A 288,358-nucleotide genomic window follows, 5' to 3' on the forward strand; every position below is an offset into this window, starting at 1 on the left:
TGTATGTATGTATGTATATGTATATATATATAAACATACATATACAAACATATATATCATATATATATAAATATATAAGAGTGTGTGTGTGTGCGCACGCGCATGCGTGCACATGTGTGTGTCTTTGGTCTATAAGCACATTGGTTGTGTGTGCACATACACAATACTGTTGAAGAGTAGGTTGCATAGAGTCTGTTGCCAGGAACCTCTCCTACTTCTGGCACTGCTGTTAATAATCACAGAAAAGTGTTCTGCAAGAGTTGTATGATTCTTAGCAATACAACATCAAACTTTGTTCTAAAAACTGGAAGAAGTGTATACATATGTTAAAAAAGATGTTTATTTTGGGTGTTACTTTGTCTCCTTTGGGAACACAGTTCATAAACCTTGGCTAGAACAGGAGAGCAAAATTATTTTATGACCACCCTTAACTTTGTTTCTAGAGGTGATAAAATACTGCTGAGCCTTCAAAGCTTGCTGTGAATTATGTTAAGTAACTTTTGCTCAAGCTTTCATGCATTTAAAATGAACTTCTTCTAGTAATGTATAACCTTCTGCCTTCTATCCTCTCTTCAGTCTACCAAGAAAGTGGCAATAATTGTAAGAACAATACCTAGACTGAGCTGTATCCAAGGAAGCAATGACCTTTCATCCGCTGTTTTTTTTCCATTATATTACTGCTCTCATCCTTCTGAACTTGCAAGAACAGTTTCAGGAGTGAGTTCTGGATTCACAATGGTACAACTGACCAAACATCTTTCAACACAGAATCTATGCAAAAAGCTGAAATCTGTAGAGGTCAAAAATTTCAAGGCAAAAATAATACGAGTAAGAGTTTATCCTAACTGTTGACACAAATTATTGTGCATTTGGGTATTTGCACAACTAATTGAGTCTACTTCCAATGCAATTAACCATCAATTTTGAATGCTAAAATAATATCCCACAATTACCACAGGTTTTCTTTCTTTCAATTGCTAATTGACCACATTAGCTACTATTTAAAATACCAATCCAGTGTTTGAAAACTTTATGTTGGAGAAACGGCCACTGTGATCTGATAGGCAAATTCAAAACCAGCACTTTAAACACAAAGATAGCAAAAATATCTGAAGCAAGCTAGAATCTGGAAAGCTATGTTCTATCTTACTGTAAGTAACAAATCAAGCAACTATTACTTAAAACAGACTCAGCAAAAGCAACAGGGATGGACAGAAGAAGAGATCTGAGCATGATGCTCCCCACCACTGAGAATCCAAAGAGCTAAAGTTTGAGTAAGGATATTCCCTTTTGTCCAGAAGTTCTCAGAAAGTATACAAAAAAATAATATTTCAAAGACAGTAAAAACGAAAATACTGCTCCCATTGTGTCAATTATATACACAGAAAGCATGCGCCTACGTATACAGAATGGTGTGTTGTCTTCATTCACAAACAGGGAATATGGCAGTGCACTATCAGAATGCTTTGATACTCCTAACTTTTTCTGATGCTGTGATATATGAAGAAACCGCATTCACAACTTATAATTTACTTCCAGTAGCAAACAGTTCATTCTGTTCATCTCTCAGGATTGAACTCAAGGATTAATGCTCCTCTGAGCAAGTGCCACCGGTAAGATACCCATTTGTCCCATTGGCACCGCCAGTCCCATTAGTGGTGATAGTGCTGTGTGGAGTCTTTGAACGAGGTCCTGTTTCTTCCTCGTCTGAGCTTGACTCAATGTCACTTCGGTCATCCTTTGCTACCTGTAGAATTTGAGAAACAAAAACAAGCAGTAGGCTATTTAAGGGAACACCTTTTTGTTTCAGCCAGAATCAGAGAATTCAAGCTTTTTTCAAATGGAGCTTTGAAAGCAGTCTCAGCTCTGGCATACTTCTCTGCCCTTGCCTGTCTAGACTCATTTCAAACACAGATGCCTATACACGCAAACTCTGTGCGCAAAGACAAGGTGAGAACTTCGCACTGGTGCATCAAAGGTTAGTACATTCAAGTGAAGGCACAGGGTTAAGGCAAAGGGTTGTGCACAGACTAAAGGAAATAACAATCCAAGTTCTCCAGTTCAGTCTAGTACCCCTCCCTCTACCCTCGTACTGTAAGTTTATTTCCTGTATCTTTAATACATATGGAAACTAATATTTGGTGCAGGGATTCCTGTGCTTCCTTTGGGGTGCTTCTCTATGATCTGATAATGTCAGGATAAACATAAAATACTCGCACTAACTTCCTCCCCCCTTTCATTCTCTGGAGGCTGTGTTCCCCACGGAACAGGGCGAGGGGGTAGGGGTAGATGTGAGTACTGGCCTACACGTAACTTGTCGTACCAGATAACTCCAGTCTCTGATCTCAGACAGTGAGGGTGGTGCCTGGGAACACTGACCATCGTCCAGTCCTGTTCCTGTTTCCAGCTAAACCTCATTCCTGCCAGTTTATACCCATTTACTGGGTAAATGTATTCTTTAGATTAAGGACTCCTCCCTCTTTCTTTGTAGCTCTTTGAAATTCATAGGTGAAGATGGCTAAGTTTGAGAGCTGGGCACTACATCCCTTCAGAACTCCTGAAGTGACTTCTCTCTACTCTGTGCAGTCAAGTGCACCCCAAACAAATACAAATGTGGGGAAGCCAAAGACAGGTAGAGCAAGGAGAGCAAGACAAGGGCAAAACAAAAGAAAATCTTGTAAAGAGAAAGCTCTCCCTGCCTTTTCTGTCAGATTTTTTTCCCAAGGAGGTAACAGCGGCATTGCCAACATGTAGGATCATAGGATAATTCAGGTTGGCAGAGTCTGTAGGAGGTATATAACCCAACCTCCTGCTCAAAGCGGGGTCAGCTATGAGATCAGGGAAGGTTATTCAAGGATTGATCCAGTCTGTTCTTGAAAACCTCCAAGACTGGTAAAAGCACCAAAAGGAAGAGGTCTGAAGTCCAAGTTATATGCGGCTTGAAAGATAATTCTTTCCATGACTTTTCTATCCTTGTTTATGTAATTGAGCTTTCTGTTTTTTCAGAATCTATCCATGCTGTGCAGCTTACCACATGTGGCAATTACAATTGACTTTATCATAGTGAATGGGGGTAAATAATGGGGGTAAAACATCTGGCAAGCCTTTTCCCTGAAGAAATCAAAACACTTAAAGAATAGGAAACGTCACTGCATGTATTTTTTGCTTATAGCAATCCTTCTCTACTCTAGAAAGCCCTCATGACAATTCTGCCCTCCAGCTCTTGCCTCATAAATGCCCTTTGCCTTTGAGGCTCCCAGTGCTGCTACCATCCTTGCAGTCAAGTCCAACTGACACTACTCTCTTTGGAATGGAGAAAAAAAGAATCACACAGCTCCCAAATACATGCTAATAGGCACAGTTTTTAATGATAATGTCTAGCAAGCCTGCAGTTCTGACACTCATGAAATTGGACTTCAGCTGAGGTCAGAAATTTGATTCTATACTTAACACTGCTCCAACTAACGTATTTCAGGCTTCTTTATATAAAGGGACTTTTATATTAAAGCTGTTGGGGAAATAGTGATACACTTAGAATTACTTTTTCATCAGACAAAAGTCAGTGGGCCCAGCATGGGGTACTGAGTGCCTACGATACATGTAAGGGCAGACTAAATGATCTAGCAGTTCTGCATCATCTTAAACTTTCCTAGTATATTAGATTACAGGGCCAAGTTTTCTGCTAGGGTCATATCCTGAAGCCAAACAATCAAAAGAAGATTCTACACTGCATACCTTTTTGTTAAGGATGCGATTAGCTCTTATTTTTGAAATGCAGCAACATACCATGTACAAAAATGGTTGTAATATAACAGTACCCAGATACTACAGATAAGAGTGGGTTTGAATAGTATTAGATAATGCATCAACAAGAAGTAAAAACAAGCTTTAAAGATAGCGTTCCTTAAACATAAACATCGGCTATAAACATAAACATCGGCTATAAATAACTATTGAAACTGCAAAAGAAAAAAAATTAGTATTGCACAGAATAAATCTTTTGCATAGTGAATTTAAAGGAACTTACATGCAAAGGGTTCCACTTCCCAGCCTTCCAGCATAGCACAAGGAGAAGGACAAACAAGCAGAGTAAGAGAGGGTACGTAACGCTCTTTGAAGTCACTGGTTTAATTCAAACAGGACAGCTGAGGCTAATAATTGCCAAAGCAGAGGAGAAAAGAAGTGTGGCTTCCAGGCAAAACACAGTTCACAGCTGCATTGCCTTTCATACACAGTGAGTGGCAGATTCCGTGCTCAGTCCAGCAAGAGGCTAAGCCCTCAAATCCATTCTTAGAAAGCAGCTACTTGCAGGAATAATCCCATTCACTTCTGGGTGGTCATATATCTAAAATATCTACTTATGTGCTCTACCATTTTGGGGAAAAATGGCTTCTTGTACTTTACATGACTAGGTCTATAAATGCAATTTTGATCATCTAAATCTGAGTGCAGTATCTGCACAGAAAATGTACTGGGGTTAGCACTTCTGTGAATTACATCTCCTTTTTGACTATAACAATGGCAGCAAGATACTGAATTTTATCCCAGCTGGTCTTGCTATGGGATTCCTAGAAAGAGAGTACATAGCCCTTTGCAGAGCCTCATTAATACTAAAGACCAAAGGAGGTTGTGATTCATAGCTTTGCCACTAACAAAGACAGTAAAGTTTTAATAAGTATTATTATTACTATCTCTATTAGCTGGGAAATGAACACTTTTCTAACAACCAATATAAAGAAAAATAACAGAACTGGCAGGTCACAGAAACCAATTTGCTTCCTCTTCCCCCCCCCAGTTGTGGTTGGGTTCAGTGCACCACATTATAAAAAGGAAGTGCGGAAGCATATATAAATACAATCACTAAAAAGAACATGTTAGTTTATTTGGTATTTATCAGAAGGAGGGGAAAAAGTTTCCATTAAAGGAGAGAAGAGATAACAAGTGTCCTCAACAATGTGCTATGAATTAGAAAGAACAAATAACCAGAAAGTCAACGACCCTCTCTTAATTCTGAAAAAGTTAAAATGTTAAACATGAAACAGAACTGTGCTGTCTTACCTTGCCCTTTGAAATAGCTTTATAGGCTGCCTTTATGATTAGATAAGACCAAAAACAGTGCAGAACTTGAAGAACTGCAAGCAGCATGTTTAAGACCCACCAGGCAGGAAAATTGCCCAGAGCTTCATATAGTTCAAACAATGTTGTGTTTAATATCCTAGGGGAGAAAGGGACAGAAAAAGAATGTTTTCTTTAAGTCAACAACAATCTAAAGGAAGCTTTTGTAAATCAAGATGACAAACATTTGATTAGATGAGATCCACACGTATATTTGATTCTTAGAGCAACAATGACTGGGACTGATTCGCAGTGGAAGAGGAGTGACAAATGATTCTGTGTCTCCAGAGATAAACAACATCCTTAACAAACATCACATACAGAAAACAAAGATTCTCAGTACACATTTCTCCTTTTTTAAAGTTGGCAGGTGTCAGTTGTCTCAAATAACTCCTTTCCTGATTAATAATAAAGGTTACTTTATTCCATTCTTGGCTTTTTTATCTCAACTGCCTCCACTGATGTGTTCTGTGGAACTTAAACAGTCTGAGACCAATCAATTAATGTGGGATTTCAGCAGTATATGAAACAACGGCATGCACCTGATAGGATTCAACCTCTCAGAGGGTTTGCTAAGAATGAACGGGAGCTCCAGCTGAGCGTTACAACATAAACTCTTATTTAGTGGAAATAACAGCACTGATAGGAATCCCAAATCAAAATAAATCAACCAGACTTAACCCTGGTTCTTGAACAACCCAGATGACTATGCTAACCACTAAGCTACTGTGCAGCAGAAGAGGGTTGCCTCTTGTGGCCACTTTGTGTACAAGATCCAATTTGCATACTAGTTAAGTACAAACAAGACAGAAGTTTAGCTGTTACATAAAAGAAAGGTAGACATCAGGGAAACGCTGGTGGCAGGGGACTGGGTGTCGAGGGAATTAAGGCAGTTCTGGATATCTGAACCAAGTTTTCGTAAATCAAAGTTTCAGATGCAGGCACTGAAAGTGACTTTAAAATATAGCTTATGAAGCTTTGTCAATACAGCATTAATTATTCTGCCCAAATATTCCAATACAGAAGATGATTTCTATTTAGACCTTAGCAAACAGCCTGATAGCAGAGAGTAGACAACAGACAGTAGAAAGCAACTGCACTTTCAGAAAAAAAACGATGACTTATGAATGCCTGTTACTTTGGGGGAAAAAAGGAGTAAATATGAGGATTTGTGAACTTCCATTCATTTTCCCTGCTGGTGTAAAAATCCCTTTAAAAGTCCATTGGCTTTGTGTTTGTTTTTTTAAATCAATTATCACCACATAACCACTAGATGGCACATTTAATCAAGCAAATGACTGCTCAGCTCTCCACAGCACCAGCCTGCTTTGGGGGAGAGAGACCTAACTAAGGTCCTGCGAGGGCTTCTGGGCACAGCTCTCGGTGCACTGAGCCCCCAAGCAAGGTTTGAAAAGTTAGAGATGCTGGGTGCAACTTTTTACTAAGCAGCCACACTTACCACAGTCCTTTCCAGTAACAGAAAGGGTAGCTCAGGTAATATTATTAAGACTCATGCATACACAGGAAACCCAAAATACAACCTTCAATGGTAATGATTTATGTGTACAAACAGCAATGGTCAAAAATTAGTCAATGATTTCTAATAAGCTAGCAGACTGGCCTTAATACTGTGGGGCATTTCATAATAAATATATATTTTTTATTTTTGCTTTCTTATGCTAAACTGCATGATTGCTTCATAATTCTTTCAACTTTTAGGGAGAAGGAGATGCTTTATAACCTTATTATACATCTGTGTTCTTACATTGTCTTCTGTTTATGTCGTGAACATCAGAAAATGAACCAATTTTTCTGTTAAAGCAAAAAAACCCTCACGTTATCGCTTCTACCAGCTAAAACTCTCTAATCTCAGCTTTATGCAATTTGTTCTGCCAATAGTGGCTCTACATGACACAGTAACACCCCAGTTTACAATTCAAGGGGACACTCTCAGGCACATCAAAACAGCTTTAGTCAGTCCTGTTTATTCCATTGAAAGTTATTTCAATTCTAACTACTATATCAAACTCAAACTTTAAATCAGCAATTCCTGTATGTAAAGCTACTACTGTTACATCCAATTGCCTTTTATATGTCTAAAATCTTAGGCACTCCAGAACTGTAAATGCACTTATAGGTTTCTATTTACATTTTGATTCACTGGATTGAATTCATCCCTGGGGACTTCTGTTGGAGTCGAGTTAAAAAAGCAGCATTAGAGATGCAGATGGTCTGTTCTTGCAAAAATCCAAAATATTAGGAAGACAGCAAGGTCAGAACGAATGCTTCCGATTCCAAAAGCAATCTCGCAGTTCCAGTGAGTCATCTACTGTGTATTAGATACGGGAAATAAGCATTCATCAAAAAAGCACAACTCCTCCTAGTCTGCTGTGTCTAACAGACTAAGGACAGAACTGGAACTCTGTGTTAAATATGTCAAGAAAGGCCGCATATAGCTTGAGCTAACTGCTCAGCAGTGCTAAGGAGGGTCAGTGATACGATGTGCAGGCTAGGTGCGGAGAAGGAGCTAATGCTTATAGTGTCCGAGCACATCAGGCTGAGCAAAGGCTGAATGAAAATACAGAGGACTGCAGAAAAATCAGAGGAAAGTGCATAACTGGTTTATGCTAAGAGAAAGTTTATCTCATATTAAAAGTCTTATGCCAGTGGGACAGAATACAGGGAGTGCTGATGCCACTTGTGGAGACTGTGGGGTGGGAGGGAGAGGAAGAAAGGAGGCAGCTTGGACAACTTTCCTCCAAATTCCACTTTTGAAAGGATTCAACTGAAGCACTTCAACCAACTACACATACAACAGAGACTGGAAAAAGCAGCATGAGAATGGAATACACATAGGAGAAAGTGCCTATGGGATGAAAATGCAAATAAATCTTTGGTTCAAACTCTCAAAAGTTATTCAGGTACTTAAATCTGCAAACATGCTTGCTGGAATTTTTCAAAGCTCTCCAGTGATTAATTCTCAGCTTTTCAAAATTAATGGTGGAACTGTTGATTCTTGGCTATCTGACTTCAAACAGCTGGATTTGATCTGACAGAAATAAATTATTTTAACCTATAAGTGCTCTACCTCTCTGAAAACTTTGGCCAGCATTTCTCAGATCTCCACAATTTGGAAGAAAATATTAGCTTCTGCTTTTGAAAATAAGTTCTCTCTGGACCTTAGCAATTTGTCAGGATCCCTAAAAAATTTTAATAGCTGAGCAAAACAACAATGTTATGGAACGTATTTTTCCCCTGTTCTCCTGTTAAATACATAACAAGTGGAATGTATTTTGTGCACCTGGAAGCATGAAGCTCTCAGTTTAGCATCTTGAGCTAAGCAGTGTGGCTGATGGAGGCAGAAGAAAACAAATCCAACACTTTAAATCCAATCTACTCCTACAGAAATCTGTGGTAAACTTTCAGAAGTGCTGGCATAATATATGAGCCACTGAGAAAGGTAATTCTGTACTTACTGTACTATTGCTGTAATTGAAGACTCAGAATAAAATTAACATGTTTTAAACAGCTCCTAAACAATCGCCTGCATTGTATCAACAATAACACAGGTTTTCTCTACCATCTAGCTCCTTATCTAGTCAGAGAAGCAGTACTCAGAAGGCTATCAGCAACAGGCTCATACACTGACTCCGAAAAGATTACACTCCCTCCCATCAACTTAATGGGCACAACTCCAGTGTCTTAGATAACAGAAACTAGTTCTTGGCAGGCTTGTCTTGCACATGGGATGGAGCAAAAAAAATGGAGATAAAGGAAGAGAGATAAAGAAAGAGATGGATGGTGGGAAGAGTAAAAAGCATACTTAAATTTATTTGGGAACTGACAAAAATGTGCTGCATTTGTTTCTGAAAGGATCCTGAGAGGAATGAGAGGAGGCAAGAAAGAAGGCCATGTGGAAAGAGCAGGCAGTCTTCCAGACAGGCAGGAAATTCATGATAAACTCTGCAGAATTAAGCATAGCAGGGCGACTGCCATGCTGGGCACTATTATCACATCCAAAGGAAGCAGAAACTGTGCAGCTGAAATGAATGCTACTGCAAGTTGCCTTAACTTCTGTAGTGTTGCCCAGTAACCAACATACTGTGTTCACAACATGCTGAATGAAAGGCATGTTGTTACTGCAGTGGAACAGCCAGGAGTCTCAGAGTATAACAGAGGACAGCAAAACATGATACCAGCTTGTCTATATAATTTCAGAATAAATGTCTTTATCTCCTCTAACTAGTATACAGTTCATGACAGTATGCTGTATTATACCGTAACCAGCTGGACTGGGACATTTTCAATATTGCATTCATTACATAGCAAATAGATAATTACATCTAAGTGGGCATTACTGAAATTTGGACCTTATTTAGTACAAGTAATCCAACAGTTCTGTATACTATTTTCATCAATGCTTAAAAGTTTCTGCTTCCTTGAATTTTTCCTTAAAAAAAAAAAAAATTGAGCTTACTTCCATCTCAAAACATGATAGTTTATCCTTCATTATACATGGGAACTAGTAAGACTAGTAAGAACAAAGAGTGAAGAGTCCTAGATTCTGTATTTAACTGTTCTATTAACTTATTATGTGATCTAAGAAATTTTCAAATTTCTTTATACAGTTTACCTATTATTAAAAATGGACACAAGATATTGGTATGTCTTGTCTGTCTCACAAAGATGTTGGGAGACTTAATTTAATAGCTTGTTCATAGAATGCTATGGACTATTTGTATAAAAGAGCCCATAAAACTGAGAGGAAAAAAAAAGTCGCTAAGAGTCATGGATAAATGAAGAGGGAGCAGACTGTGAAAGCACATATATGTGTTCCTGTTGCTCATAGGATGATAAATCAGCTGCAGCTCATCAGTAGTCAAAATTTATCTCCAGGATTTAGGTCTTGACTCAAATCTAACGGGACTTCATACCCCAGGCTGTCCTTAGTTACTTGCAATGATAATGCTAAGCTAACTTTACACAGGTCACCTAACAGACAGATATATCTGCCTGTGAGACCTAAAAGGAGTTGCCAAACTCCTTTTTATCTGAGGGTATGAAACAATGGGCAAAAGTAGTCTTCAAGTTCAAGAAACTTTGGTCTATAGCGCTGACATGTCCTGGAGCCCTCAATCTGCAGCACAACTAAATATTTAATTACAGCAAACCCAGTACATAAAGGGTTGCACTGCCAATTCCTCTCTCTTCTGAGCGGCAGCTCAGCCAGCTGCTGTTACAACTGCTTTTGTATCACTGTTCTGCTCTGAACAGATACTTCTTGGTTCTTGCTTAGTGGAAAACCATGCTGGTTTCCCTTTTCAGACCTTGCTGTCTCCTAGATTTTCAGTGCCTCAAAGTGGGATTTATGCTACTAATCAGTGCATGGCAAATGAGAGGGGAGCAGCAGAGATCCACTGTGAACTGAGAGGAGTCAGACAAACCAGTGACCTACACCACATCAGTGAAACAGGGAAAGAAGGATAGAGCAAGAGAAAGAGATGGTCTTTCAACAACATCTCAGAGGAATTCCTCGGTTGTTTTGTGTTGGTCCTGCTCATGACCCTCTTTCTTTAGACAGCAAGTTGATAAAACTTCTCTGCAAAGTGAAGTGATAAAAAGGATATAAACTCTTGAGTCAGTTTGACACATTCAAAATGCAGAGTGATGTTAAGTCAACATACTTCAGATTTATCAGCGAGGTGAGAAACATGTGGAGTTCTGCTCATCCATACCAGCCCTCAATCAGAGGATTTATAAGCTAGCTGAGGCCTGGAGCTCCTGGCATGGTGCTAACACAAGCTCAGCTGCTGTAGATATGGGTGCTGCTGTAATGGACAACAATACCTCTTTGTAGAAATCATAGCCCTGCCGCTGAGACTGCATTATTTTAAGCCCTGTGCAGATCAATAGGATTTCCAATTACTTAACTAAAATGATACAACAGGCAGGAAATTATTCATGTTTGGTGTACTGTAAAAGGAACTATTCTGATCAAGCTGTCACTGTTCTGGGTTCAGTTGTTCTTTCCTGTTTACTCAATTTCTTCTCATCAACAGCTCCTGCCTATTAATGGATCTTGTAGTCACTGGTATGAACATTAATATTTCCAGTCTTGACAGAAAAAACAAGAACACAAGGTCAGCAACACCTTCACAATCCAAGCTCAAATCTCAGGACAGTCTTTCAATAGACATTAGGACACGGAAAGATTTCAAATTCCCCAGCAGAATGTAATTACACTCAGCAAAATGTTCTATCAGTAATGTGTTCTGGCAAAATGCTTATGTAAAGGCCTTTGATCACAACACGTAGGCAGAGAGAAGCTACATTATGATAAGAATGATGCTTCCAAAGCTCCAAGCACACACAAAACTTCTATATGAGCAACACAGAATACATATCAAGATCCTTCTGCCTGGGGTTCCTATTATTCTCTAAATAGAAAAGACAGTCGATGTAAGCTATAGGGGGTCAGTTTCCAACCTTTGCAAAATAGGGCATCAGAGGACAAAAGAGCCTTCCCCATGCCTCTTTCTGTCAACTAAAAATAAGTGCACTACCTGTGTTCAGGGAATATCTCTTTCTTACGCTTCTGGAAAGGCACACTGCCTTGTATTTAGCTATAGGGCATGGCAGACATTTCAGGAGAAGATTCCCCAAACTTTCTCTAATGCGGGACCTAAACAGAACTAGTTCAGAAGTCTGCAAAATGTCACAGAACAGCTGCAGCCAGCTCTCTGCCAGGCCATCAATGTCTTTCAGGTGGCTTACATGTGATCAGTAGTAGAGGTGCCACACTTTTGGATAAATTGGTCTAGTCCTGAGAACCTGCCCCTAGAATAACAGAAACATTTTTAAAATCCATAAAAATGATGCAGCCTAAGGAAGTGGGGTGGCACAGTGTCTGCCAAAGACTCATCTTTCAAACAAACAACTCAAGGATTACACTCCAGTTGGAGAAGAAATGCTGAAGGATATGGATGGGGAGGAAAAACAAAGAAACAAAGAACACAACACCCCCCCCCCCAACTAAATCAACTGTACCTGTGTCCCCACAAGTGTTGTAAGAAATTCCTCCAAACCAAAGCCTGGGAAATCAGCCTTAAACAGTTCACAGTTTAATCCAGTTTTCCAAATAATCATCTCCAATTTCATGTCTTTCACGGATCAAACTCTGCCATGGTGCAATGTTGACAAAATGAATAGAATGTGCTCCCTTACTTGGGGACTGAGTTTCTCTCAAAGTGTTTTGCTCTAATAACCTCTTCCTAACTGATTGCTAATGGGACCCTAGCTGCATCCTGGCTATTGATCACTGTATTCAAAAGCCATTTACTATATCAAGCTGGTAAGTTAACTATCATATTACAACCTTTCTCTATAGCTATGATTTTTATATGTCACATACATCAGTGACTGGAAACCCCCAACATAAACACGTTAGGACAATTACAATGTGTGCTTCAGCATGTGTGTCCACACCAGAAACTGTTTTCCCCACCAGTGCTACAACATTCCCCCCCAACTAGGGTAGCAGGAGTGCGCGATACACCCTCCTGTAGCGGCAACCTTCTAGCAACTCTGCTCTTTCAAAGATGCACTGTGATCCCCTCTGTAAGGGCAGTCAAAGTGAAACGGTAGTTCACCTTTTGTTGTTCACTGTTATATTGACTCTGCAGCATTATAAGCTGTACCTCATTAGCAGCAGGCCCCTGTGCTGCAGATACAGCCTTTAAAAGAAAAGGGGATGAGAACATGCACAATGCTTGCACATAAACTATCCACAGCCATCTAGAGCGTCAGCCCTTGTATGGGCTCTTTGTGGTATTCCTGCATCAAAACTGCTCTCCTCTTTGCAGAACGGATAATACTTTAAAAAATCTATTTTGGGTCAAACTTTCCTCACCTACCTCTCCTTTAGATAAAAAACAGTCAAACTGTAAATTCCCATGGTCAGTCTCTTTTTTCCTCCTCTCCCCCCCCTGCAACTTCAGAGAAGATTCAGAGAACTTCACTGACTAAAAGCAGCTTATAGAGGGAGCAGACCACCATGGTGGAAGCAGCCCTCAATACAGCCACCTCAGTTCATCGATACTCTTGTTTACTCTCCAGTCACCATGGCTTGCTGAGCTGATCCAAAAACAGCTAACATGTCTGGTCACAGGAATAACACCAATGCTGTTTCCCTTCCCTTGAGATGTTTACACACATCAGAATAATTTTGAGAAAAAAAAGTGCCATAGTAATTTTGTGCGTCCTGTTTTCAACTAGACCTTAGGTTTTAGAGAGGATATTTTTCATAATAAATGAAGGAAAGTGAGAACACTGACTGAACAGCCTGTTCTTGGCAACAGAATGCAATATTACAGCCACAAAGAATACTCTGTAGAAACTAAAAAGGAAGATAAGAATTGACTTTGAAAGTCTGGTGAGATCCTTTCTCATATAATTCTTCCTGTTGGGATCACATGAAAATCTTAAAAACTGAAATACTGAGCAAATGCCATGTCTTGTTATTTACATAGCAAACTTGCAAAGGTGAACAACACATGTAACCTTTCCATTTCTTCTAGTTTCTCTGTAAAGAGTTGGATGAGTATTAACCCAGCACTCCAAAGACATAAGCTTTGATTCATAGAGTACTCAAAGCCCTGATCTCACATGAGCTGTAAACAACTTGAGGAAATAAAATAGCCAGGCACGATGAAGGACAAGATCAGATAATGTTTTGTCAAAGGAAGGTGGGATGACAACATTATATATGCTCTGCTGAAGGGCTAAGACAAGGGCTTTGAGTAGATTTATGGAGACTTAGTTAATTAAACCTTCTTTTTAATCCATAATTTAAAAGTCTGTGATTTCTTCAAATATACTATAGTTAAAAAATTGTTTGCCAAAAAGTTTTCATTAAATCCTCTTGGTAAACTGATTGGTTATAAGCTGCCTGCTGAAACTACAAATAGCCTGAAATATAAGCACATTAGATAATTTTTGTTGTTAGTTCTACAGCGTCCATTCATTGACAGCATGAATAACAACAGTAATCAAGTACCTAGAATCAAAATCAGAATTCATTCCTTCAATATCTGCTACCCACAAACAGCCTAGTTTGTGCTTTGTTTCAGCCAATATTCTGAACAAAATGAGCCCAAACCAGTGTCAAAAAAAGATTTACTTTCTTAATAAAAAGTGGATTTATTTTATTGCAGAATAATTGGAAATGTTTGTCCACCTCTACACATAATACTAGCCAGGCTAGAAGGATTTTCACTGACTTCAGGATCCCGTGAGAGTGACTAAAACCATCACAAAACACTGTGTTAATTCAGACTTCAGACCAAGTCTGGGCAATTATGATTTATCTGGCTGCCTAATTTCTTACAGTGCATAGTAACTGACCAGGAATCTTGCTTAGCTAGTGCCCATTAATGCTTTGATGTAATATGATGTTTCTTAAGGGTAGGTTTGAGCTTTCAGTTTTACCAATATGTTCAGGGAAATGAAGCAAGGCGATTCTGCCATGGTTCACATGTTGTCTTCCCACAATACACATGCTGGAACTGCCAAACAGAAGAAAATGTCCCAGGAAAGCAAACAAGTATCAAAGATGACAATTCAACCTTCCCACACATTAACTGCTATGCAAGAACAGGCAACATCAGCTAGAAAAGGGACAAGGCTAGGGAAAAGGTTCAGCAAATCTCTGCAGCAGCTGCTACTAATGGGGGCTCCGTGCTGCCCTATTCACAACTAAAGCTGCAATTTCACTCAGAGAGAAGCCGATTCCAGGATAAAAGAAAGGAGACAGAACAGTGCAAGCTGGCCACGCTGGATCACTATTTGGAGACCCAGAGTATGCATTAATAGCATGGATATATTCCGAACTACTGCTCAACAGTGATGAAACTCAGAAAGGGCTATTCAGCCAGTCATACAGAGATGACAGAGAGACTGGTAATAACTAACTAAGGTTCATTACAGCACACCATGGTGACCAGAAGTTAATTTTAACTCAGCAAGGATCATGCCATGTCTGTCTGATTCATGCAGATACTCACTGCCATGAACAGGCAATTAAAATCAGCCATGAACCAGACTGTGTGTACTCCCATGAGCTTTAAAAATGAAAGAATAAAAAGCAACCAAGTTGTTCTTCTGAGGACTGGCAGACCCGTGTTTATATACGATTTGGTGGCATAAGGAAAAGAAATCCCATTTAGCAACTGTACATTGCAGCCAATGAGGAGACAGGCATTTGACAAAATGATACAGCTTTAAGTCTTAACAGTGAGATTTATCTTTGCCATCTTTTTTGACAGAACCTTTCCAAACAGGCTCACAAGTGGACGATCCAATTAGACACGTCTACAAAACATTAAGCAAGAACATACCAACAAAGGTGGTTTACCATCTGTGCTTATAGCATCCAACATGATACAGTAGTGGGGCCACTGACAGTGTCTCAAGGACAGAAAAGAATATGGACTACCTGAATCATGTCAAATTTGCCTAGATGAGTATTTGGGGAAGAGCAGATGTTCAATATGATTGTGTTCTTTCTAAACAGCTTAAATCAGGCTATCATTTACATTTATATAGTTAAGCCGTCATTTTACATTTGCCAGTGTATATGTGTAACGCTTACTGAGATTTCATAGTTCTCGTGAGGACAAACCCCATTTCTTGCTCCTCCACCTTTTGATAGCAGTACTCATCAATAACGGCTCCCTGAAACTGTATTCCATTTCTCATACAATTAACCAAAACTAGTGAAATACAACCTCATACTAGCACTACTCAAAGAAACCTGACAGAACCTGAATATTACCCAACAAGTTCCAGATTTAGAGCTCTTTACAGCATTAGGAGATTTACTCAAATGGCTCTGTCAAAAAAAGAGTGTATTCTGGAAGAATAAGAAAAGTAGGCAGGCTTGGGTTTCCTATATAGCCCAGATTTCAGGAGTTTCATGGTTCTCGGAGCATGAGCTCCGTAATTAGCAATAAGCCTGGAAAATCTGGGCTGCTACAATGGATCACCTTCTTCACCCACTTCTCCTGAAATAAAAGCGCCCGTTTGTTCTCTGCACACATCAAAACAAGATTAATAAGAAAAACAAACCAATAATAGCAAAAAGCAAAGCATTCATTTAACAACAAAAGAAAGAAGACTATGTCTGTGCAACTACAGCAAAAACAAATGTTTGGTGTTTAGGGAAAAGGCATTGTAAGGCTTGCTGAAATAAAGAAAGGCTTGAGGTAACTGCTTTGTCCAGCCTAATCAGACCAGCCAAGGGCTCACATCATTTATATCAATTCTTCGTTTTGGGATTGCTTTTATTGTCCCTACCATCCTGTATCACCTGAGAAGGCATCATGTTCACCCTGACTCATGGAGAGTTGTGTTTTATATTGTAATTTGCTAGAACAGCGATTATGCACAAGTGGGAGAATTTCACAAACGAAACGTCTTGTCAGTGAAAATAGCAGCTTTACTCCTACATTCACTTAGCAGCAGGAGGCAGAAAGTGTCCTGGGGTTTTTGAATTATTGCTGAAATGAACTCCAGATGCCTGTAGAAAGACTGCTAAATATATACCTAATTGCCTGTTTCTTTTATCTTAGCCCCACTGCTAAACAGCCTTCAAACAACAACATTTGATACATTCTGAATTCTTTATTAGCACCTCTATGCAAAATTAAATGGAATCTGTGCAAAGCCAGAGCTCAAGAGGCATGCCAGTATTTTATAGGCAATGTGACTGAAGCCCATTCTTGGATACTTGCCTTCCTGCATGGAGGAAGTTTTCTTATAAATTACAGCCTTCCTTTTACATTACAAGCACACCAATTTTATACCTCCCAATTTTTCTGCTAAAAAAATTTGCATATTTATGTAATATTAATCAGACACCAAATTTTGCTGTTTCGAATATTCAGCAACAAGGAAAGGGAGAGCAAAACTATGCTTCCCAGCCTTCTGCCACTCCAGTGACTCATCCTTGCTGACATGCAAGTTAATGGGGGCGAAGATTTGGAACTGTTGCCTTGTAGAGAAAAAAGATTTGGGAGAGACAAGCCCATACGACCTGTACTTCATTTCTACAAACCCTGACTCCCACTTGCAATGTTCACTCTACTGCTGAGAAATATGAAGCTGCCTCTGGACTCTTTGATTACACATGTAAGTAAAGGGCTAACCTTTAGGAATACAGGCATCTTTAGTCTGGAAATAAGATGGTATCAAAAATCACAGATCATATATACTGTACTTTTATTCCATTCCCTATAATCAGAGTATCCTTGCAACTATCACACCCCCTTCCCCCTAACCAAGAGCTTTCCTTTTCCTCAGAGCCATGCTCTGAAGTCACCTCTCCAATTACTCCTTTCTACTACAAGATATTTTGGGTCTAACCTTTGACTCGTATTTTGGGAAAATGTTGGTAGAGTCTAATTTTCTCTCTCTTACTCATGCAGTTGGCCTATTACACTGTATGTGCTTCAAGGCAATGACCTTACTTATCTCGTAATGTAGTTGTTTTCTTGCTATGACAATGGTTATTAAACAGGCAGTAAAGTTGATCATGTTCCTCTACTACAAAAACAAGTTCCTTGTCTTCTCCATCCTAGCAGCTAACCTTGCCCGCAGTTGTAACCTGCTGTCCTCATTGACCCAATATTCAGTACCAAGAAAGCTTAACATCAACAACAGACGCTATTATGCAGCCCTTCTTTCCTTTCCCTCTTCTCCAGACCTACTTGCTTCAATTTTCATGCTGTTTTCAGTGCACTCTGCTGCTGTGATTCCAGAGAGCAGGATTCAGATGAGGTTTCAATCAGAAGTGGTATGGAACTGCTGCTGTTACCAAATGTGTAAGGGAAACATATGGGCACACCCCAGAATCACAGGACAAAACAGCAAGGCTGTAAATCAGTGCTCGGGTTTTGACACTTCCTAGATAATGTATCACTGTGCTGGTAATCTCTTACTTTGGGAATTTTGCAGGTCAGACAACATGAGCTGTATAATAGGACACACACAGCCTTCAGCTGTATTATGCCTAGCTCCCACTAGCCATGTCAATCTTTAATTGAAAATTTGCCTAGTCCTAGCAAGAGCTTCCTGCAGTGTGACACTTGGCTACAGCACTTCACAGAAATCACTTGAGATGGTGTGAGCCTCCAGTTCTGATTATAAACATAGTGTTATTTTAAACATTTCAAGTTAAATTGTGTACTCTCCAAAACTTGACTACCATAGTAAGGATGTAAAGGATGGGAAAAACTTGACCTTGCTGATTTTCAGATTTCTCAAGAGGAAAAGCACACTGGGAAGCTGCTTCCAATTAAACTGTGAGAAAACCAATGCACTCCTTCAAAATTGTGCACTTTGGATGAGATTAACCCGCTCTTTGTTAACTATTCAGCAAGGCAAGCACATAGCAATTATCTGGTAAAGTTTTGTTTGAATAACAAAAATTTAAAGTCAGCAGTTCCCTCCTTGCTACTTCAAATAACATAGAATGGGGTTTAAATGCTATGCTAAAGTCATAGCTAAACACATATGGCAGCACTGTAATAAAAACTCAGAGCACTCAAAAAGGAGTGTAAATTTGTTATTTCTTTAAAACCATCCAAGGAGAAAGGAAAATGCAGTGGAATTTCCATTTCAAGCTGTCATCATCTGACTGAACCTTCTCTGAAGCTGAGTCATGTACTGCAGTCTCCAGTGGCAGAACTGCCTTAGTGGAATTTCGTCCTCACTCCATTTCCCAATATAAAATGGAGTGCTACAGTCAGATGAAATCCTATGAAGAGTGCCACCATTCTTCCTATCTGAGATCATGCAAGTGGAAAAAATTAGCTTACTTCATTTGTAGAAATTCAGTGAATGGCTAAGTTAGCATCAAGGAAGAGCTAAGGAAAGGGAAGTAAAGATGTTTAAGAAACATATTATTGCTCCTTGGAAAACGTATCAATGGTTTTTAAACATAGTTGTGTGTCTATCCATTTTCTTCTTTTATTGTGGGGCTTCACCAACTCACAGAGCAGTAAGGACCAAGTATTATCACATTATCTTTGGAGTCATTAAACACTAAATGTGACTACTGCATTCTACTGCTAATCAGAGTTGATGACAGAGCTCCCTAAGGCACCTAGGTCTTACCCTATTTGCATTAACAACACCCCAAAGAGATACCATTATAGAGGATTTGGAAAGGAAACTTGTGGCAGAGGTTGATACTTGTATCTGTAAATCCCTTGCATGCTTAAATAAGGATTTCGCTAATCTCTGTACATAAACCTCTGCAAAGGGTAACATTTTTGGCATTCCTGGTGCTTCCCAAAGACAAAACTGTCACTCTATCTCCTGCTGTAATGACAGACCCCTCTTGCTTTCCCAGAAATACAGAGATTTGGGTTATTTCTGTTCATACTAGAGAATGAAGGATCCTGAACACAAAAGAGTGAGGTCAAGGCCTTCTTCCAGCCCACCTCATAAACACAGGCACATGACCCTAGGGCATTTCCTCTCTTGGCAAAGGTAGCTCATATTGTAGCTACAGAAGAACCTGAATGGGTTTCTGCACTGGTGTACATCATGGTATTTGCTGACCAGTCAGCAGGTTTGTCAGTGTTGAAGATCATTGCTGGAAAATCAAACATACCTGTTTATGTTTGCATGCATACATGTGGGTGTACCTAGGAAGAGAGAGAGAGTGTGCAAATGCAAGCAGCTGCCTTTATCTGGAAAGAGGTGAGATTAGAGTAACATCTGTAAATTTATCTTACAGATGTATTACACAGCCTCCCCAGGACCCTCAACTCACAGGAAGGGTAGAAAAGGAGAAGCCTGGAGTATTGCAATCTGCATGGCGATAACATCCTTCTACTGATTTCAGCAGGCCAGAATTTTCCTTAGCTCACTGTGTTTGTTCTTTGAGCTGAACAAGCTGATAAAGTACGCACTGAAAGCTACTGAGAAAATCCTAGCATCAAGCTTTGCTTCTGATCAGTGTCTTTGCTAACTAATATTTTTTATCCTACTTCCCCGCCACCTTTATGCCAATGCAAGCATCTGCCTGCTAACCTAAGGCCATGTTGTCTCCAACTCACTTCTACTTTAAAATCAGCTCAAGCCCTTTATATTTCCTGTCAACTGCATGGTAAATACAATGGCACTCCAGCAAATAGGTTCTTTCAGCACCTAGTTATGTCTGAAACTCTCCTTGGCACTTTGGGAAAGACAATAATGTCAGTGGATCATATTCTATCAGAATATAGTTATTTCCAAGCTTGTTTGATGCTTAACATTTGAGGAAAAGGATATGCTTACTCACCATAAAGGATATATGCCAAGCCTACTGACAATGAAGACAATGGCAAATGTAAGGAACAAAAGGTCACTCAGTTTTTGACACTTGCAGTAGTTTGCCATTTTGGCAGCCTGCAAAAGAAAGAAAAGGCTGTTTACTTCTGTGAGGACAACTGAGTTCTCTTGTACTGTGTGTAAGAATGAGAAGCAATAATCAAACTTTGATCAAATCACTAACATTTTCATTGTGCCACCTTGCAGTGACCTTGTAACTTCTCTTCACCAAGGAGTCGGAAAACTACTCCTCAGAAGAAAACAGACTGCATAAAACCAGTACATCTCTAATTTCTTTCTTCTCCATTCAACTTCCTTTTTGAAACTCTACAGTTTCAGATTCACAAAACACTTCTAAACCTTTTATTTCACCCCATTGTATTTATGCTATCCTTGTCCTCAACCTCTTTACCTAACCCTGCCTCTCACCTTTCCGTTTTGCTACTCTTGAGTCTGACCTAATAAAACAATTCCATCTTTCCCACTGGCTCCACTTGCATTTTCAGCAGCTATCCCTCTTCCACCTGTCCCATGGTCTCCGACCTCCTAGTGTCTGCTATATATAAGATTTGCCTCAAGTCCTCTATTGTGTACCATTTCCTCTGGTCTCCTGCAGCATCTTTTCTTCCTTTCTGACCTATACAGACCAGTTTCCGCCTCTAGGATTATACCACTCCCCTTCAAATCTTCTTCCAAGGCTCTCAATTCTATTTCCTCCTTCCCCTCTCAGCCACCTTTCTCCCCCAACTTCTCACCCTAAGCATTTTTTTACATGCTTCTCTCATTTCTCTTTAAGCAGTCTTCCAATTCTTCCTCTATGGAAGAGAGGGGTCAACTAATTCCTCTTTCCTCAAACTGCTCTTTAAAACACTGAGCTTCCCTAAGTTTCCCTGCTGCCTTCTCCTGAAGAAAACAGCATGTACAAGCAAGCAAGCTTGTTTTAAGACATCTATGCATGTTCACGTGTGTAAGCAAAGCTGCTTATTTTAAAACCTCTGCTTCAAGATGGGGACAATCTTTATGCTTTGTGCCAAATTTATATAGGGAATCACTGCACAATAAAAAACATGCATGAGGAGCCTGATTCAGTGCCCACGCTAGCCACTGGGAGCCCTTTCGAGGCCACCCTTTGTAGGGCCCTATATCCAACTCCAACACGTTAAAAAATGCTTACATTCACAGACTTTCCAGAGTGCTAAGAGTAAGCAAAATTATCACAATTGTTCGTATAGAATATTATTTTGAATCCAGAATTCACATCAGAGAATCCTCTAAAATGCTGAGACACTCTTGCATTGTTCCTGATTTTTTGGCTGGAACACACTGAACCTGAAAGTGCTCAATGCTCATAGTTACCGTTCAGATTCCAAGATCAACCTGCCCTATTGGGTGTTACTTAACTTCCACAATGTTTCCATTCAAAATCTGAATCCAAAGGATATCCCTGCTAGCTGAAAGCATGTCAGGAATATAAGGAAAGCTACCAGCAGTGCAAACTAAACCAACCTTCAGAGTCAGTGCTATATTTTAGTGGATACAAACAAAACTCCTAGTGGTTCAGACTCAGAGTCAGGTTTAAGGGAAAGCGTACATTTTGGATGACAATATGTAAGGCAGAAGAGTTGTATTTATAACATCTTGATATTTAGATGACTGCAAGTCCAACTAGGAATTCTGGATGTATTTCCATGGCAGTCTAAAAAAGCTGATTTCGCAGTGTGTGGAGTTGATATTGCTATAGCAACTTGTGGCAATATCACACCATTTCTCAGAAACGGTACAGCTGTTGGATCATCAGTTCTTGGGTAACAAATTTACAAACAGTATTGCAAAAAGGGGAACTGCATAAAATGGGAAAGGGTTTGTGGTTAGATGGAATTTGGCCACCTAAGACAATACATCACAAATTTCAAAGCATAAAAAACACGACTACAGCTGAATAATACAGCTCTTATGGCTACTCTTGCTAGCTTATTTAATGCTGTTTATTTTACAGCACAGCCACTTGGCTTGGTCTGAAGTGTCCATTTCCTACTCTTTTTGAAAAGCGTCTTAGATCTCGAGATGGGCATGATAACAAGGATTCAGGTTCAACTGTCGGCAACAGTGAGGCTCACTTATATCAGACACATACCAAACTGGGAACTGTTTCATACCATACACTGGCATCAGAAAAGTCTTAATGCCCCTAAATAGGTGGGATTTTAAGTACTTTAGCAGGTTAGGTCACAGCATCTCCAACCCACAAGCTGTACTGCAGCGCAGAGATACCAAAGACCCCTTAAACAACTTAGCTGGGGTTCTGAAAGTTGCTTCTCAGTGGCAACCTAGATTTCAGCTTAAGCTAATGCAGTGGCTTCTTAGCATGACAAATGACTCCACGCTTGGTCTATCCTGCTGTGGCTAGGCTGCTTTGAGCATCCAAGATAACTTTCACTCAGATCTAAGGAAACAGCTAGGGATTCCTGAAAATACTTCCATAACTCTTCTGCATCTGCCTAAAGATTTATGAAAAAAACGACCTCACCTCCAGTATTTCCACCAATGTATACTGCTTTCTGCAATGAAAATAGCAAAATTATTACACCTGCAATCATTTTTCCACTGGGCATGTATCATTACAAAATGGTAGGTGGAAATAACCTAGCGGCCTTTGGAAATAGCTTTTCATTTTTACTAATATATAATAGGTAAAAAACAGCACGTACACAACTGACCCATCATGGCAAGAAATTATACCAGCTTTTTTTGCAGTTAGATATTTTTCCTTCTCTGCAGTGACTTTCCCTCAGCAATGTCAGCAGTGCTTAGGGGTCCATCTTATCCTATATGGTACTGGGGCTGTAACCCACTGCCCTAGTGAAAGAAGACTTGTTGGCTCCGTCATAATGGCTCTCCTGGCAAATGCTTTTCAGTGGTTGTGATTCTCTTTCTAACATTTTAGAGTGGCTTTAGTATTTCCAATTAGAAGAGACTGAATTAATTGATTAGAAACACCACTGAGATATGTGTCTCATAGGGAACACTTATTAAATACTGTTGAATTAAAGTAAAATAAACATATTTGCTGAACGTTTACCAAATCATGCTACAATACGAGCAATTTCTCTTTATTTGTCTTAGGCAGTGAATGAACAGAGGAACTGAGAAAAAATATTTATCTCCCTGTCCTCAAGTTAAGGCTTTAGCTAGTCTATTATAGCTGCTCTCCAGTGATTTTCTAGTGCCACAGGCACTGGTCTGATCTGAAACCATCAAATGTCCATCTGATGGCAAGAAAAAGAGGAACAGAGAAAGTTCAGGCGAATTCACAGCCAGCAGAATGGATCTACACCTGTTGTCAAAACAGAAACATGAGCTTGTAAAGATGTAATTGTTTCTAATGAGACAAATCCAGGTTCCTCATTGCCTTCCAAGTCAGTCATGTGCCTTCTAGATTTAAAGATTAAAAAACAGATTTGCAGCCCTATCAAATCAGAACGGCAGGATTTTGATTTTGAGTAAGGTGACTCACACAGTGAGACTATCTTCTTGCATCACAGGATCCTACTTTGCTTTCATCAAAGCAACTACTTTGGTAAAAAGAAGTAATTTTGGATGAATAAGTATTAACTTTGGTCTGATCCAGCTGGAGAGTTCACAGATAGCCCAATTCCAGCATCACTCAGAGCAGTCAAAAAAATGAAGCATCATCTCTTCTTCTCCAAAGTCAACTGCTTAATACTGCCATCTAGATAGGAAGGCACGGGAACCTGGAAAATCCTCTAGACCACAGGTCAGCTCACTGCCTGTGCACCTGATAACAATTAAGTTGTCCAGCACCCTGTGCCCAACAAAGTACAGCAGAATCAAAACATGACATCTTGATTCTTTGAGAGACAGAGGCTCCAGGTTCTCATTGAATTCATGACTTCCAAATGGTCAAGAACCAGGAGCTTCTACCTCAAACAGCCACTGCTTTCCAGATATTGCAACATATAGCTTTTGGCCTTACTGTGTTATATTTAAAATCTGGGTGCATTCCTCCCTGGCATGCAATGTGTTACAAGTCTCTGCTCCGTACAAGCAACTTATCAAGGGATCAACCAGCCTAAGTCACAAACATACACCAATGTGCATGTTCTGATACAAGTATAATACATTTCAGCAAGGAAATACACTATATTGATCACCATTACCATCCTGAATTGGCATCTTTGCTTAGGAACTACTTGTTCTGCATAGCAAATAGATTCTACCCATTGGCACGATAGCTCACAGAATAGTGAATACCATATACAGGCTCTGATGACACACATACAATCTCACCTCTAGGACAATATCAGCCGCATCATGGAGACACAAGGTCAAGGTTCCCACTCGTGTCAAATTGGTTATATATGAGAAAGTTATCAGGATGACTGTTACAACGTGATGTGTAAACATGATGCCAAAATCCTAGAGCAGCAAGAAGCAGAAAGAAAAACAAACAAACAAAGAAATAAACAGAGAGATTCAATACCCTTATAGAAAAATGGATAAATGTATTTTAAACTCAGGTTATATTACATAAAGATCCTGCTACATAAGTGCATACTAAATGCCCAGCTATCAATTTCATTTAGACAGAATAAAATTATCATTGCACTCTAAGAAAATGCAAAAAGATTATTCAAAGCTAGGCAGCATTTACACTTCTCCGTTCCTAGACATTTCACCTAATGAAGTAAACATTTATGATGGAAGTTACTTTGAAAATACATATATACATACAAATCAAATTATGCCATATTTCTTACATACCAAGCAATGTATAATATACAAAATAATGTATCATTTACAAGAGTTTAGATAGTTAAAAATGAATAGGAAAAACATTCCTACCACACTAAAATTTATTGACAGTCACCTGTCAAGCACAAGTGTCAGGTTTCTACATGACATGTAGAGATGAGACTTTTCTCTGCAAGGCTTCAAAACATTAAAAAAGACATCTTGCTGGAATTTGCTGAACTATCAGGATAGCTTTGAGAAAATAATATCAAAACCCTGAGGAAAAGTCACAGGCATCATTTGACTGGAGAGTTCCTTCATGCATCAGGTGCTGAGATAGTATGGCAGCTCTCAGCACGGCAAGTGGCTCTCAAGTAGGGCTGTCTGAAGGAACAGAGATCCAGGAAGTCACAAGGAACAGCTCCTCCAGGCAGCCAGCTCACCAAGCATTTAGGGAGATAGCATTTGGCCTTCTTGCAGCTGTTGTGGGCCACTCCTGCTGAGCTGTGAAAGAGTCTCAGGTAAATGGCCCACACCAGAGAAACTGGGCTGAAGCACTGCAGTCTTCAGAGAGGCAGAATCTGGTTTGCCAAGGGAGGAAGAGTATGGGGGGGGCAGTAGAGGGCCTTCCTTGCCAAGTGTTGGTGAGCCCCCACTAACCCAGGGACAACTCTGTCTGTAGCAGCAGCTACAGCTACCAACTGCTCTCTCTAATGCCAGGAAGAGTAACTGCCCAGTGCCATCCCACCTCTCCCTGGGAAGGGGAATCACAGCCTGCACATACCTGGCCCCTCTACTTTCAAGGAAATGCAGGGCCACTCCCTTTCAGTACCAGCATTTGCCTTCACTGCAATGCATACTTGGAATCACTGGAAAAATCTGCAACTTGAGCACTAACTGAATAAGGAGAGGACCTCCTCCCAGCCTACCACTTTACATTTAATGCTATGAAGTGCTACAAGGTCCCATTTCCTACAAATATTCATCACTGGGCATTGCTACTATCTCCTACACAAGGCTGAACAATAAGACTAAAAGGAGAATCCTAATCTGATACACACCCAGCATTTCTTAGCCAGATTATTTGGTCCCCAGCAGTCTGGAGCATAATCAAATACATCCAGCAGTCACCTCAAGTCACTGCTTTAAATTCATTTTCTTAAAGCAGACTGAACAAAGGCGAATTAAAGACTGCTTCCCTTTCCAAGGCTCTTAAGGGACAGCAGGGAAATGGCATCTCAGTCATTTCAACCACTACAAACCCACACTTTGGGGGCTACTTGACCCTACTATAATCAAAACAGAATAGCACCTACCTTCTTTTACCCAGGATTAGAGGACACTAGCATTGCCATACATCATATTGTAGCCTAGCTCTTTACCTGCTTCAGCTGCAATGCTATGGCACTTTCTTCACTTTCCTATTAAAGGCAATTACATTAGCACATAAGCAGCTCAAATGGGGGAGGAAGCCAAGCAGAAAAACCTCTCTGTTTTCATAGCTGCTACATTCATGTTCTACAAATACTAGATTTCTAGTCTCTTTGGGGAACTCTTCAAGGCATTCCTGACAACGTGAATTATTCCTAAGCAGTCCTAATGCTCTTGGGCAGCCCTAATGCTCTTGGGCAGCAATTTTCTGCATTTCTCTATGAGTCTGCTTACAGAAACACTGTCCACGGAACTCCTCCTCTGATATGTTTAAGAGAGAGAGTTATCTGATTGTGACAGCTCTGAAAAGAGATGTTGGACTGACCTACTGATAATTGTTGGAAAAAAGTAGCAGTGATTTAAATAAGATAACTTTTGTTATTTTGGCCTTTCTTTCCTGTTTGTGACATTTCCTTATGCCAATAATTAATACTATGCTACATGTTAGATTTTAATTATGCATAAGGGTAACAAATACACAGGAACTAATAGTGCAAGTCCTATAATGTCAAGTGGTACTTGTGTTCCTAGCATACTTGAGCACTTTCATCCATAGACGGTTCAAGAATAGTTGTATAGGAATGGGCTTTTTCTTTTTTTAAATCTATTTCAAACTGTGTGTATGTTTGTGCAAGACATATGTATTTACAGTATATTTAAAGACTCCACTTGAAACTTCTCAGTTTACTGCAACCAAACTTGAGAAAATGGCAGATATAAAGATACCATGAGCCTGGAAGATTCATGAAAATAGATGACTAAGTATAGGTGAAAGACCTTGCTCCTGGCACCATTAATGAAAAGAATGCAGTGCAGAGAATGGAGAAGCCCAATGGCTCTCAATTTTGAGAGACAAATCCACTGGAAAACAGCCTATTACCCAGCTGTGTTTAAAATATGTATTTCAGAAATTATTTACACTCTGGAACACTTTGGAAGTGAACTCCACTGGATAAAACTGTTGTAGCTAGACCCCCAGACCATTAAGTATTACTGAGCACTCTTTTTTCTAATGACAATGAAATCAACTTAGCTATTTGGGATTTCACTACATTAGATGGTCACATTTTTCTTTTCTTTTCTTCTTTTTTTTTTTTTATACAAGGACCAGAAAGTTCTCATAGAGGTGATTTTCATTTATATTTGATATGTCTAAAGCAAGGAACAGCAATAGTGTGAGGAGTTACAACATGCCCATCAAATATGCTAAGAAGCCTCAGGGTTTTACTCACTGAACAAGTGAGATTGACCAAAATGCCGAAGAGGCTGAGGAGCCCGAGTGCTACTAAAGGACAAGGCAGCTTCATTCTTAGGCCATTCAGCATCTTTGTTTATGCATCAACAAATGAATGGAACGTGACCAGCTCAAGGTTTTAACTGTTACAACTTCAGCAGAGGTCCACAAAACGCACACAATCTGAATTTCTTTTCTTGAAGCAAAAGAATTCAGCTCTATGATTCTCCTCCCCCCCCCCCCCCCGAGTTTGAAGAAAGAGTTTCGGTATCTAGTTTCACTGAAATACAGCATAAATTTTCCAGAAACAAAGTGGAATATTCAAGATAATTGGCACCCACAGATTGTTTTATTTTGAGGGATGGGAAGAAGAGTTGTCTTGTTTTTTAAAAAAGAAATCATAAAACACAGAAGCTTTAGGAATTGCCAAATGCTTGGAACAAAAAGTGTGAATACACAAAAAGGTCACCTAGATCTTCTACATACCTACATTGACTGAAGTAGAAATTTTATACAATCTCTTAAATACACCGGTCAAATAGATTTCCATCAAACAATACCTCAGGTACCCAAAAAGCATTTAAATAAGCTTCACTGATTTTCAAACTAATCAGGGCTTGTGAGAGACACAAAGTTCCACAATCTAAATTTCTTTCTCTGTGTTTAACAGAAAAGCAGTATGGGAAGCTGGACAAACATGAAAAAAACTTCAAATCATGCTAGGATGCACAAGTCTTTGGAAATGAAAACACTTTAAGTGTAAAACATCATTACAGCAACACGGTAGAAGTTTATGAAGCAAGCAACATGCCATTATAAAACTGTAAAAGTTAATCTACCTAGTTCAGTGCTTTAACTTAGCGCCAATAGTAGGTGTTATGGTAGGTATGGACAAAAATCTAAATATTTTGCTCACATCTCTTCAGCCAGGCAGAAAAAATTTGATGGAATTTATAACATCTACATAAAGATAAACAGGCATTTGAAAATCAGCAATCCAATTGGAATTCATTTTCAACTCATGAATTTACTATTAAGAAAGAATAAAACAGAGAGGAAAACAGCATGTACATTTCTCTCGAGCTACAGGAAGTGAAAGACCAGTGCTGGAATTATGCCAATGCTGAGTGCTGGCACTTTCAAATAAGACCTACAGCACCTATCCTTGAGAGAAATCTGACTCCATAAAAGCGATTGGCTAAATTCCAGCAGCGAATAAGACTGCCAGGACACTTTTGATCATTCTAGACTACAACACAGGTACTGCGGAATTTAAAAGTATTTAAAATGATAACCAAGACTTAGATAAAAGTATTTCTCTCACTGTAAGAAGAAAATAGCAACAGGTTTCTCAGGCTGAGAACTGTTAATCTGCTCTGTGTAAACTGTCATGAAATATTATGATAATGTCCAGTAATAGCTGGCATTCTTCCAGTTAAACAGAGTCTTGTTTTAGATGGGCACCGTTTCACATATTGTGTGCTGGGTACCTTAAGAAATTTCCACATTTTTTAAACTAAACCTGCCTTTTAAAGGAGAACTACAACGATGCTGCAACAGCTGGTGTCTCTGCCAAGCTCATATCTCCTACAAGCTGAGAGTCTATATACAGTCTAAATACATATTTTTTTAATTGAAGTTGCTTTTGCTTCTTATTTGCTGGCCTACTGAAGGAGTCAGTGATGCATAGACTATCTTAGGAACATGGCCTTTATGGCCAACCTGTTGTGACATCTCAGGCCTCACAAAATCCTTCAAGTGCATGGTTCTTGGGCCAACACTACACTTCTCGCTGCCTCATTTTACAGGTCAAAAACTTGTAACCAGTCCCTTTTAGCCTTTCCTTTTCTGTATATATACCCATTTGTTTTGTGCTCCTGATTGTCTGACACGAGTTCAACTGAGAGCTAAGGCTCATCCGGTATTTTCCTGGCAACAGCTGTGTTTGCACTGGTCTGGCACATTGCCTGCCTGATGTCACCCTACGTCCTCAGCTGTCTTGGCGGAGAGGGCATTCAGCATCGTACTGTGAGCCAACTGACAGCTGGCATTGCCCTGAGGACAGCAGCATGTGGTTCTCCTGTGTCAACTACTGTAAGCTCCCAGTGAAAACATCTTTCATGTCATGGGTTTAAGCTCCCAGTGAAAACATCTTTCATGTCATGGGTTTCTTTGACATTCCCATTCACCCCTGGCCACAGAACAGTTTTACTGTGTGACACCAGCACACAGCCACATTTCTCCAATCCGATCTTCCTAGCTATCAGTTTTGCTTAAACTACAAAAAGATCTCTCTGCAGTTTTACTGGAATCAAACTGGTCAGTGATCTAATAGCTCATTTACAAATATGGCATCTCTGCTGTCTCCTTCAGGGTGCTCACCATGAAAGGTTTTTGACTTAATATCATTGCACTGCAGATTTTGTGCTCCTGCTCTCTGTCAGGAGACTGCACATCCTCAGACACAGCGGATGTATGGGACACAGCTTTAAGGCGTTGATTTGGTGCTCTGGGTTGCAAATCTGAGATAAGAGTGTTATTTAATTATTAATAGTCTATTCCCCCACCTCCATCCCCCATTTTATTTCCAGAGTAGGTTGCTGAGAAACCTTCCTGGTAGTAAGTCATTTATACATAACTGAGAGATAGACTTGCAAAAAATTGTTTACTTGCACCTATACTATGGACACGATCAGGCTTTATTTCTGTGCTCAGCTCAACATGGGAACAAACCCTCCAAGTCATGAGAGAAACAGCTATAGCATTCGTCCATGAGACTTACCAAATGAGAAAGGTGTTAGTGAATATCCCAATGGCCTTTTTTAGAACTGTACTTCAGCACAGTCAGATGCTGTTCAGGACCTCCCCAATTACTTTTATGTAAGCAAAGAAACTAGTTATGAATCAATTAAATATTCTTTTAAAATGTGTATTACTGCAAAATTGCGATAATGTTGCAATTGCAATGCTGTTATATTTTCCTCTCCTTCAGGAGGTACACAAAGAAGAGAAAAGATATCCAACTGTGCAGCCTAGAAGACTGAATGAATGCAGGGGGACTGATTAGACATGACACATTTCTGCAGCAATAACCTGAACAAATCTGCAACACTGCTGCAGAGGTCTGGTTTTGTTTTATATATTGGCAAATGGCTATTAAGTACTGCCTGCATTTGCTGCTTATGTATATTACTCATGTTACTCTTGATATAAATTCATCTCCACTATCACACAGCTCCACTGAACCCTGATCTCCGCATCTCTGTTTTTTGAGACAGTGAAGTTGTACCCATTTCAAGCTCATGATTGACAGGTTGTTTAGCATCTACAAATAATGCAAACAAGGGATTTACAGGTATACACCCTAAATTGGCTATTCTGTTTATGATATATCATCCAATATGGTTTTGAAACTTGTGGATACTTTCTTGAGATTTCTACTCCTGGAAAAATTTTGCTAATTCAAATATAGGGGTGTTTTTGTATATAAGTAGCTACAATAAAAGATTTCCAGAAGCACACTGTGGTTCCAAATAGCAGATCAATTTATTTAGGACATACTGGATTCTTTATTTCTTTCTTCAGAGTTATGCTCCTGCTAAAATTCTAGTAAACTGGGATTTTTTTTCCATTAGTACATAGTCTACAGCCATTTAATTAAATGACAGTAGAAAAAGGCACATTGAAAATACTATAAAATCCTTCCAAATGTCTTAAATAGATAATTTCACAACATTAAAAAAACCCTGCAAGAATAGCTCAATGGATTGTTACTACAGAATGACTTGTGTTGCCTGTTTTGCTACGGATTAGCACTCTACAAACCTACTCTTTCTTGGAGGAGAACCTAGATGAAAGAATATGGAATTGGTTGCCACTGATACTGGCAAAATGGTCTTCATCTGGCCAGAGTTTTAGTTTCTTGATTAACAGCCCATCTACTCTGTGTGATGGACACAACTACTTTTCCAGTACAATTATCTTTCAGTTATCAGAAAGACAGACATATTAGAAATAGTTTTAATTTACAGTTGCTATGGTTTCCTACGGTCATGTTTTAAGTACTTTTAATTACAAAGAAAACACAAATAAAGGCCATTATACTTGAGACACATGCCATGACTTTTAATTAAACACAAAGCAATGCTCATCTACTTGAAATTTTATAACTGTAAAGGTAAGATCAAACGTAGCATCATTTTAATATTAAATATATCCTTGTTTTTACCATTGCTTTGTAGAAGAACACATTTAAAGCCCTCATAACTCTTACCAAAATGATACTGTGAATTTTTGAGACAGTCTTGCTCTGTCATTGACGTTTTCATCATTTAACTCTTAATAGAAACAGAATATATACTGGCTACCTAGAGTGTTCCATTGCATTCAAGTCACTGTATGAGATCAGCAGTTTATCCGCTGATTCATTTCTCTCTGAATATTGGATTACTTCAGGCTCTTGATTACTCTTTTTCCAATGTGCAGAAAAAATCATAGTACTGACGAACAGAGTAACACAAGCACTTCAACACCAGTTTCTCAGTGATGAACATCTGCAAGAGGTTGTGATTAAAGAACTGTACTTCTAGTTCAATGCACAGATAATCCTCAAGTCAAAAACATGTGCTTAAAGCCTTCAAAGTTTTTAGTCTCATTGTTCTTACCTTTCTTTTGATGTCAATGAATTGAGAAAACATTAAGGACCAGTAGAATGACAATTCAATTATGTAGTAATAATGAACGTCAGGCATCAGTGGCTGAAAGATGGAGATGAGAAAAGGTTAAAGAGAACTAATTGACACTACATACATCTGAGGTCTGCAGGCAAGATTTTTAATCACAGACAGATTACTGACTTCTTTATTTGCATCCTATGTAAAAAAAAAAAAAAAAAAAAAAAAAAAAAAAAAAAAAAGATGGTCACCTCACTCAAACTTCAATGGCCCTGGGAAAGAAGAGCTCCCCAAACTAACATTTTCTTGTGTTTAAATTTTGACAATATTGCAATACCAGAAACCTATGATGTTTTCCATTAGGGACCTTGAATAAACAGGATTCTGCCTAAATTTGAACTCAAATCCTATCTCATATGCAGAGCAGGAGATCCTAAGAGTGTTTTGAAAGATTAGTTAAAACATCTTGCTATACTTCAGTAATGTTGGTTTAAAGCACAACAAAAGAAACAAAGTTACAGCAGACTAGGAAAAAGTGATGCTGGTGTATAACCTGATCTGATCACGATCAAAATACTCTGATTTTAAAGCAGGGCCCTTTCTAATATAAAAGCCTATTTTTAAAGACTAACCATTTTCTAGGAACATGTTAACATTTGGGGAAGAAGAAAGTCATTAAATTTATCCAGGCATCTTGTTTGATACACATTTATACACGTTTTAAACACGAAAGAAACAAAAACAACAAGACACAGGAAGTTATTCATAACAAAACACAACCTGGGGTAACCGCAAAGAAGAGAAGTGGTGGCATGTATAGGTGGTCTAGCCCCCAGCCCAAGACAGACAGTTCTAGGAGCTACTCTAACCTCCAGACGACTGTGCTTCGCTGCCCGACACGTCTTCCATCTCAGTGACAGAGATGGGCACTGGCCTGGGGGTATCTCCTGAGGGATGAGATGAACCATCTCCAGGGCAGTTTGCACTGGTCCAGTGAAGCACCCAAGTAGGACAAGAGCTATTTCAGCTGGCAAGAGCCACTTCAGTTGCCTCTTTTATTCCCATTGGCTTTTGCAGACCAATTCTTTGAAGTTAGAAAACAGTCTTTAGGTGCACACTAAATGCTTTAAGTGGGTTGTTTAAATGTAAACATATATTTAAGCTTTATAAAAAATGTGTACACTCAAAATCAATCTCTTAAAACCATTTTTGTGGTCAATACAATCCTTTTCTGATTTAGTGAGACTGCCATTAAGTTTTTTAATATGTGCAGTAAAAAAAAAAAAAAAAAGGAGGGTGGGGGAGAAGGGGAGAGGCGAGAAGAGAATATGAATCCAGACTATTACATTCATTATCCCAAGGGAACTCACAGGGGAAAATTTCTAGTAAAATAATGAAGATTGTCAGTTGCTTTATTAACTATACCATTAGTATTTCTAAGCCCATATATAATGATAATGGGCAGGGAGAGAGGATTCTAAAGATATTATGGTTTTCCCCCATTAAAAGCTGAATGGTGGGCATTTAACTTGGACAAAATATTAAGTTTCAGTTCTCCAAAGACTTAACTGTAATAGGACTATTCTGTATTTATGGATAAGTTGTCATCCAAATGATCCATTTGACACTATCTACAGCGAGTCCCTCTGGATTTCTGTAATGCTGTGTTCAGTAACTTACAAAGGAATCAAAGGAGAGACTAGAAATTTTATCTAGCTAAGAAAAACAACCAAACAAAAGATCAAGCACTTAATCTTGATCAGCACCCAGTAGACTTTTTTTTTTTTTAATCTCTGAGACAATGATTTTGATAATGATTTTTATTTGATAATTTGCTTTCTGCTGGACCATCTCCACTTGTAGCACTTTTTTCATATATTGTAAGTTTAATTGCCACCCTCTGAAGTTGTAACAAACTTTCTGAATGATCTCCTTGTCCTGCTCTTAAGTCTGGCAAATGTATGTTCTTTAAACAGTAAGACTCACACTCTTTCCTCAGAAATAAATATCTTCTTGCATGTAATATCATAAAAATAGTAGAAAACAGAACTGAAAGGCACCACAAGAAGTTATCCAGTCCTACCCGCCCCAAGGCAGCAGCAACTGCAGCTGTATCATTTGTGACAAATGATTGCTCATAAAAACTTGGAGGGACGAAGAGTCAACACTCTCCTCAGGCAATCTATTCTGCTGCTACCCCAAATTTATTCAGTTTGCTCTAAAGTCCTTTGATGTAATTTAAGTCATTATTTTTTGTCCATCCAGTTGTGGAAAGAGAAAGGTTTATTCCTTTCTTCACAGAAATTTCATACACAGTTGAAAACTATTACAACTCAGTTTTCTCTTCCTGAGGCTAAATGATCAAATTCCTTCAATCCTTCGCAACAGACCAAGATTTCTGGTCATTCTTGCTGCCCCTCCACTGACCTATCTCCAACAAGTCCACAACCTTCATGTAATGTGGTCCCCCAAACTAAACACAGTTCTCCTGTTTAAGGCTTTTCATTGACACGTAAATGGGAATTCACGTGTCTTACAGACAATACTCTTCTTTACACTTCCCCCCCCTTCTACCTCACCGCACCCTTTTTAAAACAATAGGCAAACTGCCCTAAACTCCTTAAATTGTAAACTCTTCCCTGGAGTTTTGGGGAATTGATTATCATTTCTATTTGGAAAGCAGCTAGTACAATGTCTAGTACAATGTCTTGACGATCCCTATTTTGAGTTCTGGATACTGAATACAAACAAAAAGCACTTTAAAGAAGCTCAAGTTTAGAATTCAGATCATTAAAAAAGGTACCAAAAGTCATCCTCAGAAGTTATGCAGAATTTTGAAGACAATCTATCTAGGTCACATTTGAAAAATTTGTTACCTAAAGGAAACATTATACTTCACAACTTCAACCTCTTGCTGCCTCTCCTTTATAAAAAGGTACAAGGGGAACAGGTGGAGCTTAGCTTTCACAGAATCACAGAATCACAGAATCGCTGAGGTTGGAAGGGACCTCTGGAGATCATCTAGTCCAACCCCCCTCCTCAAGCAGCGTCACCTAGAGCACATTGCACAGGATTGCATCCAGGCGCATTTTGAATATCTCCAGAGAAGGAGACTCCACAACCTCTCTGGGCAACCTGTTCCAGTGCTCTGTCACCCTCACAGTGAAAAAGTTTTTCCTCATGTTCAGATGGAAGTGTCTGTGTTTCAGTTTGCGCCCGTTGCCTCACGTCCTGTTGCTCGGCACCACTGAAAAGAGTCTGGTCCCATCCTCTCGACACCCTCCCTTCAGATACTTGTACACGTTGATAAGATCTCCTCTCAGCCTTCTCTTCTCCAGGCTAAACAGGCCAAGCTCTCTCAGTCTTTCCTCATAAGAGAGATGCTCCAGTCCCCTAATCATCTTTGTAGCCCTTCGCTGGACTTGCTCCAGTAGTGCCACATCCCTCTTGTACTGGGGAGCCCAGAACTGGACGCAGTACTCCAGATGTGGCCTCACCAGGGCTGAGTAGAGGGGGAGAATCACCTCCCTCGACCTGCTGGCAACACTCTTCCTGATGCACCCCAGCATACCATTGGCCTTCTTGGCCACAAGGGCACATTGCTGCCTCATGCTTAACTTGGTGTCCACCAGCACTCCCAGGTCCTTCTCAGCAGAGCTGCTTTCCAGCAGGTCAACCCCCAACCTGTACTGGTGACTGGGGTTATTCCTCCCCAGGTGCAGGACCCTGCACTTGCCTTTGTTGAACTTCATGAGGTTCCCCTCCGCCCACCTCTCCAGCCTGTCCAGGTCTCTCTGAATGGCAGCACAGCCCTCTGGCGTATCAGCCACTCCTCCCAGTTTTGTATCGTCAGCAAACTTGCTGAGGGTGCACTCTCTCCCTTCATCCAGGTCATTGATGAAGAAGTTGAACAAGACTGGACCCAGTACTGACCCCTGGGGGACACCGCTAGCTACAGGCCTCCAACTAGACTCTGTGCCACTGATCACAACTCTCTGAGCTCTGCCATTCAGCCAGTTCTCAAGCCACCTCACTGTCCACTCATCTAAACCACACTTCCTGAGCTTGTCTATGAGGATGTTATGGGAGACAGTGTCAAAAGCCTTGCTGGAGTCAAGGGAGACAACATCCACTGCTCTCCCCTCATCTACCCAGCCAGTCATTCCATCATAGAAGGCTATCAGATTGGTTAGGCATGATTTCCCCTTGGTGAAGCCATGTTGACTACTCCTGATCACCTTCTTTTCCTCCACATGCGTGGAGATGGCTTCCAGGATGAGCTGCTCCATCACCTTTCCAGGGATGCAGGTGAGGCTGACTGGCCTGTAGTTCCCTGGGTCCTCCTTCTTGCCCTTTTTGAAGACTGGGGTGACATTGGCTTTCTTCCAGTCCTCGGGCACCTCTCCTCTTCTCCATGACCTTTCAAAGATGATGGAGAGTGGCTTAGCAATAATGTCCACCAGCTCCCTCAGCACTCGTGGGTGCATCCCATCAGGGCCCATGGATTTGTGGGTGTCAAGTTTGCTTAAATGATCTCTAACCCACTCCTCCTCCACCAAGGGAAAGTCTTCCTTCCTCCAGACTTTCTCTCTTGCCTCCAGGATCTGGGGTTCCTGAGGGCTGGCCTGAGCAGTAAAGACTGAAGCAAAGGCGGCATTCAGTAACTCTGCCTTCTCTGCATCCTTCGTCACCAGGGCACCCACCCCATTCAGCAAAGGGCCCACATTTTCCCTAGTCTTCCTCTTGCTACTGATGTATTTGAAGAAGCCCTTCTTGCTGTCCTTGACATCTCTCGCCAGATTTAATTCCAAACGGGCCTTAGCCTTCCTCGTTGCATCCCTGCATACTCTCACAACATTCCTATATTCCTCCCAAGTGGCCTGTCCCCCTTTCCACTTTCTGTAGACTTCCTTCTTCTGGTTGAGTTTTGCCAGGAGCTCCTTGCTCATCCATGCAGGTCTCCTGCCTCCTTTGCTTGACTTCCTACTCATAGGGATGCACTGCTCTTGAGCCTGGAGGAGGTGATGTTTGAATATTAACCAGCTCTCTTGAACACCCCTTCCTTCTAGGGCCCTCACCCATGGGATTCCTCCAAGTAGGTCCCTGAAGAGGCCAAAGTTTGCTCTCCTGAAGTCCAGGGTTGCGATCCTACTTGGTGCCCTGCTGCCTCCTCGCAGGATCCTGAACTCCACCATCTCATGGTCACTGCAGCCAAGGCAGCCCCCAACCTTCACATCTTCCACCAGTCCTTCTTTGTTTGTTAGTACGAGGTCCAGCAGCACACCTCTCCTCCTTGGCTCCTCCACCACCTGTGTCAAGAAGTTGTCACCAATGCTCTGCAGGAACCTCCAGGACTGTTTGTGCCTAGCTGTGTTGTCTTTCCAGCAGATATCGGGGTGGTTGAAGTCCCTGAAAGTTCCTGAAGTTCCTGAAAGGGTTTCCAAAGCCCATTCCTATGCCATAAACATAATGATACTTTTTCTTTAATGGGCTTATTATTATTATTAATAGTAAAAAAAGGTAGCATTTAATTAATTTACTGATCCTCACAAAAGCCACATTGAAAGTTCTATCAAACCAAGAGGCAAAATGAGTCAGTAGTGCAGCCACCTCAGAGATCAAAAGTTATTGTTTCTCAAAAATATACTAAATCTTTTATAGCAGGTTGGTAGCTCTGTTTAGACACATTCCATAACTTAACAACTATGTCCAATTGTATGACCTGAGGGAAAGTGCAGAAGATGTTTCTCAAAGCTCTTGGGTATGCAAACTTTGGGAACCCCTGTTCAACCAGATAATGACGGACAAAATTTCTCCGCTTCTCCCTCCTCCTCTGCCAGAGAACAGTTCCCAGAGTTGTGGAGCTACAGTTATTCTTGGTATTATTGCAATCCTGGTATGCTCTTGGAGCTACTGTGCTGCTGTGAAAGACTGCCAGAATTTGGGCTCAGATTAACTACCCATAGAATGAGTTAAAACCTCAGCAGTGCTCACCAATAGTCTTAGCAAAGAGTAAGTATAATGCTATTGTTCTCCTGAAGATCTTTTTAAGGAAAGCAAATTTCAGACTCGAGCAAACTGTTTCTGTAGGAGAGGGAGAGGGAATGAGTGCAGCAGGACACAACCTGAAAGGGCATTTTTCTTTAACAGTGGCATTCCCCTCCTTACTAAAGCAGATAAATGAGTAAAATGAATGAGTTGACTTTGAAGTTAAGTCATATAATTTGATCTATAACAGGGACAAATAATTTGACCTAGAACAGAGACTAAGACTGATGTTTTTGAATCAGTGAAAATACAGACACCACTAAAAACAAAGGCTTGACACCATTCTTAATTCTCTTGTTAATTTTAACCTCCTTAGCATTTTTGTTTTCAGCTTCTTTGAGGCCAGGACTGGATAGTCCTTGTTCAAGCACCTTAACAGAGAAAACCACCTTCTCTCTTCAGTCTCCTCTACAATCACACGAACTGCCAGGGATTTTCACCTTATATGCAGCATAACAATCTTAAATCTGAAATTCTTAATGTCTCCTGGTTTATGAGAACTATACCACCTTTTCCCAATCTGCTGAATCTCTGGCTTTGCTAAAACTTTCAACATGCTCCTAGAACTTTGTAAAAAATGACTGTTCTACCACTGTTGCCTATGTCTGCTCTCATAGTTAGATTTCACAGTTTGCCATTTTCAGACCCTGAGCTTCATGTCAAAATAGGTGGGATAGCTGTTGTTCACACTTCCTGTCTTGAACTTGAGCAAGAAGGGGAGCACCTAACAATATTATTAAATGCTTCTGAGCAACCCATTAAAGATGTCTGATATTTACACAAAGCTCCCCCATAATAAAAACAGCTCTACAGAGGTGGCACGTTTGTTTTTAGACAGCACTATAACTTTTACCTGATTTGGATACCCATTCCAGCACTGTCTGGTATTCCAGAGCCAGGGTGTCTGAGAGAGAGAGAGAAAAAAAAAAAAAGTTCTGTACAAACTATTCTGGGCAATGTAGGTGTACATGGTTAATACAAGTGAAAGGCAAAACCATAGGAACAGCTTAGTATTTGCACTTTCTTCTAAAGGCCAGGAGAGCTGAATACAAGAAGTATATTCATCAAAGTTTCACAGTATGTATTAGATCAACCTGCCCATTGACAGAGGTTTTCATTTAGTGCAGCATGATCTTACATGAATATATTTCACAGGAGTGTAGGCTGAACACCAACCCACTTGTGCCCAGGTGGTTAGATCTCACATTGCCTTCTCAACAGCACTGAAAATCTTGGCCCTAGACTGCTCAAATATTTAGCAAGAACTTCCCTTGCATATACTCTAACATATAAGGACCCTTCCATACAGTACTTAATCCCAGTCATATCCTCTCCAGAGGACAAATCATGTCTTTTGCTTTCCTGGCTGGAGACATGACTGTTCAGAGATGATAGACTTTGCTATCACACGGAATACTCTGGTATCTCAGGGCAACATGAAAGGTGCCACAGACAAACTTACTGTAGCATCATGCAAGACACTCATATACTCTTTCACTGCAAAAAGTTGGGCAAACTAGAAGATGTGAGAGTAAGATCCTTGGCGATATGCAGCTCTGTTGCACTTCCTGGCTTTTTGTTGCATGCACACAATTTATGTGCTTTTCTGTGCAACTGAATGGACCCTAGATAGAAAATACCATATGGGCAAGCCCTTCTACCCCACATCTTCCACCATTAAATATTTCTGCAATGGGCAATAAGAACATGGCCAAATCAACAGCAACCAGAATAGCCGTACTTCCTTTTTTGTGCATGAGCAGGAAGGACTCCTTTTAGATACTCTTGTCTTGCAAAGCACAGCTGCATCTCGGGTTCTGGCAGCATTTGCATTTTGAGATGCGCATAAGCACATCTCTACAGCCAAAGGATCTCACTAGAAACATGAAAGAAAACTGTGGATTCAAGGTCTCTGTGAAACTCCTTGACAAACCCTCAGCTGCTCTACATCCAAGTATAAAGGGTGCAGAACACTGTTAGCAGGTGTCCTGGATTAAGACATACATACCCTTATAGCATTAAGTGTTTCCACTAAGATTATATTTTTTTCAAATGAATCCTTTATGCAGGAGAGAGTGTTATCTTGATTTCACCATCAGGTGGAGCAGTCCAGCTTAGGCAAAGCATAGTAACAAACTCATGCAAAATATTATGTGTGAGTGTCAAACCAAACAAAATGAACATTAAGTGGAATGTTGCTCTGGGGTTTGAAGCCCCAAGTTGAGAATCAAGCTAGTACAGTTGTTATAAATAGGAAGGATCTGCACCATGAAGAGAGACAGTATAAACACTAGTCAGGATTACATCTCATTCCCAACTTAAAGAAAGAGCTCTAAATACGATTTGTCTCATAGAATGTCCCTACAGTCTTTGTTGGTTAGCAGTGATGTAATATGAGCACTAAGGGCTCTTTCTGTTTTTTTTTTTGAATGCGTCCTTCACATGGAAAGTAAAATAAAATAAAAGAAACACATACACATCTCCAATACTCCTGAAGTGGACAGGAATAATACTTATAATAAGCACAGCTGTATACCAACATCTACAAATAAGAGGTTTCCTGGAGCTTCTAATATGCCACTCAGAAGATAGCTGAAAGAATGATAAAAGTTCATTCAAACTTCTCCTTCTCTCTATTAAGAAAAATTATTTAATGCAAGCAATTCATTGGTTCAAACATCTCCACAGTAGTTACTGTGCTAAGTGAATGCAATGAAAAAGGTCTTTGGAAACAGACACAGCTCCTCTACAAGTGTTACTGATATACAGAACTTAAAATATTTCTGTCTGGCAGATGCCTAAATTAGAGCCATCCAAATATTGTAGGATAATTCATAGTTTTAGCCAGGTTTGAAAAGCTGTAACTGTCTTTCATATCAGATTCAACTAGAGATAAGAGATGCTTCCTACCCAATTATTTTCCTACCTAAATTACAGGTGCTAGCAAAAAATGCTCATTTTTCTCTTTCAAATATTATGACATCTTATGGTTTCTTCAGAGAAATGCCTGCTATAGGAGCTGCAGATGCAGAGGTCTATGTGCAATTAAAATGCTGAACACTAAATAAAACAGGCTCCATTGGAGAAGCCCTTACAGATTTACCACAAAGCCTGAAAGGATACCACAAACTGATAGACAACATAATATATGCATTAAGTCTCAGAGACCAACACAGTGCAGAACATCTGCCTCTTCTGAGCCACACAATGCTCAGAAGGCCGTGCTGCCATCTCAAACAATGCTTCTCCGATGCTGCTTGGAAGCCTATTGGATCCTACAGGGGCAACAGGTGGGCAACGGTGGCTAAAAAAGCAGGGGATCTGCACTATCTTCTTACCCTGTGTCGTCCCCAGTTCTCCTTCTCTCCCCTTGCACTAGCTACTTGGAGCTGGCTCCAACTGCTGTAGTATAAGGGGATGTAGGTTACAGTTGCCCTGGAGGACTTCAGCGAAGAGGCAGAGAAAGAGCACTTGGTTTAAGCACAGCCTTCCTCTCTGATCTCCACAATAAATTTAGCCCTAGACTGACCCTAACTTTTCCATGAAGACCAAGGTTGTAGTTGAAGCAATGAGCATCTTGTTTAGTCCTCTGTGAACCTCACAACTGTGGAGTACTCTCCACAGGCTTCAGCAGGAAGGAGAGGATCCTACAAATACCCACACAGACTGTAATGTAACACCTAGACACACTGGTAAGGGGTGAATTAGTCAGAAAGCACTTAATACTGACATTCTCGGGGCTCAGCTGAGCCCTGCATAAGCTCACAGGATATGCTCAGCTCTCCCTGAATACTCCCATGATGGACAGTGAAACAAGGGTCAGTGATTTGGCTTTAAAACAGACTCTTTCTGGATAAACATAAGAGGTGTGCTACTGTTTCCACTGCCCACTGAATATCCAAATATCAAGAACAAGAAGTAAACTGGAAAGATGATGTTTAGGGAAGAGGGGAACATGAGGGGAGGGGAGCATAAGGAGCGGGGAGAAGAGAGGAAATGCAAAGAACCAGAAAACAAAATGGCATTCTTAAACTGGAAATGGAATACTAAAAACTTCAGTATCAATTTTGTCAGGCACAAAGCACCAGCCCTACAATGTTGAAATCTTCCCTTATATGACATGACAGAGTTCAGATGGAAACTTAAGCTTTACCGCACTTTGGTGCGGTGCCTAATCAGTGCAGCATCTATGACAGTGAAGGATGATAAACAGCTGTTGAATCTGCTGTCATTTACAGTATTAAAGAATAAATCTCTATTCTTTTACTTTCCTTACAGAAATATCTGTCAAAAGCTCCATCAAACCTCTTTTGAACTCTATGATTAAAGGGAATAATTTTAAAGAACTTCAGAAAAAACTTCTCTTGAGATAAGGGAACGACTGAGGATTTTTAAAAAAACTGAACAAATGATCTGAGATGCCTGCACACTAGCCAGAAGCCTCAGTTTGTTTTGTATCCGTTGTCCTATGCAGTTATCTTTAGAAAAAGTTTCTAATTGGGCCCTGACTTTCAGAAGCCCCAAAGCAATGAAAATTTGCATGTTTTGCTCAAAGTGCTGTTAACATCTAGTATGTGAAACAAAGGTTAGTTCTGATAGTAAATGGGAAAAAAGGCAGTATAATAAAAAAACTTCTATTTGTGATCTGCTCCCTGGGCAGTAAGTTGTCTGAAAGGTACTTTTGTGAGTATTTTATTAGAGAGGCAAAAAATGCATCTGGTGAAGTATCATTTTAAAATAACAAGTTAGATTTTGGTTCATCATATAGTAATAATCAAGAATACTCCTTTCTTATCCATATGTACCCAGCAGAACCAACTGAGCACAGGAAACACAGACCCTGTAGACTAGATTCTCAAAGACACAGACAAGAAACGTACATGCCATGAGCAAGTACCTTCCCATACTGTAAGCCAGCCAACCATCAGGTATGCGTATATCAGGCATTTTATGGGTATACGTGAGTTCCATGAACGTGTTATACAAGAGGTGGTGTCTTCAAATTAAAAAACAATATATATATATATCTCCAGGCAACTTACAGTGTAGGTCACACAATTTTGCAAAGTGACTGCTTTAGTGCAGCTAAAGTTACTTCCACAGTTCACCTCGTTGCAAGTTGCTGTATCTGTACTTGTACCCAGCACAACTAGAAACACAACTACACAGGTTGTATACACCAACATTGGTGCTGCTGTGCCCCGTAATATATGTTCAAACTTGGAAGTATGACATAAATAAGAAACGCGCAAAAAATGCAGACAGTGTTGCTGGCATTTGGCTTTCTTTTTGTTATCCTTAAACTTGAAACAAATAATAGCATGTCAAAGAAACAGCTCCAGATGTACATCATTAAGCCTCATGACAGCAAAACCCAGATCTCTACAGAGTAGCTTCTGCCCTAGCAGTTTGGAGCACTAGATAGAGCTAGAACGCACCTGATCTGTTCCTGACCACATGCACATGTTGTAACACCCAAAAGGGTTCTAAGATCCCAGATAAATATTAATAATAATAAAAAACTTCACTGAGTTTTCCAGCAGATAAATAAATACAATCTGCCTGCTGTTTTTATCAGAATACAGGATGCAAAAATTCAGGAACTTTATAACACAGAATCCTCACTTCTCATGAAAGCCTGTTTACACCACAAAACACATTTTGAAACAAAAATGTGACATTTTCAGTCCAGAAGAGATTTAAACCTTCTGAACTTAGAAAACAGTTGATCCTTTAAAACAAAAAATCCACCATAATATAGAAATTCTGAGCATTCACTGAAAATATTCTCACTGCTCTAAAATCTCAAAATGATGAGATTTTATTTATCTTGGATACTAAATTTGGATAGAGTTCATACACAATTTGTCTTCAATAGATATAAGTAATATTAAATGCAAGAGAAATTAGTAGCATTAATTAAAGTCAAGATAATAAATACTTCTGGCAACATTCTACTCACCTCACTCTTGTTTAAAATAGGCAGATACATGCTTAGATGACTTGCTGTGTTTGTATCACTACTTTCATTTCATTATGTTAGAACAGGTTGTTGTTCCTCATGGGAACAAGTTGTACAACTGAGGCCAGAAGGCTTCCCCTTGAATGGGGTTTACTCAGCCCCCAAAATGCTGTGCGGTTTGTACTTATCCCTAGACCTAACACGCACCATCTGATACATAAGCGTAATTTCCTCTTTTCTTCCACAGCAGCTGCATTCTCTCATCCTAGACAGAATACTATCTCCCGTTCATGTGGATGTACACTTCACAGTATTGTAAAATTTAGTTTATCTATGTAAGAGTGCAATTGTAACATGAGAGGCAGGGGCGAAGACTACAGCTTTTCTGTTGACTGCAAAATATAAACGTATGTAACACTTTCCACCTCTTTTTTATTATACAGGAATTGAAAATTACAGGTTTTTAGTGAACAGCACCCTTCATAACATCAGTGGAAGGACAATTACTTACAATTAACAAGCTTTTTTTTTTTGCATTTCTTCTTCTACATGCTTAAATTAAATAGTATCTCAATGTTCATTTTTTTCCCTCCAATTAAGGCTAGGAATTGCAGCAATTTTTTCTTATTCAATATATTAATGAACATTTCTCTTGCACATCACTGGTTTGAATAAGTACTCGCTTAGAGGGGAATTACTTCAATTGCTGTCTTTTTTTTTTCTTTTTTCCCCCCCCTTTCTACAACACCTGCATCCTCTTGGCATGGTATGCTGAATGGCTGCTGACATTAGAAAGAAAGTCAGATTACCATGGCAGCGCACAAAGCATCCTTCTGTAGTTTCCCACCCCTGGAGCTCTGTGTTCTAGTGTAAAAATGATTCCACCCTTTTATGGTAAAATGAAGAGACTTTTCAGACAGTACATCTCTTAGATGCAAATTCCACAGTGACCTTGGGTTTCCTTCCCCATCTTCTTTCTTGGCTTAATAGGGATCTATATTAGTGTAGACTACGGCAACCTTTCTCTCTTCAGGGAATCATGTACCGAAGAAATATTTGCTTCTGCGTACAATGTACAAATGAACTGAAAGTCTTTTCTCTTAGCTATAGAAAATCTCCTATATATTAATTGCTGTAAAACAAGTCAAAGCTGAACCAGATACAGGCTGTTCAGAAGGAAAAAACAATAAAAGAATATAAGAATGTCTTCCTTGCTAATGCAATTTATAATCTCCACATTGATGTATTATTTTAAAATAAGCAAAATAAGTTGAGTTGTAATCCATGTCCTTTAGTCATTATGACTATCTTTATTAGCTCTCTTAACATATTCCAAGCACTGCTTCAACTAAATAAAAAGTGCCAAGAAATGCTGAGAAAATACTGCACTGTTACTTCATCGTTATTGCAGCAAAATGAAATTAAAACCATGCTTAGTTACACCCACTGAGCTAACACTTGAAACCAGGGGCACAGCTTATATGCTCTCCTAGCCACATTAAAATGGGACTGTGTTTTTATCCATGTAGGGCTAGAAGCCTGCCTTATTAAGAATCAATTATCTTAGTTATACAGTTTATATAGCTTTTGCTACTTCTGCTGATAAGTTTACAAGACAAGGTGGGAACAATTTTTCCCCACCCTATAAAACTCTAAGCTTTCAGAATATGTTTCTCTTCTATTGTAAAACAAAACCAAGAACCTTTAAATTGGCAAGCAGGAAACCCATGTTTACATCTTCCTCCTGTATGTCAAACATCTCAGACGAGTGAGTGTCCAGTAAAGTCCGGGGAAACCATGAGAGACCCATCTCAGAAAAGTTCCTCTGGTTGGAAAGAAAAAAACCCCCAAACCCCTCTTCCTCATTTTCCATTATTTTTTAGTAGGTTTATGAAGGGAACAACCAGAACATTGTGTCAGCTTTTCAAATTTTCTATAGTCTTCCACTAAGTTTGTCTAACCTCCATGGACTAACATTGGAGCAGTGGATTTAAGATGTCTCAGAAACTCTCTCTGATCACCTAGAAATGTTTTTCTCTTGTCATCTTCCCCCCAAATCACCCTAGATAAGACAGAATCTGAATCATGTTAAAATCATCTCATGCTGTTTTGCTACTACTTAAGTATTTCTCATACCAAATCTCACCCATTTAAATATTACATCAGGCATTTTCAAGTCTCCAATGATCTTCTGTGACAGGCATTTATGTCACAACCTTAGTAGTAAATAATGCCAACCATACAGGCTGGTATTATTTATGGCAGGATGAACTGTGGAGCCCTCAGAAAACAGTATAGGAATAAACGTATCCTCCACAAACATCGGTATTTAACCACCTACACATCACAACTAAATATGTTTTCCACTATCCACAAAACCATTAGGTACTGACAAAACACCATGCTGGGAACAAAGAGAATTCAGCAAAACAAATCCACAGCTAATATTCTGCATCAGCTTCTACATGCTCTTCTTTCCAGTGACTTGTGATTTGGTTTGGGATGCAATTGCTTCTCACACCATGAACAGCATTTTCATAAACCCTTCAGAGACCCAAGCAAACATTCATATTTCTTGGCACAGCTCACAGCCTAAGTGAAGACAATATGACACATTGCCTATGAATCTCCTGAGCTTCTCTTCTCATATGTTAATGACTAAGCAAGCCATCATAAGGCTTCATAGGACTGCTACTTCTCTAGAGTTTAGTGCTTTGTGTCTGCAGAAACAAGGTGTTGGGGGGAAAAAAAGCTTTTGGAAGGTAGAGCGCTCAGCTTTTCCTCTCAGCAATCTGCACTTCTCACTCCCAAATATAATTAAAAATGATACTTCCACTAATGGGAAGAAGGTGAATTGTTCACATTCACTGAAAGATGCACTTGACATTTCAAATGCAAACATGTGTGTGTGTGCAAAAATATTTTTAGAAAAAATATGAATTCAAATTTGGATTTATTTACATAAAGTGATTTCTATCTGGAAGGGCAGAGCAAGCTCACTCCATCACATACATACAACTTTTCTGCCTAAAAATATGATATACACAGATCTCTTGCAGTGTTTATGTCTTGTACTGATAAATGCATAATTTCACCTTCCAAATGATACGCAAAATCAGTCTCCAGGAATCTAAAACAAAGATGGCAAAAGGAACATAATTCTAGAGCATCTGGAATGGTCCTAATATCTAGCTAAGGGTGGAGAGGAAGGGAGGGGCACCATCAGGAGACTGCACCATTTCTCCGAGCTGACACTCAGAAGTGCTCAAGCGAACGCTAGCATGCTTTGAGGATTGAAGAATTCGCCAGTCTGAGAAGCTGGTAAATGTAGCATCTCCTCAACAGGCTTTTAGCAGCCAGCCAGCTGCATTTCCAAATTCTCTTCTCCTCTTACTACATCCAGTCATCAAACAACTTGCTCTCATTTGAGTACCTTCTTGTTCTGATACTTCTGCTACTTGCTTCACATTAAACAAAACTATTTAAAACTTTTGTTTTCATGTGCAATAGGAATAAATTCTTTAATGATTTTTTTGTCATGAACAAGTTGGGCAGTCTGTGGTGTTATGGCAGTTTATAGGTTTATATATGACAGCTGAAGATCTGTAAGTGTTGCACAAGCCTGGCTAACGTTCCTGTTTGTTGGTGGGTAACAGATTTCCTAGTGACAGTACTCAATGTATTTTGAAGTCATTCTATCAGCATATTAAGAAGATTGTATAAAAAGATAATGGACGCATTCAGCAGAGCACTCCAGATGCTTGATAACGCTTTGGTGAAGCAAAGCGACTGTAAACCCATTAGCTTTATAGCTGCCTTGTATTTTTCGATTACAAAGCCAGACCACACCATTTAACCCAGATATTTACATCTTGGAGGTTATTTGTGAAATTATTTTATTAAGAAAGACAACATGCAGCTATAAACTGTAGGTTTGCAACTACTTCCTAAAAAGATAGTGTTGAGATTTATGCTTAGAGAACCATACCTTGCTATGAAAGTTTGAGTTGTATAAAATTATCATTTATTTAAGAGACCAGGAAAAATTCCAAGAGAGAGTTAAAAACAAACAAACAAACAAACAAACAAAAACAAGAACAAAAAGCAACACACACCAGTTCACCCCTGGTAGCAGTGCAATGCTCTGAGACTGCTGCAGAACTGAGCCACTCAAGAACACTCTCTGTTTGCTTACGCATGTAACTTTAACAAAGCCCCAGGTTTTCCAGCATTCTGTAGTCTGATATTACAGCTATTCAGAGGCATACATGAAAGTAGTTAATAATTAAACTCATCATTATATATTTACTTTATGTAATTACAGCTACTACCTGTAGCTGTTTTGCCAGAAGAGTACATCTGACTACTTCTGACAAGCTGATGATTTCCTTCCCACTTGTAGAAGGAAAGTGTCCGCTGCTTCTTAGCGCATACTACTGAAATTGCCCGTTGGAAATCCCAGATGATCTTTCCTTTGCAGGATGCACTGTGTCACCATGGCTTGCTTTACTGACATATAACGTGCCCCACTACTGCATATGGCCCACAGAGGGAGACAGAGTCAATTTAAAAAACAACAAAACAACAACAACTTCGTCCTGAGTGACGTGGAGGTACAATGTCAGGCACAAAATCAGATGTTTAATATAGTGATATTTATGATCCTACATTGCCTACTGGAAAAAACTTGTATACAAAAAAACAAAGCAAAAAAATCCTCTACTTTCCACTCCTGCAAATGCTGCATTTTTCTGTAGCTTAGTATATGCATACTGCATCAAGGTCTCAAAATCATTCCTGAAAGTCTGAAAATTGAGATTTTGCAACTGCAGATTTTTTTTATATGAAATATAATTCACAGGGATAAGATTCAGCCCCAGACAGACAAAAGTGTACATGTTTGAGTCATATGCTGCCCTTATGGGTGGGTGGTGAGGAAACCTTTTGCTAGTGAACTCCTCTCACTACTGCCACTAAAATCCCGAGAAAACGACTGGCTTACTTACCAAATTTGCTTCTAAATACAGAAACACAATAAAACTCCACAAGATGACTGAAGGAGCAGAGCTCCTTCCAGAGAGATCGCAGGAACAGGCAGGGTGAGAGCACCCTATCTCCAGCCACACCAATGGGACCATCACTGCATAAGGACCACCGCCAGTGCATTTCAGGCACTGGGCACAGCAAAAATGTGGCAGTACCCAAGCAACAAAAAGGTAAGGACAGACTAAAGTAGCCTCTTCACCTCCTTGCCTCCCCTGTAACTGTCGCGTTTTTCTGAGGCTAATGCATGTATGTCATATCAGGGCAACTCACCCTTGGGGGTGAAGTTGCCTTCACTAAGCTATGTCTTGGTGTATTTAATAATGCCACAGCTTCTAAGCACTGCCTAGAGAAAGACCAGTGAGAAAATCTGTCTCATACCATATTTTCTCTAACAGAATAGGGGAGAGTGGGGGACAACTTTAATTTTAATATAACAATACAGAGAGCGAGGAATCGCTTTCTGCTCAGTTCTGAGCCAATGGTTGGGATAACATTTACTTCACTACAGTAAAGGAAAATGGCCACATTTTTGAGATTTGGGAAATTATTCTGGCTAAACCTACATAAACTTTCTCATCTCTTTCCTCTTGGTTTTCCACCTCCCACTCGGGTAGTGCCCAGATACAAACCTTTTCTTGCTGCCATTTGTCATCCCACCACTGGATCTGCTCAGACATCATTTGTTTTTTCTTTAATTCATTTACTAACACAAATAGCTATAAGAAAAGTGGCTGAAGCAGAGGAACAATGCTGATGTTCTATAAGGGCAAACTAATATACAGTTTTGGTATAAAACAATAAACTTAAGTTTTGGGCACAGCAAACAGAGTAATGGGAAAGGGTAGGGGTTTGCTTCCTTACTTTCTTGAGTCTATAAATCGTGGGGAAAAATCTAAAACCCCTCATGAAACTTCTTATTTAAGTTGTATATAAGAAAACAGCAATTAAAAATCAGAAACAAAAATGAGTAATATTTGAACTTAAAGCAATGTTTCCCCATGTTAACTTTTGTCATTATTCAACAGCCAATAGCTGCGACTATCAGCAGGCAGGAAAAATGAGAAGCCTGTAAGAAATATGTAACCTGAAGGGAATATAATTTGAATAAAAAATGGTCACTGAATTACTGATAACGTATCTGCTTAACTGGCAAGCTTCTTTTCCTTACTGCTTTTAGAGTTAAGTGAAGCAGAGTTACGACTCGTGGCTTTTATAGTGTAAAAATACACATTGTTCTAAAGGTTACACTAAATTAAATGAAGATACAGCTATCTTCCTCCTAGCCACTGCCTCACTAGTGAATGAGTTCAATTCATTAATGCAATTTGAAGAATCGATCAGACAATTATTAACCTGCTCTAATATATCAAACATACCAAGTGCTAAAGTTTAACTGTGGAAAATATGACTGCTTCATTCATCTGAACAGCAAAATATGAAAGATCTTTGACTCCTGGCAATAGAGGAGCACTGCTGAAAATACTTTGAATTTAGGTTTGAATGAGCTACCTTAGTTTCCAGATGAATTAAAACTACTTTTATCATAAAACTGTCCAGTGAAACACTTTGGAAGTATTCCCTCTAGCTCTGCCATTTTTATACATATGACACTGAACAATTCACATCATTCAGAAAGTTGAGCCGCCAGGAGCATAACTACTGTGGTGACATCAAAGCCGACAACCTGTCCACAGAAGGACATAAGGTCTGACAGCCCCTGTTTCACTGGCCAGAGCAACAGTACTATGTCAAATATTAAAGACCCTGTGTATGGCTCAGCACAAGCTTAACTCTCCAAAGACCAGATTAATTAGAGAGCATTTACTTACTACACTGTTGTCAGTGGTTATTAAATATTCCCAGCTGAATTCCAAGCAGATAAAGTGAAATCCATTCTAGATATATTTTAAATTAGTGTGTTGCTTTTTTTCCCTGTGCTTATCCTCATTGTCTGCATCTGAAAGTCCTGTTGCCAGTGTTCTATTACTGAATTAGGGATATTATGGATATTCATTTGCTTGTTTCTTTCAACAACCCTCTATTTTCTTTCAGCCACAAATAAATTCTGCCACCTCACTTAGCTTTGTCCTCTTTTGCCTGATCCAGTTGATTATCTTAACTTCAAGCAGCTTACACAATAAATTATTTCCAATGCAGACTGACCTTCTCTTAAGAATTCTCATATTCCAAAATGCATTTTTCTTCCTTGTTGATGTACACTGAAGTGCTAGAGTCATCTGAAATTCAGTCTCTCCACTGACTTTGATCTTTCTCACAGCACGATTCATGATTTAAATCTCAGATGTCCAAAGCACTCTGTTTATCTCTACTAAATGCCCTCAACCATATTTATTTTCTTTCTGAAGAATTATCTGCAATAAATTCCTTTTCCATAGATGGAATTTAACTTTGGTCTTACTGGAAACCCTTTCCACTCACAATACTTATTTTGAGGTGTAATATGCCGTTTCCCTTTTTCACAACTGCATCCTTCGGGATCCCTCTGGCACAATTGCTCTTTCTTGCTTGCACAGTGAATCAGACATTGTTTGATTTAGCACCTAATGCTCAGTCTTACTTTCAGGGAAAGCAATGAGAGATTGGATTTTAACATCCAAAATTATTTTAGCTTAACAACTTTCACCACTTACAGACACTGAGCAATTTGTTTTCCAATTAAAGAAAGAATCAAGAAAAGCACACAGAGTCCAAAACAATTTTACAGCAAGTATAACCAGCCAAAGGCAGGCTTCATTTCCTTCCAGACTGGCATACATATCACATTAGCCCTCTCGTAATAGCACAGTAAACCACCAAATACCAAACATTGTTTTAAAAGGGCTCCAGAGTGGCCTCTGACATTCTTCATTTAAATGCGAGTATTTCTGCCATTTCAGGCTGATTAACTTGGTGAATAACAAAAGTAATTATGCAGTTTCAATAACAGATATAACAACAACCTTTCAGCTATAACACGGGAAGGAAGCCTCACAACAGATACGGACTCACAGTTGTTTGCCTGGCAGCTCTCAAAATCTAGATATGTGTCTAAACTAAATGTCTGCTCCAAATAATCCAAGAGTGAATGAGAAAGAGAGAAGGCAACTGCAAGGGCTTTGAAGAAATCCTCATGCTTCTAATCCTTGTCACACCATTATTTTCTACCATCAGTTCTGATATAAACAAAGGTGGCAGAAATTTCACAAACTCATGTTTTGGTTCCTCAGTTCTAAAACCAGAACAGATTAAGCCCAGTCTGCTTAATGTCATTCTAAGAATCAGACTGTCATATGTATTCCAAACAGCAGTGTGACTATTTAAGATACTGTATTTCTTGTATTGTTCCATTCTGCAAAATAACCAGAAGCATTAACTTCATGAAAAAGTAGATACAACAGGTGCAGCAACAGGAATGGAAGTGACAGTGAAAAATGAAATGCTGACCATTCTGATCCAGCTCGGTTTTTTTCTGCTCCAAACCATATACATAACATGCAACATGTTCTATGAATAACTTTGCAATAGCTGAGAAACTTTTACAACAGAATCAACTCTATTCCACTGCTAGAAAGACCAAAAGTGTTGAGAGCATTGGACATACTCAGTTAGGCCTGTAGGATTGGTACCTAATCCCTGAATGCTAGACCAAATTCGTCTGCAGCATTGCTTTATATAAACCAAAGGAATTTTGGCCAGAAACATATTCTGTTACCATTGAATTTTTTAGGTGTTCTAAAGCTAAGCACAAACTAAACTAAAATTTCTGTTTACTATTCATCTTACAATAGGTTTTGATACTTGTCCTCTTGTCCTGGAGAGGAAGCAGACACAATTACTGCTGTCCAATACCAATATAAACTTCTTTTTCAGATTGGCAGCTGCTGGTGTTTTGCAGCAGATTTTTTCTAATGCAATTCAGATTCTCCAAAAATGATTTATATCTGTGATGAATCTTTATAGTAACATCAACCTAAAAAGTTAAAAAAGTGCCACAGGCACCAATTGCTGGTTTGGGGACTTCTGCTAACACAGGTGGCCTTGGAGTTGAATAGCTTCCAGTGGGAAGAGTTGTTGTCAGTACTGTAAGCAGGAATGATGTTCTTTTACAATTCCCATCGCAATAGCTATGAAAAATAAATTTATTCTTTATTCCTAATGATGGTAGTAGCCAAAAGCCCCCATGAAGGGTGTTCTCTTTGCAGTGCCAGACTTGTACGAAGAATTTGAAATTATTCATCTTTGCATTCAAACTTTTTTGTTATTTCCTCCAGAACAAAATCATTATTTTTCCTACTAAAACCCCATTTAAACTGCAGCATGACCTTTATTTTGAAATATTTTGAAAAGATAATTTCATGAGCTAAACAAAAATCCAAAAGTCCAAATAAACACACTTGACACCTTATTTGTTGGTTGCAGAAATCAAGCGCTGCTCACGGGTCAGTATAGGAAGCAGTCAATTCAGCTGGCAGGAAGGAGAAGACGACCCTGTACAAGAATCCTGCCAGAGTGATCTCACAGTTCAAGGGTTCCTATTCAACAAGAAGTTTCTGAGCTATCATACTTGTAATCATACGGCTTTGGGGAAGCATGCTGATACCATGGTATCAGCATTACATACCAGTTAGTACATACCTATACATACTATAAGAATATATACTTACAATTATTTTCCTGTAGCCTAATTTACAACAATATATGAGCCACAGGACAGAATGTTTACAGCACACTGCCACTGTGGGTTTCATTTCCAACAGGATCATTTCCAAAATTATTTTACATTTATTTTTTCATCCCTCAATCCAACACCAACTGAAGGAGTGACATAAACTTGCTTAAAAGCATAGTCAGCAATCTTCTCCTTTTCTAGAAGCTTTATTTTAGTGCAAACCTCACAGTATCACAACTTAGTGAACACACTAACCAGATATGGTACAGCTTCCCAAATAAGCAAAGCAGTTAAAATATTAACTTTGAAACTGGTCATCAATCTAAACAGAATCCTTTTCAGCAATATGTAGATAGAATCAGTGACATTAGGAAAAGAAAACCATTCACAGTCATGCTGCACTTGAGTATCTGAACAGCTCTTTGAAGATGCAATCACCACCTTTGTTGCAACACAACTGCTCTGTCATGAAGCTGACAAGATGACTTCAAAACCATTCTTAAAAATAGGATTCAATAAAACATTGCAACCAGCATGAGGCTTTTGAAAAAGCTACAGTGTGCATCTCCTATAGTGTGATTATAGTGAAGAGCTGCTGGACACCTGAGAAAGACCAGCTGGCTTCAAAGAATCTGCACCTTGGATTGCTTCCTCACCACATTAAGAGCCAATCAATCACAATACCAGCTGACACTTGTTTTACTGAACCTCTAGGCTACAGGGTATGATCTCAGTAAAGAAGAGTCTGAAGTACCCCTGTTCTCACTAGCACTTTGGAAACTGCAATGTACAAAGATAAGTCTCCTCAGATTTGTTCTCTTCATTTTTTAGAGAACTGGAAGGAACAAATAACCTCCAGAAAGATTAGGGACCTTGATGTGCTTCTGCTGAAACACTACTGACATTGAGAGCTAAAGCAAGGTCATTCCTATCTGTCTCTCTTAGGGAAAATGTGTTGATACTGGGTAATATGTTCATGGCAAAATGATGGAGGAAAGAGAGGAATGAAACAGGCAGCCTCTCTGTAGTTCACAAGAATATGTTATAACTCACAGATATATAGGATTCCCAAATCCACTCCCCAAAATAATAAGGTCAGGTTAAGAAGGGGGGAGAAGCAGTGCAATGATCTGACAAAAAGTAATAAAAGGAGAAAACACTGAAAAAAGAAATAGCTGGGGATTATAGAAGAAAAGGAAAGATGAGAGTCCTTATAAAATTAAGTCTCTTCCCCAAATGGTCCTGCCACTCCCAGGACAAACACGCTCAGGGCTGTACAAAACAGAACAAAGAACTGACCATGGAGAAGAAACAGGACACAAAGCCAAACCATCCTTTCCAAGAGGACCACAACGATAAAGCTGTGCCTCTTCCTAACAACTCATCTTCAGAGAGACAAGAAAAAAAAATTTCGAGATTTCCATGGCCAGTCTTGAGATGAAGACACTAGAAAACAAATTCTGTATAGCAGGTGGAAACCACTGGTGATCTCATTCACATGAGCCTTTCCAAGATCAGTCATCCTTTTCAAGTTTCATCCACAAACTGGATTAGGAAAAGAGAGAAACAAACAAGTAACCAGCCAAATCTGTACTATGCACTGCTCTATAGAGATATAACCCAGTTCTCATGGGAACGGTTAAGAAAAAAATAGCACCATAGTGTCAGAAAAGACTCACATGCACCTGTGAAATTAGAACCTTCCTTGTTTATTAGACAAAGTAATCTGTGACAGAATTAAGTTGCTTTATGAGTCAGTGTTGGGAAGCGTTTGTAATTTATACTGAGCATCCCTCAAGCCTGCTGAGGCCATATATGGCTGAGAAAGAAACAGGTGAACAGAGAACAGTGAAATAAGTCATTTATAGTAAAGAAAACATACTTGCTCTTTAAAATAGGAACAGTCACTCATTTCAACCTTTATTTTCCAACAGTAGAGATGACTCTGAGATAATCTGAGATAATACTGCCAGAATATGGTTTTTATTTGTTTGTCTTTTAAAGAGAGTTTGCATTTAAAGAAAAGAAGATTTAATGGTAGAAGTGCACACAGCAGTACAGTAGTGATTTTACATTAATACTAACTCCTTCTTTACAGGAAGCACACGAGTTATAACGTTATTTTGGCCAAAAGACTTCAAAGCATAAGCAAGCAGTCCTGAGACACAGATGAGTAGGACACAGAGAAAACTCCGGCTGGCGACAATGCCACATGGAAATGTTGTCTTTAAAGGTCAAAGAGAACAGATGGCCACAGAGTGCTTCTTTGGGAAAGAATGTGAGGTTTTGAAATTAGTGCAAAAGCAAATCTGAACGATGATACTCTTCACAGCAACAGACTACAGAAGAACACTCAGAAAGTTAAGGCAGTTATCAGCAAAAGACAGACTGCAGAAAATTTTGTTGGTCCTTCCTCTACACCCCGCCAGCGAGCGCCAGTCTTCCCTCTTGCAGAGCTCGCTTTCTATCCACACTTCCTCTACCCACACACGTTCTACCCTTTCGATCCTCTGAACAAGCAACACCAAACACACCTCAGGAAGTGCAAAGCATTCAGTATCTGCTGTCACTCTGGCAACAACAATCTGCCACCACTCTGGGTCCCAGCCAGGAATATTTCTCCTCCTCTTCCACCTTCTTGAGCTTAATTCATCTACTCGAGTCTACTCACAATTGTGTCCTGCCCAGAAATTCTTCCTGTCAGATAAAAAAGTGCCTGATTTTTAAACTGGTGGCACACTACTGCCCCGTTTCATGTACTCACTTTTCCTTGGCATGATAGGGCTGGGACACATTCCCAGATATTCAGAAAGAAGTAATATTCCTTACTCAACCATGCCTAGGAAAATAATCAAATAGAGACAAAAATCTAACCCATGGCTTTCTGTATTGCTCATATTCATGTGCTGCTTGGCTCATCACTACATTTCAGTTTGTATCAACCAAAATTCTTATCAGCATTCAAACTGATAAACAATTTGTATAAAAAAAGCGAAATATCTATTAAGACAGACTGTCTTCAATGTTACCACAGTAATTTAAATTAGCCATGTTAATTAGCATCTATTAGGAAAAAATACAATTCCTCTACTATCTCTTGCAGCAAAAAATGTATATTATTTATGTACATCCATCCTGCATTAATTACATACCTGCATTTTTGTTTTTGGCTTTTCTAATTTATATATCACTTATTCTACACATTCAGAGTTTGCAGCTAGGGAACAAAAATACAACTTTGCAGGCACACATAATGCATTTTCAATATATTGCCCTCTATGATCTAGGTGTAGATAGAACCATACACATGTGCATTTTATATCTACCTAAACATAATATAAGAGCTTTTGTTTTAGTGTAAGAGAGGCTGTTGCATTTCAATATAGTGTTATATTACTCTTGACCAGCACTTGCAGCTGAGAAGTGTTTCTTGTCTGGTGAATGAAATAACCATTCTGAAGAAATTCAGATTTCAAATCAGAGATTATAGCAAAATTAACTGAGAGAAAAAAAGTGACTTAGTTTTCCACAGACTGAGCACCACTAAGCCAAAGGCTCTACAAGCAACTAGCCCTCTGGAAAAATCGGGCTACAATTTACTAATTGGTTCTGGCTCTACAGAGTTTTAAAGCCCCAGCTCATAAAACAGGCTTATCCTGTTTTATCAGTCTAATTTCCAAAGTTTCAATTCAAACTTTCCATTGCATCCTGCAATTTTATTGCTAATCTTCCCCAAATGCATATGGTATGTTTACTTTCAATATGAACTAAAGCTTGGAACTTCACCGCTTCACAAGACTAGATCACGCTTCTCCAGGTTTGGTGCGGCTGTCCTTGTCAAACATCCAGAAGCATTTAAGAGATGTGTCCCATCTGCGATGCTGCTGAGCCCACTGCCTCTCTGAGGTCCTTCAAAACCTCTTATCATGACTAACCAGAGCAAACAGAGTGGCAGCAGTTGCATTTTGTTAGGTCCTGCATCTGATTAAAGTAAGCTATCTCCAACTTATCAGCTTAGTGACTAGAAAATAAAGACACGTTTCCTTCATGGAGGAAGCGCCTGTTAGTGTTTTCAAAATTGTTTTATTTAACAACTTAAAAAACCCCCCAAAATAACAACATATTTGATGACACCTAACATCTGATAATACTCAGAACAGACCTCATGTTGTTCTGAAGAAAACTGAAGATGATAAAATAAATGCAGGACACAGCATGCAGTGAAGCTATTAAAGAGTTTCATACCCAAATAGCTGAAAAATTAACAGAAAGATGAATAGACGAAAACTGCAAAAAACAAAATGTCAAATGGGATACCACTCCAGCTAAACATCACTTCATTCCTGTGTCCCAGCTTTGACTTTTTTCCTGCAGGGATATGAAGTCAGAATCTTCATCACAGAAAAGCCTCATTTCCCCAAATACAACAGTTTTATGAGCATGTTTACTCTTCAGCTGTGGGTATCACCAACCTATTTACTTCTTCAGAGATTAACATTCTCCATAGTCAAGAGATGCAGAACCATATTACAAAAACAGTGTCAAATACCAGTCATCGCAATGCGAAGTGACAAATTTGATACATTTCAAATGCAGATGGTCTGATTTTAGGCTTTAAAATTCTTGAATATAAGCAATCCAAAATGGCATTAACAAATGTTATACTAATCTCCCAAGACTGTCACATCTGCATGTACTGCTGATGTTACTCTATTCCAAAAAAGGCAAAGAATGCAGCCAATTCAGCTAAGTAGCAAAATGGAGCATCCTCACTTGCAAAAAAGCATTAGGAAGCCAGGCTCTCTTTACATGTGCACAGAAACTTCAGGGCACTAACAGACCATTTCACGCTGTCACACAGTAACTGGCTAACTCAGTGGTTAACTCACACACAAGTGTTTCATTCTCTTCTTTTGGAACATCCTACAGTTTCAAAAAAGAGGAACTATTATCACAGAGGAAACAGCATTCTGCCTGGATTTTTCATGCTACACAGGGAAGAAGACATGTTATATTTCTCCAGCTATCTTTCAGACATTTATGTGACTTCAGTAGGTTTGGGAGGTCAAATTTACACTCCAGTATGGCTTTCCTGTTGTTTTGAAACATATTTGCACCACTAGCACTTTCTATTAAACAATTAACAGATTCAGCCAAATGGTTCTGTTGTACAGGGATTGTTCCTTAGGAATCGAGATAAAAATCTGCCATTCAATCAGCTGCACAAAAAATGGAAGCTTGTTACACCTGGTGTTTTTTAACACAGCCACAGCATCCTCCTATCATCAGCTTTCTTCAAGACTGAATTTGAGAAAAAGCAAGTCAAAAGTGATTCATTCATCCAGGCAGATGGTCCTTTTTCCGGTAGGATACCCACATGCAGCTTCAGATTCCCAAGTCTCAAAGCAGACTTCCCAAGACTCCCACAGAGGTGAATTCATGATCTTTTGCAAGTTTGTAACTCTCAGGGGCAACGGATGGAAGGAAAATGAATGCAAAAAGTCACCAAATGTCATCTCCCTCTAGAGAAGCTTTATTTTCCGATATTTTTAAAGCTTTTTCATTCTACAGAATTATACAGCTACTGCCTAACACCAAGGACCAAGCTATATAAAACAAGCAAATCCTGAATTCTTCATTCTGTTTCTTTATCACTGAAGCTAATGGTAATATTACCACTGGAATTTAATGGGAGCACAATCAGACCTTTAACTAATAACGAACCAATCTGCCATTGATTTCATTGTGAATATTGCTGAAGCAAAAAAACTTTATCTTGTTCCTATGTTAGCGATAAGTAAAACAGTTAGTTTCATGTCACTGGAACTTAATGTTTTCTTGGCATCATTACTGGCGTGATGTTCTGCAAGGGAACGTTTAGTAGACATGCAAACTGAACAAACTGCAGCAACAAGCTGAAAAATCTCAGCTGCAGACAAAAAAGGGAAAAATTTGCATATACAAGATCAGAGTGGATATAAAATCAGTTATCTTCTCTTTTTCGCTTCAAATTTTAGTGGTTTATAAAGGTATGAAGAATGCTGCAGTACATTTATTACCCTAGCGCTCTTCTGGGCATGCAGAATACTGCGCTGACTCCTGCGAAGACCTAGGGATGTATCATTATTTCGTAATCATACTTCACACTGATGATGACATTTGAAGCCAAACACCCTGTATAAGAGCCAATGTAATCACATCACAGATGAACCTGGTCATAGCTCTGCTAAGTCAGTACCTAGCATTATCTTGTCATGAATCATCTACAAAGATGAAAATTTTTTCAGTACAACTATTGCTCTGGTACAGCCCACAGAAGAACACTGGTGTTGTAGTAGGTAATTTGTTATCATTGTCTTCACTCTTAGCTAACGAGGGAGTAAAAATAGACCTCGTAAGAAAAAAACCACATATTCTAAGCATTTATGTTCTCTACCGTCCATAATATTAAATACCATGTTGGGACCTTATTTCACCACTTAATTTAAAAAGGACAAACATGGAAATGGGTTAAAAAAAAAAAGTTATGAAAAATGTGTCAAATAGCCAAATTTTAAAAAATCAGTCAAAGTAAACATTTACTCTGTGGCAAGAATCTCACGATCTTTTAAAAAGAAATACATAGCAATTTTAATTGGGCTTCACTTCAGATGAACCACTGAAGCAATGAGGTGAAAGGACTGGCTTCAGTCTATATTGTCAAAATGTAGCTAGGTTTGATAAACATCTCTTTCTGAAGCTTGAAAACTGAGATGGGATGATCACATCCAGAATTTGTCATTTTGCCAAGGACAGCGGAAGTGAAGCATTTCTATGGTGAACAGAAATATTCGGGAAGGGGAATATTTTGGATTTAAAGGTTTTTGTGTTTGACCACTCAATCTTTAGCCCCAAATCATATAAATCTGCCATGGAAAATGGCGTGTAATGGAGCAGGCAACGAGTAATGAAAGAAAGCTTCACTTTCTCTTTGAAAGTTGGTGTCTCAGTCCATTGCCTCATCTAGAATAATTTTCATCACCAAATCCGCCCTTGAAAATGATAATATTTGAGGGAGGAAATGAACTGGCTAGAATTCTGAACTACATTTATACTGATCTCCTCTTCTTATAAAGTATCACAGAAATGACAGAGGTAACTTCAAATCATAATTACAGTGATGTAGTTCACCTATTCAGTACATTAGCCACAACACTGAAGAAGAGGATGGACAGTTCTACATCCCTGAGCTCAGTGGGAGACCTGTGTTTAGTGTGGGAGCAGAGCACGTTCCTAGGGACAAGGCCTGTTCTGAAACACACAACGTTACGGGGCACTGGGAGGGGAAGATAAATCACATTAGTTTCTCAACCCCTGCTATATACTCATTACCTGGAAAGTTAACCCTTCATTTTCATGACACAAAGTTCTGATTTTGAAGACTTCAACAAAGAAAGTATCTTTGGGAAGCAGAAACTCTCATGGCACTATATCACTTGGATGTCACAATTCTATCACTTGGTATTATAAGATGCTAGAATTGAAAGTGTAAGAGAACGTAAGCAGAAGCAAATTTTTTTTCATAGAATGCTGAAAAAAAAAGACTTTTGTCATTTAAAAAAATGACAAAAATTTCATCTTTGAGATGCTTTGACATTAAAATGTCATTAAGTACTTCTCTAGTGACAGACAGGAACAGCAAAATCCCTAATAAACTTAAAACCTTGCAGCTCCACAATATTCATTTACTTGTTATTTTGATGTGAAGGACACTAAAGAGAAGGGCTGAAGGCCTGCAGGAGCTGGGAAAGGGAGGAATGTCTAATATGATAACTAAACAGTAATAAACAATAAACATTAAAATTTTCAGTGAAGTCTGCTAGTCTCTTATGCATATCTATTAAGAGACATTTTGTAGGTGTGATTCAATACTTGGCTGAGTATCTGGAAGGCTGTAAGCCCTTCCTCTGTGTGTGGTTCATTTGTGAGTGATAAAGCAACTACCCTGCCTGCTTCACTCCCTTGCAGAAGACAGAAGCACTTAATTCTCTCACTTCATTGTAACCCTTGCAAGGGTTTCATTTATATTGCAAATATTTATAAGAGATACCAACCATTAATCTGCATCCTGCAGTTAAAGTCACCTGCTGACTGAAGAAAGGCAGTTACCAACAGTAGAAGCTGCATTTTTACTGCTTCTGCCATGAGAAAAAGGGAAATAATCAAAGAAGTTGGGTTATGGGATATGCCATCAACAGTACACCTTGTAAGAAACAGAAGTTGATTCATACAATGTCACTTAATGTGTGACCTCTTATCATAATAAAGGCAAAGCTGGCAACATACTACCCTAAGTCAGCACTTACTTGAGCTAGGAGGCACCGAGAACAAAATCAATGCAAACTCCATAAAGCTTTCCTGCTCCTGCTCTGTGGTAGAGCAGGCAGGAGGTGGAGGAGAGCACTGTGGACCTGCAGTCGTATGACCCAGAGGCTGTGGACAGCTGATGTCCATATAAAAAGAGGGAGGGAGAGGGGGCTGGAAGCACTACAGAGTTTTGTGCATTTTATGTTGCTAAAAACCATGACACAGCACCAGGGCTGGATACTGATACTACATACTACTGCTAATCCTCTGGCTTCCCAATCCAAAGGATTTCCCTGCAATTTATGGTGAACTTTACTGAGCAAGAATGGCCCATTCTAGGTGTCTTGTAGAGACCATCAAGACAAAGATCTATTTGTAGAAGTCAACATATAAACTAATAGGTTCTGAAGCAGCAGTGCAAAATTTGAAGACAGAGCTTTCTTTGTGTCAGATATTTTTTCCTGTGAAGTGAGATTTTTGCAAATACTGTTCAACAGAAGTCAGGTTTTGACTTTTGTTATGACTTCACACTATGCATCAGAAATGTAGCTTTCATTGGAAAAGGACAAAACCCAAGAGAACATTTCTATAAACAGACACAGCTTTCAGGGAGAAGAAAGTCTTTAAATCTCCAGCGATGCACTCAACAATTATAGTAAGGCAAAAGAATTGATGCATCATATCACACGCAACCACTACTCCAAAGAGTTACAAGTTGCTTTACTGGGTGCAGAAATATTGAACTAATATTAATGTATTTCTTTTTATCTAGATTAGCCATTAACTGCAGTAAAGGAACACAGACAAGCTTGCCATGGCATATTTAAGAGATACACAATTGCTCTGAATGACAGCTTTATTGACTTTCACGTGCTTCTGTAGGGAAGTGAGAACCAAAGTAGAAACCCTAGGCCTATTCCTTCTTGTGAGATGCTGTAGCAATACAGATGCAGTTTTAATACAGTTAGTTAATACATTCTAAAAATAAATTTATGTCAGCATGTGTGCAATGCTGACATTCTCATTTATACTTTGAGAACTAAAACAAAGAGAATTGATAAGTCTGCTAACTAATTACTGCTTATTAAATTTGGGTACCTCTTCCCAAAAAGGCAGATAACCTTGTCAGCTCTGCAAAGTAACCAGAGACCTAATGACATTTTTTGTAAGAATGGTGGTTTACCACAGAATCCTGGAGAGAGCTTTCTCCTTGGATGGTCTGGTGGAACACAAGGCACCGCAGACATCCTCCCTTTTGATGCCACTGGGCTGATGCAGTTTATACTGTTATATGCAGCAAATAGGGAAGGTGATGGTAGAAGACAAAGTACCACCCATTCATGCCCCAGGGGCACTATGTGAAATGTGTTTTCAGAGGAATCCAAAAGGTGACATTCATCTCTAGGCAAAGGGCCAGCACAAAGCAAAGGTCCGCAGAACTAGCTCAGACTGGTGCTTAAATAAATGAAAGGCTCCATGGCACATAGAGGTGAATTTCACCCCCAGACTATGGAAGGAATATTTGAAAGAGCCAGTTATGAAGAAAAAGGAATGAGTATTTGCAAGAACAGTATTTGCACCAAAGCAAAGGAGCAATAGGCTGCAAGACGACTAGGTCAGGTCAGTAGGGAATGACAACAGTATAGAGGTCAAAATATTTTGTGGCCTGGAAAAGGAAGAGCCAATGGAAAGACTACAAAAGAGGCAAAGCCTAGTGTTCTAGGGAGAGCCTTTGTGCAGATGACTTGGTTCTCATTTCAAAAACTCCAAGAGCCCTGGAGACCCAAATCCAATGTCCCCCTAAGTCACCAAATGTCTTTCCACTGACTTTGACAGTTTTTATCCATCCAGCTGAGACCAATGGCTTTAATCATTGGTAACTTACCAAACAGCAAATGGAAAAGTTTCAGAAAGAGAAAAAACAGCAATGTAGCAATGCAATCATGCTGCTAAATTTGGCATCAAGAGAGAATGCACTTGCCTGGAAAATCCTGTCTAACAGGTTTCAGGAAATGGTGTTACTTCACATGGCAGAAAGGCATGTATTGCACAGTGCAGACTGCTGCAGATTTTGATGGTGCAAATACAACTTCCAAAGAATCCACAAGTCAATGATCACCATTTTCTAGTGGTAACCACTCTCACCCCACAGCAAGGAGCACATACAGGTTACTGCCAATAGACGTAGAGGTTTGGTAGAAAAATTGGATTACAGCATCTCTGCAATTTGGTAACACAATCTCCAAGCCTCAGGGGGAATCAAGCAATGAATGAGTCCAAGGGAGAATGGCACATAGTGGCTGAACATCATCTTTCAGCATGATTCTGTACTTTGAAAAAATATATTCTTCACGTGCAAAAAAAATCATAATACAGAGGGGCTTAAAAAGAGACTGTGGTATTTTCTCACAGGATTACTGCCAGCAGGACATCAAAAACCAGTATGGCAAATTGGCTTGGTCAGAAAACATAACTAAAGCAAAAAACATAGAAGAGATGTATTACTGAACATGAAAAAGGGAGTATTTCATGAAAGTAGAAGTCATAGGTATAACCAATAAGGAGCATTTCCCTCTGAAGTTGGCAATAAAACCTCTGAAATCAGGGACTAACTAGCCAGAAATGGACATACAAACCAACCTTGAATGACTCTGTTCATTTAAAAAGCACCAAAATGCAGTTTCCCTTTCAAAAATATATTCTTATATACATTTGGATGTTTGAAAGACACACTCATTGTATCAAAATGTCACAGCAAACAATCCAAAGTGATGTATTAATTAAACATTAGCTTGGGTTTTAAGAAAAGTCAAAATGAACATTTCAAATGTAGTGCTACGCTGATGGCATATTCCATTATTCAAGGAGGAAGAGTCAGTAATATTTACTCTTTCTCACACCCTCCCAGTCAGCAAGGACGTGCTGCTCTCTGATGGAATGAGCCTCTTGGATCACCGCTGTGTCCAGGTTTGCTCTCCCTCCTTCTCAGTCTTCCAGACTAGGTCTCTACAGGATGATCTTAAGGAGACCTTGTTATTTGAAATGATGCAGATCTCTACTATACCATTAGCACAGCAAGGCAATGCTGACTGAGTATGAAGTGAACTTTGTCTCCAGAAAAAACAGTTTTTCTGAAGGGATGATCTTTCTTTCAAATTTGTAAGAGTTTGTTACGCTCAACTGACTCTATTCTCTAGCTTCCTAAGGAAGAGTTTAGTGTTTCTTTGTAATTCTTCCATTATGAAGAACAGGACAAATGAAAAAATGGATTAGCCACTTTGGTACTACAGCGTAGCTGGAAGTGTTATAGGTGAAGCTCTAGATTTTGGGGTCTGAATTTTATTCCTTGCAAACCCAGATCTGCCTCCTAAGTGGACCCAGAAAAGTCTGGTTCTGATTAACAGCAAAAAGCCTGTATTTTCTTGTAGTTATATTATCATATTAGGGAGACAGTGTAAATATAAATACAACCACAATTGTGATTTTGTTAATTTACATCTCTACTCATGTGGAAGACCTGGGTATACAAAGCAGAATATTGGAATAATGACTACAGTGTAAAAATGATAGGAAATTCCTTCACAATGTATAAAAATGAGTAATTAAAAACATATACAGTTGCATAATAAAAAATTTCTCCTTGTAAAAATTAAACTTGTTGAAAGTTTAATTAAAATCAAAATTACAGTACTAATTCTTGTTAAGCCTGAACTACCGATAACATTATTTAAACAAACCAGACAACCAGGCTATGGGAGCCAGCCCTCTTCAAACTGCAGTGATATGCTGAATTGGAAGATATCCTGCACTTTGCATGTCAACTCAGCCTTTAGAAATGGCTCAAAATGGCTTGTAATGAAACATGCATCTACTGTATTCTTTTCAGTTTTTAGAAATGCCGGTATTCACAGTTTTTCAAGAATCCAATTCAATTCACTAAAACACCCTTCACAGGATAAATCACTTTGTTTTGTACAAAAAGTGTTTTTAAGACATCAAATGTTTTGTATAAAAAAAGTTTTCTCATCTATTTCAACACTTTTACAATATATTTAATTAAAACACAAATCTTTAAAAAAAATTCTTAAAATAAAATAAAATACCATGAAATTGAAAAGCAAAACAAAACTAAGGCTGATTTACCTAAATCAGTTTTTCCCATTTGCTGGCTGAATCATGATGAAGAACTAGAGATTTAAATCACTTTGATTTATAAGAAATCATGCTGTTTCCCAGAATTCTGGGATTAGTGAAAAACTTTGCCTCACATACTATAATTTATTTGACTTATAAGCTAGAAGTATTATATGCAAAACAGATAGGAAAAAAAAAACCCAAACTTTTCTTTCCTATTCCTCTGTACCCCAGCCACTCTTACTATCAAAATCAGTTAGAATAACTTAATTTCAAGCAGTGTATTCTTCTGCACTGAGCCACAGCATTCTAGTAAGTCAACAGCAACCAACCATGGAGCGTGGAGTGTTTAGCACAGCGGCAGCATTCACCTAATTGTCCATCATTAAAATTATTTTCAGATTTCACGCCACAGACACCAGCAAGAGCAAGGGCAGAAAACAGAGAATAACAGAACATGAGCATACAGAGTGTTAACGGATGAATTACACAGAGCACGTAAGTGTTGCAGGAGACAGGGAGAGGTTGTGCACTCTGCGCAGCTTGGCTTGGCCGACTCTCACACTCTGCCCGGGGCTGACCTCTGTCAAGCAGCTGAGGACAGCCCTGGGAACCTCTCTCCTCCACCTGCCGCGCAAGCACATCAGCTGTCCTCCTGGCCCCAGATTCACTCAGGTGACCTGAGACAGTCTCTAGGATTGCTACACTGACTGTAAAAAATGATGAGCTTTTTTTTTTTTAAATAGCTACTTTTAGTTCTGAAACACTCAGAAACATTTAGAATATATTTCCTCATATCAAGCATTTGTCCAAAATGAAGAAGATAAAACTAGATGAACACACTGAGATCTTCACACATCCCCCTAATTCCACATCTCAGAATTACACTAAATATTGCCTGACAATAGCCCATTGCAAAAGTGACTTGCACCATAAATCCATGTTATGGCTCATTACTTACCATGCCAGGGTTAACAGACCTAGGCCAGGGCATTTAGAGACATCCATATCCTTCTCTGTTTTAAAGTGCTAGAAACACAACATGGATAGGAAACTCCATGGAAACTTCTTTCCACAGTACACCAGACAAAGAATTAGCAAAAAAACAGCTTTAACACTAACAGATTCTGTAGGTTATTAAAAAACAACTTCTGCCAGAGGCATTTAAGTAAGGGCAATACATAAATTGAGATGAATATTTTTGTAAGCTTAGCTACCAGCCTAATGCCTATAACTAGAAGTAATAAAGCAAACTAGCCATGTTGCTGTATCAATGATTTTTTTTCCCCATTAAATATCAATGAGCACTTATATTCCCTTCCAATGCCAGTGGCAACTCATTTTATGAATACAAATTAAATTTTAATTTTTATTCTTAGCGAATATTGGTTTTATGTCTGTGCTCTATATTATATGAAAGCATAATACAATAATAGAAGTGCCTACCTTTTTCAGGAACCGTACTCCATATGTAAATATATAAAGGTAAAATGTAAATCGCCACCTGCAAAAAGTACAATAGATTAACTCTAAGATACCAGGTTTACATATTTTGCAGTTCAACACGTGATTTCTTGTAACACTGCCAACCCAACACACCCTGGTCACATTAACAGAAGTTGAAGCAAATTTTGGTCTGGTTTTCTAAGGCTTTTGTTATAATGCATTGTGCTCAGCTGCCTGCTTTTCCCCACCTGCCATTATCCCTATGAAAATATGGCTAATTTCAATATAACATGACATGAGAGGAAGAAAAAAATTTAAGGATAATTAAGCTCTTAAAAATTTCATGAAAACTATCAAGACAGTAGAGGGCAGAGGACAATTAGCACCTCTATTGCAGGGAAGTTCACTTGTTACTTGTTCACCAGTCTCAGGGAAGAGGTCAAGACAGTCACCACCAGTTCCAATAAGGAAAACTTCAACCTCTTTCTTAAGCAGAGAATTCAAATATGATGCAGATTCACAAGAAACAAGGTTTCATTAGTTCTACTGCTCACATAACACTCTGTTTCTTCTGAAGACTGTATTCCCACTGAGGAAAGCACTTATTTACATGCTTACATCTTATTGAAATAAATGATAATTCAGTACTTGTTTAATTTTAAACACCTGTCCTGTGCTTCCCAGCTTCCCGGTTACTCTGTCTTTGCGTTTGAGAGGTTCTTAGGATTTCACTTGCTTACTTGGGGCTTCATTTGCATGGCCTACTACTCGAGCAAGGAGTGTTAAAATTAAGCTATTTGTTTGCAAAGAACTTTGATTTCCTGTTTAAAATTTGATGCTTAGAATTACAATCACTTTTGATACTTTAAAGTTACTGAGCAACTGGAGGAAAAGAAAGACCTACTGCAGTACTACTGTATGGCCTGACCTCCTCACAGGACAATGATAACAAGAAAGTTTATTAAGCTTTTAGCAGGTAATGTTGGAGTGCTGCATATCAAAAATGGTCTTTTGTAAGGAAAAGCATCACCCACAGGGAGCTAGAGATCTGTATGGCAGATTCCAGCGCTTCACTTTTGAGCACTGACACTGCCCTTCGTTGTCTCATAGTGTAAGTAGTTAAAATAATCCCTCACAGAGTTTTCTTGTTTTAAAAATCTCCTCAATATCACCTTTATTCCATATTTTCCAAGCAAAATTCGTAACAGAGTTGAGGACATTTGCAACTTGCTGTTGAGTGACGCAGTATTCCATAGAGGAGTTCAAAGGCATTCATAAGTATTTGAAATATGTTAAAAGTTAGAGTTTAGATGGTGTAATCCAGCAATTTCCCAGTCTGCACAGTTCTCTGAAAGACTTTGTTTGCAGTATTTGCTTCAGCTATCACCTCAGAAAATTAAAAAGTCCTTTCCTGAAACATGCAAATTCAAACCCACAGATTTTCCAGTCTAACATTCCAGCCATGCCCTAAGGTACTGCCACTGTCACAGATCTATGGTAAAACTATGGATTGCCCCACAAGAGAATTCTTGGAGATTCACAAAAATGTTGGAGCCAAAAGCTGCCAGCCATTATGCAGGCCTGCCAGAGGCTATCCAATTGCTCCAGCTACTCAAGTGCTACAAAGATGATATATACATATAAGAATATAACAAAACATACTATTTCTCTTTCCTCTTTTTCCCCAGCCCTCCCAAGCAAGTCTACTTGGGCTGAGCATTAAAAAGGCAAAGCAAGTCTCAGAACTGGGTGGTAGCCATAGCTGATCAAAGTGTTAACTTCTTAAAAAAATTGGTAATATTGGTAGAAAAAAACCCAGCTCATTCCTGATGAATGACATCCACAAAAAGCTATTCGACTAACTTCTGGCTGTATCAAACTGTGATAAAGAAAAATTCAGAATGAAGGAAAGTCACAACTGGCCCCCAGAATCTTTGTCATCATTAATCAGCTAGCTCTGGCAACAGCAGTGCTACAAAGGACTTCCCATTGCTCTGCATCAGGCAGCTGCCTTCTTTGTGGGCTCCAAAGGGAAATCCTGCCTGGTTCAATAGCCAGGTTGGAATCTTAATCCCATGCAAAGAAGTCCAAGCTGTTTCCCATGTTATTTTGCCACTACTTATAGTTGGTTTATTGTTGTAATTAACAGTGAAACTTCAACAGGCCAAGGTCAAATGGATGAATTCAAGAAGATCCGGGAGAAAGTTAATTGTATATTATACAGTAAGTGCATACATCTTGTCTAACTAAATAAGTAGCTATGTACAACACTCATATATTGCACACTAACTACTACTTATACACCTAAAAGCAATGAACTTAACATCTGGAGATACTTCATTTGTAGCTTTTTAAATCTAAGGGGGGAAAAAAAAGACAATAATGTAACTAAATGCTTGTTACATACAAATCAATGTACACTGAGAGCTATAAAATCTACATTAAATTAAATCAACAGTTAAGAGCATTTATAGAATAGAATGAGTGACATTTATGAGGCATTATAGTCTGATGAAATAGATGTACAACAAATGGACAAAATTAAGGGACATTTATTCCCATCAGCAGCTTCAGCTTTAAAGTCAGGAAGACAAGAGTCTATCTGTAGCTGTCAGCTATGTGCTATCAGTAATTTAATTGCAGATTTACCTATAACCTGTTGCACAAGGTCACATACAGATCACACTGCCTCTGAAGCACACCAGGAATCGAATTAGCACTCAATTCTCTGCCTGGTTACCTACCTTGCTGCAGGGAGTCAATAATCTAAAACCATGTTGATGCTTTATTGGCTTATGAGCAGCAGCTAACTTCCCTTCAACTTCCACTTTTACTCTATAGCTAGTAGTAAGAACACTTGCCCAGACTTTGGAAGAATTTAGGCTTAATTTTCCCCTCTGTCACATCTCTCACACACTCCTGAAGGGTTTATCAGCCACAAAGTTATGTGTAGAACCATCTCTTCTGATGAAGCTGTCCTATGCAGCAGAAAATACTATATGATTGGGGAGGAAGGTGAGAGAAGAAAGGGACTGGAACTAGGTTGTGAAGCTATGTAATTCACTCATGATCATCCAGACAGGGATAGAAGATAAAAAACAAATACATTTTGTGCACAGTGGATCCAGCAAGATTCCTCCAAAAACAAACTCCCCATTGAGCTGTCTTGCAACAAAAACTCCATCTAATCCATCATTCACACTCTACAGTATAGATCTCTTTATTCCTCTATTTTGGGTCTCATTGCAGCCCACTGATAGAGAGATGCCAGTGGAAGGAAATAGTTATGAGTAGGAACTGTGTCCACTCACACTACAGCCATGAGTCCAAATCACCTTAGTATTTTGGGAACCTAGGCAAAATGTTTTCTCTCTCTGCATAGGACACCACAGAACAGAAGACCTCTTTAGTAAGTGTGAGGCTGTCAAGTCTCCTTCCCAAATGAATTCACACAGTGGTAGTTAATCAAGAGAGGTCTTTGGTTAGAAAAAGCCCTGAGCCTGCCAGCAGTCTGAACAGTCACATACCCTGAGGAAGGATAAATGCCTGGTCAGTGGCATAAGCCCTCTATAATTTTCCTTCTGAGACTGTGTTCAAGGTCCTTCTGAAGCATCAGGAGCTCATGCTAGAATTCCTCAAGTCATTGCAGACAGCTGTTTTTAGGGTCACAATTTGCTCCCTGCAATACCACAAGTAAGAAACTGTTCTAAAGTAGCAGTAGCAGAGCCCAATAGACTAAGAAAAGCAAGGCAAGATTTGTCTCAAGATATCTTCTGTCTGTTGCCCCCTCCCCCGCCAGCTATATTCACTGTCCTACTAAAACAACACAGTGGTGGCCACTGGGTGCAGCACCCCATTCTGGGTGACTTCTGCATCAATTCACATTTAATTGAAAGAAGGAGACAGCTGAAGCTGCTCTGTTTTGTGACAATTAGCTCTGGCCATCAGACATGAAACACTATCAGTCTGTTGTACAGAGACATAAAATTTGAATGACCCAAATACACTCAATAAAACGCACTGCTTGAAAGAAATCTTAGGTTAATTTAAATCTGGATGAAACTGCTCAAGGAGCAAGCGTTCTGGAAGACTCCATCTGCTCTCAATAAGGTTCATGAGCTTCACGTCAGCCCCGCACTAAGACACCTATGAGACTTCCCATTTGAACTGGCTTGCGTCTGGTCTGCTTGAGCCCAGGAGGAGGGAGCTCTAGTCTGTTTACAGGTGACCCCTCAGGCACATCCTTCAGGTTACACAGGTGCTCATCAGACTAGCCGTTGTGTTTCAAATATAGAAGTGACACACTGCAGAGAAGGGTTGAACTAAAAGGTGACTCTGATAACAGCAAATCTTTTCTTTTGAAGTGTTACCTTGAATGCTCAGTGTAAAATGAACGCTCTAAAGCACCGCACAAGTGCGGCAACAGATCCCACTGCTCTTGCTCAACATGTGCCTGCTTGATCCAGAGTACAGACAGAATTTCTTAACCTCTCAACCCTTTCAGCTTTAAGCCACTAATGAAATTTTGAAGATGCTCCAGCATGATGCAGAACATTAAGACAGAAGAGTTGGAGAGCCTCTGCCAATTTATCTCATTTACCCAGTCATGCCCAATTCAGCAAAAACTATTTAAGTGCCTAACTTTAAGTGCTTAAAAGTCAGCACACTGACTTCAGGCATATCCCTAACCATGCTGACTTTATCACACTGCTGAACTGTGGCCTTAAAATTTCACTCCAAATTTCTGTTCCAAAAATGTGAAATTAAACTTCAGCTAATAAAAATCAATCATTTGAGCAATGAACTGAAGCAACTCCACACACACACACACACACACTTTGCACAGCTCGACACATTTGTCAGCTCTTTGTTTTAGAAAGACGCCCTCCTCCCCATGCACCTGCTGCCCAGCAGAAAGAGCTCAGCACGAGCACTCTCTGAGAAAAAGAGCCTTAGGTTGACAACTGTGAATTAAAATACACCAAATAGCTTATAAGTACATGGTGGAGCATGACTAAATAATATATAAGGCTGGAGAGGAACAAGACCTCTCTCTCCCTGCAGTTTTCCCTTTCTTTCTTTTCTTCTGTATTAAAGTCATTCAGCCAGGCTCTGAACGCAGCAGCTGGAGGTGCTTGTACCCTGTCGCAGCTTGCCCTGTGCGCGTGCTCACACTGAATGGCAACACCGAGCTGCTGGGCTGTGGCGAGGCAGCTGTTAGGCTGAGGTGATACTGTGGATGGGCGCCTGCATCCTGCCGCTGTGTTCACCTCTCCCCCAGCAGCCGGTGGCAGCCACACAGCCCTGCTACCCCATGTGCTCCTGCCAGGAGAGCCTTTAACCATATTACATTATGAAGCGAGGTGTGACTGGTCATAAAAATATGTTTTGGTTAATAGCAATAGTTAGGGGTAAATCCAGTAAGTAAGGAGTAACACTGGTATTAGACTTACTTGTTCAGCTGCTGGGCACAAATGCCCACGTTGAGCAGCAGGTGCCACCGAGGCTGCCCTGCACACACGCCCCAGGGAGCACATTCATCTCCTGCTTCGTGTCGATGCTATGGCTCAAACACGGCCTGTACACTGCAGCGGCTAGCTCCACCACCCCAAAGCCGGCCCCTGCATTTCTGCCTTTGCCAGTGCCCCCCAGAACGTGTGCAAATATGCCTGCGGAGCCTCCTCTCCTTTGCAGCAGTAACTCAGCCAGAATACATCTGCTTTCCAACGCACACGCTGCTTACAGCTCATATGCTACCAGTGCTTGTGGCACAGCAATGATTTGCAAGGGTGCAAACTCATCCAGTGAGTTTTGACAAGCAAACAAGAAACATAAGAAACAAGCAATAAGAAATTAAAAACATAACAGCTATTTTGCTTCCAGCGTTTCAGCTGTTATCTACAGAAATGCTTTCTCAACTGATTTGCTACAATCACTACCACAAACAATAACATAAGAATGCTACAGTTCAAAATGGTTAACACGAAGCAGTTCTAGAAAAACTCATATTTAGCAATCAGCTAAAATCACTAATTTGCTGCATTTTTGCAGAGCCTGACAGATGCAACACAAAACAAAGAGATTCCTGCACTATGGTTAAGCAGAAGTCATTTGAGGAAGGAAACAGCTATAGACAGCTCACCGTTCTCTAAGATGTGCAAAATAGTAGGTACAATAAACCGAAAAATCTTCATTGCTTTACTCTTAATTTTATGGCTTAAGATTTGGCTGTCTTCTGATTTTCCTCTTGGCTGCAGTTTGAAACAGTTATTTAATATTTAATATTACAGTGCCACTTGAGACCAGTACTGTCCTAAATCTGTATGCTCAAAATGCAGCTCTGAAAGTCTTAAGAGCAAAATTTAGTAGTGCAGAAAAAAATGGAAGAGAAATACAGTACTAAATTTTGAAGCGATGAAATTTTATAAATAATAAAGCATGTTTATATAATTAGACCAGGAAAGATGCACAATGTAATAGGTGTATTGGTAATTTCTTCTAGGTTATGTAGCCTCTGTTTAATAGTTATGCAATTGTTCTCTTCTGACCACTTCAACGGCAACATGAAATAAACCTCTGATAAGGCCTCAGAGATCTATGAGCACCACCAAATCTTGCCCTACAAAGAGGCAGGGTGAGATATCATCTGAAAACACATGGGAAAGCACACAGAGAACCCAGACATCACTGCCAGGCACCCTTCCCTGTGCTTTGACTGACAGAACTAGCTTCATCCTTAAGCATGGGCTATGGACAGAAGCTGTACAAGCCTTTGAAAGAAAACAGGTCTTTCGAACCTGGACCTCTGCTCTCCTTTCTTGTAATCTCACAACCCCCAACAGCCACACTCTGTACCACTCTTTTCCAGTTCTAAAGGAACAAAAAATTAAAATCTTCCAAACTGCATCTGCTTTTCACCTAGTAATGCTGTCCTAGTTATGATGGCCACTATATATAAGCAAGGCAACATTGTGAGAGGTACTTACCTTCTTAAGACCAACTTGCTTTAGTTGTTTCTATTTTTTTTATGCTGAATGTTACTTTCCTGTAGCGTAATGTCATTTGCCTCGGACTAGTTTTTAGCCTGCTAAAGCATATGTTGATCTCTTATTTCTACTGATCTCTTTAGGAGTAGATTAGGTAGAAGAACTGTTTCTTGGTTTCTCTGAAGAAACTGCCCAACAACATAGCATCCTTAGAATTGTACAGCCCACACTGAGTTTGCACATAGCAGTCACGTCTTTGATATTATGAGGTTATAAATCAGTCCCCTGGGGAGGATTTCCCATTTCTTCATATTCTGTAACCTCCATTTCAGATGATGAAACTTGCTGTTTTCTAAGCAGTAGTAACAATGTTGTCATAGCTGAGAGAGGAGGATAAGCAAAGTTTATAAACTGTTCATTCAAACCTTGCTTTGTCCTTGATTTTATTTTCTCTTCTGCCTTTTGAAGAAGTGAGTTTACTTACAATCTTCTATGTTCTCCCCTTTCCCTACTTCCCAGCCACGATTTGTTGCATCACAACTTTAGAAAAAAACACCACCAGATACAAAGACTTGCAACAGATTTTTTTTCTTAAAAAAATAAAGTAAAATAATTTAGTATCTACCTTATCCTTCACTATTCCAAGCACACTGTAGAAACATGGCCAGGAAATTTTAACACCTTTCATGCAAAAATGCTCTCATCACAGCAGCAAGAGAACTTAAGAAGCCAGAACTCCAGCAAATTTGACAGGAAACATCATCCAACCAAACTCATTAGTTTAAAAGTACTTAAATAACTAAGCATAAGGAATAGCATTAAATATTTCAAAGCATAATTTCTGCAGCATCTTGTACTGAACATTTCCTGCCTGATAGTCCTAACTTCAGCCATTTTTAGGACATCATCCTAGAATACTTAACCTGCAAGTAACTGTGCTTACATGATGTGATGCAGAAAGCAATGCAGTGAAATGCCTGTAAGGAAAAAATATTTAACACTGTGGAAGCTAATTCTCCTCCGTAATTCTGTGTTTCCATGAACAGATACACAGAGTCCATGTATCTATAAAATGAAAGGTATTCAGATATAGTATAAAACTGTGTGACAACGTAAATGAGAGAGAGAAAAGAGGAAGAAAGATTTGCATGCCAATCATTCATTGCATGCTGCATATAAAACAAAAACTTACTGCCACTATACTTCAGAGAGCAAGGTATCTTGATACAGGTCAATTGTGACTAGCAACCTGTAAAGAAGAAGTCATACTCAAGTTTCTTTCTTGTGGCAGAGACTAGAACAGGGGAAGATAGCAAATGGTTTGGACTACTGAGTCTGCGTGGTTGTTACCTCCTGTGGAGAACAACCTGCCGTAAAAGGCATCCCCGGAGAGCTCCAGTAGGACCAAAACTGTGTGGATTTACAGTTGGCAAGCTCCATTTGCTAGTTCTAAGCATGCAGAACAGCTAACAACTCTGAAGGCAGCAAGAACAGAATACGGGCATCCTTGTAAATTAGGGTTTTGTTCACCTCTGTCAGTCTCTTTCTTTCTTAAATGAAAATAAGAGTAGAACTTTGTGGATATCTGCATTTACTGAAGAACCAAATATTTGTGTCTCACATGAGAATGGAGAATTTATTCTGAATCTGACAATAATTCTTCAGGAATAAATACTTGCTTGTGATGTGTTTCATAAAATTATTAGAGCCTCAGTGAATACATAAAAGCAATGAAAAGAGCAGAACATGTTGTGAAGGGGATGAAGAGAAATAAATGTTTTTGCTGTCTTCCCTTTCTTCTGTTCAGCTGTTGTACTTTTAAATCCAACACCACAGATGAAATAAAGAACTGACAAACACCATTAGGGTTTGCAATCTTCACTATTAACAAATAACAAATATTTTACACTGTATTTGCTATTACTTCTCCTTTGGCAAGAACTGTTTTATTATTAGAAAGTTACAGCTAAGAGAAATAACCTCCCCCAAATTTTAGCAGCAATAAAATATTTTTTAAATCCAGCATAATGGTAATTCAGAAACAAGAGATATCAGTATCTGAAATCTACCACACAGGAAAGATCAATATCAAAGACAAACACACTAACGAACGGTGAGGGAAAAAAAAAGCTTCAAGCAGAACAAGAGAGTTGAACCGGGAGAAGTCCCTGTACTGAAATCTCAGACGATCCTCCCCCAAACCATGAAGAGTCAGTTTTCAAGCCCTGTGAATCCCATCTACTAAGCATTAGAAGCTGTCTTGAAGTCTGTAGCATCCCAGACAGAGCCCTTGCATTCTTGGCTGTACATCCCCTACAGCTCTTTTGAAAAATCTCATGTCTGTCTATATGTTCTTTCACTTCCAAGCCAATTGTCTGCAATGTTTGGCAATTTCATTTAAAGCTGAGGCTGACAGAAGACAGTCAACCTCTTCCACAATCAAGAGCCAGACGCCTCAAGGTGCATTGACTGTAAGAAACAAACAGTTAGTGCAATCTTTGCAGCCTTCCCTTCGTTGTCTTTAATTGCTATATTGCGGCTGTAATTTTGAACTAGAGTTCACATTAACTAGAATTTAGGGAAGAATTATTTAATTTCCATAACATAATGATGAGCAAACACAAACCACAAGAGAAAGGAAGTTTAGTTAATTTATAACAACGTTCTTTAAGGCGCAATGATAATGTTAAGTGATGGTGTCTTTGCAGGACCAGCAGACGAGTTAATTTAAATTTATTGTGTTAAAAACTGTGTCACAAAAGGCAGAATGAACAGGGAATTCAAAGTTTTAAGTAATCCAATTTGAGGGAAGAGGGGAATTTCATAAGATGTGAAATGAAAAGTGCTTACAGCATAATCTAAAAATATGGTGAACATCATCTGAGGACACAGCATAGACATCTCTGCCTGTTTGCTCCAGCAGAGCAGCTAGGGAAGAGGGCCGGTGATTCCTGACATTTAACCCATGTTTTAATTTCCCCCTAATCCCATGTTTGGGCACAGAGACTTCCTGATGCCAGCTGGGGTGGAGGGAGGGTGGAAGAAAACCCAAAGACCATAGACCAGATTCACACAGGAGCATAGCCAATAAGGTAAGAAAGGGGAAGCTCCTAACATTGCCCAATTCTGGGGTCTGTTTCATACTGGCCCAGAAATAATTAGAATCTTTTTAGCAACATACTAGTGAGTTATACGGAGTTGTGAGTTATACGGAGTTGTGAGTTATACATCCACCCTCCCCTTCACCGGACAGTTCTTCTTTCTAATGCAGTGGGATAGCTGGGTAACAACAGTAGAGCCAGACCCAATATTTTACTAATCAAAATTGAGAAATAATTACAGGAAGAGTTTCTATAAAGGACATATGCATAGGAGCAGCTGTTCAATGAAAAAGCATTATTTCTCTCAGCCACCATTAACCTAGGTATTTGATGTCTGTGTAGAGCTGAGAGCAGGAAGAGATGCACTGAGAGCATCCCATGGCATCCCATGCCCTGCTTCCAAGTCCTCCCACCTTGCCAAGTCAGAATGGGCCTAGCTTCTGCAGCAATTCCTTTCCTTCTTCCCTCTACTGCACCAAAGTCTGAGCTTTCATGTTTGATGTAAGTCTTATCAATGCCTTCCCCATTTTTCCCTCCTGTTGCTCATATGCATACATATCTCCCTGCCCAGCCACAAGCAACACTATTCCAGCATGTTTATGTGACCATGCTATGACCCACATCAGAAAATTTGACTGAAAAGCACCCTATATTATTATGCAGAGTAACTTTTAATCCCAACAAGTATCCCGTGCTGCCTTGCTAAACAGCTGTATAGCCAGCTGTCTGGCACAGTGCAGTGCAAATGTGAAGGTCAAGGACAGAAGACGTCAGGGAAGCAGCCGTTACCGCTTCATATAGCGGCAACGCTAGCCCATGCTGCTAACCTACAGACTGAGCCAGCCTGTGCAAGTAAGCAACAGGCCAGTGAGAGAGCATCAGCACAAAAGTACATAACAAAAATGTAGAAGAACATATAATTAAGCTACTTAAGCCAGCCTTGCCACCAAAGAAATGTGAATAGTCCACAGCCTGAGAATACAGATGCTCAAATAGGCAAAACTGGAGGCATAAACCCACAGCAACTCACGTTGTAGCAGCCGGGTGTAACAGCACAGACTGTGCATTTGGAAGTGTGAGCGCTGAGCAAGCTGCAAATTGGAAAGGAAATACGTGCAAGATGTTTAGTCCTGATTCATCAGAGAGCAAGTGTTAGGGCAGAGTTAAAATTGCTTTCAGAGGCTCCACTGTGTACTTATGACTTTAAAATCAGGACAGCTTGTTATGACAACCATTAACTTATTCATGTGTCCAGCGTCTCAGGCTACAAATTCCTATATTTTATATAACTCAAGGCAACAAGTCTTAACCTCTTTCTCTTTAAGCAGGGAAACCATCAGTGAACTCAGCTCTGAATGACTTCATGTGAAAAAGAATATTTACACTAGATGAAAAAGCTTTATTGATACTCTTCTGCACTGGCTTAATATGCAGCTTAGAGAGAAACATAAATTCAAGTCAGTCTACTCTGATATCAGACAAAAGAATCAGAAATTTACAGAGCTATTTAGTGCTATTCTCAAGGAAAAACACCTCACCCTGATGTAAAATGGAGCAGGACTTCTTAGTTCAATATACCCATTCATGACTCCCTGTCTTTTTGCATACTGTTAGTTTTCCTGGCATACCAGTCTCAGCAGAGTTGCCTTATTCTCTTTTACCTTATACTGAGGCCTTGCGTTCTGGCACATCTCTCTCTGTTCCTCCTCTGGGAGGCTATTAGATGTAATACTCTGTTAAAAGAATAATAGGTCCTTGAGTGTATCAATCCCAGAGATGTAAATTATACAGTGCTATAATTGATAAAATAGCAGAACCTTACATGCTTACTATAGATATCAATTTCAAGATTATCTTTGCTACATGTTCTGCACTTCAGTTGCCTCTTGCTAGATGACTTCAATTAGAGTAACCTTTCTGGCCTCCATGACTCACCTCAACATCCCTACTACCTGGTTATAATAAATTCTTCTTGCTCTCCTGTGAAGGTCATGTTTTTCCTGCTCTAGAACAATTTCATAGATATGACCTCCCTTCACATCTCACTGAAAACCTGTGTCTTCCTTCTCCAAGTTGCCTCACAAATCTGACTCTGCCAACACCTCAGCTTATTCCCTTCTTCATCCTTTATTTCATAAATGCTATTTGCTTTCATGGGTCTTTTGTTCCCTCTCTCCATACTCCCATTTTAGCACGTACGATACCATACAGCTAGAGAAAGATTAGTCTTCACAACTGGTTTCCAAACTATGGATATACTCTGTTTGACAGCACAATACTGAATACTCTGTTTGTCCAAGTAAATACAACTCTCTCTTTAAATACAAATTACTGCTGAATTATTGTTCCAGGAGGACAATAACTTCCATGAAAGAAATATGAAACTCCTGTTTAATTACTTAGGGTGTGAAAAACTATTTTGAATATTCTGTTTTGAATATGCACCTTTTCATTTTCACTGAATATCTCCTGATTCTCACACTATGAGATAGGCAATTGCTGTTCTCCTCCCTTTATTTTTTTTATGCAAGTTAATATTTCTGCATGATTTTATCTTGTACTAAGGTGACCCTCTCCCTTCTTTTTCTTCCATTGTCTATCTCCTGCACCATCCTTTTAGTATCTATAGTCACTATACTTTTCATGTTATATTTAATGAATTCTTTTATTTAAAAATGGCAATGGAAGTGTTTAGTCTGCTCACACCAATCTAGACAGTACACTGGGGAGTTCATTGGTCACAGACAACCTAGCTCTACTGACTTCACCAGGAACAGTTCTATTCCTTTCAATGACAGCTTTGCCTGACTAACATAAGTGCTAACCTTTGTCACCATCCCCCTGCCTAACACTAATACTATCATTAAATCCGTATCATCTGACATGTGAATCTTCCCTCAAACATTTTGTAGAGTTTAAGGTTGCAAGAGACCAACTAGTGTGGTCTTAATCATATCCACAGTGCTCAGGGCCAGAAGCCTGGCTAGCTCGTGCCCAGGCTCTCTTTTACATCTGTAGGAAACATAGCTTCAAAAGACAGGATCTTCTGTTAACTCACCCCCCCCCTTTTCCCCCTCCAAGAAAGATTAATGTTTCTCAAATACTGAGAGGGCTGTATTGCAACTTGCCAGAATGGTGTTTTTATAGCCTGACACCAAGCATCTGTTGCATGCCTTACGTCAAAATGTGGCGGCACTAGCCCTGCTCAGGTAACAAGACTGTCCCAGCTTGAAGAGCCACATTTGGCAAGTTTTGTATCCATATCACCTGCCTGGAGCAGACCCTGGAGTGAATTATCCTTTGAATGAATTATTCTTTCAATAGTGTCTGCATTCCCTTTTGACAGGAGGTAGTAGCATCACTGCAGAAGGGAGCCCAGCAGCAAATCAGTATTCACGAAGCATAGACCATTGGGAACAAGACCCCTTGCGGCAAAACAGAGCAAGACAGTGAAGATGCACCCTGATTTTCTAGCTTTTTGCCATTGTGAAGGCAAAGATGCTTTTTTTTTAATTAAATGAAAGCTGCAAATTTCAATTTGCTATTTTTGGAAAGACACAACATTATGAGAATTATAACAGAAGAACCTCATAAGATTGGATAACAACAAGAATCCACTTTTGTCATCAGTTGTTCTTTCACTAGCATTTCTACCTTAGATCACACATTAGGTTTATGTGATCAAAAAACAAAGCAAGCAAGATTACCCCTCTTGATTTACAGGCCCTTTATGGCTATTTAAGAGTCACTAATTTATGTTATCTATATGGTAAACTATCTATAACAAATCTATATGGTATTAGGATTCACTGGAGACATGAAGTTTCCTTATCTTTCAATGGAAAGGTATGTATCGGTTACATGACATCCAGAAGAGAAATAAATAAATAAATAAATAACCCTTCCAAAACATCATTAAAGTAGTCTTTACTTCTGATAAAGGCTTATGCAACAGCTTGGTTTGCTACACAGCACATTACTGCCACTAAAACTGCTCTTCTCTTTAAAGAGCCAGAATGCCCCATCAGCTTTGGATCTACTGAACAGACCAGAGCAGCAGGGGAGAGATTCTGCCTCATATGCACTAGACAGTAGGGAGGAACAGCCTATCCTGCTCCATGGAAAACAACAGAGGAAACTGAAGAAAATTTTATAGTTCTACCACCGTTGAACAGCAGCTGTCATACAGTCTTGCCATGTCATGGCTAATTAACTATTAACTAGAACTTGTCTCCTTTGTGAAGACTGGTTTAAAAGACAAAAAGTCTAATCTCTGGGCTAAATTCAAATGTCAGCTTTCAGGTGGAGTTGTCCTAACTCCTGTCCATAACCCCTTACAAATTTCATTTCTCACAGTCCTGAGTTTGAGTCTTTGTTTTGTGGGGAGGCAATGTAGCGGGGGGCATCCTTTAAGGGAAGAAGAAACACATTTTAAGATTGGTAACTGGATAAGTGGTTTCAGTGGCCCCATCATTACAGTGAATGGCCACCTCAAGAGTTGTCAGATGCATATTCACTATCAGATCTACTCCATGTGCACATTAAATATACGCACATCAGTTGCATCAGCAGCAACTCATCTGTACTTGTGAGGTGAATCCTGCCCCCGGAGATTTAAAAAAACTTGGAAAATTAAGTTGTCTTGCCAGTGAGCAGCAAGATGGAGGGGGGGGGGGGAAAATCAACCAGATCCCAAATCAGCTTGAAATCAGAATACTAATTCTTTAGTCCACACTACCACAGAAGGCATTCCTGGCCTCCAGTATGTCTACACATCCTGCCAATTTACAAATTCAACATATCCCTGAAGCAGGCAACAACCTGAGAAGCTTCCTAGGAAGAAACCACAGGATCAAAGGAAGGACTCCAAGTCATCTTAAATGTCTGCAAATACAAAAAGCTGGACAGCCTATAGTGTTAGGTCACCTACAAGGAAGGTAAGTGTGCTCTGAAGATTTCTCTAGAGCAGCAGTGACACCCAAGTATGCCAGCTAAAGCAACCTAGAGCCAACTTCACCGTGCTCTAACAATACAATAATAGGGACAAGCAGCTAATCTGGTCTCCAGCAGCCCCTTAGAGATACTCCACAGAGTGTGGATGCAGGCTCACCTGCTAGAATGGATCCACCTGAGGAGGATTAGAAAGGGAAGGCACAACAGAGCCTGGATGCATAAGCACATGATCTGTTGCCTGTAGTTATTATAAAACTAAAACTGTTGCACTTGTGATAACAGCCCAGTTCCTTCCCATTTCAGACATATACTTTATATTCGCACTCAGAAGGCAGAATGACAGACACTTGCCCCAGAGCTAGTAGCACTGCTTTATAGACTCGTCCCCTTGTTCTCTTTTCTGATTATGAAATACCGCATAGTTCTCTACTGCTTGTCACACTAAGGCAGCTGAAAATCTGTATTGACAAATCAGAATTAAACGGATCCATAATAACATTTACCACATATTTTGGCTTGCATCTCAAAGATAATTGTATTCAGCAGTATTTTAGTGGCAGACTTAAGAGGGCCTGAGACTATTCAAAATTCAGAGCTAGAAGCTTTTCGACACCCATTTATTTTCAAGTGCTTTACTGCAACATAGAAAGCAATGCAACTGATTAATTCTTTTACGCACTTCGTTAAGATTTGTATCACCACAGTTCAGAATTTTCAAGAACCAAGCAGCTGTCTCACTTTTTTCCCTTGCACAGTTATTTTTCCACTACTGATTTGTAGGAGAGTATTATTCCGCTAGTCAAGAAAAACAATAAGGCCAAGAATTTGCAAACTATGCATAAAAATTTCACATGAATGTGTATGATAAGTGAAAAAAATATTTTGTGTGTGTATGCATATACACACACATACAGATAGATAAATATACATACACAAACATACAATCTCCCCAAAAGAAACGTGCACAAACACATTTTCACTTCCTTAGGAAAAGAGTATGTTCTGGCTAGGAAGCGAAAGAGTGACTCTGTTCTTTCTCCTACATCAAAAATAAAAGACACCCCACTTACAGACACTTTAGTATCCAAACTTCCTCTAGAGAAGATTAAAAAAAAAATCTTTAGCTCTTCGGTCTGCAGATTTCCATGTTTTCACATACAGCCTGTTGCATAAATTAAAAAAAAAAAATCTTTTGGCCCTATGTATCTGCCAGCTCCTCCTTGGAAACCATGTAAGTATCTCTAATAAGCAACTTACTTTCATCAACACAGCCAGAGGACAGGAAAGCTATGAGCCTGATGGCATTCCAAAGTCGCAGGCTGATAACTCAGGGCATCATAGGTTTTTTTTCCTTTGCTCCAGACAACAAAGTGGGGTACAACATGCTCATTCTTTTTACATTGTTTAGTCTTAAAAAAAAAAAAAAAAAAAAAAAGAGAGAGAGAGACACCTATGCACTGATGGTGTGACCAGCAGCAAAACACACTGACACAGGGAAGAACCTGGAAGTGTTTGGGAAATTACTACTTTGGCTTTCAGATACTGGGTACATTAACAAAAATATTCTTTGGTCCTAAATTCTACTTGGCAGTCAGAAAAGTCACTATTCATGGCCTTTTGAGCATTACACTCTCCCAGTCATCCCAGGCTTACCCTGAAATCCTTTCCCCATTCTCACTTTCAGTTTCTTCCCTAGCTTATTTCATGTCCAGAATTCCCATTCCACTATATTCAGATGCAATATGCCTCCTTGAAACATTTTTGGTAACTGTTCACTGGTTTTAATTAATGGCTAGACGCTAATTTTTTTAATACATTTCTGTGCTAGAACTGTGCCCCAGTACAGTCCTTAGAACATTTGGTCCAATTTATGTCACCTGTCTATAAACAGATTGATAGACCTCTGTGGAAATAACTTTTAGCCTTGTGTAGTACTGCAGATGCTCTCCATGAATAACACAGAAACAATGGCAGCTTCAGAAAACATTAAAGGTAATATCCTTTCTGTGTCTTCTCACATGCTGCATACTTATGGAGCAGAGCACAAGGTCTTTATCCTACTCTTACTAAGGAGAAAGAATGTCCTTCCTTGATGTCAGGCTGGGCCATGGGGGCAGAGAGGAAAAAACAAAAACAACAGAAATACATGGCAGTAAAAAAGTCATTCATACATACAGTTAACCTCTTTCTCTTCTCCTTTATGGATCCACATGGATCTGCCATGTGAGGAAAGTACAATAACTGCCGAAATTCCCACAGTGAAAGAAAAAGGCAGCAGACAAGTTATGCACAAACTCTCCCTTTTAGCTAACAACGTAAGCTATGTGCTTAAGCACACCTGAGCATCAGATTCTGAGACTGCACTAGGTTGATGCCTTTCTTAGTGAGTACAAAAAAATCCTGCTGCTAAATTCAACTTTGAGGCCAGAACAATCAAATCATTAAGAAACAATACATCTACTTGCTAGTAAAAATTCCTGAACACCCAATTTATTGTCTTTCTCAATCACACTGGATTATGAGTCACTACCTGGTGATATCATCTATTTCATGTTTTGTATAGACACTTACCAGCATAACATCTGAAACGTTAAGCAGGTACATCATACTATTGAAGTCTCACTGTTAATGGTCTCCCTATTAAGGGCTAGCAACTCCGATAATCAGATGAAAAAGCTCTCTGGGGTGATTCCTGGTTAAGGTCCCTGAAAAGTCATTTGTTTTTACCAAAAGATTGTTTTACAGGCAGTGTCTATAGACAAGAGATTTTTATTGCTGAATTTTTATTCATATAACCACCATCTGCTAATTCCCAGGACATCTGACGAAGGTTGGCAGGAAAGGAATTATTCCATTTTGCAAAAAACGTGTAGGTTTTGAAGTTTCTTTGCACTCTGTTTAGGACCAGAATTGAAATCACTTGAAAAGAAAAAAGAGAAAAAGAGGGGGAAGGGTAAGGAAACCGGAGAGAAATCTGTGATGAGAGGACTCTAGTGATTAAGTCGCTATTTTAGTCTGTTTGGGCCTGGATCCTGGGTGTCATTCATCCCAATCAAGTGCACTAATCACTGAGGTTCACTCCCAGCTTTTATCCTATTGAAGCTCCTCTACCTTACATAATAACCGAACTATCCATTTGGCAAGAAAGATAAGGCAGTTTGAACTGGTTTACATCCCTTCCTGCACAGCTGTCTTCTCCTTGGCATCACGGAAAAGCCATTCTGGACCTCAGGAACACTTGTTGGCAGTAAAATGAATTGTTTCCATGTTTTTAAAAAAAAAAAAAAAAAAAAAAAAAGAGCTGAAACTCTTTTTAAGCAGTTCCACATTTGCTATGGGTTCTGTCACTTTTTCTTTGCTCTAAACATACTGAAGTGAAGCACTGCACTTAGTGCCCCGAAGTAGGTGTATATGCACTTAACTGGACAACCATTTAACACCCACACTGAGGATATCCCTGACTTCTCAGTGTTATTTCAACTAACTGCCAACAACTGTATCCAGAATGCATGCTGGGGATGTCTGGTGGCACACACTGCACTGCCGGGAGGGCCATCAGAGCAATGCACACATGGTAGCACAGTAACATGTTCCCACAGCAGCCAGTACATACGGAGCTCGGAGGCAACTCCCACTGAACTTTGAGAACCACAAGTAAAGAGAATCCGAATAGCCACTTCTTAACTGGGCCACCTTGCTTCTTTTTGGAGCTCCAAGCGTTATCATTACCATTAAGTACACATACTGCAGTAATGCCCAATGACTCTCTCTAAATGAAGCTAGCACTTAATTCTGTCAGCATAAATTAACCATTTGTTACAGCTTGACCTCACTTTTCAATCTGCATTCATAGCTCTTATCCACACAAGTTTTCCGTAAAGTATGTCTCCAATGAGCAAATTCAGCACACACAACTTCCCTGAGGGAACTATGGGCAGAGATAAGCTTTTCCCCCAACTGGTCTCTGCATGCAGCTTTCTACGTTGAACTTGGCGAGAGAGCCTCATCAGCTTGGCCCTCGGGCTCTCAGGAAAAAGTCAGGAGTCCACCTCTAAGTCAGCCCGAACGCGGTGGCACTGATGCAAGAAAGTGAAATCTTTGACCTGACTTGCAGAAGCAGCCAAATAGACCCCTGAAATATGCCAGATCTAAACACTTAGAAAATTTTTTTTCAGATTCCATAGCTTTTCTTACAAGTTAAACAGACAAGCACATACATTAACAGCTACAGCCCTTGTAGGAAATTCATTAAGGTTGTCATTCCTTACTGATACCAAAAATAGTGAGTAACTCTAAGATCTCCAGCTGCTAGCAACAGGAAGACTGGGTTTATCCATAATCTTACCCTGCCTGGCTTTATTAAATATTAAATAGGGTGGATTTTAGCTGTAAATACCAAGGAAAGGAATTAAGAGTTCTGAAATTAAGTTTCTCTGCTTATTAAAGGACAATTACATTTAGACAATTTATCTGTTTTTGATATGAAAAAAGCACTCTAATTCTCTGAGCCAGAGACACAATATGCTTAACAATAACACCCCTCATTTTGCCCCTATTCAGTTCTTAGCTGAATATAAATAACAATTGCTACTGGAATAATGTTTTATCTGTGGCTTGGCTTTATAAAAAATGCCTAAATGCATTATTTATTCAAGATCAAATTACGGACCTTTCTGTATGGCTCCACAGGAACATAATGTTTAAGGAAGTACTTAGGAAACCTATACAAAGAATGAGTATAAAATAAACTCAGAAAATCAGTATGAATGATGCAACGGTATATTGTAGGAGAAAAATATATATCTGCTAGTCCACAGCGTCTTTGGGATTTCTTCATTTGCAATTTCTTAATGAAAACATTAAATAATTGTTAGGAATCAATAAAAAAGATAAAACAAGATTAAAAATAACTAATATTTAGTTCCTATTTCAAATAATACTTCCTCACTGTCTGCTGCCATTTCTACCTAACACCTCTTTCCCAGCTAACAAAAAGTGTAATTAAGTTTTAAGCCAGCAATAACATGACTACTTGACCAACTGGGTGCAATAAAGCCAATGCTTGTTTATGGCCTCAGCAATATTTGCCAAGTCTCTTGATTTGGAGCATGTAAATCTTGCCTCTAAATGCATGACCTTCCATATCAAAGGAACAACATTACAGCTGTGCTAGAGGGCAGAGTCTTGGAATTAATGGGTCTTTCAGAGAAAATAGAGTTCTTCTTTGTGTTTTGTTATAAATTCAATGTCTATCAGTTCCCATTTAAAAAATCATAGTAGGTGAAAAATAACTTCCTAAAGAAAGTGTAAGTGCTTTTAGCTTCTCAGAATTAAGTGCAACCAAGGAAAAGTGCTAGTAAGTGGGACAAGCCTAAGAGGAAAACAGGAAAGGGATTTAATGACCAACCCAGTTGGCTTTTATCTTTATTCTTCCATTTCAGATTTCTCCCAAATTGCATAGTTGAAGATTATGATGGACAGACAGTTTCCCACTGTTATATCAGGTTATTTTTCTCAAAGAATCAGGCTGGTATCCTGACAATATAGAATCATAACCACCTGACTTCAGAAAAGTTTTTCCATCATTGAAAGGACATGAAAATACAATTTGAATTCTTCAGGAAAAAGAGGATTGTTTACTCAGTCAAGAAGTTGTTTTCTACCAATTTCTACTTTTTTTTTTTTTTTTAACCAATCCACAAAAACACCAGTTAGGGACAAAGGGAAAAACTGATGAAGACACAGGGTCAAAAACACTCAGAAAAAGAATGCAAATTCTTACATGCTCTCACAGAACTTCGTAAGAGTACTGGGCTTTTCCTGGTTGCGTCTTTGTCGAAACCAGCGCTGAATACTGCGTACATCCCAGTCCAGCTGCTTGGAGAGACCCTCCAGCCTCTTCTCATCTGGATGCTACAGAACAAAAGAATGACAATTATTTCTTTCTCCATTAAAATAACTCCACTTTAAATTTAGAACCACTGTAACCATCTGCTATGATTTAGACGTTACCTGTCAGACACATGGATACATAGAAACAAAACGGTTTTCACAGAAATCTCTGCTGGCAAACCCATATCAAAACATGCGTACAGTGACTACTATTAACACGTAAGGACTACATATGCTGCAATACTGTACTACTGGCTATTACTAATAAGAGACTTACAGGGGATAACAGGGAACAAAACCTTGCATGAAACTTGGAAAGTAGTGATAAGTAGGGATTAAATGCCATATGTTTCTCAAGCAACAGGGCTTACAAAATCCCCCTTATGTGCTTTGTCTGTTCCATCCTCCTGCATAGGTATTTTTGTCCTATTGACAGTTCCAGTAGTGAAGATTATTTGACTGACATGGAAAGAAGAGGATATATCCCATGTTTCTGCATGTTAATGTTACAGAATGAGGTTATTAAAGTGACAACTTCAAAAGGAAAATCACCTTGGCAACAGGGAGACAGAAGTTTTTTCTATAAAATTAGCTACACACAGTTATTCTCAAGAGCAGCGAATGTGGAACTCTCATTCCCTTAGAGCAGCAGTGCTCTGCAAATTAGTGCAGAGGTATGACAAAAGAAAATTAAACTATCCTCGATTTGAGTACTATACAGAGAAGAACGGTACAGGCCACATTTCCAATCGCACAGCAGTTCTGCATATACAATACTGCTTGAGGACTATTTAGATATTTCTCCAGCTCACATTTTTTTTTAAAGAAACAGGAAAAGTCTTTGGACGATCTGGTTTCTGGAGGATTAACTTTATTTCTGTAAATCAGTTAGATATAGTGAATGAGACACAAGAGCTGCCACAATAAAGACATTGTTATAAGTTTTCTTTCTACACCCCCCTAAGAGTCTATGGATTAATAAATTTGCAGTAAAATCTTCGTCAGGCTGCAGTTTGACATATCAGTCTCCAGGGAAAAAGACAGGAAGGGAAGTGAAAAGGATGAGATAGGAAAAGGGGGAAGTATTTCCCCTCCCTTCTCATGAAAATATTTTTAGTTAACCAAAGTAGTCACTTGTTTTTCAATGGAAGATTAAGAAAAGTCACGCTCTGTGACTTTAGATAAATAACTGATGTAGCTATTGGGAGCTTAACTAGACAGAATTGTTACACGTGACTCTCAAAACATGGCTTCTAGCTAAACTGGCCAGTTTCTTTTTGAGAGCGGCTACCAGACAGTCCAGCAACCTCTTGCAAGAAAGTATCTGCTTTCATTTGGAGCTCTTCCCACTTTTCTCCTTGGTCTGGTTGGGGGAAGATGTGTGTAACTCATGACATGACTCAGAGGAGTTAGATGACTTCATACACACTCTATATAGGACTAGCAGATTCTGCAAGGAAAAAAAAAAAAATCTCATTCTTTCTCCAGCTGAGTTTGGGAGAGATCAGGATCACCAGGAACAGGGCAGAAGGCAAGCACAAAGGTTGTCCGGGGTAGGACACATAAGCAAGAGAATACTGTTTATGGCATATTTCACTGTCCCTGACATTGAAACCAATTTTGCCCTCTGTGATTCTAATACACCTCTGAAACTTTAGGCTAGTGCTTTTATTGTGGTGTGTTCAGCTGCAGCCTGAAGTTGAGGTGGGAAAGAGAAGTTATTGCAATATTTAGGCCTCAGTAGGCCTTTGTGCTACAAAGGTGCTGCCTGCTGAGGTCTTTAAGAGTAGCAAAAGGACACCAGATCACTGTTCTGTGCTATGGGTAAGTACCAGTTGCCTCAAAAGCACTGTTGTGATGACATTGTAAAGGTTTAGTTTACGATCTCAAACAGTGAGACTTGTAGAGGGAGAGACACAAGCAGCAGGGAAAAACTGTCATTTTCTACAGAAAAATCTGCAAGCTCTAAGACACTATTCAGTCAAAACCCCCACTCTTCTAGCTTTTTCCCCCTATTTCAAATGGCATTCATCACAACAGAAGCAGCTAGGATGTCAGCAAACCACCAATGCCCTGCATTCAAGTAGTTCCTCTTGAAGTGGCTTTAAAGCTTCACAGAAAACACAGTGAGGCCAATCTGATTGGCTCACAACTCCCTCTTTGTTCAAAACACAATGATTTTGTGGAAATTTCTAAAAGAGAGGAATAATAAAAAAAAAAAAGTAAGTGGCCATATGGCACCTATGAAGTGTTTCTATAACAGCTTTTTTTGATTAAAAGCTTACAGGAGACATCATGAAGGGATGCGCAACTGCTCAGGCTAGCATGCCAACTACAATCTTGACATTTGCATATTCTGATTTTAGGTGTAAAAATGCAGCACAACGTTTGGCAAATAGCTTTATTTTGTTCAGACCTATTTTATAGCACCATGTCCCACTTTAGAAGGTAAATGTCTTAGGTAAATACCTTTGTAATGGCTGTGAAAACTTTTTCCAGAATAGCATTGGGCTGAGCTTTCTGTGGTCCGTTGGCTTGGACTTTAAGGCCTAAGGCACATGGTTTAGCAATGAACCTATAAGAAAAAGAAAGGTGAAAAAAGAAAACAAGTGAAATCCTTCAGTTATTTACTTCATTACTGTTATCAATCAGCAACATGCAGTAAATGTGCAAACACTATAACCCTGCCAACAAAAACAATAATTAGCCTAACAGTTCAAAAGCAAGCTCATACAGGCAATTATATCATAGAATAAGTAACATTACTTTGAAGATTGAAAGGTTCTCCACAGAGCACATGAAACAGAGGATCTTCTTTTATGTTGTGAAAAAAGAAAAGCATAAAACAAAAGCATGAGAGGAATGCCTCCTAGAAAAGCACCACAAGTAGGGCATCTTGCATAGGTGAGAAGCACAAAATATTCTCTTCCAAATAGAGCCTCTTTCATAAATCTGTTTCCAGAGTTGCTATTGCCCAAAGACTACATTTGCACAGCGGAAATTCAAATAAAGTCTTTAACACTAGCAACCACTGAAGCTGCCTAGTCAATACAATTTTGTAATCATCATATAGCTCAAATGGTGTTGAGCCATACCTCAAAGACTTTGCCTGTGAAATAAAACTTTCCTGCTAAAGCATGAATCTGTCACAGATCCAAACACCAATCACTAATTTCACCCAATTTATAAATCAGAGGTCTGATGTATTTTAGAGATGAATTGTACAGCTTCCACTCAAAGGCAACCATTCCATCAATTAAAAATTAAACTATTTGTAATTTTGAGCCTAACTCTCTGATCTCTATAAAAGCTACAAAATCTATGAAGGAATCCCGTTCATACGTGATCTGCAGAGGAATGACTCACGTCATGTCCATAGCCCAGAAGGTGCTAGCCTCCTTGCCACAGCAAGCCACGTGCGCTTGTTCACAGGCCTGTGACCTGCGCACTTCAGAAAGGAACTTTGTTTTGAACTCAACAACACACTTGAAAACAAAGGGGAAGACACTGTGAGAGGAACATACTAGTATTTATCCTTATCCCTGCTCGCAAGATGCAACTACTGCAAAGAGTCTCATTGTGAAAAACACACAGTAAAATTTGATTTGGATTAATTCAGGACACTGCCTAATAGATTATGTTTCATTACTTATATGTAAATTCTTTAGGCTCAGGTATATCTTTTTGTTTTCCATCTCTGCAGTGTCGAAAATAATCAGACTCTAATCCATAGTTACAGCTGAGAGGGAACGAGAGTAAAATAAGTTTGTACTAACTTCTAACAGGTGATGGTGGTAGCAGTAGTAACCGAAGTGAGAACTGGATCTCATCATCCTCTGAAAACCATTCAGGTTCCCAAGCTTCTAGCACCTTTGACCTAAATAATTCTTGATATGACTTTAAAGACTTTATAATTTTCTAAGATTGCATTCACCACAGCAACAGAAACAACAAACTAAGTAGTTAAGTAGCTCTATGTTCATCCATGTGAATATGACCACAAGCTCTTAAAAGATTAGGGAATTCTTATCCACGCTCAAGCACCACTTTAAGCACTTTCTTTGAGCTACAGCTGCTGTCTCTGTTAAATGTAACACAGCATAGCCGATTAAAAAGAAGCAAGTCTTACACACTATTACAGTGGTCACAGCAACATCGTTTGCTAAGGAAAGATGGCTGATACCAGACTGTGACACAACCTTTAGCAGGTTTACAACTTTACAGAACAAGCATCCTGTTAAAATAAATAAATAAATAAGCCAGAAGAAAATCTGTATTTAGAATATGCTGTTTACACTTACACAGTGCTTTCATGAGCAATTTTTTCCAAGAAAACATTCTTGATGCATTGCTGAAACATTCCTATCCAAGAGCTAATCCTAAATCTTGAAATCATTTTGGTGACTATTTGCAGGGAGGAAAAAAAAAAAAGTCACACATCTGAAGATACCTGTAGTATGATCGGTGAACTTGTTATTTGATCTTTGTATCTTTTAAGAGAAAATACTTATTATACTCCATAAAAGCTTGGTCACAATCTGCCTCAGCTGCAGATTCTCACCACATTGCTACCACCATAGCAGCAACCACATCAGTGACACTGTATCAGCTTTACATTTCCCACTTTAAGGACATGATGCTTTCACTGCTGAGTCTAGTTTTCTGCTTATAAAGGAGAAGCGTGTAAGCTTTATACATATATGTAATATGTGAATACACAATTTGTATATTAACTACACCTAAAACTTGGTACATTACTTAAAGTATAAGGGATATATAAAATCTGCTTATACTAAAATTAGAGGAAGTTTTTCATTTAATACAAGGAAACAAAGTAAGAAGTGATAAATGTATTCTCTAGCTCAACATATACGTAATCAAACCAGTGTTGGCCACTGCTGTTATCTGATAACGAACAAGATGCTGATGAAGAAGCTAACGTGACTACTGTAAAAAGAGTCTCACAGAGCCAGATGGAGTTCACAGAAGCAATGAAAATGCATGTAGAGTTTTATTTCAGAAATGCACTTTTTAATTCTGGTCTAAGGACCTGTAAGATACTTCTAGCCAAGAAACAAAAGGACTGAGAATTTTGGAATCTATGTTCATGTCTTGTATTGAAAAATTGAAAACAAACTAACAAAACCTCCAGTCTTTACCATTAAATACGTTCATCTAATTTCCTGAAGAGAAGGCAACAAAGTCAGAAAAAAGAAAAGCTTAAGACAGACAGTAAAGAGAATGTCAATCAGTGTTCAAGCTAATTTTACAAAGCCCTTTAAGCAAACACTTATAAATAGAGACAAGATAGAGGAGAGCTGTAGGTGGAATAAAATAAATAAAAAATGAAAGACAACTCCATCACCTTCATGCCTTCACACAGAAATGCAAGCTCAGCCTTTGCTATCAACAGTGACATCAAGAAACATTCACTAAATAAATACAAGAGAAGATAAAAATTATTCAGACTGATTTTTCTAGTCACTTGCAAAGTCAGTACCCTTTGAAGTAAAACTTGATTGTGTGCATGTGTGTGCACATGCGCACATATGCATGCCTGAAAGCCATCTTTCAGCTTCTTTTCTCCTTCTGCTGAGTGAAGGAATGAGACAGCTATGAAATAACAGCACTCCAATAGCAAGGGAGTTCTGTAAACATGCTATTTTAAAAGAAAATACACACCAAATGCAAAAAACATACATTCAATTTGTAAAAGTCAAAAGCCAGGTGGAAAAAGTCGCACCTTGTAGAATTTTACTAGCTGTAAGTCCAACCAGCTTCATGCTGAGCTCATCTTCAGTTAAGTCTAAGCAAACAAGCTGGGAAGTATAATCTTAAAATGACATGTTATCTTGCTAATGAACAGTCTGGCTAAATACAGGAGAAAGGACAGATACAGTGTTTGTCTAGATTTTAAAAAGAGAGAAGAATTCCAGTATAGATGTTATACACATTATCTAAACTGAAATACATTTTCTACTTCAATTTTGTATTTTCTAAATAGCAATATAAATTTTTATGCTGTTGCTGCTTATGTTCTGCTTTTGAAAAAAGCTTTAAAAATGCCACAAAAAAAAATCAACATAATTCTCATCAACAGTTTTCTATAATAATTTTTAATAGATTCATAAATGAAGCAAAACAGAATTCATGTTTAATACCATACAAACAATGAGTATTTTGCCAAACACTGTTTCTTAAAAGCACTACTCATTTTCTTCCAATTTACTAACACTATGTGATACTCAATTCCACAAATTCCAAAAAACATTCATGTTTGATACCCGTACAAACTCTGAGTGTTTGGCCAAACACTGTATTTCTCAAAGGCACTATTCATTTTTTCCATTTTTACAAACTGTGCTATTCAATTCCCTAAACTGTCTTACTGAAACCTATGGGACTATTTATTGCATAAGGTATTGCAATTAAGAGGAAAGAAGTGTTGTGTAAGAGTAAGAGCAGCAGAACTGAATACATTACTAGCTTTGCTCTTTAATACATCTAAATCTAAACAAATCCCACACCAGTATTGCTGTTAAGCTGATTTCAGTTAAGTTGAAATGCAAGCTGTTGTCGATTACATAGAAATTAAAGAACAGGCATTTTTTGTTAAATGAAGCCCCATCTATTCTGGATCTCGAAAGATCTAGAGATGAGAGAACAAAAGAAACAAGGCAATTAAACTTAGAATTTCAGAATCTTTTTAAAGGCAACTTCCTCATTCACAGTTTAAAGCCACATTTAATAAAAAAATAAAAACAAAAACTCACAGACAACCAGTTCAGATAACACAGGTTATTGTAGAGTATCCAAGGGGGAAGCACTCAGCTTTTGCATGCCAATAAATACTGTCCTGTCTGTTTAAAAATGACAAGTATTTACACATATTGTATAACACCTGAAGGCAGCTCCTGTTTTGCATTTTGAATTCCGCATATATTTCTCAACTATTTACAATAGCGAGCGAGAGCAAAAGTGAGGCCTCATACACCCTGCTCCATGCTTGGAGATCAGTTCTTCTCTACAACAGGCTCAAGAAATCTTCAGCAAAATGACACCCCTCGGCAGACCATAAACAAGGAGCAATGCTTCACCAAAAGTATGTAAATTTGATTAAGAACAGCTACCATTTTTGGTTTCCCACTTGCCCTTTAGCAAATGCCAACTAGATGAACACAGCTGCTATTATGAGAGAGAGAAACAAGTGGAAATAAGAAACGTAAAGAAAGAAAGAAACAACTGCTTTTGCCCTGCTGAAGGAAGTTAAATACTAATTTTACAGAATTTACTCTCTGTATCGATTACAATGGATACAATGCTGTATAAAAAGAGAAGAATTCCCTCCTTCAATCCTAATTAAAATGAAGACAATAAGCTCAGATCCATCAGAAGCCATTCCCATTGCCCTACACTAGGTATACTAATTCCTCATACCCATAAAATTACAGTTTAAAAATATGCTGGCTCCACATTCTGGACACTCCACGCCCCACAAAAGTTTCTCTTTAGAAACAGCAATGGGCAAGATACTTAATGAACAAAAAACATCATGGACACATCAATTGAAAAATGTAAACACAGCTAAAAAAGCCCTTAATGAAAGAGTAAGGGAAATGTCTCCACGATTCATATAGTTTTTCTATTCTCCTCTATTTCCTTTATTGGGTGTCTGAACCTTAGTAATTGATTACTCTAACCCTTTTAGCTTACTGCTATTACATTATTTGAATCCCAGAACTGACTAGAAATGTTAGTGTTGACCATCCTTATCCTTTGAGGCTGATGGTCATTAGCACTAGCAAAGTCTGCATTTAATAAATAATTTTTAAAAGCATCAAGTGAAGGAGATGGAGAAAAGTAAAAGGATTTTTTTTGTGATTCTCTGCATTTTACTAGAAATCAAATGAACACATACTGAAGGGGTTGATAAACCGTCCAATGTAATGAAACCAGCCAGACTTCCAAAAAGTCAGATACATGTAACATACAGAAGAAAGAAGAAAGCAGCAGAAGAAAGTTTTGCTGTGAAACAGTTCTGAAACTGAAGTCATACAATGCACTATAAAATCACTTCATACCACACAAAAAGAGTGGATTCCCACACTGAAATAACTGCTCTTTAACCAGTCAGTAAATGTGATTCTCGACTGGATCGTTTCTTGGATGTGCGCATTGCAGAGGTGTCTTTTGGCTGAGGATAGTCACATGCTCCTAGATACTCACAACTGGCCTGCTAAGGTAGGAGGCCAAACAAATAGCTTTGCTCAAACATGTATTCACAAACAGGTGAACTCTCTCTAGAGAGGCACACAAAGGTAAAAGAAGATCTGTGAAAACAGTATAAAAAAATTAAAAATTACAAAAAAGGTAAGGTGTGATCTTTGCCCTGGATCCTTTCAGAGACTAACATACATCTCTCCTTTGGTCACCTGGGGCAAATACAAACACTCCACTGAAAAGTAGGTCAAGATCCTTGCCACAAATTGAATTTAAAGTGTCTCTTCAATATAAATTATAAGTACGTAACAGTTAAAAAAAAAAGGCAGAAGTGTTCCCAAGTCAAAACTGAATACAGCGATACATCTTTGCCTTCTAAAATGATGAGAAATTCCTTCATTAAACCAGTCAAGACACTGGAAATGTGCCTGCAGAGCCCTCCTACATCACCTTAATACGATGTTTCCATACTCACAGGTCATCTGCCACTTCTGAGGTGACCACAAGTCAGTCTTTGGCAAATCAGCGTTAGCAGTTTCTCAGCAGCTTAGAAGATGTGCCACTTCAGCATAGCCCACAGCAGGTAAATAGGGATAACAGGTTTTTTTTAAATAGCCTAAAAAGTCAGCAAGAATTAAGGCTTTCTATCCAGGGCCACAAAATATATTAACCTAACTGAGCTAATGAATATTTAATTCATGTAATTGAAAATACATTTTTAAATGTACAGGGAGAAATAAAGAAAATACTCAATAGCTTGTCCTAAACGTTCAGTTTAAGAAATAACAGTCTTAAAGTAATTGGCAATGTTAGTTGGCAGGTGATATATGTTAACCAGTTCAAAGGTTTGGATTACTTCCCATTGCCTTTTAAGTGATAAAACTGTACTACTTTATAACACTTATTTGTCAAATGTTTCTGCTCTATTAGAATCTCATTCATTCCACTAAAATTCTCTCTCACAAGACAGTAAGAATCAAGACATTGAAAACCACAAAACTTTTTTCATTTTTAATGAAACTGTAAGCTTAAAAACAAACAAACAGACCGCGCACATACCACACAGGTTGTTAAGAAAGGGACCCAGAAAAGGGTCAGAAACTGAAAATAAACTTTTTTTTCCCTCAGGATAGGCAGAACAAACAAAAATTCTGCTGCATATTTTCATATAACTTTTCTACTGTGAAGGATGACAACTTAGTATCTGTTCCTTGATTTTACTCTACTGTCCTAATATAATCTGCAATAAAAGCTGTTGAACTCATGCCCAACAAGTTTTACAAAAGGATAAGGACACAATTATACATTAAAGAGAATCTAAATCAAGATTATATTTTTTGCTGTAGATTAAAAATGTTGTTTTAAACCTCTGTGCTCAAACCTAAAAAAAAAAAAAAACAAACCACACAACACCATCGCAAGGGAGGGAACTGAAAGAAGTCTTATTAGACTCCAAACCCAGGAATCACTGCCAATAAAATATGCTTAGAACTTTTTTTGATTTACATACTTCTCCTATCAGCTGAAAATGTTGTCTTTCCATTGACATGTAATGTTTTGAATGCTGCAGCATGTCAAGAAACTTTCTGAAAGCTGTTCAATTTTTAATTTAAACCTTTCAAAATAACTATGCTGAGACAAGTGACCTGTTTGACGACCTTGAGATATTTCCCAGGAGTTGTAGGCAAAGATTGAATTCTTTTCAGTTTCTGATCTACCAGTGTCATTTCTTAGTTTTGAATGAACCCTCTTCATGCTCTTGAGTCTTATTAAAGCAATGACATTTTCTTCTTTTTCTGTCTAGGTGTAACAAATTTTAAGGGCTAAAAGTCTCTGAAAAATCTTCTCCCCACAAACTACAAAACACTTTTTCTCTGAGGTGTTTCTAGCACCGAAAGCATGCTTTTTCCCCCTCACTTACAACTTTACTTTGCAACTAACTTCAGTGTGGAAGCACACTCGCAAATTTTCATCAGTGCAAGTGAGAAAAAGCTAAGCTAGTGCACTCAACATTTGTTAAATCTGTTTGTTGACTGTAACTTAAACCATTTCATTTTGTCTTTAATTTTCATTATTGGTAGGTCATATTATGGGCCAAAGAGCAGGATTAACGGCCTCTTATTACAGACCAAACCTTAAACAGTCTGTCAGCTGACAAGCAATCTATATTCCTGGCAAGGTACCTCAGTCTAGCACAAAGCATCTGCACAAAATCACTCTGAGACTGCTCCTACATGATTTGTGCTAATAGAGTCAAGCTTTCATGAAGCCATTAGGCAGAACACGGTTACAAAGTCCCCATGAACACTGAGAATATGCATTTTTGCTTTAGCCTTTCACACCCAAAAGAACAGTAGAGTGAGTTCTCCACAAGTGCACGAGGAGAGTTTGGATCTCCCCATCCTGTGCTGAGGGTGCATCTACACAGAGAAATTTAGGGAAATTCAGGCGAATCAGAAGTTTGCAGAGCATTTCTGAGTGTAATGAACTCTAATTTGAGCTTAGTGGTAAATTCTGATTACATACACCCAGCCATCACTGTGAACCTAGTAAAAAATTTCATTTGGATGAAGGTGCTGCATAGCACATAAAAGATTGGCTGGTGTTGCTAACACCAGCCAATTGTGAGTACCATAACGAAAAGTGAGCAAGATATTTATGCAAAGTCAGTATTTCTGTCAAATCTCATTATTTCCTATTAGTATATTCCTAAATATCAGGAAAAGAAATTACAAACAGCTAAAATTCCTTTCTGTGCTAGAGAGGTGCCCAATTCTGCTTTGAAGAGTCAGACTCTCCTTTTGAAAGACTGACGCAGAACAGATTTTCCCACCTCATCTACTTGATGCTCTCTAAACATAGATTATTCGAGATATTTATGATTGAGACTATCTAACCTGTTAGGACATTGCTTGCTGTTTTTAAACAGAAATTTACTCTAAGTGTGAACAAAATAGGCTTGTTTCTGAGTGGACATTCAATAGATTACTACCACAACAGAGATAAAAACAGTTGCTGAATTTGTTTTATGTTATTTTTGTGTAGCTGACCTGTTTTTTTATTACTTATAAAAAGCGGAAAATCTTAACAGTCCTAGGACAAATTCAGCAGGTAGGTAGGCTAGTGACTTCTGTATACATACCCCAGCACCGATTTTGGCTTTATCACAGAATCACAGAATCACAGAATCGCTGAGGTTGGAAGGGACCTCTGGAGATCATCTAGTCCAACCCCCCTCCTCAAGCAGCGTCACCTAGAGCACATTGCACAGGATTGCATCCAGGCGCATTTTGAATATCTCCAGAGAAGGAGACTCCACCACCTCTCGGGGCAACCTGTTCCAGTGCTCTGTCACCCTCACAGTGAAAAAGTTTTTCCTCATGTTAAGATGGAAGTGTCTGTGTTTCAGTTTGTGCCCATTGCCTCGCGTCCTGTCGCTCGGCACCACTGAAAAGAGTCTGGTCCCATCCTCTCGACACCCTCCCTTCAGATACTTGTACACATTGATAAGATCTCCTCTCAGCCTTCTCTTCTCCAAGCTAAACAGGCCAAGCTCTCTCAGCCTTTCCTCATAAGAGAGATGCTCCAGTCCCCTAATCATCTTTGTGGCCCTTCGCTGGACTTGCTCCAGTAGTGCCACATCCCTCTTGTACTGGGGAGCCCAGAACTGGACGCAGTACTCCAGATGTGGCCTCACCAGGGCTGAGTAGAGGGGGAGAATCACCTCCCTCGACCTGCTGGCAACACTCTTCCTGATGCACCCCAGCATACCATTGGCCTTCTTGGCCACAAGGGCACATTGCTGCCTCATGCTTAACTTGGTGTCCACCAGCACTCCCAGGTCCTTCTCAGCAGAGCTGCTTTCCAGCAGGTCAACCCCCAACCTGTACTGGTGCATGGAGTTATTCCTCCCTAGGTGCAGGACCCTGCACTTGCCTTTGTTGAACTTCATGAGGTTCCTCTCTGCCCACCTCTCCAGCCTGTCCAGGTCTCTCTGAATGGCAGCACAGCCCTCTGGTGTATCAGCCACTCCTCCCAGTTTTGTATCATCAGCAAACTTGCTGAGGGTGCACTCTGTGCCTTCATCCAGGTCACTGATGAAGAAGTTGAACAAGACTGGACCCAGTACTGACCCCTGGGGGACACCGCTAGCTACAGGCCTCCAACTAGACTCTGTGCCACTGATCACAACTCTCTGAGCTCTGCCATTCAGCCAGTTCTCAAGCCACCTCACTGTCCACTCATCTAGCCCACACTTCCTGAGCTTGTCTATGAGGATGTTATGGGAGACAGTGTCAAAAGCCTTGCTGGAGTCAAGGGAGACAACATCCACTGCTCTCCCCTCATCTACCCAGCCAGTCATTCCATCATAGAAGGCTATCAGATTGGTTAGGCATGATTTCCCCTTGGTGAAGCCATGCTGACTACTCCTGATCACCTTCTTTTCCTCCACATGCATGGAGATGGCTTCCAGGATGAGCTGCTCCATCACCTTTCCAGGGATGCAGGTGAGGCTGACAGGCCTGTAGTTCCCTGGGTCCTCCTTCTTGCCCTTTTTGAAGACTGGGGTGACAATGGCTTTCTTCCAGTCCTCAGGCACCTCTCCTGTTCTCCATGACCTTTTGAAGATGATGGAGAGTGGCTTAGCAATAATGTCCACCAGCTCCCTCAGCACTCGTGGGTGCATCCCATCAGGGCCCATGGATTTGTGGGTGTCAAGTTTGCTTAAATGATCTCTAACCCACTCCTCCTCCACCAAGGGAAAGTCTTCCTTCCTCCAGACTTTCTCTCTTGCCTCCAGGATCTGGGGTTCCTGAGGGCTGGCCTGAGCAGTAAAGACTGAAGCAAAGGCGGCATTCAGTAACTCTGCCTTCTCTGCATCCTTCGTCACCAGGGCACCCACCCCATTCAGCAAAGGGCCCACATTTTCCCTAGTCTTCCTCTTGCTACTGATGTATTTGAAGAAGCCCTTCTTGCTGTCCTTGACATCTCTCGCCAGATTTAATTCCAAACGGGCCTTAGCCTTCCTCGTTGCATCCCTGCATACTCTCACAACATTCCTATATTCCTCCCAAGTGGCCTGTCCCCCTTTCCACTTTCTGTAGACTTCCTTCTTCTGGTTGAGTTTTGCCAGGAGCTCCTTGCTCATCCATGCAGGTCTCCTCCCTCCTTTGCTTGACTTCCTACTCATAGGGATGCACTGCTCTTGAGCCTGGAGGAAGTGATGTTTGAATATTAACCAGCTCTCTTGAACGCCCCTTCCTTCTAGGGCCCTAACCCATGGGATTCCTCCAAGTAGGTCCCTGAAGAGGCCAAAGTTTGCTCTCCTGAAGTCCAGGGTTGCGATCCTACTTGGTGCCCTGCTGCCTCCTCGCAGGATCCTGAACTCCACCATCTCATGGTCACTGCAGCCAAGGCAGCCCCCAACCTTCACATCTTCCACCAGTCCTTCTTTGTTTGTTAGTACGAGGTCCAGCAGCACACCTCTCCTCCTTGGCTCCTCCACCACCTGTGTCAAGAAGTTGTCACCAATGCTCTGCAGGAACCTCCAGGACTGTTTGTGCCTAGCTGTGTTGTCTTTCCAGCAGATATCGGGGTGGTTGGAGTACCCCATGAGAACCAGGGCCTGGGATCGTGAGGCTACTTCCAGCTGTCTGTAGAAGGCCTCATCGACTTCCTCATCCTGATCAGGTGGCCTGTAGTAAACACCCACAACAGTGTCACCTCTGTTAGCCTGCCCTTTGATCCTTACCCATAAGCTCTCGACTCGCTCTTCATCCACCCCTAGGCACAGCTCAATACATTCCAGTTGCTCTCTCACATAAAGAGCAACTCCACCACCTCGCTTTCCTGGCCTGTCTTTCCTAAAAAGCACATAGCCATCCATGACAGCACTCCAGTCATGCGAGCTGTCCCACCATGTCTCTGTAATGGCAATGAGATCATGGCCCTGCGACCGCACACATATCTCTAGTTCTTCCTGTTTGTTCCCCAAGCTGCGTGCATTGGTGTACAGGCATTTCAGAGAGGTGATCGAGCATGCAGGTTTCCCAGGAGGGGTAAAAGAGGATCCTCCATAGCCACATCCCATGCGCACTTCCCTGGCTGCATTCACCTGATGGAGGCGTCCTGACTTGAGCAGTCTTTTGCCAGCTACCCTGACACTATAACTCTCCCCTTCCCCCATCTTTCCTAGTTTAAAGCCCTCCTTACCAGGTTGGCCAACCTGTTGGCAAAGACCTGTGTGCCCCGCCTCGTGAGGTGGATCCCATCTCTCGCCATCAGTTGTCGATCTTCAAACAGGGTCCCATGGTCGTAGAAACCAAAACCCTGTTGCCAATACCAGCGGCGCAGCCAGTCGTTAACCTGGAAAGTCCGTCTCCTCCTCCTCTCATCCATCCCCCTCACTGGCAGGATTGAGGAGAAGATGACCTGGGCTCCCAGACCCTTGACCACCATCCCCAGAGCTCTGAAATCCTGCTTGATGGTCTCCAGTTTGCCCTTGGTGTCATTGGCGCCCACATGGAAGAGCAGCAGTGGGTAATAGTCCGAAGCATGGACAAGCCTTGGCAGTCTTTGCATGACATCTCTCACACGAGCCCCTGGCAGGCCACAAACCTCTCTAGACATGAGGTCAGGTCGGCAGATATATGCCTCCGTCCCCTGTAGCAGGGAGTCCCCCACAACAATCACCCGCCGCTTTTTCCGGGTGTTCCGGCAGGGCACAGGGTCTGTTGTCCCAGGTACTTCCCTTGCAGCCATGCCTATCTCCTCCTCATCCTGGAGGGCACTAAACCTGTTCTTCAGCTTCAGGTCTTCAGGAGGAGTAGGAGCCTTTCTCCTCCCACGAGCAGTGACCAGTTTCCAGCCTTCTTCTACGATGTTATGATGTACCGTTTCACACGGCACAGAGCCCTCTGGCAACTCCACTGCTGCAGGGGGTTGGGACTCCTGGAGCTGCACAGTCTCCGAGAATACCCTGTCTATCTCTTGCTCTGCTTCCCGGATGCTGCGCAGCCTACTGACCTCCTCCCGTAACTCCCTTACCTGACGACACAGCTCGTCAACAGCAGCACACCTCCTGCAGGAGAGCTGGCTGCCAGCCCAGGCCTCCCGGAGAGGCCCCAAGCACTCCCTGCAGCCTGAGACCTGGAGAGCTGCATCTACTGTCAGAGGGTCGGTCTGGGTCCAAGCCTCTGACACAGCAACTCCAACAGCCGCTGGGGAACGCGCTCTGCGGCGTGTCACGACCATACTTGAGGAAGTGTACGCCACAGGGAACAGAAACAAAGGTCCCTTCGCGCGTCCTTTCGCACGCCCTTCTGCGCGAACTGCTGTGCAAACTGCTGCGTCTGTTCGCTGCCTCTGCGCAAACTGCTGCGTCTGTTCGCTGCCTCTGTTCGCTGCGCTCTGGGAGCTGTGCTCTAGGCCTGGCTCTTATATAGGCCTCTCCCTAGCACTGACTCACAGGGTGCTTGACCGCCCAATCAAGGGCCACTGGGATCAAAGGCCCCAACCCCCTCTGGTCAGGGGCTATTTCCCAACATCTTCAACTATGGAAGAAACACCGGGTTAGAATGTCTGAACCACCGGCACGAGCTCTAACTCTGTTAACGTGATTAACGATCATGTTAGATTAACATCTATACAGAGAAGTCAGGTTCACTGAAATTTGTTGGCTGCTTTGAGAAATGGGTCACAACTCTTGTAATGAAACCTTCCAAGCGTAAGGACCTGCCTGCACAGACCAGAACCCCAGCACACAAGCCAGCATGCCTACAAGAGCCTTCGCTGCTCACCATTATGATAATCACCTTCAGAGGTCAGTGTACAGCAGCACTCAGTCAACCCTTTCAAAGAGGAGCTACTCCCAAATCTCCCAAAATGACCTCAGAAAGCCATATATGAATATGCCTTTCATCTGAGAGGAACAATGCTATTCCTTTTGTTCATAAGTGTTGGAGATACATTATCCATATATTCCACACCAGCATCATTATCCCATCTCTTCCATCAAATTATACAGACTAAGCACAATACTGTGGAACCCACATACATGGTATTAAAAAATAAAAGCTAAGCAGCTTGCAGGAAAATTCAGCTTACTGAGTGAGTGAGATTTCATCCTTCTTTGTCTCAAATTATTAGAAAGTATTTACACTCACCTGTGGGGAAAAGAGTAGGTGGAAAAACCCTTATTTATTTTATTTCAAGGTGTTAAAATCTTTTCATTAATGTTTTGACCTGAGAAACTTTCCCAATTACCAAACACAGTTTTGACCTTGGCATTTCTATGAAGTATTGTAATTTGCCTGAAAAAAGGCTTTAAACAAAATGAAGAATTCCATCACAAATGTCCTGCTACCTTTTAAAGACAGAGTTGGGAAGCTATTTGAGATCCTTCATAACAAATGGCATTGTTAATCCTTCATTACAAAAAACAAAGTACATATCCAACTGGCAGTAGAAAATGTATCTATTATTATACTTGGATTGCAGGGAGCACTGCTGGTAGCAGCATGGAGTGACAATGAGGGCTGGTGGAACCAATGCTATGGAATGAAAAACTGCTCATCTAAAATAGTGAAGTGTCAGACTGTGCTTCCTTAAGTGCAGGCATTCACTAATGGACAGAATCCTGGAAGCCAGTGACGGCAGAAACCAATGTATTGCTACACTCCTGCTCTAATGGACTTGCTCCATCAGCCAGATATCCCTCTGTAATTCTTGTCCCTAGTACTAGAGTAGTAAAGCAGCCCCTGTAACGCTACAGTACAACTCCCATGCATTTTTTTTGCCTTTGAAAGAAAAAAAGACCAAGTCAAGTTTTCAACTATAGCTTTGGTTTGTTTTTTCCATTAATACATAGTTCTAGACACAGCTGCCATCAAGAGGGAGGATGGTCATGTTCTAAAGTACTGTCTCTCATTAGAGGAAAGCTAATAAAACAGATTAGGGTCTTTCACACAAACTATGAGTGCAAAAATTCCATTCCAGGCTGGCAGCTGTCCCATAAATCCTTCTAGAAGAATCACAGAAAACCAGAGAAAGGTTTTTGTTAAATATGCCAGCACCATCTCAATGCAAAAACATGTCGATCACAATTGATCTTGCCAGAATTTGCACTCTCAGGAGAGGGATGCAGCTGTGGTAACTCATCGTGCCACAGGAGAGAGCCAGCAGGACTGACTCCTTCTGGCTCTTTTCAGCCCTCCCACCACTAGGAACCCAAAAAGATCATTTCTGCCTCTCCGCATCATTCAGGTTACATTTCTCTGCCACTGAGCTTGTTACTTTTACACTTGAAAGGAGACCATTGCCCTGTAAAATTCCTTATATTCATCCCAAAAGGTATGCAGATGCAGATAAACTCCTGCTAACATTAAGGGAAATTTTGCATGAATGTCAAAGGCAGGAGTATTCTCCTCAGCTCAAAGATGGATACAAAAGGTAGGCTAAAGAGTAGCCCTACCTCACTAATGCTTTATGCAGTAGGACTATTGACACATACACAAATTAGTTGTGTAAAACTGCTCCATCCCTGCTTGCAAGTGTAATGCTTCATCTTCTAAAAGGCTTTGGGAATTTTTCAGTGGGGAAGCAAAGTGCCCTATAAATTCAGCACATTGTCCTAGCAAAACAGCATTCAGCATTAAGCGTTTTTCATATTTGGATGCTATATAAGTGAAGAATGGCTTTATATAGATCCCTCTTACAAAAGAAAATCTGGTTGTAGAAATCTGCTTGGGGGCAATAAGGGGCCCAAGGGTTTCAGTCCAAGAGTATTTTCACAGGAAAAATTAAACTTTATTCAACAATCTTTGTGAAAGGTAGCTGTAATAAATAAAAATAATAATAATAATAATAATAAAGGATTTAATAGGTGTGTTTCAGCTTGCAGGCTTACTGGCTAGTGCAGCGCTAACATGCATCCCATTTTAAGTAAAAAAAGACAAGGTAACCTCATCGTTCAGTAGCAGCAGCAGTATTATAAAATGGTTAGTCTGATACTGTTACTCTTTTGAGGATCTCCTCATAATTCTGGGGTGGTTTAAGTAACACCATGACTGACATGACTGACCCATACTGTTCTATTATTGTAAAACTCTTTTTTTGCAGCTGGATTTCTCACATTTAAGTTCTCCTTTTTTTTTTTTCTTGAGTGAACATTCACCTCAAAAAAAAAAAAAAAAAAAAATCACATTTCCACACCATGTAAATTCAAAAATACCACTCTCATCCTGAAATTTTGCTCCAATCACAAAAACCACTACCAGTAAGGTACATTTGGTTTGAGCTACCTTTGCATGCCTGCTGCCTGTGAGACTCCATTGCAACCTACAGGCCAGACCCCCCACTGATCAGCGCCCCCGACTCCATCCAACATTCCCACACACATCCAAACCCATTTGCCTCACTGAGACAGCAAAACCTATTTAATCCCTTCTCTCATGAGTGGAGAGGTTAGGGAAAAGTCTATCACAAGATGTAGATTAATTCATAACTGAACAGACTGGGTGTTAAACCACTGATACCGGAATACTCCAGCGCAGCCCCTATCAGCATAACGCAGGTCATTTGCCAGCTAATAAGTTACTATAGAAATGCGACACAAACCTAGGCCAACAGGTTACAAACAGAAGTCACTTTGGCCCACGTTTTCCAAAGCTTTTAAAAAATGTATATGCATACATAAAGCTATAAGTATTTCAGTTTCTCTTAAAACTTTTTGAGACCAAAGAACTAAATTGTGAAAGAATTGCATGCTCCATATTTATAACAGAACTCTCTCCAGAATAGCAACAAGAACTGTATAAATGTAGAGAAAGGTCACAAATAAATATTTCTGCAGCCAGCTGTCTAATACTTTCTTTCTTTGTAATGTCTAAAAATAAAGAGTTTAGTCACTCTGTAACTTTCCAAGCACAGATTAGACAGAGGAGGAAGGGAAGGGAAGATGCATTCCAGTCCCACACAGCTCTTAAAACAGAGCATCCTGTCAGCAGACCTTAGCTGGCGTTACTACGGCTGTAAAAGGTATGGATGCTACAATGTCAAAGGTATCACTCTTACCCCTTTTACATAGGGTAAACTGAGGACACACAAGTCAGGGTCAGTGGTAAAATCCAGGTCTCCAAAATTCTAGCCCACTGCTTAAAGCAGAGATGAAAGTACTCTCCAAACTTCTAACAAGCTATGGGTCAGGGACTTTCCAGACCAAAAAAGACATCTTTGCATACAGCAGTCCCCAGAGAACTCCCCTCACACCAAGCTTCACTAGTTACCCCTCTGAGCCTGTGCAAACTTTCAACATGCTGCGGCAGAGTTCCCCAGCTTAAATTCACATAGTGTGAAGAACCATCTCCTTTGTTTCGAACCTGTGACCCCCTAGTTTGATTTCTGTTTTTTACTTCTTGTATTGTATAAAATGTATAAAAATGAACAATCAATCCCAATGCATCCTTTCCATGTCATTTACGCCTCTATAGCTATCTCCTATTCCCCTCTGCCACCTCTTGAAATTCAGAACTGATATATACGATAATAATGGATCTCTTCTAGCAAGTCTAGGACAGACCAAAGGAGAAGAGCCAGCTAGAAAGCATCTATATGGGAAAAGAGACACAGCCAAAATGTGATTAAACGATGGACAGAGGAAAGGGCAGGAAGAAAGCACTGAGAGAAAGGGAAAGTCACTGATTCAATTTTTAAATCACAGTAGGTCAACCTGACACAACAACTCTGTTTTAAGCCACAAGAGCCCTGCCATATTGCTTTATCTTTTACATTGGTCACACTTTCAACATGTGAGCCAGAAAAGAATCTCTATGAGCAATACCTTCGTCTACACTAAAGCTGTAGCCAAAGCATACCAAGGCTGGCCTCTACCAGCCTCTTGGCATGTAAACACACTCTTAATGCAGCTCTCATTCATTCTCCAAAGCAGCTCCCAACATGCAAAAAGAAGCTGTAGTTTCTATCATTTGGAAATGACCCAAAAGCTACTAAGTGGCTCAAAGCAACTGTCCAAAGTAAAAGCCTCAGTAATCATTCTGATAAATAACTTAACTCTGCCCACTAGAAAGGCAATGCTACTCCTCCACAGAACTCTGTAATAGTTCCTAGCCTGGTCATTAAGTGATAGCTCATCATATCAAGCTCTCTTATATTCTAATTTATTTTTCTTACTCCAGCCTATTTCCTATTTATTTGCAGGAGAGAAAATAACAAAGGATGTAGTTAAAAACCTCTAGTGAACACTCATTTCAACAACAATCAGTCCCTCTGATATTATTCCGAAAGACTGCAGCAAGTCACAGAAAACAACTTGACTGTTCAGCAATTCTCTTTAACGTTCTCCAGAAGGGTGTCTGAATTGTTCAGCTGGAACAGGAACTCATTAAGTAACATCAGGTTGGCATGATTTTTCTGAAAGCAGAGCAGATAGAAGATGCTTTATATTCAGTGAAAGGATTAAAAAATGCTGAAGTCCTCTGTGCCTTATGCATGACAGCTTGTTCATGATGGAAGAACCAGTTAAATTCCCATGCAAGGAAGTGGGAGTGTAAAATTCTTTACAGGCCACATGATATAAGTTAGATAACTAACTTTCAGCACACAGAGCCAAATACAGCCTGCCAGCACAGTCTGTCTGGCTCAAAGACCCCTCTGTTTTGCCTTCTTTCCATGGGTTCTGCAACCAGCCCCTGAGCAAGGTCATGTGCTGCATGACCAGCAATGCCCAAAACTCTTGCCACCTGGTAGAATTGTGCATTTGCATTTCAGCAAATGACCCAAGCTTGCCTGCATGATTTATAGGCATGCTCTATTCCTGAACATTTTCATCATGAAGTCTGGAAGAAGCACAAACTTAAGGTCTCCAGAGAAGAGCACTCACCATGAAGTCTTTAAATAACTGTATGCTTCCTCTCTGTTCTCTTGGGAGTTTGACTGGCTCCTCTATCATAAGTGGTCTATCACATCAAAGGAAAAGATTTAAGTACCTCCCTCACTCTTACTGACAAACCAGTACCTCTGGTACAAATCCTATTTCTTCCTAAATCAAGAGCTATGATGTGTTTCAGGAACTTTCTCGCTCCGAGAAGAAAGCTCACACTACATCCTCCTTCTGGTGAAGACTGTTCCCTTTGAAATGGGAATAGGTCATGGATGCCTCACAGCAGGGTGGTTACATTTCTGTAAGTACCAGAAACAGGGATGGTGGTTTGACTTAGAGGTTACACTTTCATTCCAAAAGCTAGGTCACAAAATCATCAGACCTTTTGAAACATCTTCAAGATGAACCAATTTTTATCTTGGTGTGTAAGTGTTAGGCACACAAAATTATCACAAAGCTGTTCATATATATATATATATATATATACACACACACACACGTGTGTGTGTATGTTTATGCATGGATCCCAAAAAATGAAACCATAAAACAAAAAAATTCAACAGGAAAGAGTGTAAAAATGGCCAGTCTCGCTTTGATAGTAAACATCTTGGGGACTCTGAAAAAGGCTCAAAGTTAAACCAGAAGCAGTTAAAACAAAGCCTACACAGTCACTTCCACCCAATCAGAAAAAAGTAGTTCAGTTCCTGCATGTACACAATCAAACTTCAGCATATTGCCTGGCTACTCAACAACAAGAATTACAGTCTTACTTCTTTTCAGGCACTTTATACAAAACTAGAACAAATCCCTACTCCTAACTGCTATAAAAACTGGCTCTTCAGCTTATTTCTGATTAACTTCCAAAAGATAAAGATGTTCAGGTATTCAGAAAACATATGTCTGAAGAAGCATACAGCCAAACTATACAATAAATTATTCTGACTTTTGTTTCCTTTCACTGAGAGGATTTAAGAAGGTAAGGACAATCCCAAATTCACAATCGGAGTTTTAAGATTAATTCAGCTAAACCAGGAGAGGGCAGACTTACACTGGGCCTTCACGACTTGCTTAAAAACACTCTAACCACCACGGGCTGCCAACCAGCAGCAGTGGTGCTTTCTCACCTGCCCCAGCCTGCATTCACATCCTTCCCACTGTGCTGCCTGTAATACAGCCACAGAAGTAGTGGATTAGGGCTTTCAAGACACTGAAAATTATCCCAGCCCTCCTCCCAGAAAAAGCAAATAGTTTTCTGTTGGCCCAGTGACCTGATCCAATTACACCCAGTGGCCACAGAACTGCTAAGCTGATGCATACGCAGCCTCAGGAGCACAGGCCTGAGGGTGGGAGCTCTCCAGAAGCAGTGTGGTCTGAGCTCAGAGTTAAACCATCACAGGACTGTGCCCCTACTCTGCCTTGGAAGTCTGATTTAAATATGAAATAAAGTCATTCTCACCTTCATAAGGAAAAAGGGAGAAAAAAAAGCATTCCAGGGTACCTGTAATTCAAAAGAATTTCTTCTAATTAATTATTCTGGAAGAGGTGCTTCAACAAAAGATTTGTAAAAATACATATATGAATGTTCACACCTGAAATATTTCTGGAATAGCTGTTCTCAAAAACCAGCTCAGACCAACCCCTTTTGCAATCCATTTGCAATGTAGTTTCCAACTGTGTCATAAATCATAAAATACCATCCAGACTGATTAAAATATTCAAAAAACAACAACAACAAAAAAAGAGAATTCAATTCTTATCAACCCCTCAGCTTTCCTGTATTTTTTCACCTTCATCTCTCCTTTCTATTTCAAATTATTGCTGAAGAAAATGTTTGAGGCATTCCTACCTGACTGCCACCTTAGCAGGGCACTCTGGAGAAGCAGCAGAAAGGCAATCTAGAACTGCAGCTGCTGCTCTAGAGCCACAAGTCCAGAGCACACAGAACTCTGGATTCACTTACTGAGCTTCTGCAAGTTCCATTATGTATGGGGAAAGGGGCCACTAAAAAGTCTATCAAAAGAAAGGATATGTAGCAATGTTTGAAATCCTGAACCTTAGTTTTCAGTCCTCCATTTTGAGACTTACTCCACAAAGCAAAACCCACCATCACAGGCAAACAATCAATAATTCTTCCACACAAAATGCTCATAACACAGCTGACAGGCATCTCATTGTACTCCTAATGTGTGATAAACAATTAGTGATGAAACAAAGCAGTGCAAGCACAAATCCTATTAACAAATAATAGGATTTGCTTGTGGATCACCCAAATGCCACTTTGGAAATTATTTCCTTAACTGCTGCAGTCAGAAACACTGGATAGGAAGCCTTGTGACACATTCACGAGCTATACACAAGGCTACTGGCCAAATGCTGCAGCTAACTACCTGAAAGCAATGGTGGATTTGACAGGAAGCAGAATTGTTGCATATGTCAAACAAAAGAAGAGAAATGTAACCCAGGTATCTGGGGTATTTATGGGTCCAAAGTGTAAATGGCTCACAAGTAAGCCTATTTTGTTTAGCAGAACACACCAGAAAAAGAAACAGTAACAATCCTCTTGGTGCTTTGGTTTTTTTTGTTTGTTTGTTTTTTGGGGGGGCACTCAGTACAAGGTTTTTCTCAGCAACTTACACTGTCACTCTTCAAATGATCTCACAAGGGACACCTGACACTGAATACATGATTCCTTGCTAGTACTACTATATAACCACCCACCTCTATCAGCAGAGAAATAAAAAAGGTTTGGGCAAGTGGGTATTTTTGGGAGCCTGGCACTTTGTAACACTGTCCATCAATGGTTGCTATTAGATGCCACAAATAGCGATGCTGAGATAATAATGCAAGAGCTGACTATTGTTTTTTTTAGAGTCTGAAAACAAAGAGGAGACAATTTCTCACCACTGACAAACAGCTACGGGCACTTATCTGCCTTGGCAAGTCACAAAATACTGGTCAGATAATATTTAAAGCCTCCTTGTGTATCACTAGAAATTTTTTTTTTCCTTTTTCTTTAACACTAGCACAGTGCATGCTGCTTGGATAAAACCAGCTTCTTTCACATGACACCACCCCATTACAGAGGAACTGGACCCTGGTCTTACTTGGTTTAGTATCTTCTATTTCTGTGGAAACTAATAATCATAGGAACCCACATGATTTATAATCATGTCACTAAAGAAGGTTTTTAGGCAGAAATTCAAAAAAAAAAATCAACTGTAGACAATGAAGACTGGTCACCAAGTCATTCTTCTTATTTAGGTCAATGGAAAAAATATTCTGCCTTTAAAATGAGCCATGACCAGACAATCTGAAGGTACAGCTTCAGCAAAGGAGTAACTCGGATACTCCTGAATGCATAGGTTATCTTAACCCAAACGTCAAAACTCAGCCAGCAAAACTGTGAAACAAACAGGCTTCCTCATTGGGGATTACCTCTTTCCTGAGTGTTTAAAGCTTATACCATTGCTCTAGGTATTGCAGTAAACTGAGCATTCTGGATGTGCATGAGGAATTGTAAGAGGGTTTGGAGGATAAGGCATTAAAGTTATTTAAATTGCATCTTTGTAAGTTGGTCTGCCAACTCAAATGGAAGTGACACCCAATCTCTAACCCAGCTGGAATAACCTTGTGTAATATTATTGAACTTGAAGTGTCTGGTGTTGTATGCGTGGCTACAGGAGGAAGAAAGGAGATGAAACAGGATGAGGAAATACCTAGGTAAGAATCACTGCAGAACAGATTTAAGACTTACCCATAAAGCCTGTTAGTCCAGGCTAAAAAGAGCATTTATAGCACACCACACACACTTGGCCAGTGCACTGTTAAGACACTTGCACTTCCCTATTATACTCAAAAATATTCAGCATGCACATCAGTTAAATATCTGTACAGTGCTTTAACCATGCAAAGATTTGTAATCACTGACAGCACTTGATAATTACCAAATTTATACAGAACTACAGATCAAACTCTGCTTTCTACTCATAGTGAAATTACACATGACATCTATATCCAGGATACGCATAGAAGTATCACAGCCCTAGACTATAGCTCAGCATAATGTCTTAGAGCTGGAATGGAAACGTGAGATCAGCAGACATAATGCTTCATAAAGATATTCAGAGCAGTTTCTGTGATTAAGCACCTCCTTTCAGCTCCCTGACTGCTGACAGTCACTTTCTTGATGTGTATCTCAGTCATCATCCTTTTGAGAAATGTTACTGACACAGTCTGGCTCTCTAAGAGCATGAATACCGTCTCCATGCCTGCAGCCAGGAACACAAGAATAGCAAAAGTCTCAGGAATATTCAAAACTACAGTTTAATCACAAGTTTTATTTTAGAAGAGCAAATGGTGACAAAGTTACTCCATTGCAAGATCAGCTTTTACCTACAGGAATAGCTTCTTAGCTTCAGGGAGAAGCACTTGCAAAAACAAGGTGGGGGTGGAAGGAGGGCAGGGGAAAGCTGTTACACCAGCATAAGCTGTATGGCAGCAAGCAGAAGCTATCCTTTTTAAGGCTCAAGGCAGGCAAATATTGTTGATCGACATATGTAGGCCAGCTGAAGAGATGACCAACATCTGAGGAATTCCCACGAAACTTACAGAACCTTCATTGGTCAGGGCAGAACATTTGCTTTGCTCATCCCCTATGGCTGCAGCCCCCTCCTTGCAACTGTGAGCTTTTTAAACTCTTGATGCTTCAAGAGCCTCTAGCTGGCAAGAATCAACACAGGAGCCAGAGCCATAAAAGAGCAGAGCTCATGAACAAATGGTGAGAAACTGCAAAACTGGCGTGGAACTGTGTTCCAGCTCCATCGCCTACGTCACTCGGAAGGAGAGGATCAGGACAGGCCGAATGAAAAGTCAGGATGTAACCAGTGAGTACAGGTTTATGTAATTTCCTGGATGTAGTTCCAGGTCTTTGGGTTGGATATGGTTTTCCTGTAGCAGATGAAAGTGCTTCAAGAACAAAAGTAGTTATTAAGATATACAGAGCAGGTAAAACCCTAGTCAGTGAGCGACAGAGCCCTGCCACTTCAGTTAGCAAAGAGCTTCTTGAAGGAATCCTCTCTGTGATCAAGTGTTAGAAGGCAAACATAAATATGTACTCAGTCAGTGAATATCCCCTTCAGATGTATGGTGCAATGCAGAGCATGTGGAGGGTCAAAGCACCGGTCATTGGCCTGTCATGGAACTCCCACACTGTAAACAAGAGGCAGTTTGCTGCTACATTGCTAGTACTAAATCCCTGGTCCTCCACTGTTAAGTAAGAGAAGAAACAAAATAAACAATCAGCTATGCAGAGGCCTCTAGCACTTGATATAATTAGAAATAAGAGGGCAAAAAGATGAGTTTAGAGAGGTTATCACAAACATAAAAAATTCTTCACAGCCTTGTTTAATTCTGCGTACAAGGCAGAGTCACAATGACTCTTGAACAAGGTAAAGAGCATATGTGCTTCACACGCCTTGTAATACTGAAGATGGGGTGAAAAAGCAAGTGTTTCATATGTCACACAGCTAGCAAATACACAGAAAGGAGAACTATTGGGGGGAGGAACAGCAGAAAAACTCTCAATAATCTAGCAGAAATGGAAGCCCACTCCACTTCCTCATCATACATGGCACATTTCCATTATCCTATACAATGATGACAGAATTTTACATTTTAACTCACCAAACTTGAACATTAAAAAAAAATGCAGTTATTCATGCAGGGAACACAAAAAAAATCATGCTCTTCCAAAGAGGCAAATTTATAACTGAATCTCTCTGCAGAGCCATGCAGATTGAAAAAACTAGGTCAAATCTTTTGCTAGTCAATCTCACTGTTATTCCTCCTGATCCCTCCTCCCCTTCAGTTTTCAAAAGTTATTGAAGAAATCAATTAATAAGAATGCAACAGATTTGTCATACAGGTCTCCAATTATTTATTTCTGGTACATACCAGATAACCTATCTATGCAACTGCAGATGGAAGGGGAAAAATTTAAATTGATAGCCTTTCCGATTGACAAAATGTAATCCTAGGTTGTACGCATTCAGTGCTGCCAGAGTCCATTAGCAGACAAGTGACAATGTATGAAAAAGGGTGGGGGATGCCAGGGGATGGAGAAAGGGAGGCTAGAAAAAGAGGCAAAAATAGAAGAATTACTGTGCTTTCATTTTGCTGTGCTTGCAGCAAAAACACTATAGCATCTGCTGGCTTTTTTTTTTCCCTAAGCTTAGCATCCTTTAATGAAATTTTGCTAGTGTATCTCCTACAACTTGGTAAGTGAACAGTTTTAGAAACCTCATAAACATCTACATTTTGAAACCAGATTTCCAAAGAGAAATTGCAATATTACCTTTTATATCTACTATTCACTCTGTACACATTTTAAATAACTATCTTTTAGAAAAAGGACTCACATACTGCAATTCATATATTTTACTGTCACAGAGGCCTTAAGTGTTTCTAAACTTTCCACAAACTGCAGCGACCAAATCAGTCCGTTTTCAGCTTATTTATTTGTACTCATTTCTCTCCTTCTGTTGCACAGACAGAAGGCACTCAGTTTCATCATAAAAAAACAAAACAGGATATACAGCTCTGTATCAGCTGAATACCAAAACAAATCACTCTTGCACACCATTTCCACCACACACAATATGCTGCCTAACAAGTTATTGCAAGAAAGTAAAGAAATCAATTTCATGATTTATTGCAGTGATAGCCAACCCAAACTGGTTCAACAAGTCACATACCAAAATCTTCATATGGTTAAGTACCACGGGATATTACACTGATAGATGAAGGGAAGGGAAACGCTGTAAGTGCTCCACAGATTAGTTAGGATAACAGCATTCTGATTCTTAATGGCAAGTGCATCCTCTAACAACATGGTGACAGTGGCCTCAGACATTACTTGCTTGCTTCCTTCAACTGCACAGATTTGGATACCCAGCTGCCCTCATGACAGCACTGCACAACCTGTAGTGACACAACAGCCCTGTCATGAGGGAGACCCTAACTGTTTGGAAGCTACTGATTGGGTTCTTCATCCTTTCCTTACTGTGATGTACTAACCATAACAAATGCTTGGGCAAAAATATGGTATAAAATGGTATCAGAACACCTCAAAGACAGCAAATGGCTCAGCTTACAAGGCAGCTAAGGGAATTCAATGGTGAAAAAGGGGTGCTGGGAAGAGGGTGTTGCTGATAGGCAGGATTGTGTCATTCCTTTGCTTTCATGGAAAACAAAAGGCATTGTGGAATGTGACACTTGCAGATCTGGTTGGCAAAATACATGATCAGTCCTCAACCATTTTAGCCTGAGTTAATAGAAATCGTAATTTCTCCCTCTGCACAGACACTCAGTGAAGTTACTACTGTGCTAGTAAAGCCTTCTTCCTTACCAGCACTCCTAGGACTACCACATACCACCTGGAAGAGCCGTTTGGAGCAGAGTACATTACCGAGCAGCAGACTACAACAGAATGCATTCTGAATTCAAGAATGCACCCAGGGAGCCTTTCTCTTTGATGTTTCTTTACCTTTACTTTCTTGCCTTTGGCTAAACTCCTCTGAAACCAAGACCATGCTACACATAACTCATCTAAATCAGTCCCATCTGGCCTTTGTTTCCAAGGTGGATCTTATCTATAGCAATCACTGTTCAACTTTTACAGTCTTGAATAATTTTTCACCCTAACTCAGCAAGCCATAAACAATAACCACTTCAGTACCCTAGATAAATGGATGTGGAAATCCTGAGACAAGTTACTTAAGTGGTTCGGGGGCGGAGGGGAGCTTGTTGTTGTTTTTGTTGTTTTGTGGCAAGTCTGCATTAAGAGGTAGAAGGTTTATCCTATATTAGTGTGGGCGTCTTGGACCTGAACCCAGGTTCCTTGGAGTCTGAATCAAATGAGATGCAAAACCCAATCTAGCAAACTCCGCTTAACATTTGCTGGATCAGAAGTTAAACTAAGAAATGGCAGTGCTGGGATTATAGATAGGGAGTATATGAGGAGCAGGACCAAGCAAAGGAAGAAATACAAGCATTTGTGAGAAAATTGCCATGCTAAAAAGATTCTGGAATCACTGCACTGTCAGCCAGCAGCATCCAAAATACTTTGACTCATGCCAAGTGAAGCAAACACTCAGTTTTGAGGCCTGTAACTTAATCCCCCATCCTTCTTATGGAACAGTGCTCATGCATGGCCTACACAAATCTTTTGTTTCTATAAAAGTTCTAAGCTTCATTTTATATTAATACTTTTAACTCAGGTCAAATATAATGTCTGTATTTCACAGAATCACAGAATCGCTGAGGTTGGAAGGGACCTCTGGAGATCATCTAGTCCAACCCCCCTCCTCAAGCAGCGTCACCTAGAGCACATTGCACAGGATTGCATCCAGGCGGGTTTTGAATATCTCCAGAGAAGGAGACTCCACAACCTCTCGGGGCAACCTGTTCCAGTGCTCTGTCACCCTCACAGTGAAAAAGTTTTTCCTCATGTTAAGATGGAAGTGTCTGTGTTTCAGTTTTTGCCCGTTGCCTTGCGTCCTGTCGCTGGACACCACTGAAAAGAGTCTGGTCCCATCCTCTCGATACCCTCCCTTCAGATACTTGTACACATTGATAAGATCTCCTCTCAGCCTTCTCTTCTCCAGGCTGAACAGGCCCAGCTCTCTCAGTCTTTCCTCATAAGAGAGATGCTCCAGTCCCCTAATCATCTTTGTAGCCCTTCGCTGGACTTGCTCCAGTAGTGCCACGTCCAGAAGTGGAAGCAGGTCAACCCCCAACCTGTACTGGTGCATGGGGTTATTCCTCCCTAGGTGCAGGACCCTGCACTTGCCTTTGTTGAACTTCATGAGGTTCCTCTCTGCCCACCTCTCCAGCCTGTCCAGGTCTCTCTGAATGGCAGCACAGCCCTCTGGCGTATCAGCCACTCCTCCCAGTTTTGTATCGTCAGCAAACTTGCTGAGGGTGCACTCTGTGCCTTCATCCAGGTCATTGATGAAGAAGTTGAACAAGACTGGACCCAGTACTGACCCCTGGGGGACACCGCTAGCTACAGGCCTCCAACTAGACTCTGTGCCACTGATCACAACTCTCTGAGCTTTGCCATTCAGCCAGTTCTCAAGCCACCTCACTGTCCACTCATCTAAACCACGCTTCCTGAGCTTGTCTATGAGGATGTTATGGGAGACAGTGTCAAAAGCCTTGCTGGAGTCAAGGGAGACAACATCCACTGCTCTCCCCTCATCTACCCAGCCAGTCATTCCATCATAGAAGGCTATCAGATTGGTTAGGCATGATTTCCCCTTGGTGAAGCCATGCTGACTACTCCTGATCACCTTCTTTTCCTCCACATGCGTGGAGATGGCCTCCAGGATGAGCTGCTCCATCACCTTTCCAGGGATGCAGGTTTATCTAAATGATATTTATTTATCTTCCATTTTTTAATACTACCTTCTGAGATTCAAAAGACTTTCTTTTTCATCCTGTTCCTGTCCTGGTAAATCATACAGTAATTTGATCAGCTTTATTTACAGAAGGATTATTTCTTGTTCCACAGTTCAATTGGAAATTGGCATCATTCCTTAAAGAACGCTAACAGAACAGCATTGTCAACTAGGTTTGTCCTGTGCCACTGGATGAAACAAACTTCATTTTTAAACTACCAGCTGTAATTTACTGTACTTAAAAGCCAAGCTGGAAATTGTTTTTTCCTTCACTTATTTAAAAAGCTATCCAAACCAATGTTTTATACAGCACCACAGCAACTCCTGAGAGCAGTCAAACTGTATTCCAAGTAAGAAAACACAAATTTTCAAATGTTTAAATTCTTTCTGTTGGATCACTAAAGCATCTTATGACTGAAATTCTAATTATAAACATAAAAGATCTCCCTTATGAGTTAGCTGTTTCTCAATAAGGAAGTGAAATTTTGTGGGTTTACTTTTTTTTTTTTTAAACCTTAGCTGTTGCAAAAAATATATCATCAGTCTTTCAGAGAACAGCTCTTCTCTTTTGCTGGGTTTTTGCCACAGTGAATATCTGTTAAGTCTATAATTTAATTGCTAAAAACATCTTGTGCTTCTATAAGATCCAGGCAAGCATAGCTATTGTGGGCTATCGGAGAACATTACCATTTTTCTCTCTCACACAGGCACATGTCCACACACACATTCCTCCTTACAGTATAGCATAAAACAAGAACAATTATTTGACCTCACTTTTAATGGAATAAAATGTTTCCTTTTGGTGTTAACCAAGCCATCAGAAAGAACACTGCAAGTTTTCCTTGATGATTTAAGCGGTAGTTTTTGTAGCCATGATAGCCTAAGGATATGAACGAAACTTCACCTAGCTGATTTAAAACCCTCTTTATCTTGGAATCTAAAGAATTCTATTATGACTCCTCTTAGTGGTTTGTCAACAGCAGAGTTTGGTAGACAGTTGCAATAGGCTCCTTCTAGTTGAAAGAAAGGGCTAGGTCCATTTTAGAGAACTCTTTACATGTAAAAGTATTTCTTTAATTCCCCTCCCCCTCCAGAGGGACATTGGACTTAAATTTCACCTACTTGCTCTATCTTCCAGATTCTTTCCATCCTTCCTGGCTATACTGATGTCATCTAACCTCATGCTCAGCTGTGATCCTTCTGTTCCTGGGACTCCCAGTTCAGCAATCAGAAACTGGCTAGTTTTAATACTGTTTGTAACTTCTATAGATGGAATTCACCTACCCTAACGAACAGATTTAATAAGTCTTTTGCATTTTATTTGGGTGTTCCTGCTCTCACAGATCTTCCGGGGCTCTGGCGGACTATAAGGATTCAACCTTTCACCAAAACCTGCCAGAAGTACAGAAGTAACAGGACTTGCATATTCCAACCAAATCTGGAAGGTCATTATTTGGCTAATTTATAAGGACTAGCAAGGGTTCTGTCTGTCACAAAAACAGATTTCTGACTGTCATCAACAGAGATAAACAGGCACCAGCCTGTAATCACTTTGGGCCACATTAGCCAGCTGGCATCTCTTTTCTTTCTTATTGTAATCTGTGTTCATTAAAGATGCTGCAAGAAGGCAGGGATTGTGCCTGGGCATGACTACACCCTTCCACATGAGAAGGGATCTCAGTGATGCAAACACTATAGCTTCCAATTGCCTACTTAAAAAAAGTAATTTTAAGAAGAGTAATTATTTGTTCTTAAGAATTTTCAGAGCTGTCCTATGCACAACTTGGGGTGGGCAAATCACACATGCATGAAATCTTTTCCTTTCCTAGATTTCCTAGAATTATCTTTGAATTCAGAACTATATTTCAAGAGAGCAGTAGTTCTAAGTTGCAAACATACATTGTTTCTAGTGAGAATAAACAAATCCTACACCTGGTTATGCTACATTCCTCACAGATGTATGCACATGCATGGGTCACTTCTTTTTCCTCACTCTGAATCTCCACTCTCTCTTCAGTTTCATTCCCCTCTCCCACACACCAAAAAGTAACTGTGTGCTTCTTCCAGTTGTGTTTTTCTGACCCATTCCACCTGTCAGTTCCCAAATTCTTGCTCTACTCTGCAGGTAAAAATTGTTAAGTAATGAATTCCCTAAACTTCAAGTTCAAGTAAGCAACTGAAGCGTCAAGGTACTAAAGAGCAACAGATCATCACATCACAAATCTTGTGGTTTCTGCACTGTATCTCCACAAAAGTTACTTGCATTACTCATACATATGAGGGGGCTGACTTGTCATGATCTGTCATTTGGGATGGAAATATTTATTGATGGCACAGAAATACTCAATTTTTGTTTTTATTACTCATTACTTTAACAGTTAACTAAGAAGCTTCGGAATACTAACATTCCTTGGTCTTTTCTGCAACATGACTGAAAGAACTTGCATTTTACCACCATTTCATTTATATCATAATTAATCCAGCTGCAGAATCAAGATCTAAACCTAAAACCATGAGCTGAGAGCTAAAGTATACTGTACTAGGTTTCTCACATCATAAACAAAGCCTAAAGAGTTAACTAAGTCCTTCATTAAAATTGCAATAATTTCAGACAATAACTTGGTAAATATTAACTATTTCTACCCTGTCCTAAATAGCATTTAAGCATTCAAAATCAGTATTAAAATACAGATTTTAATAGTTTCCAAAATTTATTTATTTATTGTTGAATAAGGAGGTCATATCCCTTTGGCATATAGCACCTATATAGGACTACTGCAAATGAAAGCCCTCCTCTACTCTCGGATTTTCATGTGAAGCATTCTACTGCACTTCAGTGGGAAAGCATCAACATTTCTTCTGCTAGTTTTCCAGCTCTACACAACATTATTACACAGAGCCAATTACACAGCTCTCGTATTATTACTTAGACCTTCAACAGTGGTTTACATATTTAGTGCCCTTTACAGACTTGCATCCCAACACACTCTTTCAGAGCAGGCAAATATGTTCAATACAATTTTATAGGTAGGGAAGGAGGAAAAACAACAAAAAAAAAACATGTAGGACTTTTCCTCTGGGCATACTGTAAATGGAAGGCAATGCAAGGGGATACAGTTCAGAATATCCTAACTTTAAGGCTTCCACTTTCCTACTATGAAGAACATTTCTTGTGCTGCTTTTAGGTAATATACTGGAAAATTTCCAGGCAAGACAACATTTAAGATGTTAAGAAGTAGAAAGATCAAACTCTCCAAAGACATACAGCCTGAGCATATAGCTGCAAGTGCCATTTTTCAAAATCTGGGTTCTCTGAAACAGATTTTTTATAAGGATTCTCACAAGTTCGGCATGTTTTGTAGTTAATTTCATCTTGTTCTAGGTCTTTCCTTGTCAAAGCAGGAGTGAGGTTGAATTAGTGAAGTTTAATTAGAAGTGGATGTTTTGTATAGTTAATGGCCACTATCAATCATCTAGTCTGGGACCCTGTACTTACAGTCTTATTTAAGAGACAGGGGAAAAAACATCCCAGAAAACTCAAGTGTGAAGATGAACTTTTTCATCTTGCCTCTGCCTCTCCATCCTCATATAGGCCAGCTACATTTTAAAGTTATATCAGAGCAGAAATAACTGCACCTGTAAGACTGTAAACTGTCCAAGAGTAGTTTTAGGAATTCAGCAGAATGATTCACCTTGCAGTAAATACTGAAACCTTTTTGCTACTCATAATAGTTCTCTTCCAACAACATGAAAACATTTTACAAGTCAGAAGCAATTACTGTTCCTATGCCCACTTTATAAAAAAACTCCAGGCTCCAAGATTACATAACATGATAATAGTTCACTTAAACAGAAGAGAACACACACATACCACTTTTCAGTCCTCTGCTTTACTGTAACACCCACAATTAGATCTTTTTAGGCCAGGAGCCCCACTCTTTCTATGTCAACAGCAAAAACATCCCAGTGTATTTTAAATCACTGTTCCAATCGCTGGAGTTCTGGAGGTTTCCTATAGAATGTATAGCTCATTCTAGCGATTAATCTTTCTGATGGATACATGTTCTTCTGGTGATTAAGCCAGGGGGCCCATTTGCCAAACATTCACTTGAAGAGAGCTTGGATAAAAGGGAACCATAAGAAGATACAGGTTAGATCTAGGCAGTGCATTCCATTTTATTATTTCTTATGGAATTGCACTCATTCAGAGGGCTCTTTATGTCATTTAATATAAATAATATGCGTGGAGCTTTACTAGAAAAGGCAAAAAGAGGACCCTGTTGTGAAAAACAGTGGGAGATTTGTTGGGCTGGTCTTAGAAATCATCATTATAACCTACTTAATATACATACAATACATACACACACCCATCTATACTTTTGAAATCACAAAATTGCCCCTTGTGAAACAAACAACAATATCATTAAGGATGACACTTTTTGTTTACATATACCTGACACAGCTTTTAACAGACACGTGTAATTAAGTCCGACAGTGTCTATATTTTGCATAAAATCACCTGGATTAGCCTTAAACTAGTTACCATGTGGACTGACAGCAATGTAGTTGCAGTAGAGTTAAGAACAAGCTGCAAAAACTACTGCTGGATAGCCCAAACATGTTAGGGGAACACAGGATTTCTTTAAGGCTACCCTTGCTACATTTACTGGGCCTACAATTACTATACAGATGGATCAGACATTCCTTTCAGCTGTGAGCTAGCTTTTCACAAAAGCAGAACTGGGGCAGAACATAAGGAAAGTTGTTCACAAGGCACTCATAGGAAGTCACTGAGCTGCAGACCTGAAGCCTGTAGTTATTAGCAATACTCAGTTCAAAAGGGATTAAGAGAAGGAAAAGCAAGGCTATCATTATGATCCCTTTGTAATCAATCATCTAACACCATGCAGCAGCAGAGGCCTGTGTCTTACTCTATCAAAAAAAGGGGTTATAAAGAGTAACTCTTTTTAGTTAACACAGAACATTAACTAAACATTCTGCGTGCGATATTTCCAGACAGAATAATAGTCCATAGGTGCACACATACTACTGATCCTTAAAAAACATAGGGGAGGGAGAATGTTGCACTTGGTCAAGGAAGGAAAAAAAGGAATTAAAAAAAAAAAAATCTAGGAATTTCCTTGATTTCTATCTAGGTGTACAGATTGACTGGCTTTTGCTTCCTGATTACTAAAGCTATAATTGGATGGCTACACACAACCACACAAGATAATGACATACAATTTCCAGTCTTCAGCACAGGTTTTATGCTGATGCAACACCTGAAATCTGTAGAAGCTAATTCCTAAATTATATTGATGGAAGATCAGATTCAGGACTGTTGTAAGTAAATAAATCATAATCAAGAGTAATACACATCCCCCACTTGTATAAATCAGTCTGACCAGCCTCAAAGGCACTATGATTTATACTACCAGCAGACCTGCCCAACATGTAAACAGGCTATGTGACAAAGCTCTCTTCATGCATATAATTTGGTTTCACAAAATTAATGCACTCTTTACATTAAAAGTCATACAGAAAAGGTAATGCTAATATTCTGAGAGTCAGCTGATCTGATTTATAGACTCTAGGATGTCTCAAAAGTTTACAGCTCTTTACTGTAGGAAGCCACCGGGAGAAGACCCTGTCCATTGTAATGTCATTTCTTAGTGTGTGTGACTCTGAGGGTTTACTGGCTCATATGTAGTGGGCAGACCTAAACCTCTGGAAGACATTGTCAGGAGTCCCAATGAAGGCACTAAGAAACTGAAAGAGACTGATAGATACAAGTGGTAACAACCCAGATTCCAAAGAGCATTTTTTTTAAAATATGAAGATGGCCTAATCTAGCCTTTTTATTTGGAATATCTACAAGGAACTAACATCTACCAAAAGAAAAGTTAAGAAGCTGAAAACTATTGTCTTTGCTCTTCATTCCATTCAACCTCCCCTGAGACAGAGAAGAAAATAACCACACAAAAAAAAAAAAAAAAAAAAAGGCAAGCATGGCACTCTCAAGTTGCAAAGTCCTAGTACTGGCTGGACTGCACTACAACTGTAACAGTTCCAGAGAGCAAAACCACTGCAAAGCTAGAAGAGATTTTGGGGTTTTTTGTTTGGTTGGGGTTTTTTTGTTTGTTTTGCTTTTTTTTTTTAAATGACAGGACTGGATGCTTCCTAATAACACCCTTCTGTTTTATTCAAGGTCTAAAGACAGGCACAGATATTCAAGGGTAGGAGGAGTCCTTCAGAGACAGTACAGAAAGCACTGGACATTGAGAACTGAAACCGAGGTTACCTTCTCCTTTCTCTGTGAATCACTTAACGGACCACTTAGCTGGTGACATCCTTGCTTTGACAGATTCCTTCTCTTCTCTGTATATTGTTTCTCACCTTGCTGTGCTCTAGTATGAGAGCCGGGAGAAGAAGGTGCATTATTTAGCAGATAATTATTTTTCTTTTTCAGTCAATGCACTTTTTTTTTTCCTAAAAAACCTTCTTTCAATTAAAATTTCTGGTACTGATAAAAGGTTTTGTCACAAAATCTTCAAAGCTTTTATTAGGAAAAATCATAACTTCTTTCACATTTTCCTTCTTCAAAGTTGACTGACTTATTCTTGTTCCCACCAAACTTAGGAAGACCCTTAAAAAAAAACAAAAAACAAACAAACAAAAAAACCCCTTCCTCAACACAAATCCTTCTTCCTACCCACCACAGCACTCAGCAGGCAATCCTCTATGGCTGCTTTTACAATTAAATGCCATTAAAAGCTAAACCAGGAATCTGTAATGCTCTCAAAACTGCTCTTCAATAAAGGTACAGTGGGAGAGCAGCTCATCTGAATGATAGGGCTGCTACATACTTTAGCAGCATTGAAGAGGGGCAAAAGACTTTCCTCCAGATGTTCAGTTACTGCTCCTTCCATATGTAAGAGCTGGAGAGTGATAGACAAACCTCAGAGGAAAACTTCAGACCTGCCCTTCTGCTTGCCTCTGGAAGCTCAGCAGCACTTCATGCATGGATAAGCAGATTTTTCCTCAAAGGAAAATCAAAAAAGAGGAGGAGGAAAGAAAAGAAAGAATAAGACGGGAACAGATGCAGGACAGAAAACAGTTGTAAGGGGCAGGAAGAAGAGAAAATGATTAGAAAGATGAAAAACAGAAATACTGGAATAACCCTCAATTTTAAGATAAATAAGAGAGAAACAAGGGAAATTTATTTTGAGGTTGGACACACGGACTTAAGATGAGAAGTGAGTGACAGAGTTCAAATGTCAGGTGTCATATACTTTGCCTAAAAATCACAGATTCTTATTGAACTTTTAATGCACAGCTTCCACAGGAGATGTGAAACAATAGGAATCCTGAATTCTAGCTGTATATTCATACAGATCTGGTGTTTCAAAGGTGCAATGGCTGTCACTTTTCAAAGTATAACTGAAAGCATGATAACACTAAATCACTACATCATTCCAAAAAAGGAAGAGGTTTTACACTTATTAAGTTCATTGTAGTTAACAAAGATACTAACACACAACTTCTCAATTTTCCATGCCTTAAGCCACCTCATTCGAGCAAGAGATTTGTTACTTGAATTTAAAGCTCTAAAACCCTCTAGTGTTATGCCCAACTTATTCCAATCAGGAGATAAGGCAAAACACAAGTAATGCTACAGTGATGGATATGAAGTGCTACTTTCTCTTTAAACCTGGAAGTCAGCTCTCAGTGAAAGAGTAAGCAAGATGAAGTAATCTTCTTCTATTTCTACTAGTGCACTTTTCATCTTGACAGCTGAAGACAAATGCCAGGCTAGAGGTCTGAGCTCTCACCATGATTCTAGCAAACCATCAGCCTATTTTCAGGAAAATCGACCTGTTAAGAGATATTTCTTTATTTTCTGTGCACCAAGCATACAGATACAAAGCCTACCACTCTAAAATTAAGACTTGGTCAAGACGTTAATGCTTCTGGAGGCTGGCAATGCTATAGAGATTTCATTTTTATCTCCACATCATTGTCTTGTAACCAGACCCATTTATCAACATACAGATGACTTTACTAAAGCTGGCTGAAAAATCAAGATATGTTCTGAGGAAATTTTGACATTTGTAAATTTTCATTTCATTCCAAAATGGAAGAAAAACAAGTATTTGCTATATTTCCTATAAATGCGCTAGAAAATAACAATTCTAGGCTAGCAGCAAAAAAAAAAAAAAAATCTTCTAATTAGAATATAGGGTGCGTTTCTTTTGACAAATATCAAACTGTTTCACTACCACCCAAGCAAACGACATTTTTTAATACTTCATTTCCTCGATCAGTCAATATTTCATAGCTGCTCTTAATGATTTTTAAAATAAAATATTACAGTGTGACATGATGCTACTGTGGTACATTATTATTTTTATTGCACATGTGATGTGTATATTTACATATATGTGTATATACATACATATAGGTACGTGTATATATACACATATATACATGCATATATGCACACATACATATATGTGTATATTATACACACATGTACATGTACATATGTACACATGTGTATACATACATCTACGTATGTGTCTATATGTACATGTGTATATATAAATACATACAATTAGTGAATGTGGAACTAATAAAGACTAGTTTCTCTGGATTTTTGTCTAAGACTGATTTAATCTTATTATCTTGGACATAAAGGGAGTAAAAGCTTCTTCAGCAAGACGTGATCACCCTCCGCTTTACACTTTACTCTCTCTTCTAGGCATCCCTTTCTGAATTTTTTTCTAAGAATATAATTATCCTCAAGACATTGTAATGTGGAGGAGAATCAACTCACAGAAAACAAATCTAGAACTATGCTAGGAATTGCTTGCTATGATCAGATTTAATGGTGTAAGAGTCTCAAAGCATTGATCCTAGAAGTGAGCAGTGTGTGTTTATACCACAGCAACTCAGATTTCATTTTGGGTACCCAAAAGTTAATTTCTGTCTTAGGAAGAAATCATCCAAGTGTATTTCCTCATTTACATCCCCTTGCTCACATGTCAGGGTACAATAAAAGCACTCAAAAGACTTGTTCTATGGCATATGGAAAATCTGAATGTCCATTCAGTCCAATGCACATGCTCTGCCCTAATTCTCTCCTGAATGCTAACAAACCGAACTTCAACCTAATTCTCACCCATTCAGGCTTCTACTAAAACTTACCTACTTCATACTATAGCTATAGAATCCCAGGAGCCTCTTTGAGCCTTGCATTTTGAAAGCATTCCATTTAGCAAGTTTTATTATTTCACAGAAACACTGAGGTTGGAAGGGACCTCTGCAAATTATCAAGTCTTACCCTCTGCTCACACCATGGTCAACTACAGCAGGTTGCTCAAAACCATGTCCAGTTGGTTTGTGAATATCTCCAAGGATAGAGACTCCAGAACCTCTCTGGGCAACCTGTTCCAGTGTTTGACCACCACTACAGTAAATAAGCTTTTTCTTAGGTTTAAACAGAATTTCCTGAGTCTCATTTGCCCATTGCTTCTTGTCCTTTCACTGGGCACCACTAAGACGACTCTGGTTCCAACTTGTTTACTCCTCCCCATCAGGTATTTATGCACACTGGTAAGATCTCTCCTGAGCCTCCTCTTCTCAGGGCTAAAGGATCCCAGCTCTCTCAGCTTCTGCTCCTACGTCAGATGATCCAAGCCCTTGACCATCTTCGTGGTCCTTTGCTGGACTTGCTCTAGTATACCCATGTCTGTCTTGAACTGGGGAGCCCAGCACTGGACATAGCACTCCAGATGTGGCCTCACCAGTGCTGAATGTAGGGGAATAATCACCTCGACCTGCTGCCAACACTCTTCCTACTGCAGTCCAGAATTCTGTCAGCTCTTTTTGCTGCAAAGGTGCATTGCTGGCTCTTATTCAACTTGTCCACCAGGACTCCCAGGACTCCATTTGCAGTTCAATTCATCATAATCATGTCAACGCAATCACTGCAAAGTTAATTTAGTAAAATGAGTGTTGTAATCCTAGGGGGAGCTTGGCTTTGGAACTGTTAATAATTTCATGTTATTCTCTTATCAGTTCTCTCCATTTTCTGATACTAGGTGTGTGGGAAAAGTTGACAGATAAGTATCAACTACTTAATTATTGCTTCAATAGATAGAAAACACCCTCCCAATTGTGGTGTAACCACTTGCCATTCTTTTTCTCAGAGACTCCTTTCCAGCATACTGCCCATAAGAGCAATAAATACATCCAATTGGACCAGATCATCTTGTTCAGCAGCATGCTTTGGACGAATGCTAGTAGTAAACAAGAGGAAGTCCAAGAAAATATAATGGACAATTATGGAAAAGCTTATCAACAGGCACATTGCCATTTTTGACCTTTATATTCAATTGTGAATCTTTTCATTAACCATATCATTACTTAGAACTTTTTGTTTTCAGCTGAAGCAACTGGTCTCACCAGTTGCAACAAGGATTCTGGTCTTGATGACTCACTGGTCCAGCCTGCTACAGCAATGCCCATGAAAGCCACAGCCCTGACAGTGAACTCCTGAGAGGATGGAACCCTCCAGTTCCCCAGTTGAGTAGATTTCCTCCTGGTAGATAAGTTAGTCAGTGGAGCGCACTGCTAGATGAGTTCACTCTGTTAAAGCTACCCTAAAAATTTCTCAGCTCACTTTCATTTCACACAAATTTAATTTTCTCTGCTTTGTTATAGTATAATCACTGCAGTTTTAGGCTTATGTTCTATGTTTATGCTGCCCACCTGAAAAGCTTCAGCAGTTGCCATATACAGGCAAAATTCAGTACTTCTTAAGGAGCATATCTTGTTCAGACCGTTCTTTTTACAACAGTAAACAGACAGCTTGTCTCCAGCTATGCAGACCATTACGTTTCTCTCAGCAGCAGGCACACTCCACTACCACTGCAGGTACAAAGAAAAGCAAGCACAATGGATATTACAATATGTCACTCCAATCTTATTTTTCAGTCACTCACTTCTGTGACCAAAAACTACTTTTGAGAAAGCGCAGCTTCTTTACTTTGCACTGTGCAACATGCACCTATTTCCAAATAAGGAAATCCCTTTCATTAGCCACCCCATGAAAGTGTCTCTCTCCGTTTCAGACAGTTATGCTTGTTTGTACTATGTCTCTGCGGGCAGTAGTGGTGCAGAAGCAGCTCTCCAAGTATAAAGTTCCGTGCGACCATGACTATAGGTTGTTGAACACCATAGCAAAGTTGAGGCTGCCCTCTGCTTCCACTTTGTTCTCTTTAAGCAATAGAGTCCCAGGGATGTGGCAAATAACAGTCCCAGTGAAAATACAGATACCTTTACAACACTTCACAACACTAAATGCAGTCATCAACAGAAGGAAAAAGGGTGTGAAAAGATCCTAAGTAAGAATTTCAGCCGAGTTTCTATCAAGCCTCCTTCTTCTCTTTCAGCCTGCAGAAATAAAAAACGTTAAGTTTATCTCACAGGATGGCAAACGGAAAATGAGTAGATGTGATCAAACCACATTTAATAAATCAAAAAGCCACTTCTTCCTTTGGGTCATACCATTGCTATTAAAAATAGAGCAACTACTTTGTCACAAAGGATAGACAAATACTAATGCATGCAGCAATACTAAAACAGCCTCAGGAATCTAAGATTTTTATGCCAATGAACACCCGCTGGAGTGTAACCTGTTTTTTGCACCAGTGTAACATGTCAGCTAAATTTTTTTTATAGTAATATAGGTTACTCCTCTCCTCCCTGCAGGAGAAACCAAGACAGAGAAAAACCATTTCAAGAAAGCTTTTACTGCACCCACACTAAGAAAAATTGCAAGTGGCTTAGATATATTGCTTTAACCATCCTAGTGTGACCTGTGTGTGCATAAAAGGTTTTTCATCATCTAGAACTGAACACTAAAGCACATCATTTGTAATATCAAAATGTGGTTTAAGTTAGCGAACCTGAAAGACACTTCACTAATACAAGGTAGTTTGGCAGATCTTAGCATTCTGTTCTTCCCTGCTTAAAAGGCAACTTGGTTTAGTAGCTGACATACAAATACATATTTACTGTACACATTACATAATAAACATTACATAGCACAGCTAATTGGATGCTATGCTTTATACTGCTCTTAGATATTCTTAGCAATTGAACAGACAGTTATCTTAAGAAATAATTTGCTTATGTGACATCAATAAAATTTAGCTACATGAGGTTTCACTGTTGCTCACTAGTATTAAAGTTTACAAATGGCAAACTACATAGAAAAAAATCATTACATTTTACTCACACCTATCTTTTTTATAAAAGACACAGTTTTGTGTTACAGGTACACCTGTATTACAAAAACTGTGTCTAAGACGACAGCTGGCTATGCTAAATATTCCAGCTCTTCCACCTCTGTCACTGTTTGACTACTACAGAAAAACTAGAAGGGAATCATCCCTGTGAGAAGTAATGGATGCCAGATGGTCTTTACAGAAGATTCTATAATACTACACCATGTACTAGAGAGGCTTCCCCCAAAGATGTTAGCCCATCTGATTGTCAGAAACTTTGCTCACCTTTGAGCAAAGTTTTAGAGATTCTACTTCTTTCAAGCAATCAGAGACCCACATGTTTTCCCCTTCCCTCGACCTGGATGCCCATCCCTGCAGTCCCCCTCACCTTTAAAATCTCTAAGTGCCTAACAAGTGAAGGGAGTCATTGGTGTCTGAGATCACAAAAGGATGAAGACGTTAGATTAACTCCTCTAATGAACTGTTGATACATATCATATGCCTTCAGCAATCTGTAAGGTGCCAATTATAGTTTTAAGCATACTCTTAAATATTACATAATGTTATATCACTTACGAAAGTTATATACTTTTGTGCTGTAATTTTAACTTTCTTGTCAAAACTCCAAAACAATCTTGAGACAGGCACAGAAACCCCAAATGTTAATGAACTGTCAAACCACTGTAAATGCAGAATTTTTTACGACTGTTAGGAAACAAAGAAATATGGTTAAGTAAGGACCAGTTAGCTCGGCCATCTCCTTCCTCTCCACCCTGTTGACAACAGAGATAGAGTCAAAGGAATAGATTTCCCCAGATATTAATTTAGTAAGAACTTTCTATGGACTAACAAGAAACCAAGGTGCAGAAAAGGGCTGTATACCAGAAGCTCTTCCTTTTCTGAGGATGCTTTGCAAACACCTATTAATCAGTTGACAGAGGCAGAGGTAGGAGCAACAGATATGGCCACAGGCAATTTCAATCAAACTCTGCAGTTACAGAAATCCAGGCAAGATCTGAATGGAAGTTTCTAATAGGAATTGGAACCTGTACTCAGATAAAACTCCACTAATGTCAGTTCTGCCCGAGTAATAAGCCCTCACTATCCAGTAGTGACTTGTCAGAGAAACCTTTTCCTCAGCTGAATTGTGGTTTGGCTGTCATACTTCAGTCACCTTGATATTTTAGAAACGAGTTTTAATGGTATTCTCTATAGGAGCTCAATGCATACGTCCCATTTAACTCCAAATTTTGAGATTGGCACTAATGTGTATCTATAAATGGTCCTTTAAGAAGGACATTTAAATAGTACGTATTTTCTCTATTCTACATTCTTTTAAAGGAACATTCTCAGCTTACATTTGAACACACACCTACATTTTCCTCCAAGCAAGAGATGCGTACCAGTCAACACAAGCACAATCAAGGTGGGTGAATGCACACCACGCGGATCAGAGCTGATAAGACAGAGATCCATCCATGCCAAGACAGACAATGACTCTGCAGGGAAAAACCACTGTTTTGCTCCGAGATATCTACTTGAACTAGTGACTGAAACCCAAACACTGCAATCCAAGGAAACAAAAACAGGTTACATAAAGAAAAACATATATGACAGCCAGAGGATGACTAAACCAAAAGAAACAGAGAAATGGAAAGCACAATCAGTGAGATATAAATTTGCTTTTAAAGCTATTTGATGTTATTATTTTAGAAAGAAATTGGTTTAAAATTTAGAAAGATATAGCTGGTCAGTTATTATTTTCTTTATATTGACTGTGTCTTTTCATAAGGAAATTATCAGTCTCAATGTGCCATTCAAATTAAGTATGTATCAAATACTGCTCAAGCAAGTAAGACATTACAGACTGTTTTATAAAAAAAGAAAGTGAACATCTATCTGCCTCCACTTTCACACAATGAATTATACCTAAATAATCAGATCGTGACCAACACACAGGAAGCTAAGCATGAAATCTACAAATATCACAACCTACAAACAGCTTTTAATGGAAATAATGATCCCTGTCTCACCTGACCTGCCAGGAGAGGTTATGGGCTGCTGGAAATGCAGCAAGTTGGTATTCTCTTCAAAATTTTTCATGCACTCTAGCCTCCTTGTTGTCCTAAGAAAGCACCAGTACCAGATGTCTTAGGGACTACGATAATCAAATTTGTATGTATACACCATGAATGAGCAACATCTGCAAGGCTTAGATGTACTGCCATCTGAATTAATTTATATAGTTAGTAAAAAATAATACACTCATTGTATTATATCACCCTGACCCACTAGAAATTACACCATGTCATATTAACCGGAAGTCAGTGGGGGTTACTTTTGAGGCTGGATTATCATTAGAAAAGCAAACTGTCATATAAAAGCCATGAATTTCCATGTTTAATATTTAGAATATCTTGATCTGCCTTACCATAAACCATGAGGCTGGCTCAGTTTAAATCAGAGCTGGAGGGCTGTTCCTACTTATAATCAAGCTATCCCTGATCACATGAGCCACTCCATCAGATGAGGAATATCAACTTTCCCCTTGAGAAATCCCCCTATGTCAGAGGACAACAAAGGCATCAGAAGCTTAGTTTGCTCATTTATGGAGCCATGTCATCAGATCTGAACTCAAATTGTTGCTTACAAGATGCAGGAAAGAAAGTACATTGCAACTACAGTACAAAGATGAGAAATGAGAAACTTGAAAACACAAGCCAAGTGTAAAGAAAGCAGTAATATCAGGTTACTTGACTCAGAGGGAAACGGAAGATTGCTGGATCATGCCAAAAACATGTTTAGTTAGCACTTCTTTTGGAGGATTCAGTCAACTGCTCTCTTGAGAAAGGGCTCTAAAGCACTGGAGTGCTAAACCTCTTGTTCTGTGTCAAACAAGCACACCGATTGCTGACACTGTTTGCATATACTCACATGCCTCTCCAGATGAGACTGGATCACAGAGGATCCATTTGGGAAAATGGGAAAGGCTGCTGTTTCTTAGCAGCAAGGTTCAGCTCAAAAAAGAGAACATCTATAGGATCAGGGTTCCATAAGTGAGAGAAGAAAAATTGTGCTTGGCCTAGGATAACAGATGCTTCTTTATCTTCTAGGCCAATCAAAACTACAACATCCTACTACTACCAAGACCAGTTTTAATCCATCTTTAACCTGTCTTGCCTACACTAGAACTAAAAAGGATCTGGGGAGACAAAAGCTGATATTATACAAGCGCTTATGTTGTCTTAGAGCTGAAGATGTCCTATAGTGCAGGAGGGATCCTTAACCGCTTACATGCCTTTAAGGCAAAATAGATGCATGCTACAAGGAAATATGTTCCCACTTACCACTGCAAAGCTAACCTCATACCATCTTCCAAATTACTGGGTGATGCTATCTTTGTGCTTAGTTATTATAGTTTTCTAAAATGTAGTTTCTGTTTAAAGAAAGAGATAAATGAGAAGGAAGGGTAAAGAGAAAAGGCTGTTAAGGTATTTTAGCACCTCATCCATAATTATGATGGCCTCAGCACATAGATCCACTAATCCCACAGTTATGAGATTATGCTTTAAAGCCAAGCTTCTTTCTAGAGCACTCATCATCATCAGATCCAATTGTTGAAGTGATTCAGCCTACACTTAATGTTCTAGTCTACTTTTTCCTTTCTTCCAAGACTACTGATCAAGGCAGGGAAATTGGCAAAAGAGTGGTTTTCTTGGGGGGGGGGGGGTATAATTTCAGGTGTCTAGATTTTTTTTCTTGACTTGGCTAGTTGATTCATCAAACTATTAACAAAAGAACAGTAAGATGCAACACTGTTAATGTTAGGTAAATATGTACGGAACAAAATTTCCAAGTTCTGTTTTTTCAAACACAACAAACACAAACATGTACACGCAAATATATATAAACAAAGTCAACTTCTGACCTCTAGCATGACAAATTTTATCCCCCAGAAATATCAAAAACTTTGGAAGCAAAGATGTGTGAAGTCAAAAAATCACAGCTCCTCCTGAATTGTACTTCTTATTACTGTGAAGACTAACAAAGTCAGGCACCCTTTATAGCAAGGGAGGTAAAACCATACTTCTCTAACAGCCTAGTCGTCAGCTATGGCAAAGGAGTTAGAAAATCTGATAAAGTAGTTTATAATTCTTTATACTGATAGATAAGCAGCCACAGAATGTTGAAAGTAATGGATATAACAGCACCTATTTTAGGTATCTCACAAAACAAAATAGAGAATACGCTGAAGCTGCAAATATTGCAGTACAGCCATGGATTTAAAGTAGACCTGGAATTCTTTTAACATATTATAGCATCTACTTTTATTTGTTTTTTAAATGCTCCTATTGGAAAAACAGAGAACTGTAAAACACATCCGCAAAAACTTGTTCCAAGATGTAGCATGTACAGCATCAGCCATCCACAACATGGGTTTTGAAAGAAAAATGTAGCTGCTTTTACACACAGAAGAAAACGACGAAAAATTATCAACTTCACAGATACTTTTCTCTTGTCCTTTCCAGATCTCAGATAGCTTTACCAATTGAAATAATTGCAAGCCTCTAATTAATGATGCGCATGAGGCATTCCTGTTGTTCTCAACAAATGAAGCAGAGCTCTGACAAAATAAATTACTAATAAGCAATAATAAGGCTTGATCTTTCCCCCATTCAAGTCAAAGACAATTTTTCTGCTTTGATCAGTGAAAGCAGGTCCAGTCACTTTTGCTCAGTCTGCTTTAATAAAATGCTGTATATTAAAAATTACAATTGTACCATGTTCTGTGAACTAATCTCACACAAAATGGCCTGATCCTACTCTGATAGTGGAGTTTTGTAATTGATTTAAAATTAAAATGTAACAAATGCAGACTTCAATAATTGTTAATAAAACCTCTTCAGAGGTTTATCACCCATTATCAGGCTAACAGCACACATTTCCAGGGTCGACATTAAAAAGCAGCCCGTAGAATATAAAAGCATTATGAAAATATACTGATTTTCTCCTCTGCCTAACTATACATTTATAAATGTATGTACTGCAAAATGAAAAACTACTTCAATCAAATGAACAAAAATAACCCAGGAAAATAACTAACCTGTGGCATGGGCACACACAACTAAATAAATTGGGCTAGCTCCTTTAACACTAATAGCCACATCAGAACTAGCTGAAACAAGGTGATTCTAAGTTTAGGTTTAAATTGTCTCCTTGACTAACTGCTCTTCCATCTAAACACAGACCTGCTGTGATACATACTGCAGTTCAGATGGCAAGATATGCAACATCACGCACCTACTTTCAGCACTACAAATGTACACGTTGTATAGAGAGCGAAGGAAGAACTCAAACTAATTATTTGACATCATCTAAATGATACCTGGCACTCAAATTGTAATTATATTGCAGTATTTAATTCAGGATCACTGTTTAAATCAACTTTTGATAACCTCAAATTTACAGGCAGACCACAAATTCTCCTGTCCTTTTAGTAAATCTGTAAAGCAACACAGAAGTTAACAACAGCCCACAACAGCTTATTTTTCAAAACAAATCTGGTATTCTCAATTGGGTAATGAAAACAGCCAAATTTTTTTCAGAAAAACCCAGGCAGCAAATTCTAACAAGGACAAGTGAATGCTCAGGAGACGCAAATAGAGTTCTACCTCTCAGATCAGCTATTTTATAATTCTTAAACTATCCTGACAGTCCTTCTTTGGTATGTAATAATTACTGGTCTTCCTTTATCTTTTTTGACTATCCTAATAGCATTACCTAAGACGACAGCACTGAAAATATGTAGGTGTTGACGTATGGAACCACTTTTTTGTTCTATGCAGATAAAGTGAGCACTATCTTTATTAGGCAGCAGAGAACTAAGCACAAATGAGCAACCTGCTTCACTTCAACTGCTTCCCATTAAAGGTGGCCTCTGTTAAATACACATAAGAAAAGGATCACAAAAAAAAAGTATTTATTTCTGAACAATCTCTAATCTGATATGCCCTGTTTAAATATACATATGTATGTCTGTATATACTTATACACTTGAAATTGTACAACTCAAAATGCATGTTTTGCAAAATAGCAAGTTTAGTTTAATGATGAACAGTACCAGGATTGTTTCTTCCCTGAGATCCTAAGTCAAGAGAGCATTTGTAATACTTCCAATATACAGCATGGATTATTCACATTGCTACCACTGAAATTAGTCAAGAAAAATTCCGCTTAGCCACATAATAGCAATTTAATTTTAGGTTCCTGCTTACTATTAAACTTTGCGGTTATATCCGACATTTACATATAGAAACAGCTATCCTACTCTTAGCCGTAGCGCACGTTGTTTCCTGAACCACAGAGCATCAGCACGGGCAGTCTCCAGCAGCCAAACAGAGAGGACAAACCCCGCCCCCCAGTGTAACTCGCCCTAACCTCACAGCTGCACGCAGGGCAGCGGGGGCTTTCTACCAGCCTGTTTCCCACAGCCCAGCCGTCCCGCGGAGCCTCGTGAGGAAGGTGCGCAGCCTCCCCCGCCGCGCCGCGCCGCTGCCGGGCCCGCGGCAGCCGGGCCCCGGCGGCGCCCCCCGGCGGTCGCCACCGCTCCCGCCGGGCCCGAAAGCGGGGGGCAGGCGGCCGCGGCCCGCACAGGTGCCGCCGGGGCCGCTGCCCGCGCCGGGGCCGCGCCAGGCCCCGCGGCCGCGCCTCAGCCGGGCCGCAGGTGCGGCGTCGCCGCCGCCCGCTCCCGCCGACACCGCACCGCACCGCGCCGCGCCGCGCCGGCGGCCCGAGCAGCGGCGCCCTCCGCGCAGCCCGCCGCCTCCCGCGCAGCTGGCCCGCTACGTGACCGGCCGCGGGGGGGCGAGAGCGCAAGAGCCCGGCGGGGCCGCGAGAGGGGCGGCGGCGGCGGCGGCTCCGCCGGCTCTCGGCGGCAGCCAGCTGCGCGGCCCGCGGGCCCCCCGCTCCCCCGGGGCACCGCGGCGGCGCAGGAGGTGGCGCCCGCCGCGCCGCGCAGCGCAGCGCTGCGCCGAGCGGGCAGCGGCTCCGCGTTACCTTTCGAAGAGCAGCCGGATCATGAAAATGCAAAAGGCGAGGGGGAAGGCGAGGTAGAGGTCCTCCGCCTGTGGGAAGGTGGCCTCCTCCGTGCTCTTCAGGTCCGCCCAGGTGACATTGTGCGGCAGCCAGAACCGCTCGTTCCAGAACCAGGCGAGGATCCCTGCCATCTTTGCTTTGTCTGCCGCGGCGCCCCCCGCGCTGCCCGCCGCCTCCCTCGCCGCGGCGAGGCGCGTGCGAGCGGCTGCCGGCGGCGAGGAGGACGGAGGCGTGTGTCAGCCCCGCCGCCGATGCTGCGCCGCTCCCCGCCCCGGCCGCCCGGCACGGGAAGCGGCCGCCCCGCCTGTCACACGGCCGCGCCGGCCCCCATTGGCTCCCGCGCGCTCCCCGCCGGCGGCGCGGCCGTTGGGGCGCGCGGCGCTGCCGTTGGGCGGGCTGCCCGGGGGGGGGGGGCTGCGCGCCGCCCCGAGGCCGCCGCCGGCCTGAAGCAGCGCCCCGCGCCCACGAGCCGCCAGAAATCACGCGGCTTCAGCGAGCCAGGACCCCCCTGTGCGGTGGCTGCTCCACGGTAGCTTGGTGTGTCCAGCCTGAGACCCAGCCTCAGCTCGGTGCTGGCTTAGCATCCAAACGAGACGGGCCGTGATGTTGCCCTTCACCTTATCGTCTCTTCTGGCTCTGATATTCCCTCCGCAGTTAAGCAGGACTTAGAGTGCGTTGCTTCCCGAGATCTCCAATTCATGGTGAACCTGGAAAAGGTGTCACTATTTTTAAAAGCAGATGGCAGCAAGGAAAAGCCTCACACTTGTGAACTCTGCAAAACCACCATGTATGCCGCGGTATCAGCTGCCAGAGCCCGAACCTGGGTTCCTGCACTAAGACAGGTGAGAGGAGTACTGCGCTTTGCAGTCTCGCACTGAGGCGTTTAAGTGGAAGCTGGACTGTTCTGGGTCAAAAGACCTACTGAAACATTTAATGACTTAATCACATGCATTTACAGCAAACAGGTGTAAATGAGGCATGGAAAAGTGTTGGAGAATGCACCACTGATAAGCAACAAAAATGAGGCCAGGGCTACAGCTATGCACTCCCGACTGAAGAAAACCTTTTTCTCTTTATATAACTATTTACTTTTGGTTACTTATCTCACTGCCCAGTCACAGTAGAGGCAAGCTACATGGAGTTTTCACTTTCCTGCAAGTAGACATTCTGCTCTCCTCTCGATCTTTAGCTCAGGCTTGTCATGTCTACATCCAGGAGAAAATTACAGTTGTCTCCACTAGACTTTACATCAAAGATGACTAACGTGCTTCAGCATAGCCTTAGCCTCTGGACTACAGACATGGTGTTCTAGGCCCAGATAAAATTACTTCCAGGAGCAGATATACTGGTCCTGAAACATCACTGTTTTTTCTGCACTGCATCACTTTATTTTGGATGACTTTGGTTTTCTCCCCTGAATCATCATGCCCTCCGTTGGCTACTTAATACTAAGAGGAGCTGACTTCTGCAGAAGGCGTACTCCTGAATTTTATCATTCTGCTTTTAGATTTTCTGCTGGCTTGATGTTTTTCCCTGACTCTACTTGTTCTTACTGAAAAATTAATTATGCAGCTCCTCACATCTGTGCTGACATCTCTGTGCTGAAGAAAATTCTAAGGTAAACACACAAGCCTGATACTGTGAAAAATGGTATACGTACAGATTTAAACAAAACAAACCATTTCTGTATTTGGAGACAACTTCCATCTAGGACATTTGAGGAAGTTTCAGGGAATGCTTTGACAGGATATCTGAGGTGAATGCAGGTGAATCTGCCACTGGATATTTCTGTTTTATTGCTGAGTCAGCTTCCTAAATATCCTTAAACACCCTAATTCATTTCTTGTAGTTGCTTTATGGGGAGAGAGAAAAGAGCTGGTAGCTGAAGACTATTCCATAGACACCTAGTCTTTCGAATAAAAAGAAGTGTGGGCCGTAGCACCATGGTCAGATGTGCTTGCCCCCATTTCTTCCTGAACTGGTTAGTGCGGCACTCACTGCCTGTGCCCATTTGAGCCCTGGACTCAGCTCTAATCCCCGCTGGTTCCAGCCCTGTACATGATCATCTCAGGATATTGCTATGAATCTCTGACACAAGCAATCTGTCAAAATTCAGAGCTGTGTTGTGATTTCAGTTTGGGGGGGAAACTGATGCTGGAAGCTGTAGGCCTGTGATGTGCCTTCTTTACTTACAAATAATGATTTTCTGAGTATGAGAGCAATTCTTTGTACAAATAAATCAACAAGACTTTGGTTTAGCCAGTGCCCAGACCAAAACTTGACTAGCTAATATCCCCCCCCCCGCTTGTTTTTGTAGCTATATATCACACTTCTTCAGGCTTAGAACTCCCTGTTGTTGTCGTTCATTTTCCAACTCTGTTTCACAAACACCTAAACTGTCTCGTACACATGCACATATGCCTCTCGTCAATTACAATACCCAAATCATTCAGATCATTCCAGTTTCTGAAAGCACTTGCATAAACCTGTCTTAAATGGAGATATGAGTATGTGTTCTCAGAATGACCTCAGAGGCATAAACTCTGAATTCTATTAATGAAAAACTCTTTAGATATCATTTTAATAGCTGGCAATATGTGGACAACCATTTACTGCATTAATGATAATTGTGTTTAGAAGAAAGTTAATTTTAATCAGATAATTGGTATCACTATTCTGCACTTTTTTTTCCAAATATTTCACTATTCCAATCAGTTTAGAAAGCGCTTTCAACATATATGTCAGTTTTCAATACTGAAGTAGCTATTTCCCAGCAATTACTGAGGCTCATAAGCATGGATGCTTGGCATTGCTTATGTACAGATATATGAAAGAAACATATCTTTCCAAAGTGGATCTAGCAACAACAATAATAATATGATGAATAAGAGGTTAATTCCTGCTGAAGAATTAGCATAATTGACTTTTGTGTCAAATGAAAATTACTTTAGGACAACAGATGTCTAAGTATATCTGAGAAAGAATGACATTTCAAAAAGATTTGGGAGGATGATCAATTAGAAGCTTTTAATTTAATTCAAATTGTAGCAGCAATTATGTAAAAGTGGCCAAGAGAAGAGTATGAAATGAGAATGCCTGAATCTTGTGGTGCTCTGGAGGGAGATGTTAACAGGATCGTTCTTTCCTCCAAAATTGTTATATCACAAAAGGGAGTCCAGTAGTCTATAAAAAAGGGTGGTTTCATTTATGGTCTCATACTGTAAAGCAAATTATTCCCAGAAGGTGCTAAAACTTGGCAAAAAAATGTAAAGAGGTGAAAGTGTTTCCTCAGAAGCACCACCTGAAGCACTCTGTGTACTCTCTGGAATATACAAGATTTAAAAATAACTAAGCAAAAATATACATGCAAATTCCCCAAAGGTTACTGAACTTCCATTTCTGTTCTAAAAAGAGAAGGAGAAAACAGATGGACTGCACATCATCAGGTTGAGACCTCAATCAACCAGCAGAGGGGCCGTTCCAAAACAAAGAACTTAGTGGTATATGTCTTGTTTATTGTAGCATCAAGAAGCCAGGTTAGATCTCAGACACAAAAGAAAAGGTTCCTGAGCTTTAGGAATAATATTATTGTTCTTAGTGTAACAAAGTTCCTCCTTCAGGTTTAGAACAAGTTTATTAAATGCATCTTCACATGGCAGAAGACTTCCTCTGTCCACCAGCCCCCCTTCTCCCACAGACATAAACTTCTAATAGTCTCTTCACATCAAATTAGGAGACTTACTACTTACTTCCTCACAGCCACTGTGAAACTGCATTCTAGAGATTCAGACACCCACCTCAGGCTTCATCAGGAGCTCAAATATTACTCAGTGTAGGTCAAAGATCAAAATAAACCATGCGAGACTTTACAGTGTAGATACGTTTGATACAACAAATTTAAGAAAGTTTTCCGGAAATTCTAAGTTTGTTTTCTATCAACATTGCACTACTTAAAATAAGCAGTGGTTTATGGTGTCTTAGTCACACAAATTTAAACCCACACACATGCAAAGCAAAGATTACAAGTAAAAATAAGCTGTATTTAAACATTAGTCTAAGATAATAAGAGAGATGCTTTAAGTAATGGGACAAAGAATATCAGCTGACCAGGATAATGTTCCAGGTACTACTTAGATTGCATAGAAAAGAAGCGTGTGGAGACCCAGAGAGCTGTTTAGCATGGAAATGCCATTTAAAGTTTACAAGAATCACATTAATGATGCAAAAATGACTTGAGTTAAAGGCTTGTAACAAAGTTTCAGGGGCTTCTTGGTAGGCTGTCAAGCAGGAATCTTTCCCACTGGGGGGCTCAAAAGCAACTTGACTAGTTAACAGTGGGCAATAGCCCACAATTTTTTTTTTTTTTTTAACTTGTATTGGTTTACTTATCCATCTGCAGTAAATAGGAGTGGGTATTGCATCTTTAAATTGCTTAAAGTGAGTTTGGTAATGAATATTTGTTAGTGCCAATGCATCTGAGCCATATTGCTGGCCATCTGGAAGAGTTCCTCAACCAAAAAAAGGAAAACCTGCAGCAAAATCTAGTGATTTTAAAGGACTGACTGCTAAAAAATTGAAAGCAATGGGCCAAAGTCTTTATCTCATTTAGTCTGCTGTAATTGTGGAGTAATGTCAGGCTTACCCACAGGGAACTGTGTTCAGAATCTGGACCAGTCCATTTAATGGACTGGATAGTGTATGGACTAATAATGCAATACTTGGAGACTGACTTTTTGTTTTACAAATCTGAACCAGATTGTTAATCACCAAAAGTGATGGCTGTGCCTGACCTACGTAAAAGTAGTGGTGCCAATCCAATTTTTGTAGGCGCATATCATTAGGCCACCAGCTAGCAACATGCCTAGCAGAAGGGCCAAGAACTGACTGGCTGCTCTGCTCCCTCCTGGGGAGGGTGGGGAATATCTGCACGAGGGAAGCGACAGTGTGAGGTTAGGCCCTGAGCTTGCACGCTTCTGACACTATGTGCTGCTCCCAGCAGCAGTGGGGACTTCCAGTTTCTGCTGCTGTTAGTTTTGCTAGGTTTTCTAATAATTTCACCTAAAAAGTAAAACTACACTAACAGAGTAGCAATCTTCATTAAGAAAGCTATGCCGGGCTGGTCAGATCAGTCCTTACTCCTGTGTGGGGTTGTTACTAGTCTGAAGAGACCAGTCACTTCACCCAACTACTGATATTCAAGTCAGTAGCAGAGCTTTACCTAAGTGTTTAAAATACATTGTTACAACAGGTGTCCCCAGGTTATATCACTTCACAGTCTTCTGGATTTTTTATCTTGGCAGGCAAGCAAGTTTTGACACTTGGGAAGTCATGCTATGGTAATTATTTTGGCTGTTGCAAAGGATCTGTGGTCAAGTAGTTCTAGTTGAAAGAGAGGTTTACAAGCCTCAGGAGGCTTTGTGCTTTGTGCTAGGCTCCAGTTAAAGTGAAGACCTGAAGCAGAATTGCTCTGTGAGGACTGGTCAGAAGGAACCGAAGTTCTCTGTACATATCCACGCTTGATGTTGATAAAATGGGAGCCATTGTTATAATTGCCTAGAATTTTCTCCCTTGTTCACTTTTGTTTGGCTTCCTGCTCTAGATTTAGAGAAAGTGTGCCAAAGCATACATTGTAATTATGATGCAGTCATAGTCCACTATATTTTAGTGTAGCTTAACCTCCTGAGCTTACACTAAACTGAGCTAAACCCTATTCAAACTAAGAGTAGCCAGAACTTTCTGCAGAATTTTAACTGAATTGTCCTGAAAGAAAATCTGTCATTTGGTTTGCACAACTCTAAGCATAGACAGACTGCTAGTCACTTAGTCAAACTTGATACACTGCATTACGCTTTAACTGGTGTTTCAAGTACACTCCCATCACACCTATTCATGTGGCCAGGTTTGGGATATAGAGTCATATTATAATTTACCTAGTAAGGAGACTTTTCAAACTTTCAGGCAATCAAAATTTACTGTTCAGATTACTGGCCAGCATGGATCTGTATGGATCTTGTTTCCTCAGCATCTGGAGATAGTAAGAGAGTTATTGTTTTTGACAGCTTCTAGAAATTCTCTTTTAGGTGGTTAAGGCAGCAGTGTCCAGCTAAGAGCTGCAAGATTTCGATCCAGTCCTGGCAGCTCAAGAGTTATTTACTGTATTACCAACCATGATCCTGAGAACTCTAGAAAATATACTGTCAGAACAAAACTCATTTACTTACTGATCATCTTCAGCCAGTTTCCAAGGTAATTATATTCCACCCAGAAAAACATTCACCTTGTCATCTCAGCTTTTTCTTCTAAGTTGCTTTAGTGTTGCTGTTACATTAGTAATCTGTTAACATTTTGTGTTCACACATGAATGAAGCATTGCTATGCAGCATTTGTGTTGAAGATCCCACATAAATGTAAACTATTATTTGCCTAGGAGCTAAGTGACAGGTAACTTGCTGACAATAGATTTTTATTTTCTTATTATTACATAGTTTTGAATGTCCTCCTTATAAATTTTGCTGTACTTACTTCATGGCAGTGCAGGGACAGCTGGGCAGAATATTTTTTTCACCAAAAATGTAGGTTTGAGTTGACTGAAACTATCACTGAATTCATGCAGAATTTGTGAAATTATCATTTTTATCTCCCAAAATCTTAAAACATATTATTCTGACATTTTCAAACTGAAGCATCCATTTTTCATTTTGTAATGACATTGTGAAAGTAAGTTTATTTCACTTTTTAAGTGAATTGGAAATAAAATAGAAATCAAAGGATTGGGTAAAATAAGACATATCATAACTGTATGATTCAAGTATGTCTTTCAAACTCTAGATACTCATTAAAAGTTTCTGTAGCTATACTGACAGTTCCAAGGCTCTCGAGGTTATACGTAAAGTATTACTGCACTTATACCAGTTAAATGGAAAAGGTACCAGAAAATTAAACTGACAACTCAATGGGCCACATTCCCTGCTGGGTTAACTATAGCATTGCTTATGTTTTGTAGTGGACATAGCAACTTACTGTGTCCTGTAACTGCAGTCATAACTCTGTAAAAGAAAGCTGACGCACAATCTTGTACCCCCACTCTGTTACTAGAACATAGCTATTATGGGCACTGATAGAGTAAATTAGTTAAATACAGTTTTAAGCATTTTCTGAATTGGAACTATAATATTGCATTTCTCTGTTTTCTCTAGAGTTGTGGATAGGAAAAGGCAGAGAACATCACTTTTCCTTTTCAAAGCTTTGTTTCTGTCTCAGTGTGTATTCTTCCTTTGGCAAGTTCATGTTGGGTAACTAATCAGAAGAAAGAAAAGTATTTTCTTCCCCTCAGTATGAATGTGGGACTTCTTTTATTCCTCCTATGATAACAAAAAGCACCACCATACATTGTCTGCCAGATAGTGCATATGAGTGATATCTTATTATAGTGTTATTATATATAACAGTTAAATACCTTGATGTTAATGTTAGGTTTAATCAATGTCCAGTGTCATCATTTTACCCTTGCTAGTGGGCTACACACATGCCTACACTCCTATTCAAATTAGTGGTTGCAGCCCATTTGTATTCTCTAGGGCCTTTGTGTCTCTCTTGAAATCCAAAGCTGCTGCACACCCTGCTGAGTTGGCTGGTTAGACCAGGCTAATAGCTGTTCTGTGTCAATGTGCAGCAAGATGGACACACCAGCAAAACCTATCTAATGATTTATCATTCCTTCAATTTATTATCATCCACAGTAGTTTTGGGAATAACCAGTGGCTTATTTAACAACTGTCTTTTTGATTAAAAAAATTAAAGATTTATAAATGTCAGTCCAAGCATCCAGCACAGAATGAGAGGGCTTGTTCACTCACACATCTTTCCTTATACAGATATAGGAAGGCTGCACAAATGATGTAATATAAAGAAGTAAGAATGATTATGCTAGTTCATACGGTAGGCCAGTAAGCATGCTTAACTGGAAGTAGACACGTGTAGGAGTCCAAGTGTCCTGAGCTGTGTTAATAAAAGAGCTAATAACCTCAGCCATCTCTCCTGTACTCACCAAATGTGACAGGTGCGATTTTCAGAGTGTCAGCACTGATCTAACTGTTCTTTCATTTGCAATAACGGAGAGAATTCCCATGGAATTTAGTGTAATCAGTTTAATTAATGTTGGACACTCCTGGAAAATCTATTCAGTAGCCACTACTACACTATTTGATGAATAAACTGAATACTGAGAAACCAAATGTGTGTACTAAGTCCCCAGTCAGAAAAGGTGGATAGTCATTTTGTTACTAGACTATAAAAATTCACAGCAAATAAGCTGACATACTTGTACTGGTGCAGCATCATATCTCAACATTAATCATATACCTTTGAAGGCTAAAGGAAAGATACCATAATGATGTTTTGGGGATATTTACCACAACTACAAGACAAACTTAGAAAAGTTTTTGAAGGGTTTTCCATTTCATAGGGCTCAGAATCATCTACTAAAATTGTTTTATGATTCTCTATGAATTCATTTATCAGAAACACATTTGCAGTGCTGGCTTTTTCATACACTTGAAACATTAATTTTTACACAGTTCCAGAGCCCAACAGCAATTTTTTTTTCATGGACTTTCATTTTTATTATTAAAAGTTTTCTTCTTTGTAAGAAAGACCATATTTTCTGAAGTAATACTTAGCGTGGAAAAGGTTGAGCTGGCTCTATAGCTTGGTGATTATTTTGTGTTTTTTCCATTGCATTTCATGCCAAGAGAGATAAAGAGAGATACTGACAATTTCACCTCGCGTGTTTACTTCTGTCTTGTGCAGGGGGGAATGCTGGTGTGATCAACACTCCTCCTGCTTGGTGAAGTAAGGCAGATTGTAAAGCGGATGAATCAGACAGGCATCCCCACAGAATGCCACAGAAGAATGCAAAACTGGTAAGTCAGCTTAGTGAATTCTGCAAGAAGTACTCACAAATACACACAGTTCTAAAATTATAATAAATGTATCATGTTCTAACAATATAAGCATTCTGCCAAACAGGATTAAGAAGTGGTTATTAGAAATATATTTTTAGCACAACTAATTGTATTCTACACATACATATGTAGTGTTGAGATAATTTGTTTAGAAAAGATTCAAAACCTGTAAAGCCGTTGTGTCTTTTAACCTGGAAGCCAGAGTTCTTCAAAGTATGTAGTGTTAAGATAAGAAAAATACCAGATACTAGTTCTGTGGTTTTATATCATTTGTGTACAATCCATCTCTGTTTGAAGTAAATGGGAGTTTAGGCTCCAACTTCAAAGGAAAACTGATAGAAAAGGCAGTTGGCTGAGCTCATTATTCTGTCTGACTGTCATCAGGTTGTTGTTATTTTGCTTTAACCAAAACACGTTTGAACTTCATACAAATCAGAACCAAAACAAAAGGGAAGGTTGTTTTGTCTGATTAGAGGTACTATCAGAAGAATTTCTATAAAAACTGACCTGAACAAATCAAATATGCCAATGAATCAACTTTATGAAAACAGAGTTTTTTGCATGGGTCATTATTTTCCACGCACAGAGCAAATGTAGTATTTCATTTATTTCTCAGGTAACAGAATCACAGAATCACAGAATAAATACTATTGAGGTTGATGGCCTTCATCATTCCAGAGTAACCAAATTCAGATACCAAACCCATATGCTGATCAGCACTGCTGCAAAGCAGGGTTTTTTTGTGTGAGCAGCTGCCTTTGCCACCTCCTTACATGCTGGCTTTTGTTACAGTTCTGAGGAAGCCTTTACTTCTGTACAATGAAGGGGCCTAAGCTATAATTTGGAAACTTTACAAACATAAATTGGACGTTGAAAACTGTTTTTTTGTTAGCTAACCCAGAAGTTCATAAAAGACAAGAATAAATGCAGCTGCAAAAGGTTGGGAGCTTCCCTGGTGGGTGAGGTCTGTATCAAGACAGATAAATTAAATAGGAGAGTAACTCCAAACTGAGAAAATGAGGGTTGCTGAATAGTATCAATTAACATTGCCTGTCATTTCTTACAAGTTTTTTGGGTTTTAGTTTATTTTCAATCAAAAGAATGGCTTTTTCTTGGAAAAGGTAGTTTGTGGAAAGAAAAAAAACACATTAATATCACTTAATATTAAATGTAATCTTTTAAATAACATGCTTATCATTGTCATTATTTGCTATTGTTTATCAATAACAGGGGTTTTCATTTACTAAAACCCCAAGTAATTAAACCTCAGGAAGAAAATGCTGGTTCTAGAAATAAGAACTCATAATGAACACAAATAAATGAAATAATTCTAACCACAATGCAATTGTTTCAAACTATGCATTTAGGATATCAATTGAGGATGCAAATCCAGCTGGCTGGGGCCCAAAGTGTTGTGGGCAGGAGAGGAAAGGGAGTTGTTAGAGGGACACGGGTTTAAGTAAGGTAAAAATAAATCTTTCTTTATCCTGTTGCACCTTCCAGTGGATTTAATCATCAAGTACAACGTAATTTTGTTCTGCCCTTGGGGCAGATGGGGGATGGAGAGAAATGTTCTAACATGATTCTGACTGAGCTTGAATCATTTAGATGAGGTCAATTCTCTCAGTTTTCATTGCTACAAGTTCAGGTTCTTTAGTTTTTTTCTTAGAAGTTCAATTTCTGCAGCTTGTGGAATCTTAGCTTGCATTTGAAATTGTTTAGCACTCACAACTGTGGTTCAAGAGAGAAGAAAAACTGCAGCCATTATGAATGGAAAAATTGAGGTGGGGTGTGTTTTACTCTACTGCCTGAATTATGGATAGACATTTTCCTGCACCCAAGTGGAATCATAACAAACTTTTTCAAGGAAACCATAGAGGAAGGTGAGGCAGCCTACTGTGGATGAACGATTTCAAACACAAAGTGAAAAGCTGCCATAAGTGGAGCCAGACACACCTAGCTGTATTGCATTCCCAAATAAAAAAACCTCATAATTTGCCTGTCTTTGAATAAATGCCAACTTCTTTAAATCACATTAAAACCCATATGTCATATTTCTTAAGTCATCTAGAGGACAGCTCTAGAGGGAGGTTGTATCATCTTTATCAGAAGGTTGTGTAGTTTTTAGTTTGACATTCCACTATAAGGCAAAATTAATGCTCTTCTGGCATGTTATTTAGGGTCATATATCATTTTTTCTGCTATACAGGTACAGCACTGAGTCCACTCAGTGTCAATAAGGAACTTCAGGTTATAGCTCAAGTCACAGTAACTGTTATAATACTGTTTATGTTAATTACCGTTTGCTGCAGATATGTAAGATTTTCCTTGTGCTGTAATAAAAACTAGCACGTTTTATGTATTTAGTTCACTACAACAATATTTTATAAGTCAGTCTGAAAGCAGAGGGTCAAAACAACGTTGTGGGATTAAACCTTCTACACACAACTTTTAAGGTTTTACACTCTACAGTGTATTGACTCAGCCTCTGTAGTATTAGGAAAAGAAGAAAAACCCCACTTCATAAATACTAACATTTCATCATCTTTAGAAGTGGTCAGCATTTATACACTTAAGTTTTAATGACTTTTAAAATTAAAATTAGGAAAATACTTTACTGCTTTCCCTTTGGTAAATATAGTCTATTGTGTTGATTTGTGTTTTACGGAATCTGTTATGCAGTTAAGAATAAACCCAGGAATTACAACCTGTAACACAAAGCACTAAACAAAGTACAAGTGTCTAGAAGGATGGGCTGTGTTAATAGTCAGTGTGGATAGTCACTGTGTGAGGGAGCACTTAGTGTCAATTTGTCAGCTCTTTAAATGCAGCTGGCAGTAGCAATTTTCTCCTTTTTCTTTCTCTCCCACTGATCAATAACTATAAAAGGACCCAGTAGTCAATGCTTTGCAGGTGTTCTTTTGTAACATGAGAATATTAATTAGGTATTTGAATCACTAATTGCTGTTTATTTCCTTGACTTTCTGCATCAATGATTTTTTTTAATGCTTTCCTTCTCCAGACTTCTCATTGCTTTCTAAGTCATTTTTCTTTTTCACTTGACTGCCTCTCTTCTGTCCTTTCCTGTGTGTATGACCATTTTTCTACTCAGTTATTATTCAAACTCAATGTTCACCAAATTTAAGTTGTAAACATGTGAATATTTTTGCTGTAGTATTATTTGAGGTTTATTTATTACTGCACTCATGGAATTAATATGTTCTCTTTGATTCATGCTGATTTGATTACAAAATCAGCCTAGGAATTGAGAGAAAACAGCAAAGAGATTTTAGATGGAAGCTGTTTCAGATAGTAATTAGGAGGGTACTAAAACATGCTTTAAAAACCAATTCATCCACAAATATTGAAGATAGTCAGTATACCTACCAACTTTCTCAACATGCTAAGTCATCTAGAAAAACACAACATGGAATGAGGCAAATACAAGCATGAGCAAAGATTGGGTGAATCCTAACATCTTGAGATTTTTGGCTTCAGGGATGGAAAAAGGTACCAGCCCTAAAGAGTGTATATTGCTGAGGAGAAATTGCATTTGTGTTTTAAATAGAACTTATTTCTCATTATTTATCTACCTCAGTGCTTGCTGTTTATTCTGCAAAAGGCTCAGGTAACAGAGTAATAGAGTGACTGAAAGGACCATCAAAAAGGCCATCAACAGCTGAACTGTGTTCCTGTTGACTTCAGAGAAGCATGAGGCAGCTACAGTGGAAGTAAATCTAAGCTCCAGCGGTACCTCTGACTGACTAGGGATCATGTGAAGCAGCTATGAAGGAAAATGCACCTGCTGATGATTGATTTAAAGATGATTTATGGTCTGCCTGGCAGGAGCAGACATCAGTGTCTTGTCCACAGCGCTATATTACTTACCTTAAAAAGGGCCACTTCAGCTGCTATTTCCCATTGTAGTAGCTTGAAGCAACAGAAAAATAGCTTACTTAACCCATCACTCATGAAACAGATTTGCTGGCATAGCAAGTACCAGTCACTCCTCCTTGGGCTGGCAGTGTCAGAGTGTTGGGTTGGAGACAGTGTCATGACTGGGGAACAATCGTTGCCTTCCCAGGCTAGCTATTAAGAGCCTTTTAAAAAAACGTCTAATTCAGAGATACTTTAGTGGTTTTACAGTTAGAACAAACACATCTCTGTACATGGCTCAAACTACATATCTATGCCAATCACATGCCATTCTCTGCCTGCTCCAGTAATTGATGACATGCCAAAAAACACTGCATAGCAGCTTTGACTTTTGAGTTTGCTGTTTTTCTAAATTTAATATTCTTAATACTTAAATCCTATGACCTTCTACTTTTAATGTTATTTCATTCTTAAACAGATGACTCCAATCAACTGCTTCTCAGCATCTCTCTAATCCTATCAATTTTGTCTATTAAGTTGCTAGATGTTTTTCCCTACGTAGACCTGCTATAGTGTTGTTAGCTGGTGACTCCTAGAGATTCTTTTGTCACCATGACTCACTGCCTTATTTCCCAGCACATTGATTCCTGCTTTCTCCATCATTTCACTTAGCTGTAGGTTTCTAATTCTCCTTCACTTCAGGACTCATTAAGGGATTATTTGACTGATTTTAAGATCCCCCTGTTTAACAAATGAGCTATGATCAAAGAGCTACATAAAGGAGTGTAAAATTCTCAATATCTCAGTTGGTAGGGCAAGATTTCTAAGCCAAAACACAAGCTTAGTCTTCCTGCTACTCCGAGCTGTGGTATAAACATTCTACTACTTTTGAAGTCTTTCTGTTGCCTCAGTGAATCCTTTAACCTTAATTTTACAGTTTTTAAGTATCAGAAATAGTGTACTGTATTTTTTTTGTTTTAAAGGATAGATGAAGACTCTACCTTCACCATTTGTCTCTGGCAACTAGGGCATCAGCATTTAAGCAATCAGTTCTGCTCCCTATTGAAATATTTTGGTCATCTTATCCTGAACTGTGCCTCTGTCACTGGCCTGGAGGCTGGGAGTCCTGACCTGTGTTTCCTCCTCAGCCCCTGTTCCAGTTTAAAGAAAGAGCAGTTTAGAAACTCTTGTGCTGCTCACTAGTTCCTTCCGTCCCATTCAGAATATGGTGGTACCAGATGTTCTGCTTCCTCCCAGAACTTTTAGAGGTAGTTACCCCTAGGCAGGCAGGAAAAGCTGGAACAGACATAATATGCTGCATAAGGGTTTAAGTCTGCCTATGGATGGCAAGCTGTGTTTTAAAAAGCCAACATCCTTTAGCATTTCTGCTTAGCATTTCCAGTTTTTCTTTTTCCCATGCTAAAATATGACCTGTTAGATTCTCAGTGTAGATTTCAATTTTTTTTTTTTCTGGAAAATTACAGCCTGTGCTTCAGACCTACAAAGAGCCTCGCCTGCTCAAAAATCCTTTACATTTTTCCGGCTCCTTCAGGCTGTCTCTTAAAAATTATCTCCTGTGGGTTTAGTCATTTCAGCCTAAAATACTTTGAAAACAAGATCCACTTTATCTTTGTCCAAAGACAGCTAAAGGTTGCTCTGCTCCCTTCATCTCTCTCCTTTTTGAACAAAGAGTCCATGTTTATCTGAACAAAATTGCCTGTAAATGAGGACTCTATTTCCACATTCTTGGGATTACAGTGCTTCTCTCCTTTGCAGTTTTGAACTTCAGTTACTTCCTGTTGAATAACAGTACCACATAGGCATGTGGTACTGGAGGAAGAAGAGATTTTTTCATCCATTAATCTCTTTCTCTCGTAATAATTTCATGCTTTCCTCGTGGTCATTTATTGGTAACAAGCAAACAGCATTTACAATGGGTACTTGCTTCCCAGAAAATCGCAATGTCTGGGTTTGAAATTAGTACAAGCCTCAACATGTACATGGATGGCCCTTCCAGAAAGGGACATAAGCAGATCTGTGTTGAGCTTTCAGTGTTTATCTTTTATGGAGCTTGTTGCTACAGAGGAATTAAACAGCCTTAGTTAGGCATCTCAGAATGAGATGTTTAAAGAGTGCTGCACAGTGTCTCTCTGGGATCATTCATATAAGCCATTCCTTGGATTCTCCAGGTTGACGAGTGTGGTCACTGCTCTATTGATACCATCCTGGTCATTGATCAAGAGAAATAAGAATCAGGCATGTGGTTAATGAGGTCAAAAGGAAAAAAAATTGCATTTCTGAGAAGAAATGTCACCTTTCTTCTTGCTGTCTAGTCTTGCTGACATCAGTGGGGAATTTGGCTCTAAGCAGTTCCTAAATTAATACTAGAAGAGACAGTGCAGACTCCTGTCTATACTGCCTGTACTTAGAATAAGTGCTCCATCCTCAGTTCCTTTCTGTTTGAAACTTAAGTCAAGGTAATTGGGGCTTCTGAGGTGCTTCTGCTTAGTAATTAAACCTTTTCTCCAGCTTAGGCAAAGTTTTAGTGACTATAAAACAAGGTCACACAAAAGCTAAATCTTTCTGTTCAGCTACCTATATATTTAGTCAGCAATTATGTGGTACAAAGAAATATGGACATGGTCTATCGCTCTTGAAAACAGTAACTCAAGCTGAGCTCGAGGAATCCAGAACATTTAACTCCCTGACTTTTAGTTCCCAGTCTGCAGGACAGCTGATATTAAGAGTGTGGCCATGCCTGTCCCTAGACAATCTCCCTCCTTAGCTGCCTTCCTGGCTTTAATGCACAGAAGGGAACCCTCCATGCTCCTAAACTGCATGCTGTTCTTCTGAGCCAGCAGGCAGGAAAGAGTAAAATGAAGTGTGGAAGGCTGACATAACACTGAATACAGAAAAGAAGACATAATGCATATTCAGCAATGTGCAATGAAAAGAAGTGCATAAGAAATATGAGCTAGAGACATGTTTTTTAACCTACTTAAGGATTTTATGCATAACTGGAGATTTATTGCACATATGCAGGGTGCCCCCCCCCCCCATACTCAAAATTATCAAGCCAGGTCAGGGAGAGCCTTACAAGTCTGAAGTCAGATCTATAAGAACTGAGAAAGTGTAAGCTATCCATCCTGATTGCTTGAGCAATCAGGATCCAGGACTGGAGGTAAGGGATTAATAAAAAGAGGAAAGGCACTCCACTGGTGAATTTATGTTAATTAAAGGCAAAGGAGCTAAGGATACAATTTTCAGGTCATTGCATCTCCGCTATTCCCATGGCTGGCTGTAGGGACTTAATCCTCATCTATCTTGACTGCACATTGTGAGGGTTAATTGGCATTTTTACATAAATCATCAGATATGAAATGCTTTAATAAATTATAACCGTCCTTAACAGGTATTAATTGCTTAGAAAATTAATAATGTATGAATACCTTCATTAAGAAAGACATACTACATGTAAGTGTTCATTTTAAATCACTCTCCTAAATTTCAGCAGTAAACACCTAAAATCACACTTTCTGAGAATCAGCAAAAAGACAGGCCAGAAGTTAGGAAAGATTAGCAGAATTAGGGGAAAAAATAATTGCATTGCCACTCCATTATGCTTTAAGCTCCTAAAATTTACTTAGAGAAAAATCTTTTTAAAGCTACTTTTGCATTCTCTGTCTTCTGATGCCATAACCTTAGAGATAGCACACTGCAATTTACTTGGCAACCAGGAAGGATAGAAATGTTCTCTTTATTAAACTTCTGCCTGACAATTTTGTGAGGTTCTTGGAGCATCTGGGAGTTCAGAGAAAACACCACTACCGTGCTGGGCAGGAAAAACTGGAAAACTGTAAACCATTTTTCTTTTTTGGCAGAGAGGTTTTAGCTTTGGAGTATTAAAAGGCAAGTGATGAGGGCTTTCCTCCATACCTGCTATTCTACAAAAATTCATTGAAGCACACACTGTGCTTCAAACTGTGTGGGACGCCAGTGGCTCCGCGCCCCCACGCTGTTGTCTCACTGATGCTAGGCTCAGTCACGAGAGCTGGGAGAGTTGAAATGGGCTGCGGACAGCCGACGCTATTTTTCCGGCAAGCAAATAAGCAAATGGGTTCTGCGGGTGATTCATTTGTGTCTCCTGTCTCAGAGAACCTCGACTGCAGCAGAGCTACCCTGCAGCTGGACTGCAAAGAGAGGCGTCAGATCCTCCAGCTTGCAGGCCTCGGAAAGGAGGTATGCCACACGCTGCCCCACCGCTCAGCGCCAACGTCTCTGTCTGGTGATGCTGCTCACAAGCTCGGGCAGAGGCTATTAAGGAAGTCTGTAAAGCCATGGGGATTGAGCACAGAGGCGAGTTTGAACACATGGGGACTTCACCTGGCCTTGGCCTTTCTGTGCCCCCTGCCCATAGAGCTGGAGCAGCGCTAATGCTTGGCAAATATTCTACCAGGAGTGTGTGCCACTAACAGTGAGAGGTGTGGTGGGCTCCACTCACTTTTGCAACGTATGACGAAATAGGAATAAAGCAATTAGAAGTAAACAATTACTGTCACACCCTTCCAAAGAAAAATTAGACTGCAATGCCACCTGTGTGAACATGTCAGGAGAGAAACATGCTCAAGGGATGAGCAATAGCTGCAGGCCACATGCTGCTGCCCTTCCCCATGGTTTTGAAAGACACAAGCAGAGCATCTCACGGTCATTAACCTGGATGAACTCTTAGAGGTATCATAACACATATACATTTTTTTTCTGAGACAGGTTCCCAAGAGTTGTTTTACTCCAACTACTTCGGATACATTTAGTACACCAAAGACATGTTCTTCTTCTGGGGCATCCCTACTGGCTTTAAAATAGCAGTCAATTTGCTAATGTATGTGCAAAGCTCACCATACATTAAAGTTAACCTGAGGGTCGGATCTCTAGGACTTTGTTATACAAATTGAGGCCACAATTAGAAAAAAAAAAAAGAAAAGGAAAGAAAGTAATCGTCCTTAGGGAGTGAGGTAACCAGATTCTTGAAGGAAAGTAGCAGGTTGGAAATGAATGCTTGAAATTGGGCGACTCCCTAAAAGTCTGAATGATCTGGCCCTGCCTGTGAGACAGACTATGCTTTTTGGAAATCTGACCTCTTTGCATTCATGTTGTATGGAAACTGGATGCTGGAACTAGTCAGCTTTCTGGCATGCAGAAGTTTCAAGCAATGGCACATGCTGGCAGCCAGATCATACCCATCTTGCCAGGCTGGGAATTGGGAGAAAGGGATACTCCACCATGAAAAAAATCTTTCAGCTCACTTGGCAGCTATTATATATCCTCTGGCTGTGCTTAATCTTTGCTAAAGAAAGCTTTATTTTAACATTCACTGCTTACTAACAGCTTTTGCAATCATCTTGCAGACCAAGCTGTTAAAAGTTTTCAGTCATTAGCTGGTTAAAATTAACTCTAGCATAAAGCCCAGAGTTTAGCTTGACAAACTAACACATGGTAAACCACAGACTGTTCAGTTGCACTAGAACAAGAGCAGCTACTGGATGATTGTTCACTGTCTAAATGCCACCTTCGGAGTAGTTATACATGGATGAAGTATATTTGTTTTTAAATAACCAATGTGCTTAAAAATCCTGTTGTAGATAGAGTAACTTGTATTCTAATGTGTCTTAATGTGAGACATGTATCGCAAGTGGTTTCAAGCTGTTTCCTTTTAACCTCAGCTAGCCTGCTCTTCACTAAAATGACTGTCAACTGCATCCTGCCCTTGTCCCTGAAAATCCTCTGTGATAGAAAACAGCTTGAATAAGAATTGAGCTGAATGATCTCCCCATGGGAAAAGAGTAAATGTGCTTCAAAAGTTCAGGTGTCTACATCTCCGGGACAGTTTAGTTTGACAAGGTTTTACACAGGCCTTTCCTGACAGCTTGAGGCTTCAATAAATTTACTGCACAATAAATACTCATTTACTGGGGGGACCTCTTTTAATCCTTATGCACATCATATTACAGGGACTGTAGGAAGAAACAGCAGAGGCTTTGGATCAGAGCTTATTATTGCAGGAGGCTGAAGGAATGTCTATTGAGTCAGAGCTGCTGAGAATCCAGCCCAGAGATTCCAGGGGCAGGTACAGCCTTCTTGGGTGGGTTGGGATGAGGTTATGCAGTTTCTCTCCTGACAAGTAATACAGGTCATAGCAAGCAGGGCTTGTAGGAGATTTCCAGCCTTGCAAATTTGTGTCTGAAATACATCATCTGACGCATGCTACTTTAGTATTTTGTATCACTGCAGTTGATTGCCAATTCATTTGACACAATTAGTACATTTGCAAAAGATAAGGCCAAGAACTTAATATTTCATGTGTCCCAAAACAAACCAAGAAATTGGCAGTGAATCAGACCCAGGATTCAATTAATCTGTCAATAGTCAGTACAAGGTATTTCAGAGGAATATGTAAGACCCCTGGAGCTGGCAGATGAGGAATACACTTTGTCTTCCCATCTCCCCCAACACATGCTTTAGATTTCTTCCTAATCTAATGGAATTGGACAAAAAGACAAATTGGAAGATATTGGAAGCCCCAAAAGGTTTAACACCTTTCAGAAAGCTTTGTCCATAGTTATAACTATGGATATGTTTGTTGTCCGGTCACATTCTGACTATCATTTGTCAGCCTATATCATTTTCCTCTTGACAGTGAATGCAAAGGTTAAATTAGGCATGCAGTGTAAAGACTCATTAGTTTCATATCCCTCTTCTTTAATTTAATTGACTGTTGTCTTGTTCTTGTATGTAGAAGTAGAACAGACAGAAAGCTTCAAGCTAATTCATAATATCTTTCATGTTCTTTTTTATCTCTGTATTAAAGCAAACAATTTGGGTCTTTTTAATTTGTCTGCATAGGAGAGTTTTTTCCATTCTCTTGATTGTTTATCTTTTTCTGATTCACCATCTACTCCTGAACCCATTCTAATTAGTTCTGTGGTATCCTTTTTGACATGGGGTTACCAAGACCACACTGCACTGATGATGCTGCAGTGTTAATAGAAACGATGACAGATTTTTCCATCACAGCATACCTGCCATTCTTTTCTTCCTCTTTAATGACTTGTTTGCTCATTTGGTCACAGATGCCCATTGAGAAACCTACAGTGATTCTTCATTTTAAGTTTTAAATTAGTTTGGACTCCTATAAGACTTGTGATTAGTTTGATTTTTCCCTTCCAATCTACATTAGATTGCATATCTCAGTACTGAAAAAGCATTTGGTACTATGTTGTCTGTTCTGTCTATTCTGGGGAACTTCAAAGAGACCAGGATAGGGATAGGTGAAGCATCATTTTAAAAAATCCCCTCTCTTTTCATAAACTGTGCCTTATTCTCCTGAATTATTTCCCAGATAATAGTCTTCTAGATAATTTCAGCTCTTTTTCTACTATTGAAGTAAACTTGGGCACTAAAGGCAAATATCAGTTTCTTTAATACTTGTCTTTCCACATTTATGCTATAGTTTCAAGGTATAAAAAATGCAAGAAAATTATGAGTTTTGGGAGATTGTTGGAAAACTTTTAAAGCTATTTCAATATAATTTCCTTCTGGAAGTATGGAATATGTCTGTTGGCTGTGAGGTTTTTAGAACCGTTTAAAACCTTATTTAAAGTATATATTTAGGAACTGCAGCAAGTCAAGCATTCTATTAAGTGAAGATGTTTCAACCTTTCTTTCAAAGCATGTGGCAAACAACTCCTTAGTAGTTACCTAAATTAAACCTAATCAAGCTGCTTTATTAGTATCTTAATGGGAAGATTCTGATGATTTCAGTATTAGCAGATAATCTGTGCATATTGTCCTTGTTTGATACTTTCCAGATATATCAGCCATGGCAAGTCTTCAGTAATGCTTGTACAAATAATATGATAAAAGATTTCTTTCAAGTCAAGAATTAAGTGCTTTGCTCTACACAGAATGAAGAATTCAGAAGCACTTCTCATCATGAACACACTATGAAATTCATTTGTAAAACAGGGTTAGCAGGACTGCCTAACAAATGGCCATATAAATACTTTCAAAATAATTGTATCAGAGAAGTGAGTTCCTTTTTTATGTTCATTTTCATTTTCAAAGAATGACTTTGGCTTTTATTTCAAGTACGTTCTACTGGTGTCATGAACCCAAAGATTAGTGAGATACATAAATGATTCCACCCACTCATTCATGTGTCAGGAGGAAATTCTGTACAAGCATAGGAAAATGATCATTTGATTAAGGTGTGAGAATAAGAATGGGGACCAGAACTAGCCTGAGAACCAAGAAATAAGAATTCAGAACCTTACATCTGCTAAAGAGAACTGCATGACCTTAGGCAAACCATTTTGCATCACTGTAATTCTGCTTCCTCTCCAGCTGTAAAACAAGGATAATTTTAGCCTGCAGGACAGGAAAAAAAACCCATGAAAATACAGTCATTAACATTTCCACAGCAAATAGATATAGCCAATTGTATATACTATTACAAAGCTGGCAGAGTCCTTCAATTAATTGTCACCAGGATTCTTGGTAATTAGGCCTAAACTTTGGATCCAATGTGCCTCCAAACCATCTTGGTCTGTTCAGGCACTGTTTCTAGCTCAGCCTCTGGCATTTTCAGAGGACGGGACCTGGCAGCTCAGCTCTCGTATATCCTTAAATGACTCCTGGGACCTGTCAGGACAGCCCTTAGATGTCTCTGACTAGCAGTGTGTGTGATAACTTTGACCTCCTGCAACACTGGCCCCATGTAGTAACTTGTAACCTTTAGTCATACAAGATTCATTGATCTTTAAGATAAGACCTTTAAGATCTTTAAGAATAGCAGATATTAGATACAGGTATTAATTCTAAATCTTTAAGAATATCAAACCCCTAGGATATGTTGTTTAGAAGCAACATTACATCAGGTGAAGTTGACTAGAAAAAGAAAACACATTTCTCCAAAAGCTCATACTTTGATAAGTCTGTGCCTAACCTTTCCTGTGAACTGGATCTACTGATTGCCTTAGATGAGCAAACTGCTGATACTGCCCAGCAGCAATCAGCTACTGTGAAGAAAGGTGTCTCTAAAAAGAGCTCCTTACCCAAGTCAGTTGGTGATCTGCCCTAAGCCACCTTAAGAGAGGAGTTTTAGTTTTCTGGAACCTCATTTAAGGGATGTTTGTACTTGTCAAAGTGCTCAGACCTAGCATGAAACTATAGCAATTGTGATTCTGAGTACCTCAGCAAACTTAGTTAGTCACCAGCAGCAACTGTGACAGTGATAGCCATATGATTGTAAATAGCTAGGGGAGCTCTTACTTTCCTGTGCTTGCAGATATTTTTGGAGGGGCAGAGGGGAGCTTTGCAGAGATCTCTAGAAAGGTGGCATTATGCCTGCTGAGCCTGCCAGGTGTACAGCTCATTTGTCTCCACCAGCTGACACTTGTCAGAACTGATGCCACACAAAGTGAAGTTTAATCAAAAATAGTTCCTTCAGAAGAAACTGTTTCACATCCTTCCCTTTTTTCCTCCTCTCAGTCTTCCTGCAGCAGCTGCAGGCAGTGTAGTTGGTGTGGCTGCCAAAATTCAGTTGGGAGCCTAATCACTAATTTGCAAAACTGATGCTGTTTGGCTGTAAGATGTCAAATACTCATCAACAAACAGCAGCTTGTCTGCAGTCATCAGCAGTGTGGCTTGGAGCACCATTCTGTTCAGACTGGCCATTACTGAATTTAAAAGATGGGTAAAGGGATGACAACGGAGAAGTTGTTACTCATGAGTTTGACCCCTTGTTCCAGCATTTCTATGAGTCTCACCTGGCTTCCTTTGTGGGAAACCAACTACAATCAAGGTCTTTCAGCAGGAATATGGAAAAGCTGCTCACAGTACTGACTTAACTAATAGGAAGACAATTCCTGCTATAGCAAAGCAATGATTTCTGTAGTAATGTGGAACAGCTGGATGGATGAACTCAACTGCAACATAAGTACAGCTCACTACAAACTAAGTTGCTTCATGCAGACAGCCTTAGCTCCTTTTTGGGTCTTGCTAAGAGCAGGGAATACTCTCTTTCAACAGGTAAGATGTTTCTGAAAGCTGAACTGCTATAGGATTATGTGGAATTTCTATCTGGCTAATGATGCTTATTTTCTTAGAAGCTTTCTTGCTTATCTTGTTTAATTCTTGTTAAAAATGCACTAAAACAGGGCCAGATAAAGTTTGCCTTTGAATTCCATGTGCCATGCTGTCTTTAGGTTCATCACCAGTTTTATACTACAAGAAGATGAAAGTGACTTCAGTGATGATTCTTCATCATCAATCAGTAGTGCACAGATACCAAGTTTACTGCTATATGTACTTTTTTCCTAAGCATCTTAGCAGGAAGCAGCATTCTGACCTTTTACAGTCTATTAAATATTTCCTTGCTTCATATGTTTCAGGAGAGATATACTTAAGTTGATTATTTTAACATTCCTTCAGTTTCTTGGTTGGCTTGGGTTCTTATTTGTATGAAGAGTGTTTTGTTTTTTTTTCATGTGTAATAAAATTGTCTTATGCTTGACTACCATGTTGAAAAGTCCAGAACTTTAGAGATACAATACTGGTCCTAGATGCATGTCTGTTTTTAATTATCAGCAATTTGAAAGAAAACTGCTATTAAAAAAATAAGACTTAGATACAAATTGAGATAGTAACGTGACTGATTATTGTGTGTTTCCATGTAATACTTCATGGCAAACCTGGACACCCTTCATAAATGAGTATAGAAGATATGTGGGCAATAATAACTTGGAATTCTATTAATGCTTTTCACCCAGACACAACGTGCTGCAAATACTAATTAGGCCTCACTGTATCCCTTTAGGTTAGCTCAGTACTGTGAAATCAGTTCCTGTGTACTGTGAAAAGATGGTTATCAAAAAGTATTTTCAGTCACAATTGTTCTAATACTTACTTGGTTTTAATCATCAGTCAGTATTTCCCCTCTGAAGTGCCTCTATGTTAATACGTGCACATTGAGGGAGAATAGACTCTGAGATTAAAACTGAAGAGTTAACATTCCTAAGGTGGATGCTCTCCATATCTTTGGATGTGTGAATTTTTCCTATTTACTGAAAGGTTCTTATATTTATATCTTATTGATCATGTTGTAATGCATATTCAGGGTCTTTAAATGCACATTACTGACAATCTAAAGCAGTAGCTCATGTGCTTTATTACACATCTCTTCCTTCCCCTCCCCCTGGAGTTAGGGAGGGTGTCTATGCACTATATCTAAGTGCTATGTTTTTTTGGAGGTGAAACAGGTTTTTATTTGCAGCTGTAAGAGATGCTACACTGTCATATTGTTCATATGTTCATATATAGATATGTACTAAGGACACATGCTAATTCATGTGTGAACTAAAAGCTATATTTTCCTGATGACAGAAGCATCTTGTTGTTTTCAAAGGAAGCAAGATTGAACCTAACTATGTGTTAAAAACTTATTTATTTATTCTTGCCGAATATGTATTGGAATAAGTGCTTGATCCTGATGCAATTTGGGTCAAAGGAAAGAAACTCCCATTGACTTGAATGTTCAAGGTTGTTATGTCCTACAATGGCAAACTGCTATTTAACCATTTTATTTTTCTATAGAAAAGAAGCTTATTTATTGCAGTGTCGATATCTAACTTGGAAATGTATTGGATTTGAAAACTGCTTAGCAAAATGTTGAGAAACTCTGTATCCTCTCTGCTGTAACACAGCAATATTGGATCTATATTCAGTGTTTCCTATTTTTAATTATGAGTTGATTTCATCAAGATAGAGCCTAATAAAGATATGAAGTGGTGCATGCTGCTGGGAGGAACTAGTAGGAACACAGAAATGTGAACAGCAGAATAACCATGGATAAGTCCTTGTATCTGTTAGCTCTCACAATGAATGCTTCCAGTGTGATGCTGAGAAGCCCAAATGCACCTATCAGGGGACCTTGCATTTGGTTATCCTGAAGGAACAGGAGCTTCCAATGTACTTCAGATGTAACTTACAGTGTGATGTGCTTGACGCAGCACCTTACTCCACCACATAAAATGGTGTGGGGAGAAGATTTCTATTCTTCTCATGGTCAAACCTTTGAAATGACTGCTTGCCTGACCTGACCTGTGGTCAGCTGCGTTACTTGCATTCTGCCATCCTCCTGGGATGTCTGTGTTTATCCTAGTCTCTTTCTAGCAGATAACTTTTGAGTAAGAGTACAATAGGTACTAAACTTCGCTCTCCCTCCCACCAAAGAATGAAAGAACTAAATGCACAGCAAAGAGTGGTAAAACAGGACATGCAAGGGAAAGGGCAAAGAATAAGAATGCTGCATTAATACATTCTTTGAAAGCACCATGATGTTTCTTTACAGGATATTCCTGAAAAATGAGTATATGAAACACCACCTTGACTTTCATCGTTGAAGACATTCCTCTTACAGATCTTAAGCTAAGATCAGACCATACCTTTCCAGGAGCAAAAGATTTTGGGGGAGAAAGGACTGGTGTTGCTCTGTACTTGCTTATTTCCCAGCTTTTTTGCTGGTTTGAAGAAACTTCCTTCTTGGTGAGCAGTCATGAAAGAAACTGAAATATTGGCTGAGAAGTGTTTTTAATTCCAAAGCTTGAGTAACACTGAAATCTTACTTGACACTCTATATTCATAAAGAGCTTCACACACAATATCCTCTGACTGCATGGTTTTAACTTAGTTTGGCAATGACTTACTCATGTCCAGCTCACTTGAAATGAGTAAGGTGGAACCACACAGGTAGTCATGATGCAGAGATGCACCACCGCTTTTCAAAATGCCCCTAGTAGCAGGCTATTTCTTGTTTGTAAATCACATTCCCTGTCTTCATATGGGAAGACTTGATAACTTGCATCTGGAACATTGATGTACACAGGAAGTGTACTTTTCCTGGGGCTGGGTGTTTTCTGCTGTCTGAGCCAGGAACAGCGTGTTAAGGATCAGTTATCTTCCCTTCCATTTTGTAGTGTAAGAAGACTCTGTAAGGGACTAAAACTACTTCCAGCCATCTGTTTCCTTTTGGGAATTGGGACACAATGAACCATTGATTACTTTATGGAATAGACATATTTACTAGTACAGAAATATCTCTTTGCCAAGACAGAGTTTGACTCTTTTTAAACATTGTTTAAATCTTATTAATACAAACTTCTAAGTATCATTAACATTACACAATAGAATCAACAGGATAGGGACTGGCATGAGACTTGTTTGTGTCTTTGGCTGCAGACAGCGCTGCTGTTACTGCTTCTCAAGAATTACTTGCCTTTTCATTTCTTGGTGCAACTATGTAGTTTGGAAAGTTACCATTGAGATGCTCGTATGCTAAGAAATATGTCTTGCCTGGAGAAATAAGGCAAGAAATCAGCAGACTTAACTTCTTTAGTTTGGGTAGAATTTTGAAGAGAAGGTAGGAGAGATGAGAGGGCAAATGATCATAGGCTGAGCTGCTAAAGAAAACTGGAAGCAGAGGTGGCTGAATCGCTTTTGGCAAAGGACAATCTCTACCTCTCACAAGAGTTTCCTGGAGAACTGTACTTTGCTATCATAATAATGAAAACTACACAACAAATAAATAACAATCCTTTTGCTACCTATATGTTGTGTCAGGTAGAGGTTTAATTGTGTGTGTGTGGTGTTGTGGTGGTGTGTTGTGTGTGTGTTGTAGGGTGTGTTTTTGGGTTTTTTTTTTTTTTTTTTTAGATAAATGCCTGGAAAAGACAAGGAAAGATAGATTAAAATACAGGTAATAAGATAAAGAGTATAAATAAATGAAATAGCACATTGGAAGAAACATCATGCAATTTGACCATGTGATGAACTAAAAGATAAGCTAGTACATAAATTTAACATGCATCACTTCTCTTCAATGTTACAGTACCTTAAAAGTCCTAGCCCTCATTGTTAGAGTTTTTAGATGTGATGGACCTGTATCAAGGACCCTGCTTCTCCTTTGACTACACGTCCCACCAAAAGCCCCTATTCCCTGCAAAGCTCAACTCCCAATGGACAAAACAGAGTTGGAATGAAACCACAGGATTGTCAGAGGTTTGAATGTACCAACAGCCTCTGCCTCCTTGCAGGGGTTTAGCTGCCTGTGCTCAAGGCCAGCTCTGATGCAGTGCAGCTCTGTTTCCTTGAATCAGACTGCTGTGGTGAGAGTTTCTGTGAGAAGTCTCTGGTCCTTGGCTTGGAAACAGCATCTAATCTTGGGCCCTTGCCTAAGCTATATTGTAGCCTGTGCCAGGCCTCGTTCTTTCCCCATCCTGACCTTACCTTGCTGACTGAACTTTCTGGCTTCATCTTGAACCTGGCCTTGTCACTACAGACTTGCCTGGTGGTTACCCAACTCCTAGCTGACCTTGGTTGCTGTCCCCAGGCCTGCCCTGCTGGCTGTGCTCAAGTGCTGCTGGGCTCCCTGGCTGGTGTGGCCTCTGCTGGCTGGCATTCTCTGCTCCCAGCTCACCTGCCCTGGCAGAGCAGCCCAACCCTGGCTGCTCCCTGATCAGGATAGCTTGTACATGGTAGCCTTGCGAAAAGCTTTAAGTCTGGGAATACATCCAACCTTAAAACTGATTACAAGACATATTTTCCCTTGCATACACCTAACTCTGTGTGTGTGTCTCCCCACTTCCCTAATCTGTGATAAATCCCATAAATAGTCCATAGGGAAAAGTAATCAAGCTATACTGAAGAGTAAGTAGTAGTATTGTTGTAAAGCTACAGTGCTATAACGATGAGAGATTTTTATCTTTTATAGAGCACTGGTATGCTGGAAAGCATAGACAAACTTTGAAAGCATGGACTTTCTTCAGTTCTGGAGCAGAATTGGTAAACCTCAAGCAAAATACAGGTAGATAGCAACTATTCTGAGATTAAACCCATTAAACAAGTTGAAGGAAAAGGATGATTAGCACCTGTGAAGCAGAGAAGCCTGATGGCAACGAGAGAAGCAATGAAGTTGTTAGAGCTGTAGGATGCAGAGAGTTAGCATCTGTGGAACAACAGTAGGCAAGGTATGACAGAAACTCTCTGCACTGAATTTGAGTTTTAATATGTAGTGTAATTGTGTATTGCTCTTCCTAGACTGATCTTTGGAAAGTAGCCCAGGATCAGGGCTGAGATATCAGAGCTGGAGTGATCGTTCCATGAAAAATATTTTCTTGTAGGTAAGAGGGTGATTCTATCTATGCTATTTGTCTCAGGTTCTGATCTGTATTTATCTCTGAGTTTGCTGCTTCACAGTTGAATTTGTGACCTAAAAACTTACCTTTTCTCTTTATCTAACAACATGTTAGACTGATGAAAGATAGCACTCCCTCTTCCTTGCTTCTGAAAGTATAGAGAAATATGTAAAATTATATTTAACAAAAACTCACTGACTCTGAATAGACTCTAAGTAGCAGAAAGATGTAGACATCCACCTGCAAATCACTTAAGCATTTGCAGGTTGCTTAGCTCAACTTATAAGCAAAGCTTAGAAGAGAGTGAGAATTAAAAATTAACCTACAAATCTAGAAACCAGCAATTTGCAAGTGAGATAAGACCATTTGCCTCTGTGATTATAGATTATATCTAGTCTTGTCAGCTGGCTGGCTGACTGACAGCTGCTTTGAAATCAGTTCTTTGTCTCCTTGTAATTTGAGGCTGCTGTTAAATGATGCTTTATGGCGTTCTCTTCAGAGAGACTAAAGACTGAGAGGTGGTAGTGTCTGAAGTCACATTTACTTTGCAGCCTGAGGAAGCCTGTCTGCCTGTGGTATTCTCATGTTCCATTAACCAAATGGTTCTAGCATGCAGGCTAGCCAGTTTGGCAACCTTCAGGAACACAAGGCTAAAAATACTTCAAAACTTCAGAAAACAGAGGCTCTTTCTGTTATGAAATCTCTCATTTGAAAATAATTTTGGGTTTTGTCTGGATTGCCTCTACAAAACATGTAAACTTATAATTCATCAAGATAGTGGAAATGTCACCTGGACCTTGCTGAGGAATAGGAGTTCAGCACTAATTCAAATCAATACTGGTTGCTTTCCTGATCCGTGTGTGTGTTGGGTTGCAATTCCCCTGGCTGGAGATAGCCTGCTTGATGCATTCTAGTACCCCAGTCAGTTCCCAACTCTGCAGAATGTTAGATTTTCATTTAAAGGTTTTTCTAACCCTTCTTTGTACTGAAAATATAGTACACCTATAGATGTGTTTAGTTTGTCACTTACTGTACATACTCTGAATTTCTTTATCCCCCTGCTCTTCATACAGAAGGCCTTTTGGCCCTTGGGAGGACAGGGGGATATGCAGGCTTACTGCTATATTAATAGCTCTGCTTCTGTGTTGTGCCTACTACCCAACACTGTTCATTAAAACACAGTCCTGTAAACCTGTAGTCTTATATAACTTCATACAGGTTATATGTTGGCCTTATTGAAGTCCAAAGGAGCCCACATGCAGTTTTTCTTAAATTATTTTATTTCTGTGCAAAATATTGTACTTTGTCTTATAACAGAAGACAGATTTACCTACCAAGAGGTCAGCCCACAGTCTGAGCACATGGGGGTACAAGTTCGCAACTGATTAAGTCTTATCTAAACCCCCATTGCAGCCCATAGGGAAGTCCCATCTATTCCCAGCTGTGGGTTTTAGACCCTTCTTTTGTGTTGGTTTAAGGTCTCTTTTGGAGGAGGGAGTGCTTGGATGAGGAGGGAGAGTTATTTTTTTTGTGGATTAAATTCATGATCTGACTTGTTGCTCAGTCAAATGAGTGCTATATGCTAGGATGAGGAAGGGGAAAAGAATTTGGTTGTAACTGTGCTTTCCAGCAGCAGTATTAAATTAGATTGCATTAACACAATTGCAAAAGTGAACCCTGAGAATCATTTAGAGATCTCTAGTTGTCATTGTGGTGCATAGCTATTTAAACAGGCGTGGGTAAATGCCCTAAGGAAATAGAAGTACTGGTGAGCGAGCAGTACTATTTCTAGCTCAGGGTCACATTACAGTCAGCAGGGGCAGTTTCCTGAAGGCATCTCATCATTCATAGCTGATGCTTCATTTGTTACAGTGATGCCAATGAGCCTTGGAATGCTATGGCTGAATCCTATGCCTCTTGTGAGTCAGCTTTATGTTCTGTATGAATATATACTTGGCATAGCCTTTCTTTTTCTTTTTTATGGAAATATTGGTTGATTGGGGGGCTAAAAAAAAAAAATTAATCTGATTTAAATTCTTACCCCTGCTTTTTAACTAGTTCATGTACCAGTACTTCACAGAAGTTACACAGTTCGACAAATTATTTGCCAGGATTTCTAAGCTGCTTTGAAGAGGACTAGGACTATCTGCAGTGCAAATATGAAGTTAAACGAGCAAAAACGAAATTATTTTATTCATATCAAGTGAAAATCTAATGAAAAGTATGTCAGCTCTTTCTACAGAAACACTTGGAAGACATCTGAATCTAAGGAAGGTCTTTTCTAATTGCTATATGTATGTATATGCTCAATACAGCATTCACACTGAACTCTATCAGAATATCAATAAATATGCACACAATTGGTGTGAAAAGAAACTTTTCCTATGGCATGGTTCATTTTAAAATAGTAGCATTTTACTGCAGCAGAAGAAATGTCTTGTAAATCTTGTAACTTCTATATATTTGAGTTTACATATTATTCTGTTTCAAGCAGCAAAAGATACTCTTATATAACTTTAGAATTACACTAGAGGTGTTTTTTGTTTCTCTTATAATTGTCACTTGTTAGGAGTCTTGGGAGAATTAATGATGAAAAAAATGGTACTTTATTCTTTGTCTGACAAAACAGAGTAGGAAATACTGCTTTCCTCTCATGATATTAAAGACTCTGTCTATTAGAGGAAAAAAATCAGGTGTGAAAGCAAGTACAAAACCTGTTTGGTCTTCCTTAACTGTGTTATTACTAGACTCTTGAAATACAGTCAGGTATTTTCCTGCTAAAAAGCTTGTAGCAGATAAAGGAGTTTCTGCCCTTCAGCTGAGGTGGTATAAAGGACCACGTGAAGTCCTTAGCCTATTTTAGTGCATAAAATAGGCTTCCTTAATGTACTTCTACTTCCTTTCTGGACAGCACTTAAAAATATAAAGGTATTTTTAAAATTTTCAGGTGATACCTGGAGCCAACCTAGATACTAAACTTACATGTGACATTTAGTTATTCTCAGCTGAAATATCAGTGCCACTGCTGATCAGGAAAACTCACTTGTTCTGCCTGTTTTATATCATGGGATTTGGTGATCTTGCCTCAGTTTTGCAACAACCAGCCTCTTTCACAGCTTGTTCTGTATAGGCTTTTGGGTGCCCTCCTTTCTGGCAGCTGGGTAAGGTGCCACGTGTTTCTTGTACTGTCTCTAGCTGGAGAGGTAAACTTACCTGTCATCTCTGATATCTGTGGTGACTTATTTCCATTTGTGTCTTTTTTCAGAGGCATTAATTCCTAGGTACTCACTACCTCTGTTATTTAAAGGGTTTTTTATTTCTCTATAGTTTTGCACATTTCATCTTTTCTTCTGCCTTCAGCTTCTTTCATTATCTGTATGCTAGTTTTGAGTTTTCTATCATAAACATCTGTAGATTACCAACAATGATTCATTATTAGAACTGCTGAATTATACTTTGCACTGCTAAATAACAGGATATGGTACCAATGAAACAATCTGACATTCTGTACAATTCCTTTCAGTATGGACGGTAATATTTTTAAAGGATTATCAGCTCTCCCGTTGAATTGGGGAAGATGAGGGCCAACTTTATTGTGACCTGCTTAAACTTATGCAAAGTAAATTGCAGCCTAGAATATTTACCTAGCTAAACAAATTTGACTTTGTCAATCAGCTACTTAGCTGAGATATTCCTCTAGCATACCTGTTCCAGGAAATCAAGAATATTAAATGATTGTGGGTTTTTTTTGTTTGTTTGTTTTAAACCATCAAATACAAACAAGTCTGAAAGATTTTTTTTACCAGTGTCTTTTCTTTTTGGTCACCAGGACATACTCCTGTTCTTACTGAGCTTGTCTGTGGCATTTCACAAGCCTTTGCAGTTAATTTGACATCACAGAAGCTACAGTGAGGCCAGTATAAAATTTTACTAACCCTTTTGTTTGCTTTTTAAATCCTCACATAGCCTATAATTTTTAATACATTTTTTTTTTTCCTCTGACATCTTAAAGATCAGCATTTTGCTGCCTTAAAAGACATAGGGCTGGGATCTTGTTCTAGAATTGATGAATGGAGCTGGGTGCCCCTTGTCCCACCCTGTGCTAATGGCCTTAATCTTGTAGACTCTGATCTTAGATATACTTCTGACAGTTGCAGTGCATATTTTGTTCATGTCAGTTATTTGACTTTTTTGATCTAATCATTATTTTAAGTGCCTGCCTCTCACTTTTGCTCACTCTTGAAAGCAAAGGCTTTCATGACATTTCTTCATATTTTCTGTGTTATTGTCATTCGTGCTTATGTTGTTAGAACTACATGCAAATCTGCTGATTTTGAGGTCTGCCAATTTTCTCACCTTGGAGTGGGTTGGTTCAGTTGCATGTGGAATGTCGGGGTCTCGTCCACCCTCTATAGCTTTCTACTGGGACTGGCTAACTACAGTTGCTTGAACAATGCTAGCAGGCTGGCCAAGGCTTCGGATTATTGAAAGACTCAGAACATAAGCTTTTGTTCATAGTTCCAGTCATAACCCAACCCACTGTAGGAAACCAGACTAACTTCCCAAAATTGCACAGATTAAATAAGTTACATGTTCCCTTATAAGTTCTACTTTCCTTTTTTTCTGTGAGGTTAAAAGACTTTATGCTCATACATTTCAAATTTATGTGGAGTGTATTGCCCAAGTCGTTGTAATACAGCTTTGTAGTAAACTTGCTCTAAGTAAACAGTTTCTTATGCATATGTTTAGCAGGTTTAGTTACTATAAGAAATAAGGTTATACTCCAAGAGGGTTTTTTAACGACAGTGCAGATTCAGATGATGCTCTGTTTAAATATCTTCCTGTTGTCTTTTATACTGTCAGATTTTCAGCTGTCCCGAAGCTTCCAGCTGCCCCATTCTTCACATCAAATTCTATTCTTTTTGTCATTACCCAGCAATATTCCCCTCCACATCACAGAGCGAGCTGTGACTACTGCAGTTGCGGGGAGCGTGTAAAAGGAGCACATCCTTCTCCCATACAGCTCCCTCTGGTGCCACTCAAAGATCAAATCCCAGAACTACACCACTTTAGCTGATGCTTTCTGTAACTGGCATGACCATATCACAGAATCACTGAGGTTGGAAGGGACCTCTGGAGATCATCTAGTCCAACCCCCCTCCTCAAGCAGCGTCACCTAGAGCACATTGCACAGGATTGCATCCAGGCGTGTTTTGAATATCTCCAGAGAAGGAGACTCCACAACCTCTCGGGGCAACCTGTTCCAGTGCTCTGTCACCTTCACAGTGAAAAAGTTTTTCCTCATGTTCAGATGGAAGCGTCTGTGTTTCAGTTTGTGCCCGTTGCCTCGCGTCCTGTCGCTCGGCACCACTGAAAAGAGTCTGGCTCCATCCTCTCGACACCCTCCCTTCAGATACTTGTGCACATTGATAAGATCTCCTCTCAGCCTTTTCTTTTCCAGGCTAAACAGGCCAAGCTCTCTCAGTCTTTCCTCATAAGAGAGATGCTCCAGTCCCCTAATCATCTTTGTAGCCCTTCGCTGGACTTGCTCCAGTAGTGCCACATCCCTCTTGTACTGGGGAGCCCAGAACTGGATGCAGTACTCCAGATGTGGCCTCACCAGGGCTGAGTAGAGGGGGAGAATCACCTCCCTCGACCTGCTGGCAACACTCTTCCTCATGCACCCCACAATACCATTGGCCTTCTTGGCCACAAGGGCACATTGCTGCCTCATGCTTAACTTGGTGTCCACCAGCACTCCCAGGTCCTTCTCGGCAGAGCTGCTTTCCAGCAGGTCAGCCCCCAGCCTGTACTGGTGACTGGGGTTATTCCTCCCCAGGTGCAGGACCCTGCACTTGCCTTTGTTGAACTTCATGAGGTTCCCCTCCGCCCACCTCTCCAGCCTGTCCAGGTCTCTCTGAATGGCAGCACAGCCCTCTGGTGTATCAGCCACTCCTCCCAGTTTTGTATCGTCAGCAAACTTGCTGAGGGTGCACTCTGTGCCTTCATCCAGGTCATTGATGAAGAAGTTGAACAAGACTGGACCCAGTACTGACCCCTGGGGGACACCGCTAGCTACAGGCCTCCAACTAGACTCTGTGCCACTGATCACAACTCTCTGAGCTCTGCCATTCAGCCAGTTCTCAAGCCACCTCACTGTCCACTCATCTAGCCCACACTTCCTGAGCTTGTCTATGAGGATGTTATGGGAGACAGTGTCAAAAGCCTTGCTGGAGTCAAGGGAGACAACATCCACTGCTCTCCCCTCATCTACCCAGCCAGTCATTCCATCATAGAAGGCTATCAGATTGGTTAGGCATGATTTCCCCTTGGTGAAGCCATGCTGACTACTCCTGATCACCTTCTTGTCCTCCACATGCTTGGAGATGGCCTCCAGGATGAGCTGCTCCATCACCTTTCCAGGGATGCAGGTGAGGCTGACTGGCCTGTAGTTCCCTGGGTCCTCCTTCTTGCCCTTTTTGAAGACTGGGGTGACATTGGCTTTCTTCCAGTCCTCAGGCACCTCTCCTGTCCTCCATGACCTTTTGAAGATGATGGAGAGTGGCTTAGCAATGACATCTGCCAGCTCCCTCAGGACTCGTGGGTGCATCCCATCAGGGCCCATGGATTTGTGGGTGTCAAGTTTGCTTAAATGATCTCTAACCCACTCCTCCTCCACCAAGGGAAAGTCTTCCTTCCTCCAGACTTTCTCTCTTGCCTCCAGGATCTGGGGTTCCTGAGGGCTGGCCTGAGCAGTAAAGACTGAAGCAAAGGCGGCATTCAGTAACTCTGCCTTCTCTGCATCCTTCGTCACCAGGGCACCCACCCCATTCAGCAAAGGGCCCACATTTTCCCTAGTCTTCCTCTTGCTACTGATGTATTTGAAGAAGCCCTTCTTGCTGTCCTTGACATCTCTCGCCAGATTTAATTCCAAACGGGCCTTAGCCTTCCTCGTTGCATCCCTGCATACTCTCACAACATTCCTATGTTCCTCCCAAGTGGCCTGTCCCCCTTTCCACTTTCTGTATACTTCCTTCTTCTGGTTGAGTTTTGCCAGGAGCTCCTTGCTCATCCATGCAGGTCTCCTCCCTCCTTTGCTTGACTTCCTACTCATAGGGATGCACTGCTCTTGAGCCTGGAGGAAGTGATGTTTGAATATTAACCAGCTCTCTTGAACACCCCTTCCTTCTAGGGCCCTAACCCATGGGATTCCCCCAAGCAGGTCCCTGAAGAGGCCAAAGTTTGCTCTCCTGAAGTCCAGGGTTGCGATCCTACTTGGTGCCCTGCTGCCTCCTCGCAGGATCCTGAACTCCACCATCTCATGGTCACTGCAGCCAAGGCAGCCCCCAACCTTCACATCTTCCACCAGTCCTTCTTTGTTTGTTAGTACGAGGTCCAGCAGCACACCTCTCCTCCTTGGCTCCTCCACCACCTGTGTCAAGAAGTTGTCACCAATGCTCTGCAGGAACCTCCAGGACTGTTTGTGCCTAGCTGTGTTGTCTTTCCAGCAGATATCGGGGTGGTTGGAGTACCCCATGAGAACCAGGGCCTGGGATCGTGAGGCTACTTCCAGCTGTCTGTAGAAGGCCTCATCGACTTCCTCATCCTGATCAGGTGGCCTGTAGTAAACACCCACAACAGTGTCACCTCTGTTAGCCTGCCCTTTGATCCTTACCCATAAGCTCTCGACTCGCTCTTCATCCACCCCTAGGCACAGCTCAATACATTCCAGTTGCTCTCTCACATAAAGAGCAACTCCACCACCTCGCTTTCCTGGCCTGTCTTTCCTAAAAAGCACATAGCCATCCATGACAGCACTCCAGTCATGCGAGCTGTCCCACCATGTCTCTGTAATGGCAATGAGATCATGGCCCTGCGACCGCACACATATCTCTAGTTCTTCCTGTTTGTTCCCCAAGCTGCGTGCATTGGTGTACAGGCATTTCAGAGAGGTGATCGAGCATGCAGGTTTCCCAGGAGGGGTAAAAGAGGATCCTCCATAGCCACATCCCATGCGCACTTCCCTGGCTGCATTCACCTGATGGAGGCGTCCTGACTTGAGCAGTCTTTTGCCAGCTACCCTGACACTATAACTCTCCCCTTCCCCCATCTTTCCTAGTTTAAAGCCCTCCTTACCAGGTTGGCCAACCTGTTGGCAAAGACCCGCGTGCCCCGCCTCGTGAGGTGGATCCCATCTCTCGCCATCAGTTGTCGATCTTCAAACAGGGTCCCATGGTCGTAGAAACCAAAACCCTGTTGCCAATACCAGCGGTGCAGCCAGTCGTTAACCTGGAAAGTCTGTCTCCTCCTCCTCTCATCCATCCCCCTCACTGGCAGGATTGAGGAGAAGATGACCTGGGCTCCCAGACCCTTGACCACCATCCCCAGAGCTCTGAAATCCTGCTTGATGGTCTCCAGTTTGCCCTTGGTGTCATTGGCGCCCACATGGAAGAGCAGCAGTGGGTAATAGTCCGAAGCGTGGACAAGCCTTGGCAGTCTTTGCATGACATCTCTCACACGAGCCCCTGGCAGGCCACAAACCTCTCTAGACATGAGGTCAGGTCGGCAGATATATGCCTCCGTCCCCTGTAGCAGGGAGTCCCCCACAACAATCACCCGCCGCTTTTTCCGGGTGTTCCGGCAGGGCACAGGGTCTGTTGTCCCAGGTACTTCCCTTGCAGCCATGCCCATCTCCTCCTCATCCTGGAGGGCACTAAACCTGTTCTTCAGCTTCAGGTCTTCAGGAGGAGTAGGAGCCTTTCTCCTCCCACGAGCAGTGACCAGTTTCCAGCCTTCTTCTACGATGTTATGATGTACCGTTTCACACGGCACAGAGCCCTCTGGCAACTCCACTGCTGCAGGGGGTTGGGACTCCTGGAGCTGCACAGTCTCCGAGAATACCCTGTCTATCTCTTGCTCCGCTTCCCGGATGCTGCGCAGCCTACTGACCTCCTCCCATAACTCCCTTACCTGACGACACAGCTCGTCAACAGCAGCACACCTCCTGCAGGAGAGCTGGCTGCCAGCCCAGGCCTCCCGGAGAGGCCCCAAGCACTCCCTGCAGCCTGAGACCTGTAGAGCTGCATCTACTGTCAGAGGGTCAGTCTGGGTCCCAGACTCTGACACAGCAACTCCAACAGCCACTGGGGAACACGTTGTGCAGCGTTGTATCAGTTCATACTAGAACTATACCACATGTTAGTATAATTACTAGCAAGACAAAGCTGTGCTTACACTAGGACTAGGACTATCACTTCCTAATGTGTTTTCCTGTATGCTGGCAAAACTATACTTTATATTAGTACAATAACCACCCTTACATAACCAAAAAAACCACTAGTGAATGTGTGGCTTTTGCTGCTATAACTAGTTTTGTAGGTACAATCATGTTGGTCAGAATATGAAGTCAGAGCTCTGACTTGCATAGCTCTATTTGCAGAAGACACATAACAGCCTATGATAGCAGGTGTCTGATTTGGTGTGGAGTTGATTCCACTATATCAGTAATGATTGCAACCAAATTAGGACTGCTTTCTTGGCATGTTATGCCTAGTAATATATACAAAATGTAGGACTTTTATGGGCACAGCATGTGTGAAAAATGATGCCTGTTGGGGATGTTTCATTTGTTTTAATGATATACCAGTAAAACTTAGGTAGTTTAGGCAAAACCTATTCTTAACTTCTGCTTTTTAGCATTAAAAGCACAGTGTTGATGAGTTTAGGTTTCTGTCATTCATGGATAAATTAGATTTTTAAAGAAATCATAAAAACAATAGAGATGCATTAGAAAATAATTTTGTTTATATTGCTACATTTAAAGTCATTTTTCTTCAACTACAAAAATGTTGCAAAGTCCAAAACAATTGTTAGTCTTTCAGCGAAGAACAAGATCTAAATATTTGAGTCCACATTAGAAGTATTTTAATATTGTGAACACTTGAGAAAATTACTACTGTACATTTTAGCTTTTTTTACAGGTAGAAGAGAAAGGAATTTGAGTATTCTTATTGTTCTGAGGAAGAGATTTTTGTCTTTAAATTTGAGTCCTATGTTTTAATGCCTTAAACTGCCATTTTAATTTTCCTAGAGTGGAGACTACTCACTTCCTACAGACTTTTTGTTTTAGACATTATTTCATAACTTGTCTTGGTATCAGGAAGTTTTGTGACCTTTGACTGATAAATGGGAAAGGATAGCAATTTCTGACCTTTCCCCTTTGGGGAACATTGCCATGTTTCAGCACTTCTTAGACTAGAAGGGATTAGAGCAATAGCCATCTTTCTGAATCTGAAGCTAAGCTGATAGTACTTTTGCAGGAAATACTAATGGAAGATTTACTTTTTTTTTTTCCCCTTAAAAAAAGACTTGATAGACTAGTATACAAGTAAGAAAAAGTAGGGTAAAGCTATTTAATAGTACTTTTCAAGCTATGACTTAAGCAGAAATAAATCAAGTTATGCAGATACAAAGCTGGTTAGCTTTATTTTCTGTAATTGCCTTCAGGTACCTGTATCTGATTACATTTGAAAGAGAAAGGCTTCTGTTCCTAGTTATTGTATTTCCTACAATTTTCTTTAACCTCATCGCTCCCAAGGTGTAACATACATGAAACAATTCATGAAACAAACACTGCCAATTCATTTACCCTGTCTGAAATGGATGAACTGGAAAGAAAGTAAACTTTTTATTACTTGAAGATGGCCAATGTAAGATTCACCCATATATACATGGAACATGTTATTAATTATGCAAAGATGCATGTCATCATACAATTTTGGATTTTCCTTTAGTGGTTATGGCTGCTATATTCTCACCAATATACAGGGAAAATCATATTTTTTCTCTTATTTCATGTAAAGCACTGTACACCACACTTATTTTAAGTACATTAAAAAAAAAGCAACAAGTCTTTCTGAACATAATGAGATCTGTTCATTTAATGTTCAAGTTTTTTGTTCCTTTTGCTATAGTATCTGGAAATCATCTGTAATGTTTTCTCATAACATTGTTATGTACTGCTGTACTTCTCCATTTAAAAAGGAGCAGGACTGATTTGCAAAGGGTGCACCGGATACTCTGACAGTAGGAATTGCTCCCAGCTTTTTTTTTCTGTCTGATCATCACCTTTCTTCTACCTCTCAAATGTACTTGTTCATGTAATGCAGTGACAATTACAGGATGCCACAGATTGAGATAGCTGGATTTTATGCTGAAAGCATTTGTATGAACTCTCAGTTCTTCTCCAAATCTCTTCAAATGTTATGGGACACTACCAGTGAAAACCAGGAGAAATAACTAAGTGGAGGCTTTTGCCTTGCTGCTCTGGAAATGAATGGTGTGTGTATAGTAAACACTCCCAACAAATGAAACGACTTTTTGGTGCTAAGCCCTTGTTGTCAGGGCTCTGAGTACACCAACGGGTTCAGCAGCCTCCTTCCCCTCATCCTAGGGGTTTAGTTGCCTGTGCTCAAGGCCAGTTCAGAATTGTGCAGCCCTGTAACCTTGGATCAGGCTTCTGTGAAAACAGTTACGTTGTGAGGAAAGAGCTGGGAGAAGCCTCACCTGGGTCCTCTGCTGCACTTAACCTCAGGTCCTTGGTCCTTGCCTAAGCTATCCTGTAGCAAGTCTGTCTGTGCCTGGTCTTGTTGATCCTGACCTTGCCTTGCTGACTGACCATCCTGGCTTCATGTTGGACCTGCCTTGTCACTACGGACTTGCCTGGCAGTCACCAGACTCCTGGCTGACCCTGGCTGCGGTGCCCGGGCCTGCCCTGCTCGCTGTGCCCAGGTGCTGTGTGTGGGGCTGTGCCCTGGCTGGTGCGGCCACTGCCGCTGCCTGCCTTGCTGGCACCCTCGGCTCCCAGCTCGCCTGCCCTGGCGGAGCAGCCCAGCCCTGCTGCTCCCTGACACAGCTTGCCCGAGCACGAGCTCTCAGTAAACAACTCTCCCTCGAGGATGACCTGGGTTGAGAAGCTCTGTCAGTCCTCTGAAGGCTGAACAAGCTGCCCTGAGAGATAGGAGTCAGAGCTTTTTATAATGCCCGAGTGAGTCTGAATTTTGTTGAATTACTTGAGGGGAAACTTAGCCAGCAGCTCTGGACAGTTTTATTTCTCATTTGTAAATCATTATGCTGGAAAGAAAGTATAAAAGATGTACAAGGTTTACTTTGTTTTTAACTGCCGTTTTGATTTCCCAGAAAGCACTGAACTATCCATCAGTATTGACTTTGGGTTTTCCATTAGGAGAAAAAAAACACAGATTCTGTTTAATAGTTGGGTTTCTATATACAGCCATATTTATGGTGTGCATTTGACATTTAGATTACAAAATTATTTCGGCTTACATCCTCAAAAGCAAAAAATATTTTATTTCTAAAGTGTTTCAATCCTAAGACCTCAACCATTTCATAAACATGGATGAATTAAAGTTCATAGCTTTCCAGTAAAGTAAATATTCCTTCCAAAATGAGGAAAGGCTAGGATCACTTACCCAAATGATGAATGACCTTTCATAATTAAGGTGTTTGTTTGGGATTTAATGTTGTTTCATGATCATCTAACAAATCTAGAAGTGTGCTTCTGCTAGAAAAAGTGGCCTGTCCCATTTCCCAATTTTGGACACTTTCTTATGCCTCTCCTGTTTTATCCTCTCTCACTTCTTTGGCTGTGTAGTGAGCTAGCTAATATTTTCAGCTGAACCAACTCAGGAATTAGCTGTGAACCAGATTAGGTCCTTGATCTTGCTATGAGGCTGCATGAAATCTCATCTTTAGAAAATGTGAGTTATGTTTCCAGTTTTGCTGCAGACTTCTTGTATGACTCTTAGCAAATCCCTTAAGCTCTCTCTGTTTCCAGTTGTAAAAATGAGATAATTATATTCCCCAACCTTTCAGTGTGTGAAGATTAATTTATTAATATGCATAAGATGTTCATATACGACAGTGATGAAAGCCATGGAAGTTCCTAGATCAACTCTTCATATGTTTGAGTTTTATCAATTCACAGCCACAGAAAGTTCATTTCTGTTAAAATGGTCAGTAAGCTGACACCCCCACAACATTTTAATGATATTAAACTGTAGTTCAAAAGCAACATTAACCTAGTCCATTGTCATCTTCACAGTGACTGTATTTTAAATTCATTCAAATCATTGTAGCAGAGATCATGATTCCTGCAGGTTCCAAAAAGAATCGTATTGCTACTGTTGCCAATACATGAATGACTATTGTGTATATATTCTAAATGTGTACACAATTCTGATTTTTGAATGTTTGAAATGTATAATAATTGGTGTGCCATCATAATTTAGGTAATGAGCCACTAGCGTTTATGTGCTGGAATGAGTCATTTTTAGCCTGGTGATTCAAATCTTGGCTGGTTTGGTAGCAACAGCAAGTTAACTGCACTACGCATTCTCATGGTCTCATCTGAAAAACTGGATGAGGACAATAGGAAGATTTAGCCACCTTAAGGGTGATTCCTACCATATGGTGCTAGCAGTGACATTGAAGAATGAGCTCGACTGAGACCGAGGCTGTCTGCTCTCTAGTTCTGTAGAGAAGTTCTCACATAGGCTTCATTATTCTTTTAAGTGACTTTGTCTATGTGCCAGTTATGGCCCCTCCCACTTAGAGTGGTTGACATAGATGTGAGTGTTGCCTGTATCTGTGGGCCAAAAATAGGATGGTCAAAATAAGAAGCTACTTAAAAATATTTGGTGTTCACATGAAAAGAAACAGTTCTTCATTCATTCCAACAGAAAGAGTTGCTGCCACTAATCTCAGTGGCATGTATTGTGGCACTGACTCTACTGTACAGAAACGCAATAGAAGTTTCTATTGCATGGATCAGTAAGATCACCTTGACTATATAACAGTAAACTGCTTAATGATTACTGGTTCAACAATCCTCAGTATCCAGAACTGAGGATTGTTGAGGATTTAAAAAAAAAGGGGGGGGGGAGCTCTGTCAGTATGCACTGATAGGTATGACTTCAGTTGGACTTAGCAAGAGCACAGCTAACACAATGACTACTGCAGTATTAAGGTTTCTCCAGTGTATTAAGACTTTTGTTTGTAACATAACGTTGTTGCCAAGAAGATTCTGATGTCTTCTGTGCTAGTAGAAACTAACCTAAATTAATGACAAAAACCCTGCAAGCTTTTATGAAAGCATGTATCCTAGTGAAAATAATGGGAATGTTACCTATTTAACTGTATGTTCACTAGAAGAAAAAGGGAAGTTGAAAGTATTTAGTTCCCTCCTGTTAGCACCAGCTGCTTTTATCAGCTGTCTTATCTCATGATGTCATTTAAGCTGCAGCCATCCCTCACTACCATCAAATTAGAGGCTTTCAAACTTAAAGTACAAAATTGCAGAGAGCTTCGCTACACCATGTGATGATCATAACTGCAATTTTAGGCCCTTTGTGGGAGAAGGGATGGTTCCATCTTCATTTGTTTCTCTTAGGTGGAGGTAATAGTAGAAAGAATAGGTCTTTCTGATTCTGTTTTAGCCTATGCTAGGTTACATGATTGTCTAGGTTGTCTGCTGCCTGCCTTGTTTTTTTTCTCAAAGAAAGTATTGGGTGGAGGCTGTCTCTTGTACATGCTACTAGTGGTATGAATCACTGCTTATGAATCCCAGTCCTCATGCATATCCTTGACTTTATATAGGTATGTTTCTATTTAAGGTTAATATAGTGCATCTAATTAGTCTGAAATGTTATTATAAACACTTACGTTATTCTTGCCAAAATCCTTCACACCTACAAATGAAGTCTGAGTTACTTTGTTCTAGGGCTTTTTGTTCTGTCTGCAGATGCTCCTACTGGGGCTTTCTAAGGGGCAGTGCCCTGGCTTAACTCTTCTCCTATAGTGGCCTCAAGGTTTCAAATATTTCCTATAATGTCTATAGCCTGGCTATGTCAAGCACTTGTTCACCTGGAAATCAATAATTTGGTCACTGGAATCAGTGACCCAGGCAATTTCTTTGGGTTCTATAATTTTAAGCTATAGGAAAGGCCAAACTAAGTTCAGACAGAATACGACCGTTTTGAACTTTCACCTGAACTATCACTGATTCAGGTGAGGTAATTGTGAGTCCTAGCTCAGCCTTGGAAATCTCCCAAATCTGCAGATGTCTCTTACTTTCAGTGTTTGAAAAGTCTTAGGAAAAACTGCTTTAAACAGTCAGCAGAGCCTTCAGCATTGCTTTCCAAAGACAGCTGGCCTGCTGGCACAGACCAACTGCTTCAAGGGCTTGCTGTTGCTTTCTTTTGTATTATCTTACCCTACTCTGAAACTTTGATATTCCTCTTGAGTTGTACCCTGAATGCACAGAGTATTTCCCACAAGTCCCACTGTTTACAAAGTTGCTATCCTTAAAATCTTCCTATAAAAGCCGCTCATTTAAAGTTGCAAAGTCCAGGGGAACTCTAGAAATTCTCGAAGCTGTATAATTGGTCCTGGGACAAAAATTACTATGTTATCAGATGTAAAATAGAGCAGTTTAGATAGTGATGTGGTAGGTGCACCACAGGAATTTGTGGCACAGGAACTAACAACAATCCCTCCCCCACGAACACCCTCAACAACTCAGTACAGATGGAGAAGTTGGCTGTTTTCCACCAATAGTGAGTAACCCATTTTTCTGTGCTGATTGATTGCCCTGTGCTGCTGTTGTCTTACTCGCTTTTTTTCTTCTGGCTATTGCTGTCAGAAAGGTCTTCACTACTAACAACACCATTTGTCTAGTCTTGGCATTAAGCTTAATATTGAATGACAGTTTAATACTTCCAACTTTTGCTGACCTTTAGTTTTGTGACAGATCATTTCTAATGTGTGTGTATGTTAAAATATTTTAATCACTTAGCTTTAAAAAAACTAGATTGAGGGGAAATATTAATTCAACACAAATGTACAATAATATATTTTTTCTATTACTAGGAGACTCTATCCTGAGTGCAACTGTTGCATATGAGAAAATTCAACACAGAAATGGTGTATTTGCAAGTTGCTGATATACCTCCTGTTGAAATTTTAAAGCACTACTTTATTTTAAAACCTATTCTTCATTCAACTTTCTTAGAAATGCATCAAAACACAAGTAATTTGCCATCTTTTTTGGAAAAATGCTTTTTTTATTAACTAAGTCTTCAATGAATAAGCTACATAAAAAGTTTAGTTAGTAAATGAGGGTTATCCTAAATTGAATTAGCACTAAATAAAGGATGTAACAAGTGGTTTTGTGTATTTTTTTTTATTGTGGCATTAACCCATGCTTCATCATACTTCCTAAAAACTTTTTAGATTCAGTTTTGATTTTAATTGGTGCTGACTCTGAAAGCTTTCCTGCTCACATATTTTCATTATTAGTTCCAATTACCTTAAATCTTTCATTCTCTGCTGTATTAGGAAGTGAAATTTTAAAATAATCGATGATGAAAATCTTTTTTCTTATTCTTTCAGATCTCCGTAAATCTTAAATTACAAAGCACTGAAGGGTAGGAGTGAGACAGATGACAAATCTCTTTATTTTCTAAATTATTTTGAAATAAGTAAAATTGACACTACTGTTAAGAGGCTGGAAAGATAAAAATCTATAGTAATAACATTAACAGCAGGGTTTCATTTAAATGGGGATTGTTTATTCTGATCTCATCTTCTATACCAGAACACACAGGGAAAGTTTGATTGTAGTTATTGTGTTGGATACTTTCATTCGTTCAGATCACTTGGTTCGGGGTAGCCAAGGGAAGGTTTCGGCTGTGCCCAGTCCTCCTGGGCGGCTGCGGCAGGAGGCAGTGTCCACACCGCCCCAGTGCCGTGCTGCTCATGCCAAGGCATAACCCAGCTGCTTGTGCAGGCCTGCAGCTTTCATAGCTGACAGAAACAAATGTTATTTGTTCCAAAATTTAAATACAGGTAATCTTGCAGCAGTAATGCTCGGGGCAGTAATGCTTATGTGCTTGAAGATATGCTTTGGAAATGCACGTGTGCTTATGTTAAGAGGATAGCAGGTGCTTTCTAGCATGGCAGCCATGTGATTCAGTTCCTTGAAACCCTTCTTTGGGCCCTCAGCCCCCGCGGGGTCCCCACAAACCCCGCGAGTCTCTGGACTGGCTTGCAGGGCTGTGGCCTGGACCCATTCAGCCGAGCTTTCCCTAAGGAACCTCCTAATCTTCCTACTCCTGCATCCTTAAGAGCATCACAAGGAAGCGCAGGATGACAGGAGGAAGAAAATGGCCGGAGCCAGAGGCGCGAGCGAGCGTGAGCTGCCCCGGCGCCCGGGCAGCCGCGGCGGGGCTCCCGCGGGGCCGCCAGCGCCTCGTCCCGCAGGCGCCGCCGCCCTCCGCGGCGTGGCGGGGCGCGCCGGCTCCGCGCGGGGCGCCCGCCTCTGCCTCCTCCCCCTCGGTGCCCTGCCTCCGCCCTGCGCCGGGCGGCGGGCGGCAGGGAGCGCGGCCGAAAGGTGCTGCTGGAAGGGAAGTTTGAAGAAGGTCGTCGGGTGCCTGTGCGCTCGGCAGCATCATGGCGGAGCAGGGCGAGTCGCCGGTTCACGTCCAGCAGCCGCAGCCGGCGGCTGCTCCGGCGCCCGCCGCCCCGGCCGGCGGCTGGCCCATCTGCCGGGACGCCTACGAGCTGCAGGAGGTCATCGGTCAGTGGAGCGGGACAGAGGAGGGGGCTCGGCGCCGCCGCCGCGGCGGGGCGGGGGGAGCGGCGGCGGGGGATGCCGCGGCGGGCGGCCGGCGGCGGGGCCTACCGGCGTTTGCCTCCGGCAGCGCGGGGCTCGCTCACTGCGGCGGATGCGCCCGCCACTGCAGTGGCGCCGCCGCCGGCTGCTGCAAACTTTATTCGCCCGGCGGCGGCGGCGGCGGCGGCCCCGGGGGCGGCGGCTGCTTCTAGAACCCGCCGGGCCCCGCCCGGTGCGGCCCGGCCCGGTTCGCGCGGCGGGCGGGCGCTGCCTGCGCGGGGTCAGCCGCGCGCTGCACTGTCAGCCCCGGCCGCGCCGGCCACCCGCTCCCTGCGCCCTGACCCCGCCGTTTGCCGTGGCACCCGGCAGCTCCGCAGATGCGCTCTCCCTGGTTTTATATATGTATACTGTGCTTATATATTTATTCTTTTATTTATATATATATATATATATATACACATGCATATATGTGTGTGTGTGTATGTGTACATGTACGTGCATCCGTTTAGATTAGATTAGTCTGCATTTTTCCGGTGGTTTAATGGGGGAGGTAAATCTCACCCACAGATCTGCTGCTATAGTGGTGACTTCCTTTTTTTATTTGTTTTTATTTATTTATTTTTCTTAAACTGTGCTTTCTCTTCCCCCATCGTTTAATCTGATCCCCCATCTCCTTGTCTTCCTCTACTCTGTGTGTGCATCTATTGCTCAAAATGCCAATGCTGGGATTATAGCTTGATTTCACCCCAGCAAACCTGCTTTTGTCCCAGTTTGCAATGTGAGGTTCAGCTCCTCTGCCTCCACCTCTCCACATCCTTGTGCAGAGTGGTCTTTCACATCGTGCATTTCAGTGCTTTGTTTGTATGTCCAGTTAATTCAGATCAGATGTGTTTAGTCTTCATCCTATGTTCATATTAGGTTATTTTGAATTTTACCATGTGAAAAGGTGAATGTTATTAATAGTATATGTAATGGAAACCTTTTCATCTCCTGACCTCGGTATTACTTGTTGTTAATGAACTGCTTTGGGGAAAACTTGCTTTTATTCGTATATAACGTTTTAAATCTCCAACAAATACTGCAGAAGGTAAAGGCCAGATCTACGACTGTGATTGCTACTCCTTAGGAATGAGGCCATTTACATGAAAAAATCCTGGAGTCTTGCCTGCTGATGCTGTTGGTTATCTTCAGTTTTGCACACCAATTGCTAATCATTGCCAGACTGATGACAACCAGAACTACATGTTATTGATCTGAGTTGTATATTGTGATGCTCAATTTTGTCATTAAACTTTTTATTTTCTATAGCCAGGAACTAAGTAGAGTTGAAAAGTATTTCTTTCTTAAAATGGGATGACTTTCTGTAGACCCAGATGGTCCCTTCTTGTTCCTGTTCGCACCTTCTGAGCAGCAGGAAAGGGACTAAGGAGGCCTCAGGCCTCGCTCAGGCATTTGGGGCCTGATGGTGCCACTGTGCTGATGGGAAGCATCACCTGGAGCAAACTGGTGCCCTGCAGCAGGAGGGTGCTGTCAGCAGAGGCCCCACCAGAGACGTGGCTTTATTGGCGAGAGGACTTTGTCTTACTCAGTTTGGGGAAGGGATCTAAGTTAGCCAAGCAGAAGTGATTCTTTTAGCATAAGCTATATCTTTGCTGAGGATTTGCTCTTTATAACTAAACAAGCAAATCCTATTTCTAAAGTAGAAAAGGCCTCAGAAGGTGTTGGATTAAACCTTGTCTAGATTGTGATGTGAGTCGCATGAATTACTTAAATAGTGGTTATTTCCTGTAGAGGTACCTGCAGAATCACTAGGTGAGAGATTTGAAATGTCTTTTTCCTTTCTACTTAAAAGCTTGTATCTTTTGATATATAAAACCTTTCTAAATATTTATGTTTAAGCAGACATCCATTGTAAAGTGTGGATGCTAATCAGGGTAGCAAATACCTATCCATAGAGAAGCTTTATTGGTACTAATGCTATTAAATGTCAATATAATTTCTTCAATTAAGTAAATTTTTATGGAGGAAATTAAAGTCAGATTATTTTGAATCAGATTCTTGGACACACTGAACATCTTTGACTTCAGTTGAACTTTTACTAAGTTTAGGTTGCTTACATGACTTTCTCAAACACATTGAGAATAAAATTAAATTTATTCTATATCCTATTAAAAATAATAAACACCTATTTTTGCATATAAATTCCATGCAGCTAACAAAATGTGAACGCAACTTTGGAGATGTTGGATGAATGTTGTTACTTTTAATTTAGTGAAGAACTCTGAAAGCATCATTTTTTTTATAACTGAGGGAAGGAGGGAATGATACAGTCTGAGCTTGGTGCAGCATTTAATATTCCTTTGCATCAGCTGTGCCAGTGTTAATCACATTGTGAATGTGAGTAGTTGCTACTCACTGAAATAGAGCTCTTCACCTCTGGAAAGCACTGCATACCTCTCGCTGAAGAACTGCATAGTGTCTTAAGGGATGGGTTCTGTTACAACAGCCCTTTTCCAGATAAATGAGAAAACTAACAACGTATTGAAGCATCTTTCTGGGATTTTTAAAAGGCAAGGTACACCAGGGTGATTCATCACAGCGTCTCCTATGTCAACAGAATAGCCTTTATATTGTGCAGTAACTAATACACAGATGCAGAATGGCTAATGGACTGTTTTAGGGGCATTTAAAAGTTTCAGTGGTGATCATATGATAGAAAATTAAAATCATTATTAGTGATGGAGGATTTTATGTTTAGTTTAGCTGTCTCCATCTTCTGGATTTAGTATGTTGGAAAAGTTCTGCTCTTTTTCTCTGTATAAACATGAACTTTTCATATTGCTAATATGTGTCTAGTTGAAAGATATTTTGAAAACTGAGGCCACGTGGTACAGATGTCAAATGATACAGTTCTTTTCTTTTTCTCCTCTGTCCATTGCTTTTTTTGTTTTTGTTGAGAGGTTCAAGTGTCTGTTAAGGAGAAAATGCTGGCTTTAAATAGTGCTTCTTATGAGATGTTATTTCATGTTTTCATTTTTAAGGTGGTTAGCCTGTTCCTTATAAACTCCTGATGTGCAGTTTCACAGTACATTTAATCTGCTCTAACAAGCTGCTGTTGAAAGGGTCTCATTGATCCGACAGAAAACTAGTTGTTCTTCCACTGGGTTGGTTTTCTGTCAGATCCAGTTCCCTGTTTGACTGGCTGCATGGCTGCATGATTGATAGGTCTGATGCAAGGGAGAGGCTGTTCCTATTAATACCTAGGCAAAAATCTTTCTTGGAGCAGGAGGAAACCATTCTGATTGCTACCTGCAGATGTGTAGGGTAGAGAGTTAAGAGAGGAGGAAATTCTTGCATTAATTCAGATTGGTAAAGGCTATCCATAAAAGGCGGTCCTAGCTATTAAAACAGCAAGATCCAAAGCAACTTACAGCAGGAGTTGTAAGGATAAGAAATGTAATTGCTATTAAGAGAGAACCAGACCTGATTTTGTGAGGACTGGGATATCTCTTTCTATGATTTTAGTGCATTAAGTTAAATTGTGCAGTGGATTTTAATATATTTGCTGATTATTTTTTTCCAGCTGGATATGACTTAAATAAAGCTAAAAAAAGCAATACTGTAAGAGAGTGAGGTTTTTTTCAGTTTGTTTTTATTATAAAGTCTTCTGAATAAGATAACAGAAATAGATATCTCTAAATTAATGTAACTCACATGTGAGGCTTTTTTTTCCTCCTTAGAAGCAATAGAAATCTGCACTGACATTTAAACACTAATCAGCGTAAAAACCTGAAGACCGAATAGCATAATCTTAAAATTATTTGTATCTCTCCATCTGTAACGAGTCCTACATCACATGGATGAGACAAAGCAGTGTTAATCTATTATTATTATTATTATTATTATAAGGTTTCTTAAATTGATGTGACCAAATGGCTTTGCCTTGGTTTTGGAAAACTACATTGGAGTTGATGCTCTCCTGCTGGTTGTAACTTGATGTTTGTAAGACTGCTTTGGTGTAATTATGGAAGGAAGAGTCTGTTACAGAGAAGCAGAATTATCCTATGATCAGGCTGGAAGCTAGCTTCTGTTATAAAACTGTATTTTCACAACAACCAGAATTAATTTGAAAATAAAGGTTTACTTCTACATGATGAATTATCTTTACATTGGTTGCAGCTGATTAAAAGTGTTCCCTTATTTGAATTCAGGCTCTAGCCTCGTATTGCCTTTTAACTTTGAATTCACAAACATCTTGTGATTTGTTACCTCAGAACATTCAGTGTTGCTAAGTCAAATATGTTGGGATTAGTGACTGAAACAGGTTACGATTCAGGACCGTTCTGCTGATTTTATAGTTCTTATTGTAAACAGCCCATGAGACACTCACTTTAATGGCTCTGGGGTCTTTGTTGGTGTTTCTATGGAATGTGATTTATTTATTTATTTATTTTTCCTTGATGCATTTGTATTGCTAATGGCTCTTTGTCTGACAGAAAATGGACTCTCCTATATTTGTTGTTGTCAGAGATCTTACTTCGGCTCTGTAGAGAGGTCTGTGATTATGATGCTCAGGAACTGAGATTCAGGTTTTAATTATAGTGTAAGTTGTTTAGAGAAGCTTCTCTATAGTTGTGGAGGTAAAATTACAGTTCTATATTCTGTTAGTCAGATGCACTTTTGTACTTTCCAAAATTTCTTATTCCCATGCTTAATCAAAAATTTTGAAGAAAAAACATTTGAAGGGGCTTTCTTTTGAAAGTTTTTGTAGAATTTATACAGCAAATTCACTTGCACTCTGAAATATCACTTGCACTCAGTGAAATACTATACAGCAGCAACTAAAGCTATGGTAAACTTCAATACTTGCTCTTGCAGAGATTTTTTTCTAAAAAAAAAACCCTTTCTCTTATATTAGAAACTGCAGTATTTGTTAAGTATTACTTAACATTATCTAAGACCTTTTATTTTTTCACAAAGTTCTGGTATAAAAATATAACTAATTCTGATCCAAAACAAATTTTGTTCCATACCAATAATTTTTAAAAGTAATCTCATCCACCTAAGTCTATTGTATATACACACATAAAATATAGCATTCATAACATTAATCATGTGAGCTGAAGTCAACATAACTTAATATATCTGTAGTTTGACAGGAAAAGTTTATAATTTTGTTAATTAAAATCTTATTTGGGGGGAAATAATTGGTCAAGATTTTCTGTCAGTTAATAACCATTTGAAGAAATTGTAGAAATGTTGAATGCTCATTTAGTAGTTTATTAAAGGGTGGCTTTTAATTCAGCTGTCAGAGTTAAGATGGTCGTGGTGCAATTTAGAAATACCTCTTAGAACATTCACAGTGCTGTGCTGTTAATGAGGCTGTGCTGAGCTTTTGTTTTCTAGTTACTAGACTTGTCTATACGTGATAGTGTTAGTGTCGGGGAGGGGAGCTTTGTCTTGACCTTTTTGAATCAGACTGAACTTTCTGCGTTAGAAATACCAAGTGGCGGGAGACCAGGTTGTAGTTTGCATTGCTTCTAAGGGGTTAGGCTTTGTAAATGATCTGATGATCAAATTTTGTTGTATAACTCAGTAACTTTTTTTTTTTTAATTTTAACTTGTGCAATTGGAATTCAAACTTGACAAGAGGAAGACTGTGAGCCAGTTAGCCAGCAGTGTGCCCTTGCGGCAAAGTATCCTGGGCCACAACAGAAACAGCGTTACCAGCAGGTTGAGGGAGGTGGTCCTTCCCCTCTGCTCAGCCCTGGTGAGGCCACATCTGGAGTGCTGTGTCCAGTGCTGGGCTCCCCAGTACAAGACAGACATGGAGCAAGTCCAGTGAAGGGCCACTAAGATGATTAAGGGGCTGGAGCACCTCTCATATGAGAAAAGGCTGAGAGTGCTGGAACTGTTTAGTCTGGGGAAGAGAAGGCTCAGGGGGGATCTTATCAATGCATATAAAATATCTGAAGGGAGGGTATAAAGAAGATGGAGCCAGACTCTTTTCAGTGGTGCCCAGCGGCAGGATGCGAGGCAACGGGCACAAACTGAAACACAGACGCTTCCATCTGAACATGAGGAAAAACTTCTTTACTGTGAGGGTGACTGAGCACTGGAACAGGTTGCCCAGAGAGGTTGTGGAGTCTCCATCCTTGGAGATATTCAAAAGCTGTCCAGACAGGGTCCTGGGCAGCCTGCTCTAGGTGACGCTGCTTGAGGAGGGGGGTTGGACTAGATGATCTCCAGAGGTCCCTTCCAAACTCAGCCAGTCTGTGATTCTGTGAAGATTAATTATATTTTACAAGAACCTGAATGGTATGAAAATAGGCAAAAATAATGACAATGATGTGTAATTTGCTTTGGTTTTGTTGCTATTGAAAGTAAACAGCAAATAAAGCTTGTTTTAAAGTTGATTTGCTAAACTGAAGGTTAAAGAAAGTTGCATGTAATCAGCATGCAAAAGATGCATGTAATCCATACATATTCAACACGTCAAATAATTGGCTGATTCTGTGTAATGTTAATTTACAAAAATGTATGGTGGTGTTTCCTGTTCTTGGAAGCTGTTGTGCTAACCTCCTTCAGGTTTGGACTCCTGTCTCCGTGCTTTCTCTCTCTTCTGTATTTCTCTCTTCTGTATTCCCCCCCCCCAGTATTTCCATTTTCTATGGCTAAGGTCTAAAACCTCTGAGCCCTGAAAAGTCCTGTCTGCTCAGGAGTTACTTAAGTGCTATAAGAGGAGCAGTTCTGATGGTGAGCATGTGGAAATTTGAAGGGATTGCAAGGTTTTGATTCTCATGAAGTCTTTGAACAGCAAGGCTTTGTATCTTCAAAGTGGAACCACTTATGACTAGCACTGTAAGGATGCTTTGATAGCGGAGGCCAAGTTCAAACCTGGGAGAGCAGTTCTAGGTTGGATCATGTGTTGCTTTGAAACAACATTAGAGCTGTTTTACTGTTTCTTTTTCTTTTCTTTTTTTTAAGTAACGAATTACTTACCCTTAGGTCAGAGACCAGTTGTTTTTTTTTTTCCCAGAATCTGCTTGTCAAATGGAACCTCTCTTTGTTAAATGGAAACAAAACCACATCTGTTCTGACTGGCTCGAGGGATTAAACACCAAGCTCTCCATGTGAAGGAGAAATGGGTGGCTTGTGCAGTGGCTGCATTTGTAGGCCAAATTTCATTTTTCTTTGACCCTATTGAACAAATAGTTCTCTTTTTTATTGTTGTTCTTGTAGATCCAAAATATTTCACAACTATAAGACAGCAGTTTTAGTAGATGAAAGCTGTTTTTCTTTCCATTAATAATAATAATTCTTGGCTTTTAAAGAATGGAGCTTAAAAATCAGGTTAGTTACTTTTGTTAACTTCTAGGGTTTGCTAAAATCACTGGAATACTGTTGAACAGCAGCAGAAGCAGAGGAGCAATCTGCTTGCAGAACTCAAAAGATAAATATGACATTAGGAAATTCAGTGGTGCCCAAAATTAGAAGTAAGGTATTTTTTTTCATAAATGAAATCACACTTGGCAGAAATCGATGCTGCTTACCCTGTGTAAATAAATAATCAGCTTTCTTGAATGAGTAGATTTCTACTTATTTCTGGCTTTTGCAGCACAGCCTCGCTGGTGGGATGAAATCCTGACTGCTCCGATAAATTTCACTGTTTGGGTTTTTTTTTTGGTAAGTTTGAAGGTCTTTGGGTGTGCATAGGGCTACCATGGTTGAAGCTTCTGGGTGTAAGGACCATGTCATCCAGCAGTGGCAGAATGAAGCAATAGTGGTGTGAAATTGTTGAAAGAAGAATTTTCTTTAAAACTTTTTTCTTTTTCTTCCTTACACTGGTTTCTGTGTGCATGGTACCATGTTCTGTGTGGCTGCGCTAACAACTCCATAATTGAAGCGAGCAGTACATGTTGAATGCTTGCCTTTTTTCTTGCCTTCTTGTGTGGGGCTTGGCTGCTGTCTTCTTCCTTTGCCTGTCCTACGACTGTGTGGCAATGACGCTCGTCCTTCTCCCTGGCATCTGCTGCTCCCTGCAGAACGCTTGGGGTATTGAAATGGTGCCTAGGGGGCTAGGAGTGCTAGACTGAGAAGTGAGGAGGTGTGGAAAAAAAGCCACCTTGCATAGGAAAGGTAGTAATGAGAAAAGCTAGGGAGAGTAAACGGGAAGGGAGGGGCAATAATGAGGCTACCTGATAGTGCAGGAGGAACTTAATTATTCCCCAAACTGCTACCAAGTCAGTGAATTATTTTATGAGAATTGGTTGCCTTTTGGAGGAGAGTAAGTGGGGGATAGAATTAGAAGGGAAGAAATTTAATCTTCATGGAGAAGTGTGCCTGCCTCTTGGCATTTAGTTAGGCTTCAGATCAACTGGTGATTTTTTTGGAGAAAGTTTACATGACGGTGTTGAGACACTGGCAGTGCTGATAAAGGTAGTGAGGTTTTAAGAATCTCTCTGAAAAATTCCCAGGAGATGTTTCCCAAGGTGCTGATTGTGGCATAGTCCTACAGCTTGCTCCCGCATGTACCTCAATGAAAGGCTTGAACCATCAGCATTGTTCATTAGTTAGCTCTAGTGTTAAATTAGTGGCATCAGTGGAGTTAATATTTCTGGTCCTGTGTCCCTCGGTATCTGACTAGGAATCTGACTTCACTCAACAGTTTGAAAGCCCAGTGTGATAAATTAGCTGTCTCCATTAATTCTTTGTCTTTATGATTAACAAGTTATGAACTGTTTTATTAGTCTTATTATTCCTGTGGCTTCTGAGGTGTTCTGCTCAGATGTAAAATGTAGGTAAAACCTGAGGTTATCGTATAAGGCTGCTGTAAAGATTGTATTATATAGCTTGTATGAGCTATGCTAATGCACTTAAAGAGAAATAGGGACTAGAAGCAGACTGAAAACTGAAAGGTTTTCCATGTCCCTATTCATGCTTTCAGATGTGTGAACTTAAGACATATGATCTTGAAGATCAAGATCAATGTTGAATGTGTGAGCTTTTTTTTTTTAAACAGGTGCAAGTAATTATTAGTATAGCTGTAAACAAAGTGATATACCTGCTTCAAGGTAGTGGTATAAAAATAGTTAATTTAGCAGGCCAGAAAAACATTGTTTATTTACTTGTTGATCATGGTTTCTGTCATGTAGAAAAAATACGGGCAAGATCATAAGCTTGAGTCATAAATTTAGAGTTCTGAGAAAGAACATATTCAGATGCAGCACAATTCAGTTATAAAGTCACTTTTCCCTTCTCATTTCTTTGCCATGAAAACATTTTATTACATGGTCTGAATTTAAGCTTATAATTTATTCCTGTTAGTATCTGGTGCTCCCAGTCTTTGAGCCACCTTAAACTAATAATAAGAACCTCAAAGTATTAAAACCACCTGATGAAAATTTAATAATGTGATAGCATTTTTAGTGCTCCAAATTTTCTATTGTTTTGTGAGAAGTAGGGTCAGGGAGGAAGGTAAATTTTTTTACTTGCAACATGTGGCTATAGTGGACTCACAAAACGCATTCTATTGGTGTGAACTAGTTGAAGATGTTTCAGCATTTCAGCATTAGTTGGAGATCTTCATGACAGTGCAGTAGCAATACTGCCTTTGTATTTTGGTAGATTGCTCTTCATCTTCCCTGTTCTCTGAAGAGAATGACGCATGATGTGGTGACATCCAGAAGACTTGGAAAATACTGCATTCCTGTCCTTGTTCTATGGGAATTGTTCCAAGTGTTTACTTTCAAACTAAATAAGAAACAATAAAATATGCCAACTAACTAAATCAACACCAGCATTTGTTTTGTAGTGCTGCTTCAAAAATGAACAGTAATTTTCTGTTAAATTTTTTCTAGGCAGGAAATCTGGTTCAGCATAGCAAATGTTCAATTTTAACCTCCTTGTAATGTGAAATGGAGTTAAACAGTTTGGGGGGGTTCAGTTGATAACCTGGTAAGGAGTTATCAACTCCACAAGGAGTTGTGGTCCCACAATAAATACCAGGCTGTCAAGTTCTAGTGTACTTATGCAGAGCCACTTCCAGCATGAGTTATGCCTTCTACATGGCAGGATTTGTATATATATTGGATGATGGCTTCTATGTTAATGAAAGAACAGGGAGAACTAAATGATCACAATCCTTTTTTTTTTTTCCTGAAAATACAATTTAATTAAAAATTAGACCTTGCAATTTATCTTGGGAGGGGGAAGAATATCTGGCCATGACATGTGATGGAGTATTTAAAATTGTAGCAGAACATACGGCATCAGCTCTGCTTGCCATTCTCTGTTGGGAGAGTCGGGATGGAGAACAGCGGGAGGGGGCAGTGTGTGAGGCGGCAGGAGATAGGTAGTGGGCATAGTCTCTGTTTCCCTAGCGCCCTTTCCACACTGAACGCTTACTGCCAGGTTTACTGGAATGTGACTGTGTATTTCAGGTAAATGGCTCCTTCCCTAAATGTAGGTAATGGTCATTCCCAGCCCCTGGATCTTCCAATCTGATCATCTTCTTAGCGTGGTGATGGCATTTTACCAGGCTGACAAGTGCTGAGATGTGTATGGCCCTAGACTGAAGTCTCCTTACCAGGAAAGTGAATGGAAAAGCCATGACTTAGCTGGCATTTTATTTCACTAGCTAAACACAGTCGCTGTTAAATAGACCTTGTATCTAATTTAAATGTGTCTGGTTTCACTTTTTAGCCACAAGTTCTTTTTGTGTCTCTGTCAGTCAGAGTAGAGCTCTCTAAAATTCTTTTATCCATGACTGGTGATACCTGATTATTCTTCAGACAAGACAGACGTTTCTTTTAATATAGCATGTCTGGGGCTCACAGGTAGAGGGCAGGCAGACTTTTACCTTTACAGATAGTAGTCATAGGTTCTCCACTGTCTTTGTACAGTATTGGTTTGTCTTACTATGTAAGTAATCAGCTTGTCATTGATAGTTATTTGCTTTACTCTGATGCTAGAAAGCTCCATGTTCAAGAAGGTAAATTCTTGTTCTCATGTGCTTCTGGCAGAAGAATTTCCTTATTCTGTTCTTCAGATTTGACAGGGAGGGAGTTGCAAGTGTTGCATAGCAAACCTGAAAATATTTTCTATAATTTATCTAGCCAAAATTTCTGGGGATGGGAGGGAAATAAAAAGTCAAGAGTTCAAAAAGCCTAGTCACTCCCTCATGTGCCATATTTTCTTTTTCTTTTATGTGGGATTTTATTGCTGATAATGAATCCTTTTTTTTTTTTTCTCTCTGCTTGGAGTGTATGATGTTTGATTAATGCTCAAGCTTACTTTCTCTTAGCCTTAGTACAGGATGGTTGAACACTTAAATAAAAATTCTCTTGTAGCTTTTCTTTAATGCTTAGTAATTTGCCACAAACATTTAGGTTATGTATCTAAGACTGCAGTGGGATCACATAAGTATTTGTAGACCTTTATCTTCCTTGGAGAGGTGTGTGTTTTTTTGTTTTTTTCCCTGGATTCCTTAAGCAAAATATGCTATCAAAAAGTAATGTGGGATAAGATTGCTAGAACTCAGAGACCTTGTGTGTAAACTGCTCTCTCACAAAAAGGTAAACAAAAATTGAATTATCCACCGACTCTGTAGCCATAATGCTGACATTTTTAAGTGTCCAACTGCAGAACAAATTTTTGTTTAGCTTTATGAAGAATTAATTAGAGTAATTGTTGAATGATCAAAATGCCAAAGTAGCAGTTGTATGTATATGCATAGATTTCATGGACACGTAGTATATTTTAGGTGATTTTTGTCAACATCCTAACAGACAGGATGGATAAACTAGTGTCCATGTAAGTTACAAGGGGAGAGACTTGATCCCAGCCTGAAATAGGAAAATAAAGTAGGTAGAAATTGTAACTAAACTGTATTTACTTGGTTATCTTGAATCTCTTAAGAACACACGCATTTCTATTGAAGATTGAAAGAGAAATCGAGTTCATTTTCTGTGAAGTTAAGTTTCAGAAAACGTTCTGAGTTTAAGTATGATGGTCTAAATGAGCTTTAAAGAGCAGAATTATAACTTCTAAACAATGGAAGTAACATGAAAGAAAATGAGTAATACTGAAAGTGCATGCGGGAAGAGCTAAAAACGGAAAGAAGTTAAAGGTCCTTTGTTCTCAGTTTCTTAACCAAAAATACTGCTTTGCCACCAACTGAATTGATTCTTTCAAGCCTGGAAAGACTAGTTCTCCAGAATGCTGCCATGGAATACGTTGAAGTACCAATTAGTTTATAATGCAGATGTAGTATTGCTGGAGGTACACTATACAATATTGTGTGTTGCATACAATATGTACAATGTAGTTTTTCAAAGCTTATATATAAGCATAGATGCTTTGTATGTTATATGTAAAAATCATGCTTTTATGAGCTGAAATCTAAGCTAGGTTGTGTTTGTGCAGTCTCAATTTGTGTGCGCTAATTGTGGCTTTAAGTGTGTGCTCTGCTGTATGCAAAAGGAATCCTTCACCTATATTGTTTATGAACTGCACTTAAGAATTAATTAGGGGAGTCTGTTCTTCAGAACTGGATTGTTTGAAACATAAAAATAATAAGTGTTTTGTCCATTTTCACAGGTTTTATTTACTTACTATTGGGTTCTTGGGTTTGAGGTGGACTTTGAAAATTGGTGTGCTCTAACCATTTACATTTAATAGGAGGTTTCTGTATCCAGGGGAGCAGAAGAAGGGTGCAGAAATGTAGATGATGTGGGTAGGTAGATGAGTGTTTGTACAGGTTCTGAGCTAAGGTGGTTGGTGTTCTGTAATTATGACTGCTGTCTAACATGTCAGGCGTCTAGTCAGCAAGAAAACTGTTGTCACTACCAGCAAATTACATCCTCCTCTTGATGCTGTTCTCATATATACTGAGAAAGTAGATAGAAGAAATGTGGGGGGCTGTGGTTGGGTAGAGTGTCTGAAGGGACTTAATTAATGCAAAAATCTTTAAAAGATGTCTGTATGAGAATACTGTAGAATAATACTGAGCTACTAAGAATAAGACTTGGTAAATCACTATGGAGTAACGAAGATACTGTTTTTTATGTTTTGAGGAGGCAAAAATAGAAATAGTTCTAGGTGTATTTGGAATAGAGAATTACAGTGCAGTGCTGAATGGGGGGAAAGTGTCAGACCTTTATACATAGCAGGGCATAAATGAGCAGAGGTGCTGCATGCTTGTATGAAGGAGGAAGTGTGTGTGCACATGTGTGATGTGCACACAAAGTGATGCTGCCATCTATCCTCACTCTCTTTTGTTTTGGGGACTTGGCTAGTGGAAGGTAAATAAAACCAAAATATTAACGTCTGTAGTTGATCACACCTGTTCAAAGATCCTTCTTTTCATTGCCAGCTGGAGACAGGTTCTACACCTATACAAAAGGAGAGATAAAATATGTTTAGGTCAGATTTAGAACAACTTAAAGGAATTTCTTCAGATGGGCTTAAGTCCTTGATGAGTGGTTGCATTTGTGGGGTTTTCATATGCTTTCTGTGAAGCATCTGCAAAGTGCAGGGCAGAATATTTCTTTGTTTCTGTTTTTAGGTTAGTTCCTTTTAGAACAAGTGAGATATGGCCATTAGTAACTGCTCTTAAGGAGCTTTCTGTTACATAAACCCAAACAATTATAGGCATTTCTAATGGTTCTGCTGCATCGAAAGCAGGATGGTATGGCACACATGGTTCAGAAGGAACAAGTTGGCTGTCAGTGCAATCACGCTAGAGAGAAGGATGGCAGTAAGAAACATGAGGACAAGATTAAACTTTGTCTCTTGTTGCCTGTTGTGAAATAGGAATAGTGGGGCATCTTGTGGACTGAAATTGCATTATTTCACTGTTAACTTTTGATATTGGGCTTCCCACTGTAGCAAGCAGGAGGAAGGCTTCCAACAATGGGGAAAAAAAAATCATTCTTACAAAACTGTTTTTTGAGTCTGACCACTGGTAATCCTTCCTTACTGTTCTTCTGCAGGAGACTTCTGGATGTAAAGGCTTCACAGTTTATCCAGCCTGAGCTTTCATTATACCAGCTCTAAAATGGACAAGTAGCGTGCATGACTGGATGCTAAAACCAGTCTGTGCTTTGCTTGTGGTGGAGTGGGTGTGCTCTCAGCAGAGAGAGAGAGGTTTTGGATGCCTTGTAAGGTTCAGTATACCTGAGTAAGCCATGTCTTCCAACAAGGAATGATTTACTGTAATCTGTTCTATGTAAACATTTTCTTTTGACACTAATCGAATTGTTATGTTTAACGGTTGTCTGTGACAATTTTTTGTTTGCATGATGGTGGACTACTGTTCCAGCCTGTTAACTATTTGACTGAAATGCTTATCTGGTTAGTCCTGTTTAACACCTATTCCTTAGCAACACTTCAGTTCTGTACTTGTTTAGTAGACTAGAGTAGGGCATCACTTCTTTATTTATACAGAAGGAGTCTTCAGAGCACACGGGAAAGTTGTGGACTTTCCTCTCCTTTATCCCTGGTTGTTTCCCTTGTGAGCCAGAGGAGAGAGGAAAAGGTTTTGACTGGAAGGAAGCATATAGCCACTAAGTGCCTGGATGTTTTAATTCCTTGAAGCTCTTTTCTCAAACCTGTTTTCTATCTGTGTCCCACCGAGAATGCAGGCTGCACAGGTTGCATTTAGTATCAAAATACTGTATTGCCTAGAGTGCTCAAAAGGCGAGAGAAAGAAGAGAAACTGCGATAGGTTACCTTTGTTCTAAACATAGCAAGCTTTTTGCATTGTCAGTGCATTGTATTCTTGTGATGAAAAATATCCCACTGGAAGTCATCATCTCTGGAGAGGAAAAACAGGAACAGTGCACTGAAAGGCTCTTTATATAAATAACTTTCAAACTCTAGTCTGCATCCCAAAATTTCACATCTCTTCCTCTTTCAGTAGGCAAAAGAGGAACAGATCTTCAAGCTGTGCATGATGGATATGCTCACAATTAATTTTGTGACAGAAGAATGTTTAAATAGTAGTAAATACATATTAGTTGGTTTGGGATCTCATACAACTTGAGCAGGTAATGTAATGGGGTAGGGTTAGTGATGTGACATGACTGTATTTTGTAATCTAACTTTTCCAAAATTAAAAAAAAAACTTTATTGTCATTTTACTCTATGTTTAACTTGAGGAAGCAGTTAGGATTACATCTGGGCCTGGCTGAAGAATTTTTCTGTGTGATGCTTTTGTTTGTTTGTTTTTGTTTTAATGTGGCCTTGGTGTATGACCTCATTTTGAAAGTGCAGATTTGGTTGTTTCCTACAAATAGAGAAAACTACTGGCATATGGAGAAAAGATACATCAAGGAGAATCTTTAATCTTGGTTCCTGTATCCTTAATAGCTAAAGATTTAGTCATTACCCCCCCCCCCAGCCCACAGTTGTATAGCCAAAATAATGAGAGGTTTTGTGTCTTGATGTGTTGAGTGAGAGCTTCATGAAAGTGGTGTAGAATGAATCTCATTAGAGTTTAATTGTGTTGACTTGCCAGTTCCTTCCTTGGGATGTTTTCTCTAATTTTTTAAATATCTCTTAATTCTTTTATTAGTTAATGCCATTGCTGGAATTTTTAAAGACTGCATTCTGTAAGCTGACGGAACAGGACATGTCAATATTTGCCTGCGACCGCATCCTGCAAAACTATGACTGGTTTATCCTGTTAAGACTTTTTTTTTTATTTCTTATTTTTAAGATAAGCTCAGTTTTATATTGTAATAAAATTCATGTACTGAGTTAAAAAGCTTTGTGATTTGAGTGGGAAAAAAAGCATGCAATCAAACAATACATGAAAATATCTAAACAAATAGCAATTAAAACATGGACAATAACTTCCAGTCATGAGTTATTGTTGCTGCTTTTTTCGGATGTGTGGAGGGAAAAGCTCTCAATTGTTCTTAAGTTGACTGGTAACTGAATCCACGTTGGTAGGGCCTGACAACAAAACAGCTTTTTGTTCGTGATTTGTATTCATGCCAATTACTGTGCATAAATAGAACGTAATGTATGAGCAGGCCAATATGATATATTGCTCAGTTCAGTGAGTTACTAGAAGACCGTAACTTATGTGAAAATAGTTAGAATTACAGGTAGAAGCTGCTCAGGGGATTTTAGATTTCTGTGTGAATGAGCAAGATGCAATTACTTCGAGAAAGTACTCTGCTGTGTCTGATGTAGCTGTAAGATGTGCAAGCTTGGCAAAACTTTCTGAATATTAGTTGAAAGCATCTCATTAATTTAGTAAGCAATGCTGAGATACTGACTCTGGGGCAAAACCAGTGGGTGCTTGATAAAAGGAGCAGTGGGACTTTTTACTCCCACTGTTTGCAAATAAAACTCAAAAAAACAAAAGCAAACTTATTCTAATGCTCCCCCCAAAATTCTGTTGGATTCCATCTAGCATCGTCATCTTTGCTGTGGTATAGTCCTGTGTGATTCGAATGTCAAGTAAGTGTGACTTTCCATCCCTGCCAGGCCATTCAGCAACTTGCACCTTCTTATTGCTGGTGTGATACTTGTGCCTCGTGCTCTTTACAAGGATCAGCATGCTCTTTTGTCTAGGCTGTTACCCTAGTCATAATAGACGAGCAAGAATGCAGATGAAACTGTAGAAGATTTGGCATGTACAATTTTAGCCGTGTTTCTCTGTTCATTAAACAGTGGGGACAAAAGCCTAGTAAGCAGGAACTGACCTGAAGGAACTGAAAGAAATACCATTTGACAAAGCAATCCCCCTGCCCTCCTCTCCCCCTACATTTAACACTTTTAATCATGCTAGCTCTGCAAGTCATGAAATATTTAAATTACTGATTGAAACAGATGTGTGCAAAGGCAAAAGTGTAATGGCTCCCAAGCTTTGAAATGCATTTAGGTGGGGGGTGTGACTTGATAAATGAGCCCATTATTTTAAGTGTTCTTCTCCAGTTAAGAAGTGTGCAAGCTGTCTTGCTAGTGGAAAGATGCACGTGTGGGGGAAATACTGAAAAAGGCTTAACAGAAGGTTCTTCTGTTGGACACCAGTTAGAACTCCTGTCACATTAAGTCTGTGTTCCTTTTCTGCCTTTTTTCAGGTAGCGGTGCTACAGCAGTTGTCCAGGCAGCGCTATGCAAACCCAGGCAAGAACGCGTAGCAATAAAGAGGATCAACTTAGAAAAATGCCAGACCAGTATGGATGAGTTACTCGTAAGTAAATCAGAGGGGAACATATTGTAGGGAGACAATCTTCTGTTTTGATCTTGATTTTGCTTGGTGTAAGAGTGAGGGCAGGATTTTATGCAGGATAATAATGGGGGAAAAGAACTTAAAATAATCATACAAAAATGTGCCCTTGCCCTAAAATATGTCAGACAAATATATACTTCCTAATGCCCCAAAAAGAAGAGATGCAAATTTGAATCCTTTGGGTTAACCAACTGTAGAGAGCTCTGGGAAGAACCTTAACCCGTGCTTCCTGGAGACTTGGTTTTTGAGAGTTTACTCTCTGGTTGTCTGTCATTTCTTAATGCTGAGGAAAGGTATATTATCCTTTGTTTAAAGACTGATTGAAAATATAAAGGTAAAACTTAATAGGTCTCATTAAAATGTCTAAAGCACAAAAAAAGGCAAAAACTAGTTGTTGGAATATTTTTGTAATAACATTTTGAGGGGTGGGGCTGGGGTAAGAATGTGGCCATCCCCACAAGGAAACTCTTGTTAATGCTAGTAACACACAACATCCAATAACATCCAACAGGCAGTAACAAACCACATGAGGAATGCTGTTGTTTGGGTCACTGATCAAAGGAGGAAGGGACTGTAGGATGCCCTTTGTAAAAGGAACTACAAGAGTTTTGCTCTGCGCTTGTTATAGCAATCCAGACAAAGTTGCAAAGAACTTTAAAAAAGTTAAACTTGTTGCTTTCTGTCATTCCTAGTCAGGTTTTTATGAGCCTAATGCTTATTTTATATATAGGCAGCAAAACAAGAATTGAAGAATGCAAAACCATTCTAAAAGTGAGAACACTCTCTTCTGTTCCACAGGTTATACTACTGCCTAGAGACTGTGGGCTTTTTCTAATGCAGAAATTCCTGCCTCTGAAGGAAATGATCTCCTCAGCAGGGAATTGCCAGTTCAAAAGATATCTTGAATTTGATACAGAGGGTATGGTCCATCTAGTTTCTTCAGATCAAATGGCTTGTTTACAGTGGAGGACCCAAAATGCTCTTCCCCTGGTGATTGATGGCATTCGCCTTCAGTTTACGTAACAGCTTGTATGGGACATTGTTGTGTTTTTAGAGGGCTGTGGCAGTGAAATCTACCCCTGAGTTAGTGAGGTTTCTGTCCAACTAAACTCAAAAGATGAGTGTAGCTCTGAACTGTGTTTAAAAGAGAACAGCCCAAGGTGAGGCTGTGCATAATGTTTTAACATCTACAGCCCATAAAGAACGCTTTCATAAGACTACCAACACTATCATAATGTAATATAAAATGATCAAACTTTTTTTTTTTAGCAGAATTTGAACTAATGGTGGAAATTAAGAATAAAAAAAGTTACAGCAAATAAAAACAGGCAAAATCACCAAAACTCCACAAAAGATATCCAGGTGATAGAGACATGGCTACAATTCGATACCAGCTTGTACAAGTTACCTTAGCAAGAGCTTGGGTGATCTTTACTGCTGAGATGTCTCCACTGTCTGTCAAATGAGGCAATAGATCTTGAATTTCTGGTCCCACATTGTTTTCTTTTTGTACAAAGGCAACTGTCCATGCCATCATTTTTAACATAAGTCAGTATCTGCTTTTCTGTGTTCAGATGTTTTCTTTTATTTGTTAATCTGTATTGATCTGAACATAAATTCTGGCTCTCTGAGTTTGTAGGACTGCTTTAGGAGGGTAACAAAAAGGCCATGTATGTGTGTGTTTGGTTTTTTTTAATAGATGTATGCATATACATGCACGCACACATAACTAAAAATTTTTTCCCTGAGGGAAAGTATATTTATTCTGACTGTGTTCTAATCTAGAGATTTTAAAATTTTGTTTAAAAAATAGATATATTATTCTGGAAAAGGGCATAAATTACCTTAAAAATATTGTTATACCTCTACAAGCACTTTTATTTCGGTTAATATTTAGAATGCTCCTGGGTTTGGGTTTTTTAACATCATTTTTGAATCTGTTCAGTTTTTAGTAGGTTATTTTTCTGATGAAACAGTTTCTTTTAGCATAAGGATCTTCCAAAACTCTGTTCTCCAAACATGCTGTTTTGTAAAATCCTGCTGATAAGTGCTTATTGATGATGTGCAAAGTCACTCTTGACAAATCCTCCACTATGTGGCCTTTAGAGAAATGGAAATGCAGCAAGCCTGATGCCCACATAAGCAGACTTAGGATTTGGGCTGTTGTCAATTAAAATAGAAAGGCAGTGGGGGAGGGAGTTTAAATAATGCCAAGGTTACATAAACTGCCAAACTCCTGAAATTTAATACTTGGTTTCCTGCATTGTCCTGTGTTCTCACTATTGTAAGCTAAATGTAACTTAACTCCACATGCCAAGGAAAAAGTTCCTGTCTTCCTGACTGGATATCTTACCCCATCCCCTTATCCTCGATCTTAAAAAGAAATAAAACCTATAGAACAGCTTATTCTCTGAGCTTTAGAAAAGATGATGAACCCAGAACAGCATGAGTAAATGCTGGTTTGAACTACTTCTTAATGTTCATTTCAGCAGTAGTCCTGCTGTATATTATTGTGTTCACCATCTTTTAGACAGTGGACAAATATTATTTGTTATTAATGAGGAACTCTTGTATCCATCAGCTTGGCTGATACAATGGAGTACTGTCAGATAAATCAGAAACTCCTGAAGTTGTTCAGTAAAAGTAAAATAAAGGAGGAGGCTTTTATCTGAAGGCCCTGACAGACCTATTTCTAGATAATTGTCTCTTTCACCAATAAACTTTATTGAAACTTTTTTCTAAACTATTTGAGATTCTGCTCTGCGTAGTCCTTCTAGGTAGGCTTCTTGAAAGAGCCCCTTGCATTTTATGGCCAATCCCACAAAAGTGCTGGATTCCGGCTGCCCGTGAAGTAGGTCCTCAGGAAGTACAACCACAACAAAATCATTTGCTTGCAGCTGGGCCTCGCTCTTGTGAATGCTACAAGTTAGCGCTGCCACCAAAAAAAGTTGTCTCGCAGCTGCTCATTACTGTGTCACCTGCCCATATGCTGACACTCGTCTTTGTGTGGCCTATCCATGAAACTGGATCAGAAATAACCTGGCCAAAAAGAAGTTAACTTTTAACCTGGGCATGTTTCCTGATGCAGTTCACAAACAATTGTGCTAGCGCAAAGGAGGGAGCAGCGCAGAAGCAGAGAGATGAGGGAGAGATTTTAAATGATAAGTGCCATTGTGGCTTTGGTGCTGTCAAATGTCTAAAGTGAACTGAATGTGAAGAATGTTCCTAGGTGTTCTGGATATCCTAGTATAAACTGACAGTGTATTTTAAGTGATCACTTTCTCTCTCACCTGTGCATATCCTGGACTTCAGCCAAATAACTGAAGATGGAGGTTTACCGTTAAATAAATTATGTGTGAGATGCGCTATCTGGAATTGAAGGTCTAAACTGATACTTTTCCAACTAAATTATAATCCCATATTTATCATGGACTGTTTTTTATTTGATTATTTTGTTTTACAAGGACTTGATTTGAAAAAGCTACCAAAGCTGAGACATAAGGTGTCTTTGGCCATGGTATCTGAGATTGATCAGTTTTTGCTGCAATTGATGTAGACAGCCAAAATATTCAAAACACTTTTCAGTTAAAGATTGTGAAACTTACTTCAAGCAGCCAGTTACATTTCTGCAATATTCATGTGCACATAAAACAGATGAGGTGTATCTTTGCCCAGTAGTTACAAGTAGACCTTGTGAGCCGTTGTGATGTTACCAGCATAGGAAAACAATAAAACAATGTAAGAAATGAAATAGCAATATAGAGTGGGAGCATTACAGTTAGAATTTAGAAATTAATAATTAGTTTGTAGCTGTATTGGCTTGCTGACTGGATCACTATCCGGTAGCATGTCCTCTGGCTCCAGAGATGGGTAAGAGCCATGTGGCTGGCGACAGAGAGGCAGAGGGAGGTAGGGCAGTGGTAGCTTGAGTTGCTGTGAGGCCAAACACTCAGGTACAAAGAAGGCCTAAAGGCCTCCATGTAGAGAGTTCAGAGCAATGCGTATTTGCCTGAAAGGTGTTACCAAAAAAACTATGTAAAATAGTGAATAGAAGAGGACTCTACTTGGACTAAAAAATACAAGGCCTTCATTCTTAATGTGTACAGCTGTGGTGTGTCATAGATGGTGTTACTTGGCAGTGCCATGTCATGCATCTGTTGGTGACTGTATGTTCCTCTACTCGATTGTTTCCTCTGACTTTTCCTCTCAGTCTGTAATGTTGCTTTTTCCTCTTGCACTTCTGTCTGCTTGTTTGGCTCTGTGGTGTGCACCTGTCCATTCAACCAGTAAGCAGAGCCAGTGATGCTGTCCATCTTGTCCTACAGCCTCCTTCCTTCTTCTCTCCCTTCAGCCCCCATTCTACTGTTTCTAAATCCCTTTTGAACAGGAGAGGCAATAGGTTTTGATCTTTCCTCAAGTTCTGTTATCCAGCCTCTACCCACACCTTCAGCTCTTGAAGACTCTTCATTCTTCATTGCTCACTCTGAACTTGGAATTTTAATAATAATTTCTCTGCTGCTCTAAGAAGAAAATTGATGCAGTTATGTTTGTATCTCCTGGCCAAACATCCCTCAAATTCCTTGCAATATGTTTTCTCTTGTATGTAGATTTATAAGTAAATTGAAATGTTTTGGTGCCTTGATGCATATTTGGTGCTTATTTCAGTGCTGTTACAGTATATCATTTCAGAAATCGATTAAACTTTCACTTTACTCAAGCAGAACTGACAGCTGGCCATATTACGCTGGGCTTTGTATTTCTTACAGAAAGAAATTCAAGCCATGAGTCAATGCAATCACCCCAATGTGGTGACCTATTACACATCTTTTGTGGTGAAGGATGAACTTTGGCTGGTTATGAAACTGTTAAGTGGGGGTAAGTTACTCTTTTTATCTGTTTAGTTGTAAGGAATTTGTATGAATTTTGTAATGTTTGTGCCTTATTTGAACTAACTGACCTACACCAAGCAAGGAGGGGGAGAGAGAGACTATATGGGATGAACCTTGAGACAGAGACATGCTGAATGACGTAGCAGGAATGTGTGAGCTTAAAAAGTATATGTATGTATATTGATATTGCATACAAAGAATTACTGAGATAAATTCTGTTGATTTAATCACTATAATTTTATATTCTGAATCAATATATTAAAATTTTATGGTAAGGCTGTGTATGGAAAACTATTCTGATGAGAATTTAGTCACTTCGGTCAATGTGGGGGGGGGTTGTTTTTTTTTTTTTTTTTTTTTTTTTTTAGTTACAAGTCCATTCTATTATTGTAAGAAAAAAATGCACGTATTTCTGACTTTATAATGGGCTTTTCTCATTCTTTACCCAAGGAAAACTATATCTAGGACAGGCATTATACATATCACATCCTTTTTATTGCTTAAAAAACTAACCAAAAACCCATTAGAATTTTTATAATGATGGTTAATGGTATAAAAATCTTTCTTAGTTCTGGGAGAGAAAAATGGACTGAACTGAATGTGCTTGTGGTTTAGAAAACTGAGGCTTCAAAATAAGATGCAGCAGTCTTGGTTGCTAATGGTGTTCTTCAAGATTAGTCTTGATGGCAACAGACTTCTGCACCATCACACTCAGAAAGCAAGGATGGGAAGTGCTCATAAAAGAACAGTGTTACTTTGTATTTGGTTGAATTTGAGGACTGTTAAGTCATGTTCTGTACAATTAATAACCATCAAAAGCAGTTACAGGCCCTGAGAGAAACCAGTAATCTGTGACAGGAGCTTACTGTGAACTGCTGGAAAACGCTTGTATAAACAAAAATACTGCCATTCGATTCCTTGAAATTAAGAATAGCTGAAGTTCAAACTGCATGTTGCTGGGGATGCAGTCATCCTTTGTTGGTGGAGAATGTCTCCTTCCAGTCTTGGAGCTGCATGTTTACCTTGGGCGGTAAACATTTGAACCGTAATATAAGATGGATCGTAAACCAGAACCTGTTTACTGTGCTTGTCTGTTTAAATGTGGGGTACTTCTGAATTTTTAATAGATGGTAGCTTAGCAATCTGTTAGCCGATCTTTCTAATGGAATATTGAGTGTTAAAGTATTCTTGACAAAGCATTGCCTTGCTTCTCCAGTTAACCAGGTAGTTGTGTGCTTTATTTTGAGAGCTGGCTAGTTGAGGCCTTTGCACATACATGTAAAGATTTAAATTGGAGTGGCATGGAAAGAATAAAGAAATACTATATAACTTTTGCAAGAGTCCAGTATGATAATGCTGTATCTATGCCTTTTTTTTTTTCCTCCCTTGGATCTTCAATATAGGTTCAATGCTTGATATCATAAAGTATATTGTCAATAGAGGAGAACACAAAAATGGTGTCCTTGAAGAACCCATCATAGCAACAATTCTTAAAGAAGTTTTGGAGGGGTTAGACTACCTACACAGGAATGGGCAAATTCACAGGTAGGAACATACATACAGTGAAAAGCATTTTCAAAGCTGCATCTATAGTTTGTGCTTGATACTGGTAAGCTGCAGTTACTTGGCTAAGGAACTTGTATTGCCTCTTTCACATACTGTAAATGTGGTCAATAATTGTCAAATGATAATGTCAGGCAGATGCTCTACTGCAGTTTGTCACTAGTACTTTGCGCTTGTCTGGTCTTTATCCTGTTTATCTCCTTCATACAATAGGTCTGTGCTGCACTAAGTCTGTGAAAACTGTGGTCTGTATTGCTATGGCTGCTGATACTCCAAATACCTCATCTGAATTTAATGCATGTGACAAGGTTTCTGGCTTGTGTATCATGTTGCACAGTAAGCCCATAACCTTGGTCACTCAGGTACTGCTGTACAAGTGTGAACTTTACTTCTTCCTGATAATCGGTAGCGTCTAATACAATTCTACAGACCTTTCTTTATGACCATACTTAAAGCAGGTTTGATGCTATGGAAAAGGCTGTTGGCATATATGCATCTAGTGATTGTTTTCTCTTCACTGACTTCCCCAGTATAAACTATGCAGATCCCTCAGGCTGGTCTGTGCATGTCTGCTGTAGTGATCCACAGGTTGTTTCCACTGTTTGGATGCTGGAAGTGCTGTACTTTGACTTACCTAATTAGTTTTACTAAGGTGAATTTGCCTTTTAAGGGAGGGTGCCTACAACAGGCTCTCTGTTTCAAGCACTGGCCTTTTACAAGAGAATGTTTTGAACAAAAACCAGAGTCATTACAGTCAAAACTCTGAGAATGGAAGTAGTGCAGATGCAGCTCAGTAATGGCTCTTTGCGCGTACTTCTTATGTCCCATCTTATAAATGACCTGCCTGTGATGTAAATCAAGAAATGTTTCCTCCTTTTGCAGAGAGAAAATTGAGATAAATGGAGAAATAAAGAACATTTATCTTGATTTCTGGTCTGGAATGCAAAAGATCTACTGCAAACCTTAATTTGTAGTCTTCTATTAAGCTGTTATTGTTGCAAAAGGAACATTCATTAGTTTTTAAGGATAACAGAACCCTTTGAGATCGGAATTGGGAATTCCCCTTGTCTCTTCTTAAAGCAGCCTAAAAAGATTAGAAGACAGATAACCATTTGTTACATCTGAGACTTCTGTTTTTTAAAACATCTAACTTATAAACTGTGCAGTGCCACAGAAGTCCTGTTCTAAACAATACAGTGTGCATTTCTTCTCCCATTTACCTTGTAGGTGAAAGCTATAGTAGTTCATGGGAAGCAATATCAGGTGGTATGTGCCAGCTGGATATTCTGTTTCCAAAATTGCTGAGGGATTTTGTTTTCTCATTTTAATTCTCCTTTTTGTATAAGGAAGCAGATGACGTTACTTTTCAATAGCAGTGGTGCTAATTATTTTCAGTAAATCCTGGAAAGATTACTTTGCTCAAATTTGTAATGTTTATGATGTCTTCGGAATGAAGGATTTAGCCTGTACACTATAAATGGGATTTACATTTCTCTTTTTAAAACAGGGGGGAGGGCTTCAAGCCAGAAAGGTTTATGTTTAACTTTATGCATGTAAGTAGTGTGTTAAATGGACAGACTGTCTTTTTTTTTTTTATGTAGAATATGTACCTATATGTATTTTATACCTGAAAGTAACTCCTTACTTGGGTGTTCTAGGGATTTGAAGGCTGGCAACATTCTTCTGGGTGAAGATGGCTCTGTACAAATAGCAGGTAAAGGCAGGGGTGAAAGTGTAATGTCTAAGTAAAAGAAAAGGGGAACTGAAGCTGGTTTAGGAACAAGGAATACATTTAGAAAACTCTTCTGTTGGCTTTTAATGGTTCTTTCTGGAATGTAGTAGTTCCCTCTGCAAGTTGTCCTGTTTCAGATTTCAGGATGCTTAGCTAATGATAAATGTTTCAGAAATGATTTGATATTTTTCAGTGTCCAATCAAATATGTCAGGATACATTTTTATGTCCTCTTAACGTTTCCTTTACAATTATCCATGTATCTTAGAGCTTGCAAAGGGTACACTTTTGCTCAATTTTATTTCATGAAATATTTCTGCAGGTAATTCTGCTAACTCTTGGAGAGTCAGATGTCCATGTTAAAGGATGTACTGCCCGTTGTGATGACCTTGGCTATAACATTCTTTAAACTGGTCACTGAGATGTGTAGTTTCATGGGTGTTTTTTTTTGTTTTGCTTGTTTCTTTTTTTTTGCATTTCTACCATTAGTCTTGCAACAGTATCAGTTGAAAAAATGAGTGAGGACAGTGTCTTTTATAGCATCTTAAATATCTTCTGAATGTATCTATATTCTTCTTGAGTAGTAGTCCATAAGAATCAAATTATTTGGTCCTCACAATATAAGAGCTTAAGTACTGAGTTAGACCAAAGGTTTCCCAAACCTCATATCTTGTCTCCCAAGTCAGTATTAGATACCTGGAAAATAGAGCAAGCAGGTAGTGACACCTGTAATGCTTCCCCCTCCACTCTGAGTGCTCTCAGGCTCTTCACAGTTTACATCTCATGACCCAAGGATGAAACCTTTGTGTTTGGTTGCCCTTAGTAATAAAAATGGCTATACCTGGAAGCTCTTTGTTATATAAAAGATGCTTTCAAAGTACCATGTAAATGTATGTTTTGAGGGTCTTTAATATTGCGGTGTCTGCAATTTATGAAATTGGATGGAAAAAGATCAACTGGCGGGTGAGCTGTTTAGTAATTGGAACAGCTTTAAGTCTTCTGTTAGAGTGCAAAAGACTTAAACTAAGAAGTTAATTTTGTAGGCTTGAATTCTAATAAAATACTAAATATTTATTCACTTGAAATGTTCTACAGTTGTCTTAATTTTTATAACATTTTGGGCAATTGCTGAGATCATAGGCCTCTATTGCAAAGCATTGTAGCTCAAATATTTTGAGATCATCTCATACTGTAAAGAGTTGGATGTCCCATAGTAATAGTAATGAAAAAAATGAAAGAGAAAATCTAATGCGGCATCTCAAATAGATCTGTTGACTTTAGATCATGATCTTCACCCATGTTCAAATGTATTCTCACACTAATCAGATAACATTCAAACAACAGCTTAGTTTATCCTTTTCTAGTTCAACTCCAGTGCTTAGTTTCTTGACCTTTTTCCCCTTTTTGCTGTAGGCATCTTAATGAGTAAGGCCATTTATTGTGCTGTTACAGCATTCAGTACATGCAGGATTAAAGAAGCTTGGTGACTAGTTAGATATGTGGAATGTGTCTTTATGTGACGCACTATTCCCATACCAGGTTATTTCAGATCTTTAGCTGAAAAGCGCAGTAGTATCAAACTTCTGTTGTCGTTGGTTTGGGCTGTTCCTAGTGGGACAATTGAAAATTACACACTAAAGCAAATTTGAATGCGAGTCTGACATTCTTCCCTTTTATGTATTATTATTGCCTTAACAAAACAAAGCAAAGTCTCCTTTTGTCTTTGGACAGTAGTTGCTTGATAGTCTTTGTCATTACCTTCTGGCTGTCTTTTTATTGCTAGAAGAACGTAATCTTTATGTTTATCAGTCTTTCTCTTTTGATCATTCTCTTGCATCCCAGTGTTCCCTAATGAAAAGGTGTAGGTATAGTACACATACTGCTAATATGCATGAAGAGTAATATTTGAAGATACAGTTGTCCATTAGTGTTTCTCAGTTCTAAGGCGTTATGATTCATGAATGAAACACAGTGTTTCTCTGACAAAAGTCTTTATGCAGATGTAGAAGAGAACAGATTCCTCAAAGGAATGGAGACCTCTGATTACAGGCCTCAGAGTTGCTGAACAGAGAATCTGCTCAGTCTTTCTGTGGGAAATAGAGGAAACTATGGTCTTCTGTTTTGTGTAATTTGGGGAGTTTTATTTTAAAGCACAGTATTCTTCTTTGCAGAGGAGGAAGCTTTAGCCTTCCTATTCATTTAAAAAAAAAAGTTAAATAGTCACTGCAATTCCTCAGTCCTAATGTTCTACTTAAAACCGTTAAGTTTGTAATATCTAGTGCCTTGGGCAAACAAGATAATTGGTACTTCATCAGGTTTCAGCCTTCTAAGCTTGAATTGCCTAGAGGAGGTTAAAAATATCAAATCCATAAAGGAACAGAAATGCAAAATGAGGTAGGGAGCATACAGTAAAGAGCAATAGCATTTGGGGAAGTGTGAAAGACTAGAAGGTATGGACTGTGTGAGTGAAGTGTTTAGGCAGCGTAAGAGATAACAGTTGTATTGCAGCTTGTCAAAAAAGTGCGCATTTTGAGGCGTATAGGCCGAAGTCCTGCTCTTCAGTTTTAAGCTGGCTATTGAACCTGAACATTCTGTGTGTACCCACAGAAATGTCTGAAAAAGATCTGGTTAAAATTAGTCACAGCCTCAGTCTCAGATCCTCAAGCCAGAGGCAGGTGAAAGATTTACTGTGGACAAAATTGTTTTTTGCATCTCAAGCCTTCCTTGGCCAGCCCTGCTCTCATTGGAGCTCGAGGCTTTGTCTCTCTCCCAGCCCTAACCTTAACCCTAGCTAACTAACCCTAACTAAATGTTGGCCTCTGCTGCTCCTTAGACTAAGATCTACAGCCACGGTCGAGGTGAGAAAGTTCTTAGGGGAGAAATGTTTTTGCAGCCTATGCCTGCCTTTGGCAGCCCCTTTGCAGCCCAGTTCCCCCAGCAGCTTGTGGCTTTGTCTCTGTCCGAACACTAACCCTAACCCTCACCCTGGATGCTGGCCTCAGCTGCAAGAGCCCCAGCCCTTGCCAAGGCAGGGAAGTTGTCAGGTGAGAATGTTTTTCAGCCTACCCCTTCCCTTGGCAGCCCCGCTCCCTTGGAGGCGCCAGGCTTTGCCTCTCTTCCCACACCAATGCTAACCTTAGATTTTCACCTTGGCTGAGGCTTGGCCAAGTGCCCAGCCCTGGCTGAGGAGATGATGATGTTGGGGAGAAACGTTTTTGCAGGCTACCCCTTATTTGGGCAGCCCCTTTGCTCCACTTACATTAATCTCAGAATGTTTACTAATACAGTTAAATCATGGCTGTTCGTTAAATCTATTTGTTTTTTGGTTTTAGCTGTGATTTTTAGTGCCTAACACTGTTGAGTGCAGCTCTTTCCTTGTCCTGTTTCCCTTTTCCTTTTATGGAACTTCTCAGCGGAGCTTCCAGCCTCCCATGCAATAGGAAGGCAGCCAGTACAGGTCTTGGCTTTTTTTAAACAACTTGTATTTGTGGAAGCTATCTGTGCAGAGAAACAAAAATCTTTTGTTTTTTATTGAGTAGCTACTAAACCATTCTCTCTGTAGATGTACAGCTGTGTTTTACTGGCTTTATAGTGAAAGTTTTCTTGAATTAGTTTAATACTCATTACATTTTTCTCAATGAGGTGTTGCAATATTTCTTTCTGAAGCTTATGCAAGAAGGTTTTCTGCTTTTCCGTTTGATCAGGCTTCCCCTCTCATTTATATTTGTCATTTGTAGTCCTTTTCAAAATGAATGTTATGTTAAGAAAGTAGAACAGTGCTGGAGGAGCAAAGGTTAAGCCAGAATTTTAGCTGCATATCTCAGTTCCTGAAAGATCCACTAAACAATTGTTTAATACAAGCTATTTATCTTTGGTACTGAAAGGACTTTTTTTTTTTTTTAAATATATATGCCTCCTTGATTTATGTATTCATTCATTTATTTGTTTCTGATTTCTACTTATACAGATTTTTCTCATATGCAATAGTTCCTCTTCAGAAAAATGTTAATAATTAGCAGTATCATTTTTAGCTGGTATTTCTGGGGCTGTTCATGCCTTTCAAAAATACAAACAAACCCCCTCTAAGCCATATCTTACAGATTTTTGGGCAAAAAAAGCTTTTTTTTATTCATTAGGCAAACTGCAGAGAAGGTTAATAGATATGTATTGTTTGAAGCTTGCTTCTTAACTGTCTGCTTTATTTCTGTGCGCTTTATGGAAGTAGAAAAGACCCAGAAAGAATTTCAATCTGTAGTGCAGTTAAGAAACATGTTTAACATCTGCTTTGTGGAAAGTAATGATAAAGTTCTGGCTGTTGAACTCCAGCCCCAAACCGGGACTACAAAGGCTATTTGAAATGCGCAGTATGATGTGGCCAGCGGGGAGAATCAATAGTGGGGGGTGGCAGTGTGAAGTCAGCACGCCTGTCCAGTATTTCTGGAACAGGTTCTTCTTGTGAGTATACTGCTTTCAGCTATTAAAAAAAAAAAAAAAAAAAAAAAAAAAAAGTCCTTTCTGTAAGGATGCCTGGATTAAAATGTGAGTAAATACTTCAGTTATGTAATCTCTGCTGATAACTTAAGAAAGAAAAATAGTGTAGCCAAGGCAGTTTAAGAATTACTGACTGGAAAGGACAGGGATAGGATGTTATTTTAACGGTGTTTATGCGTTCTCTGAATATTATCTGCCCGCAAAATGTATCTGAGATGTAAAAGTGTGTTACCAGCAGCAATCCAGCAACATAAAATCTCTTTTGGTCCAGAAACAACCAAAGTTTGTACTTTGTGATCACAAATTCATCAGACTTGTCTATCTGTTATATGAATACAATGCTAAATGAATAGAAGAAACTATAAATTCCAAGTACTTCCATGAAAAAACGTGGAATAATATTTTTTGTTTTCCAAACTTAGCTGATTCCTGAGAAGAGCATGTCGATGTGATGCTTTAAGTTGAGGTTCTTTGATCTCAAGAGATCTTCTCAGAAAGATCACTTTGAGTGATGCTTTTTAATCATCTCCTAAAAATAACTAAAATCAATGACATTTTTATGTATTTATTGATATATCAACCTTAAAATCAGGGAACAATAGGAAAACAATAGGAAAACTACAAATTTTTAAACAGGTGCACAGTAAAATACTTGGCTTCAATCCAATTAGATTGTAAATAGTGCAGAGTCTAAAATATTCTTCATAAGCTCAATTCAAAATTACAGTATTTCTCTTTATTTTGGTAATCTGCTAGTTTTTGTTCCCTTTTGTTCCCCTTTTTGTTTCCTTGTTCCCTTTTGTGCCCTTGTTTCTCTTCCCCACATGGCTGTCACTAAAGTAGTGACAGGTTAAGAGAACACTAACACTTTCTTTTTTTTAATTTTTTTTGGAAAAAAACTACATATGTCATTGTCTACCATAAAATATATGTTGTTGAGCAGTTTGATTATCTTTAATCACCTATGCAAATTTGAGGAATCAATCTCACACACACACACACACACACACTATTCCCTCTTGCTCAAACTGCATTAAAATTTAGTAGCTACACTGGGTGTAGTTCCTTATCTTTTAATAGCAGATGCAAACCTTGGCTGAAAGTGCACATTTGAAAACCCGAAGTGACAGACATGCTGGAGTCCTTTGTGACCATAGCTGACAAGTCATGTTCTAGAAGGTTAAACTTGAGGGATGTTCTAGGGATAACTATACCATTTATTTCATACCACTTTGAGAACGGAGTATCATGAAACAAAAGTAATCTGTTCTATGGAGAATATCTATAAGTAGGCCTCATGACTTCATTTCTAAAGTGTGAAACCTTTGCTTTGTTAGCGGTAATTTAATTGGTTTTAACTTTTTTTCCCTCCCTCCCAGATTTTGGTGTTAGTGCATTTTTAGCAACAGGAGGTGATGTTACTCGTAACAAAGTGAGGAAAACATTTGTTGGTACTCCATGTTGGATGGCCCCTGAAGTAATGGAGCAGGTATTCCTACTGTTTAAAAAAAAATTATTTTAGTCTTTGATTTTTAGAACTTAAGGCATCACCATCTTGTTTCTTCTGTCTGGTTCTATTCCAGGTGAGAGGCTATGACTTCAAGGCTGATATGTGGAGTTTTGGGATAACAGCCATTGAATTAGCAACAGGAGCAGCACCTTATCACAAATACCCTCCTATGAAAGTAACTATCACTTCATATTGCTTAATGCTGAAGGGTTCCAGGCTTCAGATTGCCCTGTGCATTGGAACTTTTTTTGATCATTGCAGATTGTTCTCTCCTGACAAATGACTGCAAGTAGAGTGATTTTGTAGATCCTCAGTGTAGGGGCAGGTATTGGGGGAGGTGGTATGTAGGAAGCTGTGTGAGAGGAGTGATGTGCAAGGCACAGACCCAGAAAGTTGGACTCTGGGGCTTTGTTATTAGTGCTTAAGTCATGTTTCATTCTTTTTGACAAAAAAAAACAGAGTAAATGCAACACTACAGTTGAAGGTAGAAAAGTATGCAGGGCTCTGTGTGTCCTCTTTTGTTTTCTTAATGTTTTTTTCCCTGTGTTTTTACCCATCAGTCTCTAAAATAGGATAATATAGAGGTCTTCTGAAAAAGTTTGCAAGTGATTACATGAAATTGCAGGCCTGTTACCTGATGTTTATTTTTGAAGGTGGCAGAAAGCTGCTGTGCTGTTTGTCAGATCAGAAAATTTAGAATTTAAGTTACCATTTAAAAATGAAATTAATCTCTTCAAATTGATGAATAAGTGACTTGATAAGTATTTTTCACTAGTTTGGATTAATTAACATTAGGAACAAACTGAGCTTCCTTGAAATGAGTTTTCTGCCTTTACTTTAAGAAGAACATGTACAATATAATTTACTAGGGAAGCCTACTTAAACAAGAATTTAAAAAAGGAAAAATTGTGGCTACTGGTGTCTGTTTTCCATAGAGTGACTTGATGAATTTTAAAGTTCAGTTCCAAACTTGGAAGCTATATGATTTTATATAAATTTAAGATGCTTAAGTTTACAGCAATTGCTGTACGTACCAGCATTTATGAAAAGGTGTTGTAGAGTGGTGTCTAATATAGCTGAAAAGGAATGAATGGGTTTTTTTAGTGTTAGTGAGTCCTAGAAAAAATCATTTTATCCTTCAGGTATAAGTGATGCATTTCTGTCTGTTTCACCAAGGTGTTGTGTATTGTGTGCAGCAGAAATAAGTTATTGATTGCAGCAACCTTGCTTACTATTCCTCTTCTCTTGTTTTCCTCATATGCACCCACATTTCTGACTGGCAAAAGTATATTGTCTAATCATGATGTGAAACCTGGGCAGAACCTTTTCTACTATTTTGTAGTCTACTTATTCTCGTCTCTTTGGGGAATTGTAAACAGGCATATATATGTTTTTGATTTTAAATACGTTTTTTTTTATCAGTCATGCTGTTCACTGCTCTGAGAGGGTTGTATGGAAAGGCTGTTGTGACAGAGCTGCTTTGTTTTCAATAGCAACTCAAGATATATAAAAATATGTACTCTGAATACTTTTACAACTTTTAATACTTTAAAAATGGAATATTTTGTTTTTATTTCCACATTTCTTGTACCAATTTAACGATGAAGCTTATGGTACCTATTTTCGGTTTGGGTTTACTGTAGGTGTTAATGCTGACGCTGCAAAATGACCCTCCCACTTTAGAGACGGGTGTAGAGGACAAGGAGATGATGAAAAAGTATGGCAAATCCTTTAGAAAACTAATTTCACTATGCCTTCAAAAAGATCCTTCCAAAAGGTAGGTCGTTATTGTCATGTACAGTAAAATTATTTTTTTTAATATACAGACTACTTAAGGTTTCAGTGTTTGTACATCATCTTTAAGTGTATGATTTGAATTTTCTAAAAATCAGCCTTCAGTCATCTTCACCTGGGAGAAGGAATTGCCTCTTAATTGTTGTTTAAGTTTTCTTCTTCTGGATTATTAATCTAATTTACTCATATTTAAATATACTGTTAAACTCAACATTGCTCAAGCAAAAGTCCTTGCTTAATTTCTTGTTTGAGGTAAAATATCGATCTTGATACTGCGCATAGGTCCAGCAAGACTGTTCAAGTTGATCAAACAATTGTTCATAGCCAAATAGATCAACCACTTGACCTTTATATTAGAAATATATTCGTTGATTTTTCTGTTTTTGTGAAATGTGTTTAGTACATTCTTTAGAGTATCTCCAGAGAAAATTACTTATTTTTGTAATGTGATTTGTTTAGAGTTTTCCTCCTGTGTCTGTAGACAATTGCATGGGGTAACATCTCTGTGATCTTTCTTGATGTGTTTTTGTGACTGGGATTTCCAAGATAAAGAAAATGTTAAACCATCTATTCCAGAACCATTGCTGAGGTTTCAAGGTCCCAGAGTCATTCCTTTATTTATCTTTTATTTTTATGCAAACCAATTTTTATAGGTTTCTTGAAGAGGGAGGTGGAGGAGGCACATTCTGTAATTAACATTGTTTCCTGAGAGTATTTAATCTGTCACATATCTCTCTCTTTTTTTTTTTTTTTTTTTTTTTTCTTGGAAGAGTTTCAGAAATGTCATTACAGGAAAAAAGAGATTCTTCTGAAAGAGCAATCCTGACTCAGTACTGTGTTCTCTCTTATGATATGTAACTTGATTTCACTGGTGTTACACTAGCATAAGTCCAAGATACTGTTTTAGTGAGTCAAAAAGGTGACAGCAGCAATAATAGGGAACAAATATAGTTAGGAGAAAATAATATAAATTACATGGCAGCATCCTTAATTCTTGAAATCCTTCAAATCCTTCTTTTTGATTGAAGGATCATTTGTGTACTATTTTCAGATTCCTAAGCCCCTTACAGTTGGTCTTTTTAGTAGCAAATCCTGATGCTTTAAGCTTAGTGCTGTTATTTGCTGGCTGTTTATGATAAGAAAGAAATATATTCTGGATAATCAAGCTTCTTTTGAGTTTCCAGTAGCCAGCAATTTTCAGGGCAAGATTAAATTGGTATGAAAACATAAGAAATAAATAATTAAAATGGTTTTCCTTCTCTTCTTGAATACATAATGCCAAGAGTTACCTGATCTGTGGTTAAGATGTCTATGTTGAAGCATTAGTGTAGTAACACTTACAATATCTTCATACTCACAATTGACCTGAACTGAACAATTAGCCCAGCAGATAGGCGATCAGATCGGTGTGCCGGTTACCCTGACCTGGGAGTGAGTGTCCTTAGATTGTTTGGTCAATGCTATTTTTCATGTTTCTCTACAGTCAGTAGTTAATTCTGCTCAGAGATACTTTCATAGTCACTGTGGCAATTTTGGGAGAAATGCCTGCTCTTTGTGGGAAGTTATCAGACTGGTGTTGCACTGTCGTCTCTCACAACATAATGATTTTCTTTTGGGGGCGTGCGTGAGGAGGTGTTTCTCTCCTCACTGCAATATAAGTAGATTACAGTCCTCAGCTCTAATTCACAGCCTCGGCCTGTGTGGGTGACAGGCCCAGAAACCCCTTCCAAACCTGTTCAGCGTTTTCTGATATAAATAACAACGGAGGAATGGAGAATACTAGTTTGGATATAACCTTACCAAGTATCTAGCTTTTAACTCTGCATTTCCCTATTACAAGATATGATGGTAATGGGTCATTAAAACTTGTCTTAAAGTTAAAAGTTGACTTGAATTTAAACTTGAAAACATGACACAAACTTATTTGTTTTAAAAGTTCCCCTTCCAATTTGCCCATCGAAGGTTTTGTGTGAATTGCTGCTTCGCCTGGTAGTCTCCACCATACCTCTACTCAGAACCTTTCAGTCTTTTGCTTTGGGAAAATGAGCACTATCTGCAACTACTGTCTGTGTCTAAACTGGATGGTTTTTGTTGATGCCGGGAGTTGTTTCATTATTTGTAGTGGGAGTGAAATGATATATATACATACTACTTTCTATTTCTGTTTTCCTCACTTCCTCTTCAAATGTGTCCTCACAGAACAAACTAGTTCAGATTTTGATTTTTGTTGTTGAGATTTTCCATATGGAAGCTTCCCACTGTCTGATCTAGTCTATACTATATCTGATCTCTTGCTTTAGTTCAAATAAAAAACTATAGCAAATGTTGCTTTCATTCATTTAGAAATGGTGAATCTTAGAGATTTTAGGTTCCCTAAGTTTAGCCATCTCAAAGTTAGTCTTGGGTAGTAGTCTGGGCTCCTAATGGAATGAATAAAAAAACTTGGAGGATTTATCTCATCCCAAGAGACACTTCTCTTTCCCTCCCGAGTCTACCTGAGTCTCAGAGGCTGGCTTCAGTTAGATATGTAACTTTTTTGATCCCCAAAGCTAGGGGAGACAAATACTGCCTTTGGAATCGTTTCAGTAGAAGTGGGATTGCGGAAAATCCGGTGTAAACTTCAAATATAGAAGATATTGAGAAGAAAGAGAATGGAACAGAATTCTAAGTAAATGTGAAATGTCTGAGTTTTGACCTTAGAGCTGTTGATTTGCTTTTTATTTGTCTGTTGGGTTGGAGGAAACCCCTGATGATGATTTTGGGGTTTTTTTTTGCTTTTTGTTCGTTTGTTTATGCATCATCTTAATGGTGTCAGTATAGTTTCATGTGAATACCTGCTCACATCACCAAAGTAAATGAATGCAGTTAGCGGGTATTGATGCTACTGTTTGGAAAATGTAATTACCCTTTTATATCTCTGCAAGGTAGTTGCCGTGGAGCGAAGTTCAGTTACACCGATGGAGTCATTTAGGGAAGCACATGTTACCTGACTTCTCTTATGTATATTAAGGGTAAAATGCATTTGTGTTGAAAGAAAAAGGGGGAAAATTGGCAATTTAGATACTGATTTTTTTTGGGGGGGGGGTATTTTTGCCATAGGGAAACTTAATTTTTTGGTGTGTGGTAAGTGAGTACATGTGAATTAATTCAGTAGCTATTGCCATTCATTCCCCATTCATACAGTACTAATTCAGAAGTATTAGAGACGTACCATTTAACTAACGTCCTGTACTGTATTCACTGAGAGGGGTCTTTGTTTTCTGTTCTAATTTATTATTGATCTTTCAGGCCCACAGCAGCAGAACTTTTAAAATGCAAATTTTTCCAGAAAGCCAAGGTAAAATGTTTAACCCTACAAGTAAATTTTGCTCTGCCTTAAAATCTACATGAATTTTCTTCTTTCCTTGTATTGATTTTTAACTTATCAAATGTTGGTTTTGCAGAATAGAGAATACCTGATTGAAAAGCTTCTCACTAGAACGCCTAATATAGCACAAAGAGCGAAAAAGGTAAGTGTATTTGCCTCTCTTCTCTAGGCTGTAGGATGCAGGGGAAGGTGGGGCCTGTTTAGTTGCCTTACATATTAGTTGAGTGATGGATCTGTTCGCTTATGCACTCCTTCAGAGATAGTGACGCTTGAATGAATGATTTCTTTAGCTAAGCTTTCTCCAGGAAGCCTTGGGGCTTTTTGACTTCCTTTTTGGCTCTGCCAAAACAATATATATCATCATACATCAAGTGATTCCCCTCCCCCCTTAGTTGGAAGGATACAGATAAAAGGGTTGTGTAAACAAAAAGTGACAGATCTACAAGCATATAGATTCATAAACTGCAGAATACATATCTTCATTTCATTACCTAAAGAAAGGATGAAAATACTACAAATGGTATTTATTAAAGACTACTTGTTTCTTTGGATTACCTAAAATATGACATCCAATTATATGGAACTTGTGGCCAAATCCTACCAAGAGGGCTGCTGTGTCATTCGTGCTTGTGAAGTTTTATTGAAGAGGGGCTGGGGTAAAAACACAGCTATGGGTGTAGGCTGGTATTTTTGTGGTCCCTTTGGCACTTGTGTAAATGAATTCACCAGGTGAGGTGCAGCAGAACTAAAAGTTCTTAGCAGGCATTAACAGATATTTTAAGACTCAAGTATGGAGCAAGATACTGTTCATAAGAGCTAGTAAACAGGAATGAATGTAGTCTTGTCTGTGAGTATGTATGGAACTCCCTTTCTGTGGTGACTTAACTCCACTTAGACTCGTAGGACCCCTTGGTATGAAGAACCTGCTCAGAGGTTGCTGAGCTTCTGCAGGTGACAGGATAGAGTGTTCAGTCCAACTTCCCAAAAGCAGTCTTTCTGGAAAGATGTTTTAAGGAGGGTGCTTCAGCAAAAACTGCTACAGTCTTGTTAACACACCAGTTCCAGTGGATATTTGGACATTTGCAAGACTTTTCTTAGAATTTCTTAGTGGTGAACTGGCTTGGTGCTTGTTAGACCTTGTTGTTTGTGAATATCAGTCATGTAATTCTCCAATGCTGAAGTGTTTCTATTCTGAGTGTAGGATACCAGCTATAGAGACTGTCAGTGGGATCTGAATGATACTTTGAGTTGCTCCTCATTCTTTGCGAAGGTAGAAGTAGTTTAGGAAATGATGAAGCTTTGGGGTAGTTGGGGTAGAAGGCTAAAACAAGAGGACTTGTAGAGGAAGAGAGTGTGTTGAGCAATGCTGTATCTGAAAGATGCAAAGGGTAGGAACAATTCAGCTTTTTGGCCATGTGGTGGCAGCAATGCCCACATAAAAAATTGACTTAACTGGGGAAAAAAAAAAGCATTTGTTTTTAATTTTACATTTTTGGCATTACAGGAGTAATTTAGCCACATTTTAGTGCCAGTTATGTTTTCGATAGAGTGTGTGCCTCTTGAAATTCCTCTCCCAGCTATGTCTTTGGATCAATTATAGGAACCATTTATTAACCCACATATGCTTATTTATTTGAATAACTTAGACTCTGGAATCACAAAATGAATGCATGGTAGCTTACCATGCACCGCCAGCCAGCCATAGTCTGTTGGGTGACTTTGGACAATTTTTTATTTTTTATTTTTTTTTGGGTCAGGAGTGACTCTTAAGAAAGCAAAGCTGTAAGATACTAGAGACACTGATAGACCTTTTAATTACAGAATAAAATGGAAAAATAGGTTTTAGCTAGTGAAAATACTAAATTTTAAAAGGACTCTATTAAAATTCATTAGGAATTTAAAATTTAATTTGCTTACAACTTTGCGTGTAGCTGCTGTTTTAAGATGCTATAAAATATGTATCTGTTTAATATTAAAACTGTGAGATTTTATTTAAAAAAAGCTTTTGTAAATAAAATTTGGTTGCTCAAACTGTCATGTAACATGTAAGATGTCTAAGAGATCACTCTTGGGTGAAGTAACCCCTGTAATGGAAAAAGAAATGTCTCTAGGGCAGGAAATGGAAAGAGCTTCTGTCATTACTGCTTAAATTATCTTCTGTAGCACTTGGTGTGAAATGCCTGTAACTAATGATGTGTGGTACCACTGCTAGCACAGGTATCAAATCTACCCTGCAGCAGTTTAATTTTCCTTGCATTTACCATGCATATGATTAGTTTGCCTGATTGCCTAGAAATCCAGCCTCAATTTAGTTTTAACTTTTTTTTCCTTTTGACATAGCATTCTCATGTTTTGTTGCTGCTTTACAGCTAATGTTTGGCAACTGTTTTGACTAATGTGATTTCAGGTTTGTTTGTGTAATCCTGAAAGCAGGTACACATGTTCTTGTATGTTTGAGGAAAACATTCAAGGTTTTGGAGAGGTTTCTGTTATAAATCTCAATTTGATAAAATTAAACAACTCCTACAGTGTATGTTTAAGAGCCTGTAACATTAGACTTGTAAATCACATCTTTGTGTGTATATTTCCTTGCCCCAGCACTTCTTTCTGTGTTTTATAATCAGGCTAATTTTGAAATGATAGCCTTCTTCCTGGCACTTCATGTAATTAAGGATAATACTGAAACACTTTTGGAATTGATTTGTTCAGGAGGAACATACCTTGCTGATTCTGTGCAGAACCTGTTTATGTATATACCACTACTAATTTAAAGGAATTAGCGTGACACTATGCAGTGGGTTTCATTAATGTGACTGCTTGCTTGTGAAAATGGTTTCCAGAAGAATTGGACAAATAGCTGCTGGGAACGCTCTGATCTCAGTGCGGTCTGGGGAGGGGGGACACCCTGAGGCTGCACTTCTGTCCATTGTCCGTGCTGGAAATACAGGAGCCCTGACTGCAGTCTCCCTTGTTACATGGTGTTATGATAGAGCAGCCTGCTCTGACCTGCTGGATCAGGGCTGTGTCCATCCCTGTTAAACTCTTCCTAGCCTGCTGTATAAATTCATGTTTTAAGACATGTCAAAGTAGTTTTAATTTTGGACTGAATGTTAAGTCTTTGTTCGTTTGTGACTAAAATCACTATCTTAGAATAGAGGAGGAAAATTATAGACGGCTCCCAGAATTCCACAGTCAGTTTTGAAATCTAGTCACACTAAAAAATTAAGTATAACTGTAAGTACCCTGTATGCCCAAAGGCTCTGTGTCAGTTTTGTGGTTTTATAATCCTATTTCTTTAATTTTGAAAGTCTCCTGCATGACTGCCAGCTTTAAAGAGTGAACAGGGGAAAACATGTATCTGCATTTCGTTTTATAGCTGTCTGAAGTGCTACTAGTTAAAATCAATTTTGAGTAATAATTGGGCTTGAATTCTACTTTCAGGAAGGTGGTATTGTTTTACACCATTAATAGAAGCTCTTTAGACCTTAGGGTTGTAAGTTACTGGAAAAAATCTCTGACATTCAGCATAAAGAGATAATTCGTGTGATAACAGCTTTTATTGGAATTTCAGTAGAAATATCCTTATTGATTGCTGGAATTCTAGCTCTGTGGTATAGCAAATTTAGGGAAATGGCCCTGAATAGCATGTTAGCATTACAGAAGAAATTAACAATCGCCTCTATTTAATGGGGAAGAGACCCCAGGTTGCTTAGACAGCTCTAACAATCTGATACCACCTCAACAAGGCATCCATTTGCAACACAGTGAAGTTTTAGTGACGGATTTATTCTGATACAAGCATCTCACCAAAGACTGGTGCTAGTACAGCTGGGCTCCTGACCTTTTGTAAAGCAGAGAGCTACATTTCAAGCTCAAATTATTAATAAAAAATATATTTCATTGCTGTGATACTCAGCTTCATTAAGAAGTGCTTATTTCATCAACGCTGATGCCTTGAAGGGACGGGTGTTCTACTGGAACACTTTTTCTGGAAAAGAGCAGCTCAACTGTAAGTAGCTGGCTTTCAGAAGTGTTCTGGCTTCCTTACTTTGTTTTTATCTTCATTACTCTGTGCTGAGTTCCTGCTTTTATATTAGATGGAGTGATCATGTATGTATTGGCAAGGCTTTGTGTGAGGCAGGCCACTGCATCGCAGAGGATTGAATCTTCAGTTTACCCAGGGAACTGCTACAAATGGGAAAAAAATGAAATTGTAACTCAGATTTGCAATGTCAGATATTAGAAAAACTAGAGGAGAAATTGGCATTCAGACTATGTCGGCTTTTTGTTTGTTTTCAAGAAGCTGCTGAAAGTAAAAATTAACAGAAACTGTAAATTCCCAGAAAATGTAAATTCACAGACATTCACATTATCAAAAGGTACTGCCTGCATTGGTGAGTAGTAGAAGTGGAAACAATTTTCAGGGGCAGACACTTGCTGTTGCATCAGCTTTGTTTTGTCACTTCAGATAAAGATTGCTGTCGCCATTTCTGGCAGAGATACTTAAATCAAGTTGTGCTGTGAGATACAAGGAACTTCATACAAAATGTGGGTATGTCCATCCTTTCTTTCACAGGACGTTTTTGCCATTTGTGTAGCATTTGCAAAGTTGTATTTGTTCTTTCTCATGCTGAGCTGATTTTGTAAAAAATAAAGCAGAGTGTGAAATCAGTTAATTCAGCTGAGAGTCTTTGTAGTTCAGATGGCCGTATGCATCTTCACAATGACTTGTATTGCTTGTTCTGTCAGGATTTAAAAGCTCGCATGATCTGTCTTAATCACTGAAACACAGTCCTCTTCCTCTATTGGATAGCGTTTCCTACTTTTTAGGATATCATAGTTCAACTTCAGGATTCAATTTTGTAGTGAAGAGTGATTGTCTTTTGAGTAACAGCATTGACCTCTTTCCTTGGTTAATGTGTTTGTGACCTGTGGAATAATTTATAGCAGTGGCTGAATTGATGTCCCCACTCCCAAAGCTCACTGCTACGTGTCTGTCATTAAGCGTTCCAGTTGGTTTGACAGCTTCTTTCAGCACCTGCGTCACTGAAAGATTTGTTTTTGGAACATCACAGCTTAAAATGCTGTAATGGCATGAGAGTTTTGGTGTAAATATCTGGCTGATACCTTGGTGATTATGATAAAGGCCCAAACATGATTTAATTATACCTAGAAGTTAAAACTTGGAGACAAGTAAAAAATGATGTAGAACATGGACTAACATGAGGTTGGCGTATAATGAGACTTAAAACTTTAAAGCTCTAAAACTTTTTGGTTAGACCAGTAGCTTTAAATATTTGGCATTTATCTGTTCTGTTGAAACTTTTAATATTAGAGAAGAGTTTCATTACTGTGAAATGCAAATGTAGTGTATTCTTAAGGGCTCTGTTGAAAGAGTCCTGGTTTAAAGAATCAAGACAGGATAAAGGAAGCTCAGGCCCGATGCTGGTGGTAGATTCTTTGATCAGGAAGTAAGTTTTGTAACTAGCCGCAAGCACAGATAGTGCTATCTTGTCCTACCAGTTCGTAGCTGTTCGTTTTTCTGTCTCTTGCTGAGAATGCGCGGGAAAGTGCTAGCTTTGCTTACTCTTGCCTTCCAAGAACTGAAGCCTCCAGCTTCACTCCCATGATATCCAATGACAGATAATCCTTGCTTATTGTCTCTCTTGGATTTTAACTGGTGTCCTAAGTAAGAAGAGATTGAATGAAATTAGTTGTTGTTATTAAATCTCCCCCCAGTCTATAGCCCAAATCATTATTTTGTCAATGTAGCTACATTGCCACAGCTAGCATGCCAGCTTAGGGTTTTGAGGCTTCTCACCATGCTCTGTTGAGCAAGGTGGCAGCAGGAACCTTTCTGCCTTGTCTTTGTTCATGAAAGCAGCAAGGAGTTCTGGGGGACATGGAAGCCGCGGCAGCAGAGTGGGTGTTGCTTGTGATTTTGTTCATTCTCGGGAAGTTCGTCAGGAAGGTCATGCAGGGATACGAATTCCAAAGAGCATTTTGTGGTTGCAAGGTGGCTCAGAAGCAGTGTTGCCATTTGTCACCACTTTGCTGGAAGACTAATGAAATAACTATGTGAGGATCCTTGTTTTCATATAAATAGAATCTTTAGCCTTCCTAGTTCTAAAAAGCAAGCTGACAAAAAAACAAACAAACAAAAAAAACCCCGTACCAACACTCTGGAAGAAGTGAGAAGTAAATAATCTTTCCTGATTAGACCTTGTAAAGCTTTTAAAAATAAAACGCACAAAGTTTCATGCTATTTGTTATGTGACATTTTATTCTTTCTGTGCTTGATATTGGTGATATTCCTGAAGTTCCTGGGGAAAACTGCCAGGGAAGTACAGGTCAAGCAGGACATCCTTGGGGTTATGCTACGCAGTGATGTTACAACAGAATTAATTTAACTGGAGAGTGCTCTTGGCTCAAGAAGTTCAATTATGTCAGGAGCTGTAAACTTCAAGGTTTAATCAGAGCAGGTAGGTTAAGGCTGAGAGGCAGGGCAGACAGATACACTGGAACAGTAATAGCGCGTATGCAGAGTCCTGTTTAGTACTGAGGAGTAGCTCGTGGATAAGGTTATTCAAACTGTGCACACCCAGGTAAACATTAGGTAATATAGTATATAATGTGAAAGGGCATAGTTTCAGATGAATAACTGACAAAGACGGGTACATCCTAGCTGTGTTGTATGGGAAAGTCATAGCCAGCAGAGGGCGGCAGTGTCTGTAACATCCGGTGCCACCTGCTGAGCAGGCTTCAGTTCTCAGTGAAATGTAAAATAATGCAGGCTGCGAAAGCATTACTAGGTTGGGAATGGCTCGAGGTCTGCAATTTTAAATGCTAAAGCCCGTTTGAATGCACGCTTATTGTTGATATCTGATTAAAATGTAAAATTGGGATTTATAAAAGTTGGGAATATATGTTCCTTACTTTCATGTCTATTTATAAGCATTTTTGGAGAACTGTACTCAAATTTTCATTTTGATTGGCTTCTTTTTTTTTGTCTTGAATAAACTTAAATCTCTAACATCCATGTGGGATGCAGAATAGATATTTTATAGTAATTTTTCTAATATACATAAGTAAATGGGAAAAAAGAAATATAGAAGAAGAAATAAATAGAAAAGGGAAGAATTCAGAATTTCCCCTTGAAATGGTATTTTCAAGCCTTTGAACTTGAGGGTAAGTGAAAATTATAGTAAAATCTTCTTTAAATTCTATATTAATAGGGTATTTTCCTAAATATTCATTGACTTGGCCATATTATTAGCAGTGAAGCCCACCTCGGAACAAATCTTCTTCTATTGAGTAATTAAAGCTCTAAATGAGTCTGTATTTGTCTTCTGTCTTTTCCCCTCTGGTCATTTAAGCAAATAAACAGCCCGGAAGATGGAACAGGATGGTGGTTTCAGAAGATGCTGATTACAAAAGGAGGATCCAGTAATTCCCTCTATTAGAAAGCCTTTTAGTAGTGATTCACTGTCATGATGCTCATTCAGCCAGATAGCTAGGAAAGATAACCAGGAGGTCTAAAGATCTGAATCTTTATCTTTCTTCTTCATCTTTCAGGCTACCCACTTACTTTTTTACATTTTATATTTTTACGTGGTTTTCTTTGATTCCTGCAGGTTAGCTTCTTTGCTTTAGCACCCTAATTTAATAGGGGTGCAGGGGAGAAGGAAATAAATGAGCTGCTTTTCCACATATATGAATTAGCCATCAGGTGATGCCTGATAGCACATTTGGGATTTGTGTTTTTGAGGAGAAGTGTTACCTTTGAGAAATGCTGCATCCCTTCTTCCTAGTTGGTTGAAAATGTTCTCCTCAGTACAAGTACATGTTTGTGCCTGAAAGGGCTATTGTTAAAATGTGTATTAAAGAAGAGAGTGAGTGATTTGCTGTTAATAAATTTCAGTAATGAAACTTTATATAGTGGAATTAATAAATGGAAAAATATTGTCTGAAAATGAAAAGCCATATTGAATTGCTAACCCTGCATATTTGTCATGTCACTGGGATTTCTGCAAAACACTGCAATTTCTTAGAAAAATTCGGGTTAAAATTTGAGATTCACATGCTGGAGCACAGACTGTGTGTACGTGCATGAACTTATGTAAAACCTCATGGTTTTGGAAGGCAGAATTAGCAAAGTGCAAGGAATTACTTGTACTTGTTTAAGAGATGTTCATGTAACAACAGTTTCCTTAGTTTGAGCTGCTGCAATTTGCTGTCTCTAAGCAGCCTTATCACAGCAAGGAAAGACTTGGTGAAGAAGCCAAAGGAGGCCTTTGGACAGGCAATCTCCTGGAGAGACTGGGGAGAAGGTGGGTATTTGGTACACTGAGCTTCTGTACCCATTTTTCAGCATTTTCTCTAGTAATGTATTGTGCTCATTCCCTCCAGCCCCCTTTGGCTTTTCATGCTGTTGTTTTCCTCTCTCTGATAGTACCCCCGTGTTCCATTTGGAAGCGCAGGTAAGTTCTCATGGCCATCGTCTCTTCGCAGGGGCCCTGCCTTCTTGTTTCACTCAGTGTCACACTTGCTGTCATGTGAGCATGATACAGTCTGTGTTTGGCTATAAAAACAAACTGGTATCATAAATATATAAAGCAGACTATCTTTCTGTTTTTCTAACAGAATTCTGATCTTTGTGATATATCCACTTAAGCTGTTCTATTCCTTAAGAAATGATGCTCTCCAAGAACCAATAGAGAGAAAGTCCATCTGTATAATTCAAAATCTTCCATCTCCTTTGTGCAGTACTCACTTATGAAAGAAAATGTAATGATCTTGCATCTCTGAACTTTTTACTGGTGTAATTTATTTGAATAGCAAATTGAACTAGTAATTTACACCAGAAGCTTTTTTTTCCCAAGATTCCCATCTTTCTATTCTTAGCTGACTTAGCCTTTCATTTTTTGCAATCCTTTCCTTTGTGCTGCGTTAAGGAAGAAAAAAATATTTTTGAATTTGCCCCAGTGACTCAATTTTTCCTTACTGACCTATTTCATTGAAGGTAAAATGTTCCATAAACATGATATAACACACTTCAGAGCAAACAATTAATAGTTGTTTTGAAAGGTATGTTGGATAGGGGTGACTGTATATTTTAATTCCATCAGAGGTACAGTTTAAATTATTGAAGAAAAACAATGTGGGATCAAAACTTAGTTTACAAAGGCTTGACCCCAAAGTAAATGAAACATTCTTGACCATTTTTCTAAAATTAAATTTTAAAAGGGATAACAACTTCTCTGTGTTGGCATATTCGCAAACACTAGTAGTTGCAGTTGACTTTGAATTGAAGGAATCCAACTGGAATTGGAATTGACTGGTATTGAAGGAACTGATGTTCCTGTATCTTTCTAGTGAGATAGATATATATGCAAGAATATTCTTGTGCTTTTCCTGACTCAGGACATCTGAAGTGCTGATGATACGTTACTTCCTCCCACAGCTAGGTCACCTTGAAACACTGAAATTGTAAGCCTTCAAGCTTTAGGGCATGATGATGTGTAGACCAAATAAGAGGGTTTGCTTCCTTGTATGTTCTTCTTTCAAAAAGTTCTGTTGTCTTACCTATGGAATATCCCTGCCTTAAATATCTAAAGTAGCTTTTCAAGAACTGCAAAGCCTTAAATCATCCGTGTCCTTTTAGTCCGCTATTTGTGCAAAACCTAAGCATATTTATACAATGTAGAGAAGGAACAGTGAATAATTTCACAATGAGTATCAATGTTAACTCTTCCAAATTCTGAAGGTTTGGGACATGCCTTATGTGTCCTTTCTGCATGCATGATTTTTTTCCCTAGGAAAGCTTCCGTGACATTTAGTTATGGGCAGCATAATGGAGAGCTCGGAGCTCTCCGTACCATGAAAGTTGTAACACAACAAACCTCAGCAGAAGCCCTTGCAAAGGGAAGGGGCTTTAGTAGTCCTGAGTGATGGTTTGCACACCTAATTTTCATTCTGAGTTGGGAGTTTGATTAGTGTTTGGCCCTGAAAGGTTAATTTAGTTAACCCAGAAGTAGAGCTTCCATGCCGGGTTAAATGCTTGCTGTCAAAGCAGTGCCTCGGGCCTGTGTGCTTCCCCCCCCACCGCTATTCCTGTACATGAACATGAAACATTTAAAGTTCTGTTTAACTTCTGTTCCAGGTAGGAGAAAAAAGAAAAATTAAGAGGAAAAGTTTTCACACGATTATATTTGTGGTATACAAACATAGTAGACATAGCAACAAAACATAGCAGGATGGCTTAAGAGGTTTAAATTACTATAGTATTTTAGCACCTTTTGACTCCTACAAAGCAGAAATGCCTTTAGAAAGGTAGTGGTACATCCCCTTAATAAGGTAGTTTATGTAAATCATGGTGAGAAAAAACAATATTCCTAGTTGCTTAAAGCACTTTCAAGTTTGAAGAATTTTTTGGCTTACATTAGAATGAAAATGAGACTTCCCAGTATAATAAACTCAGGGAAACTTCAGAGTAGCCAATAATGATTTTAGGACATTCATATGACCTGTGAGACTGGGGTGAATGGGGACTAGCCTTCTCTTGAAGTACCTCAACCTTTGTACAGAGGATGATGTGTATATGTGGGAATTCATGCTCTCTCTTGAGAGAGATTCTCTTAATGTAGATGTTGTTATGCAAAAAGATTGATTCTTTTGTGTGAACATACTCTGTAGAAAAATAAATTCTCCAAGATCTGTCTTCTACCCAAAGTGCTAAGCTGTGATTAAATGTATCACTGTTCTAGGCAAAAGGTTTATACTGCGATTGGATAAAAGTGACATTATGGTAATTTCCTTCATTCCATTGGGGTGCAAATAAATGCAAAGATGTGGGGATTGAAATTTGCTTTTGTATCTTACGAAAACATTTAGGAAAGATTTGTGAGAGTGCTAAGGCAAAAATTATAAAATCTGATTGCTCTACAGACTTATGATGTGCATAGAGGAACAGGTCTGTTTTTTGGATGGAGTCATATGCAGAGCAGAATGCTGTGCTAAAACTATGTTCTGTAATGTCCTATTTTTCATCATCATTTTTCCTGTAAAATAACAGGAAGAACAGACATGGTAAATACTCATTATAAAGTTGCATCAGAAGTGAAAGCTTTTGAGAGACTTCTTTTTTTTAACTCTTTAAAGTGCCAGTACTACTTGGTAATTTAAGAGAAATTCAGCCTATCTTTTCTACAGGAACTTATGGGATCTGCATAATGGGGATGTCTTGTCTCCCACAGCAGCAATTAGCATGGTCTCAGGGAGAGGTTAAGATGTACAACATCAGTTGACTGGTTCCTCCTTGCTTCTAGCAATAAAAGTTGGCAGACTTATTTAACGCTTATGTGCATATCATCATGTTAGATAGCAACTGATGGATCCATTCACTTTTGAACCCATTATGTATTTAGTCCATATGGCATTTTCACAGTGTAAGTGTTGTGTGAAAACACTCTTCTGGTTGGTCGGCTTTTTTCTTTTCTTTTCTTTTTCCTCTTTTGCCAGATTCATCTGTCGTTCAAGCTGTCCTGAACAAACCAGATTTTCCTATAAAGTTTTTAGAGAGCAGCTGAACCATAGGTTTCTGTACCACGTGTCTAAATATTTTAATGAAGTGAGGCACACTAAAGATTTTTACAACTGACAAAGTGATTGTCCTCAATGTTTATGTTCCAGGAATCAGAGAAAAAATGTTGATTCCGATGATCATTTATAATATTTCAAAACAACAAATGCTCAAACTTTAATTTGTTTTAATCTATTAGCTTGCAATTTTCCTCATGTAAAATTTTGCCTAGCATAGTATGGATTTTCAGAATCTTGGAAAAAAAATGGCATGACCATGCAAATTTAATTGAGGGCATTAGGAGATTTTGATGATGGACTAATTTATTCAGGAAGCAAAGAGCTGATGTCTGATTTGTTTGGAATTCTTTTTACCTTTCCAGAATTGATGTACTTGCATTTTTAGGCCAGTCTTTCCTTTGAAATTTGCCTGAGGCATGTAAATATTATTCTGCCAAGACTCTGTATTGCCATACCTGTTAGATGATCCTGTATGAGGCATCTTTTTGAACATGCCAGAGAAGAGGAAGTATGTTTGCAAGCAAGTTTTCTCAGCTTCTTTTGGAACTCCAGCTAGTGTCTGCGTTTTACTTGTGTTGAGTGGTTCCCCTTTTGCCTTGAGTCCATATGTCTCTATATGCCCAGTGTTAATGTTCTGCATTCTCTGATACACCCTGGCTTCTACAGCAAGAGGTGGAGTAACTGATGGTACACCGTGATGCGGGGTGGAAAGTAGTAGTTACTTCCACATTTATGAAGTTGCCATCTGTCAGGTGATTGTAACTGTGCTCTTAGCCTTTGCCTATTATTTAGGAAATTAAAGCCTTTATTTTTCTATGAAGAGAGATTTAGGATTGGCTTCTGAATTTTTGTGAGTTATTAATCCTTGAACTTCCAGAGCTGCTACACTTATGCTAAAAAAGCTAGTTGAAACAGTGTTTTGAAACTTCTGTAGCTTTTATTTTACTGTCGTTTCAAAGGCTGTCTGAAGTAATGATGATAAATATTTGGTGAGAGTTACTGAGTACAATAAATATGGAAGGATTCTTAAGAGTAAAATTTAGCAGCATGATCTTTTTAAAAGCAGAATAATTTTCTGAAATAGAAGTTTAGAGCTTTTTGAAGCAATAAAAGAAATTCTCATGAGGAATAGTTCTGTAAAGTTTCATACCTTTTTCTAGAACGACTTGATTGTTTTGTGTGTGTCCTTTCCTGTATGCTCAGTGGTTGACGACTGTGGGTATTTTTCCCCGTGTTGAGAACATGCCACCAGGCCAATGCCAATTTCCTTCACCTTGTTTTTTCAAAAGGCTCCTGAAATCCAGGAGTAAATTAATAGTTTCCTGGAATGGACAGAATATTTAGTTAAACAGCTCTAAAGAGCATTATCTTGCTTTTCTGAGCTAAAGTTTCTTTCATCTTTGCTGCACTCATGACTATTACAAAAAATTCTGATGCTCTCTGTTTTCCTGTCACAAAAGTGCTCACCATTTTGTGGTGGTGAACACAGCGTGCAGGAAGTGCCATGCCTTTCGTGGAGTCTTGAAGAGAGAGCATATCTGTGTCTGGAAAAGGGAGAGATCTTTAAGGTCATTCCCTTTTCTGCCTCAAAGTCAGTTTGAGCTCTTACTAGGGCAGCTGCAGAAAATGGAAAAGATGATGAGGTGTTTAAATAACAAGCTTGTCATTCCTGATCTCCATGGCACATGGGATTGTGTATTATCTTGAATACTGTACTGGCAGCTGTAGCAGAAGGGCATCAGTGGGAAAATGAAAGACCATTTTATCTGCAGGAAAAGCTAAGTTGCTTGTTTTGATGGGCTGCAGTATTTCCAGAAGAACGTGTGTTTCAAACAAACAAACACAAATATGGGTTGCCTTCTGTAGGTCCGTGAGTGCAAATTGTAGAATGGCATTGGCTCTTCTCTAGCTAAAAATCAATAGGGAGCAGTATTAGGATTCCACAAAGATTTTCACAGGTGTGTTTTAGATGGGTGGGATCTTCATGTTTGTCCCTCTCCAAGAATTCAGGAACATAAGTGAGTTCGTGACCTGTTTCCTACATACGGAGAGTCAACAAAGTACCTTTTTGTTACTGGAATCCTTAATGCTCATTAGTGCAGTCAATTTTGCTTATGTAAAGACATCTCATTTACCATACTTTCAGGGCACCTTTTATTCTTTTGTGGGGCGGAGTTAAAAAGGTTGTTTTAAGTCTGCCCAGGACTCCATCCCAAATATTCAGTTGCTAGAGACATTGATAGGAGTAGCATAAATACTCGAAATACTAGGATGACCAGGATTGCTAATCCTGTAGTCTTTCTGTAGAATGAGGAAAAAGACAATAGATGCATAATATTACTCTGTTATTGAAAGAACTGATTTTTAATGTGATCTAGGTCATGTGGTGTGCCATGTATGAATTGCAGTATTTTTTATGCATGTATGTACTAGTATCCTACAATGTGTCTCTTTTTAATTAGATAATGAAATAAAATGCCGAATCTGTAAGTGTCCCCAGTTCTCAGCTATTTTGAATAGTTGTGAATAAGGAAATAGAAAGATCTTAATATTCAGAAAATGTTCATTCCCTTCCTTGTTCATTCCCTCCCACAAAAATAAACTTGTAAGAGATTGCAGAAGCAAAAGAATTGGTGATGAATAATAGATTCTTCTTCCCCCAGTCTCTCTAACATCTACATGTAGCAAGCACATCAGGACCTAGAAGACAAGAATTTGTTTTGCTTCCTTATGCTGTAGCCTTTTTTCATTGAGCCTTGGGGAATGTGGGCAGCTTCTGCATTCTGATGCTAGAGCTCTTGCTGTATCAGGCAGGCTTGGGTTATGGCCTTATTTGAGCTAACCTTTGATAGATAGGGTTTAAAGTTGTCCTGTTCATCTGGCTAAGCAGGCATTCTCCTGGAAAGCTCATGTGTGCTATTGTGGGTTGGAATATTAATTATCTGTGCCCTACTTTGAAAGGGTGAGGACAAATACTTCTGTCAACAGCTTAATTTATTCTTAAATCTTTGCGACTGGTGTATACTGTCGGAATAAGCATTGACCAGAAACAACATGCACAGTAATAATAAATTGATATTCAATGTTTTGTGGTAGTCATGATCTTTTCACTCTCTAATTTGTCAAGCATTCTCTGTTCCAGCTGATGTTCATATTGTCTGTCTTCCACAGCTGTGGTAATGTTGGCAGCAGCTTGCAAAGTTTTTCCTCCTACAAACTGCCTTTGGTTGCAGATTACAATGATCCAAGCTGCTTTTGTATTGGGTGCAGTTTAAATGCCAGTCATTCAAATTCATTTTTTATTCCCTGTGTGTTTTTCTGATTTATGTGAAATATGTTTCCTAATATGTGTTAATTTGTCTTTGTAAGGCTGAAGGCTTTCACTGTTTTCTTTAATAGCTAAAGTTATGAATCAGTTTAGTTCCTATTTTGGAAGGAGCATTTAGGTTTTCTAAAACAATAAAACCCAAATTAGAATTGCACATGTTTTAACTTGTTTCTCTTTTCCTCTGAATGGTTCTACTGAGAGAGATGTAATCCTTGCATAAAGACCTGTCAATAGGGCATATTTCAACTAAAGCTGATCAAAAAATTGCATTTATATACTACTACATGCCCCAGAAAAGAATTTCCTCCTTATTTTTGTAGAGGTGTAAGAAGTTTGTTTCAGTTCCCTGATCTGTCACAGATTTGCTTGTTGGCTTTGGATAAATCACTTCATCTGTCCTTTCTTATTTATTTCTGCAAAATGGGAAGCCTACCCCAACAACCAAGAGAAGTACGCAGAACATCGTGAACTGCTGTGGTGATGTAATAGGGGCCGACTGCAAACCTACTGCCTTCTTATATCAGTCTTCTAGTAGTATCTAAAATGATAAACCAATAGTGTAATTCCACATATTTATTCTAAATATAACCCTGTTGTAGATACTTCTGCTAAGACCACAGTTCAGACTGTTGTTCTTACCTTCCATTTGCCTTAACATTCACTTGCAAAAGCTGTATGTTTTTTGAGGCTGGTTGACGCTTTTGCATTTGGAAGGCTGTCTCAAGCTCCCTTTGCACCTGCCCTCGCACAAGGACCACCTGCATTTTGGAAGATCAGGACAACAAGACCTCAAAAAGGTGTTCCAGCTACTTAGTCGTGATGCAAGAATTTTTGTGTGACTTAATGCTGTTCTGGTTCACAAAAGGAAGTTACGAACTAGTGCAGCTCATCCTGGAAGCCATCTCCACGCATGTGGAGGAAAAGAAGGTGATCAGGAGTAGTCAGCATGGCTTCACCAAGGGGAAATCATGCCTAACCAATCTGATAGCCTTCTATGATGGAATGACTGTCTGGGTAGATGAGGGGAGAGCAGTGGATGTTGTCTACCTAGACTTCAGCAAGGCTTTTGACACTGTCTCCCATAGCATCCTCATAGACAAGCTCAGGAAGTGTGGTTTAGATGAGTGGACAGTGAGGTGGCTTGAGAACTGGCTGAATGGCAGAGCTCAGAGAGTTGTGATCAGTGGCACAGAGTCTAGTTGGAGGCCTGTAGCTAGCGGTGTCCCCCAGGGGTCAGTACTGGGTCCAGTCTTGTTCAACTTCTTCATCAATGACCTGGATGAAGGCACAGAGTGCACCCTCAGCAAGTTTGCTGATGATACAAAACTGGGAGGAGTGGCCGATACACCAGAGGGCTGTGCTGCCATTCAAAGAGACTTGGACAGGCTGGAGAGGTGGGCAGAGAGGAACCTCATGAAGTTCAACAAAGGCAAGTGCAGGGTCCTGCACCTGGGGAGGAATAACCCCATGCACCAGTGCAGGTTGGGGGCTGACCTGCTGGAAAGCAGCTCTGCGGAGAAGGACCTGGGAGTGCTGGTGGACACCAAGTTAAGCATGAGGCAGCAATGTGCCCTTGTGGCCAAGAAGGCCAATGGTATTGTGGGGTGCATCAGGAAGAGTGTTGCCAGCAGGTCGAGGGAGGTGATCCTCCCCCTCTACTCAGCCCTGGTGAGGCCACATCTGGAGTACTGCATCCAGTTCTGGGCTCCCCAGTACAAGAGGGATGTGGCACTACTGGAGCAAGTCCAGCGAAGGGCTACAAAGATGATTAGGGGACTGGAGCATCTCTCTTATGAGGAAAGGCTGAGAGAGCTTGGCCTGTTCAGCCTGGAGAAGAGAAGGCTGCGAGGAATCTTATCAACGTGTACAAGTATCTGAAGGGAGGGTGTTGAGAGGATGGGACCAGACTCTTTTCAGTGGTGCCGAGCGACAGGACGCGAGGCAATGGGCACAAACTGAAACACAGACGCTTCCATCTGAACATGAGGAAAAACTTTTTCACTGTGAGGGTGACAGAGCACTGGAACAGGTTGCCCCGAGAGGTTGTGGAGTCTCCTTCTCTGGAGATATTCAAAACGTGCCTGGATGCAATCCTGTGCAATGTGCTCTAGGTGACGCTGCTTGAGGAGGGGGGTTGGACTAGATGATCTCCAGAGGTCCCTTCCAACCTCAGCGATTCTGTGATTCTGTAACTTGTGTCCAGAGAGCCAGTGCTTTGCTGAGGAAGAGAATCTACTTTTTTCCCTCACTGTTCATCCAGTACTTCTGAAAGTAACTTGGGTAAATGGTTCTAGGCTACTACCACTCGTGACAAACATTCTTATGCTAGCACGTAAGAAAACTGATGAAAGGGCATTTATCATTGAATTGGAACTAATCAGTCTGGAGCAGCCGCTGGGGGATGTGCCCTGTGGCTCATCACCACCGGACCTGAGGACATGTGTGCTGTCCTGAACTGAGATGAGGACCCCCTGTTTGCCCCCTTCTGCACAAACTGCTGCGCACACTGCTATGTCTGTTGGCTGCCTCTGTTAGCTGCGCTTGTACTATAGGGAACTGGAGTTTGATGGGAGAAAATGAGATAATCCTTTCCCTCCCTCTCCCTCAACAGGCATACCATAATGTTTTTGCTACAGACGCATCGAATAACAGTGGCACAGATTCCTGCTGTTGTTTTTATCCCCTTATCCCTCTACAATCTAGTGTGTGGATGTGCTACAATTTAATACATGTATGTTTAACTTGTTCAGCAAAATTCTTCTGTGTTCCACACCTGTGTTTGTAAATTGAAAGGAAACGATCAAAACCAAAAACGCTGCGAGAATATCACCTAGAGAAATATTACCTCTGTTCCCACTCCAGTCAAAAGCAGTGTTTCAAACATAGCAATTACAGCAGTGGTGCCACTTAGCGATTGCTTATCTTTGTTCCTTTTTTTTAAAAAAGGCCTGTTATAATTGCTCTTAGTGTATTTCCTGGGAATGTTTTCCCTATGTTGAATGTTGTTTAGGCCTATAAGGACACAAGGTATATAGAGCTTTACCAGATTCTGTGATGAACATTTCAACAGCTAGTCCAAAAGGTCAGAAAGACTTGATTATGATGTGGTAAAAAGTCTTCAGACTTACGATGGGAAAAGAGACAAGAAGTTGATTTGCCAGCATGGTGTGTTCATGTCTTGCTCTATCTTGCACCTAGGAGACATGTCCTCCCTATGTGACTTAGTCTTTGTGGCTTTAACCAGAACAGAGCCTGGTAGTAAAGCTACTATTAATCAAAAATTGTTCAGCTTCATTTAGCAAGTAATGTAAGAGTTAAGCACACCTACCAATAACACTCTGATAGACAACACCTTTGCATTTTTTAAGGCTGAATAGGTTGGATACTTTGCTGTAGCTGAGATTACGATTTCTTTCCTCTGAATACATGTGCTGTTGGAATCAGTCTGATGAACATACTACAAGTTCAGACTTTTATTTTTCTGCCTTCAGTCGACTTTCAAGAAAATCATTTAATTTAACACGATATTTTATTTTGAAGTAAATTATTTTATTTTCCTTGAGCCATTTGTTTATTGCTTATTAAAAGGCAATCTATTTAAAAACTTGAAATGTACTTCATCTTCATCAGTAAAGCTTTCTCCTATAACACTCTGCCAGCATCATTAAGCTCCATTAAAATCTTTCTAGTTAGAATAAGTCTTCAGAACAACTGAAAAGGGATGCAGTAGAGATTTTGATTAGTACATGAGGTAGTGTGTGAATGCATCTGTAAACCATTCTATTATATTCTGTTTGGAAAGCCATGTTCTGGGTTGTGGCTGATGTCTTCTCACAGGTTTTTATATAGATGTCAGGAAAATACTTGTGCTATTAAATAAAAGCCTGCATCAGAGCTGTTCCTAGGACTATAATTTATACCCACAAGCGCCAGGGGAGTTGCCTGCTAGAATCCCTTTTATCATCCCTGATGATTTAGAGGGGAAGAGCTCATTGATTGTGCCTGGGCTGATCACAGCAGAGTACAAAACTGCTGTGCTACTGGTTCCAGTTACTTTTGCTTGCTCCTCCCTCCCAAATGCACATGAGCTCTTTCTACCAAGCCCTAAGACAGCTTGAGGTAAAATTGGTGCATTAGGAGCTTGGTATGGGAAATAGGGAAAATCATATAGGATCCTTCAAATGATGGAGTAGAGCATTCTCCTAGTTTTCCTCTCTTCGCAGCTTCAGGGTTTGCAGAATAGGGGGAAACTGCAGGGCACTAGGGGACTTTTATTGGGTTTTGCAGGGAAGAAATGTAAGGAGGGGTAGCACAAGAACTGGAGGAGGCATGGAAGTGTGCTAAGGCACAAGAAACTTTACCCTTTCCTCTAGTTCAGCCTTATATGTGTAGAAGGGGAAGGAGAGGAGCAGATGGGTGCACTGGGAATGAAGGAAGAGTGGTAAAAAGTATAGACAGGGACACCAAGATACCTGCTTGTGTATGTACAAGTTTTTCAAAGAAGGCTCCTAAGAGCATACTCACCTTGCTCCTGTGGTGGTGTCAGGCCTGCCAAATCCCAGCTTGTACTCAGTTGAAATCCAATAGAGAAATAGCTGCAGCACACAGGTCTCTATTAAAACAGCTTCAGAAAACAATGTGTTAATATCTGTATCACATAGTTCTCTAGAAACTCCCATGCTCTAACTTTTATTGTCCTCCACAATTTTCATTTGGGGTGAGGTTTAGAGCAAGGTTAATGTTGGCTTAGTCTCTACATAATTTTCATCATGTTGAAAAAGAAGTAATTTTTCTAGTCAGAAATCAGACTTTTTTACATACTTTTTCCTGTTTTGTGAAGTAGCTGTGCTGGCAGAATGGCTTTCCATCACAGCCACCAGCCATCAGGGTGCTAGAGTGAAGGATGTTCAGTGGTAGGAAGAGAGTAGTAAGAAGTATGCGCAGTAGCATGAAGATTGCTTGGTATACTTCAGTGCAAAGCAGGAAAACATTACAGACATTACAGAAAGCTGTGAAACCAAATTTGAACCAGGCTGTTGTATGCTACCATAGATATTGACAAAGAGTATATACAATTTTGAGTTAAGGACATTTAGCTCATATTACAATTTGTTTTGAAGGTTATTTTTATTAGGTGTCTTCTCCAGTGTTTCTTCTTGGCCTGAAACTGTGTTCTCCCTTTTGTGTCCTGTGAATATTTAAAGCTTTGTTCCCTTTCTTTCTGTTGCCAATATACTGACCATTTTTCTGAATAACTTTTGTTCTTTTTTAATACTTTAAAAGGACATACTTACTTACAGACCTTACAAATTCATAGTGCTGGGGAAGTTAACTGTATGAACATTTGAAGTTGTGCAGTGTGAACTGTATCTGGTATTTTGGTTCAGTATTGTAAAATAATTAGAGAAACTGATTTTAATTTAAATACCAACGGGGCTTCTGATTATTGTTCTGTGCTTCCAGCAATCTCATGAGTCTCATAAATTCATGCTAAGGTGTGGTAAGAGTTGCTGGATGTTCTTTTGTTTTGCTCAGATAGGCAGAGAAGAACCCTGGGGGAAAAAAACATTTTGTCAAGCTCTGAAGAAGAGCAAGATGGCATCAGAGGGTATTTGATTTTTGGATTTAGCTGCTGGATGCTCCTATTATGCTTTATTAGGCTGCCCGATTTACACACATTTGCCCAATTAGTGTGGTGCGGTGCATACCTGCCTACCTTGTCACTCTGTGTGCAGCTGCTTTTTTTTTCTTTTTTTCTTTTTTAAGAGGGATTTTATTTTTAAAGTATCTTTAATACCTTTTACACACTTTAAAGCTTTTTAGCAGAACAATTAAAGTTCTTAAGGCTTATGTCCCACAAACAACCTCGTCTGTGTAACCTCTAGCACCTTGAATAGCTTCCTTGAAATGAAAGGATTAGCTGAGAGTAAGCAGTTCTCATCTGCTGCAGCTTGGTCTTAAGAGTTGTCAAATATATACAAAACCTTTTTTCCTATATGAATTTTACATAAGTTAGTTGTTCCCCCTGGCCCAAGGATGACCTCTGAGGTCAGATATTATTCCAGTATGTCAGTGATTATTCTAGCAAATTAATGAAAGCATGTAGAATAAAAATAATGTAGAGCTACTGATTAACTGGAACACTACTGAAGACTTAAGATATCTGTATAATGGAGAGCACTTAATGTTTTCATAGGTTAGACGAGTACCAGGTTCTAGTGGTCACCTCCATAAAACAGAAGATGGGGACTGGGAATGGAGTGATGATGAAATGGATGAAAAGAGTGAGGAAGGCAAAGCTGCTTTTTCTCAGGAAAAGGTAACTGTTTGTGCTGAGACATTTACACTCTGCAAGATATTCTGTCTTAATATTACTTGTTAGTACTTCTGGATCTTTAGCATGTAAAGCTAATATCTTAATACATTTGTCTTCCAGTCACGAAGAGTAAAAGAAGAGGAGAATGCAGAGGTAAACAGTTCTTTATCAATGTTTTGCTTTCAAGTCTTTATGTAAGAGGATTTCTGTTTTAATTTCTATTGTTAAAAATGTGAATTAAGGTGAAAGTATTGTTGTCTTGGTCCTACAGCCTTGTATGGCAAGTGGGGGATAGTTGGGCCTGCAGCAATTAACTTGAGCACACACTGGATAAAATGGATGGGAAATTCAAAATGACGTTATGTTCATGCCCAGGAGAATTGGTTAATATAAGGTAATTTGGCTGTTTTTAATGAATCTTCTTGACTGGATCACACTAATTGCTGTCTTTCTGTCAGACTAATGATGGCTGTTTTGGAGTAGCCAGAAGACCTCCAAATAATTTTTCATTCTTAGTATTTGTATCACGACATGTAGCTGGTAATTAAAATACTTCATACCATATGCAGTAAAATAGTTCAATATTGTGGCATAGTAGATTAATTCAGAGAAATAAAATACTGTATTGGGTTTCATGGCCTTATGCTGACAGTCTAGGAAGCATTGCTGCTATAAATAATGACTTATTAAGATTACTGGTTTACAGCCAAGGTGCTATTATTTTAAAATGCTCACTGGGTGGGTGACACTTGACACTTCACCTGCAGTTTTAGATTCTCTGATTTTCATTGGTATCGTACAATCTTCAGAAAGACCAACAATTTCCTACTGATTTGATTCTGCGGGCTCCTGTGATGACCCCAATTTTCAGTTGCAGAGCTAGCTTGCATAGTGTTTCTGTATCTGTGGAAGTTGCATTTAAGTCTGAGATGTCTGGGGCCTCTGCACTGCTCCTCATGCTTCTCTTGTTTTCAAACAACTTGGGGATTTCCACATCTTGGAATTTACTCTGGGGCTTCAAATCCATATCTAACAGAAATTGGGTTTCAAGTACCTGAATCAGTTTATAGAAGGTAAGAAAATCCAGAATTGTGTAGATAAGGTGGCTTGGTTGTACTTTTCTGGTCAGGAGACCTGCTAGTAATCACAAGTACACATATTCTCTCTCTACTTGCATAGTATATGTGAAACTCCCTCAGAAACACAGATTTTTTTTCTTCTGTTCTCAGTTGTAGCAGTCAGAATAGCTCTTGTGAATTAATACCCTGGAATACTGAAGAAAACAAAGAGAAGTTCCACCTCTGCATGCTAATATGCTTAAACCAAGTGTTCTTAAGGAAGGTCTCTTTCAGCATTGTAGCCTGCTCAAGGACTGTCTTTATCCGCCTGTGTGTTCGGTGTTTGAGGGAAGAGTCACATGAGCAGTGTTATAATCTGGGAGTCTGAGAACTTGATTTCACTGCGTGGTTTCATATGCCTGTTGGTTATATCACTTGTAGAAAATCATTTCAGGATGGTTGTTTGTGTTCTTTTCTGTTCTTTTAAAAACACTGAAAAGACTCATGAATACTCAAGTCTTGGAAATGATTTCCCATGATGGCAGATGTCAAAGTGGCCGGTCTAGATCTGATTCTGTTCTCTAAAGTGTGGTTCCCAAGGAAGAAATTGAAGATTTCAACTAACCATAGTCTTTATATGTCTTACAGATTCAGAATTTTGCATTTTGTGAATCAGTTTGTACAGGTTACTCTTTGATTATGAATTAGCTGTTTAGTTTATAAATGAGAAAGAAACTTTCATTCTCCTTTGTCTTCTGTTAATTTGTTTATTCCTAATTGCTCCAGGAGATGTGTTGGAATTGAGACTAAGAAAATTCTTGCAGCCTGTGTCTATTGGTGTGTGTCTGTTGGTCTTTGATGGAATGCATGCTGTCATACACAGAAATAGTAGATTTGTTGAGGATGCAGAAATACAAGTAGCAGTTCACATCAATGTAAGGAAATTATTTGACCTAGGAAAAATCTACTCCACTTTTAGTGATCAAGTAATGTTCCAAATATTCGATAATTTGTATTTAAAATCTAGATGTACGCTAATTCTTGCACAGATAGTAGAATACAGATCTTGTATAACACATTTAAAAAGTTGGCTTCAATTCAAATAACTGTTGGAAAATAAGCAGTCAAACAAGATTTGTGATGTGAGTCTTTAAATTAGTTTGGGAAGACTTGTCTGTAACTTGAACAGGCTTCTGTGAGTGGTAAGAATATGTCAAGTTGTATATGGAGTCACAGAGGACCCTCATGTCCTCTTCTGTGGGATATGTTAGACTGTAGAAAATGTTAGTTGAGGGCTTGGGAAATAGTTAGTGGGAAATAGTAGGGAAATAGATAGTGTGAAGTAGCAATGATATTGCAAAGACAGAAAAATCAGGAATATGGGTATTTCTGTGGAAGAGAGACTCCAAGCTGTGGTGCCTGCTGTGGTAGGCTACTAGTTCTTAGCAACTGAGTAGACACAAGACTTTCTTTAAGAACTGAAACTGTATCATGCAAAAATAATGTGGGTATTAGCTTGGTATTCTCACTGTACACATATTATTTAATAGTTTATCAAAGTTTGATGCAAGGTGGATTAAAAGCTCTTACATCCAGTGCTTTAAATGTAGGCTTTCTCATTTGTGTCTCTGTAATTGAACTACGGCAGTTTTACTGGTATCACCTATATTTTAGACTGCATTACTGGAACTGTTTAAAAGGTTTTTGAGAGTTAGAGGATGTGTAAAACATTCTGTGCTGACTTCAAACTGTGAGCATGGCAAGTATTTCAGGATTTTTTTTCCTTTGGCCTCCATTATAACACTTTTTGTTTTTTTTTCTTTAATAGGCTCAGCCTGCTGTTAGTCACGAATACAGTGAAGTTCCATGTGCAGTGAATCTTGTTTTAAGATTAAGGTAAGAGTTTCTGCTATTTATTTTAGCATTCCTTTTTAGTTTACTGTATTATTCCTGATCTCCCTCATTACTTTCATAATATTAACATAAAATAAGTGTTAACCTCTTTAATCTCCCAGTATGACCAGTATGAATAATGTTTCTGTGACTAATTGCTGTCTTTTAATTGTTTACTAAAATAGAGTAAAATGAAAAGCAGAATATGAATGTGGCTTCAGGCTAAGTGTATCCTTCATTAAGTATTTTCTTTCTTTCTTTCCTTCTTTCTTTTCTTGCAATGAAGGATCACAGTGAGAGATTTTTAATGAGTTTCTTTCACACTTCAGCAGTCAGCCTCTGTCAGAAATAAACCATAGCTGTATTACAAGTTGCCTACTCAAAATGTTTTTCATTGGCAAGTCTGATCAACCACTGTGGAGAAATGACAGATACTTTAAAAAAAGGATATGAATATGTTGTCTGACTTTAGTTTATACGTGGTTAAAACAAGTCGGTTTACCTTCCATTAAAATCAGTTTATAACTAATATTTGATAGTGGCTTCTTAATTATGCAGTTTAACTCTTAGAAAAAAGTATTTTTTCATGAGAAACTTGATAGCTTTCTATGTACTTATAACAGTTTTCTTTAAAAGTTTAAAAAATTTACTGAAGCTTACCTTTGGGCTTGTTTTCATCCTGTTTGTATTGACAAGAGATTACTGTCCCTCAGAGATATCCTAGTTGTATTTGTGGGGAAAAGTTAAATGTTATTTTTATATTTACTAACAAAAAGATAAAAAACATGTAAACAGACAGATATTTACAGTATTACGACCAGTAGGTTAGAAACAAATAGCAGATTTATGCATAGCAAATAGCTTTAAGACAGTAACATTAAAAACTATTAGTAATCAGAAAAAAGTATGTGCACAGAATGAGTGCTTATGTTGATTCCAAAATCTATTATCTTCCGTTTTCCTTGACTACTTCTCCAGTGACAGCTGCAAGAAACTGCCTGTCTGCCAAAGGCTGTTCATTGAAGGAAGCAGAGAGAGATTTTACTGTGGGGAGGGAAAAGACTTTCAAATTATTTGGAATCAGCTTGGTTCTTGTCCAGTTTACATAACTGCCCAATTATCCTATCAATATTCTTTGTTCATTTTCATTTATCAAACTGACCATCTTATACAGCCATGTAGAAGCACAAGTGAGATGCGTGGGTATTTTTAAATCATGGTGAAACCTGTAGGGTGATTAGTTTCTAGCCAGTTACCTGCAGTGTTGGCATATCCAAAGGGCAAACGTTGTTGTCCTGCAAATACAGTGAAATGCCAGGGATTATGCTTCCAGTTTTTCTGCAGCTCTTAAGTCATAAGTGAAGGAAGAAAACTCTGTTTGCATGATCAACACTTGTTCTTGTTAAGAATCCTCCTAATTCACAGATGAAAAAATTCCTACCGCCTCCCTCCCCAGTGGCAAGTCCATAGTAGCTAAATTCATGGGGTTACAAGTGTGATGGTTTAGATGGTTATTCGTAGAGAAGGAAGAAACAAGAATTTAACTTTTAGGAGGCAGAAAGTTTTCCCCTTAACAAGACAAAAAAGTTGTGAAGAGCAGATACCTTCTGGTGCCTGGGAACGCTCTTGGCTGTGCCTTGCAGAAATAAAAATCTGATGAATAATTTTGCAGAGTGAACTTTGTTAATTTAAGCTGACCTGTGTTCTAGGGAAGAGTGTTCTGTGATACATTCAAACTCCTGGCCCCACATGAGCTCTGACTGCGTCCTGCCTTGGTGATGGGAGGTGACCGGGTTATATATCTTTGCCCTGTTTGTCTGTGTTTCCTTCTGAAGGAAACCTGAACATGTGACTGGGTCCGAGCTAGAGCATAATCTCTTGGGAGACTGGGGAATAGTACTGCAGGGTGCATGAAAAAGCATCCTTTCCCTTTAGTTGCAACTTGGCCGGATGTGCATCCTCAAGACAGGACTGCCAGCTCCCTGTACCTCTGCCCGATGGTATAGATTCAGCATTAGTACTTAAACATTTATTTGCTACTTTAAAGGCAAGAGTTGTTTTGTTTAGTATTTGGAACGTGCATACAAATTCAGGGCAGCCACTGGCTAGTCTGTAATACACTTTGTGTGTTTAGTAAAGAAATAGCTCTGATAGCATTTGAATAGCTGTACTTCCTCTCTGCTATTGACCCCAGAAGGGGAGCAACATAGGCTTCTGGGAATGTGGCAGGGGCTATGAAGTCAGCTGAATGCTAGTCTAAAATTAATGTTTGAGTGTCTCGTTCTGCATTAAATTAACAGAAACCTTATTTGGGGAAAGGGGCAGATCATAATTCGCTAACATTTAAGAAGTTTTCAATTGCTTCCATTATCAGTCTACCTGCGAGGAGGTGTCTCAAGATCATTGGCCTGTCAAGGTTTGATAAGGTATCTGTCAGTATATCTTGTTAAAGGTTTTTCACCTTTGATCTTACTATAGGCACGTTAATAGTGGCCCTGGCCTGTCCTCAAAAGGTTACACCTGAGAGTAGAGGACTCCTGGGTTTTGTTTTTTCGGGTCTGTGTCTACCTTGTGTGACAGCAAATTCAGGAAATCCGGCTCTGGACAAGTGCTGTTTGTGGTATCAGAAAAGCGTGCTGCCTTATGGACACAGGATCAGGGTTCTTCCTCCAAACTCCCGAAGAGTCCTGATATTTGGACTTCAGCACTCTACTGAACAAAGGTCAGAGTGGTTTGAGGCTGGTGTTCCAGTGAAGTATTGAAAAGCTTGTACCACACCAGCTAAAGTGTGTCACGAGCTACAGAGATACTGTTTCAGAAAGAGGGTGGTGTTTAGAATATTAAAATACTAGTGTTTGAATTATTGCTTTAATCTGTTTTGTGTTAATTCAACTGCTTTCTTGTTACCTGCAGGACAAATGTATGAGGTTCCCTCAAAAATTCCTAAAAATAGCTTCTCTGTATCATAGGATGTGTGCCTGGTGGCCCTCAATCACTAAAACTCAGTCCAGGGTTATAGAGAAAGTCTCCCTCTACGCTCCAGATGTATGCAGTTGTCCTTATGCTAGGATTATTGCGAGGTGAATGATCTTACATTTATGGCAACCATATATGGGGAAAGTTGCTCTGGTCCATAACTGTTGTCCTTTGTTGTAATTAACTTTCTAAGTAAACTTTCTTGATCATCTGAAAGTAAAAATGCTGCCAGTTTTGGAATTTGTAGTTAATAAAAACTGTGTAGCTGACTTGCTTTGTGCCATGCAGCATTCCTTTGGGATTACAATGTAGTAAACAGCTAAAACGCTCACAGGGATTTCTACATTTGTCCACACTGCAGACTTTAAACTGTTCTGTTGATGTCTTTTGGTGTATTGATCATTAAGTCATATAGCTGATGTAGACTTGAGCCCATCAGAGGATTTGTATGAGATTTGTTAAAGTGAACCATAAGTTGTGAACCATGTTATTATGGAGCAAGTTAGCTACAGTGTGAGGATAGAAACAAACAATTTCCTGTGATGCTTCATCTTTTACTATTATATGGTTTTTTGAAGTATGGCTTGACATTCAGATAAACATTGTGAACATTAGATGCCAGATTTGCAGGCTTAAAACTCAGTATTCATCCAAAATGTTGGAAGCTTTTTCTTTTAAAATAACTCACTTGAGGCAATCAAATTATATAAACAGCAGTGGCTTGATTAGTTCAGAGCACACTGGTTTTAGGTGCTGTGAATTATGGTTATTAAAAAAAAATGAAGATCTGATGTAGGTGAAAATGTAAATACAAGAGGAATGAATTGTCTGTCTGGGGGATGAGAAGGGAAGGGGGAGCAGAGATGGCAAGAGAGGACTCTAGAAGGTCTCACCTCTTCACTGCTTCCCTTTTGTTTCCCCAAAGCTGGCTCTCGGCCAAGAGCGAGGCCGTGGGGTGAGGTGACAGGCACTGGAAGGTGGTGAGCATCTTGCACGGGACAGGGCCTGTCTGTGTGAGGGAGCTGCCTGGGCTAGGACTTGAGGGCAGAAGAGATTTCCCCGGGGTCCTCCTGCAGGCAGGAGATAAAGGTTAGTGGAGAGAAAACTCTGATGGTACTTGGGGTGGTGTTGAATTTTTTTGGCAGGGGAACTAGGAAAGAATCTGGGATGGAAGCAGAGGCTGCTGTTCAGAGTCTGAGGGGTAGAAACAGCTTTGGGTGGAGTTTGGGAGTGTGGGCTAAAAGGTTTGAAGACTGGACACAGTCTTCAAACTGGGCACACCCAGAGATTTGGGACAGGCCAAAGCCTTGGAAGACAGGCAACCTTCTACAGAAAAGAAAGGGACTTTGAGAAGCTGCTGCTCTGACTTGTTTTTTTTTCTTCTTTTCAAATCATGCTATGTTAGGCCAAAAACCACAGCTTTTAGAAGATAATACTATGAAAAAAATGCAAAACTATGTTCCAAGAAAAGTTAATAGTACATAATAAAAAATAAAAAATGACCCTCTCAAAGGAAGAATTCAGGCAGAAGGATCAATGCATTTCAATAATGCTGTTACTGGATGGCCAAGTCCTGTTGTTTTTCTCAGACAAAGTGGGATTGGACTAGTTCAGTAACTGAGTCAGGAATGCCAAATTAACACCAGCCTCTGTTTAGCAGAAATGCCATGTTGTGGATGAGATGCACAATTCATATGCTGAAATAACAGTCTCTAAAGAATCCCATGGCACTCTTTCTAGGAGAGCTGGTGTTTAACTCTGTTAGTCTGGATAGTTTACGACTTGAATATCTGATTTTTTTTCTACCCTTACCTTGTATTTAATACCATTTTATTTTAGAGAATAGTCTTCTCAGTGGGACTAACTTGTAAAAATATTCTCTACAGTCTGAGTGCAGGTGGCATAACTGAACTTTAGGAGCTACAGTCTGACCAGCTGAAGTCTCAATTGCTTCTTCAGTTGGAGTCAGCATTTTCCAATTCATTTTCTGTCTTTTGGACTGTTATATCTTGGAGTATTCTGCCCCAGAAGTGAAATTAGCAGCAGTGTCTGAGGTAATTCTGTGCAAAGCTTGTGAAAGGCTCTGGTATTACATACTTAATACAGACCATTAGTATTTTTAAAGTTCAAATTTTAATTAAGAGACTGTGTTTGAATTTTGCCATGATCTGAAAAATACTGGTTCTCAGAGAGTAGTTGTTGCCTATCTGTTGCCATGGAATATAACTATGACTCAAACTGTATAAACTATCATTATGTTGACATGTTACTACTTCTTTATCATCTACTTCACAGTAAAAGAAGAATTTGGAGGTGGGGAGGAATGAAATCTGTAATCCAAATTATTCCCTCCTATCAGGCTGTACACAACATGTGTCTCAGCAGAGGACCGTAGCAGGAACTCTGTGAAGAGAGATTGCTTTAAGGCAATTCTCTGTGATCTGATCCTCCACCATGACCATTTGTTCATACCACTGGGGCAAGGGGGAAGGGAGGAAATATCTGCTTCCATTTGAAATTTCCAGGTTAACCACAAAGTTGTTACAGTTACAGATATGGGAAGGTCACTGTCTGAAGGTTTGACTGTTTAGATTAATAATGGAGGCATTTCATGTTAAACTGGGAGACTTGTTAATGGTTAGTGGTTAAGAATTGCAAATTATCTGAAGCGATCTAAGATGGTTAAATTAGCTCCTATGACAGGAAGATAATTTACTGACTGTAATTTGGAATGTCCCAGGACCCAATTTAATACAGTTCTTGTGCACTAGATGAATTAAGCCTGTGGAAGAACAAAAGGGGCAAATGGAAAATTTTTACTCAATGCGCTTGCAAATAGGGTACTTCTGTTATATAATTGCATATCTTATTTAAAATCGTTTGTAGAGAAATTCTAAGACAGAACTGTATGTAACAGCACTTTGATAGTTCATGTTATTTGTAGATAAGTGTGTGTTATGTCTCTGTATTATTTTTCTTTTACAAAAATATTTCTTCAGCTAATTCTTCAGCTGGTTTATCACACTTTGATACTGTGTCATTTGATCCTTTTTGAGGAATATACCTTTTCAGGAGCCCGAAAGACATGCAATTCAGAATAACAAGTCCCTGGAGTAGCTAGTACCTGGCAGTCGGTTATGCCAGACTACAACAGGAGAGTTGTTAGGACTAAGTGAAATGTGATTTCCTCCACATGCCAGAACAGAAGTGAAAAGAGCTCAGTCACTAGTCTGAGCTGAAGCTAAAGTGCTAGTCCTTCTGCTGTAATGTAGGCCTGTTTTTTTGACCTTTTTCATATAAAATGAAGTACATGTAAAGTTACAAAAGAAGACATCTGCTATGGAGAAAAGTCAGGCTGCTACTGGCACAATCAGAGTTTGTGTTTGGGTAAACCATATTAGCATGTTATAGGAACATGTGATTTTCTTTGTGTTAATGTTTTATTTTTTAACCCAATCTACTTGCAATGGATAGAGGTAAAGTAATGTGTGTATATGTAAAGACATCTTAACTTAATATGTAAAATGATGGGCAGATCATTACCACTCAGGAGCAAGATGATGACTTATGATGAATAGATGCATGAAAACCTTTGCACAATATTCAGTAGAAGTCAAAAAAGCAAGCAGAAAGCTAGGCAGTATTAGGAATAGAATAAGGGGCAAACCAGGAAATACAGTTGTATATAGCTATATGCATCTGTGTAACTTGTATGCATCTGTGGTTTTCCCATGCCTTGCATATTGTGTGTGGTTTGTGTCACTTCTTGCCTGCCACTCCTAATCTCAAAAATTTTAGAGAGGAGCAGGAGCAGCAAGGATGACCAAGGTTATGGAATGGCATAATTCCCTAGCTGAGGGGTGGTGTCTGTGTTTATGATATAAATCCATGATGTATAAAACAAAGTGGCACAAAATTTGGGCGCAGGGTTTGATTATTCGTTGTCTTAATGCAGGAACTAGAGGAATCAGATAAAACTGGCTGATGGTAGCCTTGAAACCAGCAGAAGTGCTTAGAAAACACACTGAACTGAGGTAGTTCATGAACCACAAATGGTTTACGGCTGGAACAATATTTGCAGAAAGCATTGCCCTGGCCCACTTTTATCTTCTTTCTTAGGTATCCACCGTGTCCAATGTCAGATATAGGGTACTTGGCTAGAGTTACCTAGGAGAGCTACTCTCATGTTGATATTTAGGTTTATATTTTTAGGAGAAAAAAATCTATAAACAAGCAAACCCCATGTCCTGGGGAGACCCTGATTGAACTTGATAATTGACTCAGTAGCATAATCCAGGAATTCTCTCTTATCTAATTTTTTTGTGGCACAGTTTCTAGGCTTTTTTGGTATCTTTAAAAAACTTCTTTCAATCCAGTCCATTTTGAAAGAAGTGGGGCTGATGAGTATCCTTCACCAAGTGCAGGTATTACTCATTATTTTTGCTTTTTAGAGCGGCTTCTGTTCTTGGGTGTATTGAATGACAACATCCACAAACAAGCTCCCAGCTGTGCAGTAGATTTACGACTGGAAAATAACAGAGCTCCTCTATAGGACAAGAATTGATCCAGTAACAAGTATCATAAGATAAAGCATTTGTAGAAATCTTGAAATCAAATGTACCTGTGATTACAGTATTGAGTGCTGTCCTATGTTATATTTTGCCATCACCTCTGGAACTATTGGCCTGGAAATCAGGGAGCTGTGGGGACGTGGTTACTGAATTGAAATTTGTTTTCACAGCGTGAAGGCTTGATGTAAATAACCTATTTAATCATGATTAAATCCTGACTGAAATCAGTAAGCAGGAAGCCTCGAATAAACTGTTGACTCTAATCCTGTTTTCCATTTGTACCTCGATTATTTTTTTTCAAAGTTTGATCTTTAAAAATGGTAAATTATGCATTTCTTATTCACTATTTAAGGATGTTTTTATGCCAAGCTGTATTTTTTTTAAAAATGAATTAAACATTTTTAGATTTGTTTTAATTAGCAAACTAAATGATGGTATAACAGTTGCATCCAAGATTGTTTTATTTCATAGAGAACTGCTGTATTTGTTTATCAAAACAAGTTTTGCACTTAAAATAGATTATTATTGAGCCAATGAATCAATATATTATTTCTGCTTATTAAATTTAGTTTATCAAGATTTGGATGTCTAAATAGGTAGAAGGCAGGGAATTAGGTGTTCAGCCTGCATAGCTATGGTTGTAAATTGTACAGACACTTAATAGCATATGGAAGTGTGGCAGATACTCAAATTTTAAAATCACTGGAGTTATTTATTCCTTTCTGACTTTTATTTTATTATTTGCAAAAGGAAGGGAAAAAAGTCTTTTTGATTTTCAACTTCCAATCAGCTTCTCTAGTTTGAATGAATTTTCTTTTCACTTGGGTTTTTTGGATCCAAACCGCACCTGGTAGAGAACCAAAAACCTAAAGTAAATCAGGCAAAAAATGTCTCTACACAACAAAGTGAAGCACACTTGTTATTTTAAAGTCTGAACAAACCCCTCCTTAATGCTAAACAGAATACAAATGAAATAGTTTGACAGCTTGAGTTGACTTCAGAGCTAAAGGTAGTTTTCTTTTATTTGTGTATAGCTCAAAGCTCAGAGTCTACTCCTGAAAGTTGTTAAATTTATTTACATTCTGAATGTGCATGTATGTTAATGGTTAACTGTAATATGGCTTACATTTTGACAATATAATATTTAATTCCAATTAGATAATTTTCTAATAGTTTAAAATGCATCACATTTTCCTTGAGAGGCCATACTGCTTCATTCATCTGCCTTAAAGTTGCCTGTGAGTGTGGTGACATATTACATTTGGCTGGGGTTGAACCAGTTGAAATAGTATTGTCTGTTTTGGCTACTTGTTGCTGCATAATACTGAAGTTCCCTGTCTTTCCGCTGTACTGTTATGAGTGTTTCTGGGGCTGTATTGGGTCACTGTAAAATAATCAGGTTTTGGTTTGTTGGTTTGTAATTTCTGATATTTTGGGGAGGTGAAATTTTAAGTTAGCTCATTTCATTGATCCTGTTTTGCTCCGTGAAACAGCTATGGCATCACTGCTGTCATGGGGCCTGTGAACTGCAACAAGAGGTGCACTGAGATGCAGCTGGGACAAGAACTTAATACATGAGCAGGCTTTGCTGATGAAGCCTATTTACTGTAAAACTACTCCTGAGAAAGTTTGGCCTGTGGCTGGGAAACTAGATGAAACCTTTGAAGATTTTAAAATAAAACTCAGACTTTTTGCTCTACTGGAATACTTCCCACTCTTCTTGATGGACTCTTCAAGATCCATGAACTTTAGATGGATGCTATGCAGGTTGTCATAATTTCATGGTGGCTTAGATTTGTTTCTGGTTTACCTAGAAGTCTCCTTTGGTTGTGATGGTAATGTAGTGATAGATCCTCAGGAGTGAAGAACTCCTAGCCAGGGACCTTAAAAGGATGCACACATGCAAGGAGCCTTCTATTCAACATAGTTATAACATTCTTTGCTCTGGGCAAAGCCTAAGGTTTTTCTGAGCTTTCCCTCAAAGCCTGTTTTGTGCACTTGGGGAATGTAAGCCTCTGTCCAACAAATGCATATTCCTGTAGAACTTGCTTCAGGGCTTTTGTCCTGGTTTTGTAAACAAAGTCACTTTTCTAAAACTCTGTCTAAAAGTAGCCCCACTTCCCTGTCAGTTATCTGCTTTTCACACATTGTGATCTAAAGAACTGGAATTTCGCTTCAAGTGTCTTGGCCATTTTGCAGTGCTGTGCTTGGAGAATTTGTCACTGGACTAATTTTTTATGTTGTGCATAAGACATACAGAAGCATACAAAGTAAGCCTTTGAATATTTAATCTGTTGGTTCTCTGATGTCCCTTATCACTCAGGCAGATGGTTTATCACTTCAGTCACACAGCTAATACAGGTTTGACTTCCTTAAACTGTGCACTGGACTTCCTTAAACTGTGCACTGATCAGCCGTTCCTTGGTGAGTTATCGAGAAATACAGAGATCTCTTTCAGAGACATACTCAGAGGAGGTAAGTTAGAGTATGGGCAAAACCAAGAAAGCCATCCACAACCACAGTGTGCTCTGGAATATTTAACAAAACAATCAAAATATTATGTGCATGGGCATTGTCCTCTCTGTTATTGAAATGCTCTCATAGCATAGTGCAGCGTGATTGTTTTTTAATGTTATCAGATTTCATCTGTAGATAACTCCAGGTCTTTTTAGGGAAGAGTCTGTTTTTGATCACTTGTGGTTTTGACCAAATATTGAGATTTTACGATTTTAATAAATTCTCAGTATAACTGCATGCTGCATTGTATCCATTGTATTTCAAGCACTTCTTAAAAGTACTGATGCTTTTCACAAGTTAAATTTTTACTTCTTTTTAACTTTTGCGCTAATTCAGGAATAATTTTAGGGGAAAACTTACCATTAGTATTGGCTTCTCTGCATCAAGGAAAGCGATAGCTCTTTGGCTACATTGTTTGTACCCACTCTCTATTAGTGAAGGGGACAAGTGTGAGACTCAAAAGAGATGATGCAAGTGAATACTGCTTTTCATTGCAAATAGGTCAGTAATGCTCTTTCACTAAGCAAAGTTTGAACTTGCAAGATCTATGCAAAGAAATGAGGAAGTCAGGACCGGAAAAGAAATGAGGTCATAAAAAAAAAATTGTTTATTCCAGAGTTTCCTGTTTGATTTAGCTGGGAGGAATAAACATAGCAAGGAAAAAAAAAACCCTGAAGGGCTTATAACTTTGATTTAGCTCCTACCCTTAGCAGGTACAGAAGAGAAAAGACCCTATTTAAAAGTGTGTTTAGGTATCTAGATAAATCTAAAATATCTCCAGTTCTAACATTTCTATGTCAAGGAATGAAGGCTTGGGGCTGTAAACCAGCAGACAGAGAGGAAGGACTTGTGTTGATATGCAGCTTCGAAAATGATCAAGATAAACACAGTTTTGCAGATCCACCTAGTTTGTACTTGGATGTAAGCCATAGTATTCTCGTGTTTCTTGTGTCATATAACTTGAGAATTTCTTAGTTTTACTGTTATATCCTATCCAGTCTTGCAAGATTAAAAGCATTCCAATTTCTTTTAAGTCTTAAAAATAAATAAATTGAGACTGGTCAGCTCTGGACAGGAGTGTCATAAAGTCCTCTTCTACCTGAGAAGCTGTTGGCTACCTCTTAATTATATGGAGCCATGGACAATGTTGCTAGCTGATCTAGTTGTGACCATAACAGTTCACTTGGTGACTACTATTTGTAATGTACACTTGCTTTTTCTGTATGGTAGAGGGCAAAGGGAATCTTTAATAGATAAATGTAGCCTAATTTCATCAACCGAATATCCAAATGATAGTGTTTTATTGTGGTATTGGCTATTTTTCACCCTTGAAAACATTCTTTGGCTGTTTTACATCAGTATGATTGTTGCCTCTAGAAATATGGTGTTTAACAGGTGTATTGCTTCATTTCAGGTACCTGCTGTTTATCTAACAGCAGGTAAACATTGTTAAATGCTATTTTAGCTATGGATTAATGCTGCAAAATAAAAACATCTAAGAATGTTGTAGAATGAATAGGCCTTTTTTACTCAGTACTCCTGGAAAACTCTTTTAAAAATTACCATCACATTCAGTGAATACCTAGCTTGGTTTCACTTTACTTTCTCTCAGCATTATTAGATCCAAAAAGTTAATAGAATATTATACAGAAAAAAAAGGATATCCTGGCTAGGGAGGGATACAAGAAACTGGGCTGAGCATTGTATTTGGTAGTGGCAGTGTTTTGTGTGTTTAACTCCTTGGTCTTGCAACTTATTCTTGAAACCTCATATACAAATCGTATTTCCTCCCTTCAGTAATGTATCTGGAGATGAGTAAGTTGTAAACCCATGGGAGTTTTTCAGAACCACTGAAGTAGATGGTAGAGTTTTAATGGACTTTGAGAAACTTTATATTTCAGGGTTGTATTTTACTAACACAGAGAGACTGTATTCCATTTTAGTTGATGGCAATCTGTAAGCAGGACTGACTTTAAGCATCTGTTTTGCTACTATGAAAAGTTAACAAATGCCCTTCCATTTTAATCTAGAATTGACCTGAAGTCATTAAAAATATGTTGACAAGATTCATCCCTCTTCGCAAGGCATGATGTGCTGCTGAATAGACACGCTGTACTCCTGATAATATGGTAATGAGTAATAGAGGAGATGGGATATTGATTAGTAAATGACAACGGAGCATGGAAGGGTGAAAGAGAAAGGGATTTGTGTAAACACATGGCGAATCCTCAGGAGGCTATTGCTTCTTTACAGTAGATGCTCTCTTCCATTGTGTTTATGTGATCCCATAAGAACTTAGGGTTCTCATTTGGAAAATTACTTTAATAACAGGTTTCTTTTTATTGATGCTTTGGTTACTGTTCTGCTGGGTGTGTGGTACCATGACAAAAAAAAAAAAAAAAAAAAAAGGTGTGTTGGGGGGAGATGTAGTCTTGCAGGGGCAGGGGAGAGTTCTTGCTTCCTTGTCCTGGCTGAATGCATAAATTCCCACATCTGCAGCATAAAAAGGCTGCAAGGCAAAGAAAGTATAGGGACAGAGGTTTTAGATCCCAGGCCAAACATCTGATTTGGGAACAGTGGAAACATCCATTCACTGTTAAAGATTCTACTCCTGCTTCCTTTTTACAATACTGAAAGTAAAATGTCAGTTTGCACTTTCCTGTGTTTTATATATATTAACTGTGTTCTGGAAATAAGGTTGAAACAAAGTATTAATTGCTCAAAATAGAGATTTTCTAGAAACAGTTGCAACCTATTTTCAGTATGCTTTCAGTTGATATTTTTAGTAGATAATACTTATGAAGGGGTATTGCATCACTTTATCAAGATTTTCCTTGAATCAAGCTCTGTAGCATACCACAAAGTGAATTTTACTATAAAATGTATGAGTAAATTGTTGTCCACTGGGAAAGTAAACTCTCAGTAGTTCTCATGGAATGGAAATAGCACATTGTCTTCATCTCTTTCACTGTTGCTCTGATCAGTTTTCCCCATATATAATATAGGGCAGTGACTGGAAATCTAACACGTATGTGGGATAAACCAGCCCTATAAGAGCTAGGCTACAAAGGGAACCATATTTAACTGGTGCATTATGCCTTAAGCTCATGGAAGTGAGAAAGGAGTGACAAATTACTGTGGGAATGAGGGTGACCAGAAACACTGGAATAGCAAGGAAAAAAATCTAAGGAAAATTTATTTTAAAAAACCCTACGAACTCTACTCTTTTGGTTTTTTTCCTTAATTGTTTCTTGCATTATACACACAAAGCTCTTGCCCAGAGATGTAGAAGGAAAATTGGATGGATGCAGCTGTAGGATATATAGCATAGCCATCACTCCGATTACTGTCAGCTCCATTTTGATCTGAACTTCTGCTTTCTCTGCAGTCTAAATGAGGAGATCATTTAAGTGCTTCTGTATTTTTAATTTCAGCAACAACTGCAGTTAGGCAGTGCAAATACCATACTTCTTACCCCTGTTTCTTAAGCTATGCTGTCTCATTTTCTCCATTCTAACTTAGTTTATTTCAATGGTAGTTTAAATGCAGGTCAAATTTAGGAGGGGAGGAACATCTCTGAGACCTAAATTTTGTAAAAGTGTGATGTTTATTTTCAGTGTTTCCTTTTTTTTTTTTTTTTTTTTGGTTAAAGTCACTTAGACTTGGCCAATGTCACTAGTCCCTGATGGTGGGAGAAATTCTCTTCTGATGGGAATAGAACTTGAAGGAGTATGGGGAGGTGAAAGGTGGATTGCTGAATGATGCTTTGTGGGTTTCATTCTTACCAAAATGTTTCTACAGTTTTAGTTGAAGGCTAATTAATTAGTAGCTCCAGAGAAGAACACATATTCTGGTGTTGTCCATTCCAGTAGCCAGACTTGTTAAACTGGCCCTCCAGGACCTTTTGATTTTTAGGGGATGAAGACTTAATACAGATTTTCTTGAGGTCTGTTGTGTTGCTGTCATGAAGTTAGGCTGAACTGTAATTAGTCATGATCTCACAAGCAAAAGAAATAGGCACACTGCTGACTTTCTCCTGAGAATATTTTCATACTTATCATTTGTTTAATAGGGTCATGATACACTCCTCAATGCTGTTCAGTCACTGAAAGTGCAGGGAAGCTTCCCTTTCGCCAGGTGACCCGTCTTTACAAATGAGGCAAGGGCTCGGGCCTCTTAACTATCTCGCTATATAGGCAAACCTAGGACGCTTGCCTGGGCAGAATGTGTATTTTATTGACTGTGCCTAAAGTGTAGCTTCTGATTTTCTGTGTTTTTTAAAACCTTTTCACTTTTCCTTGACTGGTAATGCCCTCTATATTCAACTGGGACTTAAAGAGAGGATTGAAGAAAAAAAGCATCTTTTTTTTTTTTTAATCACACCAAATACATGGAAAAATAAGTCAAAAAGAAGGTAGAATGTGCCCCGCTCTATCTGTTTGTCAGACTCTGCTAAAACAAAGGTTTGGTGGTAAGGAAGAGGGCTAAATAGGAGTGCATACTCATTGCTCCAGGAGAGCCCTATCTCTTGCTGCTCCTGCTTCTCAGTCCATCAGCATAGTAGAGAATAGTCCCAGGCCTTGTTTGGGCTAGATAACCAAAAAACCAGAGAAGGATATACTAATGGTAAGAGTATTCAGCATTCAAGTTGGATAATATTGATGTAGAACATTTGTGTACTTTTAGGTAGGTTAATACCACATACGCAAGTGGACAAGAATGGGGATGGTAAGAGCTAAGATTTTGACTTGGTTTTCATTTGGAGGGATGGGAAAGGATGATTAAATAGTTGGATTAAAAAGTAGCATTCTATTAAGAAAAAAATAAAGTTTCATGCAAGGGAGTGTATTTGTGAAATGCCAGCAGAAGTAAGTGACTGTTGCCTGAAAGCATGGATATCTACACTGCCTCTAGTATAGTCTAGACAGTGCTTTCCTCTACATGACATAGTGATGGAACAGATGGTGACTGGGAGTGCCTGTGATTTATGCCTTCTGACTCCTCCATCCCAACAGAAAATAATGAAAAATATGAAGGAGTCTTGCTTCTGCTGTAAATAACCAAAACCCATCAATGATGCAATTTCAATGCAAAATGTATCTACTCAGCACTGTTTCACAAGTCAACTTTGTTGACAGTTCTGTTGCTGCCAGCGTTCTTGGACACTCGTTTCTGTATATCAGTCTTTCTTGAACACGTGTGTTAACTGAGTAGCTAGAGCTTCTGCAGCTCTAGTAGCTAGAGAAAATTCAGCAAGTGATGTAAAGGCAAAACCTCATGTTCTGCTCTTCACATACTCCCCCCACCCCCATTGGCTTATGTTATTTGGGATTTTTTACTGATTTTGGGAAGGAAGAGTATTCACTTGTATCAGTATATCTAGGAATATAGGCTCTCCAATGAGGAATATTTGAAAGATGCTGAAGCTTGTTGGAAATAGCAGCTGATGTTTAACCCTGTGGTGAATAAATGTGGGAAAAAAAGAAGTACTAAACAAAAATGAAAATCTGCTGCTTGATGCATAATCCAGCTACCCCAGCATGATTTAGACCATAATTTTAATTCTAAGAAATCTAATTTTCTTGAATCTCACTTATAGCCTCACTTACATGATAGACATTTCACATTCAAGAACAAAAGAAATATTCCCATTTAATGTCTGAAATTTGCAGTTGCATCATTACACAAACATGATTTCTTGTTATAATCTCACCACATAAGTGGCAGCTCAGCAATGTAGATCTTTCTACATTGTACATCTACCAAGTGTGTGGAACATAGCTAATTGACTATAGCAGGAGTTAGACTATCATTAGGTAATTATTTGCAAGTTTTTGTCTTTAAGTGTGGATGCCTGAAATCTCTGTTCATGTCTTAGGATCTTTTCAACAGAATCATGTCAGTTTATACGGCTGCACAAGCTGCTTACTCTCTACTCCTTATTTTTGGAAATCCTAGTGTTGTTCTGCAAATTACTTCCTTCAAAATGGAGTGTCTTTTCAAGCCTTTGTGGCATCCTCTAAGGGCAGGAAGGTCTCACTTTGGAGGTGGGGGGTTAATTGATGTAATTGGCCCATGTGCTTTTTTTTCCTGTGAGGAAGCATAATTTCCTAGTACATCAGAAAGCAAATCTCCTAGCAATCTTAATGTACGCATCAAGTGATGCTGATGAGAGCAAAATCGTAATGAAGTTTTAGAAAATATGCTTTCATAAAGTGCAAAGTTTTAAATTTTGCAATTACTTTGCAAGGTAGATGGCTGCCAGAATGTCTTAGTATGGTTTGCTGTGAGCTGTCACTCTTGTTTAAAGCAGCCCTGTAGAATTTGACCCGCTGGAGGTGACTGCATAATGAAAAGAAACCTGCAGGAAATGAATCAATCAGAATGTGCTAAAATGCATAGAAGTATTTAAAATTTAGTGCTTTTAAAGTAGATGGGATATCTGTATCCATGATAATTAAGGTATGTAAGTCTGTAATGACATTGAATGAGCAAAAAGCAAATACAGAAGAGGTATTTTAAGAGCTGGCAAAAAGGTCTGAGTTTGCATTTTTAAATAGAAATAACTGTTTTTCACAAATGCATTAGAGAAACTAGGAACCATTAAGAAATGATGAAGAAGATAAAATTACTAATCACTAAGCTTTTAAGTGCCTTTCTTCAAATCCTGTTTCTGTTTTGCAAAAATAGACTGTGTGTGCTGCTGCATGATAAGAGGGTAATGGATGCAAATAAAAAGGGAACTTCAATGAAAAAAATAAAATGGTACCTGGAAAATCTGCCTATAAATAAATCAACAGGTCCAAACAATTTTCACCAAAGCGTATCAAACTAATAAGTGGCAAACTAATTTGCAGTAGCATTGATACTAGCTAGAACCAGAGAAGTGTCTGCAGACTGGAGAAGAGTATAAGGAGCTTTCATGGGAGAAATCAAGTGCATCTTCTGTTTGGTGGAATAAATAATGGAATAAATAGTTTATGGAAATCAATAAATGTCTGGAAGGTAATGGAACCATAAGCAAAAGCACTTACAGGCTTCTAGCAAATTAATCTTGCCAAACTTCATTTGTTTTGCTTTCCTGAATAGTAAGGTATAGTTAAAGAGAAAACAGCAGCATTCTAAGTTCAAAATAGTTTAACAGTTACCTTTCTATTTGGGAAATACTGCAATTTGAAAACAAAGTAAAACACATCCCATTTTTATCCTGGTTGAGTCTGCATCAGGAGCAGCTGGTCTTTCACATAGCTGTATTAGTCTGTTAGAAAGTAATAACTTTTGTCAGAGTTCATAATTACCTAGTGCCTTCATATATATTGTGTGTTCTACTTATGGAAACTCTGGGAAGATGTAATCTGAGGGCCTAATACATTCGTTTCTAGATAGATGACTGTAAGAGTGATAAATCTACAGAATTATTCCTCAACTGTTTTTAGTGTTTGACTCCATTTCCGTGTTTGGAAAAAAGTATGTAGACTGGAGCAATTCAGTGTAGCTGCTAAATAAGAGGCAAAACTTTTTGGTTTACCTCTGAAAAGGTGTGAGATAAAGATTTTATTCCCTTGATTTGCTTCTTTCGAAAGTGTATGTGGGAAATGTGTGTGTAAGTCTGAGCTGCTTCCCACGTTCAGTCAAAGCATACCTTGTTTAGGAAGAGTACTAAATTTCTGTGCAACTTCCATTTTTGGAAAGCAGCAGTTTTAATATTATTACATATAATAATTTTCAGCAAAGAGAAGTGGGTTGTATAAAGTGACCTCAGAGATGGGTCACGTGGCTTTTTTTTTCCTTTTTGCCAAAAAGCCATCCAGGTTTTTCTAGAGAAAAAATAAGAGAACTGAGGTTCATACTAATTCTCTGTAAATAGACCTAGCGTAGTATTGCACTTAATGGCAGCAGATTTCTATAATGGAAGTAAGCGAGCTCAATAAATCTGTACCTGGCTAGCTGCATTATCTGCATTTTTGCATTAATGATCTTTAACTCCCATAGTTTTCTAGGATAGAATTTGGGGAACCTGAAACTCCTTCAGATTTAAAGCATTCAGTTTATTCAGGAGATGAGGACTTTTCATTTTAAACAGTATGTGTGGCATAGTTATTTTTCTGTGTTTCCTCTCTTGCTTTTGTCTGTTTTGCCAGTCATTCTGTTTTCCTATGAGTTGCTGGTTTTTTGACTGTGTGATATTTTTTGTAAGTATTTAGCAAGTGATGATAGTTCCAAGTTACAGCTGAGGGTGCCTGACTGTTGGATTTAGTTTTCCCACAGTAAGACTTCATGGCCTGGTACGCTGAAATATGAGCTTGCTTACAGTTAACAACTTGCTGAGGAAAAGAATAATGGACCGCAAAACACATTCGTTGCTATTAGCTTTTCAAGTGGATTGAGCTATTCATTGGAAAAAGAGTGTGCTACAGCAATTAAGTTAATCCCTAAGCTCAGTCTGCTTGCCATTTCCAAAAATGAGATGGACGTCTATTTTGCAAAGGAGCTAATGCTTTATTGATAGTAGAAATTATTAACTAAAACTGAAGTTGGAAAGGTGCAAGGAATAGAGGTTTTGCAGCACGGTATGAGGTTGCAAAGGAATCGTCTAAGGTATTTAAGAAGTGTGTTGTGATTTTGTCATATCCTAAACTGGTTAGAGCACGCTTTAGTGGTAAACATGAAGGCAGAAACCTTCAGAAAACCAGAAACCTTGTCTTTCATACTCTTCTGTTTAATTCATGGGTAGGAGAACCTCTCTGTTTACATTTGATCTCAGACAGGGAACTTTAAGTCCAAGTGAATATTTTTTTACTCCTGGAGAAAAAGGGGTTATGTGTAGCATTCAGACTGGCTATGTTGAACTAGTACAGCAATATGGCAGTGTCTTCTGGGGCTGAAAAGGAAAATATTTATCAGACTTTGTTTTATCCTATAAGTTACCTGAGTGTTTTTAAGCTTAAACTTACCTTCTCCATTAGTCCCCCCAAAATGCTGCTATGAACACGCAGTGGAGTTTCTTCAGTCTGGATGCTTGGGGAGAATATTTTTCAAGTTAGACAAAGTTCACGTTACAGAGAAGTGGTGGTTGCCAGTGCTTTATGTATTCTCTGGATGTAGGAATTGAACAGTTATCACAAGAAAATGAGACTTATTTCTTCTGTTTTGTCTTATGCTAACTTTAAAATACACTATGCAGTGCATGTGGTTTTATTATTAAACATAAAGGATTAACATGGAACTGGCAGTCATTAAGATTAAGTGAGAAATACAAGGAATCTGGCCAGTCTGCTATATATAAATAGGGTGTGTTTGTGTGTGTCAAAATAACTGGGGGGTCTTTCCACACAATATCAAAGAGGGGATTTGCAACAATTGTTGACCTGCCTGACTTGGTGTTGAAATATCAGTAGTGGTCTGGCTATCATACATAAGTGACTGTTGTAACCAAAATTTATTTCCTGCTTCAAACTTGCCCATTTTCTGACTAGGCTTAAGCTGACCATTCAGTGCCCCTTTTCAACAAATATCTTCTGAAGCCTGTGCAAGTTGCTGCCTGTTCTGATCTTCTGCTTGGGAGAAGGCATAAGGATAGGGAAGAAAGTGCTCTCTGCCTTGCCCAAATGGGTAAAGTGGTTAGGCTTTGGGGCTGGTCTGTAAGCATGTGAGCTTTGATACTATTTAATGGGCAACCTCTTTTTCTCTTGTGACCCAGGCTGGTAAGTCGGATTGCAGGTTCTCTGTATTCCATTTCCCCGTGCGGATGGTGTGAGGTCTGCTTGGGGTTGCATGTTGCCATGATTAGAATAGGTGAGCTGGACAGGGCTAATACTATTTACAACTTTAAGTACAACCTTGACCCACATTTTGTTGTGTAGTTCTATCTATATGTCCCTGCATACTTTTGTTGTCTAATAGGATACTCAATACAAACATCATACTTACTAGAAGTGTTAAGTAGCAAGCTATCATACCTCATGAGACAAGATTGCTGTGGTTTTTTGTAGTTGCATTTAGAAAAGAGGCTATAGCATCTAAAGGAGAATGCATATCTCTGATATAGCATGACAGCATGCAGACAATATTGCTGCTGCAGTGGGTAAAATGGTATTGAAATTTTTTTACTACCACTTTTTAGGGAGTGTATATGTGCATGTGTGTATTAAACTTTACTGAGTTACCCAGACATAATCTGTGACTACTGTTCACCCCCCCAACCCTGTGTTTAAGTTGCACATAAGATATAGGCAAGAGTCATACCTTTCTTTTAAAGGGAGAAGCAAACATATATAATTGGACTGTAAACTTACTGCATGATTCACTGCCCTTTGGGCAGAAAGATATGTCCTTGCTGAGGGAACAGTTGTGCTTTCCTCTTTACAGTATTTCCAAAGAATTATTTTCATTTGTGGCTTTTTGTACTAATCACGATATTTGTAAAAGGTAATTTCATATTATATTAAAAAAAAAAAAAGAAAGAACCAAGAACTAGTCTTCCACTGTCTTGTGATGGTCCAGTCTGATTTTTAAAGGAGAAAACCCATACATCAGAGATTTGCTGGCTTTTTTTCTCCTTTTATCTGTTTTCTTTTTGTTCATTGCTAGTTGAGATTCCAGAAGAACTTTGTTCATGGAACATACTGAAAACTTAACATTGAAAAAGAGATTGGTTCCTCAGAACAATATTAGTGTTTGTAATTTTCATGTATGTGAGGGCTACAGTTTTAAGAGTAAAAGCTTAATCTGTAAAAAGGAATTATGTCACTATTAGTCATAGGTGAGAAATCTCACAAAATACATTGTGATCTGATATGGGCAGAATTTAAATTCCCTGGGCTTTTACCCTTTTTTATATCTTTATGTACGTATCCTCCAGTTGGGGCAATATTGGAACATTAAACCATAAAGTATTCCTTATATATTTAAAAGCAATTTCTTTATAAAGATGAATATACTTAGTTTGAATAAGCTCATTACATTTTAATGTATACCCTGAATGTTTTTCAGGAACTCCAGAAAAGAACTTAATGACATACGGTTTGAGTTTACTCCAGGCAGAGGTAAGGCTGCTTTATTTGAAATTATTCTCTTATTGCTCAAAAAGATATTTCAGCAATTGGTTACTGCTGTGGTTAATATAAATTACAGCTCTAAAGTATTTCCTACTATGCAGAGCTTTATATTGTACTTAACTCAAACAAGAACAGCAGATGTATATAAATTCTAGTGGCTAGTGGCCATAATGTACAGTATGTATTAGAAGATTTTATCTTTATCAGTTCTACTTTTTACTCAAATATTCTATACAGTATATAAGATCTTGAATAGTGATGTTTATGGCTATAGAATGTACATTTTCACATTTGGAAAATGTCATAGAAAATGGAACATAATAGCCATAAAGGTGTATGTAGCGTCGGTGGTTATATCTGAATTGCTTTGCCCTCTATAACAGAATAAGTTCTGTTCACAAGTATGTAGTGTGCACCATTTTTCAAATGCTGTTTTTAAGTGGAAGATGGGTTGCATTTCTAGCTTATGAATCATCACCAGAAATAAATTCTGTCATTGAAACTTAGGACTCTATTGCATGTTTGTAGAACTGTATTGGTTTACTAGTGCTGACTTCTAAGAAGTCATAAAACTTAGTTTTATTTCAAAAAAAAAAAAAGCAGGTATTATTTGGATAAAATGCACAGGAGGAGGATTTGTTTAGTAAGAAAGCATCATCTTTGTTACATAGCAATCATTGGAACTATAACCACATTTCCTATTTCACAGAAGTCAATATTTACTATATTTAGACTAGCCCTCAAAGAGCTTCTGCCTAAAAATGAGTCGAGGTTGGCAAAGGTGTCTCTTTTCCTGTAAATCGTAACATCTTTCATGTGCAGTGGTTCTGTGTGTGGATATATTCTCTGTTGTCTACCTGCATGTCTCATTGATTTTGGAAATGGGGAATAACTACCAAAAATATCTTGCATTTAACTGGCCACAGAGCATCCTGCTTTAGTCACTTTTCAAAAGAATTACTTAAATACTCTGTAAGCAGTTTTGTGAGCCGTGCAAGAATTCTTATTTGGTCAAAAATAGAGAATTCTGCATAGTAAACACCAGGATGCTGTGTTCCTGGTAGTCAGTCCCAGAGGTAGCCAGGAGAAGGCTATGGCTCTACTCTTCAGAGCTCTTCAGAAATCGCAGCTAGGTCAGGTATATTGTTCTTCCCCTTTGTGTTTCTTCAAAAGTGAAGCAACTGTTTAAGTGTCTCCAAGCATGCCCTCCATGCAGACGCTTGGCGGTGAGGCCATGGTCAGGTGAGACTTTAATGGAATTTAGGCTTGTTCCTGCCGTTTCCTGTTTCTTGCCTCCAAGCCTTACAAAGTCTTTAGCCAGAAGCAAATACTAGGCACAGGGTCTTTGGAATTAACCTACTCAGATACAGCAATTGATGTCCATCCCATAGCTCTGAGTCTCCTATCCTTTTGAACCTAAAGCTCAAAGAAAGTAATTACTGTTCATGTAACTCCCCTGACCCAGGAATAACAGACAAGAAAACCTATTACAGCACTTCCCTGTCTCTAGATAAACAGGACAATGAGGAGAGCAAGAAAGACTGACTCTCTTGCAAGAGAGAGAAAGCAATACCACAACAAAGTTTATTTTCGTGGTTGTAAAGATATTAAAGTTGTAAACTGAGCGGGAGTACCTCATTAGATAACAGAGGAGAAGTGCTAGTGTCCAGGAATGGTCTGTTTGGGGTTTGTAATGAATCAAGTCATCTCCTCATGTGTTTTGCTGTGCAGAGGCTGATAAGATAATTACCTTGGAAAATTGTGGTACTTTTTTTTTTCTCCTAATGAAAGATAATTTTGAATTCAAGCCTGTCTCCATGGGTGTTCTGGAACTCAAATATATTTCTGTTAAATTGCATTGGATGATTGATGCTTTTTGTTGTTTTTGTGGGCTCTTATACTTATTCCTTTCACCTTTTGGACAGACACAGCAGATGGCGTTTCTCAGGAGCTGTTCTCTGCAGGCCTGGTTGATGGCCATGATGTAGTTATAGGTAAATTAAATTTTTGTTTGCAATTATGCTCTTGCGGCAAGTCTGTGTTAAATGGATGTGGAAAATGTATTCTCTAACTCTGCTTTCTATAAAATCCTTTTTGTCCTAATTTTGTTTTCATGTATGAGTAGTACAATCAACAAGCCAATTTTGATATCAGTCCAAGGACTGTCTTTGGAAGTCAGACCTCTTTAGTGGTTTGAGGGAGATGATATAATATAGATCTCCTGCAGGATTGTTTACAGTTCAATGATTGATTGTTTTTGTACTATCTTAATTTTTTCTATTTAACAGTAAACTGATTTGGAGGTTTTTACTTTTCAAAGTATGCTTTGGCAGCTCTGCTCCCAATGAAGTTAGTAAGTACCCCATTGACTTCATAGGAGTAGAATCAAGCCAGAAAATTGTAGAGATATCATTCCTAGCAGAAAAGGGTAATCAGAATGTTTAATGACTGCTGAAAAGAAAGATGCCTCTCTATTTTTCTATTCTGTGTTCAGTGATTTTTTTTGATTTTTTTTTTTTTTTTTTTTAATGAAATTTAATGCCAGGCAATGGTGATTCATTTGGAAGTGCTCCATTGCCTGCAGTTCCCCCTTTTTTCTGGTTGTTCAAGACAGATATGTGGAAATACAGTTACCAAAAATCAGAGGTGGGGGGGGTTAGTAGACGTTAAAAGTGTGAGAACTGAATCAAGGAATGGATCAATTTTTGTGTTTCTGTCCAAGAAGTTCATATCATTTGGTTCAGATATCGTTGCGAAACTCTTCAATGATATGTAGAGTGTTCTACAAGTTCATACCACTTGCCTGGAAGGTTATCTAAATAACATTTTCAGTGTATTCTTAAGCTAGCTAACAGGTTTCAGAGAGAACCCAATACTTTTTGCTTTTGTATGTTTGGTTGACTCTAACTGATGTAAGAAGCAATAGTCTTACCTATGCTTTTGTTTTAGCTTCTAATGAAAAGGTATTTAGGGAAGGTTAGCAGATGGTACAGGCTAGCAGTTACTCTCCTCTTAAATGCAGTTCTATTGCATTGTTACGATAAGGGCTCAGGGGAGAGGGGACAGCTGGCCTCAGTTTGTTGCCATTTAAACAGCCAGTATGAAAAATGTCATTACCACACTGTTGAAGATGCTTTTTTTAGGTATCCTGTGGCGATGAAACTTCTAATTTCTTTTTTATAAAGAATTAATATATAGAAATTTTCTGTCTGCAGGTCTTTGAAGGATATCGAAAGTTAGAATTTTCTTTCAGAATCTTGGGTGGATTCATTTGTAGCTGATCTTGGTGATTACACTTTCATACTTCAATCAAAAGTTGAAAAACAGAAGCCCAGTTTGATAGTGTACTGTCTCTCTGTAACAGCATCTTAACTCATAATGACACTGATAATCCAAATCATACAAAAATACCACAGTTACTCAGTGAATATCCTTTTGCTTCCCTTGTTTTTGCTGTGCCTTTGCTGTTTTGTTAGATTGATCATCTTCTCAGCTGAATGAAGTGATGCTTTTTGTTCAGCTAATTCCCATTTATCACCTTACTGTAATCAGAAAATGTGATTGTGCTGCATGAGTAGAAAATATATTGCATTAATTTATGGCCTAACGAAGAGCAGTAATGTTGCTAAGGGTACATGACCTGGACAGCACCACTGTTTGAAAGCCTAAAGCAGCACAGGTTTGTCATTTAATATCAGTAATGCTTTGAGATATGCTGATTTTAGTAATCTTTGGGGGAGTTTGCTGGAAGTTTTGGCCTTTTTTCTTGTGGCTGTTGTTCAAATTGAACAAAGTAACTGAATTTTTAGTTAATAATATATCTATCACATTTTTATAACATTCTAAAGCTAGATGTACCCATCAACTTTCTAATAACCAAATATCTAAATGATTAAATGTTCTGTGTTTAGGTTTTAATATATTACCCAGAGAGGAAACCTACACTTCTAACCAAAACCTTACTGTATTTTAAGGCATTTTGTAGCAACTCCTGTGCCTTCAATTTGAGCATATAACTCCATATCTCTTTAGCAAGTGATGCACATGAATTACAGATAGAGTATCTATAAAATCCCCAAGGGCTAACTAAGGACTTAAATATTTCAACACATCTGGCTCATTTAGAGCTAACACACTGAAGGGTGACTCATAATGACTAGGCTGTAGGGAGTTCTGGACGTTTGAGATACACCCTTAGGTAATCAAGCTTTGCATCTAATTGCTCCTTCAAAGAAGGAAAAAAATCTGCCTATTTTAGCTTTGTGCGCAGTACATAAAATGTACACTTGAGAAAGTATAATGTGTGAAACGGGCCTGTTTCGTGTGAGTTTCCACCTTATTGAATTTTCAGCGTGATGGAAACTAGAGGTACAAGGTGAAAAAAGAATACTGTGTTAAGTGAATAATCACTGCTCCTGTAATGGCTGTTGTGGCAGAACGATAAATACATGACATAAGAAATTCTCAAAGTAAACAAATTAATCTGTACACCATATATATGTATTTATGTATCACAGTAAATGTGCTTATCTTACAGCCATTATCAGGTAAATCATAATCTTTAATTATTCTAAGAAAAAAATGCAATTGGCAGTTGTTTTTGAGTAATGTTACTTTATTTCAGCATGCAGTGGACCAGTTTCTAGTTATCTGTGTAAATGAGAAATAAATCCACCTGTTTATCTGTGAGATTAATTTGGCTTTTGCCTGATATGGTAGATTATAAACTTGTGCTGGAGGTGTGTTCCCTCCCCTCATAGGGCTAAGTTATAGGTTTGAGGTCTTTGTAGTACAAAAAATGGAAGCTATGCATTTGATTCAGACAGCAAAGTAAGTAATGTTTCTCTTTGAATAGTAATTTAGTTACTCTTACTTGTTTCCTTGGCATTCACTTCTTGCCAGTGGTTAGTTAGTTAAAGTAAGGGTTTATCCATGTACTTCAAACTAGCCATAGTCTGTTTAGAACCTAACTCCTGCACATCAGGGGGTCTTTTCTGAATATCTTTTTCCTGTTTCAAATATAAAGTATTGAAGTAGCCTGACTGGTATTTCATCTTCTTAATAGTTTTGTCAGAACTATATATATAATTCATAGCAGAATTCAGGACAGGAGGAGTTGTGAGCATCTGATAGGGAGATGAGATTACCCAAGTGATAATATGCGTAGCAGAATGTGCCCTGGCTATATTTCTGCATGGACCTACATTTCAACTCTAATCCAGCATGATGAAGGTATTTGTGGAGCTGTCTTCAATATCTTGATGATTATCAAATTGAAGGGATTTGGTGTCAAAACCTTTGTCTAAAAGCTAGCACTTGCTTTCTCCATTCAGTCACCAGCAAATGTTTTTTTCAGCCTTGTACTCTGACTCTTTCTTTCATATAGATAATTTATGTGTACAATGTACTGTAATGTCTCAGGCTTGTTGAATATTCCTATTAGCAGTGTTAGACAGCAGGTCTAAATTTTTATTTTAAATGTTCATTTGAGATTACGCTTTCAGGTTTAGAATGCTCAATATCATCAAAATGCTCTTCTCAAAGTAAAGGGGAATTTCTGAAGTCTGTATATACTCCTCCCTCACCCCCTTGAATCCTTCCTTGTTTAAACTCCCAGCAGATATCTTCTACCCCATCAAATACATGCAGAATCAATGTCTGAAATACATAAGCACTTCAGTAGCCAAATATGTTCAACTTAATAACACTTTCTTTTAAATGTGAGGTGGTTTGCCTCAATGTATTTTTCACACGCACTGGGAGGGGGCGAGGGGAGGAATCAATCTAGAATTCCAACCTTCTATTTTTTCATAAGTTTCTGGGAAAAAGTACTATTTGCCAGTTACATTAATATTTTAATTTAATCAATAAAAACAGTTATCACAATTCCTGTCGATATTTTTTGCTCAGACAAGGTAGAATGTAATACATCACCTTGGGATCAGGTATGCATACTAAATAATTGAAGATTTGGGGGGTTGATGCTAATAATGTGCAATTGCAGTAGTTACCATTTCTGCACTAAAAGCCTTATCTCTCATTTTGATACAGTGCTCCTGCTTCACAAAATACACTTTCCATTGAGTGGGAATTTTCCGATAAGCTACCTAAAGAAAAATTAAGTCTGGCATATTTCTTTAATTCAGTCTTCAGTTTTCCAGTTTTTGTCTGTGACCCCTGGGGTACCTATTAATACCCCATATTATTAGATATTATTTTGAAGAACTTTGAGGTCCACTACTATTCCATAAACTCTAGATTTTTGCAGTTTGAGCAAGGATAAATATTTCAGGGCTTTCTTTTTGTCAGAACTGAGTAAGCAATCCAAACCCTGCTGTGCAAGTTGCTTTTTACTACATAACACTGGCACAAATTATTAATTTGTATCTTGCCATTTCTTAGCATTTATTGGCAGGGTCTCTAAATGAGACCAAATTCAGATTTAGCCTTGGAGTCCACAGTGATGAGTATGTTCAGATGTACACTCTGTCAGCTTCTGGTCCTTGGCTTCCCTCAATACCAAGCAGCTAATACTTTCTAGAAAATATAGGAGTTACAAAGCTGTAGTTGTTTGGGTTTTTTTTAACAGATTTATGAGAAGCAGTAACCAGATCATTTTTATTCTGATCTCCAATATGTTAACTGGGAAGCAGAATGTTACTTTTGTGATAAAGAACTAGAGCTGGGTTTTCATTTTTTGTTGGGGCTCTTTTTAACCTTTATGTATGTTCTTTTCATCCTAAACAGCAAATAAGCACTAGTATCTGAGACCGTTGAAGGCAAAAGTCATCATCTTATGTTGGTTAGCCATGGGCTCAGCTGTCCATGTAAGAAAGTATAATGATGGCTTCTGCTTTTTAGAACTAATACTTTGTGTTTAGCTGAATCTCTGAGGATGTTTTCTCTGTGCAGTGGGCTGTGATGTAGGTTTGCCTGAGCTAGCTCAGGAATGAAAGTGATGCACCTTCGTCAATGCTGTCGCTGTGCCACCACTGGCCACATTTGAACCACTGGAGTGACAGGTTTGTGCATTGTGGCAGGTACCCTTCGCTGGGTAACCTGGGCACTCAAACTTCCCATTTTGTGCAAGTTTCCAAACAGTCTTTTCTCTTTCATATGTTGCACTCTTATGTACTATAGTACCTTGCGGAAGGGAATAAAAAGAGGAGGGGGAGATGAACAAAGAAGACCCTCTGCTTCACATTTCTGTTAAGAGTTTTATGATATTCTTTCCAAGAGTCTCTTACCCCTTATTTGGGGTGGTACGCTATTACCAGGAGTTGAACGAGAATACCAGTTCCTGGTGGTGAGTTTCATTTGTTGGGGACCTTGAATTACTTTACGCTGGGAAATGAAGAACGATGGGTTATAAGCTTTTCAGGATGTTTTTCTCTTTTTGGAAACTGCCTAGCCAGTTGTGGTTAGCAGTTTGGTATAAAATACAATGCATTTATGCTGATTTGCATATAAAACCAATGCTCAGTGCTGTAACTGTTCTTCACCACATTTGCTTTCATAGAGTCTTGGGAGAAGGTTTGTAAAACCATGTGAATAAATCTTAAAAGTACTCCAGCAAGCTGAGGAGAAGTTCTGTTCTCTCCATTTTGTTTGCAGAGGTCAGTCAGGGGTATATGTCCTGAATAACACAGCATAGCTGGGTAGTTGCTAAGGCACTGAGGTCTCTCTTTTTTTTGCTCCTCTCCCTTCATTTGGGCTAGAACAACCTGCACCAATGTATACTCTGTGCATATAATCTGAAATCTTGCTTATGTCCTTTCTTTACTGCTGTTATATGTTGGGCCATGCTTATGGAGGGTGGGGATGGTGTTATTTGGTACAATTCTTCTTTGTGCCTCATACTTTATACACACGTGAAGGAACATGCGTTCCTGGGTTTGTACCGTATCTAGAATACGGGGCCTCAGAACCCATTTGAACCGCAGGGCACTAGTCTCATTAAATAATCACTTTAAGCTGTGCAAATTGCATAGCACTGTGAAATCTTAGTCCCATTTATAAGAGTGCTGTAGTTGACCTTTTCAGTCTCCCACTGTTCCTTTCAAGCTAGAACTTCCTCAGCCCTCTGGTGTTCTGTGGATGAGAGTGCTGTTCTCTTTAAGCTGTTTTCTGATTGTGAGGCTGCAAATCAAGCTGTTGGTTATTAAAGTATCAAATGTTGAAATGGAGATAAATCATTTCCACTGTCTTTATCTATATCTACCGATTCAGCAGTGTACTTTGAGAATTCAGACAAATTTGTGAGCCTTAATCTTTCTTTGATAAATTCCTAATGATGGCCTCTTCATAAATAATACATCTCTAAGTGTTTTTAATGTTTCTCCCTTATCACTATCCAATAGCTTCCTCAGAAGAGAAGCCAGGCTTGCAGCTGAACTGTTTCTTTTATTTCTTTCTTATAAGAACCATGTCTAGCTCCTTCCAGTCCTATAGCAATGCACACTTCTTAGTGAGTTGCCACAGATCTCAAAATGCTTTAATAATTCCCTTGCTACAATTCTCAAGCAGCATAAACAAAAGGGATTTTCTGACTAGCATCCTGAATGGATGAACTAATGGAGTTGCTCTGTGCATTTATAAGACCTTTTTGACCTCTCTTTGAAATGCCTTTTAATATTTTATACAGACAGTTTGGGAGTTACTAGATAATATTAGCTAATAATAAGAAAGTTAGAGATCTGGAGGGATTGCTACCAAAATTTATAAAGTTTGATTGCTATGATTGCTTGCATAATAAAGTATAATCCAGTGCTATCCAGGTTTTAAAACTTCGTTTTGAGCTTGTTATGATCTTGCAAATGCATGAAAATCACTGTGCAGTGTGAAATACAAATGAATGTATATATGGCAATGAACCTCTTGCAATATATGAAATTGCCTCAAGAGTGTCCCTAATGAATTCAGCCCTTTGGAGGAAAGTTGTGCCAGCAGTTGAATTTTCAGGAGTCATAATTCCATTGAAAAGTATTCTATCTCACTCAGGCATCCTGCTTCCCTGAGACCCATAAGGAGGAAACAGCATTAATTCTGAAATCAGCAGATTCCCAAGGCAGTTAATTATGTAGAAATCCACCTATTAGATGAAAATGGCAAAATAAGTGCCTAGAGTGGGGGAAAAAGTATATTTGAAACAATCAGTAGGAAAGCCAAAAGATCTGTGCTGCTTTGAGTTTGGTCTGCCTAATATAAATGCAATTGGATGAAGCAGGGAGCTGTTGAAGGTGGTTATTTCTTACAGACTAGGTTTTGGACTGCATAATGTGATCTCACTTCTCACTTATTAAAAGTAAATTTTGTGCTGGAATAGTGTTTTCCCCTTCCCCTACATCTGAATTTCAGGGCTACAAAATAGAATAGCTTTCCAAACTGTTGAACCTAAGCATATTGTCAGAAGTTCTCCATCCATTCTTTTGAAAATGGAAAAGCACAGGAATCATTATTCTTTGGAGAGGGCCACAGAAATATCATCTCAAACTTTAGATTCTGCTTGTGTCTGTGTTTACGCCAGATGGCTCTGGCTCAGTTGGCTGGGTTGGCATTGTAGTAAAAATAGTTCTGCTGTACTTCATATAGCTTTATTTACTGTCTCATTAATTTTAACTTTTCCAGAAGTTTTCCCTATTCAGAAGCCATTAGGGTTAAATTTCATGCTGCATTGAGAATTTTAAATAACAAGGCAGAGTCTTGTCATATTAGAGGAGCAAAACATCTATTTGACAGACCGACCAAAGTACAGTTACTCAGTTGCATTTTTTGTGATCTTGAAGATGGCCCTTTTTATTCTGCTACCTCAACTTGTATTAATTGCTTATTTAAAAATTGTAACTGATGTGGTCAGCCAAAATTGTCAGAGGGTGAAGACTGATTTATAGTATACTCTAAATAAATAAATAAGTATTATAGATGACTCGAGCAATGTTCTTTTGTTTTTCTTATTATATTTGCAATTAGCAGCCTGTGTTGTGTATATTTATATGCTGGTTTTGACCTTTTGTCCTATTGCATGTTCTGCAGGTGCAAACACTTATTTTGACAGAGTGGCACCACCATTTGTCACTGAGCAAAACCTGCAAAAGAATCGGTATGATTTGTAGTACATAGGTTGATTATCTGTCCTTCAGAAACCTTTTGAAGAAAGCTAAACAGCACCTCATTTATTGTTGCAAACAACAAAAAGTCTATTGTGCTAAACGGCTGCTTAAGTTTGAAGAGGGTTTTTCCCCCCAGACATGATTTGAAGTACACTCATTTCCTTGAGGTTGTTGCTGGCAACGTTTTTTCCTCACCACTTGATTTTTTTTTTCTTCCAGTTACCTTCTTGTTCATGTTTTTTCTCTGACTTCTATAGTAGCATGGCTGTAACATCTTGAGAACACACTTTGCAAAGTAAGGTTGAGTCTAGTATCTCCAGGTCCTGAGGAAACGGTGAATCATCAACAGAATTTTCAAATTGTCAATTAGTGCTGCTTGCAGATGAACTGATCTACTATGAATTTCAAAGGTACAATTTATCCAACACCTGACTTCAGAGTACAAAGAAAACAGCTCTGTGAATAGAAACTGTAGTATACTTACCTTACGCATCACGTTAAGCAGAATGCACAGGCATATTTTACAACATTCCCCATTTTTCCAAGTAGCTTAAAGTATCAGTGGAGAGAATGATCCCTACCTCCTCAGTGCCGCTATTCTCTCTGGAAACTCCTAAGGTGAAACTCTTTTTCACTTGATTAAGGGAAGCATTAGCTGCATTAAATTGACTTTGTTTACTGACTTGTAATAGAAAAAATTGTTGGGAGATTGGGGAAGGGAAAGGTCATGAGAGAAGGCTGGTTATTTTCCTCCCTTTTCCTTTTGGTTTTTGGCAGTGCATGCAGATGTGGTTCGGATCCTTTGCATTTAGAAACTTTAGAGTCATTTTTCATATGTAAAGAAAGTTACAACTTTGTGTATAACTATACTAGGAGGGTTAGAGAGTCTAAATTCAGTAGCTGGGGGAGATGTTTATCAGGAAAGCCTAACTAACAGAAGTACCACTTGCTAGTAATTTTTTTCTCCTTGTCTAATGCAGTCAGTAATTCTGAATGGGATGAACAGTAGCAGCAACTGTGGGTAAGGGTGTCACAAAAGTCCATATATAAGAACATCGTTTACTAGGTTCCGAGCAAATCTCTAAAATGAACTTCTAGGTTCAGGAGGCTTTGCATACTTAACGGTCCAAATTGTGTACACTTTAGTACTGGTCCTGAATTTTTAGAAGTATATATGTAAGAGTGGTAGGTCAGTTATATCAAATGCAGCAGATGGCTTAATTTAATTACATTCAAAGTAGGTTTGAGTGTTCCGCTTTAGAGTATGTTGTTCTACTTTGCATTTTTGTAATTCTGAGGATATCTTTACTGTAGTTAAGATGGGATTCCAAGCCTTCTGGAGAAATAATTGGAAGTCACTGCATGCTGGCTGTCAGGATTGATTTTCAACTGCTTGGATGGTTTCTGCTGCCTGAGCTGCAAGCTTTATTTCTGAAGGAAAATAAATAAACTAGAGACACTGTGGACACTTGCAGTTCTTCAGTGACTGCTTTTTTTCCTAGCTATTAATATCAGGCCCCAAAAGATTGCAGTTATCAGTTGAATCAAACTCTTCAAACTGATACTTAGCATTGGGCATGTCTTTCTGCACCTGCATACTTACTGTACCCAGAACTTTCAGCTCTTGCTAAGGTAAAGAGGGTAGTGATGATCTCATTACCCGTAAAAAATCAACTATATTTTAAATAGTCTCCCTAAATACAGACTTAGGTATCCAGCTTTGGACAGTTGGCTCTAATTGTTGGCCTTGCAGTCTAAATAAAGATAAGCGAAACAAAATCAAGGATTTAGAAAAAGCCTCAAGATACCAACAGGACTATATGTTTTTGCTAGGTAGTTGTGTGCACACTTCTTTCTTAGTTGATGTTAATTACTTACATTTTTGAATACTGCATAAAAAAGGTGCTTTTTGGAGGATTTGCATTCATCATGGCTTGACAGAACAAGATTAATGACATTATTCTGGCCAGCTCATTTTTATTGTCATTCTGTAAAGGGCAGAAAATTCAAACATCTCAGACTACCAGAAGTTACTGGTGTGAAATGCTATTTTTATGTGAACAATGCTGAATGTGTGTAACTGGAATTGAAAAGGTATCTCTCTAGGAAATTATAGGTGATTCCTTCTGGAGATGTGCCTATTTTAATGTCAACTTGTATTCTAATATTATGCAATCTTAGCAGGACTGCTTTTTTATTTTCAAAAGTAGTGTCTCAAAACACCTGGCATTATTCCCTTAAATCCTAATCCTCTGTTTGATTAAATGTATCCCACTCTAGTTGTAGCCCATCAGGGAAGCAAAAATAAAGCATTATTTCTTATGGTTGCTTCAGATATTTCTCCAGTGTTGCTTTCTCTAGTAAATTTATACGTAAAAGTTTTTGGCTTGTGTTCATATTAAAAGTAAAGACAGGTGAACAAATAAACTGTGCCCCCTACAGCCTTTAAACGAGCACTGTTCTTTGAAAAAGCAGTTTTCATTAAGAATTGTATCTGTTTAAAAAGTCATTCCTTTCTGTTACAATGTTACATAAAAAAGTAAATAGGATTAACTATTTACATTAACTGCTAGCTTGTCTTTTGCTATTTTTGCTTTGAAAACTTGAATTTCTTATGTTCTTGGTGAAGAATCAGCAAGAAGGGGTTAGGGTTTTAAGATTTTGGTGCTACTAGTGACGAGCTCAGTGCTGCCTTCCACAGTGTGACAGTTCATTACAGCCCTTACTGATGACAGGCAGCAAGCGCAGGAACAGTAGCTTTGTCCTAGGGGCAGGCAGAAGTTCTTACATTCAGGCGAGATCGCCACGCAGAGCGCTGGCTTGCTGTAGCTGTCCTACGGCTGGCCTGAAGTGAAAGGTTGCCCCTCTCGAAGAAGAGCATACATTCGAAGCTCATCTTTTCATAGCATTTGAAAATAGTTGAAGTTGGGAATCTTTGGATTTAGGGTCCAGCTACTTGTCTAGTTTTGTAGCACTGTGCTTCTCTTTCAGTGAAGCCAACTAACTCTAGCTGGATTAGTTCTTTCATTTTTTTAAGAAATGCTTTATGGGGGTTTGAATAAGCCAGAAATGTTCTTGAGCACATGATCTAAGACATACAAATTTGAAGCAACTCTGTCTTGGCTTCAGGAGATATGAGACTGAACACTCTTTTTTTGCGTATGTATATGGTTCTATGTATTACTGTAATGAAAAGTATTACCTATATTTGCATGTATTTTGCCAGGTAGGAGGTATTGCAACAAAATTGATTTGTTGATTGTGGAAATGAATTGTGTGATTAAAATACAAACGGTTTGTAATGACTAAAATAAAGGAGATTATTCATAATGCAGCTTTAAAAAGGGAAAGACTTCTTAGTGTAATGCCTGTAGTTGAATTCATTAAACTGTGAAGGCTAGTTTCTTGCTTTGCAAAAAGTTTTCTTTACAAAATTTATCTCATGCTTGTTTTTTAAATTTTGTTTTTAGTTTCAAATACCCTTTCATCCCCAGTCAAATTTGTTACAGGTGTAGAAACAATACTCAGTGCTATTTCAATGGTGTAGGGAAAATGAGACCCCCAAAATTTTGGTGTGCATTTAACAATGGTAGAGGTGAGGTTGGCCAAACTGCCAAGCCAAACCACTGTTCTTCCCCATGTGAGACCAGATTCCATTGTGCTATTCGCAGTGAGTCATATAGGGCCAGGCACACTAATCTAGAGTGAAAATTGTATCAGAGAGATGTTAGAACCAGTGAAGGAAATAAGTTTGGTGTCTGCTTTGATTATGCTTCTAACAATAGGACATTCAACATGCAAATCAGTTTGTTGCTGTGTATCTTCCACCTTAAGAAGCCCGTGGAAAGTATTTATGGAGAGCATCTGGCTTCTTGTTTCTCTGTTGTATGGTACTTATCTATTCAGTATACTAAGAAATCTCTGCTACTTAATACCTGTTTGTTTCTTTTAACAACTCTTGCCTCAACAGCTCTGCAAGGTGTGGAGTCTATCTCATGCTGTTGATGACATCTTGTGCTCGTAAGTCAGCTTTGAACAGAGGCTCTTAATGATTCAACCTGAATTAGTCAGGTCTGGATCTTGTACTGTGCAAAGCTGTGGAGCAGATTTAGAAAACTAATGGGGCCTGAAAGCAGCCGAATTTGTTGCTCAAGATTAATGGTAGCAATGTTATAAAAAAAATAGACCAATTAAAAATGTGAGTTAGATGCCTTCACAGAAAAGGGGCTTCTTATTTTCTTCCCTGCTCTGTTTTTAAGGAACAAATAATTCCCTTGCTGTCACTTCTGCTGATAGTATACAGCTTACTTCTCTGGACATTGTGGCTCTGCAGATTTAGTTAAACTGTTTATTACAGTTATATCACAAATCCAGTCACACTTACTGAGAGAGTAGTTTGAAGATCAACTTTTAGCTCCTGTCGCATCACTTTTCTATTTTTGCTGATTTTTCTGCTGGTTCAGTGAGCTGTGATAATCACTGAGTCTTTGTGTTGGTACTCTTGCCAGCCCAAAAAAGGGGCAGAAGCACAAACATGCAGCCAGAAAAGACAGAAGATAAAGAGGGAGGCAGTGAGCTCAGCCTTCTTCTAGAAACTCATACTGACAGTGGCTCTGGTTATAGCAGAACTGCAATATAAAGCACGACGGCCATGGTTCTGCTTATCCTTAGTTATGTGTTTCTGCCTGTTTTTATTGCGCTTGCATTTGTGTGATTGTTACAGAATGAGCCAGTTTAGGGAATAGACTAGGCTGAAAACTAACAGTTATATTTTTTCTGTCATTTGGTTTTCAGGCAGATCTTCCTGAACCAGTTCACATATTCATAAAGTATCAATGCCAGCAAAAGGGAAGAGGCAGCATTATGGCAGCCCCCCTGCCCTCTGAGTTTCAGACTACAGCTAGAGAGCAATTAAATGATTCAAGTGGTATTTTACAGATATGTATGTGTGTGAAATTAATTAGATAATCCAACCTGAATCTGAGACTTGAAGCCATGTTGCATGTAATTTTCTATGAATCATATTTTTTTCATACTTTGTTTTACAGTTGCTGCTAACTTACAGAAGATAGTAGATGATCCTAAGGCCTTGAAAACATTGACTTTTAAGTTGGTGAGTAAAAGCTCCTAAGTAATGGGTAATAGAGTAAATACAGCCTCAGAAACAGAAATGTTCTCTTACTAAAGTTAGGCACTGAAAAACAGCCTGCTAAATCTTTTTAAAATAATTCAATTATGGTATGCAAACCATCTGGCAGAAACTGGAAAACTGTTCCTTGCCTTCTCCACATCAGCTGAAAAACATCACAAGAAACCCCTCTTCTTGAAGATTTGAGCTTGTAATGCTTGAACAAAGCTTTCTGTCTGTAACAGTATCTCCTCTGATTCCCTGAGGCTAAAAGCATCTGTATGATCATGCTGTTTCCCATTCTCTCCCTACTTCTCTAATATATTTTTTAATCTGTTGCATGATATCACCCAGCGATCAAAGTTGTTGAAAATAATTAAGTACATGTGAAATTTAATGAAACTTCTAGGGTTTGGGGGGAGGGAAGAGAGAGATAATTCTTAGAGAAAGTTTGCACGTGATCTTACATATTAGTCAGAGAAATGAACAGGGAGTGTGTTAACCATCTATGAGACGTTCTCAGAATTTTTGAACTGTGACTGACACCCAAGTTCATCAGTTGCAAGACAGAAGTTTGTAGAAAAGACAACTTCATTATTTTAGCGCTCACAGGACTGATTTTAGTCTCTGGACCAAATACACCACTGGTTTATTCTGGGAGAGAGCCGTGGAAGCTGGCCTTTTAGATTTATACTGCAAAGTAGTAGTAGGTTGCATTTTTAGTTATCCAGAAGCTCTTGAAAGGAATCATGAGATAATTTACTTTGATATGGGCTTCTGGAGGTTGTCTGACTCTGCCTCGTGCTCAAAGCAGGGCCAGGTTTGATGTTGGATCAGGTTTCTCAGGGCCTTCCCTAGCTGAGCTTTGAATATTGAAGGATGAAGATTTTTCTGGGCAACCTGTTCTAGTATTTTACTACCCTCATTGTGAACAGGTTTTTTTTGTGTGTGTTTTTTTTCCCCAATGTCTTAATGGAATTTACATTGCAAAGATTTACTTCAGAATCAACGTGCTGTGTTTGTTTTTATTTCTTGCTGAAATTAAGTTGAAAAATGTACATACCTAAAGCTATTGAATGATTAGCTATGTAAATATTAAACTGTTACCACTTAGCTTTCAGCACCCCTAGCTGAAAATGACTTAGCTGTATATGAATGGATGGCCTGTAGAGAGGCATTTTTAGAGAGTAAGTGACCTAGTTGATGATCATGTATTAATTCAGGATTGCTTTTCATATGTCACTTTTTAAATATAGATGTGAATGTTTTTAACTGACTAAATCAATTGGACTCATTTTTCCTCTACAGTCCAGTAAAATCACTAGGGTTTACACATTTCTTTTGGGAAGGTGGTGAGATGGGGGAACAAGTACATGTAACTCCACAAACTATTTTATTTCTGTGGCAGTTACTATCTAAATATCGCTTAAAGGCTGGAACTTTTTTTTTTGTGGCTGATTTATATTCCTGCTGTCTAAACATCTTACTTAGCTTTATTGTATAGTCGATGACACTTCACCAAGAGCACTAAGATACATAGATACTCCAGAGACTCTGTAGAAGTTAAAAAATCAGTATCCCATAGTATCCAGTTAATGTTTGTCTGCTTTGTAAGCACCCACTTGAAAATCTGGGTTTGGGTTTTTCTGTGATTGGGTTTATTGCTTAAATGTTAGGGTGCAGACAATGTCGCATGATATTTCAGATGCCAGTGAGTAAGCAGTGTTATAATCCTAGCCTATTCAGTAAAGCCTTTCTGCCTACAGTATTAAATTCTATGCATTAGGTTTGGATGGAGGAAGCGCAGTATCACATCCGTGTAATCTTATGTGTGCATCAAACACAGAATTTAGCTATACAAGTAGGGACCCTGGTTATTTAGAAATAGCTGTATTGAATAACACCCTAAGTAGTTACTGTTGTTTTTAAATTAAATTTTATCATTATCAGAATTAACAGATAATCCTAAATCTATGTCTTTATCTCTTCCTGAGGTAAGTTCCGTTGGCTACTGGAATGAATCCATTGTTTTGAGTATTTTGGATAGTCTTCTTGTCTCCCCAAGTTTTTTGTTAGGTAACATTTGTTGAGGTTAATTTTTAACCCAAGTTTCTTCCTGATGCTTTTAACCTAGGTTTCCTGCATTAGCTCCCTAATTTCTGTGAAAAGAACATACATAATCATGAGAAGTATCCTAATTTATTCTTATCCTTGGATTAATTTAATGTATATTCTATTCTGCCTGCTCCTATATTATGTAATAGAGTTGCTAAATGAATTGTTTCCTAGGACAACCTGTTATTCTTCTATTCGCCCTCCTGAGTTTTCGTCACCTCTTAGCAAGCTCTCACTGAATTTGAGAGCGCTTGTATGCAACCTCATTAAAACACATTTCATGGGGATTCGAAGTCTACATGTAGCTAATCTTGTATCCATTCAGAGAATTCAGTTGAAAAGCATTCTTTAATCTAGGATTATTTACTATTATTTCTGGGCAGTAAATCTGTTCAGTTTCTCACTGCTTGCAGATTGCTTCTGCTCATGTTTGAATGCATGTGTCTTTAAGGTTTGATATCCCTCTTGCACATTTTTTAACAGTGCATCTTTGATCTTATTATGATGTCATACTATAGAATATATATAGTATTAAACCTCCTTTAGTTGTCTTGGCTAACACAGAATTATGACTTACCTGCAGTATCCAGGTATCCACATTTTGGGAAGGAGGTTGTTTTAATACACAAGTAATCTTGGTAATAGTTGAGGAAACACAGAAATATTGTGCAGTATAATTTGTATTTTAAGAAAATTTTTTTCGTAAGTCTGAAAAAAATGGCAAAAAAATTAATGAAAGGATGCATTCATTCCCTAAACAGCAAATTGCAAATACTAAGAGCTTTTCTTGTTTGCTGCAGTTTGTATATAGTAGCTGTAGTTATGGTAAGCACAAAATACAAGGTAATAGGTTCCAGGGTGCATTAAATATTAGACAATATTAGTTGATAAGGAAGGCATTTAAAAAATCTAGACTGATCTAGATATGTTACTTAGCATGGCTTTGAGGGGGGGACTGATAGCTAGATAGAGTGCAGAATGATGTTAACAGTAATAGCTTTTTTATCATGGTGTTTTAAGTGCAAAATTCAAACTCCATTTATTTAGTAAATTCCCAATCCAATAACCATTGAAATATCTTAATAGTAACAAATGGTGATGGTTTCAGATGTTTAGCTTGCTGCTTCAGTGGAATAAGACCTACTCTGCTCTGAACAGAGGACTTGTTCTCTGTGTGCGGTAAAAGTAAACTTGAAGCAGAAGTAGCCTCCTGTAATGCTTCTACAAGTAGCAAATAAGCTTATTTTTGTTCATGAAAAAACAATAGCAAATGTCACTGTGTAAATTTTGCGTGCATGATCTAAGAGATCTTTTTCTGATACTGCGTATACACGTATGAACTTATACTCAGGATTTCAATTGCAACAAAGGCATAAAAGGATCAAGAGCATATTATAGGGTGAGCCAATTGTTGTAAGAGTTTCTTGGGGGATATGCCAAAGAGAGTCTGAAGGTGCCCTTCATAAGTAATTTTCCATTACCCACTATTCATCTAACTTACTACTTTGATTTATGCACCACAGAGGTGAAGAATGCATAAAATTACTTCTGAGCTACGGAAACATCTTGTACTTAAGAAACTAACTATTAAAATATTTTGCCTACGGAGGCTGCATTTGTTAAAGCAGACCTAGAGCAACAGTTCAGTCCTAAGCAAGGTGTTTTTATATTCTTACTGTTATATGTGACAAATGAACCTGTTGTGCCAGTTTGTACTGCACCAGATTTTAGTAAAGAATTTCAGCTATACAATATGAAATACTAGATGGTACTGTCAAAAAGAAGGCATCTTTTTGCAAATATTATTGTTTACTCTTTACAGACCGCTTCAATCTCAAAAATTCTGTGGATTGCTATTCTCAACAGACTTGAGAGTTGAAATTACGAGTCTTTGCAGACATTTAGTGTCTGCACAATGGTAAAAGCCAGAATCTGTACGTTAGGTTAGTCACTCTTCACAAGTGAAAACAGCATGGTCACATGAAAAAGCAAATTTGGCTCAAGTCTGGAAAGTTTGGGGCTTTAAAGGATCTTTGTTCTTTAAGTGACCTTTTGGGATAGCTGCAAAGAATATTTTATTTGTCAGTGTTCATTTCTCAGTATTTCTTTGTATAGTTTTTTAACACTGATTAAAAGATTTTTCTAAAATGAAAGATGCAGCTGGCTGCCACTGCTAGAAAATTCACCAAGCAGTCTAAAAGTTTTCCTTCAGCTAAACTGTTTGCTAACTAGGCAATAGGGGGAAAATTTATAGCCTGGCTGTCAAATCCTCCTTTTTAATGTGATATACTAAATGTTTCTGTTTGTACTTGCAGGCCTCTGGCTGTGAAGGCTCTGAGATTCCTGATGAAGTGAAGCTGATTGGGTTTGCTCAGTTAAGTGTCAGCTGATGTCTGTCCCTTGACCCTGAGCTGAATTGTGAGATTGCGCAGGGGCCAGCTTAGATGCAAAGGAAAACTAAAGCACCACACACTGAGTTCTGCTTCATTCTCTAGCAATTCACAAAGTCAGAACAAGCAAAGCCCACAGCTACACCGCTGCTGCTAACATTCAAAATGCTACTAAATGTCTCTTAGCAGTTGATTTGGATTCCCCCTAAGTGAGAAGCCTGTGGAAATGCACTCAGGTGGCTGTATTTATTGGTTACAAAAGGAATTTTCTATCAAGCTTACTTCTTCTTTCATAAACTTTGAGTGATACTATTTTACCTGTACTTGTGGTTGATAATACTGACTCTGTTCTGTTGTATTTAGAAATTAACATAATTATAAAAGTTAATTATTAGCCAAACTTGAATTCTAGTTTTAAAACTGACTGTGAATTTTATTTTTCATATATTTATGCATTACACATCCTAGTTAAAAGAAAATTATTTGACTTGATTATGTGCTATTTGCAGTTAATCTCCCATTATTTAAAAAAGTTTCAGGTGTATCTTTGATATATTTGATAACTTATAGTTTTTTTGAAATTAGTTATTTAGGCGTTAGCAAGCTCTTGTTGGTTGTGTGTCTAAAAACCAATCCACAAACTGATTGTCAAGGGTGTGGGAGGTGCCTTGCAGACATTAATGTTTTTAAGAATGTGCCTGAGGCTGCTTAAATCTAGAATAATCTCCATTTTCTAGAAGTACCATATATATGGGACTATATATATAGCTATCAGAATAAGGAGGGGATATACAGTAGCAAAGATGTTAGAGAAGTTTGAGGTAAACTATGCTTTGTTGGGGACTCTATGAGCTAGAACTACTATAAAATGTTGTCTTTAAGGTAGACTGCTTACTGTGCCCATCTCTGATTTGACTTATCCTGAAGTGATCTAAATTGATTTCATACTGGTGATAAAACTTGAAGAACAGAACTGAAGCTTTACTTGAAATTCTGCAAAATACCAAGGTGGAGTGAAAATAATAGGGCTTTGTGCAATGATCAAGTTAAACTCTGTTACAAAGAAAAACTTCGGACCCAAGTAGTCTTATGCTTAACCTGTGACGTAGGTGTTATGGAGCTAGCAAACTTTAGAAAGATTTTCAAATTTGGAGACATGTTCCTTGGACGTTACAATTTAAACAACTACTTAGCTAATCCTAGATAAAGGGCAGCTCTTTAATGTACTGAAAATGGCAAATATATATTATTAAGAGAAGTTATTTATAATGCCTTGTCATAATTGTTGAGGTGTTCTAGAGCCATTTGCATACAACTCAATGTAATTTCATTCCATTCTATTGTTTACATGATGATTATTCCAAGATGACTGCAAACATAAAAAAAATTAAAAAATAAAAGTGTATTGCACAAACAGATTTGTATTCTGAGTTTCCATGTTCTGTGTGTGTTCCAGCTGTTGCGTGGCAGAGGGATGTTATAAATGTGTGCTGCCTTTGTTTAGTTTATTAAAAATGGCACCAGCTAAAAGGACCTAATTCTTTGGAGTTCAGAGAGGAGAGAAAATGCTGTTTGCCGGCTCACAGGAGAGGACCGTTCTTTACCACTCGCTCTCCAGTGCTTTGTAGAAGCCGTTTTTAAGACTCCCATGAGGTGTTTGTACTTTAAGAAATTATCCTGCGCCCAGCCTTTCACTCCTGACGGTCGCCGGTTTGCGGCGGGAGCAGGGCAGGGCGGGGCCGTGGCTCCTCAGGGCCCTAACGGCTCTCCGGGATGCCGTTGGTGCCCTCGGGGTCATCG

General features: G+C 39.2%; 2 protein-coding genes and 1 long non-coding RNA gene across 5 annotated transcripts; 2 read left to right on the forward strand and 1 right to left on the reverse strand.

Annotated features, from left to right (window-relative positions):
* Nucleotides 1–288: 288 nt before the first annotated feature.
* Nucleotides 289–139,327, reverse strand: CERS6 (ceramide synthase 6). The gene is made up of 10 exons (XM_067298538.1): nt 139,089–139,327; nt 91,633–91,738; nt 89,054–89,184; nt 68,232–68,289; nt 39,482–39,532; nt 32,572–32,664; nt 24,799–24,927; nt 20,462–20,568; nt 5,059–5,215; nt 289–1,747 (listed from the first exon to the last, which is right to left on the reverse strand). The coding sequence occupies exons 1-10, from the start codon at nt 139,256–139,258 to the stop codon at nt 1,586–1,588; spliced, it is 1,164 nt and encodes a 387-aa protein (XP_067154639.1). The 5' UTR covers nt 139,259–139,327; the 3' UTR covers nt 289–1,585.
* A 1,288-nt stretch (nt 139,328–140,615) lies between these two features.
* On the forward strand, nt 140,616–169,509 carry LOC106499179 (uncharacterized). Its single transcript, XR_001295112.1, has 3 exons — nt 140,616–140,745; nt 147,936–148,048; nt 169,273–169,509. It is a non-coding gene; the product is annotated as an uncharacterized lncRNA (long non-coding RNA).
* A 15,187-nt stretch (nt 169,510–184,696) lies between these two features.
* STK39 (serine/threonine kinase 39) lies at nt 184,697–287,963 on the forward strand. Of its 3 annotated transcripts, none has more exons than XM_067299104.1 (17): nt 184,697–184,870; nt 202,003–202,115; nt 206,921–207,029; nt 208,447–208,588; nt 210,265–210,320; nt 216,208–216,317; nt 216,412–216,513; nt 217,982–218,115; nt 221,421–221,469; nt 221,576–221,641; nt 242,625–242,747; nt 242,865–242,897; nt 245,631–245,698; nt 266,752–266,804; nt 268,742–268,810; nt 281,974–282,038; nt 286,484–287,963. In XM_067299104.1, exons 1-17 carry the CDS (start codon nt 184,744–184,746, stop codon nt 286,556–286,558), a joined length of 1,494 nt encoding a protein of 497 aa, XP_067155205.1. In that variant the 5' UTR covers nt 184,697–184,743; the 3' UTR covers nt 286,559–287,963. The 3 variants fall into 3 exon arrangements, with proteins under 3 accessions (XP_067155205.1, XP_067155206.1, XP_067155207.1); XM_067299105.1 differs by lacking the exons at nt 281,974–282,038; nt 286,484–287,963 and adding exons at nt 280,896–280,945; nt 281,720–281,914; XM_067299106.1 differs by lacking the exons at nt 266,752–266,804; nt 268,742–268,810; nt 281,974–282,038; nt 286,484–287,963 and adding exons at nt 245,881–245,923; nt 246,674–247,359.
* The last annotated feature ends 395 nt before the right edge of the window (nt 287,964–288,358 follow it).

Source organism: Apteryx mantelli, chromosome 6 (genome assembly GCF_036417845.1).
Source record: "Apteryx mantelli isolate bAptMan1 chromosome 6, bAptMan1.hap1, whole genome shotgun sequence".
NCBI lineage: Eukaryota > Metazoa > Chordata > Aves > Apterygiformes > Apterygidae > Apteryx > Apteryx mantelli.

What these genes read in the sequence shown, in the direction of transcription:
- CERS6 (XM_067298538.1), bottom strand. Translation starts at nt 139,258, where the DNA reads ATGGCAGGGATCCTCGCCTGGTTCTGGAACGAGCGGTTCTGGCTGCCG. An exon ending in TTTTCACAGCCATTACAAAG is followed by an intron (nt 89,185 to 91,632) that starts GTATTTACCTAA and finishes TTTGTTCTGTAG; the next exon opens with CATCCAGATGAGAAGAGGCT. An exon ending in CGGCTGATATTGTCCTAGAG is followed by an intron (nt 20,569 to 24,798) that starts GTGAGATTGTAT and finishes TTTCTTTTGCAG; the next exon opens with GCTGCCAAAATGGCAAACTA.
- STK39 (XM_067299104.1), top strand. Translation starts at nt 184,744, where the DNA reads ATGGCGGAGCAGGGCGAGTCGCCGGTTCACGTCCAGCAGCCGCAGCCG. An exon ending in AAGAAGAGGAGAATGCAGAG is followed by an intron (nt 242,898 to 245,630) that starts GTAAACAGTTCT and finishes TTTCTTTAATAG; the next exon opens with GCTCAGCCTGCTGTTAGTCA. An exon ending in AAACATTGACTTTTAAGTTG is followed by an intron (nt 282,039 to 286,483) that starts GTGAGTAAAAGC and finishes TTGTACTTGCAG; the next exon opens with GCCTCTGGCTGTGAAGGCTC.